At 35.8% G+C, this 288,358-nt stretch overlaps 2 protein-coding genes across 2 annotated transcripts in view; both read right to left on the minus strand.

Annotated features, from left to right (window-relative positions):
* Positions 1–64,502: 64,502 nt before the first annotated feature.
* NRK (Nik related kinase) lies at positions 64,503–201,520 on the minus strand. The gene is given in 29 exon segments (XM_019431795.2): positions 64,503–67,650; positions 69,353–69,492; positions 73,221–73,380; positions 76,288–76,437; positions 78,497–78,597; positions 82,832–82,990; positions 84,899–85,042; positions 88,232–88,387; positions 89,044–89,230; positions 92,172–92,511; positions 94,288–94,652; positions 95,662–95,759; positions 98,351–98,445; positions 100,544–100,611; positions 103,546–103,653; positions 105,825–106,992; positions 107,412–107,475; positions 109,045–109,220; positions 110,256–110,334; positions 115,358–115,412; positions 117,066–117,131; positions 117,133–117,197; positions 119,843–119,933; positions 121,412–121,522; positions 124,626–124,751; positions 132,037–132,108; positions 133,447–133,503; positions 193,101–193,166; positions 201,136–201,520. Coding segments are annotated over 29 exon segments (4,620 nt in total). The 5' UTR covers positions 201,193–201,520; the 3' UTR covers positions 64,503–67,554.
* A 48,716-nt stretch (positions 201,521–250,236) lies between these two features.
* IL1RAPL2 (interleukin 1 receptor accessory protein like 2) overlaps positions 250,237–288,358 on the minus strand; it is a 1,152,078-nt gene continuing 1,113,956 nt past the window's right edge. The window contains exons 8-11 of the mRNA XM_019431771.2: positions 282,010–282,155; positions 271,855–271,998; positions 266,366–266,536; positions 250,237–253,058 (exon numbers count right to left, since the gene is read on the minus strand). Of these exons, the coding sequence (XP_019287316.1) occupies positions 252,361–253,058; positions 266,366–266,536; positions 271,855–271,998; positions 282,010–282,155 (1,159 nt within the window). The 3' untranslated portion in view covers positions 250,237–252,360. The remainder of the gene's footprint in view (positions 253,059–266,365; positions 266,537–271,854; positions 271,999–282,009; positions 282,156–288,358) is intronic.

Below are 288,358 nucleotides of genomic sequence, written 5' to 3' on the forward strand. Positions count from 1 at the left end.
ATGCGGTGAGCCCAGAGTCCTCCCATGCCGTCATCTTCTTCCCCTCTTCTGGGTTCCTTTTTTAACATTACTTTGGCTATTCAGAGTCTTTTCTGGGTCCATACAAATTTTAGAATTGTTTGTTATAGCTCGGTGAAGAATGCTGGTGTTATTTTGTTAGGGATTGCATTGAATATGTAGATTGTATTGTATAGTATCTACATTTTAACAATATTTGTTCTTCCAGTCCATGAGCATGGAATGTTTATTCCATTTATTTGTGTCTTCTTCAATTTATTTCAGAAGCTTTCTATAGTTTTCAGTGTGTAGATCTTTTTTTCCCTTTTTGGTTAAGTTTATTCCTAGTTATTTTATGATTTTTAGTGCAATTGTAAATGGGATAGATTCCTTGATTTCTCTTTCTATTGCTTCATTATCAGTGTATAGAAATGCCACAGATGTCTGTAAGTCAATTTTGTATCCTGAGACTCTGATGAATTCATGTATAAGTTGTAGCAGTTTTTGGGTGGAGCCTTTGGGTTTTCCATGTAGAGTATCATGTCATGTGTGAAGAGTGAAAGTTTGACTTTTTCCTTGCCGATTTGAATGTCTTTTATTACTTTTTGTTGTTTGATGCTGCGGCTAGGACTTCCAACACTATGTTGAAAAACAGTTGTGAGAGTGGACATCCCTCTCGTGTTCCTGACCTTGGGGGGAAAGCTCTCAGTTTTTCCCCATTGAGGATGATATTAGCTGTGTGTCTTTTGTATATGGCCATTAACATCTTGATGTATTTTTCTTCTATCCCTACTTTCTTGAGGGTTTTTTATCAAGAAAGGGTGCTGTATGTATTTTGTCAAATGCTTTTTCTGTATTTATTGAGAGGATCATGTAGTTCTTATCCTTTCTTTGATTAATGTTATGTATCACATTGATTGATTTGTGGGTATTGAACCAGTCCTGCAGCCCAGGAATAAATCCCACTTGATCGTGGTGAATAATTCTTTTAATGTGTTGTTGGGTTGGTTTGCTAGTATCTTGTTGAGGTTTTTGCATCCATGTTCATCAGGGAAATTGATCTGTAGTTCTTCTTTTTAGTGGGGTCTTTGCTTTTGGAATCAAGGTAATGCTGGCCTTTTGAGTTTGGAAGGCCTTGAATGAGTTTGGAAGTTTTCCTTCCATTTCTATTTTTTGTAAGAGCTCCCAAAGAATAGGTAATAACTCTTCTTTAGATGTTTGGTAGAATTCCCTGGAAAGCCATCTGGCTCTGGACTCTTGTTTGTTGGGAGATTTTTGATTACTGATTCAATTTCTTTACTGGTTATGGGTCTGTTCACATTTTCAATTTTTCCTGTTTCAGGTTTGGTAGCTTATATATTACTAGGAATTTGCCCATTTCTTCCAGATTACCCTATTTGTTAGCATATAATTGCTCATAATATTCCCTTTTTTTGTTTGTATTTCTGAGGTCTTGGTTGTGGTCTCTCGTCTTTCATTTGTGATTTTATTTATTTGGATCCTTTCCTTTTTCTTTTTGATCAATATGTTTAGGGGGCTCTCAATTTTATTAATTTTTCAAAGAACCAGATCTTGGTTTTGTTGATTTGTTCTACTGTTTTTTTTTTTAAAAAATTAATGTCTTTGATTACTGCTCTAATCTTTATTATTCCCCTTCTTCTGCTGGTTTTGGACTCTATTTGTTGTTTTTTCCCCATATCCTTTACATGTAAGGCTAGGTTGTGTATTTAAGACATTTCTTCCTTCTTGAGGAGGGCCTGGATTGTTATATACTTCCCTCTTTTGACCACCTTTGCTTTATCCCATTTGTTTTGTCCTGTGGTGTTTTCATTTTCATTGACTTCCATGTACTTTTAAATTTCCTCTTTAATTTCTTGGTTAACCCATTAATTATTTAGTAGCATATTCTTTAATCTCCAAGTATTTGTCGTCTTTCCAAATTTTTTTCTTGTGAGTGATTTCAAGATTCATAGTGTTGTGGTCTGAAAATATGCATGCTATGATCTCCATCTTTTTGTACCTGTTGAGGGTTGATTTGTGATCCAGTATGTGATCTATTCTGGAGAATGTTACATGTGCATGCTAGAAGAATATGTATTCTGCTGCTTTAGGATGAAATGTTCTAAATATATCCGTTAAGTCCATCCAGTCCAGTGTGTCATTCAAAGCCATTGTTTCCTTGTTGATTTTCTGCTCAGATGATCTGTCTATTGTTGTGAGTGGGGTGCTGAAGTCCCTTACTATTATTTATTATTGTATTATTATCAATAAATTTCCTTATATTTGTGATTAATTGATATATATAATTGTGTGTGCCCTGAAGTTTGGGGTATAAATAATAATAACTGGTAGATCTTCTTGGTGAATAGACCTTTCAATTATGATATAATGCCCTTCTTCATCTCTTATTAAGTCTTTGTTTTAAAATCCAGTTTGTTTGATATATGTATGGCTTCTCTGGCTTTCTTTTGATGCCCATTAGCATGATAGATGTTTCTCCATGTCCTTACTTTCAAACTGCAGGCGTCTTTAGTCCTAAAATGAGTCTCTTGTAGGCAACATATAGATGGGTCTTGTTTTCTTATTTATTTGGATACCCTTTATCTTTTTATTGGAGCATTTAGTCTGTTAACATTTCAAGTGATTATTGAAAGATATGAATTTAGTGCCATTGTGCCACCTGTAGAGTTGGTGATTCAGGTGATGTTCTCTGGTCCCTACTAGTCTTTGTTGGCTTTTGGTGTTTTTTTTTTTTGTTTTGATTTGCTTTTTCTCCAATTAAAGAGTCCCCCTTAATATTTCTTGCAGGGGTGGTTTAGTGGTCATGAACTCCTTCACTTTTTGTTTGAGAAACTTTTTATCTCTCCTTCTATTTTGAATGACAGCCTTACTGGATAAAGAATCCTTGGCTGCATACTTTCCCAATTCATCATGTTGAATATATCCTGCCACTCTCTTGTGGCCTGCCAATTTTCTGTGGACAGACCTGATGCAGACCTGATCTGTCTACCCTTGGAGGTTAAGGACATTTTTTCCCTTGCTGTCTCCAGGATTCTTTCTCTGTCTGGAATTTTGTGAATTTGATTATGATATGCTTTGGTGATCAGTTTTTGCTGAATCTAATAAGAGTTCTCTGTGATTTTTGGATTTTGATGTCTGTGTCCTTCCCAAGATTAGGAAAAATTTTCAGTTATAATTTGCTCACATAAACCCCTTTTTTGCTCACATAATTTGCTCACATAAACCCCTTCTGCCCCTTTTTCTCTCTCTTCATCTTCTGGGACCCCTGTGATTCACACGTTATTCCTTTTTTGAATGTTTTACTTATTTATTTTGCGAGAGAAAGAAAGGGGGAGGGAGAGGGAGAGAGAGAGAGAGAGAGAGAGAGAATCCCAAGCAGGCCCTGTGGTTTCAGTGCAGAGCCTGATATGGCTCGATCCCACAAACCCATGAAATCATGACCTGAACTGAAATCAAGAGTCAGACGCTTAACCAACTGAGCCACTCAGGCATCCCAACTGAGCCACTCAGGCATCCCCTAAATGTTTTTCCTTTGTAACAAACCACTGCGTTCTCTAAGTCTTGTATCCTGATCTTTTGTGTTTGTTTCCCTCCTTTTTTCTGCTTCATTATTTTCCATAACTTTATCTTCTGTCTTGCTGATTCACTGATTTGCTTTGTCCATCCTTGTCATCACTGCATTCATTTGAGATTGCATCTTGGTTTTAGCATTTTTAATTTCAGCTTGAGTAGATTTTTTTTTTCTCTGCAGAAAGGGATTTTCTGGTGTCTTTTATGCTTTTTTCAACCCCAGCTAGTATTCTTATAATCGTAGTTTTAAATCCTAGTTCAGAAATCTTATATCTGTGTTGATTAAGTCTTTGGCCATCCTTTCTTCCTATTCTTTCTTTTCAGGTGGATTCTTCCATCTTGTCATTTTGGAGGAAGAAAAAATTAATAAAATAAAAAATTAAAATTAAAAAGTTAAAAACTAAAAAAATCAAATAAAGGAAGCTAGATTCTATGTGTGTTTCAGTCTGTTTGTTGAAATAAACTGGATAGAATAGAGAAAAAAGAGAAAGAAAAAATTTTAAAAATTTTTAAAATTAAAAAACTTTAAAAAGTAAAGTAAAATAAAATGAAGAAATTAAAATAGAATAATAATTTAAAAGAAAAAATTGAAAAAGAATTTGTTATTTCTGTATCCACAAAAGAGAAAAAAAGAAAGAAAAGAAAAAGGAAAAAAATCAATTAAAGCAAAAACAGAAGTAAAGAAAATGGACAAATAAAGGAACCAGCAAACACAATGAAACCTGAAGGAAGTTACATCTAGTTTCTTCTAGAACTGAAACTTTGAAGTATACTATAGTCCATAGACCAAACAGGTGGAAGGATTTTGCTGCTATTTTTAAGGATGTGCTTGGGGGGCACAGTTTGCCGGGCCTTGGTGTAACACCTCTGTTGTCCACTTGGTGGTGTTACTTAGCTTACTGGGGTCGATAGGTGTGTGTTCATAGTAGGGGTGAAAATGGCCTTACCCAGCTCCCTTGTCTCTGGCACAGGAACTTCATGCTCTCACAGACCTGTGATCAAGCACCTCTCCTTTGTCTTAGGCCTCCATCCATTCCCTGCCTCTACACTGTCCTTGTTCAAGCTTTCAGCCTTCCAGGGGGTGCCTACCTCCAGCGTTTTATACCAGATGAAGCTGTGTTTCAAAACCCACTCCTCAGAGCCCCCCACTCCCTTGACCTGTGCTGAATCTCTGGGGAAGGGTGTCTCTGAGCAATGGCTGGGTTTCTGCTTGACCCAGAAAATGTTTGTGTGATAGCACAGTGGCAGAGGTTCAGAGTTTATGGCAAATCACAATACACAGACATTGCCAGGTTTTGCTTCACTGTGGAATCTTTGTCCTAATACCAACATATGTGGCTGCTCTGCAGGGTCTGCAGGGACATTTACCTGCAGGTAGGCATATGGACACCACCAATGCACTCCAAGCAGGGGAATTGCTTCTCCCTGTGTGGCACACAGATCCCTGTTCCTGGGGATTTGCCCTACTTCCTCACCAGAACACCGCTAGGCACTGGGCTCTGAAACTTCAGACTGTGCACTCCACTGTTTATATACTAGTAGTATTGAAACCCTCTCCTTTTCCCATCAATGGTTTTGGGGAACAGATTTCTTGCCCATTCCTCTGCAAGTGTTTTCACTCCTTCTCTTACTCTTTCTCTCCAGCTACTTTTGGGGGGAGTGCTTTTCTTGTGCCATCTCCATGCACCACACTCTCCCCTCTCTCTTTCTCTGTCTCTCTCTGCAAAGTTGGCTGCCTACCCTCTGAAGCTCCATGGCTTTTATCTCACCCAATTCACCTGTGTACCTGCCAAGTTTTGTGGCTCAAGTTATGCAGATTGTTGCATTAATCCTCAAATTTTTGATGGGTTCAAAATGACTTGATGCTGATCTAGCTGCATTTGAGGGACAAGACAAGCTCAGGGTCTCCATACTGTCATCTTAACTCCTAAAAATAATGAATTCTAAATGGAAAGACTTCATGCAGAAAGCATCTTTAAGCAAAAAGACTCATTAAATTTCCTCAGAGAGAAATGTCAACACAGAGAGCTCCAAAAGCCCCTTCCTCCACAAAAAAATAAATAATAAACTGGAAAAACTGGTTAGAATAAGATTTTCCTAATTTTGGAAACTAACCAAAAGCTTTTGGCAATAAGGGGAATGCTTAGTCAAGAAAAACATAGCTAAATCTCAGTAAAAAGAGAGATTATTGTGAAATTTTAAATTATCCTGATCCCATAAACTGCTGTATAGCTCAATCATGGCCTTGAAGACAACTTATTAGATTCTGGGTAGAGATACTAGTACCATGGAGATCAGAAAAGAATTGTGGATGTTTGCTTTGATATTTCTGGTAGCTCCCTGAAGCACAGGTTGAAAAGATTTGCCTTTATTTCACCAAACTATAAATTCTTCCGTGCTAAGAGAAGAGCATTTGTTGAAAACTTTTATAAAGGCCAATGACTCAGTCACTGCTGCCTGAGAAAACTGATATCAGTTGAGGCAAACAGCAGACTAATCAAAAATCTTGGGTAGCAAATCTGGGGAAGGTAATGCTTTGGGGAATAAGGGCCTTCAAAATTTCTGGCATATTCCTGGCAACCTATAAGTCCACCAACATGCCCAGGGACCAGTGCATTCTCAGGAAATGCTTGAGAAGGACCAAGACCTGACCTATCACTGACCTTCAGGCTCTGTAAAGACAGGAATTAAAGGCTAAGGCAGAGTTGTAAATGGTCATGCTGAGTTTTGAAGGCATGTATTAATACACACACAAAGCTCATTTGGAATTAGCTTTTGTTTGTCTGTTTCAGGGATATAAAATAATCTCTGTACATTCACTAACTGACCACTAAGCTAATAAAGCAAATAGTTCACTGGCTACACATGAAGGTGACATAGGCTTTACAAAGTCAGCTCAGAAAAGTCACTAAATAAACAATAACAATTGAAATAAGCAGCAATGACAAATTTTGAGGATGAGGGAAATACCTGTATCCAGAATTGCCACATTATAATATTCAAAATGTCTAGTCTTTACCAAAAATGAATACATGACATGAAAGTAAACAAGGAAATGTAGCCAATATACAGGGGCAAAAAGTAATTAACAGAAACTATCCCTGTGGAAACCAGATAAAAGCTTTAAAATAATTATTTTAAATGTTTTTAGAGAACTAAAGGAAATCACATAATCAAAATAAGAGGAAACCATAAAAATGTTACACCAATAGATAGAAATTATAAAAATGGACCAAATATAAATACACTACAGTCGAAAAGTACAGTGACTCAAATTAAAAATTGACTAGGAGTGCTCCACAGAAGATTTATACAGGAAGAATAAAGAATTTACAAACTTTAATATAAGGAAATTGAGAATCAGAAAGGAAAATAGATAAATAAAATTTAAGACAGCCTGAGAGTCCTATAGTATATGATCAAGTCTACCAATGTACACATAATGGAAGTTCTAGAAGGAAGTTGGGGGGTGGAAAGGGCCAGAAAGAATATTTAAAGAAATAATGACAGAAAATCTCCCTAATTTGATGCAGTATATGAATCTACACATTAAAGATGATCAATGAAACCCAAGTAGGAAAAACTTAATGAGCTACATTATAATAAAAGTGTCAAAAGGGAAATACAAAGAGATAATACTGAAAGTAGCAACTGAAAAGTATCTCATCAATTACAAGTGATCCTCAATAAGTTTAACAATTGATTTATCATCTGAAACTATTGAGACCAGTAGGCAATTGCCCTGTGTGGCCTTTTGATATTTTCAAAAATACTGAAAGACAAAAAACTGTCAACAAAAATTTTATATCCATCAAAACATTCTCAAAATGAAGGAGAAATTAAGATAGTCCCATAGGGGGAAAAAGCTGAAGAGTTTGGCATTAGTAGAATTGTTCTACAAGAATTGATAAAGGTTGTCCTTTAGGCTTAAATGAAATGGCACTAGAAAGGCAGTCAAATACACATACAGAAATTAAAAACACCATCAAAGGTAACTAGTTAGGAAAATAAAAATGCAATATTACTATATGTTTTATTTGTAGCTTTTCTGTTTTCTTATATGATTTAAGACAACTACATAAAACAATAATTATGAAGCCATGCTAATGGGCACATAATGTATAAAAATAAAGGTATAATTTGTGACAATAACACTGTAGGGGGCAGAGCTATATATGAACCAAGTATTTTATGCTATTGTAAATAAGTTGATATTAATCCAAACTAGATAGCTATAAATTAAAATGTTAATTTTAATATCAGGGGAACAGCTAGGAGAATAACTAAAGTACATATAGTTTAAGAATTGACCATAAAATTAAAATGATACACTAGAAGACATCTATTTACCATAAAAGAAGGCAATAATTGAATAATTAAGGAACAAAAAATATATAAAGTATATAAAAAACAATAGGAAAATTGCATATGTAAGTCCTTCTGTATATACATTATACTATATGGATTAAATTTTCTAATTAAAAGGTGTAGATGTACAGAACATGATCTAACCTTATATTCTTTATAATAGACTCATTTTAGATTCAAATCCACAAATTGTTTGAAAGTAAAAGGAACAAAATATGTTCCACAGAAATAGTAGCCAAAAGAGAGCTTATGTGGCTGTACTATTTTCAGAAAAAGTATACTTTAAGATAAAAGTTATTACAAGAGAAAAAAGGACATAGTATAATTATAAATTCACAATTCATGAATAAAATACAATACTTATGAATACATATGCACTTAAAAGCAGAGCCCCAAAAATATGAGACAAAGACAGATTTCAAAGAATAAATAGTTCAACAGTTATAGTTTGAGGGTTCAATACCCCATATTCAAAACAGGTAGGTAGAAGAGTAGCAAGGAGATAGAATATTTAAATAATACTGCAAAGAAAGTGGACATAACAGATATAGAGAAATCATAATACCCAAGGACAGAATACACATTCTTCTTGTATACCCATAGAACCTATTACAGGATAGACTATGTGTTAACCCACAAAACAAATCTCAATAAATTTTAAGAGATAGAAATCATATATTTTCTCTGACCACAAGGGAATAAAATTAGGAATCAATGACATGAGGAATACAGAAATCTCATGAATATGTGAAAATTAAACATTACACCATTAAACGACCAAGGATCAAAGTAAAAATAAGATAAATAAGAAAATACTTTGAGAAAAATAAAAATTAAAAAAAAATATATAGGATGCTGGAAAAGCAGTACTTAGAAGGAAATTTATACTTATAAACACCAAGCTTGAAAAGGAAGAAATCTCTCAATAACCTAACTTTCCATCTTAAAAAACTAGAAAAACATAGGCAAACTGAACATGAAGCAAGCAGAAGAAAAGAACTAAATGATTATATCAGAGATAAATACAATTGAAAACAACAAAACAATAGTGAAGATCAATGAAACCAAATGTTGTTTTTTTTAAAGTTCAAAAATATTGACATGTTTTTGATAGACTGACCAAGGGAAAATAACCCAGTTACTAAAATTGGAAATGTAAGTGAAGACATTACTACTTAAGGAAATTAAAAGGATGATGACAGGGTACTATGAGCTTTTGTATGGTAATGCCTAGCACCAGATGACTTCACCATTAAATTCTATCAAATGTTTATAAAAGAATTAAAATCGATTATTCTCAAGATACTCCAAAAATATAGAAGAAGAAACACATTCCTAACACATTCGATTAGGCCAGTATTATCTTGATACCAAGGTCAGACAAAGACATCACAAAAAAAGAAAACAAACTGCCAATAACTTTTATAAATATAGATGCAAATATCCTCAATAAAATACTGGTAAACTTAATCCAACAGCATATTAAAAATATTATACACCATGTCCATGTGATATTTATTTCAGGTAAGCAACGCTGGTTCAACAAATAAAAATCAATCAATATAATATCAGTTATTAATAGAATGAAGAGAAATAACAATATGATCTAAATAATTGAAGAGAAAGCATTTGAAAAATTGAACACACTTTCATGATAATAATGGTCAACAAGCTAGGAATAAAAGAGATTTTCCTCAACATGATAAAGGCAATTTATTAAAAACTCAAAGCTAACAGTATACCCAATAATGAAAAACTGGCAGCATTTCTCCTAAGATCAGGAAAAAAACAATGATACCCAGTCTTGCTACTTTTATTCAACATTTTGCTGGAACTTAGAGCCAAAGAAATTAGTCCATAAAATAAAATAAAACAAATGTTATACAGATTGGAAAGGAAGAATAAACTATTTTTATTTGGAGATGACATAATCTTTTATAAGGAAAACCCTTAAGAATCCACAAGAAACTATTAGATCTAATTAATTCAGCAATGTTGTAGCATACAAAACCAACACACAAAATTATGTATATATATATATATATATATATATATATATATATATACTTAATGTGTATATATATATGTGTATATATATATATATATACTTAATGAGTATATATATGTGTGTATATATATATATATACTTAATGTGTATATATATGTATATATGTGTGTGTGTATGTATATACGCATCAGCAATGAATAATATGAAAGAAAATTAAGAAAACAATTTGATTTATAATGTAATCATAAAGATTAAAATATTTAGAAATAAATTTAACCACAGAAATGCAAGACTTGTATACTGAAACTATAAAATGTTGAAAGAATGTAAAGAAGACATAAATAAATGGGAAGCCATCTTGAGCTCATGGATTAGAAGACTTTATTATTAATATGGCATTACTCCCCATATTGATCCACAGATTCTATCCAATTCTTATAAAAATTCTAATAAACAGTTTTTGCACAAACAGAAAAGCTGATCCTAAAATTCATAAAGAAGTGCAAGGTGTCCTGAATAGCCCAAATAATCTTTAAAAAGAATTAAGTTGAGAAATTACTCAATTCTTGGGGTGCCTGGGTGGCTCAGTCGGTTAAGTGTCCGACTTTGGCTCAGGTCATGATCTCACAGTTTCTGAGTTTGAGCCCCATGTTGGGCTTGTGCTCATAGCTCACAACCTGGAGCCTGCTTCGGATTCTGTGTCTCCCTCTCTCTCTGCCCCTCCCCTGCTCATGCTTTGTCTCTCTCTCTCTTAAAATTAAATAAGCATTGAAAAAAAAAGAGATTACTCAATTCTAAGCCTATGCCAAGCTACAGTAATCAAAGCTGTGCCCCACTGGCATTTGTTAGTTCAATGGAATAGGATTGTGAGTCTATAAATAAATCCATACATCTATGGTAAATTGATTTTTGACAAAGGTCTCAAGACCATTCGATGAAAAATTATAATGTTTAACACATGGTGCTGTGGCAGCTGAATATCAGCATGCAAAATAATGAAGGTGCATCCTTACCTCACACAATACACAAAAATTAACTCCAAGTAGAAAAATACTAATTAAAGTAGAAAAAGTCTTTGAACAAAACTTGCTTCTTAAGAGTTTTCATTTAAGCAAATGTATTCAGTCATTCAGCAAAGATAAGATTAATATTATTTCCTTCTCACACAATGAAACAGATTCAGATGCCCTCAATTAAGGAAAGAGAGCAGTAGGAGTACCTGGGTGGCTAAGTCAGTTAAGGGTCTGACTTCAGCTCAGGTCATGACTTCACGGTTCATGGGTTTGAGCCCTGTGTTGGGCTCTGTGCTGACAGCTCAGAACCTGCAGCCTGCTTCAGATTCTGTGTCTCCCTCTCTCTCTGCCCCTCCCCTTCTCACTCTCTCTCTCTCTCTCTCAAAAATAAACATTAAAAAAAAGAAAGAGCAGTAAAAGGTGGAAGTAAAGAAATAAGGCAGACTTAATTGTATATAGGAGAAAAGTTGGATGCAGTTGCTGTCACATGGGATTGATTGAAAGCAAATAGACTGAAAGCTTATTGAGTTTTGAGGCAATTGCATTGCCAAAGAAACCACAACCTTGGTCTAAAAAAACCTGTGACTGTTTAGCCTGGTTCCTAAGACTGTGCTATTAGGAAGAGGGCTATAGAAAATTATGTATCTACCAATAAGGGTAATCTCCCCAAAAGCTGCTTGAGATATATCAATGAGAGCAATGGACTAGGGAGTTTCCCACAGAAAGAAGAATCAGTATCTAATTAGGAAATCTTCCCCACTATCAGGTCAGAATGTCTTCACAGTACCTGATTAGTAAGATTTCATCATTGCTATGGGCCAGCAATCACAGTATATCTTTCATCTTTCCTTCCTCCATTTTCTTAATGGAAGTTTTTACTCCACTTATTCTGTCCCTATTCCACCATTGTATATTGGGGATGTGGAAGAGGCAGACAATTTAAATTTTAGTTCAAAAGGATCTACATGTGGACCTGATGCACATCATCTTGAGGTCCTAGATTTTGAGCTGAATGTAGTAACTAGTTAGGGCATTGACTTATTTCCCCTGAAGAGGGAATGAATGTATTCTAGGTGTGAGAGGGAAGATACATACAGATTTTGGGGGCCAAAGGAAGAAGTATACTTAAGTAACTGTTCCCCCAAAACATGTTCAATACCTTCCATTGTATAAATTTGTGTTGAGAAATAGCTTCCTAACCAGAGACTACATTTCCCAGAATGCATTTTAACTAGGTGAGTCCTTGTAATTTGTTTTTACCAATACAATAAGAGTGGAAATTGGGGTGCTTGGGTGGCTCAGTTGGTTAATCATCTGACTTTGACTCAGGTCATGATGTTGTGGTTTGTGAGTTTGAGCCCCGCATCAGGCTCTGTGCTGACAGCCCAGAGCATGGAGCCTGCTTCGGATCCTGTGTCTCCCTCTCTCTCTCTACCCCTCCTCCTCTCATGCTCTGTCTCTCTCTTTCTCAAAAATAAATAAACATTTAAAAAAAAAAAGAGTGGAAATGACCTGTCTTACTACTTCGCCAATAAAATTAAGTGGCATCTATAGACTTTATATCATCTCTTTCCTGACTTGCCAGCTTTAGTGCCCTAGAGTATGGAGGACTCATAAGACAGGAGAAGCCTGGATCACTGAATCACCATGTGGAGTAAACCACCCATCTATCAAGAACAACTACTCTGGATTATTAGGTGAAAGTGAAATAAACTTCTAATTGATGAAACCATGGAAATATTAGGTGTTACTTGATAAACAGCATTGCCCTTATATAGAAATGTACCAGTATTACCCCCACTTGTAATATATATGTAATATATATATAATGGTAGGGAAGCATTGTAAGTGAGGAAATAAAGGCTCAAGGGCTTAAGGAATTTTCCCAAAGTCCAATGGCTTTTTAGTGTTGAAACAAGGATTCTAACCCAAGCCACCTCACTCTGGAGCCTTTGCTCTTGGTAAACACCTTATTTGTCTCCTGGGAAAAGGTAGGAACAAGGGCAGTGACAACAGGATTGGTGTTTTTCCAAAGTTACTTCCTATTACATCAGGAAGCCACCCAAAAGGTAAATAGAAAGCAATAAATAAAAGCAGTCAGAAAGTGTAATCAGATTTTGAGAAGGAGCCATGAGTTTCCAAGAAAACACTTGGAAAGCAGGAATTTAGTATCAGAGCCTCAACATCTCCATCAGAAGGTGAAAATCACAAATCCTCTTGATGATGCATATATTAACTCAGTCATTCAACTGAGTCAGGCCCTCAGACATTAATGGAGGGCCTACCATGTGCCAGGATCTGTTCCAACAAAACAAATAAAAAATCTTCATGGAGCCTACATTCCAAGTGTGGAAATACAGACAGTAAGCTAAATAAGTAAAATACAACAAGTCTTACATGGTGATGAGTACTAGATAAAACAACGAAGCAGAGAAAAAGGAAAGTATAGCAGTTAAGATATAATGGTTTCTTTCTGCAGGCTGGAGAAATAAGGATTACTATTTCTGTTTGATATACCACAATTCCCAGAACCTGAGATGAAATGCCCCCACAAAGTCTAAGTTGATTTTTTTCTCCACCTATCACTTATTTGTTTTATTCCCTTGCAAATTATTAACTTTACAAGGTACAATTTTTCAAGGGTTTGTCTCAGTCTGTACCCCCTTCCTCTCATCCTGTTGGGGCAACTGCCTTATCTACTTTCTATTTCCCTACTGCCTATCCAACAGGTCTGTTTTGCTGATTGTGGGCCTATGATAAGAACAGCGCTTTCTGATGTTGTTCCACTTATTTCCTACCTCTTATCTCAGTTCTTTCTCCCTCCCTACACCCTCTCTCTTTCTCTCTTTTTCTTTTTGTCTTTCTTTCTTTCTTTCTTTCTTTGAACCAGACTAAAACCACAACTGTGAGTTTTGGAGTCAGAGGAAGCTGATTTTAAACCCTGATTTTTCCACTACTGGCTGTGGGAACTTCGGCAAATCACTTATTGTCTGAATATCATGAAATGGGTATAATGTTAGGGAAACAATCCTTGTTGAGAAGCTGGTACCACAATGTAAATGAATGCAACTCTTCTCAGGTAGGGCATCTAAGGACTCAGATCACCCAAGAATTAAAGTTTGAGTATACCACTCAACAATGAAGTCTGTTAAGGTACTGGTAAAAAGAAAAGGGAATATTTGTTGGAGAGTGGAGGAGAGACCTCAAAATCAGCTACAAAACTGAGGGTTTTGATCTTCCCAAATAGTTCTTTCCCCCTGTTCATGGACTTATACCTATATATTTCAATTAATATGCATTATCTTTCTTCTGAAATGCTATATAAACTGTGATTATGGTAGCTAAAATTAGTCTACATGCTGAGGAATATCAAAACATAGTCACAATGAATGTAGAGAAAGTATAAGTCTTACCCATAGATCCTGGAATCAGAGCTCAATGAAGTGACTAAAGGGATGCTGGGAAGTGACAGAATTTGTTTTGGGTTATACGTGAAATAATTGTGTACTTTTAAGTGGCAACATTTTTCGAGGAAAGATTATGGGAAAAAGTGTATATAGATGCTGTGCAATCATAAACATGGGCTCTAATAGGTATCTATTGCTTTTTGGCAACTTGGCATCAAATTTCCCCTTCTTGATTGTCCAATTTCCTTTTAAAGAACGATCTTTGCCCTCTATGTTAAGTCGACTTAAGCCAATGGCTCTGCTTTGCTCTAAACAAAAAGCAGGCACATCCTGACCTAAGTTAGGATAATCTAACACTCTGTGGCTAGATTTTGGATCTTAATCATAGGGACAAAAAGACTGAAGTATGAAATCTAAGGAAACAAGGTGTCGGTGTCCAAATTGAACCAATTGTGCTACACCACCATTTTTGGTTATTCCTAGCCCAGTTGTCTAGATTCCTATTGGTTCTCGGAGGCCTTAATATCATTATAACAAATTCACTTTTACTTAAGTTTGCCTGAGTTGTTTTCTTTTTTTTTAACTGTCATAAAAATTTAATAGAAGTGCCATATATAATAAAGCAATGTTGTACATGGGTACTAACACTAGAGCATGGGTTTAAATTCTGGTCCATCCACTTAAACTCTTTGGGCCTCAGTTTCGCTATTTGTGGATAAGAAATGATGAAAAATGACACATACAGAACTGTTGTGTGGTAAGTGCCCAATAAATGTTAGCTTTTACTATTATAAAACAGACTAAATTTTCTTAAGTATTTCTACCCTTTCCTCTTTCACTACCGTATTATAAGGATAAATCCCCTGTTTCACAGGCAACTCCTAGACATGGGATTTTATTGTGCTAATTGGAATGAGTAGAGCTCCAGAACTGAAGGGTCCTTAAAAGGTTAGCTCAGTTTACATCAGAGAGGGCCAGGAACTACTTCTAGGAAAAGGTGAATATTTCAAATTGATTTTCAATTATTTTTGGGTATTGACCTGGAGTATTTTTGAATATAACCTTGGTATAACTGACTGGAGACAACAAGCTTTACTTTGTATTAATTAAAATAAATTAGGGGCGCCTGGATGGCGCAGTCGGTTAAGCGTCCGACTTCAGCCAGGTCACGATCTCGCGGTCCGTGAGTTCGAGCCCCGCATCAGGCTCTGGGCTGATGGCTCGGAGCCTGGAGCCTGTTTCCGATTCTGTGTCTCCCTCTCTCTCTGCCCCTCCCCCGTTCATGCTCTGTCTCTCTCTGTCCCCAAAAAATAAATAAAAAAAAACGAAAAAAAAAATAAAAAAAAAAATAAATTAGGTGCGTGGTGATGTGGAGGGGTGTTGTTCCCTTGATCTGTTACTGAAAGCTTTAGCTAAAGCATTCTGTTGTCCCCATTGTTCAATAATTTCTAGGCAATGTTGATCAATATTTCCTTTATCTGTGCTCATTTCTCTATTGTTTTCTGTAATCAGGTCTTCATCACCAACACACATATAGTTAAATTCTGACCTGAATATTTCCTATAGTTCATGGCATTCCCATTGGTCTGCCTCAGAGTTCTAAATCAGTTTGTCAGTACTATTTAACTAGTGTTTACTTTGAAAACACTGAGGACCTTTAAACTCTCTCTATTAAGGTTTTTTCTTTTTTCTTTTTTTTTTCATCTGGCAGCAACAAGTTTTGCTCCAGAAAGGATTCAAATGCCTCTGGTGCTAGAGCAGGATTACCTAAGAAAAATCTCTGCTTTTAATAAAATAATTCAACTGTTTAAGGGACATCTTTTTATATTGTTTTTCCAATTTAAGTTCCCAGAATTTTCTAAATCTGTGGGAGTTTGTATTTATGCAGCCATGAATCTTTCTCTTTCTAGGAACGCAGCTCTTTTACTCCTCAAAATTGCTGTATCTACAGGGAGAGGATTTGAAAATCAACTACATTTTGATGTGCAGGCATACGTTTAAATCATTTTGTAATAGTTGGCCCTGAGCAGTGGAGGGTGGAAGTGTGGATGTTGGGTATTTTAGTTTTTATTTTACATATTTCATTTAGAAAAAAAGGAGCATGTGGCATTTTTACAATTATATATTTTTTAAAACTATAGATTCTTCCTCCTAAATCCACTGTCTATTATAATAGAATAGAATAATAGAATATAGACTATATTAGAATATAATAGAATAATATAATAGTCTATTATAATAGACTTCATATCTAGGTATTTTGTCCAGATAAAATTCCACTGTCAATCATGATATTCATTTTCTTGCATTTTCTTGGCTCTTTTACCCTTTTTACATCTTGGCACACTTATTTGGGAAACTACAGCCTTGATTAAATCCAACTTTCTTCCATGCTTGCACCTGAGACTCTGATCATGACTGAAGAAAAAGATGCACAATAATAAATAATGTCCACATTCTCAAAGTACATTTTTTAAAGTTTTCACTTAAATTCCAGTTAGCTAGCATTCAGTATAATATTAGTTTTGAGTGTACAATGTAGTGATTCAACACTTCAATACATCACCCCATGCTCATCACAAGTGCCTTCCTTGATCCCCATCACCTATTTCACCCATTCCCCCACCACCTCCCCTCTGGTAACCATCAGTTTGTTCTCTACACTTAGTATTCTGCCTCTTGGTTTGCCTGTTTTCCCTTTGTTTCTTTGTTTTGTTTCTTAAATTCCACACAGGAGTTAAATCATATGGTATTTGTCTTACTCTGACTGACTTATTTTACTTAGCATAAAAGACATTTTTAATGATGTCAAATATCTTTTATTTGTTTCACATCCATTAAATCTCTCATCCACCCAGTTAATTGTTTCATAGTTTCTTCTCTCTCCTCAAACCTCCAATACCATCTCCTCCATCCTCCTTCTCAGCTGATGATTTCGCTTCCTATTTTGCAAAGAAATTGAAACAACTAAAGGGGGGGATTTCTACATACTCTTATCACTACTTCTCACTTAGCAGCATCTATACCCATATACTCTAAGTCCCTGCTTATTATACACATGATTCCTTACTCTTCTCTAATGCCAATCTTTTTTTTTTTTTTTTTGACTACTTTGGCTTAAGCTCCAGGGATTCTTCCTTCTCTCTCTCTTATAAATTATCTTTTTTTTTGCTCTTTAGTGGATCACTCTAATAAGCATACAAATTTGCTATGATTTCTTCCATCATAAAAAAGTTCCTTAAGCTCACATTTCTGTTCACTGACACCACATTCTTTTACTCACTTGTGCAGCAGAAATTCAAAATTCATTAATATTTGATGTCTCCAGGAGTGTCTGGGTGGCTCACATGGTTGAATATCTAACTCTTGGTTTCAGCTTGATTCATGATCTTGCAGTTTGTAAGTTCAAGCCGCCCCTCACCAGGCTCTACACTGGCAGTGTGGAGCCTGCTTGGGATTCTCTGTCTCTGTCTCTCTCTCTCTGCCCCCACTCTCCCTCTCTCCATCTCCCTTTCAGAAATAAATAAAAATTTAAAAAGTTTAAAAAATACTTGATATCTCAAGTTCCTCTTATTCCATTCTTTATTCTCTGTCTTCTACCCTTTCTCTCTCTCATGAATGTGCACACACACTTACGTTTCTTTATAATTTGCATGCAGTGAAATAATTATGCTTTAAGTGTACATTTCAATGAGGTTTCACAAATATATACACCCTCAAAATCCATCTTCAAATGGAGATATAAAATATTTGCATCAATCAAGAAAGTTTCTTCATATCCCTTTGTAACTGATTTCTACCTCAAATAATCATGATTTCCATTTCTATAACTAGAAGTTAGTTTAATTTGTTCTTAAATTAAATGTAAATGCATTCAGTAGCCTATAGAGAGACTCTTTTATGTCTAGCTTCTTTCGCTTTTTATTTTAAGGCCTGAAACTCCACATACTGCCTTGACATCTTTAAGACTCACATGGCCCCAAATAGCCATGAGTTCTGCTTTCACCATGTATGCTCCCCACCAAGAGGAAAATGTTCCCCACCTGGTTAGTCCCTTTATCAGTGAGCCAGCTGCATCCTGCCTGGTCCTCAACCTAAGGGGTTTCATTTCCCTGGCAGCCCATGAAACCGTTTCAATAAGCCAAAGGTAGTTTAAGGATATTGTTTTTAACACTCATTAATTTTTATATATTTTACTATAACATTTATGTAATTTTATTGTAATGATTTGGGATTTGGGTAGATGTCTGTTTGCCAGTTAGATTATAAATATCTGTAATGGATGAGAATGTCTTGTTTACTTTATACCACCAGGCCTCACATACATAGTAGGTGCTCAATACATGTTAGTTTAGTTTAATAATTTGATTCAAACATTGTGTTTGAATAATAAGTTGTGTGGACTGAGTACAGGTTATGAGAATGAAAAATAAAGTAGTGGTTCACCACTGAAATTTTTGAGGAGCATGCCAAGAACTTTGAAACATATTAAAGTAAGATGTAATTATCTTATTCCAGAAGAGAGAGTATGTAGGCCCAGACTATCATGAAAGCACTAAATTTAATTATTTATTCCCTACATACCAATCAGCAAAAATATGTCACCTACATAAATAATAGATACCACTATTTTCCTAGTAGGAATGAACATTAAGAGTTTGCAATAGTGGAATACAACTGCATAGAAATATCTGTGTTGAAAATAAACTAAGCATGAATGATTTCTAAGTTTAATTACTTATAGAGGCATTTAATAATATAATATAATATTACATATTTTAACCATTACATAGGGCTTTTAAGGTAATCTATCCTGAGTGATATTTTTAATAGCTTTTAGAATTTCTAGTAATGCTGCCTCTCTCATTCCTGCTATTGGTAATTTTTGTCTTCTCTCTTTCATTCCTGATCAGATTAATGATAATTCAAAGAGCCAGCTTTTGTTTACATTGACTTCTTTCTACTGTTTCTTGGTTTTCTACTTCATTGTTTCCTACTCTGACCTTTATTTCTTTATTCTGTTTAATTTGAGTTTAAGTTTCTCCAATTTTTCTAGTTTCTTAAGGTAGAAGTTGAAGTCATTGATATGAGATCATATGGCCCATGAAGGGCCAGACAGTAAATATTTTAGGATTTGTAGTCCATATGTTCTCTGTTGCAACTTCTCGGCTCTGCCACTGTAGTGAAAATATGACTATAGACAATATATAAATGAATGGATGGAGCTATATTTCAATAAAACTTCATTGATGAAAACATAGGGAAAGCTGGATTTGCCTATGGGCTATAGTTTGCTGACTGTTAGTCTATAGGTTGTGTTGAGAAGATGATCATATACATTCCTCTTAAATCAGAGTTGAAGGGAGGCAAGTTAACAGCTTTAATTAGATTGGATTCATCTGTGAAGAACTCAACTCCCAAACTCTTGCACCACTGCCACTATTTGATTTGTGAGGATTTTAGGCTATAGTTTCTAATATTTTTGTTTACATTTGGATTAAAGTTTACACAACCCACAATTCAGGCACTGTAGGGATATTATTGCTTCAACTTTCTTTTTCTTCTAGCAGCTTCTCCACTAACATCATTTGGACAGATATTTGGGATGGGGTTGTGAAATGAATTATTGGACCACACAGTTTCTTTTTGCTTCTGAGACTCATCCAGTTTGCAACATGTCCTGCCAGATCACACTGTTGTCTGAGACTTGGTTCATTTCCCCTTGGCAAATGTCTCTCTCATCTATGGAAGGTCTGCTTCCTCATTATCCTGTCCCTATGTCAGCCACCTGCCCTCATCTGTGGAAATTGTCAAAGCTGTTGGCTCCCCCAAGAAAGGCTCATTGCTCTCTGTAATTCAGTAGATCTAGTCTTCCTGTGTCTTCCTTTGCTAGTTCCAGAAGAAAAAGATCTTTCCCATTTTTCTATTACTGTAATAAGAAACAGAAGTTCCATTCCCTTAGAAACTGACTCCAAACCTTTTTTATAGTTTATCAGAACTGCTCTCATTAAGGTCACTAATTACCTCTATATTGGTAAATCCTATCAAATGCCTAATCTTCATATTAATTGCCCTACCAACAGCATTTTGGTGAATCCTATGAAATGCCTAATCTTCATATTAATTGCCCTACCAACAGCATTTGAGGCAATTGATTACACCTTCTCTTTGATAAACACTTTTTTCTTGATTTCCAGGAAGTGAGATTCTCATGGTTCTTCTCCAACATATTGGCAGCTCCTTCTCACTGCCCTTTCTAGTTTCTTCTGTTTTCCCTAAATTTTTAACACTGGCATTCCCCAGGGTTTGGTTCTTCTTCTCCTTCTCTATCTATACTCATTCTCTTGGTTATATTCAGTCTTGTGGCTTTAAATATCATCCATAGGCTGAAGACAATTAAATTTGCATCTTTTTCCCATGTCTCTTCCAAACTCTAGGTTTGTATATACAACTGCCTCCTTGATATTTCTGCTTGAATGTCTTGTATATATCTCAACTCAACGCTCTTCATCTTCTACCTGATACCAGGTCCACCTAGAGACTTCCCCATATTAATTAATAGAAACTCCATCTTTTTCAATCTTTTTAACAAATGGTGTTGGGAAAACTTGTCAACTATATGCAAAAGAATGAAAATGGATCAGTTTCTTACATAAAACACAAAAATAAACTCAAAATGTATTGAAGACCTGAATGTGAGACCTGAAACCATAAAAACCCTAGAAGAGAGCACAGGCAGCAATGTCTCTGACATAAGCCATAGCAACATTTTTCTAGATATGTTTCCTGAAGCAAGGGAAATAAAAGCAAGAATAAACTATTGGGATTACTTCAAAAAAAAAAAAAAACTTCTGCACAATGTACTAAACAAAACTAAAAGGCGACCTACTAAATGGGGGAGGATATTTGCAAATGACATAGGGGTTAATATACAAAATATATAAAGAACTTATACAATTCAACAACACAAAAGCAAAAAATCTAATTGAAAAATGGGCTGAAGAATGACTCAGTCAGTGGAGTATCTGACTCTTCCTTTTGGCTCAGGTCATGATCTTGCGGTTTGTGGGTTCGAGCCCCACGTCAGGCTCTACGCTGATGGCATGGAGCTTGCTTGTAATTCTCTCTCCACCTCTTCCTTCCCAACCACTGCTTGCTCTCTCTGTCTCTCAAAATAAGTAAATAAATAAACTTAAAATAATAGGTCGAAGAAATGAACAGAAATTTCTTTAAAGAAGATAGGTGATCAACAGAGACATGAAAAGATGTTCAACATCATTCATCATCAGGGAAATGAAAATCAAAACTACAATGAGATATCACCTCACACCTTTCAGAATGGCTAAAATAAAAAAAAAAAAACAAAAGAAACAACAAGTATTGGCAAGGATGTGGAGAAAACCCTCATGCTATATTTACTGATGGGAATGCAAACTGCTGCAGCCACTGTGGGGGTTCCTCAAAACACTAAAAATAGAACTACCCTACAATCCATTAATCACACTGCTGGGTGTTTACTCAAAGAATACAAAAACACTAATTCAAAGGATGCACCCATATGTTAATTGCAGCATTATCTACAATAGCCAAATTATGGAAGCAGCCCAAGCATCCATCAGTAGATGAATGGATAAAGAAAAGGTGGTATATATATATGTGTGTGTATATATATATATATATATATATATATATATGATGTATGGAATATTGATCAGTATATTGTTACACCTGAAAGTAATATAACGTTGTATGTTAACTATACTGGAATTAAAATTTAAGAAAACTCTGTCTTCTCACTTGCTACAGGACAAAACCATGAAGTTTATCATTGATCTCGTTCTTTTTTTCACAGCCCATATCCAATTCACCAGCAAATTCTGTAGTTCTACCCTCAGATATATCCAGAATTTAACCATTTCTCACCATTTACACCAGTCGAAAACAACAATTTTCACTTCTTAAGTTACTGCATTAGCTTCCTAACGAATTCTCTTCTTTCTTCCTTTGACCACCTCCCCTTCACCACACATACAACTTATTTTAAACCAAGTTTGCAGAATGATCTTTTTATAGAACAAATTAATAATGTAACTATTTGCTCAAAAATCCTCCAGCAGATTCACATTTCACTCAGAAAAAAAACCCCAAAGTCTTTATACATCAGAGTCTTCATGTTCTGTCTGTTCTACCTGACATCTTTTAATCTATTTCATCCACACTGGCCTCCTTGTTATTCCTCAAATATGCTAAGTACGCTCTTACTTTAGGATCTTTGTTCTGGCTCTCCCTTCTGCCTGGAATGTTTTCCCCCAGATTCATGTTTGACTAAGTCTTTCATTTCCTTCAGATTTTTGCTCAAAAATCAATTTCTCAACAAGACCTAACATGTCAAAACAATTTAACATTGCAAGCTACTTTTTTCTCTTGGATTTTTTTCACTTAAAAAAACAACTTTGATACACCATAATACGGATACATTTTGAGAACATTATGTTAAGTGAAGTAAGCCAGAAAAAAAGAAAAATACTGCATAATGTCACTAATATTATTTATCTAAAGAACACAAACTCTTAGAAACATAAAGTAAAATGGTGGTATCCTGAGGCTAGAGGGAGATTGTTGAGTGGATATAGAGTTTCAGTTTGCAAGATGAAAAGTTCTGGATATGTTGCATAATTATGTGCATGTAGTTAACACTACTGTATTATACACTTAAGATGAGAAATTTTATGTTAACTATTTTTTATTAAAAGCAAATGTTGGGGAACCTGGGTGGCTCAGTTGGTTAAGTGTCCAACTCTTGACTTGGGCTCAGGTCATGACCTCACAGATTGTGAGTTCGAGCCCTGAGGCTTGGGCTCTGTGCTGATGGTGTGGAGCCTGCTTCAGATTCTCTCTCTCCCTCTCTCTGTCTCTCCTTGCTTGTTCTCTCTCTCACTCTCTCAAAATAAATAAATAAACTTAAAAAAGGCAAATTTCAACTAAATCTGAAAAAAATAAAATATAACAAATTAAAGAGAAAAAATCAACTTGACTTCTTTTTTGTAATGTTTATTTTTATTTTTAGAGAGAGAGAGAAGCAATGAGAATACGAGTGGGAGAGAGGCAGAGAGAGAGAGGGAAGGACAGAATTCCAAGCAAACTCTGTACTGTCAGCACAGAGTCCAATGTGGGGCTCGATCTCATGAATCGTAAGATCATGACCTGATCTGAAATCAAGAGTCAGATGTTCAACCCACTGAGGTACTCAGGTGCCCTCAACTTGGCTTCTGATCTGAGCTGTGACATGTAAAGAGACTGGAAGTCTTCATTCTTATAAAGAGAAAGCTAACCAAATTGAAAATATTTCTTGAACATTTTCTGGACTCATCAGTGAAATCTGTGAAGACAGGAGAATTCAGAGTCACACCAACTCCTTCCTACTTGGAGCAGAAGACACTAGAACCACAAACGGTGATTTTGACTGTGAAAGAGCATGAGAGTGAGAAACTTCTGGGGGCAACAGTCTTAGGAGTGCTTGAACAGCACAGTCAAATTAATTGAACTGACATTAATGGAAAACTTCCAGCAAATGTAGAATACATTTTTCTGAAACTCACATGGAGTATTCACCATGTTAGAACACATTCTGGGCCACAAAATACAACTTAACAGATTTAAAAGAATAGAAATCATACAAAGTGTATTTTCAAAATACAGTGGAATTAAAGTAGTAATCAATAACAGAAAGAAATCTGGGAAATCCCCAAATATTTGGAGATTTAAAAACATACTTCTAAGTAACGTGAAGTATCAAGAAAAAATTTTAAATATCTTGACCTAAATTAAAATAAAAATTCTAAGTATGAAAATTTTGGTATACTGCATACCAGTGCTCATGAAGAATTTATATCATTAAATGCATATATTATAAAATAAGTAAGATCCAATAGCTGTAATGTAAGCTTCCACTTTGGGAAGCTGAATAAGAAGAACTTAAGCCTAAAGCAAGCAGAGGACAGTGAATAATAAACATTTGAGCAAAAACAAGAAAAAAATTGGAAAGAGGAAAACAGTAGAGAAATTGAATGAATCCAAAAGCTGGTTCCTAGAAAAAAAGGAATAAAATTGATAAATGTTTAGCAAGGCTAACCAAAAAGGAGACAGGGTGAAATGAAAAAAAAAAAGCCATTACTAGTGATCTCATGGATATTTAAAGATAATAAAGGAATACTAGGAACAAGTCTATGCCCACTAATTTGATAAATTAAATGTGCCAATTCCATTAAAACACAAACTAAAAAGCTCACAGGGAGAAATAGATCATCTGAATAGGCCTATATATATTGAAGAGAATGAAGTAATAATTAACAGCCTTCTGAAAAAGAAATCACCATGACCAGGTGGTTTCCCTGGTGGAGTCTACCAAACATTTAAAGGAGAAATCATGCCAATTTTTCACAATCTCTTTAAGAAAATAGAGGCAGAAGGACCACTTTCTAACTCATTCCATGAGGTCAGTTTGGCCCTAATATCAAAATGAAATAAAGATGTTACAAGAAAGGAAACTACACATCAATACTTATCACAAATAGTAAATCCAATCCAACAATATAGAGAAAGAATTATATACCCCCACCAAGTGGGATTTATTGCAGGTATGCAAGTCTGGTTCAACAGTCACATATCAATCAACATACTCCACCACATCTATAGGCTAAAGAAGAAAAATCATGACTATACCGTTGATAAAAAAAAAAAAAAAGCTTTTTGAAAAAATCCAATATCTATTCAAGATAAAAAAAAATCTCAGCAAAATAAAAAAATAGGTAATTCCTTAACTTCATAAAGAACATCTACTAAAAATGTACAGCTAACATTATACTTAACTGAGAAACTGGATCTTAATATCAGGAGCAAAACAATGATATTCTGTCTCATCACTCCCATTGAACATCATAGCTGGTGCAGTAAGACAAGAAAAAGAAGTGATAAGTATGTAGACTGGGAAGGAAGAAATAAACCAGTCTCTAAAAAATTGTTTTAATGTTTATTTTTTTACAGAGAGAGACACTAATGTTGTCTCTGTCTCTCTCAAAGTAAATAAATAAAACTTAAAAAAAGGTGCTGAATGTGAAAAACCTTAAGTCAAGAATACTCCATCCAAAGAGTCTATCATTTAAAATAGGAGAGATATAGAATATCCCAGACAAATAAAAACTAAAGGAGTTCATGAACACTATACCAGATCTGCAAGAAATATTAAAGGGGACACTTTAAATGGAAAGAAAAGAACAAAATTGATAGTGAAGGCAGGAAACAAAAAAAAAATCAGTAAAAATAATATTTCTTTTTTTTTTTTTCCTTTTTTTTTTTTATTTTTTAATATATGAAATTTACTGTCAAATTGGTTTCCATACAACACCCAGTGCTCATCCCAAAAGGTGCCCTCCTCAATACCCATCACCCACCCTGCCCTCCCTCCCACCCTGCCCTCCCTCCCACCCCCCATCAACCCTCAGTTTGATCTCAGTTTTTAACAGTCTCTAATGCTTTGGCTCTCTCCCACTCTAACCTCTTTTTTTTTTTTTTTCCTTCCCCTCCCCCATGGGTTTCTGTTATGTTTCTCAGGATCCACAGAAGAGTGAAACCATATGGTATCTGTCTTTCTCTGTATGGCTTATTTCACTTAGCATCACACTCTCCAGTTCCATCCATGTTGCTACAAAAGGCCATATTTCATTTTTTCTCATTGCCACGTAGTATTCCATTGTGTATATAAACCACAATTTCTTTATCCATTCATCAGTTGATGGACATTTAGGCTCTTTCCATAATTTGGCTATTGTTGAGAGTGCCGCTATAAACATTGGGGTACAGGTGCCCCTATGCATCAGTACTCCTGTATCCCTTGGATAAATTCCTAGCAGTGCTATTGCTGGGTCATAGGGTAGGTCTATTTTTAATTTTCTGAGGAACCTCCACACTGCTTTCCAGAGCGGCTGCACCAATTTGCATTCCCACCAACAGTGCAAGAGGGTTCCTGTTTCTCCACATCCTCTCCAGCATCTATAGTCTCCTGATTTCTTCATTTTGGCCACTCTGACTGGCGTGAGGTGGTATCTGAGTGTGGTTTTGATTTGTATTTCCCTGATAAGGAGCGACGTTGAACATCTTTTCATGTGCCTGTTGGCCATCCGGATGTCTTCTTTAGAGAAGTGTCTATTCATGTTTTCTGCCCATTTCTTCACTGGGTTATTTGTTTTTCGGGTGTGGAGTTTGATGAGCTCTTTATAGATTTTGGATACTAGCCCTTTGTCCGATGTGTCATTTGCAAATATCTTTTCCCATTCCGTTGGTTGCCTTTTAGTTTTGTTGGTTGTTTCCTTTGCTGTGCAGAAGCTTTTTATCTTCATAAGGTTCCAGTAATTCACTTTTGCTTTTAATTCCCTTGCCTTTGGGGATGTGCCGAGTAAGAGATTGCTACGGCTGAGGTCAGAGAGGTCTTTTCCTGCTTTCTCCTCTAAGGTTTTGATGGTTTCCTGTCTCACATTCAGGTCCTTTATCCATTTTGAGTTTATGTTTGTGAATGGTGTGAGAAAGTGGTCTAGTTTCAACCTTCTGCATGTTGCTGTCCAGTTCTCCCAGCACCATTTGTTAAAGAGACTGTCTTTTTTCCATTGGATGTTCTTTCCTGCTTTGTCAAAGATGAGTTGGCCATACGTTTGTGGGTCTAGTTCTGGGGTTTCTATTCTATTCCATTGGTCTATGTGTCTGTTTTTATGCCAATACCATGCTGTCTTGATGATGACAGCTTTGTAGTAGAGGCTAAAGTCTGGGATTGTGATGCCTCCTGCTTTGGTCTTCTTCTTCAAAATTACTTTGGCTATTCGGGGCCTTTTGTGGTTCCATAGGAATTTTAGGATTGCTTGTTCTAGTTTCGAGAAGAATGCTGGTGCAATTTTGATTGGGATTGCATTGAATGTGTAGATAGCTTTGGGTAGTATTGACATTTTGACAATATTTATTCTTCCAATCCATGAGCAGGGAATGTCTTTCCATTTCTTTATATCTTCTTCAATTACCTGCATAAGCTTTCTATAGTTTTCAGCATACAGATCTTTTACATCTTTGGTTAGATTTATTCCTAGGTATTTTATGCTTCTTGGTGCAATTGTGAATGGGATCAGTTTCTTCATTTGTCTTTCTGTTGCTTCATTGTTAGTGTATAAGAATGCAACTGATTTCTGCACATTGATTTTGTATCCTGCAACTTTGCTGAATTCATGTATCAGTTCTAGCAGACTTTTGGTGGAGTCTATCGGATTTTCCATGTATAATATCATGTCATCTGCAAAAAGCGAAAGCTTGACTTCATCTTTGCCAATTTTGATGCCTTTGATTTCCTTTTGTTGTCTGATTGCTGATGCTAGAACTTCCAGCACTATATTAAACAGCAGCGGTGACAGTGGGCATCCCTGTCGTGTTCCTGATCTCAGGGAAAAAGCTCTCAGTTTTTCCCCGTTGAGGATGATGTTAGCTGTGGGCTTTTCATAAATGGCCTTTATGATCTTTAAGTATGTTCCTTCTATCCTGACTTTCTCAAGGGTTTTTATTAAGAAGGGGTGCTGGATTTTGTCAAAGGCCTTTTCTGCATCGATTGACAGGATCATATGGTTCTTCTCTTTTTTTTTGTTAATGTGATGTATCACGTTGATCGATTTGCGAATGTTGAACCAGCCCTGCATCCCAGGAATGAATCCCACTTGATCATGGTGAATAATTCTTTTTATATGCTGTTGAATTCGATTTGCTAGTATCTTATTAAGAATTTTTGCATCCATATTCATCAGGGATATTGGCCTGTAGTTCTCTTTTTTTACTGGGTCTCTGTCTGGTTTAGGAATCAAAGTCATACTGGCTTCATAGAATGAGTCTGGAAGTTTTCCTTCCCTTTCTATTTCTTGGAATAGCTTGAGAAGGATAGGTATTATCTCTGCTTTAAATGTCTGGTAGAACTCCCCTGGGAAGCCATCTGGTCCTGGACTCTTATTTGTTGGGAGATTTTTGATAACCGATTCAATTTCTTCGCTGGTTATGGGTCTGTTCAAGCTTTCTATTTCCTCCTGATTGAGTTTTGGAAGAGTGTGGGTGTTTAGAAATTTGTCCATTTCTTCCAGGTTGTCCAATTTGCTGGCATATAATTTTTCATAGTATTCCCTGATAATTGTTTGTATCTCTGAGGGATTGGTTGTAATCATTCCATTTTCATTCCTGATTTTATCTATTTGGGTCATCTCCCTTTTCTTTTTGAGAAGCCTGGCTAGAGGTTTGTCAATTTTGTTTATTTTTTCAAAAAACCAACTCTTGGTTTCGTTGATCTGCTCTACAGTTTTTTTAGATTCTATATTGTTTATTTCTGCTCTGATCTTTATGATTTCTCTTCTTCTGCTGGGTTTAGGCTGCCTTTGCTGTTCTGCTTCTATTTCCTTTAGGTGTGCTGTTAGATTTTGTATTTGGGATTTTTCTTGTTTCTTGAGATAGGCCTGGATTGCAATGTATTTTCCTCTCAGGACTGCCTTCGCTGCATCCCAAAGCGTTTGGATTGTTGTATTTTCATATTCGTTTGTTTCCATATATGTTTTAATTTCTTCTCTAATTGCCTGGTTGACCCACTCATTCGTTAGTAGGGTGTTCTTTAACCTCCATGCTTTTGGAGGTTTTCCAGACTTTTTCCTGTGGTTGATTTCAAGCTTCATAGCATTGTGGTCTGAAAGTATGCATGGTATAATTTCAATTCTTGTAAACTTATGAAGGGCTGTTTTGTGACCCAGTATATGATCTATCTTGGAGAATGTTCCATGTGCACTCGAGAAGAAAGTATATTCTGTTGCTTTGGGATGCAGAGTTCTAAATATATCTGTCAAGTCCATCTGATCCAATGTATCATTCAGGGCCCTTGTTTCTTTATTGACTGTGTGTCTAGATGATCTATCCATTTCTGTAAGTGGGGTGTTAAAGTCCCCTGCAATGACCACATTCTTATCAATAAGGTTGCTTATGTTTATGAGTAATTGTTTTATATATCTGGGGGCTCGGGTATTTGGCGCATAGACATTTATAATAGTTAGCTCTTCCTGGTGGATAGACCCTGTGATTATTATATAATGCCCTTCTTCATCTCTTGTTACAGCCTTTAATTTAAAGTCTAGTTTGTCTGATATAAGTATGGCTACTCCAGCTTTCTTTTGGCTTCCAGGAGCATGATAAATAGTTCTCCATCCCCTCACTCTCAATCTAAAGGTGTCCTCAGATCTAAAATGAGTCTCTTGTAGACAGCAAATAGATGGGTCTTGTTTTTTTATCCATTCTGATACCCTATGTCTTTTAGTTGGCGCATTTAATCCATTTACATTCAGTGTTATTATAGAAAGATATGGGTTTAGAGTCATTGTGATGTCTGTATGTTTTATGCTTGTAGTGATGTCTCTGGTACTTTGTCTCACAGGATCCCCCTTAGGATCTCTTGTAGGGCTGGTTTAGTGGTGACGAATTCCTTCAGTTTTTGTTTGTTTGGGAAGACCTTTATCTCTCCTTCTATTCTAAATGACAGACTTGCTGGATAAAGGATTCTCGGCTGCATATTTTTTCTGTTTAGCACACTGTAGATATCGTGCCAAGCCTTTCTGGCCTGCCAAGTTTCAAAGGAGAGATCAGTCACGAGTCTTATAGGTCTCCCTTTATATGTGAGGGCACGTTTATCCCTTGCTGCTTTCAGAATTTTCTCTTTATCCTTGTATTTTGCCAGTTTCACTATGATATGTCGTGCAGAAGATCGATTCAAGTTACGTCTGAAGGGAGTTCTCTGTGCCTCTTGGATTTCAATGCCTTTTTCCTTCCCCAGTTCAGGGAAGTTCTCAGCTATAATTTGTTCAAGTACCACTTCAGCACCCTTCCCTCTCTCTTCCTCCTCTGGGATACCAATTATGCGTATATTATTTTTTTTTAGTGTATCACTTAGTTCTCTAATTTTCCCCTCATACTCCTGGATTTTTTTATCTCTCTTTCTTTCAGCTTCCTCTTTCTCCATAACTTTATCTTCTAGTTCACCTATTCTCTCCTCTGCCTCTTCAAGCCGAGCCATCGTGGTTTCCATTTTGTTTTGCAATTCGTTTAAAGCGTTTTTCAACTCCTCGTGACTGTTCCTTAGTCCCTCGATCTTTGTGGCAAGAGATTCTCTGCTGTCCTGTATACTGTTTTCAAGCCCAGCGATTAATTTTATGACTATTATTCTAAATTCACTTTCTGTTATATTATTTAAATCTTTTTTGATCAGTTCATTAGCTGTTGTTATTTCCTGGAGATTCTTCTGAGGGGAATTCTTCCGTTTGGTCATTTTGGAGAGTCCCTGGCGTGGTGAGGACCTGCAGTGCACTTCCCCTGTGCTGTGGTGTATAACTGGAGTTAGTGGGCGGGGCCGCAGTCCGACCTGATGTCTGCCCCCAGCCCACTGCTGGGGCCACAGTCAGACTGGTGTGTGCCTTCTCTTCCCCTCTCCTAGGGGCGGGATTCACTGTGGGGTGGCGTGTCCCATCTGGGCTACTTGCACACTGCCAGGCTTGTGTTGCTGGGGATCTGGCGTATTAGCTGGGGTGGGTAGGCAAGTTGCACGGGGGCAGGAGGGGCAGGCTTAGCTCGCTTCTCCTTAGGTGATCCACTTCAGGAGGAGCCCTGTGGCAGCGGGAGGGAGTCAGATCCGCTGCCGGAGGTTTGGCTCCGCAGAAGCACAGAGTTGGGTGTTTGCGCGGAGCGAGCAAGTTCCCTGGCAGGAACTGGTTCCCTTTGGGATTTTGGCTGGGGGATGGGCGGGGGAGATGGCGCTGGCGCCTTTGTTCCCCGCCAAGCTGAGCTCTGCCGTCCAGGGGCTCAGCAGCTCTCCCTCCCTTTGTCCTCCAGCCTTCCCGCTTTCCGAGCAGAGCTGTTAACTTATGACCTCCCAGACGCTAAGTCGCGCTTGCTGTGGGAACACAGTCTGTCCGGCCCCTCCGCTTTTGCCAGCCAGACTCGGGGGCTCTGCTTGGCGGGCGAGCCGCCCCTCCGCCCCGGCTCCCTCCCGCCAGTCCGTGGAGCGCGCACCGCCTCGCCGCCCTTCCTACCCTCTTCCGTGGGCCTCTAGTCTGCGCTTGACTCCGGAGACTCCCTTCTGCTGATCCTCTGGCAGTTTTCTGGGTTCTTTAGGCAGGTGTAGGTGGAATCTAAGTGATCGGCAGGACGCGCTGTGAGCCCCGCGTCCTCCTACGCCGCCATCTTCCGACATATGCCAAAAATAATATTTCTATAAGAAAAACAGCCAAAGAGCCCACAAAATAAAACGATGTTAAGCATGACACCATATACCTAAAATGTGGGGAAGAGAGGAGTAAAAATTGGTTCAAACTTAAGTAACCATCAACTTAATATAGACTTCTATATGCAGATGTTATATGCAAATCTAACAGTAAGCACAACTCAAAAACCACTAATAAATATGCAGAGTAAAGAGAAAGAAATCCAGAAAACCATGAAAGAGAGACAGACAAGAAAAGAGAAAAACTTCAGAAACAAACACAAAACAATAAAATAAATATAAATACATAACTACTGATAATAATTTTGAGTGTAAATAACTAAATGCTCCAATCAAAAGACAAAGGGTGACAGAATGGGTAAAAAATAAAGACCCATCTGTATGCCTACAAGAGACTCATTTTAGACCTAATGACCCCCACAGATTAAAAGTGAAGAATAGAGAAATATGTATCATCCAAATGGGTGACAAAAGTAAGCCAGAGTAGCAATACTTTTATTGGAAAATATAGACATTTAAACAAAGACTGTAACAAGTGACAAAGAAAGACACTATATCATATTGAACGGGACAATACAACAAGAAGATATAACAATTGTAAGTATTTATTCAACCAGCATGGGACCACCCAAATATATAAAACAATTAATAACAAATATAAAGGAACTAAATGATAATAGTACAATAATAGTAGGGGACTTTAACACCCCACTTGCAACAATGTACAGATCATATAAACAGAAAACCAACAAGGAAACAATGGCTTTGAATGACACACAGGATCAGATGGACTTAACAGATATATTAACAACATTTCATCCTAAAACAGCAGAATACACATTCTTTTCAACTGAACATGAAACATTCTCCAGAATAGATCATATATTAGGCCACAAAACAAACCTCAAAAAATTTCATCAAATCAAAGGCATATGACTGTGGTCATCTTTTCTGAGCACAGTGCTATGAAAGTAGAAGTCACCGCAAGAAAAAAATCTGGAAAGACCAAAAATACATGGAGGATAAATACCATGCTACTAAAGAATAAATAACAGGAAATAAATAACAGGAAATAAAACAAGAAATAAAAAGTGCCTGGAAACAAATAAAAATTAAAACACAACAATTCAAAACCTTAGGGATGCAGCAAAAGCAGTTCTAACAGACAAGTTTATAGCAATACAGGCCCACCTCAAGATGCAAGAAAAATCTCAAATAAACTTAACCTTATACCTAAAGGAGCTAGAGAACAAACAACAAATCAGGCCAACATCCAGCAAAAGGAAGGAAATAATAAAAATTAGAGCAGAAATAAATAATCAAAAGAATCAAAAAGGCAATGAAACCAGGAGCTGATTCCTTGAAAAAAAAAATGATAAACCTGTAGCCAGACATATCAAGAAAAGAATGGAATGGATTCAAATAAATAAAATCACAGATGAGAGAAGAGAAATAACAACCAACACTACAGAAATACAAAGGATTATAAGACAAAATTATGAAAAAATATTATGCCAACAAATTGGACAATCTAGAAGAAATGGATAGATTCCTGGAAAAATATATCCTACCAAAACTGAAAAAGGAAGATAGAAAATTTGAACAGACCAATTAACAGCCAAGATATTAACTCAGTAATCAAAAAATTTGCAACAAACAAAAATCTAGGACAAGATGGCTTCACAGTTGAATTCTACCAAACATTTAAAGAGTTAATACCTATTCTTCTCAAACTATTCCAAAAAATAGAAAAGGAAAGAAAATTTCCAAATTCATTCTATGAGGCTAGCATTACCATAATACCAAAAACAGATAAATACACCACGTAAAAGCAAAATACAGGCTAATATATCTGATGAACATAGATGCAAAAATCCTCAACAAAATAGTAGCAAACTGAATCCAACAGTATTTCAAAAAAAAAATCATTCACCACAATTAAGTGTGATTTATTCCTGGGTTGTAAGAGTGGTTCAATATTTGGAAATCAATCAACATGATACATCACATCAGTAAGAGAAACAATAAAAACCATGTGATTATTTCAATATATTCACAAAAAGCATTTGACAAGGTACAACATACATTCATGATAAAAGCCTTCAACAAAGTAGGTTTAGAGGGAATGTATCTCAACATAATAAAGGCCATATATGAATACCCCACAGCTAACATCATATTTAGTAGAAAAATCTGAGAGGTACTTCCCTAAGGCCAGGAATAAGACAAGGATGTCCACTCACCACTTTTATTCAACATCGTACTAGAATTCCTACCCACAGCAATCAGAAAGCAAAAAGAAATAAAAGGCACACAAATCAGTAAGGGAAAAGTAAACATTTCACTATTTTCAGATGACATGATACTGTACATAGAAAACATGAAAAACTCCAACAAAAAAATTGCTAGACTGATAAACAAATTTGGTAACTTTGCAGGATGCAAAATCAATCTACAAAAATCTGTTGCATATCTATACACTAATAATGAATCAGTAGAAAGAGAAATTAAAGACTCAATCCCATTTACATTTGTACCCAAAACTAAAATACCTAGGAATAAATCTAGCTAAAGACCTGAAATTCCTGTACTCTGAAAACTACAAAACACTGATGGACATTGAAGATAACACAAAGAAATGGAATACATTCCACGTTCATGGATTGGAAGAACAAATACTGTTAAAATGTGTATACTGCCCAAAGCAATCTACACACTTAATGCAATCTCTATCAAAATACCAACAGCACTTTTCCCAAAACTAGAACAAACAATCCTAAAGTTTGTATGGAAGCACAAAAAATCCCAAATAAAGCAATCTTAAAAAAGAAAAACAAAAATGGAGGTATCACAATTCTGGACTTTATGTTATATTACAAAACTGTAGTAATCAAAACAGTGTGGCACTAGCAGGAAAATAGATAGATAGATCAATGGAACAAAATAGCCCAGAAAGAAATCCACAACTCTATGATCAGTTAATCTTTGACAAAGCTGGAAAGAATATCCAATGGGAGAAAGACAGTCTCTTCAACAAATGATGTTGGGAAAACTGGTTAGCTACATGAAAAAGAATGAAACTGCATCACTTTCTTACAGCATACACAAAAATGAATTCAAAATGGATTAATAACCTGAATGTGAAACCTGAAACCATACAAATCCTAAAAGAGAGGATTACTGATGGCAGTAATTTCTCTGATATGGGTAATAACTTGTTTTCTGGATAGGTCCCCAGAGGCAAGGGAAATAAAAGCAAAAATAAACTACTGGGATTACATCAAAATAAAAATCTGCACAGTGAAGGAAACAAGAAACAAAACTAAAAGACAAATGGAATGGAAAAAAGTAAAATGGAAAAAAGTAAATGGAAAAAAGTAAAAAGGTATTTGCAAATGACATATCTGATAAAGGGTTAGTATCAAAAAATATATAAAGCACTTATACAACTCAACAACCCAAAAAACAAAAAAAAATCCGATTAAAAATGGACAGTAGAGGGGCGCCTGGGTGGCTCACTTGGGTAAGCGTCTGACTTTTGCTCAGGTCATGATCTCATGGCTCATGAATTTGAGTCCCACGTCAGGCTCTGTGCTGACAGCTCATAGCCTGGAACCTGCTTCAGATTCTGTGTCTCCCTCTCTATCTGCCCTCTTCCCCTCACACTCTGTCTCTCTCTCTCTCTCAAAAATAAATAAACATTAAAAAGATGGACAGTAGACATGAACAGATATTTCTCCAAAGAAGACATCCAGACATTTCATGCTGATCATCACTTACCATCAGGGAAATGAAAAATCAAAACTACAATGAAATATTACTTCACATTGGCTAAAATGAAAAACACAAGAAGCAAACAAGTGCTGGTGAGGATGTGGAGAAAAAAAGATCCCTCTTGTACTTTTGGCAGGAATGCAAATGTGTGCAGCCACTATAGAAAATAGATGGAGGTTCCTCAAAAATTTAAAAATAGAACTATAATTGTGATTCAGTGATTACACTACTGGATATTTACCCAAAGAATACAAAAACACTGATACAAATGTATACCACTCCTATTTTTATAGCAGCATTATTTAAGATAGCCAAGATATGGAAGCAGGCCAAAAGTATATAGACTGATGAATGTATGAAGAAGTGGTATATACATAACAATGGAATACTACTGAGCCATAAAAAAGAACGAAATCTTGCCATTTGCAATGACATGGGTGAAGCTAAGAGCATATGATGCTAAGTGAAATAAGTCAGTTAGAGAAAGACAAATATGATTTCTCTCATATGTGGAATTTAAGGAACAAAACAAAGTAGCAAAGCTCAAAAGAGAGAGAGAGATAAAAACCAAGAAACAGAATCCTAACTATAGAGAACAAACTGGTTGCCAGTTTGGGGAGCTGGGGGAGATAGGTGAAATAGGTGATGGAACTTAAGGAGTGAACTTGTGATGAGTACAGGGTATTGCATGGAAGTGTTGAATCACTATATTGTACACCTGAAACTAATATTATACTGTATGGTTACTAACTGAAATTTAAATAAAAACTTTAAAAATAAACTGTATGAAGAGAGTTTTAAAATAAAATATTATTTTAACTTATCTTAGATCCACATGCAATTGTAATAATACAGAGAAATACTTTGTATCCTTTACCCAGTTTCCCATAGTTGTTTATATCTTGCAACATTATAGCACAACATAACAGACAGAATATTAACATTAATATAGTGAAAATATGAACAATTTCATCACCCCAAGGATTCCTAGGTGAGGGGATGGAAATGATGGAGAACAGCATGACTATAAAAAGGCAATATGAGGGATATTTGTGGTGATGGAGCTGCTCTGTATCTTAACTGTATCCATCTCAGTATTCTCATTGTGATATTCTAAGATATCAGAAAGTGTCACTACTGGAAGAATTTTCCTTAATCCTTCTCTTTGTCTTCTTTTTCCCATAGAACCAATCAGAAACTAACATTCTATATAATTTACATATTTATAACATTTATTGTATAGGTTCTGTCCCTACTAGTATATAATTTTAATGAGAACATGAATACTTTTGTGTTTTGCCCTTGATGTATTCTAATTGCCTATAACAGTGCAAAACCATATTATGAGTTCAAAAATATTAATTGAATAACACAATTTAAAGATTATTTTAAAAGTATCACTTACTTACTGATGACATATCCAGCTCTGAAGGGGTTTTTCCCTTCAAGAGCTCAAATCTTAACTGCATGGTGTCTCTTACAATCCTCTTATCCTGTTGTCAATGAGCTAGCACTTTTAGTGCTAAGATAGTTCAGAGTGGGTCTATCAATATAGGCTGCCGTTCCTAGGGTCCTTCCCTTCTTGAGTATCTCCTTGTGAATTCCTTATTTTTGACATTAAAGAAAACATTATTAAATCCAAAATTATCGAGTTGTATGCATTAAAGATATACAGTTTTTCTGTATTGCTCATACCTCAAGAGTGGTCTTTTAAATAAAACACATTATTTTATAAAATAAAATAAATAAAAAGGACACTTATTGGGAGGAGCACTGGGTGCCATATCTAAGTGATGAATCACTTACTTAATTCTGTTCCTGAAATCAATAATTGCACCTTATGTTAACTGGAATTTATTTATTTATTTATTTACTTATTTACTTATTTACTTATTTAATTTAATTTATTGACAAGCTGGTTTCCATACAACACTCAGTGCTCATCCCAACAAGTGCCCTTCTCAATCCCCTTAACCCACTTTCCCCTCTCCCCCACCCCTCATCCACCCTCAGTTAGTTCTCAGTATCCAAGACTCTCTCATGGTTTGCCTCCCTCCTTCTCTATAACTTTTTTTCCCCTTCCCCTCCCACATGGTCTTCTGTTACATTTCTCAAGATACACCTATGAGTGAAAACTTATGGTATCTATCTTTCTCTGTAAAACTGATTTCACTTTAGCATAACACCTTCCAGTTCCATCTACATTGCTGCAAATGACCAGATTTCATTCTTTCTCTTTGCCAAGTAGTATTCCATTGTATATATAAACCACATCTTCTTTATCCATTTGTCAGTCTATGGACATTTAGGCACTTTCCATAATTTGGCTATTGTTGAAAGTGCTGCTATAAACATTGGGGTACATGTGCCCCTATGCATCAGCACTCCTGTATCCCTTGGATAAATTGCTCGCAGTGCTATTGCTGGGTCATAGGGTAGATCTATTTTTAATTTTTTGAGGAACCTCCACACTGTTTTCCAAGCAGCTGCACCAGTTTACATTCCCACCAACAGTGCAAGAGGGTTCCTGTTTCTCCACATCCTCTCCAGCATCTATAGTCTCCTGATTTGTTCATTTTGGCCACTCTGACTGGCGTGAGGTGATATCTGAGTGTGGTTTTGATTTGTATTTCCCTGATAAGGAGTGACGTTGAGCATCTTTTCATGTGCCTGTTGGCCATCTAGATGTCTTCTTTGGAAAAGTGTCTATTCATGTCTTCTGCCCATTTCTTCACTGGATTATTTGTTTTCTGGGTGTGGAGTTTGGTGAGTTCTTACAGGTTTTGGATACTAGCCCTTTGTCTGATATGTCGTTTGCAAATGTCTTTTCCTATTCTGTCGGTTGCCTTTTAGTTTTGTTGATTGTTTCCTTTGCAGTGCAGAAGCTTTTTATCTTGATGAGGTCCAAATAATTCATTTTTGCTTTTAATTCCCTTGCCTTTGGAGATGTATCAAGTAAGAAATTGCTACGGCTGAGGCCAAAGAGGTTTTTCCCTGCTTTCTCCTCTAGGGTTTTGATGATTTCCTGTTTCACATTCAGGTCTTTCATCCATTTTGAGTTTATTTTTGTGTATGGTGTAAAGAAAGTGGTCCAGGTTCATTCTTCTGCATGTTGCTGTCCAGTTCTCCCAGCACCACTTGCTTAAGAGACTGTCTTTATTCCATTGGGTATTCTTTCCTGCTTTGTCAAAGATTAGTTGGCTATACTTTTGTGGGTCCATTTCTGGGTTCTCTATTCTGTTCCATTGATCTGGGTGTCTGTTTTTGTGCCAGTACCATAATGTCTTGATGATTACAGCTTTGTAGTAGAGGCTAACATCTGGGATTGTGAAGCCTCCCGCTTCAGTTTTCTTCCTCAATATTATTTGGCTATTCAGGGTCTTTTGTGGTTCCATAAAAATTTTAGGATTGTTTGTTCTAACTTTGAGAAGAATGCTGGTGCAATTTTTATTGAGATTGCATTGAATGTGTAGATTGCTTTGGGTAGTATTGACATTTTGACAATATTTATTCTTCCAATCCATGAGCATGGAATGTTTTTCTATTTCTTTTTGTCTTCTTCAATTTCCTTTGTAAGTTTTCTATAGTTTTCAGCATACAGATCTTTTACATCTTTGGATATGTTTATTCCTAGGTATTGTATGGTTCTTGGTGGAATTGTGAATGGGATCAGTTTATTTATTTTTCTGTTGCTTCATTATTGGTGTATAAAAGTGCAACCGATTTCTGTACATTGATTTTGTACCTTGTGACTTTGTTGAATTCATGTATCAGTGGAGTGTGTCGGGTTTTCAATGTAGAATATTATGTCATCTGTGAAAAGTGAAAGTTTGACTTCTTCTTTGCCAAGTTGGATGTCTTTCATTTCATTTTGTTGTCAGGTTGCTGATGCTAGGACTTCCAACACTATGTTCAACAATAGTGGTGAGAGAGGACATCCCTGTCATGTTCCTGATCTCTGGGGAAAGCGCTCATTTTTCCCCCATTGAGGATGATGTTAGCTATGGGCTTTTCATAAATGGCTTTTATGATGTTTAAGTATGTTCCTTCTATCCTGACTTTCTTGAGGGTTTTTATTAAGAAAGGATGCTGTATTTTGTTAAATGCTTTATCTGCATCTATTGACAGGATAAAATGGCATAGGCCTTGAAGGGAGGGAACCCCTTCTGTGGAGAGAAGAGAGAAAGACAGAGAGGCTCTGGAATTGTGGTATTTTGTTAGTAGAAGAGAAAAATCTCTCTGGACCACATACTGGGAATTGAGAAATATGGACAGTGCCAGTTTTTATTTTGCAAACAGCTTCAGGAGCTGAAGATCAGAGTTTTTAAAAGTGGGTGACTTTCTCTGGGCCAAAGGTGGCACTGTATACGTGCATGGAGGGAGGGACCCGGCCTTGAGGTGCAGTAGCGATCTCAGTGGCACACTGGAAGAGAACAGTCCCCTCTCTTGAGTACTGTGGGAAGAGGGTTTATTGCCTCCCCAAAGACAAAAGACCCTGCAGGTACTAGCCAAAGGCCATTGGCAGAGCTGAATGGCGCTACACCAGAACAGGGTCCAGGCAGTGCAGCATCCTTTAAGACATTGGGTTTTGAATGTCAGTGGAACACTTAGGAGGCACGGGAGAACTATGAAGGAGGGCAAGCTGACTGCCCTCGCTATTCTGTGAGGGCTGCTTGAACTGTGTAGTTTGAGACATCTGATCTGGGGAGGAGAGATTGGGGTGTCATCATATTTCTCCCCATCACCAACACAGTGGGGCTGTGGAGAGCAGCACAGTGGCCCTCAGTGGGGGCGGGACATGCTTATAGCAAACCCACCCCTCCGTGCCTGGCAACTGATGATCTAGTGGAGGGGGACTGATACTGAGCTAACCAGAAGGACTCTCTTTCAGTCTAGAACAGACATTATTCCTGGGTACCAACAGACAACTGTCTTCTGTTTTTTGTCTGTTAGTCTGTCTTTTTCTCTTCTCTTTTCTTCCCTTCTCTTCTCTTCTTTTTTTCTTCTCTTCTCTCTTCTCTTCTCTTCTCTTCTCTTCTCTTCTCTTCTTTCTCTCCTCTCCTCTCCTCTCCTCTCCTCTCCTCTTTTCTCTTCTCTTCTTTTTCTTTCTTCTTCTTTTTTTCCTTTGGAGTCAGGCTAATCGATTCTGATTTGATTTTTGGTCATATACATATATATATATATATATATATATATATATACACAGTACCTATATATTATAATATAAAATATATACACCTTTCCTATGTCTCCTTCTTTATTTTTCTTTCTTTCTCTCTGGATTAAGCAATATAGTTATTTTTTTGTTTTTATTCTCTGCTTGGTCTTTTTTTCACTCCTTTCATTTTTATTTTTGTATGTGAACAGGCTCCCTCCCCTTTTCCTTTTTTCCAGGTTACTTCTAAAAACAAATCAAAGCACACCTGGTGGAAGGTCCAAACAGTCCACCAGTATAAGCAAAGAGGAGCTTTGCAGAAGACTGACCACTGACCAGTGGGATAGAGCAATCAAAATGCAACAACAGAGTGCATGCAACACACTCCAAAAACACTTCCTGAAGTTCCAGGCCCTGGAAAGGGTATGACCCCTTTTTAATATAGTAGTACTCATGGGTGCAGGACACATAACAAGCTATTAAAATATGTAAAAGACAGAAACCTAGCCAAAATGATGAAATGGAAGAATTATCCTCAAAAGAAAATCCAGGAAGAAATGACAGCCAGAGAATTTCTCAAAACAGATATAAATAATATATCTGAACAGGAATTTAGAATAACAGTCATAAGACTAATAGCTGAACTTGAAAAAGGTATAGAAGACAGAGAATCTATTGCTGCAGAGATCAAAGACCTAAGAAATAGTCATGATGAATAAATTTATAAATTTATTAATAGGTAATAAATTTATAAATTAGATGCAAAATAGAAAATAAATTTATAAATTAGATGCAAAATAAACTCAACACAGTGACAGTGAGGATGGAAGAAGTAGCGGAGAGAATAGGTGAAATAGAAGGTAAAATTATGGAAAATGATGAAACTGAAAAAAAAAAGGGAAAGGAAATTACTAGACCATGAGGAGAATTACAGAGTTAAGTGATTCCATAAAATGAAATAATATCCATATCATAAGACTTCCAGAAGAAGAGCAAGAGAAAAGGGTGGAAAGTTTACTTGAACAAATTATAGCTGAGAACTTCCCTAACCTGGAGAAGGAAACAGGCATCCAAGTCCAAGAGGCACAGAGAACTCCCTTTGAAATCAACCAAAACAGGTCAACACCACTAAATATAGTGAAACTAGCAAAATACAAGCATAAAGAGAGAATTCTGAAAGCAGCTAGGGATAAATGGGCCTTAACCTACAAGGGTAAACACATAAGTGTAGTAGCAGACCTGTCCACTGAAATTTGGTAGGCCAGAAGGGAGTGGCAGGAAGTATTCAATGTGCTGAATTGGAAAAATATGCAGATGAGAATCCTTTATCTGGCAAAACTGTCATTCAAAATAGAAGAGGAGGTAAAGGCTTTCCCAGACACACAAAAATGAAAGGAGTTCATGACCACTCATCCAGCCCTGCAGGAGATCTTAAGGAGGACTCTGTGAGTGGAAAGCAGCAAAGACTACAAAGGACCAGAAACATCTCCAAAACATGAAACCTACACATAACACAATGACACCAAGTCCATATCTTTCAATAATCACTCTCAATGTAAATGGACTAAATGCCTCAATCAAAAGATATAGGTTATTAGAATGGATAAAAGACTACACAAAAAAACTGCTAGACCTGATAAAGGATTTCAGTAAAGTCGCAGGATGTAAAATCAATGTACAGAAATCGGTTGCATTTCTATAAACCAATAATGAAGCAACAGAAATAGATATCATGGAATTGATACCATTTACAATTGCATCAAAAACCATAAAATACCTAGCAATAAACCTAACCAATGAGGTAAAAGATCTGTATACTGTAAGCTATAAAAAGCTTATGAAAGAAATTGAAGAAGACACAAAGGAATGGAAAAACACTCCATACTCATGGATTGAAAGAATGAATATTGTTAAAATGTCAATACTACATGAAAAAATCTACACATTCAGTGCAGTTATAATCAAAATAACACCGGCATTCTTCACAGGGATGGAACAAACAACACTAAAATTTGTATGGAACCATAAAACACCCTGAACACCGAAAGTAATGTTGAAAAAGAAAACCAAAGCTGGAGGCATCATAATCCTGGACTTTAGACTATATTACAAAGCTGTAATCATCAAGATGTATGGTATTGGCACAAAAACAGACACATAGACAAATGGAATAGTGTAGAAAACCCAGAAATGGACAACTATATATGGACAACTATATGGACAAATATATGGACAACTAATATTTGACAAAGCGGGAAAGAGTATCCAACGTAAAAAAAGACAATCTCTTTAGGAAATGGTGCTGAGAGAACTAAACAGCAACATGCAGAATGAAAATGGGCCATTTTCTTATGTCATACATAGAAATAAATTCAAAATGGATGAAGGACCTAAATGTGAGACAGGAAACCATTCAAAATCCTACAGGAGAAAATAGTCAGCAACCTTTTTTACATTGGCCACAGCAACTCTTATTTGATATGCTTCTGGAGACAAGGGAAATAAAAGCAAAAATGAACTATTGGGACCTCATCAAGATAAAAAAGTTTCTGCACAGCAAAGGAAGCAATAAACAAAACATTAAGCAACCGATGGAATGGGAGATGATATTTGCAAATGACATATAGGAGAAAGGATTAGTATCCAAAATCTATAAAGAATTTAGCAATCTCAACACCCAAAAAACAAGTAATCCAGTGAAGAAATGGGTAGAAGAAATTAAGAGACACTGTTCCAAAGAAAACATCCAGATGGAAAACAGACATTAAAAGATGCTCAATATCGCTCATCATCAGGGAAATACAAATCAAAACCACATTGAGATACTACCACACACTGGTCAGAGTGGCTAAAGTTAACAACTCAGGAAACAACAGATGTTGTCAAGGATGTGGAGAAAGGGGGACCCTCTCACACTGTTGGTGGGAATGCAAACTGGTGCAGCCACTCTGTTAAACAGTGTGGAAGTTCCTCAAAAATTTGAAAATAGAATTACCCTATGACCCAGAAATTGCAGTACTAGGAATTTATCCAAGGGATACAAGAGTGCTGATTTGAAGGAATACATGCACCCTAATGTTTATAACAGCATGTATAACAGTATGTATGGAAAGAACCCAAATGTCCATCAATTGATGAATGGATTAAGAAGATATATATATATATATATATATATATATATATATATATATATACATCCACATAATGAAATACTACTCAGTGATGAAAAATAATAAAATCTTGCCATTTATAACTACGTGGATGGAACTGGAGGGTATTATGATAAACTAAATAAGTCAGTCAGAGAAAGACAAATATATGATCTCACTCATATGTGGAAGTTTAGAAACTTAACAGGTGATTATAGGGGAAGGGTAGGAAAAATAAGATAAAAACATAGAGGGAGGGAAACTAAAAGAGACTCATAAATACAGAGAACAAATAGGGTTGATGGTGGTGTGGAAAATGGGTGATGGGCATTAAAGTAGGCACTTACTGGAATGAGCACTGGTTGTTACATGTAAGTGACGAATCACTGGAATCTACTCCTGACGCCAAGACTACACTGTATGTTAGCTAACTGGAGAGTAAACAAAATAAAGTAAGTAAGTAAGTAAGTAAATAAATAAATAAATACATATATACATAAATTATAAACATTAAAAATAAAATACTTTAAAATTTAATTCATTTGCTTTTTTATTATTTATACTTTAGCTAATATACAGACTAGTAGTGGTTTCAGAAGTGGAATTCAGTGATTCATCATTTACACACAATACCCAGTGCTCATCACAGTATCCTTCTTAATACCCATCACCCATCTAGCCATTTCCCACCCACCTCTCTCCATCTACCTTCAGTTTGTTCTCTATCATTAAGAGTATCTTGTGATTTGTTTCCCTTTCTTCTCTTTTTCCCCCTTCCCATATGCTCATCTGTTTTGTTTCTTAAATTCCACATATGACTGAATCATATATGTCTTTCTCTGATTGACTTATTTCGCTTAGCATAATACATTCTAGCTCCATCCATGTCATTGCAAATGGCAAGATTTATTTTTTGTTTGATTTCTGAGTAATATTCCCCTGTATATACATACCACATCTTTGTCCAACAGTCGATGGATATTTGGTCTCTCTCCATAATTTGACTATTCTTGATAATGCTGCCATAAACATTGGGGTGCATGTACCCCTTCAAATCTGCTTATTTGGTATTTCACTGTGCTAGAAAATAAGCTCCAGGAGAACAAAGGGTTTTGTCTCTTTCATTCACTGCTATATCACCATCATCTAGAAGAGAGCCTCACAAATATTAGTTACTCAAGAAAACTTGGTGAATTTTGAATCATGCTGCACTTGGACTGTTTTCAAGGTTGTTCTTGCCTGAACATGTGTCACACACTGAATTCATCCATTTTTACCAATGTTAGCTTGCTGCCATGGCACAGACTCAGGTGATTGCTATTGTACATTGACACTCTCTACCTATAAGTGCTAGTTGCTGCTGTCACCATTTAAGGCAAACTTGTCCAGTGTCCACCTTCATGGATTTCCTATTTGTTCAAATGCTGCTAGTCATTTATGAGACCTCAATAGACCATGGTAGTCTAGACCATAACTTAGAGTTTGCCTGAGTAATTATCTACACCATCACACTGTACTTAAGATATAATCATTTGTTATAATCATCTCTTGGGCTTAAGCCTCTTGGGATCACAAGGAAATGACTTTTTAATCATATCTTTGTGCTGGTTTAGAAGGGTCAAATAGTAAATAAGCAAGGAACACTTGTACAATAATACATTTAGTTTTATGCTCACAATTATTTCTTCTCCTAGCACACAAAGATACTTCTTGGGAGTAGGGTCAAGGTGGGTTCAGTCTTCAACTGAGTATGCTTTAATGTTTTCAGAATGCCACGTACTGGAGGTGCCTGTGTGGCTCAGTCAGTTAAGTGACCAACCCTTGATTTTGGTTCAGGTCATGATCTAATGGTTTGTGTGTTTGAGTCCCACTTTGGGCTCTGCACTGACAGTGTGGAGCCTGCTTGGTATTCTCTCTCCCTCTCTGCCCCTCCCCCTTCTCTAAATAAATAAATAAACTTTTAAAAATAGTTTTTAAAAAAGAATGCTACATACTGTATTAAAACTTAATGTCCTCTAATTTCAGTCTCTGTTATATATTTGACTCATATTCTGTCATTTTGGATTTTCTTACAGGATCCTTCAAGCTCTTCTGTCATGCATCCCCATACAGTTTATCAGATGTGCCTCCTTGCAGAGCATGTAAACCGTTAGTGTGAAAAATTAAGTTCTTCCTTAGAAGATGAATTGCATCTAATGAGGACTTTCATCAAGGATTGCACAGCTTAGGTCTAGCCAACAAAGACTCAGTATCCTTCACCTGTGTGTCACATGTGTCCAGTAATGTGTTAATATGACAAAGGGAAAGCAGATTTAGTTTCAGAGAGTCAGGATACCTTTATCTCAGGAATATTGTGTCCAAGAAGTATCAAATTAAAAAGAACTCCTGAGTATCTCTTCAACTGTATCTGGGAAAATATTGTTGGGGAAAAGACACCATAGACTTGAAGACTGGGTGACCCCATCTGGAAAAGCAGTGTTATGGTATAAACAGTAAGGTCTGGAGCGTGAGTGCATTTCTGGCTTTTAGCTGTCCATTTGAAAAATACTTTATCCTTATGACAGTTAGGATTGAGATCTGCTGTCAGTTGACTAAAATTATCAGTATTTCAGTGACTTAAATAATTTAAAAATGTATATCTCTTATGTAAAAGTCTATAATTTCACATTTCATGGGTGACATAGAAGCTCTGATCAATAAAATCCTTGAGAATTTAATTCCTCCATTTCACTCTCTACCTTGTGGACTATAGCCTTCATCATTAGGTCTGAAGCATCAGCTCCATTCCAGGAAGTAGTCAGAGGAAAAAAAATGAAGAAAAAGTCACAAAGTGCAAACTTCAGCACTTCTCTAAAGCTGATTGTTGGAAACTATCACATGACATTTCTACTTCCACCTCATTGGCTGGAACTTAATCACATGTCACAATTAGGAAGTCTCAGAAATTTATTCTTTATTCCAGGCAGCTACATTTCCAGCTAAAAATACTATTGCTTGGCTGATTGAATATAAGGGCCTATATCAAGCTAGAGAAGAATGGGTATTATGAGCAGTCTCTGCTACAACCATTCTCAATTAAGCTACCTTTCTGTTCCATATATGTGTAGTATGATGAGCATCCGTAGGTATGTGTGTGCACGTGTGTGTATGTAGTAGTAGCCTTTATGGGAGAGGTGGTTATGAGATGAGATAGTTATCTTGGATATGATTCCACTGAATTTTGCTGTGAACCTAAAACTGCTCTAAAAAATAAAGTATATTCAAAATAGAAAACAAACCCATGAACTTGAGTCAGTAGGCCTCAGATTTAAACCTCAATTCCTCCACTTACAAGCTTTATGAACTTGTACAAATTATTTTACCTCCCTGTACCTCAATTTCCCACTGATAAAGCAGACATAACACAAAATCTTGGGGTTGTTGCAGTTTTAATATCAATAATATATATATATATATTGCTTAAGCAAAGTATCTGACATGTAGTAAGTTTAATAAATAGAAGCTTTTATTATTGTTTTATTTATATATTTATGCAGGATACATAAAAACTTACCCATATGTCCACATGGAGGCTGTTCAAACAATAGTTTCAGTTATTACAACACAGTGTGTTAATATTCAAAGAGATAGTGTGGTTTTCTGAAAGGGCCCCAAAGTCAGAATCACTGAGTTTTAACTCAGATGGCCTTGGGCAATTCACTTACTTATTTTTTTAATTTTCTTTCTTTATTTCTTCTTTCTTTCCTTTTTCCTTCCTCTTTCTTTCTTTCTTTCTTTCTTTCTTTCTTTCTTTCTTTCTTCTTTCTTCATATTGTGGCATCAAGAATCATGAGGGGTAATAGGAATGCATCAGGGAAACTATAAAGTACTTTCTCCTTGACATCCCTTGTCTCTACACACTGCATGGTAGTAGCACCTATTTCATTTATTTATGACAATGAAAATTGTCTGCAGACATTGCCAAATGTCCCCTGAGGGCAAGGGGGTATACAAAATTAACCCTATTTGAAAATCACTATTCTAGGCAATAAAACAGCATTGTTTAATACTAAAATTGTTGAACATTTTATAGTACTGCAATTGTTTTAAATAATCTAGTAAGAAGTGGAATAATGAAACTGAATGTCACCTTGTCACCTATATGTTTCAGTCCTAAGTCTTCTAACTGGCCTCATCCACCTATTCAAAATCTTGGCTTCTGAATGCTCAGTTTGATCAAGGGAGGAAATAAGCTTAATTTTTGTTATTATTTTTGGAGAACTCCAATAACACTGTTATATCTATTTTCATAAAATAATTGAACTCATACATTACATTTCTTATACTTGAGCCTATAGCTCCACTTAGTGGCTAGTTAGTTATGATTCATAGGAAAAGCAAGAGTAGTTTTCTTCCTAACTCTAGTAGGAAAATAGATGCTATTTCTATGTTCCGATTTTGTCAAGACACTTAAAACAATCAAGTTCAGCAGAACTATAATCCAACTACAGTTGTAGTTTCATCTAATATCAAAGAAAAATCATATTCCCCCTTGATAATGCATTAGAGGCCTAAGCTCACATAACCAAGTGAGGAGACTCCTTTTCTCTCATACTGCCTTATTCTGCTCCCAAAACAGCAGTTAGACCATGGTAGAGGAATCAAAGAAAAGGCAGTAGCTAGCAATAGGATAAAAGACCTTTAGAATGAAGAGGATAATGACATCAGAAATGCTATGCAGAGTTCATAAAAATATTTTTGAGGGAGAGGCCTTTATTATTATATTATTAAAGTAATACTTGCACATTACAAGTAATTCAGAAAATTACAAAGAATAAATAAGATAATATATAATCCTATCTTTATGTAGATAATTACTTTTAACACTTTGGTGTGAATGTGTGTTTTATTCTATGCACAAGGTCTACAGAACAATAATTTTTCTCTATGAAACCAACAGTTAAAATTAAACTGAAGCTTAATTTTGACTACAATTGAGGGACACAACATCCATTATTTCATTTAAATTGTTTTTTAATGTTTATTCATTTTTTAAGAAACAGAGAGTGACAGAACGTGAGTGGGGGAGGAGCAGAGAGAGAGGGAGACACAGAATCCGAAGCAGGCTCCAGGCTCTGAACTGACAGCACAGAGCCTGACACAGGGCTCGAACCCACAAACCGTGAGATCATGACCTGAGCTGAAGTTGGATGCTCAACCGACTGAACCACCCAGGAGCCCCAATTATTTGATTTTTATAATTGAAAAAGTAATGTAAGGACATGACTAAAAATTCTTAGAGTAAAATGGGGTAGAAAATGAAAAATAGATATTTCACTCACTCAGACATTATTTTTCCTTTCACAGAGGAAATATCTGTTCAAGTCAAAAGTTTTTATAAAATAAACATAATATAAAATAATGTGTGGTATAAATATACAAATTGTGACACACATAAATACATAAATTATGTATTGTTGTAGTATAAAAGATAATATAAATAATATAATTATTAATTATATGGTGTAAATTTTTTGCACCTTGCATTGTCCCATTAATGAATCAGATATTTTTCCATATTGAACCACATTGATATGTTCTATTTTTGTTAATGGCATCTTATCTGCTTTAAGAAATTTTTTATTCTTTTATTTTTATTCCAGTATATTTAATGAACAGTGTTATATTAGTTTTAGGTGTACAATATAGTGACCCAACAATTCAATACATCACCCAGTGCTCATCATGACAAATGCACACCTAATTGCCATCACCTATTTCACCCAACCTCCACCCAACCTCCCCTCTGGTAACTATCAGTTTGTCTTGTATAGTTGAAAAGCTGTTTCTTGGTTTGCTGTCTCTCTCTTTGCTTTTTCCTTTGCTCCTTTGCTTTGTTTCTTAAATTCCACATATGAGTGAAATCATATGGTATTTGTCTTTCCTGACTGACTTATTTTGCTTAGCATTATACTCTCTAGCTGCATCCATGGCATTGAAAATGACAAGATTTTATTCTTTTTAATGGTTGAATAATATTCTATTATATAAACACACACACACACACACACACACTTTCTTTATACATTCATCAGTCAATGTATACACATACACTTGGGCTGCTTCCATATCTTGGCTATCATAAATAATGCTGCTATAAACATAGGGGTGCATGTATACATTTGAATTATTGTTTTTGTATTCATTGGGTAAATATCCAGTAGTGCAATCACTGAAGTGTAAGGTAGTTCTATTTTTAACTTTCTGAGGAAACTCCATACTGTTTTCCAGAGTGGCTACACCAGTTTGCATTACCTGTTTGAATTACGATCCAATAGTGGATGAAGATTCCCTTTTCTCCACATCCTTGCTAATACCTGCTATTTTTTATATTTTTTATTTTAGCCATTCTGATATGTGTGAGGTGATAGCTCATTAGAGTTTTTATTTGCATTTCCTTGATGATAAGTAATGATTAATATCTTTTCATATGTCTGTTAACCATCTGGATGTCTTCTTTGGAGAAATTACTGTTCATTTCTTCTGCCCATTTTTTAAATTGGATTATTTATTTTTTGGGTGAGTTATATAAGTGCTTTATATATTCTGGATACTAACACTTTATTAGATTTCATTTGCAAATATCTTCTCCCAATCAGTTGGTTGCCTTTTAATTTTGTTTCTTGTTTTCCTCACTATGCAGAATTTTTATTTTTATGAAGTACTGATAGTTTATTTTTGTTTTTATTTCCCTTGCTTCAGGAGACATATCTAGAAAAATGATGCTATGGCTGATGTCAGAGACATTTCTGAGCACTCTACTAGGATTTTTTGGTTTCAGGTCTCACATTTAGGTCTTTAATCCATTTTGAGTTTTCTGCTTTGTCAAAGATTAGTTGATCATATAATTGTGGATTTGCTTCTGTGTTTTCTATTCTGTTCTGTTGGTCTATGTGTCCATTTTTGTGCCAGTACCCTACTGTTTTGATTACTATAGGCTTTTAGTATAAAATGAAGTGCAGAAATGTGATACGTCCAAATTTTTTTCTTTCCTAAATTGTTTTGGCTATTTTTTTTGTGGTTCCATATAAATTTTAGGATTGTTCTAGTTTTGTGAAAAGTGTTGTAGGTATTTTGATAAGGGTTGCATTATGTGTGTAGATAGCTTTGTGTAGTATAGACATTTTAACAATATTTGTTCTTCTAATTCATGAGTATAGAATGTCTTTCCATTTGTTTATTCCATCTTCAATTTCTTACATTAATGTTTTATAGTTTTCAGAGTACAGGTATTTCACCTCTTTGGCTAGGTTTATTCCTAAGTCTTTCACCTCTTTGGCTAGGTTTATTCCTAAGTGTGTTAGGAATGAGATGAGAAGAAACCAGAAGAGATACAAAGAAATGAGACCAGTTAGCAGAATTGTATATTTTTCTACCGTCAAAATTAATTGCAATAGTGATGTGGGAGACAAATCAGAAGATTTCTGTCTGTATCCCAGAAGTCAAGAGAAGAAATTGTTCCAAGGAGGAGAGAGTGATAAAATTTGCCAAACATTACTGATATATTAAATAAAAGAAGAATGGGAAGAATTGGTACTTAACAATGTAGAGGTCAGTGATGACCTTGAGAAGAGCTCTTTAGCTCTTTGCATGAAGTGGTGGGGATGAAAATCTGATTGCAATTAATAAAAAAAAACTGATCTGAGGAAGAGAAATTGAATAAAATCAATTTGATATGTGAGTCGGTAAGATGGTGGGAGCTACTGGTTGTTTGTATTTTCTCAGTGAAGTATAAAAAGGTCATTAGGTGAGAATGAGAATGAGGGAGGAGATTTTGGAGGATTAAAGATAGAAGAAAAAGTATGAATTTTTAATCTTCCTAGATGTGAGTGGACTAAGGGAATGCAGTATGTTAATGGGTGGCATTGCCAGCTTACTGTACACTTGGGTGTTTTCTATAGCCACAATCAGCTGTAATGATGTGGGTGTAGAGGGAATGAAGAGCTAAATTCAAAGATATTTGTGATTTTGCCAAGATAAAGACAGGCTATGGAATCAATCCCATGCAAAGGATTGATTATATTGATACATCATGAAAACTTAGCTGAGTAAGTAAGAGAGTGAGAAGTTCTTTGGGTGAGGGTGAAGGGCAGTAAAAAGATGTTAAGATCAATGGATTTGGGGTCCACATGAAGTCAAAGAATTTTTGGAGTTCAGTGATACAGGGAGTTGACTGGAAAAATTAAAATGGTGGTATGAGAATGAGACAATTGAAACTAAGGTTATAAAAGAAGTAGGTATTTGTAATTATATGGTCTAGAGTATATTATTGTGGAAGTAGGTGGCTGAGATAATGTGGTCAAGTTTATTCGGATAAGTCATGGATTACAGAAGGAAGAACATTGACAGAATCAGTTAAGTAGATATTAACTGTATCAAGAATTAGTAGTGTGGGAGTAAATGGCAGTCAGCCAGTGCTAAAATTTTTAAGTAATGAGGAGGAATGATGTGGGGGTGTATACATGACTGAAACAAGGAAGGGATAATGGATAATATCATCTGATAGCAAGAGATTCAAATGTGGGGACTGTCAAGGAGAAAGGAGAGACAATGATTTAGAAGGGACAAAGGTTTGGAACTGCAATAGGGCACAAAGGAAAGTATCAGGGTATGGGGAAGGGGATCGTAGAAATGGCAATGAAAAATTATTAGAAATTTCTGGGCTTCCTTATCATAGCAATAACAGTGTCTCCTTTATTCAAAGTTTTCATTTCTTTGATTACACTAAATTGAATTTTTTTCATATGTAGGTGACAGGATAACTAATTGTGGTCTTAATTTGCTCTCATTGATTTTTCTCTCCCCAAGTTTATGGAGGGATTTTTCGTGGGCCAGTACAGAGGTTACATAGTTCAAATTAAAGCGAACATTTTCTCAAAATCTTTTGCTGAATTCTTAAGCCCAAACTTTTTGACACAATTATTTTAGGTCATTCTTATGAAGGAAAAGGGAAAGAGGTAATTACATTTTATAAAGGATGAGGTGGAAACAAAAATACAAGAGTTTAGGGGGAGAGAGAGATTCACTGGGAATAGGAAAGGACTATTAGGACTAATAGGAAAGTTCCTTATGGAACTGGGGTTACTAAAATAGCAGGGACTCATGCCCACTCAGCACCCAGGGAAGTAGTGTGACCACAGTGGATATGAACCAAGGTATCTGGATTCTCTGCTTTGCCAAAGATTTCCATAGTCAGACATAACACAGAAATATCAGAGTCACTGTAAGAGACTAAATGAGCAATATCAATGTTGACTAGTGTAGACTATAAACCAGTGGGAGTACCTCTCAATTTTCTGATCCCCCAGACATTTGTACAATCTTAATGGATGAATGAGGAAAGTCCAAATAATGATTAAGATTAAATTTCCTCTCAGATTAGTGGGATGAGCGTCTGAGTTCAAATAATGATTTTTATTTGTTTTCTTGTTTGCTTTGGTTTTTGCATATTCAAGTTTGTAAAGTAATATTCACAAATCCATTTTACATTTTCAGATATTTTTTAAATTAAGTTTTTAATTTTATTTCCAGTATAGTTAACATACAGTGCTATATTGGTATCAGGTGTAGAAAATAGTGATTCAACAATTCTCTACTCAGTGCTCATCATGACAAGTGCATTCCTTAATCCCCATCACCTATTTCATTCATTTCCCCCCACCCCCACCTCCCCTCTGGTAACTATCAGTTTGTTCTATATAGTTAAGAGTATGTTTTCTGGTTTCTCTCTCTTAATTTTTTTCCTCTACTTGTTTGTTTTCTTTCTTAAATCCCACATATGATTGAAAATATATGGCATTTGTATTTCTCTGAGTTATTTCCCTTAGTATTATACTCTCTAGCTCTACCAGTGTTGCAAATGACAAGATTTCATTCTTTTCCGTGGCTGAATAATATTCCAGTGTGTCTGGGGGCACCTAGGTGGCTCAGTCAGTTAAGCATCTGACTTCAACTCACGTCATGATCTTGTGGTTCACGAGTTTGAGACCCACGTCAGGCTCTGTGCTGACAGCTCAGAACCTGGAGCCTGCTTCAGATTCTGTCTCCCTCTCTCTCTGCCCCTCCCCTGCTCATACTCAGTTTCTCTCTCTTTCAAAAATAAATAAAAAGTTAAAAAAAAATATTCCAGTGTGTGTATGTGTGTGTGTGTGTGAGTGATAGAATATTTTTCAGCCACAAAAAGAATGAAATCTTGCCATTTGCAACAACATGGATGTATATATACTACATTTTCTTTAAATAGTCATCTATTGATGGATACTTAGACTGCTTCTGTATCTTGGGTATTGTAAGTAATGCTGCTATAAACATAGAGGTGTATGTGTCCCTTTGAATTAGTGCTTCTGTATCTGGGGGATACATAACCAGTAGTGCAATTACTGGATTGTATGGTAGTTCTATTTTTAATGTTTTGAGGAAACTCTACACCATTTTCAACAGTGGCTGTACCAGCTTTCATTCCCACCAACAGAACAAGAGACTTCCTTTTTCTGTGTAAGCTCACCAACACTTGCTGTTTCTTGTGTTTTTGACTTTAGCCATTTTGACAGGTGTGAAGTGATATATAATTGTACTGTTAATTTGCATTTTCCTGATAATGAGTGAGGTTGAACATCTTTTCATGTGTCTGTTGGCCATCTCAGTGTCTTCTTTGGAGACATTCTGTTCATGTCTTCTGCCCATTTTTTTTTCTTCAAATGAAGCACTTATTTTTCCAGTCTATCATACAGTATTACTTTTACTTGTACAGAAAATGTTTTCATCACTAATATAACTTGAAGTCCAGAATTGTGATATCTCCCCTCCATATTTGATTTTCTTTTTCAAGATTGTTTTGGCTATTTCTGGTTTTTTGTTGTTCCATACAAATTTTAGGATTGTTTATTCTAGCTCTGTGAGTAGTCCAATTTGCTTTGAATTTTATTATATTCATTTATGAATCTCTTGAATTGTGAGACTCAACTTCATGGTGCTGCATGCTTGCTTTTAGATTTTTGGAAAGATGGTCCCATTTGGCATACTTTTTAATGGCTACCTGTCCACCTACAAGTCAGATACACTCCATCTACTCAAAACATACCTTCAGGGAATGCCTGGAATTTGATATATGTCTTTATGGGAACATAATTTGTTTTTTTAAATGCTTATTTATTTCTGAGAGAGAGAGGGAGAGTGCAAGCGAGAGAGGGGCAAAAAGAAAAGAAGACAGAGGATTCAAAGCATGCTCTGTGCCCTCAGCATAGATGAGGGAATTGAATTCATGAACTGTGAGATCATGACCTTAGCTAAAGTCAATGCTTAACTGACTGAGCCCCCCAGGTGTTGTTATGGGAACATAATTACAAATCTTTGATCAAAAATTATATTGACAAGTTTGATGACCCTTAAATATGTCTCAAAATGATATAGTCAATCTTGTCAAAAAGAACTACATTCAAAACAAATCTTTGTACAAAACTGCCAGTTGAAAGGCTTGCTTTTGTGATATTTTTATTTTATTAAACAATATTTGTTGGGGCGCCTGGGTGGCTCAGTCGGTTGAGCGTCTGACTCCGGCTCAGGTCGAGATCTCCCGGTCCGTGAGTTTGAGCCCCACGTTTGTTTCGGATTCTGTGTCTGCCGCTCTCTCTGACCCTCTCCTGTCCATTCTCTCTGTCAAAAAAATAAATAAAGGTTAAAAAAATTTAAAAAAACACAATATTTGTCACAATTCATGACCCTTCGATAATGACTAAAGGGGCATAGTGTGGTCCCTCATGTGTTGCTTTTTTAAATTAATTAATTAATTAATTTTTAAAAAATGTTTATTTTTGAGAGAGAGAGAGAGAGCAAGGGGGGGCAGGAGAGAGGGAAACACAGAATCCATAGCAGGTTCCAGGCTCTGAGCTGTCAGCACACAGCCCGACGTGGGGCTCAAACTCATGAACCATGAGATCATGACCTGAGCTGAAGTCGGAGGCTTAACCGACTCAGCCACCCAGGCGCCCCTAATTAATTTATTTTTAATTTACATCCAAGTTAGTTAGCATATAGTGCAACAATGATTTCAGGAGTAGATTCCTTAATGCCCCTTACCCATTTAGCCCATCCCCTCTCCCACAACCCCTCCAGCAACCCTCTGTTTGTTCTCTATATTTAAGAGTCTTTTATGTTTCCCCCTCCCTGTTTTTATATTGTTTTTGCTTCCCTTCCATTATGTTCATCTGTTTTGTATCTTAAATTCCTCATATGAGTGAAGTCATATGATATTTGTCTTTCTCTAATTTCAATTAGCATAATACCCTCTAGTTCCATCCACATAGTTACAAATGGCAAGATTTCATTCTTTTTGATTGCTGAGCTATATATATATATATATATATATATATATATATATATATATATATATATATATTTATCTCACATCTTCATCCACTCATCTGTTGATGGACATTTGGGCTCTTTCCATACTTTGGCTATTGTCAATAACACTGCTAAAACATTGGGGTGCATGTGCCCCTTTAAAACAGCACACCTGTATCCCTTGGATAAATACCTAGTAGTGCAATTTCTGGGTCTTAGGGTAGTTATATTTTTAATTTTTTGAGGAACCTCCATACTGTTTTGCAGAGTGGCTGCACAAGTTTGCATTCCCACCAGCAATGCAAAAGAGATCCTCTTTCTTTGCATTCTCGCCAACATCTGTTATTGCCTGAGTTGTTAATGTTAGCCATTGTGACAAATGTGAGGTGGTATCTCATCGTGGTTTTGATTTGTATTTCCCTGATGATGAGTGATGTTGAGCATTTTTTCATGTGTTGGTTGGCTATCTGGATGTCTTCTTTGGAGAAGATCTATACATGTCTTTTGCCTATTTCTTCAACTGATTATTTGTTTTTTGGGTGAGTTTGATAAGCACTTTATAGATTTTGAATACTAACCCTTTATCTGATATGTCATTTGCAAATATCTTCTCCCATTTCATCAGCTGCCTTTTAGTTTTGCTGATTGTTTCCTTTGCTGTGCAGAAGCTTTTTATTTTGATGAGGTCCCAATAGTTCATTTTTGCTTTTGTTTCCCTTGCCTCTGGAGGCATATTGAGGAAGAAGTTGCTGAGGTCGAGGTGAAAGAGGTTTTTGCCTGCTTTCACCTCTAGGATTTTGATGGCTTCCTGTCTTATGTTTAGGTCTTTCATTCATTTTGAGTTTATTTTTGTGTATGGTGTAAGAAAGCGGTCCAGGTTCATTCTTCTGCATGTCGCTGTCCAGTTTTCCCAGCACCACTTGCTGAAGAGACTGTCTTTATTCCATTGGATATTCTTTCCTGCTTTGTCAAAGATTATTTGGCCATACGTTTGTGGGTCCATTTCTGGGTTCTCTATTCTGTTCCATTGATCTGAGTGTCTGTTTTTGTGCCAGTACTATACTGTCTTGATGATTAGAGCTTTGTAGTATAGCTTGAAGTGTGGGATTGTGATGCCTCCTGCTGGTTTTCTTTTTCAAGATTGCTTTGGCTATTCAGGGTTTTTTCTGGTTCCATACAAATTTCAGAATTATTTGTTCTATCTCTGTGAAGAATGCTGGTGTTATTTTGATACGGATTGCATTGAATATGTAGATTGCTTTGGGTAGTACTGACATGTTAACAATATTTGTTCTTCCTATCCAGGAGCATGGAATATTTTTCAATTTTTCTGTGTCTTCTTCAATTTTTTCATAAGCTTTCTATAGTTTTCAGTGTATAGATTTTTCATCTCCTTGGTTAGATTTATTCCTATGTATTTTATGGTTTTGGTGCAATTGTAAATGGGATCGATTCCTTGATTTCTCTTTCTGTTGCTTCATTATTGGTGTAGAGGAATGCAACTGATTTCTGTACATTTATTTTATATCCTGCAACTTTGACGAATTCATGGATCCATTATAGCAGTTTTTTGGTGGAATCTTTGGGTTTTCCATATAGAGTATCATTTCATCAGCAAAGAGTGAAAGTTTTACTTTCTCCTGGCTGATTTGGATGCCTTTTATTCCTTTGTGTTTTCTGATTGCTGAGACTAAGACTTCCAATACTATGTTGAATAACAGTAGCGATAGTGGACATCCCTGTGTCCTGACCTTAGGGAGAAAGCTCTGTTTTTAGCTCTCAGATATTAGCTGTGGGTCTTTCATATATGGCTTTTATGATCTCGAGGTATGATTGTTCTATCCCTATTTTCTTGAGAGTTTGTACCAAGAAAGGATGCTGTATTTTGTCAAAAGCTTTCTCTGCATCTATTGAGAGGATCATATGGTTTTTGTCCTTTCTTTTATTGATGTGATGTATCACATTGATTGTTTTGCAGATATTGAACAAGCCCTGCATCCAAGGTATAAATCCTACTTGGTTGTGGTGAATAATTTTTTTAATGTATTGTTGGATCCAGTTGTCTAGTATCTCGTTGAGGATTTTTGCATCCATGTTCATCAGGGGAATTGGTCTGTAGTTTGCCTTTTTAGTGAGGTCTCTGTCTGCTTTTGGAGTCAAGGTAATGCTGGCCTTTTAGAATGAGTTTGGAAGTTTTCCTTCCATTTCTATTTTTTTGTAACAGCTTCAAAATGGTTGGTGGTAACTCTTCTTTAAATGTTTGGTAGAATTGCCTGGAAAGCCATTTGGCCCTGGAGTCCTGGGTTTTGGGGGGGAGATTTTTGATTACTAATTTGATTTCTTTACTGGTTACGGGTCTGTTCAAAATTTCTATTTCTTCCTGTTTCAGTTTTGGTAGTTTATATGTTTTGAGGAATGTGTTCATTCCTTCCAGATTGCCCATTTTGTTGGTGTATAATTGCTCATGATATTCTCTTATTATTGTTTGTATTTCTGCTGTGTTTGTAGTGATCTCTCCTCTTTAATTCTTTATTTTATTTATGTCATTTCCTTTTATTTTTGATCAAACTGGCTAGGGGTTTATCAATTTTGTTAATTCTTTCAAAGAACCAGCTTCTGGTTTCATTGATCTGTTCTACTCTTTTTTTTTTTTTTTTTGGTTTCAATAGCATTGATTTCTGCTCTAATCTTTCTTATTTTCTGCTTTCTTCTGGTTTTGTGTTTTATTTACTGTTCTTTTTCCAGCTCTTTATGGTATAAGGCTAGGTTGTGTATCTGAGATCTTTCTTCCTTCTTTAGGAAGGCCTGGATTGCTATGTACTTCTTTCTTATGACCACCTTTGCTATGTACCAGAGGTTTTGAGGTCTGGCATTATCATTTTAATTGGCTTCCATGTACTTTTAATTTCCTCTTTAACTTCTTGGTTAGCCCATTCATTGTTTAGTAGGATGTTCTTTAGTCTCCAAGTATTTGTTATCTTTCCAAATTTTTTCTTGTGGTTGATTTCAAGTTTCATAGTGTTGTGGTCTGAAAATATGCACAGTATGATCTCTATCTTTTTGTACTTGTTGAGGGCTGATTTTTGTCCCAATACGTGATCTATTTTGGAGAATATTCCATGTGCACTGGAGAAGAATATGTATTCTGCTGCTTTAGGATGAAATGTTCTGTATATATCTGTTAAGTCCATCCAATCCAGTATGTCATTCAAAGCCATTGTTTCTTTGTTGATTTTCTGTTTAGATGGTGTGTCCATTGCTTTAAGTGGGGTGTTGAAGTCCCCTACTGTTATGGTTTTATTATCATTGAGTTTCTTTATGTTTGTGATTAACTGATTTATATATTTGTGTTATTCCATGCTAGGAGCATAAATGTTTAAAATTGTCAGATCTTCCTGGTGGATAGACCCCTTAATTATGATATAATGACCTTCTTCATCCCTTGTTACAGTTTTTATTTTCAAGTCGATTTTCTGATATAAATATGGCCACTCCAGCTTTCTTTTGGTGACCATTAGCATGATAGATGGTTCTCCATACCCTTATTTTCAATCTGAAGGTGTCCTTAGGACTAAAATGGGTCTCTTGTAAACAGCATATTGGTGGATCTTGTTTTCTTATCCATTCTGTTACCCTATGTCGTTTTAAATTTTTTTATTTTTTATTTAAAAAAATTTTTTTAATGTGTATTTATTTTGAGAGACAGACAGAGAGAGAAAGAGAGTGCAAGCAGGGGAAGAGCAGAGAGAGAAAGAGGGAGACACAGAATCCAAAGCAGGCTCCAGGCTCTGAACTGTCAATACAGAGCCTGACACAGGGCTCGAACCCACGAACTGTGAGATCATGACCTGAGCTGAAGTCAGATGCTTAACCGACTGAGCCACCCAGGCGCCCCTACCATATGTCTTTGATTGGAGCATTTAGTCCATTGATGTTTAGAGTGAGTACTGAAAGATATGAACTTATTTCCATTATGTTTCCTATAGAGTTGGAGTTTCTGGTGGTGTTCTCTGGTCCTTTCTAGTCTTTGTTGCTTTTGGTCTTTTTTTTTCCCCATCATTTCTCCCCTCAGAGAGTCCCCCTTAAAATATCTTGCAGTATTGGTTTTGTGTTCATGAACTCCTTTAATTTTTGTTTGGGAAACTTTTTATCTCTCCTTCTATTTTGAATGACAGCCTTGCTGGATAAAGAATTCTCGGTTGCATGTTTTTCTTATTTAGCACATTGAATATATCCTGCCAGTCCTTTCTGGCGTTCCAAGTTTCTGTGGATAGGTCTGCTTTGACCCTGATCTATCTTCCTTTGTGTGTTGAGGACTTTTTTTTCCCTTGCTGCTTTCATGATTCTTTCCTTGCCCGAGTATTCTGTGAATTTGACTATGATATGCCTTGTTGACGGTTGGTTTTTGTTGAATCTAATGGGAGTTCTCTGTGCTTCCTGGATTTTGATGCCTGTGTCTTTCCCCAGTTTAGGAAAGTTTTCTGCTATGATTTGTCACATAAACCTTCTACCCTTATTCGTCTCTCTTCAACTTCTGGGACCCCTATGATTCGGATTTTATTCCTTTTTAATGAGTCACTGAGTTCTCTCATTCTTATATTGCGCTCTTTTGCCTTAGTCTCCCTCTTTTATTCTGCTTCATTATTCTCCATGTTTGTCCTCTATATCGCTGATTCACTGCTCTGTTTCATCCATCCTTGCTGCTGTGGCAACCATTCAAGATTGTAGCTCAGTTATAACATTTCTATTTCATCCTGACTAGTTTTTACTTCTTTTATCTCAGCAGAAAGGGATTGTAATCTATTTTCAACCCCAGCTAGTATTCTTATTATCGTGATTCTAAATTCTGGTTCAGACACCTTGCTTGTATCTGTGTTAAGTCCCTGGATGTCATTTGTTCCTGTTCTTTCTTTTGGGGTGAATTCCTTCATTTTGTCATTTTGAAGGAAGAAAATGAATTAATAAAGTACAAAAAATGAAAATTAAGTAACTAAAACAACACAAAAAATTTTAAAAAACATGCTAGATCCTAGGTGTTTTTTGGTCGGGTTGTTGAAAGAAACTTGATAGATTAGAGAAAAAAGGGAAAGATAAGAAAAGAAAAAAAAGGATAAAAAAGGAAAACATTTAAAAAGTTGAAAAAATGAATACAATAAAATAGAATAAAATGAAATGATGAAAGTAAAATAGAATATAAAGATGTACAAAAAAGTAAAAAATATAGTAGAAAAAATTAAAGAAAATCTTTTTAATACAAATGGAAAATAAAAATAGTTTCTCTTTCTGTTTTCAAGAATAAGAAAAGAAAGAAAAAAATTGAATAGATGGGCCAGCAAACAGAATCAAATATGATTGAAACTACATCCGGTTTCCCCTAGAATTCAAACTATGAAGCACTTTACAGTGTGTAAACTAAGCAGGAGGAGAGATTTGTGGTGCTCCTTAAAAGTGCAGTTGGCCTAGTTGGGCAGGGCTTAGTGTAACGGCTCTGTTCTCCACTAGGTGGCACTGCTTAGCTTACTGAAGTGGATTGTTGTGCTGCATGTAGGCGTGAATGTGCATGTGTGGAAGGGGTAAAAATGGTGTCACCCAGCTACCTAGTCTGTAGTATCAGAACTCTGTGCTCTCTCCCACTAGCATTCAAACACCCCTCTTTTGTCTCTGGTTCCCAAACACTCCCCACTTCTACACCATCTGTGACCAAGCCTTCAGGCTGCCAGGCAGCACCTCCCTCCTGAGATTCATCTCAGATGTGGCTGTGTTTCCCAACCCCTCGCTTCTGAGGGGCTGTGGCTTTGACCCATTCTGACCTTCTGGGGGAGGGTCTCGCTGAGCAATGGCCAAGTTCCATCTAGCCTTAAGGAATGTTTGCAAGACCATGAGGCTGCTGGTATCCAGAGACTGCAGCTGGGCACCAGCCCAACCCAGAAAAATTCATGTGACCATGTAGCAGCAGCATTTCACGGATTAGGGCAAATCACAACACACATCTGGTACCAGGCTTCACCCTTATCATCTTCACTCCAACACCAGTGCATTTTGCCATTCTCCCATGTCCACTGGGACCTTTGCACTCCTCCCCCCACAAAGGAGACACTCCCACAAACTCTGGCACAGGAAAGAAAGTGGGAAAAGCTGACTCAAACCACTGAAACTTATGGGAAATCTAGTCCACAGTCAGAAAAGTAGAGGACTGGCCAATACCAACAGATTCTGTCCAGTGATGAGCCCAGGCTCGATGGACCTCATGTATTGCTTTTAAAGGTAATGCAGGAGGTGGGGTATGGGTGAAATAGATAAAAGGGGATTAAGAGTACACCTACTGTGATGAACACTGAATAATGTATAGAATTGTTGAATCACTATATTGTACACCTGAAACTAATTTAACAGTGTATCTTAATTATACTACAATAAAAAACAAAAAATAAAAAAATCCAAAAAAATAAAGGTAAACAAAACTTGAGGAGACACTGCAAATTTTAATTTTATCTTGACCTATTCTTTGTTTCATTTTAGGTTTATAGGGTAAAATCATTTGAAATTACCCCCAATAGGTCATTACTCTTTGGTCATCTGAATATAGATGGCACTTTGGTGAAACAAATGGATTTGTGAATTTTAATTTTAAACTTTGCAAATAAAATAGCACTAAGAAAATCAAGGCAAAAAAGGTCAATTTCTCCTTTTCAATTCATGTTTTTATGAATCATTGTTGTATGCTAAGCACCAAACAAGTCACTTTGACATAAAGGGTGGCAAAGCTATTAGAAAAAGTTAATCCCCAACCTGATTCTGCATTCATCTACACAGTATGGTATGGACTAGCTTCTAAAAATATAAATCCATATAGAATAAGTTTTATTCCCTCAGGAACTACTTTTTTAAATTAGTTGAAATGGTTGTGAACAACATAAGACATGGCACGTGACACTGTTTTCTTATTTTTAATGTTTATTTTGAGAGAGAGAGAGAGAGAGAGAGAGAGAGAATGAGTGGGGGAGGGGCAGTGAGAGAGGGAGACACAGAATCTGAAACAGACTCCAGGCTCTGGGCTGTCAGCACAGAGCCTGGCATGAGGCTCGAACCCACAAACTGTGAGATCACCTCAGCTGAAGTCAGAAGCTTAACCCACTGAGCCACCCAGGCACCATGACAATCTTTTCTAATACATGTTTGGCCTTTAATTCATTAGCTACCTTCTATTTAATTTTTGCAATTAAACAGTGGCTATACACAATGACTTTATTATCTTCAGAAACTTGAATATCCTTGAGGACCAAAGGCCCCGTAAATAAAAAGGTGCTATTATATTGGAAGTCATAGTGTTGGAAAAGATTCAGTTAATAGAAGTGTGGTATTGGAGTATGTAAACCCACTGCTTTTTTCAAGAGTGATAACGTTACTAATAGCAACTTCTACTCATGACCTACCCTGTTCCTATGCTTTGGTAAAGGGTTCCTAGGATAATGCCCCCTTTCAGCCTTGGGTCATTACTCTGCCCATTCTAATTCCAATCTGTGATAGTATTTTTATTCCATGGCTCTCTGCCCCTTAAAATAGTTGAAGTCTGTGGGCTCTAAATATCAAGCTGAATGAGTCAATTTGATCATAGAAGCACTGAGAATTTAGACTGTAAAAGCCTGGATGAGCTTGTCATGTCTAGGTAACCCAACTAATGAACACCTTGCCACACTTGACAAATTAGAACCACACTCAGCCGGCCCTAATGGGAAAGCTTGATAAACTTTTTCCATAATGTCCCAAGACAATAGGATATTCATGGGGCCAGGTCTCTAATGATTCTGTGACCTGCTTGAGAGAAGTGCTATTCCTCTTCTGTTCCCAACTGAAGGACTCAGCTTCCTTGACAACCTGCTGTAATTACTCCATCTTCCATTTTTGACCATCAGCCTGCACTAAACCCTTTCTTGAATGCTAAGAAATTATAAATATTTTATTCCTTTATTTGGATAAGGTTTCTCCTCTTCCCCACTGGATTTCAGGACACTGGGGTGGGATGGGAATGGGGTTAACATTAAAACTTCCTTGGGTTTTACCCATGTCATGTGATACTGTGTGTCTGTGTAAATTCCCACATATTTTGAGGAAAATTAATTGGTTTCTAATTCCATCCACCAGTATACCCAGAAGAATTTTAGTCATATCATTATAAATTTCCTTGCACAGAATTCCTAATGGAGCAACAAGTAGAACCTCTGACAACTTCCAATCAGTGCCTTATTACATAATTTAAAGAAATGAATAGTCCCTGAATGAATCCTAACTCTGAGGCATTAGACAAGCATATTTCAAATAATGATATCATTCAATAATTTTTAAAATGTTTATTTTTAGAGGTTGAACATGGTTAATTGCAGACTTTCTGATGAAACAATTAGCAGTCTCAAAGATTATTTCAATAATTTTTTAAGTTAAAGCACATATCGAATACAAATTGATTTAAATAGGCACATTTAAAAAAATAATTGAAGAGTATTTAAAAGATCCCATTGAGTGCATGTGGCATTATTCCTGGTTTTATGAATACTGTTTCCATTAAATGAGTGCTGGCAGAAAACAGAGTGATTATTTTATCTAGAAACTGGTAGCACTGAAAATATTAAAATTATGCATTCTAATGGTTTGCATGTGTGTATGTATATGTGTGTGCATGTACATGTGTGATTTCTGCTTTGCCTATTTTACTATCTAAACGATTATCCTTTCCTACTATTTCCTCTGAGCTCTTCCCTTACTTCAACAGACCTAATCACTCAGAGCTTTTCTCGTTAGCCCTCTTCATACATCATTTTTTAGTTTTCAAATATTTCCAACAATGCCTTTTATTTTAGACAAGAGCTTTGGTGAAAAAAACTAAAGTACACTAAAATAAAACTGTATTCTGTCCCAACGCTACTCATAACCTGCTAGAACTTTCATGCTTTCAATCACAGAGCTAGGAGAATTGGCTAGCTAGGATTACCTCGCCATTGCTTCTGTAATGAGCTGGGACTGCCAAGTGCTGATCTACAAGGTAAGGTATAGATATAATTTCTTCCATTACTGTGCACGGACTATGAAATTTAATTGCCCCTTCACTTTCTTGTTTCAGCTGGCAAAGGGTATACAAATTCCATATGGAATAACATCAAAATTTGAGATATTCATTACTTATACGCCACTTTAAATATTTTCAATCCTATTTGGCTATCCAACATTTCAATCTCCCTTTGTGATGTGTGCCAGCCTCCTTTCTTCGTTAACACCTTATCCTTTAAAGTTCAGCTACACGTCTGCAATTTTTCTTGTTTGTTTACTTTGGTACATCTCTGTAGATTCAGTTCACCATGGTCTATGTTTTACTAGAATAACAGCCACAGAGCACAATGGGAGTTGATTTCCTAAACTAGTTTACTGTCTTACTGCCTTAAAAATATGATTTTAAGATGAAACTTATTTCTCTAATCTTAACTTTGAGTAAATATTATGAAGAAAAATGAATTTTTAAAAGACTTGATTCTACACACTACTTAAATGAAAGAATTTTCTGAAATGCAAACATAGCAAGCTCCATTTGCTCAGCAATGAGGTACTTGCACAAAGTTCCCCCATGGCCTTTTTGGTGTACAAATTTATAATAATGAAGACTACTTCTAAGGAAATAATTTGACATAAATGTTTGTTTCCTCTTTAAACTACTGCATTTAAAAAGTCATTCGAGTTGTAAACACTCAAGGATAAGCCAGTTTTAGGATCACATTATTGTGTCACAGTAACAGAGATGTGAATCACATTTATTTCTGTAATTCATGGATTTAGGTTCTCCTAAATTTTCATTTTGAGCTACTACACTCTTGATGTAAGTTGTTAGGAAAATCCAAATCATCATTCTTGTCACCAAGGCACCAAGAAATAATGTGCTATCACGAAATCACACATAGTCAGCTGCTTTTGTATTTTGGTTAACCAGGTAGTTTGAAAACTATCATCCCACTAGCACTGTCTTCATACTCTTGAAGCAGAACTAGAGGGATTATACTGAGGTATACTTTGTGGTAGTTCTGTTGCTTATTCTTGCCCCAGAACTAACCATGGTATTGAGGATGGATATGTAGAAATTATGGTTTTCACCAGGTAGCAGTTACCATAGGTGACCAAATACCACCTATCTATGGCGTCTATAACATATTGGGTGATGGACTAACATGATTTTCACTACTCTAAATTTGATGAAAGTTGTATTTTTTTCAAATTTTTTTTTCTTTTTCTTTTTTTACCTAAACATTAAGTCCCTACATGTGGACTTATCACTTTTAGATTAATTTCTTATTTTACAGAAATAGAAATGGGAAAAAAAAAGTATTAGCAGCCAAAGTTTTTTTGTTGTTGCATTTTGTTCTTTTTGTTTAATAACTTGAGGGGAACTTCTTATGTAGTTCAATCTAGGATTAGGAAAATATTCCATGTTGTCTGATGGTCCCACTTTTGGCCAGATAAGAATTTTTATAAATCAACCAATCTGTCTTTGGGGGTTAGAATTTGACGCCTATTTTAAAGTATTAAAAAAAAACCTCAACTCATTCTACAGTACATGTGTATAGGAGTTTAGTCCTGTATTCACGCTTGCAACTGTATTATTTGGTGGTTTAAACAAACAAACAAACAAACAAACAAACAGCTATTGCACATCTTCAGGGGTTCTGAGGAACATCAAGCATCTAAGACTTTCTTCCTTCTTATCAGGAGAAAACCAGCTGAATATGGTATGAAAAAAACACAACTGGTCTCTGACTGGGGGCTTAACTGTCAAGGAACAGTAAGGAAATGGGTGGCCTTTTCCCCTTTATCACTGTAGTTTTCTCTAGGCATGCAGGTTGTTCAGCCTTAGTCTTGTTTGTAGCATAGTTCTTATTATTTTCATTTAATAATCTAACTTTTGGTTCTTTATATGACTTTGCAAGTTTGCATATAGTTTGTTGCTATTTTTATTTCTTTCTGAAAAACCTCACTCAGGGCCAATTATTTTGAAAGCTACTTGGAATCTAACTCATTACAGGTTTCTTTACTCCATGTAGTAATATCTGAATATAGATACTGTCCAAACTGTACTAAGAGTAATATTTGAGTTCACAGTAACAAAAGTTACAAAGTTTGTGCAAAAGACATTGTACACCATTGGAGTACACAGAGCTTGCTATAGTTAATTTTATATATAAAGCTGCATTTCTCATTAGAACTATTTTGTGCTACATTAAAAGTAAAGTATCTGATTTAATTTTTCCCTAACAATAAAACTGAATGCTCATTTAATCTCAGAAATTTAAAGATACAGATTTCATATTTATGATGTTTGTAAATGTTGTAATAAATCACTGGAACCTTTTAAACATCATAAATGCTTTGGAGCTCCTCAAGTTTTCCAAGGGTCATGAAATAAACCCGGCTGTGGCGATTGCGCAGGGTAGAGGTAAAAAATAGCTTTAGAAAGAGAGAAAGAGACACCATCAGTAAATATTTTATACATTGTTATCTGATATTTTACAGATACAACTATAATTTCATTTGTTCTTCATCAACCAATTAAAATTATTAAGCCATACATTTTTTTTTCAAAACAGGATTTCCTGAAAGAACAAGACTTTAAATTGGCACAGAGTCTAAATTATATATTTAAAAATAATCTTTTACCATATTCTATATAACTGTACTTTATATAGTTAAATAAAATTGGGCTTTTGTTGTGGCATTTATCTGCTGATATTCTTGATTTGTTTTGGTTAAGGATTCCCCTTTGCTTTAAAAAAAATCTTTTACTCAAGTTGGCTTTACTTTTTCTTTTAATACAAGGAAATGTATTAAACGATGTTGTTTGGCATTGCTAACGGTGTTTAAATGGCTACTGAAACTTTCTATTTTGTGGGATTTTCTATTTCAGTGGAATGGACATGACATCAATACATTGATAGTATGAGTTAAATTAATCAGCCTAGAGAGGAACATGTCTTATGAATATGGTCTGTGCCATACAGAAAATTGAAACAGAACATGAATATAAATAGCAAATGGAGGCCTCCTTGTTAGGACTAAGGCTTTATACATCCACAATGAATATACTTAGAAGAGTTTTGATATTGATGATGGTGATGATGATGGTGATGATGATGATGATAACACTAGCTACCCTTGACTTAACACATTTTATATACAGGCAGTATATGATATGCTTACTATATGCACATTAACACTAATTGTAAAAATTATTACCAAAGCAGTTTTTAATATTTCCATTTGGGAGATGAAGGAACTAAGGGTCAGGAAGATAAATCAAACTTCCAGGTTCTTATACCTAGTTAGGTGGCCGAGCCGGTACTGCATGCTAAGACCATCTGACCTCAAACACTGATTCTTCCCCATGTATGTCCCGTCATATTGCAAACCAGTATTTTTCTTTGATGCACAATGCTTTACCCTGGTTGTTCTAATATTAATTTGAATCCTCTGCAATGTCTTCCAAAGGTAGATGTTTCATAATTTTATTAGGATTATTTTTTCATGCTATTATTTCTCATAATATGTAGAGACTGTAATGATTTTATACAATGCATCTTTTCCATTTAAAGTATCTGAATTGGTTGTTAAAAATGATCACACTACACAAAAATTGACAAATCTTAACTTTATTTTTCTTACCTTTAAAATGGAAATAATACCCACTTGTGAAGATTAAAGTAATGTTGTGAGTATTTAGCACAAACTCTACTACATATTAGGTGTTTGGGAAACATAAATACTTTTTTCTTCTATTATTGAATTATGTTGAAAACTATAAAAGACAGATTTACTCAAGCATTCTGTTTCAAATTATCATTAATACAAATATGAACAGAACTGTGCATCAAAGGCAATAATGGATTTTGCATCACACAAAATAATGGTTAAGGTTTTCTTAGGACATAATTAGGATTTTTACTTTTTTAGAAAATTTTTTTTTCAAATCAAATTATCATCATTTACCAAATTGGTATTACTACTGCAAAATGAAAAACTGTTTTCATCAATAGTTTGCCAACTTGGGAATTATGTCATAAATATATTTATGGACAGAAGGCATCGGATTTCCTTGTTTAATTTTCATTGTTTGCTTTTTTTTTTTGCTGTAACTAGGGGATATAAACAATACCTTGTCACCTCGGGTACACAGAAATCTCAGCTTCTTAATTGACCTGCGCTTCAGTTCACTTTCCAGAACCCTTGATTGCAAAGAGCGGACTTCAATGGCCTTTTGGCCCCATCCTGTGGTTCGCTGTGTACACTCAAAAGCTGCAATAAAAATATAAAAAGCAGAAAAGCAGTCAACATTTGATTATTAAGAAGCTCATTATTATAGTTCAGGTAAACATATTCTTTTTTCCCTCCTTCTGCAGTTAGTCATCTGCCTATTATGCTGCTCAGCAGTGGTATTCATGCAAGCTATCTACTGTTACAATTGTGATCAACATTGAGTAACTAGATCTCAATTAACTTTTGTATTCATATACCCTAATACCACAGAAAAAGCTAAGTGTTAATTCTATCCTGTTTGTAAAAAGTCAAATCTACTGACAGCCATTTTTTTTTTTATTTTACAGTCTAGTTGAGGTATAGCATTCCATAAGAGTTTGTATTTATGCTCAAGTGACATACATAAAAACCTGATTAACTTCAAAATTAAAACTGTTAAAAAATGACTTGCTCAGATAATGACTTTAGCAACTCTAATGGAAGTCAATGAATCACCACATTATAAACAGAACTACACCTGATTTGATACTGTTTAGGCTCAATCTTATTCAGGAAATTTTATTAAGATTTTAACTTTTGGACTCTGTGTCACTTACTTGGTGGCAATAAAGATTATGACAATTGCATGTTGACAGATAATGACTACACTTATCGTGGTGAGCATTGAGTAATGTATAGAATTGTAAAATCACTATGTTGTACACCTGAAACTAATATAACATTGTACGTTAACTGAATTTCAATTAAAAAATTATGAAAATTGCTTAAAACAGAAAAACCTAATTATGTAACTAGCTATATAGTCATCTGGTGTTGTAAGGTATTTTCTGACATAGGGAGCAGTATTATTGTTAAATGTTTAATATTTACTTTGATTTTTATGTACTTTATAGGAAAGCAAATTTCCATAAATAAATCCAATCCTGCACTTAAAATAATATCACAATTTTATGTCAAGCTGAAATAGTCTAGAGAACACCAAAATAAGGCACCTCCATTCCTATATTAACATGACTAAAATCAGAATTCAGTTCAGTAGACTTCCCATTTTCTTATTTTTAAAATATATATATATATATATATATATATATATATATATATATATTTAGACAGAGAGAGTACAAGTTCAGAGGAGAGGGGCAGAGGGAGAGAAAGAGAGAAAGAATCTTAAGTAGCTCCATGCTTAGCACTGAGCCTGACATGGGACTCAATTCCACAACTCTGGGATCATGAGCTGAGCTGAAATAAGAGTCAGATGTTCAACAGACTGAGCCTCCTAGGCGTCCCTCCATTTTATTCTATTATAAGCACAATAAACTCTGAGTTGTTATAATATAGTCTTAAAATTTTTATCATTGTAAAAAGTTCTAGAATACCTTTAAGCCAAAATTTACCTGGCCTATATATGTAAAAATTAAATATGCATAAAAGGACACATGAAAAAATTATTAAACTTGATTAAAGTGACTTTTTATAGGCACAGTGTGAGGCATTTAGAATTCCTCAACTAAAACCTACTAAGCATTTATTATCTCTTGCCTCCTTTCCATTGTAATTCAAAGTATTTTTGTGTATGAAGTTGACCACAAAGTTGTAATTAAATTATAATTGCACTTTTTTGTACAATTATATTTTATAGTTGTATTTTTATTCAGACAAATGGCTTTCCTGGAAGAAGACTTAAGTCTAGTTTCAGACTAGAATTAAAATCACTCCAGATACAAAGTAAGTGAGGGGAATCCATGACCTGATTGATGGAAACAAGTAATAGATTTAGTCTATCCAAATTTGAATTTTTTCACCTATATGAATACTTTATTAAAATTGTTATTTTTGTCAACAACCACACAGAACAAACAATTCTAAGTTTAACACACAGGGTACTTGCTGAGTCCAAGCACACAGTTCATATGGAATTATACAATTTTCACCTTAATTCTGAAAAACATTAATTTGCCATTTAACCTAGCTACTGAGCTAGCTTGCTTATGAAATGGGATCCAATGATTTGGAGTGGGTATGTTTAGTGATACCTGCTCTGAATGCTAAGCCTCTATTTATTTGTTTGAAAATACAAATCAATGATCTTATTATTGAAAATATTTATTATATCTCAAGGTAATGTAAATTTTAGATTGGGGAAATCTGGATCTAGGTTAGTTTTAAATAACAAAGCAGTTGTTTTTAGACAGAAGGAGAAATTGATTTCCTTAATATCAGTGTTATACTGTAGTCTTTAGTATATTCTCAAAATACCCCTAATACACAAACCAAAATATCACATTCTTATAGTGCCATACTTTATTTTACATGGAGAGATACATTTTTCAAATTCTTGCAACTTAAAATAGCTTTTTGTTTTACATCAGAAGTTGTCCTGCCTAAGGATAAGAGCTTATGAGATGACATTTTAAGACCCTTTGATTCCTATGATTGTCCAGTGGCATAAATATAGGGGTTTTCCCAGTTTCCCATTTCAGCTGAATTTCCTTATTTCAATTTCGATTAACATATTGATTGCAAATGTACCATTGTAAAGGTTAGAACAAGATTCATTTTTCAGTTTCTTTTGTCCCAGATCTGTCAATTATAAGCATTTACCTCTGTCACTGAAAATGGTTTTAAACCCTTTGGGAGTTCTTACCTGTTTGAAGAAATTGGAAGAGGTTTTCAGGACAATGCTTAACACTATGTGTGCAAAAAGAAAGGATTCTGCAAGTGCAATGCAAAGTGCCATCATCCCATAATGAAAAAAAAGTCCATTAAAAAGCAGTTCTTTCAAACTGGTCCTTAAAGCCACAGGGGAATCACACTTAACCATTTCATAAAGATTTCAGAAGCTTCCAACTCTTTAACAGACAAATTACCCTTCTCTCTCTCTCTCTCTCTCTCTCTTTCTCTCTCTCTCTCTCCCTCCCTCCCTCCTTCCCTCCTTCCCTTTACTTCTCCTTCCCCCTTCCCCTTTATTTGCTTCATTAATCTCCTCTTCCTTTCAGGATCATTTACCTTCCATCAAATCTTCCTATTCTCCCTAATACTTTCCTGTTCATATGCATTCTGTCTCTTATCTACAATCACCTTTGTAGTCACCAAACCTCAGAAACATACACAAGAGTCTCAAGTTATTCATATTTTGTAGATGAGCAGTCCTGCATTGGTCAAGAAGAAAACAATGTTCTGGCCTGATGAAGACTAAGTCAGTTTTGTTTATGTTGCCACCTGGATAGTACCTAATAGGCATTCCAGCCGGTCATATTTATCTCTTACGTAAATGAAGGACGATGAAATCTTAGTGATAACCAACATGTCACATATTTAGTTTGTATTTGATTCTTCACAGGATTATCATTCTCTAAACAGATAACTATTTACTATATGAAATAGAGATATTCTGCTCTTCTTTTATGATTATTTGGCAGTCTCCTAAGATAAAGGTAACCCCCTAACATCAGTGTGAGGGAATGAAGCATTTCTAACATCTGCATAAAATCTGCAACCAAAGGGAATTAAAGTAAAATTATGGATTACTGTGGAAAGGAATTCCTTTCTTATTTTAATTTTATGATTATTGCACATGAACAACTAAAGCAGTTGAAATTAGACTCTTTGTAGTAGCCTTGTGAATTCATTAAGCATATGGCAAACACACACAACTTAGTAAGTATGCAGTATCCTAAATTAACCCTATATGCCTTGAGGAAATGTGATATTTCAGAAAACAGAAGTTTCTATGGGATCATATAAAAAAGAAAAAAGGTTTTACATACCTACTGAAGATGGTATGTTTTTCCACACCTCAAGAATCTTCTTGAAGAGTTGTTCATTTGCTTCCATAGAAAGGGCTTCAGCATTGAAGGTGAGCATCATGCCAATTCCCAAGGAATCAGGTAAAATGATGATATTCTGTGGTATAATGATTTCCAGGGGCTGGAATTATGTTTCATAAAGATTTATACGTCCAACATTTTATCACTACTACTTTAATTGAAGCAGCTTGACTGAGCAATAAAGATCAAAAAGGGGGTTGAAGTGCAGGGAGGAAAAGAAACTTCTATTTTAATATTAAACAGCATGCTATCTAACATTTTAATATTAAACACCATGCTCTCTTTGAAAAGAGACTTTTCCATGTCATAAAGACATCACTGTTTAAATAGTGTACTTTAGAAAACTTTGTTTGAAAAAAAGCAGAGAGATATTTCCAACACAGGAAAATTTGTTGAAATTTAACAAAGTGTGCATAATGATAAAAGAAACGTTACTTGTTACAGAGTTGGACTCCAGATTCATTTCAGCACACTAATGAATACTTTAGCGATGAATATGTGAACCAACTAACAAATACACAATCACTGGTTATCTATACAATTAATTTACATCAGAAATAGAAATTTAGCTTTAAAAAAAGCTTGAGCTTGAAATGTTTACAAGGGGCAACTTTATAATATTCATCACTGCTTGAAATAAAACAGCCATTCTCCCTTCACAAAAATGTAGAATTTCTTACCTAATTTATATAATCATAAAATATCTTCAATACACAATTCAGACATGAGAGATGTATCAGGTGACATAATATGAAATATTAAGCAATATCTAAGAATTCGTTAATTTTATGATGCTAAAACAATGTGATAAATTTCACTTAAACTACATAAATTGCCACATTAGTAGTATTTCTCTGAGAAATGAACAATTACATTCCTTTATTATGTCTCTAAATTAGCAAGTTACAAGAAAATAAGGACAGAAACTATACTTGCCAAACCCAGCGCACTCAGGCCAAGTGCTTGAGGCCATGTCTCAGCAACAACAATTCTTAAAACTAAAATGGGGATCCAGAGGCGAAAAGCAAATTTAATGCGTTCCCTGGGCACTTGCATGAGCAATTGAATCAGAAAAGAGATGAAGGAAGAGAGAAAAAGAAATTTCAAGGAAGAAAGTTGTCTAAAAACATCTGTTTAGAATAGAGGTGGACTGCTGTAAACCCAGAAAGCCTCAGAGGTAATTCCCTTGCTTCTCAGAAGATTCCTGCAGTAACCAGATATTCTTTAGCACACATGGCTCCCTTGTAGCATTACAGGTTTTGTACTTTGGAGCTCTTGAAAAAATAGCATTTTTAGTGCATTCTGTTTCGGAAGACACTCCCCTCCATTTTATTAGAGTCCTTACTCTTTTAATGGGTCAGGACACTAGGGCATTTAGCTAAAAATACTATTTTTTGAAAATACTTAAGGTATCATAATTAGGTCATAAAATAATTTTTTAAAAACTGATCTCTCATTCTTGCTTCTACAATAATGAACTGATTGTTTCAAAAGGAAATAATTCTCCTTGCTTGGTAATCAAGTAGAACACAGAGTGCAATCTTCCTGAATGATGTTTCAAATAAGTATAAACTTGGACCAATATTGCAATGTTTAATATGGCACTGGCTTCAAAATGAAGGCTATCTGCCATGTCATAAAAAAAGATTCAGGAAGCTATGGAAGACATTCCAACTGACAAGTACTATAATACTTACATTAATATTAATCTGAACTCATATCTAAGTGACTTTGGCTGGGCTTGGTTCAATACTTTCTACATTATAAACAGGGTGGTTTCTATATACTCATAGGTGACAACTGAGTGATCAGCTAATTAGATTGTTAATATGACCAACATGTTTTTTTAAATGTCTCCACTAATGATCTGACAATTGCTCTATGTAATTTTTCAGAGATGTATGAGACAATTCTGAAAGCTATGTAAAATATCATATTACTACAGTGACTTAAAAGTGCAAAAAAGTTTTCTCCTGGACTTTTATATAATGCTAAACTGCTAAAATTTTAGTTGTCAACAAACTGGGGAATTAAAAAAGGGTGAAGCAGAGATTTGTTGTTTCAGGTCTTTTTTAAAAAATATAATTTTCAATAAAGCAAACATCACTGCTACCATCAAATTTGAGACACTCAGAATCATATTTTGTATGGTGCATGTGTGGGGGGGTATTATGTTCGAACTCTATAAATTATGTGTATGGTATTTTTACAATTATCCATATTTTAGATATTTTCCCATAGTCTCATTATTTATAATTATTTAAGAGTTAAAAGTTGAAGTACATTATCTTTTAAACTGCTGAATCCTTTGATCAGAAATTCTAACTATAATTGATACTATATAAGAGAACACTATGATAATTTTCTATATGCCACAGTTAAAGCACTAGGATTTGGATAATGAAGGAGGGTACATATAATAATGTTGCAATACTGCTGTATTTTTAAAGAATCTGTTTATGGGGTACAGAAGGACTAAAGCAAAGATTGCAAACTCATACATCTACTAGGGCTAGTTATTATAAATACATAAAGGTGGATGGATAGGCAATGTATGTATATATTCCATCTAAAAGGGGGCAGCCATAAAAAAAATAAAAATAATAATAAAATAAAAGGGGCCAGACAGGAATAATTTCCAGTTGATAATGGCCAGATAGTAATGAGAGCCAGATGTTATCAGACCTTTTGGTTTATCAATGGAAGTCCAGATTTTTAAGTGTAAACTCTATTCATTTAAAAACAAACAAACAAACAAACAAACAAACAAACAAACAAAAACACTGTGCAAGACAAAATATATCTGAAGAATAAACAGACTCAGCTGTGTGGACTAAGAAGCCATTAGTGATTTCTGTTTATCCATTACTACTTTCTGGTACTCTATACTTATCTTTTAGGTTTCAGCTCCAGTATAGGTATTCATAATCATATTTTTAAATCTTTAAGAGTTTTGGCTGTTGGAAAAACTCAAATTGTGGTGTACAATAATTTCTAGGGATCTTACGTTATTTGGCAGAGTCACATCAGACATAACCTCAGATTCTGCATCAATGATGTGATATCCATCTGCTGAGCTGAAGAAAATCTTTAGCCTTTTTTCAGAACCAATAGCCAGGTCAACTGTCACTGGCTTATGACCAACTGTTGGAAACACCTGTAGATATAAAACCAAATATGGCCGAAAGGCCAAAAATGACACTCTGAGTAAGGTAAATGTTCCCATGCTCTCTTGTTTAACATGTTTATAAAATCCTGGTTGATTTCTAAAATTATATAATGCATTTAGAGACCTATGTATTATCAATTTTTCTTAGGTCTGTTACTATAACAAGAACATAATTATATTGAGGTTTTAAATTTTGAGTTTTCCTTCAGAGGCCAAATCTCCAATGATTATAAGAACCTTGTATGGCCCTGCACTCTTTTCACTCTTTTTTTCTGTCTTTAAATTCCTTGCCTTGAGTTTCAGCAGATGAAGGAGCTCATCTGGTCTCTTAAACCGGTTCGCTGGATCAGCTGCCTGTATTTTTGCCAGTATTCGTATATAGGCTTCATAGGACATGTAGTCTCCTTCGGAGTCTGCTGATTGATCAATGCATACTTGGTAGGGAATGAAAAAGGCCAGGCATGTTAACCTACCATAGAATGGATGTACTCTAGGCTCCTATAATTCCTAGTCCAAGGAAACAAAAAGCCAAACAGGATTCATTGCCAAGTTCAGGTCACAGGAGAAGACTGGGCATCACAGGATTCACCATACTATAGTCATGAGGTGAGATTCAAGAACTAGAGGGAGGACTTTGACCAGAAACTGCATATCAGGCTAGACAGACTGTTGGTACTTATCTTCTTTGTTTTCCAGCTCCATATCAGGCAGCTCTGACCAATCAGCAGACAGCCAAGAACAAACCCATATCTAAATACTGACAGCTGACCCAAGGCCCAATTTAGGGAGATCAGATCAGACCTGTAACCTGTGCCAGGGCAGAGACAGACTGTCTAATATAGTAGTCTGTGCTATTTACAAAAGAACATACTTATTCAAATAGACATTAAGAGGCAGTTATAGAAATTAGCCCATCTTATTGCATACATGTGATGTTTTGGCCTCGAAAATATGCCATGTAAACAGATTCTGACCTTAGATACAAAATTATTTAATAAATACCTTGTTGGAGTCTATCATGATGTGTCCTTAATCAGTACTTTGTAAAAACTTGTGCATGGACCAACTAGTTCAAAGTCACCTGAAACATTTGCTAAAAATACAGATTCCCAGGCCCTACTCCAGACCTACTAATTCAGCCCGGGGTTGGGTCTGAGATCTAAACTTTTAACAAATGTTGCAGATGATTCTGATGTTCACTCCAGATTAGGAGTTATTGGGCTGTATATAATGCTCCCAGTTCATTAATCAGTCCTCACTGCTACAGAATAAGCACAAAATAATCCTATTTCACAAAATTCTGGACTATTATTAAAAACTAATAAACATAAAGACTCCCCAGTTTATGAGATGTGATTAAAAAATCATTAGTGACTTAGTTGTTTGGGACACCAACTGGTTACCTTAAGAGACTGATCCATAGAAGTTCAGTTAAATCATAATAAAGGTGGAAATATTACTGGTAATCCAAATAAGCCTAACCACCATTCCTTGCAATAGTTCTGGAGAGAAATGTGTTTAGAGTTCCAGCTTGGATGAAATATAGACCCAGCCTTTCCTCACCACCCCTATCCTTGTAGCCCTGGTAATTAGAGCAAAGGCTTTCTCTTCCCTCATTCCTCTTTCAGTGGGGCTCCCCCCTCTACCATTGCCACACCTTTCCTTACCTTCCCTCTGCTCTCCACCCCCCACTAAGAGAGAACAGGGAATTTCTCAGCTTCAAGTCATTGGGGTGGCACCCAAAGCCTGTGTTTGGGGCTATAGAAGAAAAAGTCTTCATGTTGACTACAGGAATTGGGAGAGAGGAGCTGGTAGGGTAGTCCTCTAAGGGGAGGGGTCAGGGATTTCCCTCATACTCTCCCTTGCTGTGTGGCACCTGTGAATTATCTAAAAGAGGGTTAAATGATAATTATTCACATGGTATAGTCAAATTACATTAACTGTAGAAGAATGGTATATATTTCTGCCACTATATTTCAAAATATTGTTTTGTTTACAGTTTCTCAAAAGAAAAACCATATGATCTAAAGAAAATGGAGACACTTACTTTAATAGCAGTACTTTCATCGAAGGACTTTGGTGCCCATGCATAAAGGTGAATTGATGACTTCAAAGCAATTGCAATATATGTTGTTTCTTCATGTTGGACTACAATGATAAAATACAAAGAAGTAACAATACCACAGAGTTAACAAGAACACTCAGGTATTTGTATTGGTCATCAAGAATGTTATAACCACAATATAAGCACAGATCATATATATTAGAAAAGCTTTTTAGTTACAATTTGATGCCCCCCAAAAGGTGACAAAACTAACTATATAATTTTATGAAGTGTATGCATTAGACTTTAAGAGTACTCTAAATTGTACACTGAAAACTACAGAACATTGTTGAAAGAAATTAAAGGAGACCTAAATAAATGGAAAGACTTTTTGTTCATGAATGGGTAGACTTAACATTCTTAAAGGGCAATACATGGATGGACCTAGAGGATATTCTGCTAAGTGAAATAAGTCAGACTGAGAAAGACAAAGACTGTATGACTTCACTCATATGTGGAATCTAAAAAAAAAAGGAATAAACAAATAAAAATCAGAATCAGACCTATAAATACAGACAACAAACTGATGGTTGCCAGAGGGAAGGCAGTCAGGGGATGGGCAAAGTTGGTGTAGGGGAGTGGGGGATAAAGGCCTCCAGTTAGGGAATGAATAAGTCATGGAAATAAAAGGCACAACATAGGGAACATAGCCAACGATATTGTAATAACATTGTATGGTGACAGATGGTAGCTACATTTGTGGTGAACACAGCATCACATACAGAGAAGTTGAAGCAATATGTTGTACACCTGAAACTAATTTGATATTATATTGTCAACTATATTCAAAAAAATCCAGCTGAGCCTTGCTCAACTCACAGACTTATCAGAAATAATAAATTACTGTTGTTTTAAGTCACTAAGTAAATAAATAATAAAAATGTAAATATTTTAAAAAGAGGACAGTACTATCTAAAGTGATCTATGGACTAAATTTAATTGCTACTAAAATATCAATAGCCTCTTTTGCAGAAATGGAAATGCTGATCCTAAAATTCATGGTATTAGAAGAGTCCTTGAATAGCCAAAACAATCTTGCAAAAGGAAAACAAAGTTGAATGACTCATACTTCACAATTTCAAAACTTACTACAAGCTACAGTAATCAGAATAGTGTAGTACTGAGGTAGGCAAAGGCATATAGATCAACAGAGTAGAATTTGGAGTCTATAACTAAACCCATATATCTATGGTCAATGGTGTCCTACGCATTCAATTGGGAAAGAATATTCTCTTCAACAAATTCTACCAGGACAACTGAATATCCACATACAAAAGAAGAAGTTGGACCCATTACCTCACACTATATGGAAAAATTAATTCAGAAGGGATCAACGACCTAAATGTAAGAGCTAAAACTATAAAACTCTGAGTAGTAAATATAGGAATAAATCTTCATGGCAATGGATTTTTATATTTGACACAAAAAGCATAAGAAACAAAAGAAAAAAAATAGATAAATTGAGTTTTATCCAAATCAAAATTTGGGGGCATCAAAAAAACACTATCAAGAAAGTGAAAAGATAACCTATGACATGGGATAAAATATTTGAAATTCATATATCTGATAAGGGCCTAGGATCCAGAATATATAAAGAATGCTTACAACTCAACAACAATAAATAAATAAATAAATAAATAAATAAATAAATAAATGCATGACAACATTAGTTATCAGGGGAATACAAATCAAAACTACAATGAGATACCACTTCACTTGGATGGCTAGAATCAAAAGACAGACATCTACAAGTGTTGGTAAAGATGAAGAGAAAATGGAGCCTCCATACTTACGGCAATGTAAAATGGTGGAGCCACTTTGAAAAACAGTCTGGCAGTACCATCCAAGAGAATATAAAACATGCATTCCCATGTACAGACACATGTATGACAGGTTAATACATTTCGTGTATTAATACACATTAATTTGTAAAGAGTACAAATGTATAAATAATGGATGTGCAAAAATCATATGAACAAAAGGTATATCTATACAATGCAACACTATTCAGCAATAAAAATAATAAATATTGATACAAGTTATACAGGCTACAGCATGCATGAACCTTGAAAACATTATACTACGTGACAGAAGCCTGTCACAAAAGACCATATAATATATGATTCCATTTATTTATTTTTTTTTTTAATTTTTTTAACGTTTATTTATTTTTGAGACAGAGAGAGACAGAGCATGACCAGGGGAGGGTCAGAGAGAGGGAGACACAGAATCTGAAATAGGCTCCAGGCTCTGAACTGTCAGCACAGAGCCCGACGCGGGGCTCGAACTCACGGACCGCGAGATCATGACCCGAGCCAAAGTCGGCCGCCCAACCGACTGAGCCACCCAGGCGCCCCTATATGATTCCATTTAAATAGATTGTTCAGAAAAGAAAAAGTTATAGCAAAAGAAAGTAGATCAGTGATTATTTAGGACTCTGAGGAGAATAAGGTTAATGTAAGAGAGATGGAATGTGGAGTGATTGCTAATGGCTATGGGGTTATTTTGGGATAATGAAAATGGTCAAAAACTCTACACACGTACTAAAAACCATTGATTGTACACTTCTAAATGGGTAAATTTTATGGTATGTAAATTATTTAAATACAGCTGCTTTAAAAAAAGAGAAATGAATAAAAAGTATATGCTTTCTCTCAGACCTTCTAATTCTTATGGAATATGTTGTCCTACTTCCTAGATTTATATTTTGTGTTAAAACCCTTTTTTTCCCTTGTTTAGAACATTGTTTCTGTCCTTTCTAGTCAGACTTCATCAGAGACAAAATATAAGGCTTCTCCCCCCTTCTCTTATTCATACCTGGGCCCCCCTCTCTCTCTTGGTCTTGCTCTCACTCTCTCGCTCTCTCTCTGACTCTGGTTATTTGTTACTTTTTCTTTTCGACACCCAAGTAGGCTAAAGAAGCATGATTAATATACCCCCAACAAGCAAAGAAATTCTCTATTAAGCAAACACTTCCTATAACTTTAGTATATGGCAGTAATTGGTGTCAGTCCATTATTTTATGGATCTTGAAAGGCTATGAAAATGTCATGCAAATATGAGTACATGGCTGTCCTCCTATATTCACATGTCAATAAGACAAAGGCTTTTAGTTGTTATGGGAGGGTTGTAATGGGTTCAGCCAGGAAAAAACGCCTTAACTAATCCATCTACTCACCAAGAACACAGATTTGCAAGGTGTTCTTGTAATTGATTATTGTAAACTCTCTCTTGTTGAACTAAAAAATTTACAAGTTAATAGGAGGCAGTTCTGCTATACAAACTCTTTGTTTAACATCTTGGGATCTCTTTCACCTTTGGCTACTAAATACATATAATATGATTTGGAGGAGAGTAGTGATACATAAAACTAGAAGAAAGTTATTTAATGCCTAGTTTGTCTGGGTACTCATTTCTCCCTTTAATGGTGTATGTGTACTTATATAAACACATATGGAAAACTATTCTGGAAAAGCCTCTATATGCAGAACAGAAATGGTCAGTCAGGATAGCAACACCCTGTTAAAATATCATGTAATTCCAGCTATCTTTTATCTATGTCACTAGTTCTGTCTGAAGGGGTAATTAATGAAAAGGAAAGGAAGAAAACAAAGGCTGAGAGGAGATTTGCTTCAGAAATAGAACAGAATGGGATATTATAACTGTCTAATTGTTGACAGATGAGAGCAGGATTCTGAGACCCTGGAGTTGTTACCTCATTTTGCAGTGGATAGTTGTAAAGAGATAGGACAAATGAAAACACTCTAACAGAAAAAATATTTAGCAATTATATTCATGAATATTGACAGTGGAAGCAAGAACCAGCAGACCACAGAGGAATTTTCTTTTCTACTCATTGCAAAGTTTCCTAGTCAGTATTAAGATAAATTTTCCAATTAAAAAAGTGGAATTATTATGCGATTCTATTTTATTGCTTTTCCAAAGAAAGATAATATCATATGAATCTCCATACAGGTATCACAGATCCATTAAAAACATTTATTTTTAAAAATTTTTTAATGTTTATTTTGAGAGAGACAGAGCATGAGTGGAGGGGGTGCAGAGAGAGAGGGAGATACAAAATCCAAAGTAGGCTCCAGGCTCTGAGCTTTCAGCAAAGAGCCCAACACAGAGCTCAAACCCACGAACCGTGAGATCATGACCTGAGACAAAGTTGGATGCCCAACCAACTGAGCAACCCAGGCACCCCCAATGTACTTTACTAAATGAAGGAAAGCAAACTTTATATAGCTATAGTAAACATGAAAAGAGACTTACGGACACTGAAGTGTTCACAACCTGTCAGTTTATCAATAGCTTTGCAGGCTTCTTCTGTCTTTAGCATCTCCTCTTGTCTTCTTTTACTATCAGGATCATCATTCAAAATCTTGTTCCTCAGCCAGGTCAAATGATACACCCTAAGTCTGTTCTTATGGCCTGATAGATAAGAAACAGTATTTCAATTCTGTCTATTTTTTCTTATATTAGAAAGAGAAAATAATAACAGTATTTTGTCCTTTTAACAAAATCTTCTCACTAAAGTAAAAAGCACTTTTAGAAAAACTACACTATATTAGATTCTTCCCTTCAGGATTTATAAATATGATAGAAAAGTCTTTCTTAGTCTCTCACTTCCAAGAGATAGTCAAAATGTCTACCAGCTACCTATCTGTCTATCTGAAGAAATGTAAAATACATCTTTGGGACAGATTAAGACTGCCATGGTGCAGGCAATAGAATTACCATCTATGTTTTGGCTTTTATCTAAGTCATGATCTTTCTGGAATTAAGAGACCCAGAAGCTGTTCCTGGTAGTATGTATGTATGAGAGGGATGTCTGATATATTCACTGTTAGGCATTCGGGGCTAGTGGGAAGGGTCTTTTTGTGCTCCTTCTTTCCAGCATACTTACAAAATAATTAAAGTTTTATCATGTTTTTCTCAATCCAATTTATCTTTAATGCTAATTTTCTAATTGTAAATCCCAGCAAATTCTTACAATTCCTTCAGAAAAAACAGACCATTAAATTACACATTTATTTGTATACATAGTGACTTCACATTCATTTTTATAGTTTATTTTTATAAGATTTCTAGGCCCAACAATAGGATTCTTCCTTGTGATTAATCTTACATATGTTTTTGCATGACATTTTTTAATGCAGCATTAGAATTCAGACATCTACGTCTATTTCAATTCTACTCTTAAGAGATAGAATAAATTTGTACTCTAAATAATTAGGTATCTTTCTACACTGATGTTCTCAGTATTATTTGATGCAAAAATAATCCACATTTGAGAGAAACTTAAGCAGTAAAAAGAGCACATTTGGGTTAGAGAAAGTTGGATAAAAAATAAATAAATTGGTTTTCCAGATGTGCAGTCTCTTGGCCACCCAGATGTTTTCAAAATCTAAATGCTGTATCTGTGTACCTCAAGCAGTTATAAATTAATGAAAATGAAACATGATCAAAAAATAATGAAGCTTTAGCATATCCAGAGAGGATTTCCCCCTAACCAAAACCTAAATCAGAGTTAATAATTTTTAGGAAAATAAATAATCATTAATTAATGTGCCACATAGCTACTAGGTACAGACAGGAAGTATGCAAACACATAAATAGCTGTAATTAGCTTCATTTTATTCTACAAACTGTTTTTTTTAACTTTTCCTATCCTTTTGTCAATCATCTTTTGCCTGCAGTTGGCTTTAATACTAGTGCTTTTCTAATACCGAGTACTGTTTAGTAGTGACAATTATTATTAACAACTGTTTACTCGCTCTCTCATATTCAGAGATTCAGGCTCTGACTGACCAAAATTAAGAAGTTCAATTACTATGTGGGAATAAGGTCGAGGTCTTAGGGTATCTGTTCTTGTAATTAATCCTATCTGAAGACTCTCATGATAAGGCTGTGCCAGGGACAACACTTTCATTTTTATCCAATTATTGTCCAGTTTGTTCTTTGTTAACTTCTGGCAAATCACAAGAAAAGTATATGATGAATGTGGTCATGTACACATGGGTGGGTAAAATTGTGAGTCATAAGGTTGTAGGTGGCTACTCAGAAAATACATGAAAGATGTAATTGACATGTTTTTTTCTTATCAATGACCTAGGTTAGGTGCATTACCAGCAAATATCCAGACACAGAAGGAAAGTCAGAAGTTAGTTCAAACTGTAAATAGATAAGAAAACACAAGTAGGAAAGTTTGGTGTCCCAATTTAAGGTTATATTTAAAGTGCTTTCCTGTGAACACTGTCACCTGAGAAAGTCTTTAGCCTAGTTTGGAACCTAATTTATCTGCATAATTACTTAGCTAATTTTAGTTCTTAAACAAACCAGAGATGGTAATCAGCAAATTGAGTGGCTCTACAACTTGAATCTGACGGAATGGTCTTCGCTTTATCAGTTTAGTAATGTCTGCCTTTCCACTTCTGTCCATCAGATACAGATTAGATCGAGTTCCCAACAGCAAATTCACTCCTGTTTGTATATAAAAAGAAAGGTACTATTATTAGCTCAGATCATATTTTTTTTTATAATTGAATTTATATTAGTACTTTTGCTACTCCAGTGTGCTGATCTGTGCAAACATGACTGATAACACTTTAGGCTAATGTTAACCTCATACTGTGTAACAGTGAAGCCTATCAACAGAACAAATTTCACTGAAATACACTAAAATGTAGAAGATAATACCCTCTGGCAATATTCTACTGGCGGGTATCTGGTGTGGCATCTCAAAAGGAGAACTTTATAAATATCTGAGCATCCTTTAGCAGTGTCCCAAACTTTAGAAAAATTAATCAACCGTTTTGAAAATTACCATTAAACATTAAGGATGTCTATTGCATATGAAAACTTCAATTCAGTTTATTTGTCATTCCTAATTATAACTAAAGGTTTTAAAGCTTTTAAAATTATTATATGCAAATTGTTTTTAAATTGAATGAGTCTGTGTTCATGCAAATATTTAAAAACTTACATTTCTATATACCTATGAAAGTAGTTCTTACTTTTATTGATCTAAATTCCTACATTCTATTGTCTACTGGCTCTATTTATTCAAATATAAACACGGTTTAAAGACTGAATGAGAGGACTGAAATGGAAGATTAAGCTAAATTAGAATATACTTCAAACCACTGTGGGAGTTTTCCCCCCATAACTTGATACACAGGAAAAACTCAGCAAAGTAATACAATGGAGAGTATTTCAGTGTCTTCCTTCTACTTGTAGACTATTTGTGTTTCAAGGATATAAGGAGAAAAGGCAAGTGTCTCTGCTTTTACCTTCCTACTCTGTCCTTTACCAGTTCTCTAAGTAATGTCCTGTGGCAGATTTAGGAACTGCATCTCCTCCCACAGGGGAATCAGAGACAGAGGGGAAAATATAGTCAATTTTGACCATAATCTTTTATTTTTCAAAATATAAAATCACAAGTTATAAAAATGAATGAGACACTAACTAGATCTCTGGGTAGTTGCCTGACTGAAATGATAATGAAGTAAACTTTGCTTTCTTGTTATCTGACATAATATATTAGCTTTGAGGATAACATGGTTTTTTCCAAGTTGTTCAGTCCATATAACTATACTGTTTTCTACACTGCTCTATTTTTAATTTAAAATTCTGTCCCTGTTTGCTACACTGCTCTATTTTTAATTTAAAATTCTGTCCCATGTTCAATCATACATTAAGCAAAATCTATGAAATTGCAAGTGAAATTGGAATTTACTTTGAATTTCTTCCCTCCTTCCATTTATTTATTGTTTCATTTATGATTCAGATGAACTTTAGTAAAATATTGTCTGAGCCTTATTAATATGGTTATAATTATTCTGGAGCAAAGGATTGAAAAAATCTATCATTAAGACATTATTGAAGGTCATCCAGATGGCTAACAGACACATGAAGAGGTGCTCAACATCACTCATTATCAAGGAAATACATATCAAAGCTACAATGAGATATCACCTCACACTTATCAGAATGATTAAAATGAACAACATAGGGAACAACAGATGTTGGTGAGGATGTGGTGAAAGGGGAACCCTCTTACACTGTTGGTAGCAAGGTAAACTGGTGCAGCCACTCTGGAAAAGTATGGAGTTTCCTCAGAAAGTTAAAAATAGAACTACCCTATGGCCCAGTAATTGCACTACTAGGTATTTACCCAAAGGATACAAAAATACTGACTTGAAGGGGGACATGCACCTCAATGTTTATAGCAGCATTATCAACAATAGCCAAATTATGGAAAGAGCCCAAATGTCCATCAACTGATGGATAAACTGATGGATAAAGAAGACGTATATATATACAATGGAATATTACTCAACCATAAAAAGAATGAAATCTTGTCATTTGCAATGACGTGGATGGAACTAGAGTATTATGCTAGGTGAAATAAGTCAGTCAGAAGATGACAAATACCATATGATTTCACTTATATGTGTAATTTAAGAAACAAAACAGATGTACACTGGGAAAGAAAAAAATAACAGGAGGCAAACCATAAAAGAGACTCTCAAGTATAGGGAACAAACTGAGGTTGCTGGAAGGGAGGTTGCCCCGGGGTGATGGGCTAAATGAGTGACAGGTAGTAAGGAGGGCATTTATTGTGATGAGAACTAAGTGTTACATGTTAAGTGATGAATCACTAAATTCTACTCCTGAAACTAGTATTACAGTGCATGTTAACTAACTAGAATTTAAATAAAAACTTGAAACATTGAAAAAAGACATTATCAAAGGAACTTTCTCTACAAATCCTCAAAATTATTTTTATTTATTTATTTATTTATTTATTTATTTATTTATTTGTTTTTATTTATTTTTGAGAGAGCACAAGCAGGGGAGGGGCAGAAAGAGGGGGGTAAGAGGAGCCAAAGTGGGTTCTGTGTTGACAGCAGCAAGCCTAATGTAGGGCTGGAACTCACAAACCACGAGATCATGACCTGAGCCAAAGTTAGACGCTTAACTGACTGAGCCACCCATGTGCCCCAGTCCTCAAAATTATTTAAAAACAAGAATGTAAAGAAATCTGTCTTGTAATATCTCATTAGGTATTATATGCTACACACTACCCTAAATTAAAAATACTAAGCTCAGGGGCGCCTGGGTGGTTCAGTCGGTGACCGACTTCGGCTCAGGTCATGATCTTGCCCTTCATGAGTTCAAGCCCCGTGTTGGGCTCTGTGCTGACAGCCCAGAGCCTAGAGCCTGCTTCAGATTCTGTGTCTCCCTCTGTCTTGGCCCCTCCCCCACTCATATTCTGTCTCTCTCTTAAAAGTAAACAATCATTTAAAAATTTAAAAAAATACTAAGCTCAAATTTTTAAATAATCATAGCCTAATCCAATATTACATTAATTACATATAAGTTAAATATATATATATATACACACACACACACACACACAAAGTTAATAAAAAGGGTAGGGATGATTGCCAATTCAAGCTTCAAAAATCAAACTGAATTGAATGAAAATAAATCAGGAAAAAAAAGGGAACAAATGAACTACTATAAATAAATATGTTTTATTTGCTTGATAATGGTTTAGTAATAAGAAACAAGTGTTTAACATCTATGATTTTTCACAAGTTTGCTACATTGATAAAAATATATTCTTTAAAAAGGAACAACTCAGTTTTAAGAAGCTAAACATACCCCACAAAGAACCACAGCAGATCTCAGAAGTGAATTCCTTTTCATACATGTGGATTAGTGGTTTTTTACATGCAGGAGACACATATAGTGGGTTAACGTTGACTTCAGATGGTGGCTTAGGTGATTTCTCAGGTGCTTCCACTAACTCAGCATACACTGTGAAGAAGTAAAGGTAAGATATTCAGAGAAATTACTAGTGTACACACCAAATATGCTTGAATGTTTCCACAAATAAGACACAGCATAGAAAAGTTTGTTTTCCTTTATTGTATTTTGTTTATCCTGGATGTATCATTTCTGTAACTCCTAAACCATCAGATAACACAAATCATGATAGTTAAAGTACTTTTCTGAATATGAATATATTTCAAAATACCACAATTAGATTGCCAAAAAACAATAAACCCAGATGAGGGACTCGATTACTCATTTGTAGTTTATTTTTTCTTCAATGTTTATTTATTTTTGAGAGAGAGGGAGACACAGAATCCGAAGCAGGCTCCAGGCTCTGATCTGTCAGCACAGAGCCTGACACAGGGCTTGAAGCCATGAACTGTGATCATGACCTGAGCCGAAGTCAGATTAACCGACTGAGCCACTCAGGTGCCCCATACATACTTGTAGTTTAAATTTAGGTGCCATAAAGACTCAGTGAAGAATATATTTTTTAAAGCATACATTCATCCGAATTTATGTTAACTGAATATCAGAATGATTTCATTCTTTTCGGATCATGAACCAATGAACCAGTGGTCAAACACTACAATGTGTGAACAGACTGCAACATTTGGAGATTATATTAACATACTTACAGATGGCACTGGCAAAGTCAGCATTTGCAGCCCTCCCAGAACTATTAGAAGGAGATGAGTGGCTGGCAGAAAAACCTGATTGTGTTGACGCTTCCAATATATCCATGCTGTCATTCTTGTCATCAGATGCTGCTGGTGCAGCATCTGAGGCAATGGCATTTGAGGCCTCACTTCTACCACCTGGCTCCTAAAAGAAGATCAAAAATCAATTTTGACTTTATTCAGAGATTAACTGTGAAAGAAATATAATATGCCTAGAGGTCATTTGGAAAGGAGAATGCAAAATTTGTAGCATTTATAATTCCGTGCCCTTTTATTTTTTTAAACATTTTTAATGTTTATTTATTTTTTGAGAGCAAGAGAGACAGAGCGGGAGTGGGGGAGGGGCAGAGAGAGAGGGAGACACAGAATCTGAAAGAGGCTCCAGGCTCTGAGTTGTCAGCACAGAGCCCGATGTGGGGCTCGAACTCACATACAGTGAGATGGTGACCTGAGCCCAGTCGGCAGCTTAACTGACTGAGCCACCCAGGCGCCCCTATCCTTTTAAAATCCACATTTCTCAGAAGAACTCAACAATCTCATCCATTGAGACAATTGATGTCAGAGGAAAAATTCAATGAACTTGAAATCCCTAGCTGTGAAATTTGGGGCCTAATATTTGTGGAATTTTATTATATACTAAGTACACTGTTAGTTATTTTACTTACATATTATTGTGAATCCTTATATCAACCCAAAAAGTAAGTATAATTATCTTCAGTTTACTTACAAGGAAACAAACGCTTATGAAAGTTAAATAATTTATTCAAAGACATAGAGATAAGTAGGAGGGCCAGAGTTTGAAGCCAAAGTTTGATTTTAAAGCTTATGTTCAGCTATGCCATGCTAAACAGCCACTTGAAAAAATAAAAGAGTCACCAGAGTTGGGGGTATCAATTCTATTTTGTCTTATGACAAAGCTAATGATGGAATATCAACCAACACAAATTCTAGGGTGAACATGCCACACTGAAAATCTGGTTGGCTTCCATCAACTTACGTAGAAGAAATTCAAGGATAAAAGCCACAAAATGGACAGACTGTATGTGGGGAGCCATGTCCTGTGCAAAAACATACCAACTGTTTTTGGTAAGCCTTTCTATTGATAAGCATTTCTTTGCATCTAAACAGTGATTCTTGGCATTGAGAGAGCTGTACTGCCCTGTCAAAGACTTGTTTTCATGACCTGTCCAGCAACAAAAGTATTATATGGCAACATGTCTTTTTTAAATTAAAATGAAAAGAATACCCATTCGTTCTGTAAATGTCAAAAACTGTTCCTTGCGATAGAGATACCCAGGGGTGCTAAGAAAACAAAACTGATAGGGTATCCTGTTTTGACGTCTTTAATTTAGATAGACAAGTAGGGAGGGGGGTGGAAAGAGAGAGAGAGAGAGAGAGAGAGAGAGAGAGAGAGAGAGAGAGAGTCTTTTCCACTGTTTTCCCATTGGAAACTATCTAGGGAATTTTCTTCCTTCCTCAATTTCTTCCGTAATTATTGTGTCTATCTATCATAGACCAACTCCTAGTTTGGACCCTGGGATTGGGTGAGTTGACAGAGAAAAGTAATTGAGGATGGATTAAACATAGCTTCTGCCTTTTAAGAGTTCACAATCTAGTATGGCAGAAAAGCAAGTAAACAACCAAATACAATATCACAAGTACTAAAATTAAACTATAGGCAAAACGCTTGGAAGCACACAGGGAGGGGTATATAATTCCATCCTGAAAAGTCAAAGATGATATATGAGTTGGATCATGAGGATGACTAATTAACCAAGCAGAGAAGAGGTGAGGGGGCAGCCTTACAGACAGAGAGAACAGCTTGCACAAGGGCACTAATTCATGAAAGAGCATGGCATCTTGTAAGCCAGTTTGTGGGATAGGACAACAGTCTGGGAAAGTAAATTGGCATGATCTTCCCTCTGTCTGGAATATCACCTGTGTTTTCAGATATCTAAGAACTTCCTGTTTGTCAAGAATTAGTTCAAATACCACATGCTCCAGGAAATCTTCTCTGTGATCATTCCTATTGATCTGGCATTTGTGAAGCTATCTGACTATTTTTAAAACTATTTATAAAGTTAGTAATGTTTTGTGAATGATAAAATCATTGTCTAAACACAATACATTACTTCTATTTAAATAGTATGTGTTAATAGTTCCTCAAAAAGTTAAAATAGAATATAGCAATTCCACTCTAGCAATTCTACATCTAGGAATTCCACTCAAAATAATCGAAATAATTGAAAACAGGCACCCCAATAACATATGGTTGTACACCAGTATTCATAGCAGCACTGTTCATGATAGCCAAAAGGTGAAAACAACCCAAGTGACCATCAACAGATGAATGGATAAACAAAACGTGATATATTCATGCAATGGAATATTATTCATTAAATGAATATTAAATGAATATTATTCATTAAAATATTATTCATTAAAATGAATTCATTAAAAATGAATGAATTCATTCATTAAAAATGAATAAAATTCTGATAAATGCTACAACATGGATAAACCTTAAAAATATGCTAAGTGAAATAAGCCAGATACAAAAGGACAAATATTGTGTGATCTGCTTATATAAGATACCTAGATAGAAAGTAGAATAGAAGTTATTGGGAACTGGTGGGAGGCATAATAGGGAGTTAACTGTTTTAATTGTTTGGGATGATGAAAAAATTGTAGAAATGAATAGTAATAATGGCTGTACAACATTGTGAATGTACTTAATGCCACTGAAATGTATACTTAAAATAGTTAACATAGATAATTGTATGTTATGTATATTTTACCACAATGACAACTTCCCAGAAAAAAAAATGTATGTGTTAAGAGACACTATCCAAAATGTGTGATCTGAGTAATAAAAGCAAACAAAAAATACATTTTTGTCCCTAGAAGTAAATAGAAACCATACAAATGAGAAGAAGTAAAGATCTACCTATAGCTATAATTTAAAATGTTTAAGGCTTTGGGATGGAAGTTAAAAATATATGGAATGACTGGAAATGTGAAATATCACATGAAAAAACACATTTACAAGGAGAGGAATTCATTCTCCTTTTCAAATGGTGTATTACCTCCTGTTGATGTTCAAAGTCCTGGGATGTCAGTCTCTCCAATCCTTGACCATCTGTCTCTGCTGTCTCTGAGTAATTTTCTCCTTCACTGAGTTCAAAGGCTCCACTTTCTTCATTGGTTCCACTGACTCCCTTACCTCCATTTACCTTGACTCTTCTTCCATTGCCTATATTGGCTCCATGTTCTTCATGGTCTCCAATGGCCGCACTGCCCCCACTGGCTACACTTCCTCCATGGCTTCTACTGACTCTCTGACTTCCATAACTGCTGCATGTCCCTTCTCCACCATCATTTCCATCTCTACCATCTTGCTTGTAGCTTCCATCACCATAGCTTGGTCTGATAACAAGATCCAATTAATGATAGAGAGCCACTGAACACAAACACATTTGAAAGTCAGCAAATAAAACAGAATTCGGATGTGTCTGATACATATGTACCACCTCTAGGAACATTTTTGTTCTATGTGAACACTACCGGCATGATATGGACAAGAAAAACACCCCTATATCCTGTCAATCTTAAATACTGAATTAACACCATAACCTCCACCAATTCCTCAATTGCATGTGGATGGCAGATGGAAGAGAACTTGCATCCTTTATTAGGAACATGTGTTAGGTTAGCAGCATGAATATGTTTTTTTTTTTTTTTTTGCTTAAATAATAGACTACATGCATTAACAACTTCACAACCACATAAATGATCAAACCCATATTTTTGGCACAACCACAACATATCGAATAATTCTTTTTGCAATATATTTAATTTCTGTTTATTTTAATATATGCCTCAATTTTCTAACATGTGTATTGACTACTTTGCTACAGAATCCCATTGATTTTTTTCTATTACCACCACCAGGAAGTAAGTAATATAGATTTCATTAAGCTGAGAGAGTCATTTAATTAGTTGCCAAGAACACCAAGCTTAACAAAATGTCTCAATGATTTTTTTTTTGTTTAAGACACAACATAAACATATACCTATGATAATTCTGAAAGCAAATTTATTTTTTTAATGTTTATCTTTTAGAGAGAGAGAGAGGCAGAGTGTGAGTGGGAGAAGGGGCAGAGAGAGAGGGAGACACAGAATCTGAAGCAGGTTCCAGGCTCTGAGCTCTCAGCACAGAGCTCAATGCTAGGCTTGAACTTACGAACCGCGAGATCATGACCTGAGCCGAAGTCAGCACTTAACTGACTGAGCCACCTAGGCACCCCCAAAAGCAAATTTATTTGAGAATGGAATTCCTGGTAGATTTTTTAGTTGGCAAAAAAGAAAAAAAAAACTATTGAATGATCTGTAGTCTGTTCTGCCATGTATATCCACCAATAACATTTGAAAATTAACCAAACAATATATGCATTTCAATATTATAAAGCAAACAATTCTCCCACTGATAATTTTTCTAAAAATGTAAACATTTACTATATTAAGTAATCTTCTTCGAGAGCAGTTTAAACACAAACCATAAGCATATGTAAATAAGAACACACTGGCCTGTTCTGAGCAGGAGAAAGGAACTATATATATAGCAAACAACTGGTGGCGTGCCAAAAACATCACTTCACTAAATATTACCACTTTTGGCAGCTGCTCTATAAGAAGATAAAATTGAATGAGTACTGAATTTAGTTACAGCAGTTTGCAGAATTCCAAGAATAATGCCATGTTAGTAAGTTTCAGCCTAAAATTATCAGGTGAAAGTCAAGTTTGCAATTCATTGTTCTCAGCAAATTTGGAGATTTTGTTTGCAATATCAGGGCTTCATCACACAGTTATTATGTAGCACTATTTGTTACCCCATTTCATATACTCACTGTGGTTTTACAGCATAAGATGACTCAGTAGCACTAATTTTAACAGAAACATCAACAATTCCAGTTATAAGGAACATAATACTTGAATACTAATAAAATATACCATATAAAAATGCAAAATGAAGTGTTTTGCATCAAAATAATTTAAATATATTATGGAAAAATGAACCATTTACTAATATACAAGTGAAATTCATTCACCCTTTTGGTAATAAAATTTGAAAGTAAAACAAAGATGCAAATAGTTGAAACATTCTAAAATACTGGTAGTACAAGTAATCCAGAAAAAACCAACCTTGGCCAACAAGGAGCATCATCATGATTATTGTCTTTGTCATCAATAGCTTCGTCATTGTCATTATCATCATGGTCTTCACCAATATCATTAACCTGACCAACCTGGTTATCCAAGCCATCATTGCCATTGTCATGGTCATAGGTATCTTCATAAGCATCATTAGAATCATCATCATCACCATCAGTATCAGCACCAGTATCATAGAGTTCAACATAATCACCATCCTCTTCAGGTGGCTGAATGACAGGTGCAGGAGTTAACCAATCATTCCGGAAGATTTCAGAGAGTGCATTATAGCCTACCCATTCATTTGTCAAGTAAACAGGGGGTGATATTTTTCCTACTTTAAATCCATCTGGAACCTGTGTGCACAAGAAAGGTTAATGCAATCTCTAGTAGCCTTTTATTTTCTTCTAGATTGGAAAGTTTCCAAGCTGACAATATTTTAAAATATATTTTCAATTGAAATGAAGATATTTATTTACAAGATAAAGCCAGCATTTTTTTTTAAGATTGAATGCCAAAACCCAAACTTCAGGCTATGATCATTAATGGCCTTTCTGGATCACAAAGAGAAAAATTTATTCACTTTGTTTTTTATTGCCCCTACTTTTCTGCTGAGGAGTAGACATTTGGTTTTGGTGATAGAAAGTAAAACAGATTATTTGATGCTCTATAGAGGGTATACTTATTTTTTCCCTTTCATTTTATCCTCTGATATTAGGATTAAAACATAGCTCTTAAAATTGATACTTAATTTCCTAGCTCTAGTTTTGTACATAGGTTGTCTTAAAGTAACTCAAACACTTCTAAGAACCAAATTAATATAAATGCACCTTTAAGTATGGTGTCATATAAGCAATATTTAGGCAATCTGAAAGAGATGTGTATGTGGAGGGTAGAGATAATTACAAAAGTAAAATGGAGTGACCTGAAAGCACACTGCGGAAACAACTGGCAGACTGTTGTTTATGCTGTCAGAGGGCATTTTATTTTTCTCCCAATGTGTTATTTTTATGTATTACCTCATCATCCAAGAAATTATATTAGCTAAAAGTGAACATCTAGCTTTTACTCCTTGATTTGAGATTAGCTTCTACAAAGACCTTTCTATCTCTCCTCTCTGAACATGTTCTGACAAAAGCATGTGAATATAAAATATTTTATGATCAGTTTAAAGTTTCTCCATTTCAAGCTTAATTTCTAGATTTCATATTCTGCATACTCACATAGCAATGGAAATCTATCTTTGAAATACTAATTAAAAAACAACACTTTGGCCTTTCCCTCAAGTGAAGATGAAAATATGTAGGTCTAAAGAAGTTTTTTAAGAAACAGATAAATGTGTTAAGAGTTAAGATGGCAACCTACATGGACATCAACCAGCAACTTCTGATCAATAGTAGAGTAAGGCGGTGATGACTGGGACCTCCTCCAGGTTACAGGACTCTCTTCCTCAGAAGAAGATTCTGTAGAATGCCAAAAAGACATTAGTAAGTGAAGACCGCAACCATTGCCTTCATTTTTATAGTGTACCAGTTCAATACCTTGGTATGTTTCTTGTAGCTTTTTTTCCATTCAGGAAATACCACCTAATAAATTATCATGGGGCCAAGATCCTAGATTTCTGTTTTCAGGAGTAATGGCAGGCTCAAGGTTCGTTCTGTCGTAGATCTACATGGCTTTTCTGTTTTTAATATTAAGTGTACACTTGCTAAATATTTCTGTGTGAGAAGGTATCCAGGAAGACTGGTAGACAAATAGTTTCATTTAAAAAATAATATGTATCTAGGATAGGAAGAGCTAGGTGGTATCACTGGCCTCCCATACTAACCAGTAGAAAAAGAGCTCAACAGTGCATTAGAAGATGACAGATTAGACAACATTTTCAAGAGAAGAGTTGACCCTGCAATCTTAATCCCCCAATTTCCACTCAGTGATATATCTTGAAGTATTTCAATACAGTTGAAAAGTGAACAACTGAAAAGAGACAAAACCTAATGCTTTTTATGGGAATCTTTCTATAGCGATGTTGTGCACTAGAATTTTCTGCAGTGATAGAAATGTTCTGTATCTGCATTGTCTAATACAGTACTAGTAGCTGCACACGGCTATTGAGCATTTGCAATATTGCCAGTGCGCCTGAGGGGTTGGCATTTTAATTTTAGTTTTAATTTTAAAAGCCATATGTGGCTCTTGCTATCACAATGCACAGCTGAATTCTATAGTGTAAATATTGCCATTTAAAATGCAAATTTAGGGGTGCCTGGCTGGCTCAGTCCATAGAGTTTGCAACTCCCGGTCTCCGAGGTGGAAGTTCAAGCCCCTTGTTGGGTGTGGAGCTTACTTAAAAATACAAAAAAAAAATCTTTAAAAATGCAAATTTACCTGGATTTGAAGTCTGGAGTTTTGACATTAAGATTTATGGTATAGTAAATAGCACCTGTGGTTAAAATCCAGTGAGAATATTTAGGCTCAAAAATCAGTAGATCTGCTGAATATCCCCAGAAAAAGTTTCACTAAGGGGGCACTTATGTCCCTGCTTATTGTTTTAGTGTGCTTGGACATTGAAGATAAACAGTACTATCCCTTTTTTATTTGCAACATTGCTATTTATAGCTATGGTACAGACACCACAACTCCAAAAATCATGTATTTGCAAACACTTCTATGTTTTTAATATATTATCCAGAATGCACTCTACAATTTATGTCTGTATCTTGTGGCATAGTACTTTTGCAATTTATTATCTTTCTTCAGGAAACCTTTTTTTTTCTCAAGTCTCTGGGTATGTTGTTAGGCTAAATAAGAAATTTGGGTGAGTGTTTGAGATTTTGAGGCAAATTTGTGGTAAGCTGCTCTGATTTCCTGCATAGTAAAGTATGTAATCTAGGTCTAAGTAGTACACACAATAAAATAATAGAATTTTAGAGTTGAAAAGAACTTCAGCTATTACCTACACAGATGCTATCCACTTCTCCCCCTTACCAATGTTCATATAATTTCTTTATTTAAGAAAAGGCAATATAAATAAACCTTAAAATTTTAGGTGTTTTCCCAGTATTAGCAAAATTAGTCCTAGTCAAACCAGAAAGATTCTGAGAAAAATATTCTTAAAGTTACTTTTCATGCAAGCTTATTTTCTCACAAGATAATATTTCTGTATGAGAGGACACTACTATTTAAAGAATTCTACCATTATCTGAGTCTCCTAAGAAGAATGGGGTTTTTAAGTTCAGGTCTTCAAAATATTTGATTTTTATATAGTACACTTATATACCTTTTTTGCTATTAACATTTTAATAAAATCTGTGTTCTGCGTTTTTAAAGATGACTTGAGGATTCGGTCAGGCATTTTGCCCTTGCTAAATTTACTTAGGTTGGTTAAAAGTACATAGCGCCAGATTTTATAACCTAAGACATAAGGTTTAGCTTTATATCAATATTTCACAAATCTATAATTCATTTAAACTCTCAAAAGCATATCATAAGATAAAATACTTGTTTGAAATTATTATCACAAATTGTGATAATAATTTTCTATGATTTTATTAACTTTTCATGTGTTTTGAGTAAAAACATCAATTTGTAACATTTAGGGATGTTTATGAGATACTATATATATTTTACTTTGGGGTGGTGAAATAACAAATTGATAAATAAAACACATGCCTAAAACTACTCCACTTAATATTTCAATATTTTAAAGATTGCTTATACATTTTAGCCTATTAAAACGGCCTCTCCCAAGTTCCTTTCCCATATTTTTCACACATGGTACAGAAACTAAAGTTGACATCTCCCACCTCCCCAGACACATTCCTAACTACTACCCAACTTAAAGAGAAAAATAAACTTCAGAAAAACTACTTTCCATTTCTCAAAGGTCACCCATGACCACCCAATTGCCAAATCCAATGGCCTTCTGGTCTTAATTCTACTTGGCTTCCTTAACACTTTTGATTCATTTCTTCTTGAAATTCTTTCTTAACTTCTGCAATACAGACTGTTAAATATTAGGCCCATGTTTTGACTGTTTAAACTTTGTGCTTTGAATCACCTGATACTGCTGGGCAATTTTGAGGATTTTGTGAACTCCTTTGTCTGATGTCAATGGGCTTCTGAGCTTGTTCCAAAACAGACCGCTGAGGAACACTAAATGAAAAGACAGAAAAGCAAGTGCCATGTCCTAATACTCATAAAGGGAATGTATAGCTCAACATCAATACCAACAAAAAATTTTAACTATATGAGTATATATCAAACTAAAATAAGTAGAGCTGGATTAAATTTTCAAATTTCCATTTTCCCCCAAATGTGCTATTTTATCTAGAACAGAGAAACAATTTCCAAAATACAAATAAAATGTTTCCATATAGTATATGTTTCCTTTACATATCATATTTAATTTCAAAAAATTCAATAAACTTTCTTTAAGGTAATATTCAGATATTATTATATACCTAGTAACACAGTGATAAACATAACTTAATATGTATGCGTTGATTTTAACAAGATAAAAACTTATTGTCATGTCAAATATTCCACTGTGATCATCCTGATTTTAAAAGCTTGACATTTGCGTTTTTTAATGTCCTGGTTTAGATTTAATGTTCCTGATTTAGCTAAATGAATGGACATACAAATAGGACACTAGTTTTTAACATTCAAATTCAGGGAATATTCAGAAAGCTTTTTCGGACTGGTGCTGCTAAATTTTATAGTTGCTTTGGAATTTCCATATAGGAAGGACTTTGGTTATTGATCTAGGCCTAGAACATACTAGAGTCTTTTCTATAACCCCAAATTTCAGGAAAGACTCAAGTTTTATTTAAATTAAGTTTATAAATTTAAGATGCACCCAGGTGTCTCAGTGGGTTGAGCATCTGACTCTTGGTTTTGGCTCAGGTCATGATCTCACCTTTTGTGGGTTCGAGCCCCACCTCAGGCTCTTCGCTGACAGTGCAGAGCCTGCTTGGGCTCCTCTCTCTCTCTCTCTCTCTCTCTCTGCCTCTCCCACGCTCGTGCTCTATCTTTCTCTCAAAAAATAAATAAATAAACTTAAAAATTAATTAATTACTTTTAGAAATTTAATCATATTTAAAGTTAATATATTTGCTATTCACAAATTCAACAATCCCTTTAAAATGTGAACAGCCAATTATAGTTTAACAGCAGTATTACTTTTTATATGCTGGATTTTATTAAAGATATATCCCATGATACCAAAAAAAGATACACAAAATTAAACAGGTTTCTCCCTTTGCAGTCAGAACGACCATGACAACTCATTTACTGAATGTAGAGAAAGCAAAAATTCCTAATCTTGCTTTCCAATTTTCCAAGATTTCTACATATAAGTTAAATCTAAGTACCTAAATCTTCATATAAGTTAAATCTAAGTACAGAAATATATGGGGTTTTAAATAATAATGAAGTAGGAATATACATACTACATAACATCAACACTATGCAATCTGTCCATACTGTCCAGTGTCTTGAATATAGTAGGTGCTCAATAAATATTTAGTGAAAGACTGAGTGAATGAATATAGGCTAAGATCTCTCCATTATAATCTGGAGTTGAAGGGGGTATAATTTTTAAGGAAAATCTACCTTAAAATTTAGTTTTTAGGTATAACACAAACCACAAACATCTAAAATATGAAACACGATCTTTGAAAATCACTGAAGATCACCAATATTACAGAGATAAAAGATACAGTGACTGTTATAAAATATCATTGATATAATATTGAGATTTAGATTTGATTTTTCCCTTAGGTCATTTCAGGCTTGTCCATTCCATGGCATTAGCTTCTGAGGTTAGGAATTCTGTGAGTGTTTTAATGTGTAGTACATGTACATGAGATTCATGATGTACCACATGATAAAATGTATAATCAAAGTACATGATACACGTGAAACTTCACATCTTTTTATTATAAAGTACTAATTGAAAGCTGTCCAAGAATTCATTGATTTTTTAAATTAAATTGTGGATTTTATCAGCAAATTATAAAACTAAATGACACAGAGACCGCAGTATATCCAAATGTAAAAGATCTAGTTAATGGATTGCTGCAGTTAAGGTTTTAAATGTAGGCCAACAATATCATTTATGATGATGCTGTCATTAATATTTTAGTTTTGACTTTACACAAAACTTAGTGTCAAATAAATAAATACCTTTTAATTTTCCATGTAGTAGTAAGTTATGAGCAATTTGAATATAGAAATTAGAGACACATACCTTGAAGAGAACTTGACATAGTGTGCACAATCTTGATTGTAAGGCACTGAAGTAGATCTCTCTTGGACCTTAAAGACACAGGGCAATACTTTGGTAAAAATTTTTATCATAAATTCTTTTGAATTATTAATCTACGGATGAAGATTCCTTTCTTCATATAGAGATATTTTCCTAAAAATACAACATATAAAATCTTATTTTCATAAAAAGATTGTATTTTCCTAATTTTAGTATAACTTTATAGCTGCTTAACCATAATTTCTGATGGTATCCTTGAATTTTAGTATAATAACAGATTCTGGACATTATATAATCAAACACTTTAATTTTTGTATTGAAGAATCTGTGCCCCAGAGAGGAAAATAACTTTTCTAAGAATTTACATCAAGTTAAAGAATATCTATAATCAGAATATAGGTCTCACAACTGCTAATTTAATGTTCTATATTTTAATATTACTTTTTATATCAAGTCCAAATTTCCCACTCAGAATTTAAGCTCAAACTTCTCACCCACTGACCCTTTTAAACTAACCCTAGATTTTCAAAAGCTGTAACACACACACACTACATAATTAAAATCTCTTGAGTCAAAACTGTCCCACCTTTAAGAAAGTATGTTTTTTTTTCACTCTACAATTTGACTGTATTATGATAATCAGTTTTCCAAATACTTTTTCAATTCTAAATGAATTAGTTTGGTTTCTATTAATTATTCCTTCATCTAATGCAGCAAAATGCTTGAGAAAAGAGCACATATAATGAATCAGCATCCATCAGTGGGGCACATTATTTTCTGCTAACATTAGTAGATAGGACCATGTAGTGTTGCCTTGCCTCATTTAGTTTTATATCATTAGGTTTCTACTTAAAATCGTTTTTAACTAATGAAAACAAATAGGTTATTCTGGCATTCAACAAGGTAGTCACACTAGATTCTTCAGAAAGAAAAATTAAATATGTTACATTTTTTTAAAACTCTAGCATTTTCATGCTTATAGTCATTCTATAGGTTCTAGAAACGTGACTTATCAAAGTTGTGATCGATAAGAAATGAAAAATGTTGTTAATTGTTCACCTGTTTAGTAATGAGTATTTCCAAATGTAACCACATGTTTAGTAGTATGGATAATAAGCATCTTTTTCCACATTTGATTCACATGCCCTGGCATTATATTGACCCAGACTAGGTCTCCCTGGTTCATGAAACTGATCTGAGAAAGTTTATTGACACTAGTAAACCAGAGGCCAGGATTCCTCAGAAAAGATAAAGGCCAAAAATAAGAAAAACTAATGCCTAATAAGAATTGGCTTTTGAATTTTGAGGAATTTGGTCCCAAAAAGGAGAAGATGATTAGTAAGAATAGTATGTATGAGACAAATGATGTATTCCAAACCAGTCAGGCATAACTCATTATATTTCCTGTTTAAAGAGGCATGCTTAAGGTAATAATTATCTGAGAGTAGGAGTAAAGTCATAATTTCATAAGGCAGAGAGGGAGACATAAGGCCTTTTGTAATTAAATAATACAATCCAGTTTATGTTCCTTCTGCCAGTGGTTAGTATTTATAAAGTAATATTCTGTTATTCACTCCAGAGGACTGTTAGTATCAGAAGTAACATATTTAAAAAGAATAATTGTCCATGAAAGATATCACTGTGAAGCATCTAGAAGGAAGAAATATAGTGATCTGGGACCCTTGTGCTGATTAAGAACAATGAGACTTCTGACTCACTATTAATAAGGCAAGAATTTGAGTTCTTTGCTCAGCCACCTGATTCATCCTTAGTGATCAAGAAATTGTTAGATGACTAGCTGTTATGAATGCTAGCTATGATGATAATATCTTGTCCTTATGGGAACTGAAATTGCAACTTGGGCTTCACCAATACCCTATGCTAAATGCTGTTAATACAGTCATGAAAACAGAATCATCCTGGCTATGAGGACTGACTTGATTATTCCTATAAGTGTAAGAAAATAAACCACAGATTAAATGATCCAGATGCTGTCATAAACTACATCCCAGAACAGAGACAATGAATGGAAAAGGTATGTGTGATTGTGTTATAAGCTTAACTACCCAAGTTTTTTATGAGCAATGTTTTTACTTAAAAGAATGACAAGACAACTATGATTATTCAACTTGGGCATTTGGCAGGCATTTTATTTAAAATCAGTGAAGTTAGCCAGTCAATTCAAGGAAAAAACAACTGATGTTATTTGTTAGTAGTGATAAAATTGAGCTTTGAAGTAAAAATTTAAATTTTAAATTTATTATCTGTCACCATGCACTTGGCAGCTTATCAATAATCATTTTTCTGATGAAATTGGTGATATTAATAGATGCTGTTTATTGATGTTGTATAATGAAATGTGTAAATATTTCGAAAGATCTACATACACATTGAAATACTATTTTCCAACTGACCAATGTATTAAGATACAAAATTGTGCATGAGTAAAACATCTATTCATAGCAAATAATAGAACAATAGATTTTAATATTTATGAATATGCAAAATTTCACTGATAGGGTTTTAAGTTCCAGTTCCCTAGCTTTGGTGTATTATCAAAGAATATCCACAATTATCTGAAAAAGCTATGAAGATTCTCTCTTCCCAATTACTTATATGTGAGAAGCCAGCTTTTACTCATATAATTCATTAAGCATATACTAAATATATGGTAACAAATGGGATGCAGAGCACATATGAGAATCCAGTTGTTTTCCATTAAGCAAAATGGAAAATAGTTATTGTTTATTAAAAATTTATTTCTTATGTTGACATATAATACTTTTATTTTCTTTTAAATGAATTAGTACATATTTTATTTTTTGTTTTAATTTCTAATACATTAAATATTGAATGACACAATCCACATAAACAAAAGTTTTTGGGGGGTCTTCAATGTTTAAGAGTATAAAGCATCCCTGAGACCAAAAAGTTTAAGAACCACTGTTTTAGGCACTTAATGTCACTCATACTGAGAAACTTACTTTATTTCCTTTAGGATTTGGAACATATGGCTGCAATGGTTCTATTTGGACTTCAGCCTGAATTGAATGAAATACTTCATCATTGTCTGATGACTCATCTTCTTTGTCCTTTGAAACAAAAAGGAAAATAAATATTTTAATTGTTGTTAAAATACAAATAATATGAGTAATTCTATCATCCCAATGTACAATTTAAAAGAATAATTTTCAAATATTAAAATTGATTTAAACCAGAAGATTCTAATCGTTTGTGGTTCTGGATTCCCTTTAAAATCTGAGGAAATTCTAGGGTTGCCTGGGTGGCTCAGTCGGTTGACCTTCCAACTTCGGCTCTCATGGCTGTGGCTCATGAGTTCAAGCCCCGCATCGGGCTCTGTGCTGACAGCTCAGAATGTGTAGCCTGCTTCGGATTCTGTATCTCCCTCTCTCTCTCTGCCACTCCCCCACTTGCACTCTGTCTGTTTCTCTGTCTCTCTCTCTCTCTCAAAAAAAAAAATTAAAAATTAAAAAAAAAGAATCTGAGGAGATTTTAATTGCATATGGACACAGATATCTGCATATATTTTCAGGGGGATCATTGACCACCTGCAGCTAATCTGTTAGACCCAGGTTAAGAATCTCCGGTCTAAAGCTTACCTCAAAATCTCAAACTGTCACTTTTAGTAAGCAGTTATAATTACAAAGTTTGGTCCTCCTGTGCAATGGAAGATCTGAAATATAGCAGTGCAAATATTTCTCACTAATTGAGCTCTAGGAGTTTAAGAAAGTTTCTGTTTTCACACTTAAGCCAATCAATATTATTTCTTCAACTCAGAGTAATGAAAATTAGTTTTCTTTCCTTTGGCTAAAGAACTCACATACGTCTCTAAATGCTAACAAATTTTTAGGTAATTCAAAAGATCTATGACTTTGATTTAATATTAATTCTTTTATTTTCTTTTATATTTTTGTTAAGAATCACACATAAAGATATGAATGCCTGTACAAGATCCTAGGGTCATGGGATTGGTAACTATTATTTATTGACCTTTTCTTCCATGTTAGAATGGCTTCTCACATATATACTTAAAACACTGAATGACAATAAGTATGTGTCATGCTACCAATGCCATGGGTCTTGCAGGAATGTATACAACTCTTTTTTATAAATGCAAAACCCGTTAATTCAGTTGTTACTAGCGCTCATTGATATTAATCAATTAGGTCCTTTCTTTGCTTGTTGCTTCTACCTTTTCTCAAGTTAAACATGTTAGGGAAATAATATGTGTTTAATTGGCTCAATGAACATAAACCAAAAGACTCACTTATCCAGACATTCAGACAAGATACATTTGTAATTACTACATTAATTATTATCAGATAAATGGATTTTGACACCAGGGTTTAATTTAGGATTCCTTTATATAAATGGTTGTTGTGAAGTATTAGAAAACAACTGCTCTCCCAATCCTGCTGACCTCATTAGTTTGCTTATAAAGACCACAAAATCCTTCACTGTCAGATTAGATCTGCCAAATTGAATTCAGCAACTCCAGCCAAATTATTTTAGAGGATTTGAAAGAATGAAGTTTTGACTATTCCAAAATAAGCTAAAGATAGTAGCATACTGCATTTCAAGAGTGCAGAGATGAATTTGTAACTTATGTCATGTTCAATGCAGATACTTCATTAATTATGTAAAATAGTGGAACATTAGTGAGACAATTCATATATATGGTAACTATATACAAAATATTTTTGAAACTGCTTTACCGTTTCATTTTAACCTTGATTTAAACATGCAAAATAAAAAAAAAAATAGTATACTTCACTTAAATAGCAGAGTTCAGCATTCTATGGGGAAAAAGGCAAATTAACTTAGAGGTTAGAGGAGTAAAACCAAAGTTGTTCTTTTGTCTTTAATTTTAATGAGTTATATTTGAAAGTTTGAGCTATGGCAATAATTTTTAAATATCCAAAATAGTAGTTTTAAAGGTCTACACAGTGTTCCTTTATTGGTTAAGGGAATAATAGGTAGAAAACTAATAATTAAAACTATATCTCTACAAAGATATTAAACAATTACCTGGATCATTCAAGCAACTTTTTCTTTCCCAAATTTAGTCATAATTACCTGGAAATTTTAGGATAATTTATTTGAAGCACAAATTATTAAGTTAATTTTCTTTGGGACACAAGGAATATTTACCTCATTTGGTTTTACAGAGGGAAAACATGAGCATGGACTAGTAATGTTTTCTCTGCATATTTGATTCAGTAAAAATATCAGAAAGTCTTACATTTGCAACTTGTCTCAATTCTTCCTCGTGCTGATTAAAGATATCTTCCCATCTGCGCTGGCACCTTCTCCTGCAGGCTTCTAAATCTGAGAGCTCAAACTCTTCAGGTCTCCGTGATAGCTTTGGCCGGAACCTCTTTGGTGATAGTCTTTTTGCCAATGCCTGCCTTAGACTAGAAACTTTTGATTTTTTCTTCCCTGCCTGTTCTGGTTGAGAGTAAAACATGTTTGAAGACAGACTTTCCATCAAGGTTTGCAGTGGACCAAGGGGCTTTGAGTTATGTGAGTTTGGTGCTCGAAGTAAGTCTCTTGATAGTCCCTCTATCAGTTCTTGAACTGAGCCAACTGCCTGTGGGGGCTCTAGTGCCCAGGTGTGTGCCTGAGGTGACCCTTCAATTTGCCCCTCTACTGGAATGAGCACTTGAGTATCCAAATGTAGTGGCAACAGCACATGGTGGTTCTGTGACAGTAGGGGCAGGAATACCTGGGCATGTACTCGTAATGACTCAGGTTCCTCTGCCTCAATCTCTGCCTGTGTGGGCTCAACAGCCTGCTCCTGTACCTCTGGCTGTTCAGGTACCTGGTTCTGCTCCAGCTGTTGTTCAGGTAACTGGTTCTGCCCCTGGTGTTGTTCAGGGGCCTGACCCTGCCTTTGCTGTTGTTCTGGTACTTGATCTTGACCCTGAAATTCCTCTGGTACCTGGTCCAGATCCTGTGGCTCTTCTGATGCCTGGGGCTGGGCCTGAGCCTGCTGTTCTTTTGGCACCTGGGCTTGTAGCTGTAGAGTCCTAGGTGTCTTAACCTGAGCCTGTAGTGGCATGAGCATCCAGGCTGCTCTCCGTAGTCTTGGAGGTGCCTTAACCTGCATCTGTAGGGGCCTAGATGCCTTCGCCTTAACCTGAGCCTGTAGTGGCTTAAACACACGAGCTGCCCCTTGTAGTCGCTGAGGTGCCTGGGCTTGCCCCTGTAGAAGCCTAGGTGCATTGTCCTGAGCTCGTAGTGGCATGAACACCCTGGCTGCTCCCTGTAGATGCTGAAGTGCCTGAACCTGTGGCTCTTCTCGATCAGGCAACCACCTTGGCTGAGAGGGTTCTCCATGCAGAACTCTAAGTGGTCTGCATCTACTGCTAGTTGGCAGTCTCAGAAGCTCATGAGTACAAGAAGGTCCTCTAGAAGGAAACACACAAATGATTGCTATATAGTAAGAACTGTCAGTGGAGTGAAGCCACTCAGGCTTCACTTTTTTTTTTATTTTTAAAAATGGACATTTTCTGCAATAAAGGTATTTTCAGTAAATCTTTCTTGAATCATTCCTATAATGTCTGAAGTATTCTTTGTATTACTAATATACTCAATATTAATTATCTCATAAACTACTTTATCATTCTACTGCCAGAAATGAAAGAATCTTTGAATAGTAATAAAAATTTTTTCTCAACATTTCCATTCAAATATGTTTTGAAAAAAAAAAGATCTGTTATTTGTTGTATCAGAAAGGATTACTCTTCTGAGTCAAATGCAACAGTACAGGATCAACTGTCTTAAATAAATTGCTAACAACAAATTATATGCAATTTATCTAACACACCTGAATCTTCTCATGGTGTACTGCTCCTTAATAGCTTCTTCTCTTTCAAATATCAGAGGTATTCCTTTGTATAAAAAAATATACATAAAAATCAGCAGAGATTAATGCAATTTACCCTAGTGAATTTTCACCATTTAATGCTCAGGATGTCAAGTAAATTTACAAGGACAAGAAAGTAACCCTTCAAATCACACCTGGTTGGTAATGTAGACAATATCCTAGTTCTTAGAACCACTTTTGCAGCACAGTGAAGCTATTCCATACAGATTAATTTCTCTGGGCACAGGAAAGGGAATTTAGAAATTTGGTTGCTGTAATTCTAAAGAGAAATAATTCAGAAAGGCAAAGGGAGAAAGGGACAAGAGGAACTCTAGATGGTTTCTGAGCATGGCCTATATGTGTGTGATGTAGATGCAAGAAGTTTATGTCTTGGGCCCACATCTATCTTTGGTCCTTTCAATGAGGATCTTTGAAAATGAGGATCAGGATCTTTGGTCTTTTCAATGAGAAGGTGAAAAATCTCAATTCTGGGTTTTACACTTACATTCAACATGTTCAGCTTCTTTCATTTCAGCTGTGCTGTACCGAAATAGAGAAGCTTACAAACAAGAGATTTATTTTGAATTTCCTATATAAAAGTGTTTAGGGTAACTATATTTATATCTAAGCAATTCCCACATAAATGTGGCTTTTTCTGCAGGTAACATTCTGGAAATCTTGCAACTCTGGAAATTAGCAAATTCTCAAGTAGAAATGGGGTCTTCCTACACCAAATTCAGACTGGCTGGCTTTTGTAATGCTGGTGCAGTGAATTTTCCACATGGTTAAATAAAATAATTTCTGCTGTTTCTCACTCCAAAATAAGATACATATAATTATGCAGGAGGAATAAACTCTATTGCAATAAATTCTGTAGCTATTCTGAGAATGCCTGCTATGTTTCAGGTTTCCCCTTTTCCACTACATCACCACTCACAACACTACCTATGGTGCCCCAAATTAAACGTGGAATATACCATACAACCTATAAAGTTAGAACTTCCTAAGTAGTTTACTCTGGATTTGATGAAAATCCATCCTGCCATTTTTGGCATTAATATACAGAAACTGTTATTTGTATAAATTAGTTCTTTTAATTACATCTTATAGTTGGAGATTAGTGTATAAAACAAACTTTATATAGTGCACAGAAATTACTTCAGAATTGACAGCCAATAGATGAGTAATTATAAATCCATTTATCTCAATGGAGTTAATTAAAAAAACAGAAAAAAGAGCATTAAGATATAGATTTTGTTATATTTTTTATTTATTTTTTTCTTTACTTAGGAGTTTTCTTAAAATAAAATTGGCACATCACAAAATTATTCTGGATGCATTCAAGGTTTTTGTAAATATAAACATTTGCCAGTTCTAAACAGTATCTGTTTAATCCTATATATATACAGACGACCAGGTGAGAGATAATTAACTGCACATGGAATATTAGTGGAAAAACTAAATATCAAAGGCCTCAGAATTTTTACTTTCAATGTAATTCTTAAGAAAATATTATTTTTTCCTGAAAAAATGAATAAATTTTGCTTTCATGTAAATATCCATTCCAGTAAAATGAAAGTTCACATATTCTAACCTTTTTTCTGTCTCTTTTTAATTATTCCAGTAAGATGCTTCTTTAATGACTCAACAACATGTCCTTCATTTTTTATATTCTGAACAAAAGGGTGATGAAGCATGTTTGCAGAAGTAGGACGAAATAGGAAATTTTTTATCATGCACTTTTCCATGAAATTGTGGAACTTACGAGACCTAAAAGAAATGAGTCAGAGATAAAAGAGTATCCTCAGGACTACTATATTTTCTCCCACCCTCACACACATGCCACTCTGCAGATCATATTTTTGGAGAGAGTTGCCTCTAGTTATAATTGTCTTTTCAATTGCCATATATCCTGCAGCTTGACAATATACATTATACTACAGATAAGTCAGAGTCAATGGCATTTAAATAGTAGTAGAAACTTCAAGGAGTACACAAGTATGTACATGGTAAAAAGTCAAGTGATGGTATGGCAATGAAGTGGTTAATGCAATATATGCAGGTCATGAGACCAGACTGGTCAGCCAACAGGAGTCATACTTTGAAGCCTGAATGTTTCACTTGACTATATGTATTTTGAGCTATGGAGGTGTAGGTATGATGATCCAAAAAAGGATGTTAATAGCAACAGGACTAACTAATCTTATAAAATGGCCCATGAAAACAGATGTGGCCAGAAAGCCTGAATCTGTGGTAAGGGTTAAATTGAATCACAAGGAAAAATGTCAGCAATTAAATCACAGTCACCACTTTTACCAGGGCAAGCAATAAATGCTAAGAATAAGCAAGAGCTTCAGACATTCAATCAAAATGCTTCAGTGTAAAGGGTTCCCAAGTTTAGTTGGCCGGTAGCACTCTGGAAGAACAAATTCTCTCCTCTAGATCTGTGGATGTTTTTCAATGGGCTGAACAACTGAGTTATATATCACAATCACTGACAGCCTATCTAGGCACAGTAAGAAACATCACAAATGATTTCTATTGGTCCATGCCATTAATGAGGAAACAACTAAACATGCCATTAATTCCAGGGCAGTGACATCATCATAATATATATGGAAGGTATTACTTATTTCTAGTTGACTAGCTAGCTTTTAATGAAAACTAATCATTAAGATATTAGTTTTTAGGAAATACTGTCCAACAAAGATGTTGAAACAGGATTATAAAATTAATTAAAACTCATGTGCTACATAAAAAAATGTCAAGTTAATGTGTTTAGAAGATTAAGTCATTTATCTTTACCATCCACTGGATTTGACTTTGGGGGCAGATTCCCGCAAAATAACAAAGAGGGCTTCCAAGGGCTGAAGGTTACACAGGGCTGCAAAGGAAAATAGATATGTTTAGAATGAATGAGAAGGGTAACAACAGCACATTCCTCATTCCAGAGGGGATTCTCAGTGTTCTTTCACATTTCATATTAAGGAGACACTGAGGAATAAATAGATACATATTAATGTAGTCAATGGAAAAGCTCATTGTAATGCAAACGGTCCATTATATTATTTTAATTTTTAACGTTTATTTATTATTGAGAGACAGAGAGAGACAGAGCATGAGCAGGGGAGGAGCAGAGAGAGAGGGAGACACAGAATCTGAAGCAGGTTCCAGGCTCTGAGCTGTCAGCACGGAGCCCAACACGGGGCTCAAAGTCACAAACCTCAAGATCATGACCTGAGCTGAAGCTGGACGCTTACCCAACCGAGCCACCCAGGCGCCCCCAAACAGTCCATTTTATAAGATCCTCAAGCATCGCCATCATCAGGTGTGGCAAATTAATAATAAATTACACTGGATACAAATTTCAAAATGTGTGATGGATGATTTCTATCTAGAGATGTAAACCCAAAATGAAGACAAATACTCTTCTGTATTTTGTGTTGTAGGTATCTGTAGTTATAAAATTGTAATTATAGGCCGAAAAAGTCAACAAAACAAGTAGCTAAGCACAATAATATATAAAGAATGATTTAGTGGTCTAAAAAGATGAGAATAATCTGTTTTGGAAGCTGACAGTCTTAGGAAAAGAGGTAGATATAGTGTAACAAATTGTTAAATGTAGTGTAGTATATTTATTTAAATTAAATTAAATTAATTGTTAAATATAGTGTAGTATAAATAGTAGATACAGTGTAACAAATTGTTACCCTCTAGAGTAAGATCACTTGGGTTCAAATCCTAGTTCTGCCTTTGTGATCTCAAACAAATTACTTAACCTATCTGTGCCTAAGTTTCTTTATCTGGAAAAAAAAAATCAAGAATTCCTTCAAAGAGATGTCGTGAGCATTAACCTACACATAAAAGTGTCTGGCACAGAGTAGGCACTTAGTAAATATTAGCTATTGGTATTATAATAAAGATTTTAACACTCTGACACTTCAGGTCTGTGCCAAATTATAGGACTTTCATTCTCTTTTTGAAACACACATCTATATTAAAAAAAAGCCTATTCCAATATGTGCTATATTGGAAAATATCCCCAAAGGAGAGCCATAGTGTAAATTTATTTTTTTCTTAATATATATATTTTTTATTTTATCAAGTTTTTAATTTTAATCACAGTATAGTTAACATACAGTATTATACTAGTTTCAGGTACATAATTTAATGACTCACAATTCTATACATTACTCATTGCTCATCATGATGTGTACTCTTTAATCCCCATTACCTATTTCACCCATCCCCCTAACCCACCTCCCTTCTGGAAACCACCAGTCTGTTCTCTATAGTTAAGAGCCTGTTTCTTGGTTTCCCTCTCTTTTATTTCCTCTGCTTGTTTGTTTTGTTTTTAAATTCCACATATAAGTGAAATCATATGGTATTTGTCTTTCTCTGATGGACTTATTTCACTGAGCATAATAGTCTCTAGTTCCATCCATGTTGTTGTAAATGGAAAGATTTCATTCTTTTTTGACTGAGTAATATTCCCTGTAGATAGATAGATGATAGATAGATAGATAGATGATAGATATATGTGTGTATGCCATATCTTTATCCACTCATGTATGATGGACACTTCCATAATTTGGCTATTGTAATAATGCTGCAATTAACATTGGGGTGCATATGTCCTTTCAAATTAGTGTTTTTGTATTTTTGGGGTATATACCCAGTAGTGTGATTACTGGATCATAAGGTGGTTCTATTTTTAACTTTTTGTGGAGCCTCCATACTCTTTTCCACAGTGACTGCACAAGTTTGCATTCCATCAACAGTGCAAGAGGATTCCTTTTTCTCCACACCCTCACCAATAAATTTCATCTAATATTACAGGTGTGTCATTCATGTGAGGACAATTTGATATCAGTGACTCTTTAGAGTCATCATTTCTCTCCCAAAATACATCTCAGAAAAACTACAATGCCAAACTAGCTTCTTATGATAGTAGGAAAAAACTCCCCAGGGTGCTTTCATTAGAGTGATATAAAGGCACTTGTTCAAAGGTCAAGTTTTTGGTTCAATTACATAGGTAAAGATTAACAGAGGTACAGTTTTATAATTGATGGCAGGATTATCCCCAAGCTCAAAAGATCAGGATCACATTTTGTTCTTTTCATTCCCCTACTATAACCATTCAGTCACCAGATTCTGTCCTTTAAACATATTTTAAGTGAGTTTGTACAATACTAAACAGTTGTCATTTATTAACACTTGAGCATCATTTAGTCAACTAACAACACCCCCAGGGGTCAAGAGCTAGAGCATAGACTAAAGAAGTTGTCATTAAGGGAAATGAGAAGTCCACAAAGGAATGGAGTACAGGGTGGGTACAAGAGCTATGTCAAACAGTGGAGGTTTCCTATATAGTCTAATTTTAGGAATTCCAGTAAATGCTCCCTTTACCCCACATATAACATGCCTAAATGTTTTACCATTAGAGGCTTATTACTTTGAAATAGCAAGCCTCCTTTAAAAATACATTTATATAGGGTATAATGCTAAGTGAAATAAGTCAGACAGAGAAAGACAAACACCATATGATTTCACTCATATGTATAATTTAAGAAAAAGAAAGAAAGAAAGAAAGAAAGAAAGAAAGAAAGAAAGAAAGAAAAAAAAAGAAAGAAAGAAAGGAAGAAAGAAAGGAAGGAAGGAAGGAAGGAAGGAAGGAAGGAAGGAAGGAAGGAAGGAAGAAAGGACCCAAGCACTTAAGAAGATCCTGGCAATGGATCCTGCAATGGTACAGGTCTTTTCTCCTCTGAGAACCTCTACATCACCCTTTTAGTGAGAAGATGTTCTCCGTGCCCCCCCTTTTTTTTTTTTTACATCTCTGGGAGAGAGTCACCAAAAAAAGAGAGAAAGAAATAAATTTTCTTATCTGGACCTCAGAGTCAATTAGCATATAATTGTAACTTTGGAGGGCCACCCCGTCTGAGACGGTAATTATCAAAACCTGGAGGATTTCTACAGTTAAGTTAATGACGATCATTTCTATCCAAAGTTAATACTCCAGGCAATATAGGAGGCTGGTGAAAGACCAATGTTTTAGCAGAGTGGCTATTTCAAGTTACTCATCACCAAAGTGTCAGCCTTCTGATTACTTATTTAGGCATGTTGGTCTTATTTTTTCTCATTGTAAATTAATAAACTCCTGGTCCTCACACATCTTTTGTAAGAAGTTTGCCATTTGTGTATTCTGTGCAAAACTCCTTCTCTGTAGTCCTTCTGTGAGTTTGCTCATTACTCCTTTTTTTTCTCCCATGATTTAATATTTTGGAATGAAAAAATTAAACAAAATAAAGGTGAATTAGGAAGTACAAATCTTCAAAATGTAGAAAGACAGTTTTTTTTAAAGACATGGTAAGGAACATTCCAAAACAACAAAAAACATATACTCTTTGATGCAGTCATGCATCCTAAAAAAACACATACATCAACACTCATATGAAATACCATATTGTTAAGAGAAGAAGGAGAAGAAGAAGAAGAAGAAGAAGAAGAAGAAGAAGAAGAAGAAGAAGGAGGAGGAGGAGGAGGAGGAGGAGGGAGGAGGAGGAGGAGGAGGAGGAGGGAGGAGGGAGGAGGAGGAGGAGGAGGGAGGAGGAAGAGGAGGGGGAAGAAGATGAAGAACAAGAAGAAGGGGTAGGAGAAGGGGAAGAAGAAGAGGAAGAGGAGGAGGAGGAGAAAGAGGTGGAAAAAGAAGAGGAGAAGGTGCTGCTGCTGCTGCTCAATCTAATATAATCTAAGCATGTTTCACAAAGAGAAATAATCAAGAGGTGATGAGCAATAATATGCATCTTCCCAGTCTCATTTCAATTATATATATGTGGCCATCACTAAGTTTTTATTCACCCAAAACAGATGCTTTGCAGTTCTGGGGGCATGAAAAGAGGGACAAGTTACCATTATTTCTACCCCTTGAAATTACTCCCATTGGACTTGAAACACAGTATTAAGATATTTCAAACTTATAAAGCTTGTTGTCTGGGCATTGTGCCGACAGACCATGCAGGAACGTGGGAACTTATAGGATCTCCTTAGAAAGGGATAAGCAAAGAAATTCCACTCCACCCACCTGCCCCTCAAAAAAACACTCCAGGTATTTCTCTCACTTCTCTTCCAATGACACAAGGAATGTATGTATCATTTATACCTTTAGATTTAGGTATTGAGGACAGTAGATATGCCCTGCTTATGGGTGTCATACATTAGATGGCTATCAATCATTTATATCTAAGTTCACATTTAATTTTTACTTTCCTACCAGAAAGCAGTGTGCTGAGAGAACAGAATACTAACAGATCATTTAAATGATGGGGGTGAGGAGGAAACAAGAGGAAACTGAGTCTTCTGAGCAATTAAGGACACTGGAGTTGCTAAAAGGAGCAAGGAAGGCACCAAACGTGAGCTGACTGACTCCAAATGAAAAACAAACAAACAAACAAACAAACAAACAAACAAAAAGCTACTCACTTCCCAGAGTTGAGGATTGGTTTATTTTCAGTGAAACACTGGAAGATTCTCTTAACTGTCATAGTCTGCAACAGTAGCAGTGTGTGACTATAAATGTTCTGGAACCTAAATACTCCACCAATAACTATGTACTGGAAAGCCTTCAGATTCTTATTAGTTATGACTGTCAGTACCAAATAATTTTGATGCTAAATTGAAATAATACTCAATAAGCCTAAAATAAAATATAATAAGAGAAAAGCACAAACTCTTTATAGATATATCTGGCCATTCTGACTAGAACATTTGATAATCACTCAGAAGTCCAGCATTTATGGTTTGGCAATAGTGTGGCATCTGTCTGACCAAGACAAGCTGACTGGTGCAAGTTGCAGATTTGTATAGCATGCTTCCCTAGCTTTTAACAAATAAACATCATTTTTACTCACGAGGAGCCCCTTCAGCCATTTCAATAGCAGTGATTCCCACGGACCACACATCACTCTGCAAAAGAAAAAATGAACCCAAAGTCACCTAAGCTGGAAAATTAATAGTATTTAGAATTTCAAAACAATCTTTGGTTGGGGGAGTGTCAATGCCAGAGCCATTTTATGGGTTTTCTACAATGAACCTTCATTACAGAATGGTGTTGTAGGAAGATGTTATCTAAGCTTGTGGTCTGCCAGTACTACACCACACAACAGAACGATATGGGATAGGGTTCAGTGTAGGGAAAATTCATCTTGAGTGTATTGCTATTGCTGCCTTAACTGAAATAACAAAAGGAGCTTGCTGTGAAGAAATCCAATCACATAGATCTATTAACTGTGCCCTCTTAGATAAATGATTTAACTCTCTGTACCTCAAGTTTACCCTATATGAAATGGGGATAATAATGATATCCACCTCATAGCACTGGTCTGAGTATTAAATGAGATAACATATATAAAAAGCATTTTCAGCAGTTACTTGAATATAGTAAATTGATAATATAATTATTGTTATTCTAGGAAATGATATTCCAAGAGGCTCAAGGAAATTATCCTCACTATTAACTGTACTTCGTTTTTTTAGAACGTGGAAAGGGCACAGGGCTGGAGGTACACTGGCTGGCTGGATGACTCCTAAACAAGTCAATTGAATTCTGAGAATCTCAGCTAATAGAGTTCTTAGCTTCAAATGATTGTTGTGATGGTGTAAGTTGAAGCTTTCTTTCAATTAAATGAGGCTAAAAATGAAAAAAAATAAATGATTAATATAGGTGAAAGTCCTTTGAAGACTGCAAAAAAAAATTTGTACAGGCATAAAGCATCATTTTTATAGCAAGCCACCTAAAAGAACATTATACTTCCATAGTCTCCATAGCCTGTAATAGCAATAGACTATAAACTCTCAATGGATCTGCTTGCAGATCAAGCAGAGGGCATTTAAGGAAAAGGGAAAAGAGATGAGACTTGAATTAATCAACTTCAAGTATTGAGCCCTAGGTTCCACACAATGAAGCCACAATGAATTGTTTGGATGACTTATGATGTGAAGACTGAGTGTGGTTTTTCCAGTCTATAACAAATGGAGAGTTTTCTTTCCACATCAGGTTTTTGAAATGTGTACATAGATGTATATTGTCCAAATTGCAATTTCAGTGGAAATTTTAATAAATACCATGAATTGTTACTTAATTTGTCTATTCCACTGATTTTCAGTGGTCTGGAGGTGAACCATGACAAGGATTTTCTCCATTACCCTGAGTAATTGAATTATTTTTTTTTTCTTTTTGAAGCTAAGTTACTGTGGGGATTAATAATTGGCTTCACATTCATTCATTTTTAGGTTTACGAAGTTCTCTGCCCCTGGAAGTTAAATTTCCATATAAAGCCACATAATATAATATTTTTCCCAAGAAGTTGCAAGCAACATGAACTAGACATTCTTCCTCAAATGTATATAATTCCCAGTGGTCTATGTTGTCTATATTCTTAGAAAATATTACATTTATGCATATAATCAAACCACAAATAAGAATAGCAGCTAGTCTTTCTTATTAGAGTTTAATGTGAAAGGAGTTGCCTGCTTTTTATTTTTTATCATTTACAAATAAATATTAGTTAAAAGTCCTTTCCAATCTTTGATTCCCACTATGTGAATCTTCACACTTACTCTGTAATCATAGGAGCGTCTTGGGTCCTCATCACAGTCAATCACCTCAGGTGCCATCCAGTATGGGCGTCCCAATGAAACTATTTCTCCTCCCATTAGTTCTGCTCACCTGGGCACTTACTCCAAAATCCACTGCAAAATTCAGCATATGTCAAAATAATTAATCAGTAACAAAAAGCTCAATAAGTTATTGCTTTAACTTGGAAAGCCAATACAAAATCCACAATGGATAACAGATTTTCATTCCAGCCCAGAAAACTTTACCATGAAGTCCACTACAGAAATACTGAGTGAGAATTAGGCTTTTGCTTCTATTTATGTTGGAAAGAGACTCAGAAGTGCTATTATAAATCTACAGTAGGTTTGGCTGAAAGTTTACCATGAATATTAAAAATAAAGTTCTATCAGTATACCCTGAACCTCTGAAGTGATAACATATGTAGTGTTTGGATCTGCCACCAAGCTGGAGGAAGACCAGCACTATAAGCAACATCTAAGAAATCTAAAACCTATTAGTAGCTTATTAGGAAGCCTCGCTCATGACATTAGAAAGTCCTATTACACCAATAAAGAAAAATGAGTTTTCTGCTAGAATTTAGTTTAAGTTCTTCTACAGATCTTCTGAATCAGATGCATATATTTACTGTGGTATCTATATCTTAGGTTAGACTGTAAAAGTTCAGTCTTCTATTAATCTGTGGGATACATTATATGAAAATATTTAGTATGGTATCCTCAGTAACAGACAGAAAAGAGGCTAAAGTAGACTGGGGTTATTTAGTCCAGAAAAAAAAGATGAAAAATGAAAGTAGATGAAACTTTTCAGGGATGAAAAATGAAGTAGATTTTCTAATTTAGAATGGTTTCCAGGAATCTAGAGGATGGATAGCAACACTGTCTAAATAGTAGTTTGAAGAATTTAGGAGAAGAAATGAAAAATTAAAAAGTTAAGAGCTTAAAGAATTCTTTAAGGAAGGATTTAACAAGAATAAAAAGTGCCTATAATATGTGCAAATCATCACTGGGTATTGAACAATCTCATTATCTACATATTTTTGGAGAACAGGTTAAATCAGAGCCCAGCAGTCTCACTATCCCTGAGGGCCAACTTAAAGGGCCAAGAGATACCTATGAAGGCCATGAGCTAATATATGACATTCAGGGAAGAAAATGAAAAGAGAAAAGACTAGAAGAAACAGTGATGGATGGAAGAAAAGGAAACAAGAAAAGCTTGAAATGAAGACAAACGTAGAGATGAGACCTTAACAGTGGTATAATTTAACCTTTTCTTTAATGACCTAGGGACCAGAATATAAGGATTACTTATCAATTGCAATTATAATATGATCATTTTCCAGTCTCATTCCTATCACTCCCTTTTGATGGCTTTGGGTTTTCCTTCTGCAACCTTCTCATAATATGTTGCTTAAAAATATCCTGGAATCTGAGAAATGTAAAACCAAATGTATATGGGTTATATGTAAAATAAGCCTGATTAAATTCTTATCCATACTAAAAGGTCTCTCCCACAGAGTAAAGTACATGAGCTTTAGTGCATGGACTTTGTGACAGATTTTTCAGTGGCATTTCATTTACTTAACAATTTCTCTTCTGTATTGCAAATGGTAGAGTTGGCCAGTAACCTGGCTCAAATATATAGGAGTGCTGCCACATGTGAACATAGTATGTATGTAGCCTTGCAACAGATTATCTATCCTGCACATTTGAATATGAGATCCAAATTCCCCCAAGGTATTGGCACAGTGTCTTAAAATTGTATTTCTAGCTTTGTAGCTTTTAAACACATGAGACATAACACATTTTCTTGAAATTACTTTTTTCTTATTTCAGGAACGATTATTACTCAAGCTTCTTCTGCAAATATTCAATGAACATATTCTCAATGAATGAACAAAAATCTCTGCCATGGTTATATTTTTTGTAAGGAAAATGGGAACTATCTTAAGGTCATGCTAGAGATATGGTAGAACTGATATCATTTAAAAATAATACAGGATTTAATACCAGTGATTTATATTCTATATCAATGAGGTTATCTGCCATTGCATAGTACTAACATTAATCATATGGTATTATTTAAAACCCAACCAACAATATTTATATTAAACATTAAAGGGTATAATAAATTGTACCCTGTGTGCCTGTGAGACAATATGTGTGGTTATTTTTAAATAAATTATGCCATTTTAAATCTTGGAATAGAAAGCCAGGGACTTTCTGGTCTTTTGATTTCTAATTCTGAACTTGATTTTGATATTATGAGAGCAACTGATATCAGTTCTTCAAATATTTGAGGCGAAAGTCCAAAGAAGCAATTTATGCTTAAGTAATTTAAAAGTTATTTGATGTTCTTTGGAAAATATGGCTTTGTGATATGGAAGAATTGTCTTTGTTTCTTGTCCATGGCACAAAAACTTGCACATAATAAATACTCAATTCAATTGTTGAAATAAATATAATACCTATACTTAATAGAGAGTAAAACAATGACCAAAATGTAAGCCTTCCATTATAATTTAAAAGTTGTTTTGAACTACAGGATTCCAGAGAAGCAGTAAATGGTGCATTTTTCTCCTGCTCCACCTTTCTCACCAAACAAATTTTCAAAATTTCACTGGTTTTGCAAGCAATGAAGACACAGCCTAAATAAGTAGCAGATATTGTTAATGAAATGATAAAAGCATAGTTATCTTAAAGGATTATTCTCCATTAAAATATTTTGGGCACCACTTAAAGTACTACAAGAACAAACTTACCAAGTTTTACTTCAGCATTATGAGTCAGTAACACATTCTGACCTTTGATGTCCCGGTGAATTACACGGTGTGCATGAAGATGAGCTAAGCCCTGCACATAGATAATGTATATTTATTTAAAAAGTCACATCACTATATATATTTTCTCTCTTTCTGGTACTGTTCTCAGTATTTTTGGAAAACCTTTTGGTTAGAAAAATGGCCCAGATTTGCTTTTTTCAGTCAAAATTCTTTCTTTAGGCTGGAATTACTACAACCAGTTCCCAGAAATACTGCTTTTGGCTATAAGGAAAGGAAAATAAATCAGGACACCCATGAAAGGAAAAGAACACCAAAAAGTAATATTTGTATACATTGGGCCGTTTACCTTCCTTTCTAGCCTCCATCTTTCCAACTAACCATAAGAGTGAAGACCTGGACACCTTAAATATCATAGCCACTGTTTTACTCTATTCCTCATTCAACCATTTCATTAATCCAGAATATTTTCTAGTCAACCTTGTAGGCTGAGAATTTGGGGGACTATGGAAATTCCTTTGAAAGCATTTGCAATTTGGATTGGCTTACTATGTTGGCTCCAGCCTGTTCACCACTAAAACTAACCTGTGACCTGGCTTCAGTGAGATTGCTCCAGATAATAACTGGGGATTAATAACAGAAGTAACAGTAAAAACAGCTAATATTAATTGAATCCTTTATTTTGTTTTACTTTATTGCCAGGCACTGTGCTAAGTGCTTTACATGAAGGAAATTATGAAGCTGTCACTGCAATCCTTTGAGGAAGGTACTACTATCACCTCATATTATAGATAAGAAAAGTGAGATTTGGAAAAATTAAGTAACTGATTCAAGGACACACAGCTAATACATCATGAACCAGAATTTAAACTCAGTATAGAGTTTGCACTCAACTAGTTACACTATTAGCACAAGTGAATCCAATTAAGATGGGAGGAAGGACATTCTAACAGTATATCAGTGGTCCGATTCAGTTCTGTTAATATCCTTCTCGGGTGACCCTAAGCACCTAAGCCACACAGAAAAATTTGAGTGTGGTAGATCAAGAAGATTGTTCTCATCCAACTTGGTATTCAAAACAAAGCAAGCTTTAAAAGTAGGGCATTCTTCAAATAGGATATCTGTCTGCAAAATGGTTATGGATGGTTTGGGGCCATTCTGTAAAACACGGATTTTTGTCTCACTTTTAATCTCTAACGATATAGTGCAGCTTTTTTTTTAAGAACTCTAAAAATCTGAATGATGTAATAAATATTCCAAGTGGTTATTTCTATGATCCAATGAACACAATAGTCTAACTCTGACAGGACCATTAAAGAGCAAGGTTTGGAAGGGCCTGGTTACCCATATTGCAACCTATCTAAAGTTAAGGACATAGACATCACCTGAAAATCTGCTTTCTCTAAAGCCTTTAGGTCTTTTTTGGTATCCTGATCCAGAGATTATGTTTAGAATTCTTAAACCAACCTGTATGAGCAAGTATAAAGTACACTGCATATATTACTCCCAGGTATTTTCAAGGCAGGGGAGAATGACTATATGAAGACTCACCTGAAGGATTTCTCGGCAGATATAAGCAATCCAATCTTCTTTCAAACTCTGATTTCTGGTCATTCTTACTACATCAGTGACTGAGCCTGCTGCACATAACTCCATCACCATCTGCAGGGAAGTCAGCAAAGTGTCAAGAATTAGAAAGTAATTCTCTGAAAATATCTGGAGAGTTTTAGTCCATATGGCTTGTATTTATATGTAATGTTAGGGATTAAGACATTGCAAATACTGGCTCAACTGTCTGGTGGGAGACTCTAAAGGCTAGTGGAATTAAAGAGTTGGAACCTATCCAAAGATCAGTGGAGGGAGGGAAGGCAGGTACCACACCAGGGATATTTAACCAAGAGGTAGAATTTGAGCTAAGCCTTGAAGGATAGTGTTTAGATATAAAGAGAAGGAAGAATATTCAGTTTATTGAAAAAAGAATGACTATATTCCTGTAGAAAGCTTGTGCAGGAGACAAGCCTGAGTGATGCCTGGAGTGCAACAGAAAAGATCATTGAAGGAACAATTTGATTGCAAAGTGAAGAAGCAGGATAGAAGGATCTTAAAAGAATTTGCACTTCAACATTAAGACTAAATTTGTTTGCTATTGTTGTTTTGTTTTTGTTTTTAAATTCTAGATTATTGTTTCCTGAGATAGTGGCAAACTACAATTTCAAGGGGTAAACTATCAATTGTATTCCTATAGGGCATTTTTCCCAAATGACTTTACTGCTAAGGAAACTCTATTTTAAGGCTATTATCACTGAAACCATCTTGTTCAAATGTTAGTTTATTAATAAAAATTTCTCAGAAAATTTATCTTTTTGCCATCAATTAATCAGGTACTAAACTAGTAAACTTCCTTTCCTATATTAGCTGGCTAGAGGCCTGGACAATGTAAAAGAGAATATATCTATTATAATCAACCCAACAAACTTTTCTTAAGCACAGGTTTCTGCATTAGTGCCCGTGTCAAAACCTCTTTATAAATACAACAAAACACGTTTTTTTAAACTGTAGGCAAGTTAATTATTGCTGTAGATGAAGGAAACCTAAAGGATATGCCCCAAATCATGAATATGTAAAGTCTACCTCATTTCTTGTTGTAACGCTAACATTTTCTTTTCAGTAAATCATTCCTTTAATTTATATTTGTTCACAATTCATATTATTGCATGTCTTTCACATAAGTACACTCTCACAAAAAAGAAGAGAAGAAATTGCCTAACAAAACTAATTATACAGAGAAACCACGAAAGTTTAATTTTCATGTTAACTGTATGAAATGGTCACAACATGTACAACTGTGGTAATGGAAGCAAAGTGGCCCCTTTTGAACCATGACAAACATAAATTAAAGCCATTCATTCAGATGTACCCTGGAAAAATCTTGCTAATGTTACTTAAGTCAGAAGAGCTCTAGTCTTAAAGGAACATAAAGACATTTTCAATTATTTTCCCAGCTTTGTAAGCATGATGCCTGGCACATACACTTTATAAATGGTAATCATTTAGTCATTTACTTACTTCCTATTTATTTTGATTTATATGGGCAAGACAGTGTAAATGGTCCCATTAAAACTCTTACCTCCACAAATAATTTATTCATCCTTCAGATCTCAGTTCAAAAAAAAGTTTATTAAAGAAGAGTTTCTCATTCCCTACTTAATTTAGATTCCTTTGTTATTTGCCCACATAGAAGCATGCTATTTGCCCACATAGAAGCATGTTATTTCCCTTCTGACTAATTAAATACTCATTTGTGTGATTATTTGACTGATACTGGTTATTGCAAATGGACAGTAAATTCCAACAGGTCCGGGACATGTTTGTTCAGCTTATCAATGTAATCTCAGAATCTAGCAGAAGGCCTGGCAAATAGATGGTTTTGAATAAATATGTTGAATAATTGAATGAATTGAGTACTGATAAATACATCTAATAAGGAGACTGCCATACAGGCAAGAGGAAAAAAATTGTAAGTAAAATTATATTAAAAGACAAATATTGTATGCCAAAAATATACCAATAGTCATTAAAGGTGTACAGCAATATTTAATGAAATGCCAACTGGAGTTGTCAGACAAAAGAAGATTTACTTAACTGGACATTTGGAATAAAATGGGATTAAAGTGAAGATGTCTAATTTGGTGGTTTTGAAAGTGTGGTACCCAGACCAGTAGCATAAACATCATCATCTGTTGTTAAAAAGTGCAAATTCATGGGCCCACACCCCACACCAACGGAATCAGTAACCCTATGGGTAGAGCTCAGCAATCTGTGTTTTATCAGGCTTTCCAGGAGATTCGGATGCACACTAAAGTTTGAGAACCACTATTTCAATTCAGTTCCTTGTTGAAAATATTTCTATCATGTCCACTGCCCTGCTTCCTAAAGTCCATTATGTAAAGTGGAACAATCTTTCCTTGACAACTGAAGGTTCTTAAAATTCTTAGTTATTATTTTGAAAAAAAAACCACAATACTATTCTTGACTTGAAATGGAAATGGAAATGTAGCTAGCAATTGGACACTGACCCCACTTCTGTTCTAAATATTCCTTTTGAAATAAACATATCTCTGACCAGAGCTCATTTTCTTGTTATTTGACTATTTCTGCCATAGTGGGAGGCAGCAACATTCTGGTAACTGTAGCTTATGTTTTAGTTACCCTCTACAATTTATATCTCATTGATCTTTAATTTGTGACAGTATAGGTATAAGTAGACTAAGAAAAAGATAAGTCAACTAACAAATTAGAAAAGAACTTCCGGGATTTATGTTTAAACATAAGTGCATTTCCTTAGAAAAAACTTAAATGTATCCATATGTTCATGCTGAATGCTAATTAGAATTGATACTTATCCAGTCATTATTTGCAAGTCCATCAGGTAGTCTCCTTAGCCATACCGCTAATTTACCAGCAAATATACAGAAAAAGTTAAAAGCAGCAAAACGATATTTAAAAAGAAACATGTTAGATATTCCCAGTGTTCATTTGAGTCCTCCTCTATTTTACCCTGAAGACCCTTGCCAGGAACTTATGTTACTTTTCCATCTTTATTACTCCCATCTCCAGGAATCAGAACACATTTTGTCATACTACTTTGAGCAGTGGAGTGTTTAAGTATTCCTGTAAGTGCACAAAAGTGCATCTCAGCTTGTGAAAATGTATTTCCTCAAGTGAGATTTAGTCTTTGGAAATAAGATCAAGGTTAAATACATACCCAAAGTTGGTGCCTCTGGCCGGGGGGGCTCAGCTTGAAAAAAGCACCATAGAAGGACACAATGTTTTTGTGGAAAGAGTACTTCTTTAAAAGGTTGAGTTCAGTCCTGAGATCCTCTTCCTCATCCTGCAGAATAAACAATGGACAATAAAGTTCCTAAACTATGCCAGTTAATGACTATGGGATCCTAGAGTAGAACAAAGGAAATTCTATGGCCACCCATTATACCCCACAGCAATTTATAATATAATCTCAACTAGAATTATCAGAGAATGGAGATCTCTGGTTAACCGGGAATTTTGGAGAAAATAAAGCTTAAATGAAGATCTTTTAATTTAGTGGTTCTGAAAGTGTGATCCCTACACCAGCAGCAATGGCCATTGTATAAAGTTTTCACTGAAAAGAATCATTACATTTTGTTTATTTTGTAACTGTTTTATTGGAATATAATTTACATGCCATACAACTCGTCAATTTAAAGTGAAAATTCAATGGTGTTTAGTATATTAACAGAATTATGCAACCATCACCACAATCCCTTTTAAAATATTTTTATCACCCCAAAAGGAAACCTTATACCCTTTAGTTATCACACACAAATTCTCCTACAAACACATACCAGCTTTAATGAACCACTAATATATTTTCTATTTCTACAGATGTATCTATCCTGGACATTTTATATAAATGAAAATCATTTCATATGTGGACTTTTGTGACTAACTTTTTTCCCCAAGTTTCGCCCATATTGCAAAATATATCATTATTTTATTCATTTTCATTTCCATTTATTAACTGATAGACATTTGGGTTAGTTCTCTCTTTTGGCTATTATTAATAATGCTGCTGTGAGCATTCATATCAAATTTTTATTTGAATATATACTTTTATTTCTTTTTGGTGAATATATATATTTATTTCTTTTTGGTATATACATAGGAGTGAAATTATTAGGTCAAATAGTAACTCTGTATTTAACATTTTGATGAAATGCCAAATCATTTCCCCACTGCTGCACCTATTTACATTCCCAACAGCAATGATGATTCCAATTTCTCCATACCCTAATCAACACATATTATTTTCTGTTTTATTATTATAACTGTCCTAGTGGGTGTCAAGGGTATCTCACTGTAGTTTTGGCTTAAAATTCCCTGATCACTGATCATATTAATGATCTGTTCAAGTGCTCATTGGCCATTTGTATATGATCTTCAGAGGAATGTCTAGTTGAAAATCTTTGCCCCTGTTTTCTAATTATGTTATTTGTCTTTTCATTATTGAATTGTAAGATTTATTTATACATCTTGGACCCAAGTACTTGATAAGGTACTTGATTTGCAAACATTTTGTCTCATTCTGTGGGATGTCTTTTCACTATCTTGATAGTGTTCTTTGAGAAACAAAATTTTTAATTTTAATAAAGTCTGATTTATTGATTTCTTATTTTATTGTTTATACTTTTGGTGTCATATCTAAAAATCCATTGCCAAAACTAAGGTCATGAATATTTATCCCAATGTTTTCTTCTAATAAGCATTTTATAGTTTTAGTTCTCACATTTAGGTATTTGATCATTTTGAGTTAATTTTCAATTTTTTTAATGTTTATTTATTTTTGAAGGAGAGTGGCAGAACGTAGAGCAAGGGAGGGGCAGAGAGAGAGAGAGGGAGACACAGAATTGGAAGCAGGCTCCAGGCTCTGAGCTGTCAGCACAGAGTCTGATGCAGGGTTCAAACTCAAGATCTGTGAGATCATGATCTGAGTCAAGTAGGTCGCCCAACTGACTGAGCCACCCAGGCGCCCCTTAATTGTTAAATAAAGTAGGGATCTAAGTTCATTCTTTTACATTTGGATATCTACTTATCTCAGCATCATTTGTTGAAAAGACTATTTTTTCCCCATGTATTGTCTTTGCTATCTTGTCAAAAATCACTTGACCATAGGTATATGGAACTAGTGCTATTCCATTGATCTGTATATCTATCCTTATACATGTAACCACACTGACTTGGTTTGTGACTCATTGCATTTTTGAAATGTTTATTTATTTATTTTTGAAGAGAGAGAGAGGCAGAGAGAGAGAGAGAGACAGAGAGAGAGAGAATGAATCCCAAGCAGGCTCCACACTGTCAGCACAGAGCCTGAGGTGAGGCTTGAATTCACAAACTGTGAGATCATGACCTGAGCTGAAATCAAGAGTTGGGTGCTTAACCAACTGAGCCACCCAGGTGCCCCTCTGACTCACTGCATTTCAAAGGTACTGGTTTGATCTGTGCTAATTTTTTTAAAAGATATGCTTAAAGTCATTTATTTTCTTAACCACAACAGTGATACATATGGATAAAATATATTTACATATATGAAATAAAATATGTAAGTACTTCACAATCACTGAACATTTCTTCCTACCAATGGTAACAGTTGAGTGTATATTCCTCCAGACATTTTTATTCCTGCAGAATATATATATTTCACTACTCTGCAACTCGCATGTCTTATTCAATACCCAAAGTACACATTTCTACATCAATAAGAATAAATGCACTTCCTTTCTATGGATGTGTAGAATTACATAGAATAAAGATACAAGGCTGCCACTCAGGGTATAGGTCAGGGCTAAAGGTATGTTTTTGAGAATTATCTCTGTAGTGATAACTGAAGCTATCTTTTTGGATGGGTTCACCAAGGTAGAATACATAATTTTAAGAGCTATTTCTAGAAGAAGACAGTATGATGTCATCAGAAAAGGGCATCTACACTGGGCATAAGGACACATGGGTTTTAGAACAAATAGCTAAAAGTTGGAAATTTACTTAATTTTCCCAAGGTTGAATTTATCCTCCGAAGTCTGATGGAAGTTAGCCATTACCTATCTAAATGGAATATTAGTAGAACCAAATGGGACAATATATTTAAAGTTCTTTGAAGTTCTTGAAAGAAGAATGCTATAAATGTAAGGTATTATCATACAGTATCTATGTTACTTCACCTTCTCACTTGCACTAGTGTTATTAGAACTGTACACCTTTCTCCACTTTTTACCCTAATCTACAACATCAGCTTTTACTTTCATCACATTTGTTATAGTGGAGTGAAATGGGAAGCTATTCTCTCTCCCTAAAGATTTAGCTGTCCCCTTGTACCGTGACAATCAGGTAGTTTCCATAATCCATCTGTAACTATTCTTAGCCAATCTAAAAACAGCTTTTTCCTTCTCAATAATTTAAAAATCATGACACTTTATATGTATACAGATGCAATGCATTGGAGAAAAATATCTTAAAATATTAACTTACAAAAAAGTAACTTAAATTGTTGGGAATTTCCGATGAGCATATCATTGGTTTATGCATTTAGATATAATATTCCTAATTTAAAGGAACTTACATACAAGGAAATAAGATTCACAAACATGAATGACACAATCATTGATGAATACAGGATAATGTATAATGAAGTTGAGGGTGATATAAAATGACTCAGGTAGTGATCTCCCACTTGACAAAAGAATTCACTACCTGGGTCTTTTGAATGCCTACTAGCTCTAAATTTCATTTGATTGTAAATAAAAAAGCTCTCTCACTGCATTATAAAGGTTCCATTTATATAACTTTTCAAGAGTACTGTTATTGTGCAAAATAAATATATGTTGTAGTATGTAAAGACTTTTTTGACCAAAAAGAATTTTTTTTATTAATTTTTTTATTTGAGTATAGTTGACACAATGCTACATTAGTTTCAGGTGTATAACATAGTGAATCAACTTCTCTATATGTTATACTATGTTCAGCACAAGTGTAACTACCAACTGTCACTATACAACACTATTACAATATAATTGACTATATTCCTTAATTCTGTACCTTTTTCATCCCTGTGACTGACTCATCCATAACTGGAAGTCGGTATCTCCCACTACCCTTCATCCATTTTATCCCACCTCCTCCCCTTTGTCAACCATCACTTTGTTCTCTGTATTTATGTCTGACTCTGATTTTGGTCTATTCATTTCCTTTTTTAGATTCCATATGAATGAAATCATATGGTATTTGTCTTTCTCAGTCCTACTTATTTTATTCAGTAGAATGGCTAAAATTAAAAAGACAAGATATAACAAGTGTTGACAATGATATGGATAAAAAGGAAATCTCACACACTGTTGGCAGGAATTCAAGTTGGTATAGCCACTGTGGAAAACAGTATGGAGGTTCCTCAACAATTAAAAATAGAAAAGAACACTTTTAAATTAAAAATACAGTTGAGCTCCTATTCTGAAATCCAGTGAAAAAGGATACCTTTGACTTCTTTCGGGCAATGAATCAGAAAGGGCCAACTGGCATGAAAAGAAATTAAGGAATTAACCTTTATCTTTAGTTCTCCCCAGAATTTCCTTCAATTATATTGGCTTGATGACCTGGGGGTAGGGGGAAATAGATATTTTAGCTGAAATTAATAGGTAGCTGAATATACCTAGTCAGTTATCATTTTCCTTCTTAGTTTATTCTCTCAGACCCAGTAGGAAAGATGAGCAATGTTTTTAATCTTTAGCTATAGTGTAATTAGACTTTAAAAAATAGTTATAAAATAAATATAAGGCAATGTACTAGGTTCTGAAATGTCCCCAAGTTTTCATAATACCTTATAAAAAGTTTGAAATCTCAGAGAAATGGCTAGCAGCTGAAGAACATTCTTTAACATTTCTCTGGGATTTTCCAGTGGATTTACCCATAAATATTCAACAACTAAAAAAAAAATCTAGACACCTATTTGTCTTTGGGAGAAGGGGATGAGGCCTGGTTTCTCCAGGTTCTCTGTACTTATTGTGTCATAAAGGCAGAAATAAATAAAACAATTAACTTGTAGCATGAGAATCATATAGAAGTCCAGGTTCCAGTGTCATCCCAGCCTCCCAAGGAAGCTCAGTTAATAAGTTCTCTTTGAATTCCCTTAACCTGTTTTCTACAAAGCTAAAAATTGATCCTCGTGACTTTCATTCTTGTCATGTAGGACCATTGAACTTTCTGCTTTACTTCAGATATGGCTGTCCTTTGAAATGGTAACAACATCTGCCATTGTATAGAAATAAACCTCAGGAACTAGCAATTCTATGTGTACATGGGCATTGTCAGTACCTAGCAAGCCACCATCATTGGGTTGAAAGGAACATGAATTCATAAAGAGTGCAGTAAATAAGAATGAGATGATGGTGTGAGGGTAAGAACACAAAGAACATGTAAAAGAGAAGCAGGGGCCAGCCTGAGTCCTTTAACTTGTTTGGTAGTTTGATTATCATAGAGCTTTTTTTTTTTTCCTTCTGAGTTAGAAAGGTCATGTCCACAAGCAAGAATAGAAGAATGGCTGGGCTCAAGGCAGCTATGCAGTTGCATTTGACCATATTTTTAACTCTGTTTATAAGTAGGCCAAATATTCTGGTGCATTTTACGTATGAGGAATCTGAGGCCTAGAGAAGTAAGACCTGTTTCCCAAGTATTTCTTAGCTGTTTAGTGGTAGACTTGGGATTTAGATTTGTGTGTCTGGACTTCCACATTATTGCTATTTCCATAAACCCCTGACTCAAAGAGATGTGTGTGTAAGTCACAACCTTCTTATCCCAAAGGATTCAAGATGATTTATAAATACTAATTGACTGATCAGCTAGCAGTTATTTTTCTTCCTAAAATATATAATCAGAGAGTTCAAAGTTCCCAACTAGAAAAACTTTTAAGAGTGAGTTTCCCACATAAATGTAAACTCTCCCAAAACCAATAAACCAAGATCAGATATGTTTGAAAAGCATTAGTGTGTTTGCCATTCTCAATTAACAGGAAGTTGAGCTTGTGAGAAACACATAAGTACATTATATCCATCAGGCCAAGTAGGTAATTTAAAACTCTCACAAATATCTCAGTAATATGATGCTATAGCATTTCCTGGCTCAGGGCCAGTTGTCCCAGTGTGGCCTGAATATCCTAATTTTTGTCAGAAAGAGACAGCTCAAGGATGCGACAACTTCCTTTATAATTTCACCCCATTCTAGAACCAAAATATTTTTCCTTGTGGAAAGAATACCAGAGAGGGTTTGGGAAAGATCTTTAAAGGAACTTATTAACAGAAATGTGTGATGAAACCAAAATTAATCAATTATATTTTTCATACCTTACACTTCGCAGCTTCTTGATCTACCAAAGTGTGTTAGATTAATCAGTACTACCTCTTTTATTTGGATAGGCTTTGATTCCAGAGATACATTGTAAACAAAACAGGAGCCTGGTACTTACTAGATCAATCAAGAAGCTGTTTGCCAATACCTTTCTAATATAAATACAAACTTTCTCTGAATGTGATTGGGTTAATGGAAAAAGTTATCCTAAATCCTGAGAGCATATTTATTAAGACACAAAAGGTTGAAATATTTGAATACCAGACAGCTGAGGAGAAGTGTAAGAAAAAAAGGTCAATTAACAAAATTGATAATGGGGTGCCTGGGTGGCTCAGTCGGTTAAACATCCAACTACAGCTCAGGTCATGATCTCTCGGTTAGAGGGTTCGAGCCCCCCATTGGGCTCTGTGCGGACAGCTCAGAACCTGGAGCTTGCTTCAGATTCTGTGTCTCCCTCTCTCTCTGCCCCTCTCCTGCTCATGTTCTCTCTCCCTCAAAAATAAATAAACAGTTTAAAAAGTTTTAATAAAATTGATAAGAACAGGAATTCTGCTTTTAGGCTCATACAATATTTTGATAGGTCACCAACATCTACTGAAGAAGAATTTTCTTTGTATGATTGTATTCTAGAGCTAGCAAATTATTAGTCATAGAGAGTGCTTTGTAAGGAAGTTAAAAAGCTTCAAGTACAAAGCATTTCCACTCCTTTATGTATTCAAGTACTGTGCCAGATATCTGAAGACTTTTATGTTGGATAGCTGTGGTTTTCTGTCTGCTATTGTTCTTACAATAAAAAAAAGAGTAGTCCTCATTTAACTCATATACAATAGCAATGTTTCTTAGAATCATAATGGGGGAATAACCAATCAGTCTGGAATACCATGTAAAAGGTATAAAAAAGACCTTACCAGGGCCAATTTAAGGCAAAATTTGCTCTTGGTTTCATCATCTCCTTTGTTGCTACTCAGCTAGAGTGCTCTATACTCTGTGGATATAATTAATCCTTCACCTGCTTTCAACACTTACCTGTTCAGGGAACTGTTTCTTCTAGCCCCTGATTTCTGACGATGTTAGTGTTCAAATATAATGATTGATCTATGTGAATGTGTTAAAAGATAATATGTTATCACTTCCAGGCAAGAATATTTTAGTTATGGCCTTCTAAAGATAATGATACAAGGGTTAGTTTAAAGGTGAAAATTAAAGGAAAGACAACTTGGGAGCTAAAGGAGACTTTCTGTACTCACGCTGTATCTCCATCCAACAGACTTTTGATATTTATTCACTCTCACTCGTTTTCCTATTTCAGGTAAAGGGGTCTGCAAAACCAAGAACAAAATGTTATTAGACCTACTAGTACACTTTGAAAATGATTTATTCTTAAATACTTTGTGTTCTTTGGGCATCAAATGTAAGAGTGACATAATATTATTCCTCTTTCAATTTTCACTAATAATTTTACCTAAAAATCAGATTCTTATATATCCAGAAAATTGGCACCAAATTCAAAATAACAGATTTAACTACCATATTAATGGAAAAATTACAATTAGATGTTAGTAAAGTTCTATTTTTCCTTACAAAACACAGTAATTGAAACTATCTATGGTCTGAAAATGAGTTTTAAATATTTCAAAAGTTAGAGTATCTAAAATGTAGATTAAATGTCAGTCAAGGTCTCTCAAGTCAAAACAAGGATAATAAGTATGTTAGATAGTCTCACTAAAAAAGTACTGGGCTGATTGTTTGGAAGCCATGATTTGTAGGGCAAAATAAATCCACAAAACCTCAAAATATCTTAAAATTAACATTGGTTTGCAACATTTGACATTTACTGGCAAAATAAAAAGCATGCAACTCTTTAAATAGTTTCAGCAATTCACTCCTTGCACAAATTGAAAAATAACAGTTTATGGCATTGACAATGGTTCAGTAAATATGTATAGTTTTTCAAACATAACATTTGAGAATTTTTCTTTAAGGTATAGTGAAGTGAAATTTTTTTTTGACTTTTGCTATGTTCATGCTAATATTATCTAGAGAAAGTAAGGCACTCATGCTGAAGAAAGAAGACAGAAATCAGTACTTAGCAAATTCTATGACAATATGTTATGAACCATGACGCAACTTTATAAATGTTAGCAGGAACAATGCCAATTAAACTATCTCTCTTGCTCATCTGTCAGAAAATGTCTGAAAAATGTGCATCTCTGACAATTTCTTTCCTTCTACCTTTCATTGAGACTCTAATGGCCTCAATTCTCAAAAGGAAAGATTGTACAGGGAAAAGTATATGATCGAACACAGAAGGATTAACACAACATTAGAGGAAATCTCCTCTTTGCTATCCTTAGAAAAAGATAATAAATTAGAAATATACAGGAATATAGATATTTTCCTTATTCTTATAGAATACCAAAATATGTAGACTTTTTGTTGTGAGTGAAACATTTGTATGTATAACTACAATAAATCAATAATAAAGATAATATACTATGGATAGAAATAATATTAAATGACACATATAATAAATCTAGATCAACATAATTATAATTATGTATAATAATGATGAAAAACAAATACAATATTTTCTGAGCTGTGTATCTAAGTCCATAGGATACCATTAAATTCAACAATATATGGATAAGATACATTACCTTACGAGCATTCATCACTTTAACAGCTGTAAATGCACCAGTTTTTTCATGGAGTCCCTGAAACACAGGAGAGTAATAAACATTAAATGCCATGTATATAATCAAGAAGCAGGCATCAATGGATGAATGGATACAGTATACTGCTAAGTGAAATAAGTCAGTCAGAGAAAGGCAAATACTGTAAGATTTCATTCATATGTGGAATTTAAGAAATAAAAAAATGAGTGAAGTGAAAAAAAAGAGAGACAGAGGCAAACCAAGAAACAGAGTCTCAACTATAGAAAACAAACTGATGGTTATCAGAAGGGAGGTGGGTGGGAAGGTAGGTAAAACAGGTAAAGGGGATTAGGAGTACACTTATCTTGATGCACTGAGTAACATATAGAATCATTGAATCACTATATTGTACACCTGAAACTAATATAACAATGTGTGTTAACTGGAATTAAAAATTTTTAATTAAATAATTAATTAAGTTAAAACATTGTAGCCTATTATGGAATATAGCATATTACACAGAGATGAAATATCAGGTACTACATAGAGAACAGAAAAATCAAATTGTGAATATTTTAAAGAAACTCCAACCAACTGACTTGAAAAATCAAGCAAGTTTATGGAGTAGTTTTGCTTTTTTGTGTTTGTATTAAACAGTGGACATAGTTGGCTATTTGAAGGTACTGCTTTCTTAGTATATTTAGTCTAGGTTTACATGGCACCAGAGAATTTAAATGGAAAATAAAAATTTCAGATTGAAGATAGGAAAAAAGGAGATGTTAATACTCAACATTTTTTCAACTGATTATGTGGTATTAAACAGATACATCTTTCCACTGGACCCTCGTATACACTAAACAGGTTTTTCCATAATGATCATAGGTAAGAGTGATACATAAGTAATTCAATGACTGTAAACCGTTTGGTATGCCCTCAGTCCTAAGAACCAATGATATTTATGAAAGGAAGAAGTTCTGAAAGATTCTTTCTCATTGAAAATGTTATGAGTTCCAAAATTTAATCTTATCCTAAATGTAAATGCAAGTTATAGATTTATAATTTTCAAAAATGGATATAGATGTTTGGAATATGAATTCTCATTGTGTGGCTGGTGCCTTTTAATATATTTCAACTTGTAGTCATAGAAAAAAAATCCGTTTTTTAAAGTTTAGAGAGAGAGAGAGAGAGAGGGAGAGAGAGAATCCCAAGTAGGCTCTGCACTGTCAGGACAGAGACTAATGTGGGGCTTGAACTCACGAACTGTTAGATCATGACCTGAGCCAAAATCAAGAGTCAGGTGCTCAACTGACTGGGCCACCGAGGAGCCCCCAAAATTCAAGTTTGTGTTGATATGAGTTGAGCTTCAACTTAAAACATAATGCCGTTTCTAGAAGAATATTTGATTTGGGGGCTGTAGTGAATTACAGTCTCCCCCAAATTTAGGCTGATAACTTCAGAATGTGACCTTAATTGAAAATAAGGTCTTTGCACATGTAATCAAGTTAAATGAGGTCATACTGCATTAAAGTGGCCAATGATTGCTGCCTTGGTAAGAGAAAGGGGAGGGAGATTCAGACACAGAGACACAGACACACACACAAAGGGAGGATGGCCATGTGAAGACAGGAGAAATTGGAGTGATGCAACTACAAGCTAAGGGATTCCAAGGATTGCTGGCAACAACTAGAATCTAGTAAGAGAGAAGAAAGGATTCTCTCCTAGGGCCTTCAGAGGAGGAATGGCCTTACAGACTTCTGGCCTTGAGAAACATAAGAGAATAAATTTCTGTTGTTTTAAGCCACTTAATTTGTGGATTTGTTGCCATAGCTGTAGGAAATACAAGGGTATTCAAACCAAAGGACTGTTACTAATCACAGATCTCATGTGAAAGACAGCAACACTTTTTTACTTATAGAATGATCAAATGAGGGGTGGTGTGTCTCAATAGTACTGTTAATATCTTGGGTAACCTGTCAAGTGAGTAAATGCAAAAGATTGATTTCAGAAATGTGATCCTTAAATATATTACTTGTTTGTTGTCAAATCTCTTTTATAAAGTATACACTTTGAAGTATATGAATACTATTTTTAGATGATTCTTACAAGTCCTCTCATCAAAACAAAGCCAACTGATCAAAGAAAATCAAAAGGAAAAGAATTCTCTACCATTACCACTAATGTTACATGCTACATAAGAGTGTCAACACTTCTCTATTTTTCCCCACTGATAAGGCTGATAGCTTTTTAAAAAATATTTATTTATTTTGAGACAGAGAAAGAAAGAAAGAGGGAGAGAGAGAGAGAGAGAGAGAGAGAGAGAGAGAGAGAGAAAATCCCAAGCAGGCTCCGTGCATAGCCCAACATGGGGCTCAATCCCACAAACAATGAGCTGAAATCAAGTGTCAGATGCTCAACTGACTGAGGCACCCAGGTGCCCTAAAGCTGATAGGTTTTAATCTCATGTGTTTAAGGTTACTTCAATTTTATTGAGCATGCCACAATTTGTAAATGGGGTCATGTGTCAGAAATGGATCAGAAGATTTTCCAGTAACTAGAATAACTCTAGAAATGCTGGCACCTTGACTTAACTCCAGTTCTTGCCAAATAACTAAGCATTAAATAATCATACTGGATAGATGGTTGTAGCACTGATTACAAGTGGCATGGGTTGCTGATTTCAGTTTATGAGGTCAGGCCTGAAAGAGTTATATGTCAAAGTGTTATGTGTTGAATTGTGTCCTCCAAAAATATACACTGAATCTCTAACTACTGGTACCTGTGAATGTGCACGTTTTGGAAAATAGGGTCCTTGCAGATGTAATCAAGTTAAGATGAAGTTATACTGGACTGGGGCTGGCTCTAAAACCAATAACTAGTGTCCTTCTAAAATAGGGACATTTGGACACAGATATGGAGAAGGAGAAGATTGGATTGATATGTATGCAAGTCAAGGAAGAATTAGATTTCTGGCAATCACCCAAAGGTAGAACAGGCAAGGAAAACTTTCTCCCTACAGACTTGAGAGGAATAATAGCCCTGTAGACACTTTGATTTCACAGTTCTAGCCTTCAGAATTGTGAAGGAACAGGTTTTTTTTTTCTTTTAAACCATCCAGTTAGTGTTAATTTGTTACAGCAGCCCTAAGAAATTGGTACACATAGAAGGATAGCAACTAAGTTAAGGGATTGAGCTGGACTTGGGATAGGGTTCAGAAGAAACTACTAATTAATGTATAAGGAAATGTCTAGAATCAGGTGAGCAGTTTTGGGTGAAGCATGACAGCTACCAAAATCTAAAGGAAAGGAAAATTTGAAGGTAGCATGACAGCTACCAAAAATTTTAAAGGAAAGGAAAATTTGTAGGTTATTGATTGATCAGAAAAAGGAAGTTAATATTTTAGATATTAACCCTTTATCAGATAGATGGTTTGCAAATATTTTCTTCCATTCTGTAGGCTGCCTTTTCATTTTGTTGATGATTTCTTTTACTGTGCAGAAGGCTTAGTTTGATGTAGTCTTACTTATTTTTGCTTTCGTTGCTTGTGATTTTGGTGTCATACCGAAAAAATCATTGCCAAGACCAATGTCAAGAAGTTTTCTCCCCTATGTTTTCTTCTAGGAGTTTTACAGTTTCAGGTTATTTAAATCTTTAACACATTTTGAGTTAATTTTTGTGAGTGGTATGAGATAGGGGTCCAATTTCATCCTTTTGCATGTGGATATATGAATATGTTGGAGACTCCGACATTTATCTGCATCTCTGGAAGAAAATATACATTAATATTTTTATTTATTTAGCTCTTATCAAGAATTATAAAGTGTTTCCCTAATCATTTATATAAGCGTTTTTAGTGAAAATTTTCTTACATTGGTATGCACAAATACAACGTGATGAAAACTGGTTCTCACACATCCTTTAAAGGAGTTATAAATGTTTCCTTTCTTGATTCTCAAAGGTTATTTATGGGCTAAAGTACTATTCTGTGCAACACAAATATTTGCCATGTTAGTTAGCAAAGATATTTGATCAGTGGTTAGTAAGCCACAGAGTTTTTAAAAAGCTAGAATACACAGTTATCATACTCATGACACACATTTAGTGACATAATTGAATGTCTTTAAGGTGCCACCAATGGCCATAAAGCAGAGATAATCAATTTGGTTCTTATTATCTGTGATTTATTCTCTCATTTGAAAGTTGCATGAACATATTTTGTCAGACAAAGTATCATAATGTTTGGTAAACATGCTCACTGTGTCTGTAGAGGAATTAAAACCTAGATCATGAAACCATATACTGGGTTAATATGCCTAACCATTATGCAAGCTTTTATAGAAGTCTGGTATATCCATATAATAAATAAATGGAAAATTGCTGCCTGTTAACCTAGTATTTTGGAGAGTTCCTTCTGTATCTTGACTTAAAAGTTTTTATTTTCAAATAATTTTAGACTTAGAGAAAAGTTTCAAAGATCATGCAGATCTTTGTTTCTATGTATCTTCTACCCAACTTCTTCTAATGTTAACATCTCATATAACCAGAGTACAATTTTCAAAACTAAGAATTGATATTGGTACAATACTCCTAACTACATCATAATCCTTATTCAGATTTCTCCAGTTTTTTCACTAATTTTCTTTTTGTAAGACCCAAACTGCGATATCTCATTCCATTTAGCTGTCATATCTCCTTAGGTTTTTGCAATCTGTGACAGTTCCTCAGTCTTCTTTCTTGTTTTTCATGACTTTGACACTTTTCAAAAGTACTCATCAAGTATTTTGTAGAATATACCTCACTTTGGGTTTGTTTAAAGTTTTCTGAAAATTAGACTGAGGTTATGGGTTTGGGGAAAGAACACCACAGAAGTGAAGTGCCGTTCTCACCACATCATGTCAGGAGTATACGGTATGAATGATCACCAGTGATGTTAACCTTGATTACTTGGTTAAAGTGATGTCTGCCAAGTTTCTCCACTGTACAGTTACTATTTTTTCCTTTCATACTCTATTCATTAGAAGTGACTGATGTTGGTTTTGAAAAGGGATAACATTATTCTCAAGTGTTTATCTAAAGAATGTAGAAGTCATCTTGAGATAAACTAATTGTTCAGTGGTGCCATCTTGTGGTTCCCTGGCCATATAGAAGCTGTTTTGTGATCTCAACAGAAGGCCATGTTGTCATAAACAGATTGTCTCCCTCAATCAGATATTGAACCAAGACCAGCAAACCAATTTCTAGGATGTGCCTTGTTTTTCAATTGCAACAAATGTTTTATGAGAAATTAATTTAATACACCATTGTTGAAAACACAGAGAAAATGCTAAAAAAAGAATTTTGGTTTTGGATTCTAGACTGAGTGTTAAATAACCTCACAGTTCTCACTGGTCCTTGTGAATTTTATACAGGAAAATCACAAGGAAAGCCTTAAACTATAAATGTGGGGTTTTTATTTTTTTTCTATCATCAATAAAACCACTAATATCATACAGGAGCCACTATCTGCACTGTATTAACAAAGATTCCTGAAACAAAGTTTGCATGCAAAAAACGACTTTTTAATTCTCAAGCATTAGAGAGCAAGGAGAAAAAGATTCTCTTAGCTCTCATTCTTATTATATGAAAAGAAACTACTGCTTAAATCTATTGTGTAAGCTCACAGGCCCTCTCATATTTGAATAACAGAAGATGATATGTAGTAACTGATTTGTAGCCATTCTTGACACTAAGTTCAAACCTATTGACATTTGGAATCAAGTAATCTATATCTTCAACTCAGGCATCTCTTTGACTTGCCATCAAGCTCATTCAACTTATTCAAGTTTGATTATTAATAGATACATACGATATAATATAATTTTAGCGGCAATAAAAGGTCAAGTAGTCAAAGAATTCCCTCTTCCACCCCACCACCTGACACAAAATCATTCATTATGTCCTCAATTTTATTAAAGTAATAAAACTCCCTGATTATTCAAATGTTAGCTGAGAGAAAGACATACTGAGTTATTATTTGTCATTAACACTTTAGCATGAGTTAGATGCTCAGATTAGATAACTATAAGAATGGTAATGAATAGTTAAGTGTTGATGGAGGCAGAAGGTGGAGAAAGGAAAGGATTAGAGTCTGAAGAGTTCCAGGAAATCTTATCCTGTAGCCATAAGGAAGGTAGCAGGTATCTGGAACGGTGAGCAAGGTAAAGGTGAGTGAGAAGGGATACTCAAAGTGTGAAGGGAGGTAAAAAAAATGGGAGGGGGAATGGATGGATAAGTGAAAAGACACAATGTGTCAAGTCATAACTTTATTAGAGGAATTTACAGTTTTTAATATGTATACACCTGGAACAATTAGAGAATAAAACAAAATGCAAAGATTAATTAACAACATGAATTCCAGGTCCCAAATACAGACTAAATACAGTTTAAAGGCAAAAGAATGAACACATGATACCCTGTGAAGGTCTTAAATGAAGTCCTAAAAAAAAATCCCTGAGTAATTTATGTTCTTACAATTATTTTCTAGGATTGTACTCTAAAATATAGTAATTGGGACAAATGTGTATTTTTTTTCCAGGATCATTTGAAACTTTCTAGGAGAGAACATAAATTCCTCAATGTGTTTATTTCAATTTGGCAAGAATTCGTGTTCTTAAGTAATTAACTTAGATAACCAAATAAGTAGCATTATTTAGTAATTAACTTAGATAATCAAATAAGCAGCATTATTTAGTCTGCTTCCCCCAGGCAAAACATTTTACTACTGTGCTGTTGCTCTGCAATGGCTCCAAGCTGAACATTAGCATTCAGAGTTTGCCCTATGAAAGGAAAATGTGGCATGTTCCTGAATTTAGGGTACTAGCCATATATAAAAAAATTGTTAAAAGGTATATGTGCCTGCTTTAAACAAAAGCCAATGCAAGAATATCTTGATACACATAACAGGAAAATTAAGAGATGGTCATAAAAGAATTCTGTAGTTTACAAATGGACTTATACTAGTTTTCATTAAATACTAAACTTATCAAATTTATTTTTGGAAAGTCAAATTACGTACTACATTTCAGATTACTTCCAATTTGGGGGAAAATCTCAAAAGTAATAAAACAGGTCAACTTGTACATTGGGGATCCATAATCAAACTATAAGTTACTCAACTGTTGCAGAAGAAAATTATTCAGTGTCCTAGTCACTTGAGACTTAGCCTTGCTGACTTCTAACTGACCAACCAGTCCCCCATACTTCTTTTTTGGCGCACATCATCTCAAGATTTCCATTTTTGTTTTATAGGCTTGTCCTGTGCCTTTGGCCCTGCTCAGATGGAGATAATTTGATGTTCCAGTTATTCATTATTTCTATTAGCAAATTTAGGAGATAGATTCAGTAATGAAAGGGAGAGTAGGAAGAGGGGTAGTGGTAGAGCAGGGAATAGGTGATGAGCCTTAGGTGGGACTCAGTCATCTCAAATCCTTTATAAGTACAGAACCACATTGACAACACAAGAGTAAGATAATTACATACAGACAATGAGAGTGAAAAAACACATTAAGGCAATGAAGTCTAGTTATGAAGCACATAGTTATATCAATGTTTTAGTCGCTCCATCAATAAAATCAGGTGAAACATAAACGTACTTCAAGTCTTGGAATATATTTCTTTTGCTTTGGAATCTCTAGTGCCTATCACAATGCCCGATACAATAAAACCATTGTAATGAATAATAGTTGAATAATAATAAATGATGAATAGAGTAACTGAAAAGGCTTCCTGGAAGAAGTAGAATGTCAACTGGACTATAAAGATGACATAGCATTTTAGCAAATTCTGAAGGGTAGAGCGGACCCAATGAGTGACACACCATAAACAAAGGCTATGACATAATGTTCAGTATGAAGGCATAGCCAATAAAGAAGAAAAGAAAAGGAAAAAGTGGGAGTGGCCGTAAAAAGAGATGAAAATGAAAGAATTCAAGAGTGCACCTGTTTTATAATGCTAGAAACTTCAGTGTACAATTTCTTAAAATAAAATCTTGTTGAAAATAAGACAGAAACTATCATTAAGTAATTAGCCATTAGTTGTTTTACATTTTATGACTGACTTCTGTTAGTTAATGGTCTGAATGCAAAGCTCAGGGTGGTTAAGGCACTGAAAAACCAGTACTGAATTGCAGTAATGATCAATTTCTTGGGGATTACACATTTTAAACCATAACAAATGATTTAAAATAGCAGTTGTGACAGCTGTGTTGGAAAAATCCATCATTCTGTGGCAGTTAATTACTATGTTTTTCCCCAGAAAGAATACAAGACAGTCCTTGATGGCCTTGTAATTTTGATTAGGCAAAAAACTTTATTTTTAATCATGCAATTAAGGAAACTGTTGTGGAAAGACTGTCAACTATTCAGCACTTCCTACATTGTCCTTCCAGTTATTTGCTTTGCCTTATGTTGGCAAATATAAACCACATAATCCCCAGGGCATTCTTTCTTTCTTTTCAATTGGTTTTGTGGTGGTGAAAGGCCACAAGGCACTCACTACATTCATGTCCATTTGGTAACCTTGTTTTTTATTCACACTGTTTTGTCCTTCTAGTCATTTGTTTGAGTGCCAACTTTGTGCAAACAAACCAAGTGATGCTTCAAGGCCACCAAGAGTGCAGCCGCAAACAGCATCTGGGAGTACTTTGTGCTGTGCTGTGGAGGAATGAGACAATATGGCTAACAGGATAGTTTATGTCAGCCTTGTGTTTGTGGGAAAGTAAAAACATGGGGCTGGAGAGGACTTACAAAGATTAGCAAGTCCATATTCGTGCCTCTTAAAGGAATTCCACAAACTACAACATTAGATTTGCTTTAAAAGTTTTAAGGAAGTCACAAATGTGTAGAGATGTTTGATAAATACTATTTGATAACTGAAAAATTTATTGAGACTCACATTTTTTATAGATCCCACAAAACCTAGTGAAGTGCTAGGTCACAAAAATCATGCCCATTACATTTGATTTAGGGGAAATATTCATTTAGCTGACAAAGGGCACTAAAGAAAAGAGAATTTCTGATTTGATATTTGTAATCACAAAGGTTTTGATACAGCCAAGTGTATCAAAGTTGAAAAATTCATTTTGGGTGTGACTTTCTCCTTTTGGAGAGAATTCAGAGTAAGCAGGAGCAGTTATTTCTGGCTTTGAGCAGGTAAATCCTGGAGTTGAATAAATACTATTTTATTTAGGATTGAAGTCTTCTGTAATCAAGCTGCTACAACTTTCAGGGAAAACACTGCAATTTGGGGGTGGGGGAAAACAGCAACTACTCTTCCTTCAAGAACAGTAACAAAGAGATTGTTGCTGGACTTTATAAATATCATTTATGACACAGTTGTCACTTTTGGGTCCCTATGAAGAAATGCCATAACTTTATAAATACGAGAATAAATCTGCATTCAAGGTGTTTCAGCAACGAAAATGAAACTTACATTACAACTTGGTACATCATAATCCTGAGGCTTCATAAGATCCTCTTACTTAATTAGAGTTGATCCTTAAATAACACAGGGTTGAACTGCACAGGTTTACTTATATGCAGATTTTTTCAATAAATATATAAACTTATGATACCAATAAATATAGTACAGTACTATAAATGTATTTTATCTTCCTTATGATTTTCTTAATATTTTATTTTCTCTAGATTATAATATACAATACAGTATAATACATATAACATATACATATATATATAACATACATATAACTTATAAAATATATGTGTTAATGTGTTAATATATGTGTTAATCAACTGTTTATATTATCAGTAAGGCTTTCAGGAACAGTAGACTATTAGTAGTTAAGTTTTGGGGAAGTCAAAACTTATACATGAATTTTTTGATTGTGTGGGTAGATTGGTGACCCTAACCTCTGCTTTGTTCAAGGGCCAACTGTAGTCTATTCACCTATCCATCTCCATTATTATACTGGCAGCTCTTTATTTTTTTATTTTTTTTTTATTTATTTATTTATTTATTTTTTTTTGGTTTCTTAGATGCCACATACATTTTTGTTTTTTTTTGTTTTTTTTTTGTTTTTTTTTTTCCTTTTTTTTTTTATTTTTTAATATATGAAATTTACTGTCAAATTGGTTTCCATACAACACCCAGTGCTCATCCCAAAAGGTACTGGCAGCTCTTTAAAGGCAATTTTTTTCTATACATCTTTAGAGTCTAGCACAGTGCCTGGCACATAACCACCACTCAGCAAATATGTGTTGACCTAACCAAATAAATCTCCACATGGGGCTCTAAATAGGGAGGAGATGCATGGGCAAAGGTGTGCGTATGTATATGTGTGTGTGTGATAGCAGGAATTACAAAAATAGTTTTTATGCCAGGTTATGTGGGAAAAGAGTTAAAGAGCCCAAAGTTCAATGTGTACCATGATACACTGGAGTTTCCTCACAATGACTGTGGAATGCTAAACTGCAACAGACTACTCCAGGAACTCAAAGGCCATTATTTGTCCATAGGTTAATTTAATTTTCTGACCCTATAATCATCTTAGTAGTTCCACTGTGAAGCCACTCAAAATTCTTCAACTTTCTTCAGTTAGAGAGCCTCAAAGGGGAAGATACGAGCTGGTCAAGGTCAGCACATGAGCCTGCAAAAGTAGTAAAAGTGCCAAGGCTCTTGCCAAATTGGTACAAGTTTGGTTTGTTAGGTGACATTACCTAATTCTTATCCATACTTCCCCTAACTCCTGGATACTACTCCCAAAACTTCTCCACCAACGATCTTCTGTTTATATCTCTTGTGGTCATATCAATTGTGAGTACATGAGATGGTGAGAGCTCCAAAGTGCTCACTTCTTTTTTTTTTTTTTTTTCTTAGCAAACCACCAAGTTACCCAAACCTTGGCTAAGTGGAACCAAATAATATATGCTGAAACAGAAATTTTGTAGTTAAAAACTACTGAACCACTAGCATAATCCAACAGACTAATGTCTTTCTTCATCCAGAAATATGGGACAGTCATGGTCATGCTTATTAGAACTATGAAAGGAGTCGGAAGAGGGCCTTCACGGTTTCAGTGGCTTTGTAGCTTAGAAACTGCCCTGCAATTTGAGGCAGTTATGTGTGCTTATACAGCAGCTTCAACTGAGTTTTATTACCCTTGTTATTACTCTTGTAGGGAAAAATAGGTCAAAATATGTAGTAACATCATTTGCAAATGGAACTGCTCTCTTTTGCATTATAGTATTCAAACAGTGAATTGCACAAAATGAAAAATAAAGTGCAATGTTCTTGGATGCAGTATACATACAACATTTGCTGGAAATAAATGAATAGCTACTAGTAGGCAACCAAGGGAAGACCTCAATTCACTGCCTTGTGAGAAGCATAGTACTGTCTACAGGGGACAAAAATAAAAAGGTACTGAGTATTGGTGCTAGAAATGGGTGACATCATAAAACCTTCACTGCTGGTCACAAATTCAAGTTTAAAGTCACAGTCTGTAAATGTGCTAATGCTAAGGAAACTACACAGGAACTCTCTGAGACCAGGGTCTATACTATGTCAAATACTCTAAAAACATTAGAAATGCTTTGTAAAGTATAGTAAAATCATGATCTAGTGTAAGATGACAATTTAGTTCTCCATGTGGGAAGCTTCCTTCACCCACAAAGTTCTGTTTCTTTTCTCTCTCTGAAGGACCATACACTACAAAAATAAAAGAGAACTCAGCTATCAAAAGCCACGTTTGTATCAAGATTTTTTTTCCTTTCAGTTTTCATTCTCTCCCATTGTCACAGAATGCTTTTTTGTCTTTAAGGTTTTTCTGGGCTTTACCATGGGGGTAGTGTGTGAGGGCATGGGCAAAGGCAAAGAATTAAACCCTCTATAAGCAAACAGGTTTTAGCACACAACAGATTATGCTTCATTACAATGTCACAATGTTTTAACACAGATTGCTTTCTTTATGCAATGCATGAATCAGTTAACACTCATGCAAAATGCATTCCATCTGCTCAGACAGATGTAAGCTGCAGCATTTCCAATTCTATCAAACAGCACAACTAGTTGAAATAAAATCACTGAGACAGATGGGTGATGGGGAAGGAGAGGGACTCAACCAAAAGAACCAGCTTTACCTCAAAATCTACCCAATCAAAAGAATATTCTCTCGTCTCCCAGGTTTATGATAGAGGTACAAACACAACAGCCCTTAGCATGAAGCTAAGGTAGAGAGCATGCTGATGCATTACAGAGAAAAATGTCTTTATAAACAGAACTGTCGCCACAATCTATAACAGTGATTAGCAGTTCTCAAAGGTATCTTAAAAGCATCTACATTTGACTAGGATGGAAGTAGGACTTGGGGAAATGCCAAGGAGGAGGAAAAATGGAAACGAAAGTAGCAGTGGAAAAAGTAAGACAACAGGCATAGAGTATAAAAGATTTAAAAAGCATATGAGGAGAAAAAGTGGCTTTAATTGAAGATAGGCCAAGAAACAGCAATAGCCTTTATGGTCTAATCAATGCTATAAAGCATAGGTGTAAAGAAAGTAAAGGACATCTTCCATCAATATCAGTTTGGTAATTTACCACTAATTCCCAGGCCCTGCCAGCCTCAAAAAATTTGGGACTCCTCATTCTAGCCACTAAGTTGATTTTAAAGCTACTTCTCCTTGAATTGACCTTGAATTGACCTTTGTGGGTAATGCTCTATCGTCCAGCCAGATGTTTATTCCCTTAACACTTCACTCTGCTATCCCATTTCTTCAGGATCCTGCTCTGTCTTTTCAATGTCAAAGCATTAAGTAACCTTCCCTTACTGAAGTATGGGGAAGGCCTTGTCCAGTAACCCCCCTTCTCACTAAGGTAGTATATGTACATTTTAACTGGAGGTGTCTGCTTTTTGGAGGGCCTTTTTAACTCTATGGAATTATCTAAAAGTGGTGGGAATTTCAGCACATTTTGGCTACTATAATGCTGGACTTGCCAATAACAGGCTGTTTATTTCAATACTACAGAAATGAAATCTGAAGAGTGTGAAATCAGCTAAAAAGCTCAAAGTTAAACCTTTCAGTGTATCCCTCAGAGTTGTGTGGCAGACAGAGGTAGGTTCAGGGTAAAGGGTAGTGGGATATAGGCACCCAGAAAATGCTGAGCTGAAATCTGTAACATGATAAGAGGAGGATGATGCTTGTGCACAGGAAAATAAACTCCAAATACAGGAAGATCTTAGTTAAGGCTACCTGAAAGAGGAAAGCCAGTAAGGCAAAGACAAATCTAGCAGTATAATATGGAAGACTAAGAGACTAAGGCAATAATAATGCTGATTAATAAGGCTAAAACTAATAAGGCTGAAACGCACATTTATATAAAATATATGCATAGTGTAACAAAATCTGCATCTCTGTGTGTACACACATGTACATACACACTGGAGAGCTGCTAGTAGGGAGTTATGTGGGTGTGTAGCAATGATTCCAGGATTTGAAGTAAAGGAACAGAAGAAATCTAAGGGATCATGGAAGCATGAAGAAACTAACTCTGCCTTCTTCACAATTTTGACTTTCTTCTTTTTTTACTAAAGTTTTTTTAATGTTTATTTATTTTTGAGACAGAGAGATGGAGGCAGAGTGCGAGTGGGGGAGGGTCAGAGAGGGGGGAGACACAGAATCCTAAGCAGGCTCCAGGCTCCCAGCTGTCAGCACACAGCATGATGCCAGGCTGGAACCCACAAATCCTGAGATCATGACCTAAGCTGAAGTCAGATGCCCAACTGACTGAGCCACCCAGGCACCCCTGACTTTTCTTTCTTCCTTCAAATACTTTGTCATTTCTTCCTGCTACATTTACCACTATTGGTCTCCTAGAGTAGTAGCGTAGCCACAATTAAGCCCAAGATTCCTTTCCAACTCTGGTGCTCTTTTCACTCCTTCATGCAACTTCCATATTTAATAAGTATTTATTAAATCCTATCTATATGCTAGACACCAGACAGGACGTTACGGTTTCCAATTTTGAGGAACTTTTAATATAGTAATAAGCATACACAAACTACCATAATGCAGAGACAAGGTGGCAATTTTCATAATAAGAGTACAAATGAAAAGTTACAAGATCCTTGAAAGTATATTATAAAACAAATTATATTTAAATAAATTAAGCATATTATAAAGTAAATTATATTTAAGATTTTCCTTGAAAATATTTCACAAATCCAGGGGCTCCTGGGTGGCCTAGTCAGTTAAATGTCCGATTTAGGCTCAGGTCCTGATCTCAGGATTTGTGAGTTCCAGCCCCGTATCAGGCTCTGTGCTGACAGGTCAGAGCCTGGATCCTGCTTCAGATTCTGTGTCTCCCTCTGTCTCTGCCTCTACCCCTGCTCGTGTTCTGACTCTCTTTCTCTTTCAAAAATAAACATTAAAAAAAATTAAAAAAGAAAATATTTCACAAATCCAGACCACTATTCCCCTCCTCCAAATCAACGAGATTCTACATATTTGACTATTTTCAAATTGTAATACCTATATATTACTGTTATAATTATAAGCTTCAGGATGGATTTATGATTGAATCCAATGGAGCAAACTGCTAATAGTTGGAGAATATAAAGAAAACAATTGATATAACAGGATGATTGAACTTTTTTATGTCTCAATTTCTATCTATAATGGAAGAAAGAATTTTACTCTAAAAATTTCTGTGAATTCAAATGCTATTACAAATGCATTGTTTAAATACTACTTTAAGCAGCTGAGCGCTTATCTGACAATTTTGAGACATATTAAATAATAAAAATATGTTTGATGAGATTTATTTTCAGGGTGACTTTGTATAAGTCAGGAATTGGAATCCAATTATTAGTCTGGAATTAGGCCACTATGTTTAGATAGCCAGCCCCACTTGGCTATCTCTAATCTTAGTCAGCCCCACTTGGCTAATCATCAGACCTCTCAAAAACCACATATCCACACCTGGCTTAAAATCAGTGTATGGAGTCCAGAGAAGATACTTCCCCTATGCCTGACTTGAACAAGAGGGCATCTGTAAGATGTAGCTTTGAGAGCCACTTTGCCTTTTTGAAAAGACTAAACAATTATATTATGCTTCATTAATTTAGCAGAAATTTCAGGAAGGCTAATCTGAATTACTTCAAAATCTAAATTGAAGTAACTTTAATATATTGATCCAGGTTGCCTAATAGACAACCTTGGTGAATTTACTTTAATGACTATGTAAGAATGATTTTCAATTAATTCATCAACACTATACCAAAGTATAGTTTTTTACTATTTTGTACTGCATACAAGCCAACAAAAACTACCTGAAATGCTTGTTTGCAAGGCATTGTGCTAGGAATTGTGTGACAGAAAATCTAGTGCTGCCAAAAGACTTGAAAAAATTGTTTTTCCAAATGCATCAAATAATCTTTTTAGTATTATTATATTAATTTTTTTGACAACACATTTTTGCCAATCAGCCAAGTATTTATGAATTATTACGCAAAGGGTTTATTACTATTATTTGATATGCATGTAAGGTTCAAAATACTCTTCCTATTCGATCAAAGGTATTGGATTGGATAAATATCTGAATAAATATTTTTAGTATATGTTAAAATATTTACTGCTCTATGAATTAGTTACATATGCAATCATTCAATTTCTAAATATATTGTTGTTGCTTTTTTTGATGTTTATTTATTTTTGAGAGAGAGAGAGAGAGCGAACAGGGGAGGGGCAGCGAGAGAGGGAGACACAGAATCTGAAGCAGGATCCAGGCTCTGACCTGTCAGCACAGAGCCTGATACGGGGCTCGAACCCATGAACCAGGAGATCATGACCTGAGCTGAAGTCAGACGCTTAACCAACTGAGCCACTCAGGCACCCCAGGTTGCTTTCTAAATTGTACTGAATGTTGGTCACAGAATATCTTCTATAGGACACAGATTCTTTAGTATTTAAGATTTTCTTTATAGCCAAGGAAATATCTCTTAACTGCTGGGAAAGAATGTTTATTCTCTAATAGATGCTTGAAGAATCCTACATATTTCTAAGAAATCAAGCTTACTAGTTGCATTTTTATTAATTTTTTGTCAACTAGATCTGTAAAATTCCAAGACTTCAAAGACTTTCATTGTAATTGTGGAGGGATCAATATCTCCTTATAATTCAATCAATTTAGCTTCACTTACTTTTAGGATATATTTTTGATGCATTTACATATACTTTTGTATGCATATATCAAAAATAAATTTTCACCAAAATTTTTATCATTATGCAATAAACTTCTAGTTTTAATTTCATCATTATGCAATAAACTTCTTTTTATCAATAAAAAAATCTGTTTAAGCTAAGAAACATATTCATTTGGGACTTCATAACAGAAATAAAATCTTATGAAAAAAATCTGCTTTTATTGATTACTTTTTACTTTGTTTTAAGTGACTGACTTACATTTTTTGAGAGCTATGCCACCTAGAGTATTCCCCAGGCTAAGCAGTGTTCCTTGGGCCAAATTTTGAAAACAAAATAACTGACTGAACTGGTTTTTCCCGGAATTGACTGACAAATGACTGTGTTAACAGAATGTAAATGAAGAAAAGATCATCTTGCCATAGCAATGACTACAAGGCTGTAAGACCAGTATCTTTTTCCTTAATAAGTCTTTGACAAATACAGAAATAGAGCTAGAGGGCTACAAAGAAAGGTTGCAAAGGGAGATGGTTTATTTGTTTCTTTACACCAGTTTTACTTATTAATACGCAAAATCCAATTCCTTTCACCCTCAAAGTAGAAGCTCAGCAGCTTTTGCCATTTGTGTGAGTTTAAATGTTTGTTGCACCCCTTAAAAGCTGCTGAACTATTACAAAGTTTCCACTTCTACAAGACAATTATAAAAAAAAAAATCCACTATCTGTCTAAGCCAATATCTGAGCTTTCACCAAACCAAAGTACTCTCGTTTCAAGGGTCTTCACTGTTGTTTTGGTCATGAGTCACTGTCAGCGAGATAATTTAGAAGTTTCTCTTATTTATCATACACTACACATTTATTCCACTGTGAACTATGAGAAGTCAGAAAATTCCTACATATTTTTGGGGCAGGATTTGAAGGAGTATTAGCTCAGAGCCCTCCTTAAGAAGGTTGCTGAACCTGCAAAAATTAAGCTTTCTCTCCAAGGAACACTGCTACCCTCCACTACCTCTCCTCTCACTCTCCCCAATTTACTACTCCAAATGTGGACTTTGAGAAATAGTGAGATTGTTTTATAATTGTCTTGCTGAAATGGAACCCCTGCGATATATTTTAGCAGCTGTTACACATTACAACAAGCATTTAAATGCAGGGGAGATTCACAGATTAAAATAGACATTTAAGGCAATCTTGAAGAGGAAAAAATCTCCCAAGAGGAGCATAAGGGGGAGCTGTGTAGAACAGAGGAGTAGACCCATCCACTTTGACTGGGTGAATGTGGGTGGTAGTGTTGATGGGGTTATTAGATGTAGGGGCAGGGCCTGGAAGAAAGGGGGCAAAGAGGAAGGGGAGAAAAAGAAGAAAGAAAAGGAGGATGAGGATGAGGAAGAAGGGGAAGAGGACAAAGGAGGAGGATGACAAAAAGGAAAAGAGGAGAGAAGGGGAGGGGAAAGACTGACTTTCCTTGGAAAATGGGCAAAGTTTGTAGCCAAAGCAATTCATCTTACTAGTTCCTTTTGCCTAGCATCTGTAACATTTACTAGCCGCTCAGCAAAATTCAGACAGCCTAAATGATCTAGTTTCATTCTCCTGAATTAAACTCTGGCCTGACTAAGCTTTGTCTTACAGAAAGGCAAATGGAAAGTAGCTTTTCTACCCCAAAAAGTTTAAGTACCAAACTGCACCAATAAGACTATTCAGGTATTGAGAACCATACATATGTTTTCATGTGCATATGTGTGTTTCACTTAATAGGTATATATTCATTAAACTTTGGATGGCTTGATAAGTCCTTGCAACCAGCTAAAATAAATAGTGATTTTATATAAAGATCTTCTACTTGATATGTTTGAAGGTTTCAGAGTTTTTCAGTAATTATACTGAGTTTATTCCTTTTAATTGTAAAGGATTTAGAAACTTCCAGCTCAAAGAAGATTTTTCTAATAAATAGGATCAGTAAATTTGCAAAATTGGCCAGTTATGACTGGGCAGTAGCCCATAGATGATTTAAGTTCTACTCTGTGTTTACGAGGTAACTTGATGTACTACACAAAATTACAAACTAAATATCTGTGTTTTGTCTCCATCTTATTTAGATTTTTGAAGCTAAACAGCAGCAAAAACTGTGTCATTCTTTCTCTAGGAATGTGTAGCTCTAAACTTTGCCCTTTCAGATGTATAAATTAAATTCGGCATATCACTGAAGTGTGTGTGTGTGTGTGTGTGTGTGTGTGTGTGTGTGTGTGTAAAGTTATAGCAATAGAGAAAGACCTTTTTAATCCAATTTTTAAGTCTCCATCCAAATTACAACTTTATATTTTTATGCATTACATTGACTGACCATGGATAAAGGAAAGCTTACAAGATTGTCCTCTTGCAAAAAGTGATTCAATTTGATTAAACATGTTGTTCTCCTGGGTTAATGACCAAATTGGCTCCAATGGCAAAAGCCTCTGAAAAATGCTTTGGCATAATCTTTGCTAATATAACATTCAGATATGATCATACACTGATGGTGAGAATAAAATGTCTGAGAAACATCAAAGTGACAAATGGAAGTCTCCTAGATTATATTATGAAGTTTTAGGCTCTCTCTTTCATCTGAAAAAGTAGAAACAAAAAACAAAAACAAAAACACAGACTCTCATAAGGAGACTCCACTTAAGTCAATTTGAGCATTATTATCTTTTACAGAGGAAAACACTCTTTTACAAAGAATAACAGAAATAACTGAAGTGATGGCAAATGAATCTAGGAAAGTTTAGAGATCCTAGGGTTGTTAAGCTGAGTGAAGAGAAGGTTCAATGGTAACCTTGAAGAATGTCTTCAAATACACACAAGGTCATGGATGCTGCTGTGACTACAGGCAACTGACAAAAAGAAAATAGGCTTTAATTAAAGCAGGAAAGATTTTTACTAAACATCAGCAAGAACTCTGACAATTAGAATGATAACACATGGGAATGAGTTTCTTTCACAGAGACTTATAGAGCTTGTGTGTGTGTGTGTGTGTGTGTGTGTGTTACTATCTAAAAGTTTGAAGCTTGGTGGGTCTAAATAGAGAGAGTTTTAACAAAGTTCTCTATTTCCTGATAGCAACAATATTTAATAATTCAACTGCTCTTTTACCTTTTGTGACTTCAGCATCCTTAGAATCATCCCTAATGCCTTCATAGTGACTTTCCTTTTTGTCTTTCAAGAAATGCAATCAACATGGTATAAAAGCCTGGGCTCAGGATTCATAGAAATCATGTATTATATCTTCCCATAGCTTAACTATTATTCTTTTTCCACCATTTATACAATATTGGTTGTTTTTCCAGACCTATTCTGCAGGATAAATTGAATATAATCTCTTCTGCTACTTCTCAACCTTTTAATGACTAACCTAATTTTCAAACCAGTCACTCATCATTTGAGAGATTTAAGGACAGTTAAATATGAATTTGCTAATACTATGTGGGGCCCCACTTACACGAATGTATTATCCACTGGAAACAAATTTATTCAACTTGCTGAGATGCACTAAGAGCACAAATAAGCACAAGCCCCTCCACCCTGGTTTTAACATCTGCTGCTAATTGTATTATTCATTTTAAATGTTGACTTAGGAAAGTTGAAGCCACACCCATTTTAAAACCAAGTTTTTCTCTGTATAGTTTGTTTGTACATGAAATGATCAATATCATAGTATCAAAATATTCTGTCATCCATTGTTATTCTTTGAAACAAATCTCAGCCAAAGGAAAATCATAAGAAAACACTTCAGAGACTAGAAAATGTATTTCTTCTTCATTTTGGAAATGAGGGAGAACTTTCCTTTTATTCTTATTTGTTTTTAAAAATGTCTTATGCATCTATTTATTTTGTAAAGGATAATTATCTGGCTGATTTTCTTTGCCCCTTTGTAATTAGTGGCTAACCAATAAGAAATTCTTCTTGCATTTAATAGAAGACAGTCAATGGTGACATTTATATATAACCTTATTCAAAACTAGCTCTTGGGTAATCCATTTCACAGTTAAGGTTATAGTAGAGAATAATTTACTGTAACAAAGACCCAAGTATATTTATTTTTTTTTTTAATTTTTAATGTTTTCATTTATTTTTGAGACAGAGAGAGACAGAGCATGAGTAGGGGAGGGGCAGAGAGAGAGGGAGGCACGGAATCCAAAGCAGGCTCCAAGCTCCGAGCTGTCAGCACAGAGACTGACGTGGGGCTCGAACTCACGGACGGTGAGATCATGACCCGAGCCAAGTTCGGACACTTAACCTACTGAGCCACCCAGATGCCCCAAAGTATATTTATTTTCAAAGCTAGAAACCATTCATTTTGCTTCCTTGATGACAAAATTATTTCAATAACTATTTTACAGCAAGTAAGGATGGTTTGTATCTTATCACCATCTAATTTAGTGTGAAACTCAAATATCTAAATTCATTGCAGGCATCAAAAAAGAATTAGATGAAAATAACTTAAGTAAACTCTGAAATTTGTAATTATGTTCAAATGATTGTTGAAAAGAGTGTCAAAACAATTATGGAGAAAGAATAAGTCTTTTTAACAAATGGTGTGAAACAACCTACAAAAGAATGAAGCTGTACCTCTCCCTCATGCTATAATCAAAAACTAACTTGAAATGGATCACCTACCTAAATGTAAGAGCTAAAACTATAAAACTCTTAGGAAAAAACATATGGGTAAAATCTTTGTAACAGGATTAGCTAATGCTTTCTTAGAGCAACTAAAGAAAATATAGATAAACTGGACTTTATCAAAATTAAATGAAAGCTCACAAAATAAGAGAAAATATTTGCAAATCATATATCTGATCAGGAATTTGTATTATCAAAGGATTTTAAACAGACATCTACCCAAGAGAGATACACAAGTGGTTAATAAGCACATGAGAATATACTCAACATCATTAGTCATTAGGAAAATGCATATTAAAACCATAGTGAGATACCACTCTATATCCACAAGGATGGCTATAATTTTTTAAATGGAAAGGAGTGTTGGAGAGGATGGAAAGAAATCAGAACTTTCATCTTTGTTAATAAGAATGGAAAATGGTTCAGTCACTGTGGAAAAGTCTTACAGTTCCACAAAAAGTCACATATAGTTATCATATAATGAGCAACTCCATCCCAAAATGTACACCCACTAGGATTGAAGATGTATATCTATGCAAGAACTTATACATGAATCATCATAGCAACATTAATCATAATAGTCACAATCACTAAAACAATCCAAATGTCCCTCAAAACTCAAGAATCAATGATTGAAAGGTATGATTATACAATGAGCTATTATTCAGCCATAAAAAATGATGCACTGATTCATACTACCATGTGATGAACCATAAAAAATAGTATACTAAGTGAAAGTAGCTAGTCACAGGACGTCACACATTGTATGATTCCATTTATGCGAAATTTCCAGAATATGCAAATATTCTGAGACAGTACAGTAGTGGTTGCCAGTGGTTGGAGAGAGGAAGAATGGGTAATGATTGTTAATGTGTACAGGATTTATTTTGTGGGTCATAAAATTTTCTGGAATCAAGTAATGACCATGGTTGCACCAATTTGTGAATATACTACCCCCACACAAATTATACACTTTTAAAGGGTAAATGTTATGTAAACTTTATCTCATAAAAGCTGTTACTTAAAAAATTAAAATAAATTAAATAATAACTGTGGGAACATTAAGTATGAATTTCCTCTAGTCTTCAACAGAACAATTTAGGAAAAGAAACAGTTTAATAATTGTTAGTAATGTATTAGAGAAGCTAATATATAGTTAATGTCTTTGGACAGTGAAGCAAGCTCTGCTATGGTAGAAAGAGTATGTTGGTTTTGAATTTTAGCTTTTTACCACTACCTAACTATGTGACCAACCATTAGGCAAGTTACTTGACCTGAGTCTCCATTTACTCATCTGTAAAATAGGAATTCTCACAGGAATGTTTTGGAGTTTACAAGACGTAACATACATGAAAGGAGTAGCACAGTGCCTGACACATAGCAATCACTAAAAGAATATAAAACCACATAACTAAATCATTCAATGCAAGGTACTGGGCTTAAGCTTCAAAAGCAAATCAAGTCTAGGACTTCACCTTCAAGAAGTTCAGGGTCAACTAGGCTATTAGAAATTACCATAAACAAGTTTTATTATTCTCCACAAGCTTTCTGTGGGGCAAGGGATCCCCAACTCCCCCACAATGCTCGCTCAGAAAGTTTCTGAACCTTCCCACCACCTCCCCCCAAATCAAACATAGGATTATAGGAACATCAAACAAGGTAGTGCAAAGAATTCTACTTATGCATGTTGCTGTTAACTGAACACTGTAAAGCAGTTATCACTCATTGGGGATATCTGTAATATATTTTTCAAAAGTATTTTCTTTCTTTTTTATTGTTTATTTATTTTTTTAGAGAGACAGAGACAGAGTGTGAGCAGGGGAGGGGCAGAGAGAAAGGGAGACAGAATCCGGAGCAGCCTCCAGGCTCTGAGCAAGCTGTCAGCACAGAGCCTGACGCGGGACTTGAACTCACAAACCGTGAGTTTGTGGCCTGAACCACCCAGGCACACCTTTCAAAAGTATTTTCAGGGTGCCTGGATGGCTCAGTCAGTTGGGCGTTCGACTTTGGCTCAGGTCATGATCTTGTGGTTGGAGCCCCGTGTCGGGCTCTGTGCTGACAGCTTGGAGCCTGGAGCCTGCTTTGGATTCTCTCTCTCTCTCTCTCTCTCTCTCTCTCTCTCTCTCTCTCTCTCTAAAAAATAAACATTAAAGAAAAACACTTTCAAACAAACAAACAAAAATGTATTTTCTAATAGAAGCCTGGGTCCCTGTACTCTGTTGAGGAACATATGTGTGTTTCTGAGATATATGCAGTCTTCTCAGTTGCTGTTGTTCTCTAAGTTCAAGCCAGATTTTACCTTAATCATACCCTTGTTGGGTGAAAAACTAAAGCCATGCTGATACTGGCTATATACAATTGCTCAGAAGTCATTGACATAAAAGTACTCTATCATTGGAGAATCTTATCTGGTAGGTTTCATTTATAGATGCTATTTATAGTTTGAAGACAACCAAGTTCAACCAGAGAACATGGTTTCTTTGGCTCCTATTATTTCTTGTTCAAAATCTCATCTTATCAAGTTTAGTATTTTTCATAAGTCTACTTGTGCTTGGAAAAGGAAATTCAGGTCTCCCAGACATAATCAGGTTATATTATAGCACATTCAATATTGTTCAATTAATTACTCTTTCACTTTCTATACTGATGCAATCAATGATACAGGTTTTTCTCTTTTCTCTAATTGAAAGAGATATATTTGAGCAAGCAATTACAGGAAAGCAGGTCAATAAAATATTCATAAAATAATAACCACTCATCTTAGAAGCAACCTTTACTCTTCTAAGATGTGTATACTTCTCTTATGCTGAGAATAACTTCATTAATTCACTTTCCCTCTTCCTCCACTAGCTCTGAAAAAACAACTTCAAGAAATTAAAGAAAGTAAAAACAACCCTAAAAACTATAAAACTGATAATAGTTTCTTTTTACACTGGTCAAAATGTCTTGGGTCAATGAAATACTGATTTTGGCAACCTGATACATCACTTCACCCATGTGGCTCCATCTTGACCCAGACACTACTATAGGCGAACAGATGTTTCTCAAATTTCACATGACATTATACATTCCACCTGTTTTTGTGACAGATGATTTACTTTCTGACACTTAAACAAATCTCCTTAACCATTCTTCCCGCCCTCCCTCCAAATCAAGGTCACGTCAACAGAGAATTGCCTGAGCTTAATGAGATTCTAGTCTACCTCTTTAGGTTTGTAGAGGCAGAAACAACCTCCAGAAAGGGAAATTAACCTTACTCATGTCACTTGGAAGAGGAGTGTAGCTCAAGGTGTGGCTGAGCCTGAAATTCTGCTTCTAGGATCTCAGTTTCAGTACTTTTCTATAACTACATAATTTTATGTGTATAGAATTTTGGGTATCCATCCATCCTTCCATCCATCCATCCATCCATCCACATATCTTTCAAATTACTCCCTTTCTAAACACCAAGAAGAAAAAAAAAATGGAGATGGCATGCTCTCTCTCTCTCTCTTTGGTTGAGTTTAGTGAAGCATAATTTTCATTAATAAAGTGTACCTGTTTTAGTGTATATTTCTACTAGTTTCGACAAACATGCAGTCATGTAACTACCACCACAAGTCAAAATATAGAATAGTCTCGTTATACCAGAAAATTTCTTCAGGTGGCATTTTATTCTTACTGTATTGACAGTGTTGGTAAAGGACTTAGCAATAAATAGAAAGTTCTATTTGACTAAATGTTTAGCTTAACTGTGAGGTAACCAAAAAACACTTTGGGTACCACTTTGGCTGGAAAGCTTTCTAAAATGGCTGAGTCCATTTGCTGCCTTATAAGTAGAGAAGAGAAACGCAGAAGATATAGGCCAATTTACTGTTGCATTGGATAGAATTCCTAAGGTGAGAAAACTGAGAAGGACTCTACCAAATCAAAGAAAGGAAGAAAAGAAGAAAGGAAGGGAGAAAGGAAAAAGGGAAGGAAGAGGCAACAAGAGGGGAGATGGCAGAGGAAATTTTGCTTATTCATATATTTTGCAGTCACTCTTGAAGGTTAATATAGACAAAGGATTTATTAAACCCTGCTGAATGTGTGCCCACCTGCTACAAACTGCCTGGAAATAGATTAAGATTGTTTTGTTATTTCCTTTGTTGTCCTACAAGTTATTTATGTAACAAAACCTCCAGTAAATTAAGGCTTTATTTGGTTAGGCTTAAATCAATCAAGATATGACAGCAAAAATAATCAGTTTTCTGTCTTTTAAAAAATGTAGTTCTCTATAAATTGATATAAATGCCATCATACTTTTGGGTGGGGTGGTTTTTTTTTTTTCTTTTTCCTTTTTTTTATTTTGGCCTCAGATTCTAGAAAATCCACCTGAACTTATTTTCTTACCTTAGATTATTGGTATAATTATCTTTATTCTTCTCCTAATTGGTTTCTGATCTCTCACCTTGATGGTAACAATGTGTATGAATACTTTAAATTACCTCAAATCCTCTGACAAAAGGTGAGATTTAATTTATAAATTATTTATATCTGGTTTCTCAGTGGCTGACTAAAGAGTAAAGTGCAGCATGGATCTGTACCAATCTTTTGCTTCTTAACTGATAGCCCATATTTTAAGAGGGGTGTGATTCTAATCAAATATTATAGAGCAATACAATTTTCTTTTTTTAAAGTTTATTTATTTTGAGTGAGAGAGAGAGAGAGAGAGAGAGAACAAGTGGGGGAGGGGCAGAGAGGGAGAGAGAGAGAATCCTAAGCAGGTTCCACACTGTTAGTGCAGAACCTGATGCAGGGCTCAATCCCACAAACTGTGAGATCATGTCCTGAGCCAAAATCAAGACTCAGACACTTAACCAACTGAGCCACCCAGGCACCCCAATACTAATTTCTTAATAGCAGATTAGAGCAATAAAAATAATGATTGCTTTAAAAAGGAAATGAATCAAACTCAATTTTTTAAAATAATGCTGATAAGTATGTCACCATTACTCTACAACAAAGACCCATAGACTCAAATAACTAACAAAAACAACAAAAATAAATAATTTTAGATGGCTGTCTATGTACTACATTCTGTTCTAAGAAGTGTTATATATATAAATTTAGTTAATCCTCACTATTGTCCCATGGGCTGAATATTATTATTATACCCACTGTACAGATGAGAAAATTGAGAGGTCACATGCCCAGGATCACATAGGTACTTAAGTGGCTGATATAAATCTGGATATATATCCAGAAAATCCAGATCCCATGTTTTTAATGATTATATAATACTTCCTTTCACTGTTTTTTGAGTCAGATAATTAAAAACATTATTATATTTATGTATTTTTGAGAGATGGGGGGAGGGGCAGAGAGAGGGAGACAGAAGAGTTGAAGTGGGCTCTGCGCTGACAGCAGAGAGCCATGCAGGGCTCAAAGTCCCAAACTGCTAGAACACGACTTGAGCTGAAGTTGGACGCTTAACTGACTGAGCCGCGCAGGCACCCCTAGTCCAATCATTTTCTTAACTGAACCTCAGCACCCCACTTACTGATCAAACTTATTTGATTTAGTGTCTGTCTAAAACAACCTCATATATGTGGATAGTTAGACTTAGACACTCTTGTATGTAAGAAAATCAGGCCGTTTTATTTCTATAAGTGGTCCTGAGGTCCCTAGTTCTGTCCCTAAATAGTCAGTGGCACTGGTATCCTTAGCCTGGTATACTATTTCTTTTCTACTTTGCTAAAACTGGAATGGTCTACAAACATAACAAATATTGATGTTGTTCTCTACTGCTGTTGTATCCATTAAGGTTATTAAATCATGAACATTCACATTGGCAATATCGATGTGATGCCATAACATTCAAATGTCAAATATCCAGATGTTTAGCATCTTATGTACATTAGTACTAACCCTATGACATAATGGACTAAAATTATATTTTTTCATGGCATTCCAGGAGCATTAGTGTTACTTTATTACAGACTGTTTACATATCATTGAAAATCAAGTGGCAAAAGTAAAGAATAAACATAGTCCCAGAATTTGGAATTCCTTTAAGAACAACAATTCCAATGAGAACTGTTAGGTTCCTAGGCACTTCCTCAGCAGAACTTTCTCATAAATTTCTCTGTTTTCAAACTTTCTGTAAGCAACTATTAATGTATCTAAAAAAATATTTAGATCTATTTTTATAAAGTAGAAGCTGTCCAGAAGATTTTTCTTTAATTAAAGAAGAAATGACTACAGGAAATAGATCAATAGAAGCAACATAAATGTTAATACCTTGAATTTTCCTTTCAAATGTGGTTGATAAGCATAAAACTTGAAACAATAGTAAAAATTAAGTAAAGTTATTTTCATGGATCAAATAGCTCACAGGGAGACCATAACTATTGTTGATTAATAGGTGTAGAGTGACTACTCATCCTAATTTATTTATCAAATTTGTTATTCCCTTAATGTTAGGTACATTAGGGTGGTGGTAAAAATGTGGTGCATGAAAAAAAGGTGTAGCATGAGTTGATACCTTAACTGCATATTTCATCTTCCACAAAAATAATTATCTACAGTGGTTTAGTAGATTTCATGTTATCTTCTTTCTGTCAAAGTCAGAGCACAATTAAAAAATAGTACTGTCTCAAAAAAAGTGAGGCATAAATATCTTTAGGTTCCTATTGCTAATAATTTTCCTTCATTCTTTTGTGGTATAAGTTAGATGAAGATCATCATTCAGAAGATAGTCACCTGAGGAAATAATTATGTATGCTGCAAATGCAGACTTGTCTCCCAGCTAGAGGAGTTGAGATGTTGTAAGGAGAAAGCTTCTAGAAACTCCCCCCAATCTTCTCATTCAGAATAATTTCAATATGTGTCTTCCTCCTCTCCCACAACTCTCATTGTCATTCATAGCTATTTTATAGTCCTATTGTGATATTCACTTATTACGTTTATTTCTGAATTCTACCCTAATTCAATTACAAAGTATCTTTCCCCCTCCTCCCAATTCTAGTTTTTACTTCTTCCCTCAGAATACTGTACTTCCATTTTACCATTTGGTATTGTTTTCTCCATTGAATCCAAACTCTTGTTTTTATCCTTGTTATTAAAGCAGATCACAAAGATGCCAACCTCAGGCTCTTTCCCCTTCTCTTCCTGTCTGTTCAACAGCTTATATATTACCATACATAGAGCTCATGACTGATTCTGTCAGGAATACAAACAGTATACTCCCCCCAGGTCACTAGAACAACTCCATGTTTATGGCTATTAATTTCAATTCTCAAGCATAGATTCCTTTGTCCTGAAAGGGGTAACTAATATTTACCGAGCACTTCTTAGGCACCAGGCACTGTATCCTGTGAGGAATTATCATACTTAATTTTAACGATGCGGAAACCTGAGGTTCAGATAGGTTAAGTAATTTGCCTAGCGTCACCCAGAAAGGGACAGAGTTAGGGTTAAATCGTAGGTCTGAGTGACTTCAAAGTTCATGCTTTCTGCAATATACTATGCAGCTCCCTAAAGTGATCCAGGTTTTATTTATTTAAAATAAAAATAAAAAGAGCTAATACAACTTAAAATTCCCTTCTAAATACTGAAACTCAACCTAGAGAGCAGAACATTTATCATCTGACATGTGCCCTTATAATGTTATGTACCAGACCACAGCAAACTTGGGTTTAGTCAACTTGGGTGCAGGTTAAAAGAAATGTAGGTGAGGTGTACTAGACTATAAAAAGTTTGGTGCTTCCTGTGACTCAAATGATTAAGTTTCACCTGAAGCTCATTAACCAAAAATAAAATTACATTCATGTGGCTTGCAGATGTTAGCGTTTCCTTAGTTTGTTACTAGGAATATATCAAACTTAGGCTGTGCCTTGAGGCTATGTGTCTTGAATGAAATAACCAGCCATATAGTTAATCAAGAGTTAACTTAGTCAAACGACTGGTTTGACAAAGTTTCCTTTTTATTATTAAGTTGACTGACCAAGTTAACTGGAGTAGACCAATCTGGCAGTAAAACAACAAAATTCCTCAAATCGTCTACAAAGTTATCTCACTCTATAAATCCTACCAGGAGAGGGATTCATACAGCATTCTCCATTACCAACTACAACTTATGTCCTTTCTGAGAATTCTTTTCCAGGTTTTCAGATCTGAAAGTTCTGTAGAAACATTTAGTAAAGTGTAAATTTTCTTGGGGAAATTTACTGTAGAATGCTGTTACAGTACTCCAAACCATGGCACTAATCTGCCACCACTAACTTGCCAAGAAAGAATTTTGTGAAGACAGCCTCAAAATGCTACTTGACTGTATATTAAGATGTAAGGAACAAATTGCTTAAGTTACCAATTCACTAACAGTATACATATGCAAAGCAAGGAAAAGTAATTCTATAATCAAAACCAGGACTACATGTATTTCTAAATTTTTTAGGGATTTGTGGTGTGGGAGTAGGGGAGTCGGGAGATTTGCTTTTATCAATGCCCAAGGACATGCTTTCATAGTTTATAGTTTATTTTTATTATGAAAGAGTCTTAAATACCTTCCTCAAGTCTATATCCTCTAAGAATGTAATGTGGTGAATAATGTATATAAATGCATATTCCTGACATGGGAACATGTAGTATGTGCTATGGCGGGGGGGGCGGGGAGGACAAAAGAGCACCTTCAAGGATGGTATATAACTAAAGAATGTACTAAAGCAGTGGCTCTTCAATTTGGTGCATGAATCAGAAATGCCTGCTTCCACAACCAACACTCCTTCCCTAGTTTGAGTTTCTGATTTAGTAGTTCTGGGATGACAACCAAGAATTGGTACTTCTAACAAGTTCCTGAGTGATAGTGGTACAGAGGCCAAACTTTGAGAACCACTGCACTAAGGGTATTAACATGTGAAAGTGGAATCTGTGAATCAACCACTCCAAAAGGTCATAAAATAAAGACTAAAGAGTCATTTTAAGGATAGCTGCAACACAGCACTGAACTTTACAGGAAGAAACAGCTATGCCAGAGAAGGAAAAAAAAATTAGTCTAATTACTTGGTTGATAGATTTAGTTCACAAAGGTATAATACGGTATTCAAAAAAAAATTTTTTTTAAATCACTGTATCTCACCTTCTTTTGCCACCAAGACTGTTAAGATCTTGGGGATTTAGGGAAGTCTGAGCATACTTCCAGTAAATCCATACTGACTAGATTTTAATTCCACTGTATTTTCTTCCAAGACTTCAGTCATGGCTTCTGGGCTTCCCTTAAGAAAGTGGTCCCACTCATGCCACTTCAGCAGACTTTCTTAATTGAAAACATTAGTGCTGCTTTAGGAATAGATGCTAACTGTGGGATGGGAGGGGAATAAGAACTCATGCACTTGGCTTGGTTTAAATCCTGCTTAGACTTGATATGTACTTCAATCCCTCTTTTACATGGCCAAATATAAAAAAGAAAAAAAAACCCAAGATTTAAGAGCAACTGGATGATCCAAGAGCAGATGAAAGGAAACCACATTTTTAAAGGGAATATAGTCTCTTAACCACATGCTGCTCAGGATATCTGGACAAATGGGCTTTATTGATATCTGGAAAGAAAGATAAAATTCATAGTAGAATTCATGGTTACTGATGTCCCAAAACTTCTTTTTACAACCAAAACCAGAACTGTCACCATTTCACCATATTTCAGTTAACTTAACGAAATCTACCTATTTCCCCCAACTCCTCTATCCTACCTTCCGTCTAGATTCCTGAGCTTGCATTTTCAGCATATTGAAAAGTTCTGACAGTATTTTTCTTTCTCCCAAGAGTCTGTTCTCCTATCCGCCAGGGGACTTAGTAGGACCTACAACTCTGGCTGAGATTCAGGTGAGCAAACAAAATGGCATTTGCAAAAAGACTGAGAAAGTTGTTTCTCCATCGGTCTAACATATTTTAACTTTTTTCTTTGAATTGACAAATAAAAAGTTGCTTTGAATCTGTGTGTGTGTGTATGTGTGTGTGTGTGTTTCTCTTCACTGAACAGACCAAATCAATCAGCTGTTTAATACCCTGTAACCTAAATTGTAGGATTAAGTACCTCCAGAATTTCTCCTTTTGTTGCTTTGCATTTAAATGAACGAGGGTCACTGGTGGGTCATTCTGAGCCCAGAGATACTTGAGCCTTTAAGCGTGCAAGAAGCAGGCTCCCTTCATCAAGGGCAATTGGATAACCTCTGACAAAGTCCTCCTTCCACTGGCCCTTCCGATGTTGCCCTAAAGGCTCTCCTCTTACATAAGGACTACATCTGGCTTTGCTTTCCTTGAGAAAAACTCCCCATGTTACAAAACTCTCCCTCTCTCTCTCACAGCCGTGAAAAATAATTTATCTGCCTTGTGCCTCATTTCCCTTGGGATTAAGGTGAGCCCTAATCTCATCTGTGGTAAAGTGTTAATTACTGGTTTAGTGCATTACTTAACTTATAATATGCATGTGAACAGGTGATTTCTGGTTAAGTCCAGAGGAATGACTCTAATAATGGGAATTTCGAGGAATGTGGTAGGTTTGTCTGTAGGACATAGTTTTGGTCTGGGATATTTTTCCTGCAAATTGCTCCATACTGAGACAAACCTCTACTTTCCCAGCACATATACTTAACTTTTTTCCACTTCTGAAAAAAAGTAAACCATCTCTGAGATTTCTGGTATACACCAAGAATCTCGTTTTCAGATAGACAGTGGTTCCCAGTCAGTCTCCTAGAGTGGATCTTGAGCATTTGCTTTTTTCAAATTATTCTGCCAGAGGATTTTGTTATGTGCTCCTGCTTGGGAACCATGGAAATACAGAAATAATGGCATTCTGCTCCATCAGAAGGCAGCAAATCCAGGCCTGATATTGCCTCTGCTCACAATGTTGCTTAAACACAATTTCCTAATTCATGTCAAATTATAGTATTTCTCTGGAAAGAATGCAAAATTAACATCTATGAGTATATATTCTTTCATTTATTCTCTCTCTCACCCCCCTGCATATCTATTACTAGCAGTTATTTGATCTGCAACAGGGCCATGTAAAGAACAATACAGAAAAACATTGTTAAGGTGAGGCAGGCCAGGCCTTCACTTCATTTCAGTGTTTTCAAATGTTCATTGCCATCTTATATACTTGGGACAAGTTACTCAAAATTTTACATAATAATACAAAGCATATAGAAATAAACATGGTAGAAAAGTGATTCTAGAAAATCAACTAATGAGTTTCTTTTACATTTCTCCAGATTCTGTAAAAAAAAAAAAAAAAAAAAAAAGACTCACAGCAGCAAAGGTCATTTACCACACTTAGAATTGGTAGTATCTAGGGGTATCTGGATGGCTCAGTTGGTTGAATGTCCGACTCTTGGTTTTGGCTGAGGTCGTAATCTCATGGTTTGTGGGTTTGAGGCCCTTGTCAGGCTCTGCACTGATAGCTGTCATTTCTCCAGATTCTGTTCAAAAAAATTCTGGGCTGCACTGTCAGCCCAAGGGAGACAGCTTGGGATTCTCTGTCTCCCACCCTCTGAGTAATAGTCCATGGTGTATGCACCACATCCTCTTTATCTATTAACCAGTTGTTGGTAGACATTTGAGCTCTTTCCATAATTTGGCTATTCCAACAAACCTCTTTAATGTAATTTTAAAATATCCTTTTACTCATAGCTGTCACTCATAAGAACCTGGAGGTACATTTGAATTGTCATTTCTGATTTCATAAACATTATCACGTCACTGGTATAACATGACAATATTATTATAAACTTGAATTATCACCATTTTAATTATTTACAATCTGGTATGAGAGGGGAAAATTAGATATTTTATTTTCAGTTCCCCCAGGAAGAAGTAGGATACTTAGGGGATAGCCACCTGGAAGTTAGAGTATTAGTTAATATCTGGGAAGCCTTGAACAATTGAGTGTGAGTTAGCAAGGGATAGGAACATCTACTTCTATACTAAAGTGAGGCTATATACTTCTAGTTATTTGATGTTAAGCAAGTCACTGCCCCTCTCAGAGCTTGAGTTTTGTCATCTGTAAATACTACTATGTCTAGGGAGTCTTTCACCTCTGTCCTGCAGTAGAGTTTAATTCTTCCTCATTTACCTACCTTTCTGGGTAGTGAATATTAAACTTTATATTAAAGAAAGGCATTCCTCCTCCAATTCCCCCAATCTCAATGGTAATAATATTTTTATAATATTTTCAATATTGATGAAGGCTTTTTGCATGTTCTCTCATGGAGGATAATAGCAGCTACACTGTATAATAGGTTTTATTGTCATCATTATTTTTGTGAAATTGAGGCATAGAAATATTAAGTGACCCACTTCCTGGTCATTCACCTCATGGAGTTAAATTCAGATCTGTGTGACACCAAAATCCATGCTCCCAGTGTGGCATAGCAGGGCAACTAGGCAGATTTCATTATACAAGGATGGAAACTGCATACTTTAAACTTGTGTCAAAATAAGTTCCTACATGAATTTTTAGCTGACTACTTAGAATCTATTCCATGAGCCTAAACTGATACCTTCCTGGCAAGGGCTCTCATTAAAGCAGTTAGTCTTTTAAGTAGTATGTTTCTACTCTCTAGTTTTCTGCGGGAACAGCTTTCCTCCTTGAAATTGTATAGCACAATATCAGTAGCATGTCTAATTTATTTCTGTTCTAGTTGGTTCTAAAACCTATATTGTGCATCAGACACTTTGCTGTTAATAGATTTTACATAAAACGTATTATTAACAATAAAAGCTAGCCCTCAGTGAGAAAATTAAATCGAATCCTTCTTAAATATTTACTATTCAGAACAGGCACTTCATGAATGGCTATTTCTTATGTAGCTTCTAATGTTCCCTATAAAATGTACCATGTAATTTGGGTTTTTCAATTGACTGAAATGATAATTCTCTAATTTTCTCTGTCTTCATCAGAAAGGCTCTCTGAGATTGACTGGAGGAAAAGAATAATGCTACTGAAACTGGAAATGTATACACTGGAGCCTGATTATAAACACTCCCTGGGGGCTTGGTGGAACTATCTTCCAGGTTCTCATGAGTCCAAATAGAACATGTAGAAATTGTACTTAAAAATCCTATTGTAGTTTAATATAGCATAGTTAAAAGTGAGGGCTTTGATGTGGTGCCTTGTTGGCTCAGTTGGCACTCACTCTTTTTCTCTCAAAAATAAATAAATAAACATTTTTAAAAAAGTGATAGCTTTGCAGGCCAGAGAGATCTGGTTTCAAACCTGCCTTACCCACTTACTGTATGACATTAAATCAGTTATTTAATTTCTCTATGCCTCAGTTTCATATACAAAATGAGAATAACAGGGATCCTGGGAAGATGGCGGCGTAGGAGGACGCTGGGCTCACTGCACATCCTGCTGATCACTTAGATTCCACCCACACCTGCCTAAATAACCCAGAAAATCACCAGAAGACTAGCAGAATGGATTCTCCGGAGGCAAGCGTAGATGAGAGGTCCAAGGAAGAAGGTAGGAAGGGTGGAGAGGCAGTGCGCGCTCCATGGACTGGCGGGAGGGAGCCAGGGCTGAGGGGCTGCCCGCCAGCCAAGCAGAGCCCCCGAGTCTGGCTTGCAAAAGCTGAAGGGCCGGACGGAGTGTGTTCCGAAAGCAAGCAGGACTTGACATCTGGAAGGTTATAAGCTAAGAGCTCTGCTTGGAGAACGGGAGGGAGAGTTGTTGAGCCCCAGACAACAGAGCTCAGCTTGGCAGGGAACAAAGGCGCTCACCAGGGCCATCTCCCTTGCCCATCACCCAGCCAAAATCCCAAAGGGAACCAGTTCCTGCCAGGGAACTTGCTTGCACTGCACAAACACCCAAAGCAGTGCTTCTGCGGATCCATCCCTCCGGCGGGTCTGACTCCCTCCTGGTGCTGCAGGGCCCCTCCCAAAGCAGATCTCTGAAGGAAAAGCTAGCTGAGCCTGCCCCTCCCGCACCTGTGCACCTTGCCGATCCACCCCAGCTAATAAGCCAGATCCCCAAGCACCACAAGCTGGCAGTGTGCAAGTAGCCCAGACGGGCCACGCCACCCCACAGTGAATCCCCTAGGAGAATCCTGTCTCCCCTAGGAAAGGGGAAGAGAAGGCACACACCAGTCTGACTGTGGCCCCAGCGGTGGGCTGGGGGCAGACATCAGGTCGGACTGCGGCCCCGCCCACCAACGCAAGTTATTCAAGACAGCGCAGGGGAAGTGCCCCGCAGTCCCGCACCACCCCAGGGACTGTCCAAAATGACGAAACGGAAGAATTCCCCTCAGAAAAACGTCCAGGAAATAACAACAGCTAACGAACTGATCAAAAATGATTTAAACAATATAACAGAAAGCGAATTTAGAATAATAGTCATAAAATTAATCGCTGGGCTTGAAAACAGTATAAAGGACAGCAGAGAATCTCTTGCTACAGAGATCAAGGGACTAAGGGACAGCCAGGAGGAACTAAAAAATGCTATCAACGAGTTGCAAAATAAAATGGAGACAACTACGGCTCGGATTGAAGAGGCAGAGGAGAGAATAGGTGAACTAGAAGATAAAATTATGGAAAAAGAAGAAGCTGAGAAAAAGAGAGATAAAAAAAATCCAGGAGTATGCGGGGAAAATTAGAGAACTAAGTGATGCACTAAAGAGAAATAATATACGCATAATTGGTATTCCAGAGGAGGAAGAGAGAGGGAAAGGTGCTGAAGGTGTACTTGAGGAAATAATAGCTGAGAACTTCCCGGATCTGGGGAAGGAAAAAGGCATTGAAATCCAAGAGGCACAGAGAACTCCCTTCAGACGGAACTTGAATCGATCTTCTCCACGACATATCATAGTGAAACTGGCAAAATACAAGGATAAAGAGAAAATTCTGAAAGCAGCGAGAGATAAACGTGCTCTAACATATAAAGGGAGACCTATAAGACTCGTGACCGATCTCTCTACTGAAACTTGGCAGGCCAGAAAGGAATGGCAGGAGATCTTGAATGTGATGGACAGAAAAAAAAGGCAGCCGAGAATCCTTTATCGAGCAAGTCTGTCATTTAGAATAGAAGGAGCGATAAAGGTCTTCCCAAACAAACAAAAACTGAAGGAATTTGTCACCACTAAACCAGCCCTACAAGAGATCCTAAGGGGGATCCTGTGAGACAAAGTACCAGAGACATCGCTACAAGCATGAAACCTACGGACATCACAATGACTCGAAACCCATATCTTTCTATAATAACACTGAATGTAAATGGACTAAATGCGCCAACCAAAAGACATAGGGTATCAGAATGGAAAAAAAAAAAAACAAAAACAAACAAAAAAAACCATCTATTTGCTGTCTACAAGAGACTCATTTTAGACCTGAGGACACCTTCAGATTGAGAGTGAGGGGATGGAGAACTATTTATCATGCCACTGGAAGTCAAAAGAAGGCTGGAGTAGCCATACTTATATCAGACAAACTAGACTTTAAATTAAAGGCTGTAACAAGAGATGAAGAAGGGCATTATATAATATTCACAGGGTCCATCCATCAGGAAGAGCTAACAGTTATAAATGTCTATGCACCGAATACGGGAGCCCCCAAATATATAAAACAATTACTCACAAACATAAGCAACCTTATTGATAAGAATGTGGTAATTGCAGGGGACTTTAACACTCCACTTACAGAAATGGATAGATCATCTAGACACACGGTCAATAAAGAAACAAGGGCCCTGAATGATACATTGGATCAGATGGACTTGACAGATATATTTAGAACTCTGCATCCCAAAGCAACAGAATATACTTTCTTCTCAAGTGCACAAGGAACATTCTCCAAGATAGATCACATACTGGATCACAAAACACCCCTTCATAAGTATACAAGAATTGAAATCATACCATGCATACTTTCAGACCACAATGCCATGAAGCTTGAAATCAACCACAGGAAAAAGTCTGGAAAACCTCCAAAAGCATGGAGGTTAAATAACACCCTACTAACGAATGAGTGGGTCAACCAGGCAATTAGAGAAGAAATTAAAAAATATATGGAAACAAACGAAAATGAAAATACAACAATCCAAACGCTTTGGGATGCAGCGAAGGCAGTCCTGAGAGGAAAATACATTGCAATCCAGGCCTATCTCAAGAAACAAGAAAAATCCCAAATACAAAATCTAACAGCACACCTAAAGGAAATAGAAGCAGAACAGCAAAGGCAGCCTAAATCCAGCAGAAGAAGAGAAACAGTAAAGATCAGAGCAGAAATAAACAATAAACAATATAGAATCTAAAAAAACTGTAGAGCGATCGACGAAACCAAGAGTTGGTATTTTGAAAAAATAAACAAAATTGATAAACCTCTTGCCAGGCTTCTCAAAAAGAAAAGGGAGATGCATAGGGGCACTCGTACCCCAATGTTTACAGCAGCACTCTCAACAATAGCCAAATTATGGAAAGAGCCTAAATGTCCACCAACTGATGAATGCATAAAGAAATTGTGGTTTATATACACAATGGAGTACTACGTGGCAATGAGAAAGAATGAAATATGGCCCTTTGTAGCAACATGGATGGAACTGGAGAGTGTGATGCTAAGTGAAATAAGCCATACAGAGAAAGACAGATACCATATGGTTTCACTCTTATGTGGATCCTGAGAAACTTAACAGAAACCCATGGGGGATGGGAAGGAAAAAAAAAAAGAGGTTAGAGTGGAAGAGAGCCAAAGCATAAGAGACTCTTAAAAACTGAGAACACACTGAGGGTTGATGGGGGTTGGGAGGGTTGATGGGGGGTGGGAGGCAGGGGGGGTGGGTGATGGGTATTGAGGAGGGCACCTTTTGGGATGAGCACTGGGTGTTGAATGGAAACCAATTTGACAATAAACTTCATATATTGAAAAAAAATGGTTAGAATAGTGATATACTGCATGTAATTTTCTATTTTATATTTCCAATGTTCATAATGTTATATCATTTAGGTAAAGAACATACATATTTGTGTATATATGTTAAATATATGCATGTGGATATATGTGTTAGTACCAAATGCTATATAAATACCCTGTGCAACAAAATAGAATCATGATACCATTCAAAATTAATGTCAGAGTGACTCATAGAGTCCTTTGCTTTTTCAGTGCTGCCAACCACATCCCCTACTGGTGTTTGTTTTGGTTAAGGTCTCTCCAGTGTCTTCCAGCTTGTTTCCAAGGCCTTGTTCTCTGGCAGGTTTCCAGCTGTCTGCTGAGGTCTGTGCACATTGAAATGAAGGCCGAGTTACACACTCCACATTGTAACCCATTTCCTTCCCTGATTTTTCTTTTAATTAGATACCCATCTTTCTACCCTCTGCCACCTCCAGCCAGTACAAACCTCACTTAAAATAGTCGGTTTTCTTTTTCTTTTTTCTTTTAGGAGAAAGTACTATTCTTTCTTCTTTTTTTACCCTTGTTAGAGTCATAAAATAGAGTTTTCTCTTCACCTTTATCTAGTCTCATAACTTAAGGGTTGTCACTTGAAGTAGAGGCATACTTGGAATTTTCCCATGTGAGACCATATTAGTAAAAATAAAGTAGGTTGGAACTTGTTTTTTAATGGTACTATTAGAAAAATAAACAATTTCCCAAAGAGCAATGTACACAGAGAGACCACAGTTATTTTATGAAATATTAAGAAGGAGACCGAGACCTTTAGGGTAGCATAGTGGGTAGCAAACTGTCTCTCCCACTAACTGATACTATACGTGTAACTTGACTTTTCTGGGTCAGTTTCCTCAACTATAAAAGTGTTAGAATAGATAATATCCAGGTTTCCATCCAGCTCTTTGATAGTACACCTAACACAGTGCCTAGAACTCAATTAAAATGTAAACTACTCTTATTCTTATTTTCATCAGCATCCTAGTAACTCTCTTATATTCCTTTCACCACCTTGCGATACAGAAGGTTCTTATTGGCTTTTATTTAAAGTAGTTCCTCATTTTACCAAATAAAATGATTGTTATCATGTTTTTTCTATTCTTTCCTCTACCACTTGATAGACCCATTATTTTAGCTCATTAACTACTATTATAACCAATGCAAAGATAAAACTGGGTAGCATGTATATTGGGAAGGTAGGATGTTTCATTATGTTACTGTTAACTAACACCATTTTGTGAAGCAGAATACTAGTAGGGAAAGAAAAATAACTGAATGCCCAAAATGAGCCATTTTGCCCTGACCTTCATGAAATTTTGAGTGCACCCTTAATCTCAATCATCTATTCCCACATTGCCATTTGTAGGCAGTGAGGGCAGAAAAGGGAATAGGAAAAGGTTCAAGGCAACCATTTAAAGGAAAGGAAAAATTCACCTGAAATAGGGTAAACCTCTATACTTAGGTCTAGAGCTTGATTGTCACATGTTCCTGATACCTAATTGGAACTAAATTAATGCTAGTAGAAGAAAGGGACTACCCCAAATATCTTATTGCTCTAAAACTTAAAAATATATCCTGGGAATAACTAAGCATTTGTCTTTGAAAGAGAACAGAGGAGTCATCTGCCCCTTAGTAGTTAGCAGATTAAGTCAGATATATGAAGGTGTGGCATTACAATCACAATCAAATTCCTGAATTGTTTGCACTATGGAAGTACACCGCTGAATATGGAAATTTCTTTTTAAAACACTGTCAAATGTGTCACTCTTAAAATTTGGTTTCCTAAATCACTGTCTGACACATTGCTTTTACTTGGAAATCTCACCAGACAGGTGAGATTTAGGTTTATTAATTACATTTTCTGGATTTGAAGTTGGAGCAGGGAATGGGAACAGAAAGGCAGGAAAGAAATGTCCTCAAAGTTGATGACATAAAATTTATGATATTTTAAATTAAGTTTCAGAAACATGGTGCTGGCATTTGGGTTGCCTAGCCACTAGGCCTATTGGACAGGGGTTTGAGTATTTTTCCTTTTAGGCTGAAATTATACTGTTTATTTGCCTACCAAATGTCTAGCACTGTGAATGCTTTCTTTTTAGGTAGGAAAGTTTCCTCACATCCTTGCCATTTTGCAAATATAGCTCAATTAAGTCAGCCAACAAATGTTGCTTGAGCACCCATAAAGTGCATAACACTGTGCATTTTATTATAGATTTCAAGCATCAGAAACAGGAGCTGAAGCTGCAGCTGACTTGAGGCTACTGTTTTCCTACGTTATGGATTCTTTCTAGTGTAGTACCATAAGTCCAGAGCCCTCTCTTCGTTCTGCCTTTTACTTGTGTCATTGCCTCCTTCTGATAATGTCTCAAAAATGGGGATTGCCCTTTTAAGTAACCCTCATGCTGCTCTACATAAGAAATATTAAATGTATCCACTAAATAAAAATATTATTTTGAATGTTTACATTTTCTATAATAAAACAATACTCATCAAATGCCTACTATGTTCCAAGGACTGTGTTAGTCACTAGGTGCCAGTTACAATGATCAGAAAACTTTGGAGGGGATGTTTTATTGATTTAGTTTTAGTAGACATAAGAAAGGAGGCCATTTTTCCTATGATTTATGGCATCTACATTTGAGGAAGGAGTGATATGTAACAAGAAGGAAAGGGAGAGGTAGGGTGAGATTGAGCAAAAGGAGGGAAGAAATAGGGGTATCAGGGTTTTTTGTTTTGTGTTGTGTTGTTTTTCCCTGGATGTAGAAAGTCTAATGAAGCTTCTGAGACTCCAGGAACAGGTTTTTTTTTTTTTTTTTCAATAAGGTAACTGAGGTTGAATATTTGCAATGGGGGTGAAAAGAACTAATATAGGCTAAGTAAATTGAGACTCATGGGACCAAATTAATGGAAGGTTGTGAGGCTTAAAGACCTTAGGAATAAAAATGAAATATTTCTGTCTTGACCATGACATCTTTCCAGCTGTGGAATATAACCTAGGCTCTGAGTTTTAGGCTTGTTTTTTTCTTTTTTGTGTTATACCAAAATTTACTTCTGCCTCCTGGTAAATCTTGAGGGAGGAAGAAGCAAAAGCATGATAGGACTGAAAGGTGAAAGTAAAAGTCATATGTAGGATTTGTGTCTTAGGAGGCCACAATTAAATTTTGTCACAATTACTATAATATGTTTAATAAGTTCACAGATACACATGGAGAGAAATTCAAATTCTGTATTTCGTGTGTTGCAGTAATGCAACAATTTTGATCTCACATCTTTAGATTTGTTTTTTTAATGTTTATTTTTTTTAATTTTATTTTTTATTTTTTAAAATTTACATCCAAATTAGTTAGCATATAGTGCAACAATGATTTCAGGAGTAGATTCCTTGTTTGTTTTTGAGAGAGTGAGAGAGAGGAGGCAGAGAGAGAGGGGCACAGAGGATCTGAAGTGGGCTCTGTGCTGGCAGCGGAGAGCCGATGTAGGGCTCCAATTCAGGATCATGAGCTGAGCTGAAGTCAGAAGCTAAACAGACTGAGCCACCCAGGTGCCCCTTTATATTTCTAATTAAGTTGATTTTATCAAGTTGTTCTAGGGACAGAAAAGACTAATTCAAATGTGTGGAGACAAATATGCATTTCTAAACAAAAGCCAAGGCAAGTAAACTATAGCATGGGGTCAATCAGATAAAAGCATCCTAATTATAAAAAGTTTTATAAAATAAAAGTATAAATCTCCGTGGGTGGGGGAATAATAGTTACTTAAAAACAGATATACAAAATTGTACAAATGATGCTTAGCTTATACACTTAAAGCTCTTTCTAATATATCAGTCCTAGGAAAATTTATGTGGACAAGCTTTTTATAAACCATTTTAAAGAGAGATGGGAGTGAGTGAGAGCATTGCTAGAAACACTAATGTATTCTCCAATATATCAAAAATTTAGTTTTCTTTTGCATATACATATATATTTATATGTAATATACATGTATAGGTATGTACATATATGCATATATGCATGTATACATATATATACAAAACACTTTGTGTACTTGTAAATACTATATTTTTGTATGTATATATGTTATACACATATAGAATATAAATTATATATAGATATACAGATAAATAGGATTGTGGTCAGATTCTCAGTAAATTCATTAAAAGTGGTTGAAGAATCAAGAGTTCTTGCTTTCCTTGATCCTCTAGTAGCTGACTACTAAAAACTAGTTAGCTAGGTCTTCACTAAATTTTATGAAATAGACACTTTAGAAAATAGAATTTAGGCAATTCTAACTCTTGAAGTAAAAGAGTCCTAACTTGGTTTTAGGAATTTCCAACATTCCACCATATTGGCGTATCTGTGTCTAAGGTAGTTTTGTGAGTGATGCTACAATTGCATTTAGTAATGAATGTGACACTGTAGCTCTCTGGAGGTGTCAAAGAAAAAAAATGGAAAGTCTTACATTTTTTATGTTGCTGGGGCTACAGTGAAGGCAGGTTCTTACAAAGAGGACTATGAGTAAAATTGTGCTAAAATATCAAAGACTATCAGAATATGTAAGCAGTTTTTTAACCTGTAGTCTTATTTTTCTTTGCTCAGCTACACCCAAGTTATAACAAATTCCTTCTCCACCAAAGCATGGAGAAAGAGAGGGAAAGTGAGGTATAAATTGTGTGTCATTTCAGTTGGAGAAATAGCAATATAGAGGTGGTTTATATGTAATTTGTGTTGGAAAAATAAGAAAGCTCCTTGTAGGTATGTCATTTATAGGCAGTCTCTTTATGACTAGGGAAAAGAGGTTGGATTATTCAGGGTCCCCTGAGGGAAAAGAAGATTGATTATATTCTAAGCACTACCAGTAACATTTTGTATAAATCATTAACTGAAGAGAAACAAAACAAAACAAAAACAAAAACACCACCAAAATCAAAAAGGACAAGTTTAAGAGTTCTCATAGAAGGATGGCTTTTCTTGACTCTGAGAAAAAATTAAAATGAAATAAACTTAGTTGGTATACACATTGAGGAAGATGAAAGATAGAGAATTAAATGTTAGTCACTTTAGACATAGTGAGCTTAGTGTCCTAAAAATGGGTAACATTTATTGAATGTTTACAATGTGCCTAGCGCTTAATTTGCATATACCATTTATATTTTGTAAGAGTGTTATGAGGTGAATGCCATTGTTGTCATCATCCTCCCATCTCATAACTGAGGAAACTGAGGACTCAAGAACTTCAGTTACTAAACAAGTTCACAAAGCCAGTAAGTTGCAAAATCAGGAGCCAACCCACTATTTTCCTAACTCTTAACTAATTAAGGTCTGTGCTCTTAACTCTACTATATTACATTCAGTTCAACATCTACAAGCCAGATTCAAAAAGCATTCAGCTAGTTGAAAAAAAATATCTGCCCAAGTATAGAAGTATATAGGAAATTGGTGAGCTGAGGTCAGTTATGAAGATTGTTCATGATGTGTGCCTCAGTGTATTTGTTTCCTTTATGACAAGCACTAAGACACACTCAAGTCCGAGGAACTTTTTCTGGGATTTAGATTTCAGAAGTGGACAGGAACAAATCAGATTGGCTTTATAGGACACTTTGTAGGACATTAAGCTCATGACTAAATTCCTACTCAGACTCTTGAAAGGCCTAGGAAGGCAGAGATTCCTTCCTGTCACTTCTGTACTCTTTTCTAGTGAGAAACTGGCCTGTCTCCAGGGCTAGAGGCATTAGGCCTAAATTACTGCTCCTGCTGGGAGCCCCAGAGAAGAGGGAAACAACAAAGGATAATTGAAAGGTAGTGCCTCTCTTGGGCCCCTAGGTGGCTCAGTCTGTTAAGCATCTGACTCTTGATTTCAGCTCAGAACATGATCTCATGGTTCATGAAGTAGAGCCCCACAGTCAACACAGAGCCTGCTTGGGATTCTTTCTCTCCATCTCTCTCTGCCCTTCCCCCATTCGTGTTCATTTTCTCTCTCTCAAAATAAATAAACATTTTTTTTTAAAAAGTTAGTGCCTATCAAATATGAAACAGAACCTCAGCATCTTCTTTGTGGATGATTGGTTTCTGATTGGCAGAGATATTAAAAATTAACAAATTTTAAAAATTTTGTATGTTTTCTAATAGATGAATTTCTAAGAACCTGAGTGAAAATTATATATATATGTGTGTGTATACATATATGTATATATATATATATATATATATATATATATACATATGCGTATACATGTGTATATATATATATATATATATATATATATATATACACACAAACAATTTAGGATACCATTTTGTGTTTTCTGCCTAAGAATAGAATTTCTCCCAGAGTCTAAACTGGAATAAATTACATGTAGCAGCTAAATGGCTATAGCTTAAAAATGAGAGGCTGGCAGAAGAAGAGAATTGAGCAGGTGGATGGAGGCACATTTGGCATTGAGATGAAGAGGTGTATGTACCAGGTGTGCTACTTAAGTAAAATTCTCTGTATATTGTCCCATCAGATGGGCATTCGGGTTTCAAAAGAACTTACATCTTAAGGCTTTCCTGTTGTTAACCTGTACAAGAATTTTGCAACCTGCCAAGTTCCTCCCACCTTGTCACAAAATCAAGTGTTGGAATCATAGTACAAAACCAACTACAAGTCTTGGAGTGAATGCTTAAGAATTTATTAGTCTTTACAACTAGTTTGAAAATTTCATCAGAGGCAGAATGGGACTTTTTAATTTTGGCTATACCTCCAGAGCACCTAGTAAAGTGCCTTGAACATAGTAGGAACAAGGGCATCAGGGATATATGACAAGCAAAACTTTCAATGTAGATGTAGTATGTTTTCTATTGCCTACACTCATTTTCTTCATTTATAATCAGTGTTGTCATCGTATAAGAAGGTATTATGAAAAAATTGGATGTCTCCAGAAAATCTATCTTAATCACCTATGTAATATCTTTGGAACTAACAGAATACATATGGATGCTTTGCACAATTTTTTGTGGGACTAAAAAGATGTGTGCAAAAGTGACCATTTCCCAAATGGCATATTTTAACAGGGGCTCTCTGCAGATGTGCCTTGATGGAAAGAATTGACTAATGACACCCTGGTATGCCAGTGCTGGAGACAGGTTGGCCTTTCAAAATTATACCACCTAAGTAACTTTCTACTCTGACTATAAAAAAGGTGGCACTGTGTAGAGATAAATATTTCCAAAGGATGGAAATATTAGCCTTACTTTTTTTTTTTTATTACTTTTTGCTGAATGAGTCATTTAGGAAGTTTGAAAGAGTATATTTTTTCTCAGGGTACTGTAGTTTGCTGTAGTGTTATTGGCATGGCCAAGTATAAGGATGGTTTCAAGAGAGCCTCATACCTTCAGGAAGATGTCTAGAACATGTGCAAATATTTCCTGACTTGGAAGACTGGCAGCCGTTAGAAAGAAAAACACATAAATAAGAGCTTACAAATGTCCTTGCTTCTCTTAGCCTTCTACCCATGCTTGCCAGTTGCTGTAATGTTTTTTTTTAAACTACCTTAAAGTTTAGTAAGTTTCAAAAAAAAATAAATGCCCCCAAATGTTAAACTCTAAAAGATTTAGTAATGTGGATTTTTTTCAGACTATACACACACACACACACACACACACACACACACACACACACACACACACATACGTACCCACACATACACACATTAACCAACTCACCTTGGTTTTTTGGGTACTTGTCAGGTCCCATGTCCTAGGAAACTTCCATCAGTCCAGGATATCATACATATGTGCTTGATGTATGTATATAACACCTGAGCAACATGCTGTAATGAGTAAGAGATAGTTGTGTCCTTCCCTCAACTGCACAAGGGCAGAACTAACAGATATGACCAGAAAGGTGCAAACTGGTTTAAGAGAAGCAGAAAACAGAGTGGTGATACTTGTAGAAAGCATAGTCTGTGTTCACTCCACCCAGCACAATGTGAAAATTGGTTTGACTAATTTTTTCACCACTACTACCATTACCCCTCCAAAAATATACAGACAGAATTGACTGGTTATTTGACGGAAGTCACTAAAATGTTTGTTGGCATCTAGTACACATAGATTTACTAAAATGAAAAATGGATGTTTTACACTGCATCAAAAATGCTTTCTAGAAGGGACTTGACTTCTCAAGCAGATCTTAATGCTTGGACTTCAAGGGAGGGATATTTGAGAAGCACAATTTACTGTCAACCTATTTCCCTAAGGGCCTTCAGATAGGATGCTCTGGTATGAGACCATAACTTTTCCAGATTAACCTCCTCCCATTCCCTGCACTTTTTTGAATTTGGCAGTGGTATAAATGATAGTTGAGTTGAGTTGGAAGAGGGTTTACAGAAACCAATTAGAATATGGCCAGTTAATTTACTCAAGATAATTTGTTTAAGGAAATAAATATCAAAGTAATTATTTTTTTATGATTGTATTGAGACTGAGTAGTAAAACTTAATTATACTCTATAGATCAGGAAAATTTGTATATTTTTTAAATAGGCAAAAGATCTGCTTCTCTAAAGCAACTGGCATATATAATTATGTGCTCTCAACTCCTTTATAAATACTTCTTTGTGAGTTCTGTTGGTGCTGTGAATTACCTTGCCATTTACCCAAATTTTATATATCATTATGCACTTGGTAGGGAATTGCAGTTTGAATGAGTTAACAGAGATTCGGTGCCCAGGTTTATATAGAAGCAAAGCCACTTGAGTCTTTAAGGATGTAGTGTACCCTACATTTGCATTAAAACCTGCAGAATGAGATGTGGACCCAAGCAACATCATTTGGCCCCAGTCAAACCTTTCATTTTAGAAAGGCTTTGAGAGCAGGGACTAGATAATATACACTGCTTTTTAAATTTTCCCTGTGGTAGCACTGTGCTGAATCACATTTTTTGCTTAATTCTATATTTTATGGTTTTCTTTATTTGAATCTTATATTCCAGCACCCTTTTTAATCATGTAAGGGGAGTGGGGGAAATGGAAAGAAAAATGGGAGAGGAATAGAAAAGGTAAGAGAGACCTTAGAACTAGGGTTGCCAGATTTGACAAATAAAAACACAGGATACCCAGTTAAATTTGAATGTTGATAAAGAACACATGTTTCTCTGTGTTAGTGTGTCCCAAAAGTATATGCTTCTACTAAAAAATTATTTGTTTATTTGAAATTCAAATTTCACTGGACTTCTGTACTTTATCTGCCAGCCTTATCTAGAACCAACTTTACCTGGGTCACAGATTTGCCACCTGCCAACTCTGTGTTAAGAAATAAGAGGAAGATTGTCTCTCTCACCTGCTGTGGTAGGGCAGAGAATGCCAGTTCAGCCTCTCTAAGAAGTTGCCAAAGGGTGGGGAGGAGGTGATCTTCTGGTCCTAAAACAGCTACCACTCCTCCCTGCTTCCTCTGGAAAATGTTTGGTGCTGCTTTCAGAACTCTATAGAAAAATTGCTTTTCTGGTACTTGTAGAGGCCACTGAGTTCAAGTGAGTAATTCTCTCCTTACCGAGAGGCTGAGTAGGGGAAGGAAGGAGAGTTTTCTCTTTGACATGCCAAGGAGAGCATTTTGCCTGCTCAGTCTCCTGGGCTATGGAAGAGAATCAAAATAACTTCTTTTTTCTTACTCCCAAAGCGGAAGAACATTGGGCTGCTGACCTGATTAGTCACTCTCCAGTTTTATCATCCCTAATATGGGTCCAAGAACCTAGTGTGATTGCAATCAGTAGCAGTGGATGTGTATTTTTTTGTTGTTGTTTTTGTTTTGTTTTTGTTTGGTTTTGGTGAAAGACCTTATGTTCTTCTGTTTCAAAGGCCAGGCTATCACTGGCTGCAGTCTAAAGATTGTTTACAAAAAGACTATTTGTGTTATTTAGAGCCCTGTTGCATGTGGCCCATTTCCTTTGTGAGTTGTCAGTTAAATCATCCATTTTGCCTATGGTACAGGGAGGTATACTTTAAGGAAGGTTACATGGGGCATGAGTGATCTACAGTGCAAAATAGAAGCAGACTGCCACTAGAACTGTTTAAATCGAGCCATCACATCAGGCTTCTCCTAATTCCCTCAGGACGACTCAGAGAATGTACTATTTATTCTCTCCCTTCTGTAAATAATGTTTTCTGAAAAACAACTGATAATCTACAAAGGAATAATACTTCTGTAGATTTTATGAAGATCCCCCAAGAGGCAGCAATATACTGGATGCTTCCAGTTGATGTGGCATTGTTAGTTATGCCCTCTATGGATTTGCCAAGAATCTCGCTAGAGAGGGAAATAGAGACTGAAATAATGTCATTGTCTTCCAGATTTCTCAGGGACTTTATTTGCTGGATCTTCTACCATCATCAACTTTTTCTACTTCTTCATGAAAAAGTAGTTCATAAATAAGAAGTGGGGAAGACCATACATTATACTATAGAGATACAAAGTAAGTTAGTCTTGAATTCTACTCAATAACAATTCAAGTTACCATTAAGAGTTTACTACATACTACACCATACCTGTACACTTTATAGGCATTAACTCTCTTGATACTCATAGAATTTCATAAGGTACAAATGCTATTCTTATTTTGTTTTTCCCCCCTTTTTTTAAAATTTTCAATATATGAAGTTTATTGTCAAATTGGTTTCCATTCAACACCCAGTGCTCATCCCAAAAGGTGCCCTCCTCAATACCCATCACCCACCCCCCCTGCCTCCCACCCCCCATCAACCCTCCCAACCCCCATCAACCCTCAGTGTGTTCTCAGTTTTTAAGAGTCTCTTATGCTTTGGCTCTCTTCCACTCTAACCTCTTTTTTTTTTTCCTTCCCATCCCCCATGGGTTTCTGTTAAGTTTCTCAGGATCCACATAAGAGTGAAACCATATGGTATCTGTCTTTCTCTGTATGGCTTATTTCACTTAGCATCACACTCTCCAGTTCCATCCATGTTGCTACAAAGGGCCATATTTCATTCTTTCTCATTGCCACGTAGTACTCCATTGTGTATATAAACCACAATTTCTTTATGCATTCATCAGTTGGTGGACATTTAGGCTCTTTCCATAATTTGGCTATTGTTGAGAGTGCTGCTGTAAACATTGGGGTACGAGTGCCCCTATGCATCAGTACTCCTGTATCCCTTGGGTAAATTCCTAGCAGTGCTATTGCTGGGTCATAGGGTAGGTCTATTTTTAATTTTTTGAGGAACCTCCACACTGTTTTCCAGAGTGGCTGCACCAATTTGCATTCCCACCAACAGTGCAAGAGGATTCCCGTTTCTCCACATCCTCTCCAGCATCTATAGTCTCCTGATTTGTTCATTTTGGCCACTCTGACTGGCGTGAGGTGATATCTGAGTGTGGTTTTGATTTGTATTTCCCTGATGAGGAGCGACGTTGAGCATCTTTTCATGTGCCTGTTGCCCATCCGGATGTCTTCTTTAGAGGAGTGTCTATTCATGTTTTCTGCCCATTTCTTCACTGGGTTATTTGTTTTTCGGGTGTGGAGTTTGGTGAGCTCTTTATAGATTTTGGATACTAGCCCTTTGCCCGATATGTCATTTGCAAATATCTTTTCCCATTCCGTTGGTTGCCTTTTAGTTTTGTTGGTTGTTTCCTTTGCTGTGCAGAAGCCTTTTATCTTCATAAGGTCCCAGTAGTTCATTTTTGCTTTTAATTCCCTTGCCTTTGGGGATGTGTCGAGTAAGAAATTGCTACGGCTGAGGTCAGAGAGGTCTTTTCCTGCTTTCTCCTCTAGGGTTTTGATGGTTTCCTGTCTCACATTCAGGTCCTTTATCCATTTTGAGTTTATTTTTGTGAATGGTGTGAGAAAGTGGTCTAGTTTCAATCTTCTGCATGTTGCTGTCCAGTTCTCCCAGCACCATTTGTTAAAGAGACTGTCTTTTTTCCATTGGATGTTCTTTCCTGCTTTGTCAAAGATGAGTTGGCCATACGTCTGTGGGTCTAGTGCTGGGGTTTCTATTCTATTCCATTGGTCTCTGTGTCTGTTTTTGTGCCAATCCCATGCTGTCTTGATGATTACAGCTTTGTAGTAGAGGCTAAAGTCTGGGATTGTGATGCCTCCTGCTTTGGTCTTCTTCTTCAAAATTACTTTGGCTATTCGGGGCCTTTTGTGGTTCCATATGAATTTTAGGATTGCTTGTTCTAGTTTCGAGAGGAATGCTGGTGCAATTTTGATTGGGATTGCATTGAATGTGTAGGTAGCTTTGGGTAGTATTGACATTTTGACAATATTTATTCTTCCAATCCATGAGCAGGGAATGTCTTTCCATTTCTTTATATCTTCTTCAATTACCTTCATAAGCTTTCTATAGTTTTCAGCATACAGATCTTGTACATCTTTGGTTAGATTTATCCCTAGGTATTTTATGCTTCTTGGTGCAATTGTGAATGGGATCAGTTTCTTTATTTGTCTTTCTGTTGCTTCATTATTAGTGTATAAGAATGCAACCGATTTCTGTACAGTGATTTTAAATCCTGCAACTTTGCTGAATGCATGTATCAGTTCTAGCAGACTTTTCGTGGAGTCTATCGGATTTTCCATGTATAATATCATGTCATCTGCAAAAAGTGAAAGCTTAACTTCATCTCTGCCAATTTTGATGTCTTTGATTTCCTTTTGTTGTCTGATTGCTGATGCTAGAACTTCCAACACTATGTTAAACAACAGCGGTGAGAGTGGACATCCCTGTCGTGTTGCTGATCTCAGGGAGAAAGCTCTCAGTTTTTCCCCATTGAGGATGATGTTAGCTGTTGGCTTTTCATACATGGCTTTTATGATCTTTAAGTATGTTCCTTCTACCCCAACTTTCTCGAGGGTTTTTATTAAGAAACGTTGCTGAATTTTGTCAAAGGCCTTTTCTGCATCGATTGACAGGATCATATGGTTCTTATCTTTTCTTTTATTAATGTGATGTATCACATTGATTGATTTGCGAATGTTGAACCAGCCCTGCATCCCGGGAATGAATCCCACTTGATCATGGTGAATAATTCTTTTTATATGCTGTTGAATTCGATTTGCTAGTATCTTATTGAGAATTTTTTCATCCATATTCATCAGGGATACTGGCCTGTAGTTCTCTTTTTTTACTGGGTCTCTGTCTGGTTTAGGAATCAAAGTAATACTGGCTTCATAGAATGAGTCTGGAAGTTTTCCTTCCCTTTCTATTTTTTTGGAATAGCTTGAGAAGGATAGGTATTATCTCTGCTTTAAACGTCTGGTAGAACTCCCCTGGGAAGCCATCTGGTCCTGGACTCTTATTTGTTGGGAGATTTTTGATGACTGATTCAATTTCTTCGCTGGTTATGGGTCTGTTCAAGCTTTCTATTTCCTCCTGATTGAGTTTTGGAAGCGTGTGGGTGTTTAGGAATTTGTCCATTTCTTCCAGGTTGTCCCGTTTGTTGGCATATAATTTTTCATAGTATTCCCTGATAATTGCTTGTATCTCTGAGGGATCGGTTGTAATAATTCCATTTTCATTCATGATTTTATCGATTTGGGTCATCTCCCTTTTCTTTTTGAGAAGCCTGGCAAGAGGTTTATCAATTTTGTTTATTTTTTCAAAATACCAACTCTTGGTTTCGTCGATCGCTCTACAGTTTTTTTAGATTCTATATTGTTTATTTCTGCTCTGATCTTTACTGTTTCTCTTCTTCTGCTGGATTTAGGCTGCCTTTGCTGTTCTGCTTCTATTTCCTTTAAGTGTGCTGTTAGATTTTGTATTTGGGATTTTTCTTGTTTCTTGAGATAGGCCTGGATTGCAATGTATTTTCCTCTCAGGACTGCCTTCGCTGCATCCCAAAGCGTTTGGATTGTTGTATTTTCATTTTCGTTTGTTTCCATATATTTTTTAATTTCTTCTCTAATTGCCTGGTTGACCCACTCATTCGTTAGTAGGGTGTTATTTAACCTCCATGCTTTTGGAGGTTTTCCAGACTTTTTCCTGTGGTTGATTTCAAGCTTCATGGCATTGTGGTCTGAAAGTATGCATGGTATGATTTCAATTCTTGTATACTTATGAAGGGGTGTTTTGTGATCCAGTATGTGATCTATCTTGGAGAATGTTCCTTGTGCACTTGAGAAGAAAGTATATTCTGTTGCTTTGGGATGCAGAGTTCTAAATATATCTGTCAAGTCCATCTGATCCAATGTATCATTCAGGGCCCTTGTTTCTTTATTGACCGTGTGTCTAGATGATCTATCCATTTCTGTAAGTGGAGTGTTAAAGTCCCCTGCAATTACCACATTCTTATCAATAAGGTTGCTTATGTTTGTGAGTAATTGTTTTATATATTTGGGGGCTCCCGTATTCGGTGCATAGACATTTATAACTGTTAGCTCTTCCTGATGGATGGACCCTGTGAATATTATATAATGCCCTTCTTCATCTCTTGTTACAGCCTTTAATTTAAAGTCTAGTTTGTCTGATATAAGTATGGCTACTCCAGCCTTCTTTTGACTTCCAGTGGCATGATAAATAGTTCTCCATCCCCTCACTCTCAATCTGAAGGTGTCCTCAGGTCTAAAATGAGTCTCTTGTAGACAGCAAATAGATGGGTTTTTTTTTTGTTTTTGTTTTTTTTTTCCATTCTGATACCCTATGTCTTTTGGTTGGCGCATTTAGTCCATTTACATTCAGTGTTATTATAGAAAGATATGGGTTTCGAGTCATTGTGATGTCCGTAGGTTTCATGCTTGTAGCGATGTCTCTGGTACTTTGTCTCACAGGATCCCCCTTAGGATCTCTTGTAGGGCTGGTTTAGTGGTGACGAATTCCTTCAGTTTTTGTTTGTTTGGGAAGACCTTTATCGCTCCTTCTATTCTAAATGACAGACTTGCTCGATAAAGGATTCTCGGCTGCCTTTTTTTTCTGTCCATCACATTCAAGATCTCCTGCCATTCCTTTCTGGCCTGCCAAGTTTCAGTAGAGAGATCGGTCACGAGTCTTATAGGTCTCCCTTTATATGTTAGAGCACGTTTATCTCTCGCTGCTTTCAGAATTTTCTCTTTATCCTTGTATTTTGCCAGTTTCACTATGATATGTTGTGGAGAAGATCGATTCAAGTTCCGTCTGAAGGGAGTTCTCTGTGCCTCTTGGATTTCAATGCCTTTTTCCTTCCCCAGATCCGGGAAGTTCTCAGCTATTATTTCCTCAAGTACACCTTCAGCACCTTTCCCTCTCTCTTCCTCCTCTGGAATACCAATTATGCGTATATTATTTCTCTTTAGTGCATCACTTAGTTCTCTAATTTTCCCCGCATACTCCTGGATTTTTTTTATCTCTCTTTTTCTCAGCTTCTTCTTTTTCCATAATTTTATCTTCTAGTTCACCTATTCTCTCCTCTGCCTCTTCAATCCGAGCCGTAGTTGTCTCCATTTTATTTTGCAACTCGTTGATAGCATTTTTTAGCTCCTCCTGGCTGTCCCTTAGTCCCTTGATCTCTGTAGCAAGAGATTCTCTGCTGTCCTTTATACTGTTTTCAAGCCCAGCGATTAATTTTATGACTATTATTCTAAATTCGCTTTCTGTTATATTGTTTAAATCATTTTTGATCAGTTCGTTAGCTGTTGTTATTTCCTGGACGTTTTTCTGAGGGGAATTCTTCCGTTTCGTCATTTTGGACAGTCCCTGGGGTGGTGCGGGACTGCGGGGCACTTCCCCTGCGCTGTCTTGAATAACTTGCGTTGGTGGGCGGGGCCGCAGTCCGACCTGATGTCTGCCCCCAGCCCACCGCTGGGGCCACAGTCAGACTGGTGTGTGCCTTCTCTTCCCCTCTCCTAGGGGAGACAGGATTCTCCTAGGGGATTCACTGTGGGGTGGCGTGGCCCTTCTGGGCTACTTGCACACTGCCAGGCTTGTGGTGCTGGGGATCTGGCTTATTAGCTGGGGTGGATCGGCAAGGTGCACAGGTGCGGGAGGGGCAGGCTCAGCTAGCTTTTCCTTCAGAGATCTGCTTTGGGAGGGGCCCTGCAGCACCAGGAGGGAGTCAGACCCGCCGGAGGGATGGATCCGCAGAAGCACTGCTTTGGGTGTTTGCGCAGTGCAAGCAAGTTCCCTGGCAGGAACTGGTTCCCTTTGGGATTTTGGCTGGGTGATGGGCGAGGGAGATGGCCCTGGTGAGCGCCTTTGTTCCCCGCCAAGCTGAGCTCTGTTGTCTGGGGCTCAACAACTCTCCCTCCCGTTGTCCTCCAGCCCTCCCGTTCTCCAAGCAGAGCTCTTAGCTTATAACCTTCCAGATGTCAAGTCCCGCTTGCTTTCGGAACACACTCTGTCAGACCCTTCCGCTTTTGCAAGCCAGACTCGGGGGCTCAGCTTGGCTGGCGGGCAGCCCCTCAGCCCTGGCTCCCTCCCGCCAGTCCGTGGAGCGTGCACTGCCTCTCCGCCCTTCCTACCCTTTTCCATGGGCCTCTCGTCTGAGTTTGTCTCCGGAGACTCCGTTCTGCTAGTCTTCTGGCGGTTTTCTGGTTATTTAGGCAGGTGTAGGTGGAATCTAAGTGATCAGCAGGATGCGCAGTGAGCCCAGCTTCCTCCTATGCTGCCATCTTCCCGGGATCCTATTCTAACCATTTACTTTACCATTTTTCACGTGCATGGTTTTTTAACATAGCTGTAATCATGGTGTATATATAATATGGAATACTTTACTTCACATATTAAAGATAATTCTATGCTGGTATATATCTTCATAAACATTACTTTTAGGAGCCATGATATATTGACTGAGTAGATATTTACTTCATCTTATTTTTTACTATTTAGGATTTTGCTGAATTTTTCTTTTCACAAATAATAGAAACGGTAACAATAATATCAATAGCTACCTTTAAAAGATATGTACTATGTGCCACGCACTTTATATGTGTTGTTTCTAAGTTATATCTTGGAAGGTAGGTATTAGCGGCTCCATTTTATAAATAAGGAAATGCATACTCAGAGGTTAAGTGACTTGCTCAAGGTCATTGCTAATTAATGGCCAAACAGGCACTGAATCAGGTCTGCCTGGTTCCAAAGCAGGCCCCATTTTCACTACATATGCTATCTTTCTGCTAAAATAAATATTTATGCTTTTTATACATTTTTGGTGTTTATCATAGATTTCCAAAAGTGAGATTATTGGCATAAATTGTATGAACCTTTTAAAAGAGTTTCCTACATACTCAAGATTATATTCCATGAAGGAGGTATTAGTTTACAGTAACACCATCCCAAGACTTTTTCAGAAGGAAATTAATTTGAGATAGAAAAAAAGAGGTCACATCAATGAGTGACAAAGGAAAACCCGTCTAATGTAAGTAAACCATCTGTAGTCATCTACTTTCTGTAACATCGAGGTTTCTGCTTTGAAGATCTGATGGTGAAAAGTTTTTTTTTTTTATCTCTGGATCTGAATAGGTACATATAAAATATGTATAGGATTTAGCATATGGTAGATGTTTCATGCAGATTCAGTTAAAGGAATTGACATGGACTTCTGGCTCCTGATAAGAATGTGGAAAGCAGGAAAGAGTGCCACCCCCACCCTAGCAAGAAGAAAAAGCTGAATAACCTAGAAAATCATAACTTTTATTGAACCCAGAGACAAGACTTAAGGAAACCAACTAGCCTGAAGTCTGATGAAAGATGATTCAAGGAGAGATGGAACGTGAGCACTGGCTCACCTGTGGCTGCAGGGGAAATGCAACGTCACCACAGAAGGTGGTATAAATAATTCAGCTAAATTTTTAATTAACTGCTAAAGGCCAAGTATGGGCTAGCATGAGAGTACAATACCCTCGGGAGCCATAGATATAAGAGGAATTTATACACACTCACAGGCTTTTCTCCATGGATTTATGTATGGTACTGACCTGGGAGAGAGCAGAAGCCACTGCAGTAGGAAAAACATGAAACCATGTCCAACTCCTTTCTCCTTTAGGAATAAGAGCCTTAAACTTCAGGGGAAGGGCAGCAAACTCGGTTCCCCCCAGGGTATATAAATGAAAACCCACTGAAGCTTGGGGAAATGTAAAATAATAATAATAATAATTTCTCTACTTCTGGTCAGGATTTAGTCCTGAGCTCGGACCATTAAGAAGTATGCTACGACTAGCACAGGGAAAGAATAGCTAAAAAAAAAAAAAAAAAAAAAAAAACAAAAAACCCTACTCCCATAATCCGGAGGCATAGGATCTGTCTAAGGCTGAGGCTGAATTAAAAAAAGCAGAGAACTCCTCCCTGCCCCACACCGTCAGGCTAACAAGCACTTAATAAGAAGCAATGCCAGCATACATTAGGGGAAGCACAGGAGCATGAAGAGAGAATCTCTTTGAGACACAGATTCACAAGGAAGGTCTAAAGTTGAGGGTATCACAGGAATACTGAGAACCCTACCACCATGTAAGCACAAAGTAACATTAGAACTTGAAGCTGGCGGTGAACTGAGGGTAACCATAGCAACAACATAACCCAAATATAGCTCATCTTAAAAGACTGACTCAGCCTCTCATATTAATGACCTAGAAGAACAAGCGTGCCCATTTCAAGGCATAATTACTATTTATTTCAATCTCTACTATTCTACATATGATGTCTGGCATTCAAACAAACATTTTGAGAAACAAACAAACAAACAAACAAACAGAGTTCACTCTCAAGAGACAAAGTAATCAATATACCATCATTAGAGATGACTTGGATATTCAAAGTGTGGACAGAAAATTTAACATAACTATAATTAATATGTAAAATGTTTTAATTAAATATATGGAAAACATGCATGAACAAATGGAGATTTCAGCAAAAATGTCAACCATAAAAAAGTCAAGTGAAAATGCTAGAAATGAAAAACAGTAAAAGAAATAAAAAATGCCTTTGATAGTCTTATCAGTTGATTCAAAAAAGTTGAGAAAGTAAGAAGTGAAACTGAAGATAGGAAAAAAATGGATCCAAAGTGCAACACAAAGAGAAAAGAGAATAAGAGCAAATAAACATGAACATATACAAACACACATAAGAAACAAAATAGAGCATCCAAGAGCTGTATGTTAATATCAAATGGCCTAACAAATATAAAATTGGCTTTCCACAAGGAGAAGAAACAGAAGAAAGCAAAATAAAAATATTTGAAGAGATAAAGGTCAGGAATTTCCCCCAAATTACAATTGGGGTAATTACAATACATCAAATTACATGTCCAAGAAGTTCAGAGAACCCCAAGGATGATAGTCCACCAAAGACACACATGCTTACACACACACAAAACAAAAAAACCCTACATTTCATATTTAAACCACTGAAAAAGTTAAAGAGAAAAGTCTTAAAATTAGCAAGAAGAAAAATACAAAGAAGCAAAGATAGAATGACACACTTCAGAAATTATGAAAGCCAGAAGACAATAGACTGATTATCGTTAAACTGCTGAAAGAAAAATTGTCAACATAACATTCTATATCCAATGAAAATATATTTCAAAAATGAAGAAATGAGGGATTTTCACATAAATAAAGGCAGAGAATTCATTACCAGAAGCCTTACACTATAAGAAATATTATAGAAAATTCTTCATGCTTAAGAATAGAAACTTGGATTTTTCCAAAGAAATTAACATTCCAGAAATGGCTCAAATGAATAAAAATATTTTCTTCATTTTAATTGCTCTAAAAGGTAACTAAATAAAAAGTAATAGTATTGAGTATGGGAAACAGAGAAGTAGTATTGTGGGTTTATATCATACGTAAAAGAAAAATATGGGGCGCCTGGGTGCCTCAGTTGGCTGAGCGTCCAACTTTGACCTAGGTCATGATCTTGCAGTTCCTGAGTTCGAGCTCTGAGTCAGGCTCTGTGATGACAGCTCAGAGCCTGGAGCCTGTTTCAGATTCTGTGTCTCCCTCTATCTCTCTGTCCTTCCCCCACTCATGCTCTGTCTTTCTCAAAAATAAAAATAAACATTAAAAATTTAAAAAAAGAAAAATATGTAACAACTATAACCATACTATACAAGCTGGGACACCACATAGTGAAGTGTTACTTAAATAATATTACTTAAAGGTATACTGTGTATTTTAAGATGTATTTGGAAAAATCTTGATTCTGGTGGTAGTTACATGATGAAATGTATTAGTCCAAACTCTTAGAATTGTATACTTAAAAGGGCTAATTTTACCAAATTCAAACTACATCTCAATAAACCCTAGTTTGAAAAAAAAAGAAAGAGGGAACTACCATGTACAACTCACCTTTTACCCTTGACTTTTCTTCTTTATATGGCATCACAGTTCTGATGACTGATGATGAGAAACCATCTTTGTGTGTTATCTAACCTTACCTTTGCCTTTTACCTTATATGACTGATGTTTTTATTCCCAAAATCTGGTGGTGGAGAGAGCTTTATTCTTTCAAATCAAAACAAATATACACACATATTTAAACACATGCATACACTTACACACACTTATACACACACACACACACACATACATACATACCCTTCAAGAATTAAAATGAGTATGGCGTCATGAAGATTATAAATATGCCGTAAAGAGGTGAAGAACTTCCACATATGTAGGTGTATGTGTCTATGCATATGGTGGCAAAATTCACCTAGATCACACAATTGTTAACTAATCAATCAGTCTGAGATGCAAGTGAAGTGACATAAACAACATACTTGTGTTTGTATCACATCACTGTCTATACCTTATTGATTCTGTTAATAGGTAAAGTCAAAATGGCTTGAAAAAACTTTTGTCACAATTATTGGCATTCTCTCTTTACCCTTTATTCACCAAGGTACCTTCTGCTTTTAGGAACCTTCCACAATGCTACTTCTACTACTCAATTTCAATGCTGTAGGTACTTTTGTGCAAATTTTAAAGATCTTCCCTACACCAACTTGGGTACATGAATTTTTTAAAAAAATCTCCTTCTAGGCAGATGCAGCCTAAAGGTACCAGGCTTGGTAAGCAGAGAGCAACTCTGTCTGAACTACAATGAAGCCTCTTCCACTGGACCTATACCAGGACACCTCTATATAATCCATATGTAGAGGATCTGTGGTCAGTCTACAATAAGGATCAGCGTAGGGATAGTGATTTGGTTTTTGAGGGAAAGGCCTAGGGAAAAGGAACACTACTACATTTGTACAGACCTTCACAAAAGACTGAGAAAATGCCTATTTCCCATGTTAGAGAGTGAGGGAAGGGCACCTGATCAAGGTGATGGGACCATTAAAGTAAGCCCCCCTCCAAGTCAGCCCTTAACAGTGTCCCTGCCTTTACCTAAAATGCATCAACATCATCCTCAACAACCACACAAGGAATATAATTGCAAATAAACAGTTATTTGTGTGCTTAAATATGTAAAAATGTGCCTCTCCCAACTCTTAAATCACTTTATCTACAGGGACTATTACAGTGCCTGGCACATACTTTGTGCTTGAGAAATAATCATTAAATAAATGCAGAGTTTTTCTTGTTAGATTATTTGGCTAACTCTGTTCCATACATGTGCACACACAGACACACAGTATGATGTAGAATGTTGTGGAAATGTTTGTTTTCGTAACATTCAGTTTAAAAGTTGAATGTGAGTAATTAGAATGGTATGGATGTATAACATAAAACAAATGATATTTTTATTTGGGTACTTCTTATTTGAATTAATTATTTTTTCTGTTGATTTTATTAATGGTATGCTAATAATTTTTAGACCTTTGGCTGGTAGGTTCATTCACTGTAGATTTTCAATCCATTTCTTTTGTAATAATTCTCACAGATATCACTGAGCTATCTTAATTTGATTCATCTCCCAAAGTGAAATGCTTTTGTCATTATTTGCTTTGCAGTGTAGGGCTTTGACTTGCAATCATTGTTGTTATAGAAAATGAATAACTAATACATAATCTAACTCCACTTACCAGATAGATCCTGCCATAAGTACCAAGGCCAATGGTTTTATCCAGTGAGAATATCCCAGTTGGATCCTGCAAAAATGTAGAACAAAATATATCAATCTTCTTGGAAAAATAGACAAGTATTCAACTATCTAGAATTGTATTTCTAATCTTCCTTGCTCCCGTAGAATTTCCATGGGAAGAACATGGTGTCATTTACCAAAAGAATAAACATGTCACAATTTTCCTGGACAGAGTATAATCATTTATAGAAAAGAAACAATGACATGAACCTTAAGCAGTTGTATAATGAATTATCACAAACCTGTAAAATGAATACAATTATGTCTAGTTGAAGTATATTCCTAATGCAATTAGAGAAATTATTAAAATAGAAATAAATTTATCTACCTTCAGTTGACAAACTCTTTTAATATTCATTTTTTGAGTGTTAGGCAGAAAGTTTAGCACACAGCAATGATGAGTAGAAATTGGATACAAATTCTGGGTAGTTTATTTACATAATAGTAATTCTTGGGAAAGAATATCACCTCTAAATATGAATAACACAAAGTGTGGTATATATACAATGGTATATTACTCGGTCATGAAAAAGAATGAGATCTTGCTATTTGCAACAACATGAATGAATCCAGAGTGTATCATCCTAAGTGAAATAAGTCAGAGAAAGAAAAATACCATATGATATTACTCACATGTGGAACTTAAGAAACAAAACAAATGAACAAAGGAAAAAAAGAGGCAAACAAAAAACCAGACTTAAATACAGAGAACAAACTGATGGTTGTCACAGGGGAGGTATGGGGGGGGGGGGCAGGCCAATGGGCGAAATAGATAAAATTGATTGTAATGAGCACTGAGTAATGTATAGAATTGTTGAATCATTGTATTGCACGTCTGAAACTAATATAATACTATATGTTAATTATACTTCAATAAAGTAAATAAGTAAATAAATAATCTTTAGTGCTACACCCAGAAAGAATATGTATGGCTCCTTGAATAAGCCTAAGTCAATAGAATCAGACTAAAAAATATAGATGAATAGCAAAATAAGAGCATGGTATTAAGAGCAGTTTTTTTTTTTAACTAGACAGTTGAGGGGCTGTTCTTTATTTTTAAGCTAATTTTTGCATCAGCTGAATATTTTTTTATGGCACACGTTCCCTGCTGACATTTTCTGTGTCTTAATCCTGAATGTGGCATCATAGAAGACAAAATAAACATGTTTATGGACAGATTCCTAAGATTTCCATATTCATTCTTAAACATTGCTTCCTTAACTTTACTATGGATATCCCTTTCTTGTTCACTACAAAACATGGTTTCTTAAATTTTATCACTACTTAAACTTTTATTCTAGCAGCTTAATTTGCTATATTAGCAAAATCTAAATGAGGTATGAGTAGACACCAGTTTATACACAAAGTGGTAGGATCGCTGGCAAATCCTTAGACATTCACATGCTTTATATAGAAAGCACATTTTATAAACACAAACTTTGCTTAACCCTGTTTGAAAACATTTTTATCATTGTGACAGATGTGAACTAAACGGAAAAATTATTGAGGATATGCAATGTATTAGGACTGCAACAACGGACTTCTTAAAACTGTCATGATATTTGTGTAATCTATCAATAGTGTCATAGGAAATTGACACAGTTCTAGGATTACTTCAGTCAATAAGTATTTAACTGGACAGAGTCAGGAGACTGGAGTTTTAGCCCCAGCTCTGCCATTAATTAACTATAGGACTCTGAGTAAGATATTTACTCTTTCCGGGACTCAGTTTTCACATATATAAAATGAAGGTTTTATGTTAGGTGATTTCCTAGCTTTAAAATTATATAGTAAAAAAACAGGTTCTAATGTTCTAAAATCCTGATTGGATTTGATATGACCATTGTTAGAGAAAACAGCAGCCTACTTTCTTAAAGTCATCATCAAAATCAATGTCACAATATGCACTCTATTATTATAACCAAATAGTACAGGTAACATACTCTCAATGAAAATATAAGTTATTTAAAATGATAATTTTGTGAATTTAAGAGAAGTAAAAATAGATTGTTATAGTGGCCTTGATATTCAGCATGTCATTGTTGTTATAACTCATTGAAAGTTTAATGGGAAAATAAGATAGCCAACAAAGGAGTTGTGAAGGTTTGGCTTAAAGACTTCATCACATTAGCATATTTCTCTGAAGGATATTACTGAGGGATTTATATTAGACATTATTAGTTCTGGAGGAACAACCTCTGGCCATCTGTCAAAAGAATCAAATGTGTTAGTTGTTTCCTGTTGGTAATCCATTCTTTTTATAGTTAAAGCTACATTTTAGCTGGAAAAATACCACATATTAGAGAATTACTGTATTACCTGAAAAACTTTACTTCTGAATCTTTGAGCACAAAAGTCCCAAATATCTTTAAGCTTTTTTCTAGCCTTCAAAAGCATAATAAATGTATTATTTATACTCATATTTGAACCCAGGTATATAATTATTCAAAAAAAGCAAAGAAATGGATTGGGATAATAAAATACCTGTGGAATTCTTGGGGGTCCTATTTTATCTGTATTCATGTTGTTTGGAAATGTTTTCTGCTCATAAATGACCAAAAGATCTTAATTCTCCTCATGCTCATATTTAAAAAAAAATATTTTAATGTTTATTTTTGAGAGAGAGAGAGCACACAAGCGGGGGAGAGGCAGAGGGAGAGGGAGACACAGAATCTGAAGCTCTCCAGGATCTGAGCTGTCAGCACAGAGCCCAATGTGGGGCTCCAATTCACAAACTGCGAAACCACGAGATCATGACCTGAGCAGAACTCTGAAGATTAACCAGCTGAGCCACCCAGGCTCCCCCTCATGCTCATATTTTTAAAAAGAATGTTATAAAACTCTTTCTTCTGTTCTTAAAAGCAGCTCAACTTAGTATTCATCTATACTAAGAGTACTTTTTTACTTAATTTCATGTAATATTTCTGTTTCCCATCTCCACTATAGTATCTTTCAAGACTAAATAATTATCAAACTGGGGGAAAAAAAGAGGTGAGAAACTATGCTAATTAGTAGGGTACCATTACTCAATTTCTTATATTAGATTTTCCACTGAATGATACAGAAAGTCTATTCCAGGCTCCCGAGGAAGTAAACATTGAAAGAGAACCTTTTTATTGGTATCTATGACATTAAAAAGTCAACATCAGAGGGATCTCCATAATTACTTGGTCCTCTTCTCTGCCCTGCCACTCTGAGAAAAGGGAACCAGCAGAGGAAGGTCTTTGTATCTATGATTGCTACAATAATTTGGGAATTATTTGATGGTTTAATATGCATTGGTGTTCTATTTGGTTAAAAAATTGTCAGTCAAAAAGAAACTCTAGAGTTTGTAAAAGCTTTTCTCAAAAGAAATTATGAAAATTCTAGTCTTAAAATATTTTTGAACCATAAAATACTAGGCAAATCCTTTACACTTTGTTATATTTTCTATGTATCTAAAATATCTCCAGCAATTTAAAAGTCTTAGTCTGGTTGCTCCCTGAAACCCCAAATTTTCAGGAATTGTTTCTGTCGTCTGAATTCCAGGAGAGGGGGCAGAATTAGCACCTTGATGGATAATTTTATTAAGGATAGGGGGGTGGGGGTAACAGGAAGAAAAAGAGCCACTAGAAGGCAGTGTTCACTGGTCATGGAGGAGGCTCAAAAGCAGAGGCTGATCAACAGAAACAAATATAGCAGAAATTAAGAACAAAAGGGAACTGGTAAGTGGTCAGTATGAATAGTAAAGAGCTTTAGATTTAGGGTAGTAAAAAAAAAAAAAAAACTAGGGAACACAAGCCATTAGACAGCTAAAGAAAGGGAAAAGATTGCACAGCACCTAGAAGGACTAGCAGAGACTTTTCTTCTTTTGTTTTAAATATTAGAAGTAGAGATTTTATGAAAAGTTTATGAAGAGAAAACCTGAAAGTGAAATATGTAGCACAGCAAGTGCCAGAGAGAGTTATAGAGATAGAGGAATGGGCTTCACAATTCAAATGGAACATTTAGAAAGGAAAACCTCTTCCTCAAGACCAATATTTCTCAAACTATGGACTGTATAGACTTGGGGAATCGTGTTTAAAATATAGATTCCTTATCCCTACCATCGAATTATGAAATCAGAATTTCTGGGGATGGGCCCCAAGATCCCCCAAAATGATTCTTGTGCATTATTCTTGTGCAGTAATATAAACTGCTCTAGAAAGTGGCGGGGGCCTGTGGGGAGACTGAGAAAATAGGTTGAAATACAGTGTCATACTGAGGTGATGCTCTGAAATACATAATGGAAGACATGCTGAATGTTTCAATATTTGTGGACTAGAAGGTAAAACTGCTTCAAAACAGGGGGCTAAGGTTCTTGTAAAGTAGGAAAGTTCTCAGGACTGAGTGTGGAAGACAGGCTTGGTCTGGGTGGTGGAAGACTGGGAAAGCTGACAGTTATATTTAAATATAAACCTAATGTAATTCAAATATAGTTTTTGGATCATGTGCTATTTCAGGTCACCTCTGCCACTACTGTCCTCCAGGCCTGTCTACTCCTGACCCCAATATAGATTAGGACTACACATGGCAGTGTCAAATACCAAGGCCACAGCCATGAGGAATGTCATTACCATACTGGGCACAGAAGGCAAAGGGGACTATCATAGTGAAAGACGTGCCAGATTTGGAGATGAAGAAATAGTTTCCAGTCCCAAGGATTGAGTGGCATGGGCATACAAGGAGAAATAATTAAGATGTATATATGTATATATGTGTGTGTATATATATATATATATATGTATACATATATATATACATATGTATATATACACGCATATATACATGTATACATGTATATGTATATATGCATGTATATATACATCTTAATTTTTTCTCCTTGTATGCCTATATATATATATATATATATATATATATATATAGCGAGAGAGAGAGAGAAAGAGAGAGAGAGAGAGGAGATCCAGGTATTGCTTGCAGGCAAGGTGAAAATAATACATACATATGCGTGCACACACACACACACACACACACACACCACACACACAAGGCTTTGCAATTGTGTTTTCAAAAGTAAGCACAAACCACAAATCTCTGTACTTTCTTTTTTGTTTTGTCATCTATAGGAAATATTTATTCAGTGGTAGATCAGAAAGAAAAATTACAGCGACCTATTAAATATAGCTGACCTGTCATTCTCTGATTACTATGTTGGGTCTCTTTATGTCTCTAACTTTAGTGTATTATGCAAAAAAGGTTATACAATTCCTTCCCCTCCTCTCCTGCTTCCCTAGCTTTCACTCTTGCTTACTATTTTAGGTTTAAAAATAATATCTAATTAAAAAAATACCAAATAAGCTTCTACCGCTTTCTTTAAATCCAAGTTTGCACAGCAAGCCTGACCTCTCTCAAGGGTCCTTGCCTTATGGTCATTTAGCTGGCCAGCTCTACAAAGGACATAATATATCAATCTTAAACTAGACCCATATTTAATAATTTTAAAATCTGCAAGATTATCTCTTGCTCAGTGTGATATACCAAGGTCCGAATCTCCCCTTATTATGTGGCTATTGTCAAATTGGTATATTTGGTGTTGATTGATGCCAACCTTCTGACCTTAATATACTATGAGGATAATTACATTGAGGCTAAATATCAGAAGAGATCCCACCATATGCAGGTTTCTTTGCTTTATCATCTACTTTTTATCAAGGTGCAAACTTCCAAAAAGCCAATCTAGATGTCTTTTGACTTCTTCATTTACTTTTACTTCTACTTCCTCAGGAAATAAGTCAAATGCAAAGAAATATCAAATCATTAAAAATATACCTCTGTGACCTAAGCAATAGTGAATGTTTTGCATCTCTAGAAATTTGACGGTAAGGAAATTCTGAAGGGAGTGCTACTCTTCTGCTAGATTTCTTAGGGTTTAGACCTGGCTGTTTGGGAGAGGGGAGAATTGGGCATAATTTGCTTAAATATGCATAATTTGCTATGGTGATGACCTCCACATTGAGATAAAATGGATCTTGTATAATAAAAATTTAAAAATTGTTAGAAGCTGATGACTTTACAACACTTTCACGAAGTCTATAAAATGAAATTAAGCATCAATGCCCTGAGGTTTTGTTTCCCCTATTCCTACATTAAAAACCAGCCTCATCTTTCTCCCCTCCACACCCCGACCAAATCCCAGAAAACTAATATTGCACTGAACTGCAATGTAAAGATTATAGCCTTTCTCCTTATCTCCTCAGCTCTCACCAAGTTCTTATGTCCCAGGGCCATGACGGGGTCAGTTAGTCTGGGCCATTTGCCCCCATTTTTTTGTACCAATAAAACCTTTTCCGCCCCTGGGTTTGGAATTCCCTACTATATCATTTCTATGACGTCTTACCAATTCCACTCTTCAGTCAATTTTAGAAAAAAAAAAAAGGTTTATTTCAGTTTACTTATTTGTGGTTTCACATATTTGCCCTAGTTTGCTTTTTTTCCCTCTTTCTCCCACCATATATAGGGAATGTTGGAGGATGGTAACATTTTATTCGTTGATTTTACACTTTTACTTCAGAGTAAATCTAGTCAAAATATGAAAATTCTGTTCAGAAAGGAAACCACCAATCTCCACATGCCAGAAATTTCATGTATGCAGGGTAAAAAAAGATTTAACTTCTAAACATTTTGTGAATTTATTTTATAAAGCTGTATCAATAACCATAATGTTAATATTTGCAACTCAACATGTCAATATTGAAGTTCCTTTCTTTAAGACTGAAGACAATTTGCTAAAATGTTACCCATGTGCATCACCACCTCCTCTACACCATTCTAGTATAAAATTATATAGGTGAGGCTTGGGGGATGCCCCATTTTTTTTTTTATGGGGACAGGTGTCTGCCCTCATTAAGAAGACAATCTTTAAATGGCAAATATGTATAAAATTAAAGCACTGCGAATCTGAATAGTCCTATAACCTCAAGGTTAATATTTAGCTTTTCCCAAAGCACACAGGCCACAGCCCTGAACTACAGTTGCCTGGTGATTATTCCAGCATGGTGCATGCTTATTCCCTTTCAGAGAGTCCAGGGGCCCTTTGCATTCAAGAGAGGGTGCGAGTGAAATGCCAATCTAAAAAGGGAACTTAAAAAACGGAGTTGGGTGGAATCCAATATCTGTCAGAGACCAGATGCCAATGAAATAAACGGCACTGCTAAAATAATAACTCTACTAATAACGACAGCGATAATAGCTCGCCAATCAATTACAACTCTGGAGGGAAGCCGGGCATTTGGAAAAAAGAGAATCCACAAACGAAAACCCTGAGAAAAATCTATATCTGGATAGCTAGTGAGAACAATATTTTCTTTTTTAAACTGGGGTGTGCAGAATTCACTTCTTCCCCAAGCGGCGTCGAGTGCTTTCGCTCCTGCAATACTAAATCGAGAACAGTGCCCTGGCAGAATAAGGTTTTAGAAAGCGCCATTATAAAGTGAGAGAAATGAGCCTCCAAAGCTTTAATTTTCTAGCCCCCTGTCACCTAGAAGTAAAGGTCATTCCGCGAGTGGGCATCTGCTTTGGCAAAAGAAGCAAACGATAGGGCGGCGGGGTGACAGGGAAGAGTGCTCTCAGGAAGCCAAGCATCGTCTTGCTCTTTGGCCTCTCCTCGAGCTCTGGAAGTACAGGTACCCGAGCACCGCTAGACAAAAAGACATTCGAACACCGCTAGAAAATGTCCCGTATTTCAGCGCCCGCACCACCCCACTGCCACCTCTTCTCTCTTCCCCACCCCCGTCGCTTTGCCTTTTCGTGAACTTGGCGCGGCCGGGAGTCTGGCGGGGGAGCGCCTTTTCCACAAGCCAACTCCTGGGGTCTCTTTCCGCACCCATGGTCCCGTCGAACTTCTGTCCTAGCCCGGCTTGCCCAAGTCCGTCTCCTACCCCAGTGCTCAGAGCCCGAAGAAGAGAGCACTTCGGAGGCGATGGGCGTCCTCTACTCACCGGCAAGTGGCCCAGATCCGTGACTTCCTTGTCCCTCCAACCCCCAGGTCCCGCCATGGCTTCGAGCCGAAGGAAAGCGGGGGACTGAGTTAGGAACGCTTGGAGCCTGAGGTGGAATCGGACAAGAAGTTGAAAAGGGAGAGAAGAAGGGAGAGGGCGTGGGGTGGGGGGAGAGAATTGGGGACCGGGGTTTGTGGCTTGGGAGACAGAGGAGGGGAAACTGGAGGGAAAAGAGTTTGGAGTGCAAGGAAGTCGAATTTGAGAGGCGGGAAAGCAAGTTTGGCCAAGGCGAGAGAAGCGCCTGAGCGTCCGTCCTGGAGACCAAGAAGTTTAGAGGGGTGCTCTGCGGGCGAGAGCGCAGTGTCTGCCCCGGCAGGGTGCGCCTCTTTCAGGGTGGGGAGGGGGGCGGTACAAGGAGGGCCCCCCCCCCACCCCCGGGAGCAGCTCGAAGAGGATTGGTGCAGCGTCACGTCGCCAGGTGGGCAGCCGCGCGGCGGGGAGGCGGGCTAGGGGGGCCACTGGCCAAGGGAGGTGCTGAAGGACTATAACGGTTTGCTAGCCGCCCCTGGCGGCCTCCCCCGCCTGCACGCCCCCTCCCACATACACCGCTGCGCCTGCCGCCCCCGCCCCCGCCCCCGCTGGCGAGTGTTCCAGAGGAAACTTTTTCGAGGCAGCTGCCAGCCCCGGAAAACCGGTCCCGCTCCGCGCCGCTCCCAGTCTGGGCCTCACAGCTCTGCCACAGTCCAAACAGCCCGCGCCCTCCTCTCCGTTAAACACTTGTGACTTTTTTAGTTGTCTATTTTCTCTTTATGCTACTCTGATTTTATTGCTTCATTTACTCAAAGACCCATCAAGTTAGATAAGGGAATGACTGGGCACTGGGTTAGGGATCAGACCTAGGCGAGCCCCTGTAAGGGCAGGGAAAAAGCACCAAGTGCATAGCAGGGCTACCACAGCTTGGCCTTCGAAGCCACTAGATGAGGGCAGTGAGGCGTGGACAGGCTGCGAAGTCCCCTTCAGGAGGGCCGCATCTTTTCTGCCCCAGAGTTAGTTGGTACCAGGCCCGGGATGCTCAGTCGGAACCGCACCTGTTCACAGATGCTAGGAGTTGAGTGACACTGATTGACTCTCTGAAGCCCCAGCTCTCCCAGTTCCTAAGTTTGCAGTTTGCTGCGTTCCAAGAGCACAGAGAAAGTTCCTGCTAATTCCCCAGTCTCCAGCTCTCTGGGGCCAGGTTTCATTCATTCGCTCATTCGTTGCAAAACATTTCAGGGCGCCCAGGCTCTTCGCCTCCATTTCCCCCACAAAGCTCCTGGTATCTGACACACATTTTAAAAGAATCTGACAAATGGTATTTAGTCTAAAGAAGTAAGGCGCCTCTTGAAGAGTTTTTTGGAAAGGGATTCCGTGCCTAAAACTAACCGCATTCTAAGCTCTTGCACTGCAAAGAGCACTTTAGAAAATGTCCCGAAGCTGCTTGCTTACTTACTGGAGCTTACTTACAGACTGCTTTCACGCACACCGGCACCCTGGAGTTGGAGCGCAATGTGTGTGTGTGGGGAGGGGTTCCTGTTTCTTTTTTAATTAAGAAATTTCTACCATTTGTAGGAAGATTTACACGAATAATTTTTCCTACCTACCTGAAGTTCACCATTTCTGACATACGCTTCTAACTTTTGTAATTATTCTCTATATATTGGTGGATTTTGATTATTTCATGTCTGTTTCAAGTTCTCAGTTTGACCTCTTTGCATTCCTTAACCTCCGAGCCTCAGTGAGCTCTGTAATGGCCACAGCCGGTCTGAATAACCGGGTCTCCCTAAATAAATTCTCCGTTAACGGGTGCGGAGAAAACTAACAACCACCCCCACCAGAAAGAAGCTCGGGTGTTCTGGATCGAATTTTCATGTTAATTCAAATATGATGTAAACCATACAGAAATTTCATTTTCCAAAAATCCAAATCTTGACAACTCCACCGCACAAAATCTTGCCTTTTAAAACACAGTTTAAGAATTCCTGAGTGATTAGGAAAACTCTTCTGGATGTTACTAAATATGTGCCTGAAAACAGCAATTCATGACTAGAGATGGGCAGGTGAACTAGTTAATAGAAAGCTACACTTTTGTATACATATCTAGTTTTCAGAAATCAAAACACGGAGTCAAGAAATACAATATTTAAAGGAATTCTGAAGAGTTGTTGCTAAAGGGAAGAAGTGTTCATAATTTAAGGCTTTTTTTTTTTTTTTTTTTTTTTTTGGCAGTGCGGTTTGCTGCAGGTAATGTGTGGGGAAATGCCCCATGGCCCCCAATGGCAGACTGTTTTAGCCTGTCTAAGGAGAGGAGTCCAAACCAGGCAAAAGAATCCAGGCTAGATCTTTGGGCTCTCTAGTTGCAAGGCTCTCTAGTTGACTCCACAGGGATTAGCCACTTAGCAGGGTGGGACCCCCCCTGGGGGGTGGGTGTGGGTGGGAATCTAGGTGTTTGACCAGAACATGGTAGAGAACCTACACATTTTTAAGTTATTATTTTCAAGGAAAAATGAGGCATGGAAGAGCATGGAAACTTTGCCTTGTAAACTGGCATTATGGGAATTTCTGTGGCAGGTTTAGGGAAGGTCAGCCTAGCTAACAGACCAGAAGGCAAATAGGTGGCCCCCAAGCATGAGGCTTAACCCTGAGAGAAACCTTGAAATAGGGCACTTGTTTTCTGACTTCAGGACTTCTTTTCTCCTCATCCCCAAACCATCACTTCCCCTTCCCTTTTAAAATGTTATTTTTTTCTCTCTTTCTTTTCTGACCTCAAAATGCATAAAAACAACCCTAGTCCATTCAGAATCTAGGAACTTGTCAGATTGTGTTTTACCCGGAAATAATTTATCTGTCAGCACTATATGTCCCGTATTCATTACATCTCTTTCTCTTCCAATCCATTCTGTTATCTTAAGGTCCTGAGAGCTTTCTAACTTTTGGTTGTTGGTATTTTTTTTTTATATCGAAAATGTTTTGAGTGCTTGATATATCTTCTGGTCTAAGTGTTTCGTATATACTATCTCATTTAATTTTGTCAAAAATTCATCCAGATTTTTAATTATCTCCATTTCATTGGCAAGGGAATTGAGGCACAGAGAGATAAAGTAACTTTCCTAAAGCCTCACAGCTAGAAATTGGAACTCAGGCAGTCTGGCTCCAGAGACCACTTGTCAATGACTGAAGGACCTGTGCATATTTTGAGACTGTGTGAAGAGGAGCCAAATTCAAAAAAGCCTCAGGGTAAGTCAGATCAGATGACATTAGCTAGGCCCATGAGCTATCCAGTTCCCCTTTCCCCCTTGCAGCCTTCAAGCCCTCCTAACAGAAATAACAAGGGCTTTATAAAAATAAATGGAACCCAGTTATAGTCCAAGAGTAGCTAGCGACCTGCCTAACCAGAGATTACCAAATGGATCATCTCACAGGGAAAAATCATGGATTTCAAGCTTAAGAAAATTCCAGAGGAAAATAATCCCAGCAATTTTCAATGCTTGTAAAATATTAAAATCCATACCTATTCCTTCCAGAGAGGTGTGTTTGTTTGTTTGTTTGTTTGTTTGTTTTTGGCTGAGAACAAACCCTATTCAGTGAAGTCTTGAAGGAGGCTGTGTTTGTGAGCAATCGTGCTTAGCAGAACTGAGGTGCTAAATGGCAAGGTTATAGCCAGTTAGTTCAGTTGGTAGGAATACTATGACATGGTGCCAAGGGTATGGACTTGATCCTCCAGAGGGTCAGTGTGCATCTCTCCATTCTTTAGTCCTTTAGCCCTTGATAATACTTCCTCTCTGGCCAGTGATGTCTTTTGAGAAAAAACAACTCCAAAGCCAACACTTCATCTTTGTATATAAATAACTGCATATTCTTTTTTTCACGTACATTGCTAGTCACCATGATCTGGAGAAAGTATATTGTAAGAGCATGTGTGTGTAATAACATACATAGATTCAAAAGGTTCTAGGCTGCTTTTTCTCCTTTTTTATTCACTCATTTATGATTGGCAATATATATGTAAATAAACACTTTAAAAATGAACCTCATAATATGCTTTATTAGCCATTTGTTAAATATTTAAGCACACAAAAGTTCTGTCATTTATTGTTTTTCCTCTACTCTGACACCTCATGTATGAAAATGAGTATCTTGCCAACTTCTGTTAGGACAAATTTGCTGTCTACAATTACTGCTCCTGGGTGGCACTAGTGAAATAAGGTTATATAGCGATCTTCTTAAAAAAATACTTTCTAACTCTTGTGATGGCAAACACTAAAGATCTAATACCGCCCAACATACTTGTAAGAGGCTGGGGCAGCATATCTGAAAGAGTGTCAGGAACTGCTTGTTGAGGGAGGAAACTTCTTTGGGAACCACTGCTTTAATGGGCCTTCTTAAAGTTTTCTTTTTTCTTTATGGAGACACATTTGCAACTGTAGGATTTCTGCCACAATCCCCAACACTCTTGCAACCATTCCTTTTGATATTTCTTATGTGCCACTCCTCTGGGGACAAAGCAACAAGCCACCTGATGTTTCTCAGGCTAAAGGTCATGAAATGTGCCTTCTGACCATAGTTTGCAAAGCTTCCGTCACTTGTTATGGAATGCTCTTAAGCTCGGCATGATTTGAGCTATGCTTGTTTCTAAAATGAGGCCCTGGAAATCTGATCCTAACTGAACACGGGTCTCATTGCTATTGAAAACTGGAATGCAATGCTAAAAAAAGACAATTGTTTTATAAAGAGAACTAAAACAAGGAAATTAAACCCAAAACTCAGATAAATTTCTGAAGTTGGTCATGGGGCTTCCTTTTATTTTTATCTTTTCCATCTTGGAGGCCATATCATTCTCATTCTGGAATTCCCCACCCAGAAACTTCAGGATAGCCATTCTTCCTCACTCAGAACTCACCAGAAACACATTAATTGATGCTAATGAAACTTATGCTTCAAGAAACCTCATTTGCATTTCCAAGGGCCGGGGAGTGGTCCCAGTAATTCTGTATTGATAACTCTATATTCCTTTTTTGAAGTGGGCTCCCCAGATTATAAAAGCTTCAGATACAACAAAACTTGGATTTCTCCCTGAATACAAATGTATAATAAACATAGTTGAAGTGTGTGTTGTGTGTGTGTGTGTGTAATCTCCCTATCACTGAGGCTTGACAAAGTAAGAGTTGCAGCTAGCATCCTACAACCAGAAAGTGTGTATTTTAAAAGAGAGAAAACCCAATGAAGAAAAGAGGAATAACACCAAACATTAAGAAATTATACATATATGTAGAAAACAATACATCACATAAGCAGGATGGATATCCCTTTGATGGAGAATAAAAAGGAAAGAGGAAACAGAAGTGATATCATTATGGGCATATGTTATAGACCGATGATAGGAACTATATAATGGGCAATATTTTCCTAAATTTCGGTTACAACACTGCTACTCAGGGAGGAAGTAATAATGATAGAGAGCATATTTTTAATGTTTTATATTATTATACAAAAACTTATCAAATTAATACATATGGTAATAAATCAAAACTTTCAAAGATAAATGAAAGAAAAGGTAACAGTCTCTACCTTCTCCATCCAATCACACACCACCACCACCACTCGCTCCTTCAACATGTTAATGATTTGGTGTATATATCCTTCCATACCATTCTCCAGGACCATAAACTTTATGGAAACACATATGCACATGCTCACACACACACACACACACATATACATGCACACATGCATACATCTCTTCCTTCATTCTTTTGTTTTCTCTTGTTTGTTTTAAAAAACTGGGATTATACCATATATACAACCTTACAACTTAACAGCATGTATCAATGATATCTTTCCAGGTAAATATACAGATATAACTAATTCTAAAATTATCTCCTTAATTTTTTTTTCCAAAAGAAAAAGCAGAATCTAATAAGTTTTTGAATTGCCAAGCTGACAATTTCATTTATTAGAAGATAAACAATGGAAAAAGCTGCTACTCTTTTTTTTTTTAAAGATATTCTCTTTTTTTAACGTTTTATTTTATTTTTGAGACAGAGAGACAAAGCATGAACGGGGGAGGGGCAGAGAGAGAGGGAGACACAGAATCTGAAGCAGGCTCCAGGCTCTGAGCCATCAGCCCAGAGCCCGACGCGGGGCTCAAACTCACGGACCGCGAGATCGTGACCTGAGCTGAAGTCGGCCGCTTAACCGACTGAGCCACCCAGGCACCCCAAAAAGCTGCTACTCTTGATTTAATTCTGAGGATTGAAAAAAAGCTAGTTGGTGATCTGGAAATTGCAGGATTGTATTATATATATAGATATATATCTATATATATCTATCTATATAATATATAGATATATAGATATATAGATATAGATATAGATATAGTTTTATATAATTATTATATATCATATATAGTTATATAAATATATTTAATATAATATATAAATATATAATATAATAAATATATATTATATAATTATATATATAACTATATATAGTTATATATAGTTATTGTTCATTTTTATGGTTTTTAGAAAGCAACGCATGTGCATACACACATACACCTACATGCACACAAAATTCAGAATGTTCTGAGAGAACATTAGTTCAACAAAAAATTTTTGTGATGCAGTAACAAAGTTTAAGCAGATTGACAGAAAGCACACAGCTGCTGCCCTTTAGAGCAAACCTCCAGGCTGAAAAAGAAAAGACAGACTGAAGAAAACAAAACAAAACAAAACAAAACCTTTCAGATGTGATTGTCGTGGTCTTTATTATTTTTTTTTTGTATTTTATTTTATTTTATTTTATATTTTTTAATATATGAAATTTACTGTCAAATTGGTTTCCATACAACACCCAGTGCTCATCCCAAAAGGTGCCCTCCTCAATACCCATCACCCACCCTGCCCTCCCTCCCACCCTGCCCTCCCTCGCACCCCCCATCAACCCTCAGTTTGTTCTCAGTTTTTAACAGTCTCTTATGCTTTGGCTCTCTCCAACTCTAACCTCTTTTTTTTTTTTTTTCCTTCCCCTCCCCCATGGGTTTCTGTTATGTTTCTCATGATCCACATAAGAGTGAAACCATATGGTATCTGTCTTTCTCTGTATGGCTTATTTCACTTAGCATCACACTCTCCAGTTCCATCCACGTTGCTACAAAAGGCCATATTTCATTTTTTCTCATTGCCACGTAGTATTCCATTGTGTATATAAACCACAATTTCTTTATCCATTCATCAGTTGATGGACATTTAGGCTCTTTCCATAATTTGGCTATTGTTGAGAGTGCCGCTATAAACTTTGGGGTACAGGTGCCCCTATGCATCAGTACTCCTGTATCCCTTGGATAAATTCCTAGCAGTGCTATTGCTGGGTCATAGGGTAGGTCTATTTTTAATTTTCTGAGGAACCTCCACACTGCTTTCCAGAGCGGCTGCACCAATTTGCATTCCCACCAACAGTGCAAGAGGGTTCCTGTTTCTCCACATCCTCTCCAGCATCTATAGTCTCCTGATTTCTTCATTTTGGCCACTCTGACTGGCGTGAGGTGGTATCTGAGTGTGGTTTTGATTTGTATTTCCCTGATAAGGAGCGACGTTGAACATCTTTTCATGTGCCTGTTGGCCATCCGGATGTCTTCTTTAGAGAAGTGTCTATTCATGTTTTCTGCCCATTTCTTCACTGGGTTATTTGTTTTTCGGGTGTGGAGTTTGATGAGCTCTTTATAGATTTTGGATACTAGCCCTTTGTCCGATGTGTCATTTGCAAATATCTTTTCCCATTCCGTTGGTTGCCTTTTAGTTTTGTTGGTTGTTTCCTTTGCTGTGCAGAAGCTTTTTATCTTCATAAGGTCCCAGTAATTCACTTTTGCTTTTAATTCCCTTGCCTTTGGGGATGTGCCGAGTAAGAGATTGCTACGGCTGAGGTCAGAGAGGTCTTTTCCTGCTTTCTCCTCTAAGGTTTTGATGGTTTCCTGTCTCACATTCAGGTCCTTTATCCATTTTGAGTTTATGTTTGTGAATGGTGTGAGAAAGTGGTCTAGTTTCAACCTTCTGCATGTTGCTGTCCAGTTCTCCCAGCACCATTTGTTAAAGAGACTGTCTTTTTTCCATTGGATGTTCTTTCCTGCTTTGTCAAAGATGAGTTGGCCATATGTTTGTGGGTCTAGTTCTGGGGTTTCTATTCTATTCCATTGGTCTATGTGTCTGTTTTTATGCCAATACCATGCTGTCTTGATGATGACAGCTTTGTAGTAGAGGCTAAAGTCTGGGATTGTGATGCCTCCTGCTTTGGTCTTCTTCTTCAAAATTACTTTGGCTATTCGGGGCCTTTTGTGGTTCCATATGAATTTTAGGATTGCTTGTTCTAGTTTCGAGAAGAATGCTGGTGCAATTTTGATTGGGATTGCATTGAATGTGTAGATAGCTTTGGGTAGTATTGACATTTTGACAATATTTATTCTTCCAATCCATGAGCAGGGAATGTCTTTCCATTTCTTTATATCTTCTTCAATTACCTGCATAAGCTTTCTATAGTTTTCAGCATACAGATCTTTTACATCTTTGGTTAGATTTATTCCTAGGTATTTTATGCTTCTTGGTGCAATTGTGAATGGGATCAGTTTCTTCATTTGTCTTTCTGTTGCTTCATTGTTAGTGTATAAGAATGCAACTGATTTCTGCACATTGATTTTGTATCCTGCAACTTTGCTGAATTCGTGTATCAGTTCTAGCAGACTTTTGGTGGAGTCTATCGGATTTTCCATGTATAATATCATGTCATCTGCAAAAAGCGAAAGCTTGACTTCATCTTTGCCAATTTTGATGCCTTTGATTTCCTTTTGTTGTCTGATTGCTGATGCTAGAACTTCCAGCACTATATTAAACAACAGCGGTGACAGTGGGCATCCCTGTCGTGTTCCTGATCTCAGGGAAAAAGCTCTCAGTTTTTCCCCGTTGAGGATGATGTTAGCTGTGGGCTTTTCATAAATGGCCTTTATGATCTTTAAGTATGTTCCTTCTATCCCGACTTTCTCAAGGGTTTTTATTAAGAAAGGGTGCTGGATTTTGTCAAAGGCCTTTTCTGCATCGATTGACAGGATCATATGGTTCTTCTCTTTTTTTTTGTTAATGTGATGTATCACGTTGATCGATTTGCGAATGTTGAACCAGCCCTGCATCCCAGGAATGAATCCCACTTGATCATGGTGAATAATTCTTTTTATATGCTGTTGAATTCGATTGGCTAGTATCTTATTAAGAATTTTTGCATCCATATTCATCAGGGATATTGGCCTGTAGTTCTCTTTTTTTACTGGGTCTCTGTCTGGTTTAGGAATCAAAGGAATACTGGCTTCATAGAATGAGTCTGGAAGTTTTCCTTCCCTTTCTATTTCTTGGAATAGCTTGAGAAGGATAGGTATTATCTCTGCTTTAAATGTCTGGTAGAACTCCCCTGGGAAGCCATCTGGTCCTGGACTCTTATTTGTTGGGAGATTTTTGATAACCGATTCAATTTCTTCGCTGGTTATGGGTCTGTTCAAGCTTTCTATTTCCTCCTCATTGAGTTTTGGAAGAGTGTGGGTGTTTAGAAATTTGTCCATTTCTTCCAGGTTGTCCAATTTGCTGGCATATAATTTTTCATAGTATTCCCTGATAATTGTTTGTATCTCTGAGGGATTGGTTGTAATCATTCCATTTTCATTCATGATTTTATCTATTTGGGTCATCTCCCTTTTCTTTTTGAGAAGCCTGGCTAGAGGTTTGTCAATTTTGTTTATTTTTTCAAAAAACCAACTCTTGGTTTCGTTGATCTGCTCTACAGTTGTTTTAGATTCTATATTGTTTATTTCTGCTCTGATCTTTATTATTTGTCTTCTTCTGCTGGGTTTAGGCTGCCTTTGCTGTTCTGCTTCTATTTCCTTTAGGTGTGCTGTTAGATTTTGTATTTGGGATTTTTCTTGTTTCTTGAGATAGGCCTGGATTGCAATGTATTTTCCTCTCAGGACTGCCTTCGCTGCATCCCAAAGCATTTGGATTGTTGTATTTTCATTTTCGTTTGTTTCCATATATTTTTTAATTTCTTCTCTAATTGCCTGGTTGACCCACTCATTCGTTAGTAGGGTGTTCTTTAACCTCCATGCTTTTGGAGGTTTTCCAGACTTTTTCCTGTGGTTGATTTCAAGCTTCATAGCATTGTGGTCTGAAAGTATGCATGGTATAATTTCAATTCTTGTAAACTTATGAAGGGCTGTTTTGTGACCCAGTATATGATCTATCTTGGAGAATGTTCCATGTGCACTCGAGAAGAAAGTATATTCTGTTGCTTTGGGATGCAGAGTTCTAAATATATCTGTCAAGTCCATCTGATCCAATGTATCATTCAGGGCCCTTGTTTCTTTATTGACTGTGTGTCTAGACGATCTATCCATTTCTGTAAGTGGGGTGTTAAAGTCCCCTGCAATGACCACATTCTTATCAATAAGGTTGCTTATGTTTATGAGTAATTGTTTTATATATCTGGGGGCTCGGGTATTTGGCGCATAGACATTTATAATAGTTAGCTCTTCCTGGTGGATAGACCCTGTGATTATTATATAATGCCCTTCTTCATCTCTTGTTACAGCCTTTAATTTAAAGTCTAGTTTGTCTGATATAAGTATGGCCTCTCCAGCTTTCTTTTGGCTTCCAGGAGCATGATAAATAGTTCTCCATCCCCTCACTCTCAATCTAAAGGTGTCCTCAGATCTAAAATGAGTCTCTTGTAGACAGCAAATAGATGGGTCTTGTTTTTTTATCCATTCTGATACCCTATGTCTTTTAGTTGGCGCATTTAATCCATTTACATTCAGTGTTATTATAGAAAGATATGGGTTTCGAGTCATTGTGATGTCTGTATGTTTTATGCTTGTAGTGATGTCTCTGGTACTTTGTCTCACAGGATCCCCCTTAGGATCTCTTGTAGGGCTGGTTTCGTGGTGACAAATTCCTTCAGTTTTTGTTTGTTTGGGAAGACCTTTATCTCTCCTTCTATTCTAAATGACAGACTTGCTGGATAAAGGATTCTCGGCTGCATATTTTTTCTGTTTAGCACACTGTAGATATCGTGCCAAGCCTTTCTGGCCTGCCAAGTTTCAAAGGAGAGATCAGTCACGAGTCTTATAGGTCTCCCTTTATATGTGAGGGCACGTTTATCCCTTGCTGCTTTCAGAATTTTCTCTTTATCCTTGTATTTTGCCAGTTTCACTATGATATGTCGTGCAGAAGATCGATTCAAGTGACGTCTGAAGGGAGTTCTCTGTGCCTCTTGGATTTCAATGCCTTTTTCCTTCCCCAGTTCAGGGAAGTTCTCAGCTATAATTTGTTCAAGTACCCCTTCAGCACCTTTCCCTCTCTCTTCCTCCTCTGGGATACCAATTATGCGTATATTATTTTTTTTTAGTGTATCACTTAGTTCTCTAATTTTCCCCTCATACTCCTGGATTTTTTTATCTCTCTTTCTTTCAGCTTCCTCTTTCTCCATAACTTTATCTTCTAGTTCACCTATTCTCTCCTCTGCCTCTTCAAGCCGAGCCATCGTGGTTTCCATTTTGTTTTGCATTTCGTTTAAAGCGTTTTTCAGCTCCTCGTGACTGTTCCTTAGTCCCTCGATCTTTGTGGCAAGAGATTCTCTGCTGTCCTGTATACTGTTTTCAAGCCCAGCGATTAATTTTATGACTATTATTCTAAATTCACTTTCTGTTATATTATTTAAATCCTTTTTGATCAGTTCATTAGCTGTTGTTATTTCCTGGAGATTCTTCTGAGGGGAATTCTTCCGTTTGGTCATTTTGGAGAGTCCCTGGCATGGTGAGGACCTGCAGGGCACTTCCCCTGTGCTGTGGTGTATAACTGGAGTTAGTGGGCGGGGCCGCAGTCCGACCCGATGTCTGCCCCCAGCCCACTGCTGGGGCCACAGTCAGACTGGTGTGTGCCTTCTCTTCCCCTCTCCTAGGGGCGGGATTCACTGTGGGGTGGCGTGTCCCGTCTGGGCTACTTGCACACTGCCAGGCTTGTGTTGCTGGGGATCTGGCGTATTAGCTGGGGTGGGTAGGCAAGGTGCACGGGGTCTGGAGGGGCAGGCTTAGCTCGCTTCTCCTTAGGTGATCCACTTCAGGAGGAGCCCCTCTTCCGTGGGCCTCTAGTCTGCGCTTGACTCCGGAGACTCCCTTCTGCTAATCCTCTGGCGGTTTTCTGGGTTCTTTAGGCAGGTGTAGGTGGAATCTAAGTGATCGGCAGGACGTGCTGTGAGCCCCGCGTCCTCCTATGCCGCCATCTTCCGGAACCTGTCGTGGTCTTTAGAACATCACAGGAGCACCAGGAGTTTGAAAAATGGATATATTCCTATTTTCAAGACAGAACAAAAAACTAGATCCCAGAAACTATAAACCAATAAACTTGATGTTGGTGCTCGGGAAATTCTCACAGAATATTATACAGTTGAGTCCAAGGAGATGCTTCCCAGGAGCAAGCAGGGATACATTAATAATAACCCCTGACAAACCAACTTATGTTCTATGTTGAATGGTGTAATAATATCAAGGCTTCGAGGTATCCCCCAATGAACCAGGCATCTTGTTATTCATAACATGACCTTGTGTGATCTCTTTTCACCACGAATCATGGCTGAACCTATGTGGCTAATAGAATACAGAGGAATTGATAATGTATGACTTATAAATCTAGTTTACAAAATACATTGGAGCTTCTAGCTAGGACTTTCAGATTCCTTGATATGTGATGAGCCATTTGCCAAGCTTTGAGAACACTGAAGCAGCCCTGTGATGAGATCTATATGGAGGAGAATTGAGGTTTGTGGTCAACAGCCAATACCATCTTGCCTATCATGTGATAAACCATATTGAAAGCAGATTTCCCAGCTTCATTCAAGCCTTCAGATGATAGCAGTCTCAGGCAGCATTTAACTGCAACTTCATGACAGACCCTGAACTAAGCCACTCCCAAACTCCTAACCCATAGAAAACATGAGAGATAAGAAAAGCTTATTGTTTTAAGCCCTACATTTTGGGATGATTTGTTACAAATCAATAAATAACTAATGAACTGACTTTCTCACCAAGTAGACCAGGATACTACTATAGTCACTATATTTTTATTTCAACAGAGGATCTTATAATATCTCCTTAGACAAGATAGACAAACATGGGCTGGATAAAGTGCAGATAGGCATATTCATGACCAATTGAACCAAAAAGTTAACTAATGAATCAATAGCAAATTGAAAAGAACTTGTAATATTGATATAAACTTATACTGAGCATAATAAAATATGCATTCTAGAGTAGTGCTGTCCAATAGAACTTTCCATGGTGGTGAAACTGTTCTGTATCTGCACTATCCAATATGGTAACTATAAGCAACATGTATCTGAGTACTTGAAACATAGCTAGTATGACTTAGGAACTGGATTTTTAATTGTATTTAATTTTAATTGAGGTACATTTAAATTTGTATAGACACATGTGGTAAGTGGTCACTGAACTAACAGTGTAATTCTCTATGATTTGAGAAATCAAGTTTGTTAAAATTTAGAGAAAAAAATAAACAGAATCTTAAAGACAGAAACTCTAAAAAGAATGTGGTACAGAATTTTTGTCCTTGGCCTGGTGTTTAACGTATTAATCAATGTTTTAAGTGACAACATGAAAGACATACATATAACTTTTGTTGATGAACTCAAACTTGGAAGAATTACTAAAAATACATTGACAGCAGTTTTCCTAGTTTTGGCACTCCAAGGTCAGAGCAAAAAGGGAGTAGAACTAGGGAAGTGACTGGGCACAGACTTAAGGTAGTCTTTAGAATTAGTTCAAAGGAAAGAGTCCCAAGTCCAGAACAGGATAGAGGAGACAAGCAATGAATTGAGCATAGATTTGGGAGGCAGTGAAGCAGACAAGCTGAGAAGATAAAACTAGAGATGAGACTTGAGTTGACAGGAATGATGAATAAGCAGGGGTTAGAAAAGGGGGAGGCAGGGGGCAGACTGAAATGTAGCAAAGAATAAGCATAAATGAGGGCCAGTTCTTGCTGACTTTAGGCTGCCTTGCTCCTCCTTTTGTTTTTACTTTTGGTATTTTGCATTCCCTTTGAGTATAGACTAGACCATTAAAGTAGAAGGTCCATTCTGTAGAGAATCATACTGTGCAAGAATAATTGGCCTCAACCAACCAGATGATATTTTATAGATGTAAGTATAAAACTTTGCCCATAAGTTTAATAAAATCAAACAATCAATTCCATAAGCATAAGAAGTGAGAAATTTAACTTTTAAAGGTAATGTTAATTTAGTATTGCAGTGGTACCAGGAAGACCAATAAAATATCCAAATCAAAAACAATTTTTAAATTGTACCTTATACCTGATAAAGACATCTGAATAGGTGTGATTATTTTGGGGTATTATATTTCAACCATATAATCTCCAAACTAGGGAAAGTAGAATAGTGAATAATTTAGAAATCATGACATTCAGAAAGGTTGAGGGACTGGTGATACATAGTTTTTGAGAGGAAGTTTTAGGGAAATGGAGTAGCAATCTTCAGATATTTTTAACAGGATGTCATTAGGAAGAAAGATCAATGTATAGAAGTTGTAAAAAGGTACGACTCATAGAAATCTAAAGGTGAACATTCTAACAATAATTAGCAGCTTTATAAAGAAGAGAGCTGCCTCTAATGGGAAATATATTTCAAGCAGACACTAGATGATTATCTTCCCTGGATTCGTGCAAAGAACTCATGGATTATAAAATAGATTGAACTAAAGCATCTCTAAGTCCTTACCAATTGTGAGAAATTGTATAACTACCATTCCTTTCCTTTATATATTGTGGTCTCTGGCTATTTACACAGAAGACATTGCTATTCTGTTTCCAACTTAGAGACATGTACTAACCTTAAGTCACGCCCATGAAACTACATTTTACATAAAGTCACAGAACAAATGCTACACTTGGGTAGAACACAAAAGCATAATTAGCTATTTTTACATGTGGAGCAAGTGCCAAGCAATGCAAACACTGCCACCACTCCTTCCTTCTTTTAACCCCATCCTGACCCTGGGCATTACCAAGCAAAGTGCATTCTCATCACAGTCTGTAAATGTCTCTACATTTACTGTTTTTATCTTTGTGGAGTTGGAACATTAAAGAGGGTCTTTCAGGTCAGGTAGTATGTGTGTGTTGCAGGGGTAGTGTGTCACCCCTGGGAATGTGAAATCCAATCAATTATTTCTCTTATAGTGCTTCCAATTGAAATCTGTGAGAGTTGTGTTTGCTCTACATGATATACATTCTCTCCCAAGGAGGAGCGGAAAGCACAGTGATGGTATTCTTTATGACTTTTTTCCATTTATTGGATGTTTCAAAAAATACACAAAAGTAATATATCTTCCTCTATTAAAAATAAGATAGATTATACTATACAACTTGCTTTATTTCACTTAATATGTTATAGATATCAAAATATAAATGTAACTTTCTATTTTAAGAACTGCAGGAAAAGACTGAAGGTTTGATTACATAAAAACTAAAAACATTCAGGTGCTTGGGTAGCTGAGTTGGTTAAACATTGGACTCTTGATTTGGTCTCTGGTCATGATCTCATGTGAGTTCTGCATCAGGCCCTGTGCTGACAGCATGGAGCCTGCTTGGGATTCTCTCTCTCTCTCTCTCTCTCTCTCTCTCTCCCTCTTTTCTCTGGTTCTCTCCCTCTTTCTCTGTCCTTCCCCTGCTCGTGCTCTCTCCCTGTCAATAAATAAATAAATAAGTAAATAAATACACAAGCAAACATTTTAAAAAGCCTAAAAACATCCAATGGACCTATAAAAATATTTGCAACACGTATGACCAACAAATGTTTAATAACACTAATAAACAAGGAGCTCCTACAAACAGAGAAAAAGAAGCTCTCCAATGGAAAAATGAGCAAAACCTATGAGTAGGCAATTCACAGAGAAAGATATACAAGTAACCAATAAGTATATGAAAATGTACTAAACTTCATAGTAGTCAGGAAAATGTAAAAGAAAGAAAAAGCATATTTCATTAAAATTATGAAAGTAATAAAACTTCATTGTAAAAGCAGAAAAAAATAAGACTATATAAAGAAAAGTGCTGTGATGAACATCAAGTGTTATATGGAAGTGTTAAATCAGTATATTGTACAGCTGAAACTAATATTACACTGTATGTTAACTGACTAGAATTTATATAAAATCTTTAAAAATTAAAAAAATTCACTTATAACCTCCCCAAAAGAAAAACATAATAATAGTCCTACATTAACTCTTGCATTCTCACTTCCCATAAGTTAACCATATTTACCACACAATTCTCCATATTCTTACAAATATAAACAAACCCATAACAGAGTCTGTTTTAAATATACGTAGGAACTCCTAAATATACTAATGTGCAACCTGCTTTTCACATTCAACAATTTTCATGGACATCTTCCTGGTCAATGTGGAAAGATCCAGCCCATTATTTTAAATAGCTACATAGCGTTTCATAGAATAGATCTAACAAAATTTATTCAACCTGTTGGTAGACTTTCAAGTAGTTTCCAGATTTTATTTCTTTATAAATAATCCTTCAAAAATATCACAGATATATCCTATGTGCTGATGCTTAAATTATCTAATATAGATCTCCAAAATTGAAACTTGTCTCAAAGGGTATGTTAATTTTAAGTGTTTAATAGTTGTTGCAACATTAATTTCCTAATGTTTACTAGCAAACACATTTCCAACAGCAGTTTACAATGGTTCTCATATTTCTACACTTTTGCTCCAATAGATGATGCCAATATTTTTTCTTTTCTTTCTTTTTTATTTTTAAAATAGTAATAGATATTACTACTGCTTGGTTCATAAAGAACTATAATACTACCAGTGTTTATGCAGAAAAATAATTCTTCAGATTAAAAAAATACAATACATGCATATATATACCTCATATGCAATAAGAAGTGTCTGTTATTCAATTTTATGTGCCTAAATTATGGTACCGGATCTTGGACTTTTGTAATTAAGATTTTACGTTTTTAGAGAAGTTTTAGGTTCACAGCAAAGTTGAGGAAAAATGAAACAGATTTCCCTCCCAGACATACCCAGCCACCACACAGGCATAGTCTCCCTCATTATCAACATCCCCCGCCACAGTGGCACATTTGTTACAACTGATGAACCCACATTGACACATCATAATTACCCAAAGTCCATAGTTTACATTAGAATTAATTGTTGGTGTTGTATGGTTTATGGGTTTGGACAAATATATGACATGTATCCATCATTATGGTATTATATGGAGTATTTTCACTGCCCTAAATATCTTCTATAGTTCACCCCCTCTCTCCAAACCCCTGGAAACCACTGATCTTTTTACTGCCTACAAAATTTTAACTTTTTCAGCATGTCATATAATTGGAACTATCTGATAAGTAGCCTTTACAGATTGGCTTTTTCACATAGTAATATGTATTTAAGGTTCCTCTATGTCTTTTCATGACTTGATATATCATTTATTTTTAGTTCTGAATAATATTCCATTGTCTGGATATACCACAGTTTATCCATTTACCTACTTAAAGAAATATTCCATGCTTCCAAGTTTTAGAAATTATGAATAAAGTTGCTACAAACATCTATGTGTAGATTTTTGTGTAGACATAAATTTTAATTCCTTTGAATGAATAACAAAGTGCATGATTGCTTGATAGTATAATTAGAGTATGTTTAGTTTTGTAATAAACCACCAAACTGTCTTGCAAAGTGGCTGTACCATTTTGCATTCCCATCTTCAATGAATGAGCATTTCTGTTGCTCTATAGCCTCACCAGCATTTGGTGTTGTCAATGTTCTGAATTTTGGCCATTCTAATAGGTATAGAGTGATAGCTCATTGTTTTAACTTGCATCTTCCTGATGACATAGATGACGTGGATTATCATAGAAGATGATGTGGATCATCTTTTTGTAAGCTTATTTAGCATCAGTGTATTTCTTTGGTGAGATGTCCATTGAAGTATTTGGTTCGTTTTTTTTTATTAGGTTGCTAATTATTGAGTTTTAAGAGTTCTTTGCATATTTTGGATAATTCTTTTTTTCAATTTTTTGTTCAAATTCCATTTAGTTAACATACAGTGAAATATTAGTTTCAGGTGCAGAATTTAGTGATTCAACACTTACATACAACAGCCAGTGCTCATCACAAATGCCCTTCTTAACTCCCATCAACTATTTAACCTGTCTCCCCGCCCACGTCCCCTCTCTTAACCAACAGTTTGTTCTCTATAGTTAAGAGTCTGTTTCTTGGTTTTCCTCTCTTTCCACCCCTATATTTGTTTTATTTTTTTCTTAAATCCCTATAAGAGTGAAATCATATGGCATTTCTTATTGTCTTACTGATTTTTTTTTCGTCTGACTGATTTATTTTGCTAAACATTGTCTTTCACAGAGTAGATGTTAATTTTAGCGAAGTCCAGCTCATCAATTATTTCTTTCATAGATTTTGCCTTTGGTGTTGTATCTAAAAATTCAACAACACCCGAGGTCTTCTGGATATTCTTTTATGTTGTCTTCTAGAAGTTTTATAATTTTTCATTTTACATATAGGTCTTACCTATTTTGAGTTAATTTTTGTAACAGATGTAAATTTTGTATCTAGATTTGTTTTTTTTTTTTTTGCATGTTGTTATTCCAGCACTATATGTTGAGATGGACTACATTTACTCTATTTTTAAGCTTTATCTCCAAGGAGATGCTTGGAATCAAATCTCAGAAGAATATATTAAATTCTGAATTGTACAGTAGAGCCATTAATTTTGGGATCTTAAATGATGTTGGTCTTATATCAGTAAGAGGAAAAGGCTGGCTTTTTCTCCTCCTGTATCTAATGACAGGAAGAATGTTGCTAGTATATTTGGCATTTAATATCCTTGTTTGGAAGACAGCAATCTTAACAACTCTTTTATTTCTCTCAAATTCCTGAGTTTATTTCAATGTATTCCTCCAAAAAGAAATTTCACAAGATCAGTTTTTCTCCCTTTCCCCAAGTATTCCCCATTGGATGAAGAAAGTTGGAAGAGAAGATCTAAATACTTTAATCATTGTGCTCTTTTTACCTTAATTCCGTTAGCCAAATGTGAGTTCCAAGTCCCACTTACACCATTAATTAGTCACTTGGAAAGAGATTTCTTCATGTTTTAGTAAAAAATATCACACATTTGAAGTATGGGAGTGTTTAATATTGTGCACCTGAAACTGAAATAACACTGTATGTTAACTAACTGGAATTAAAATAAAACATTAAAAAGTAAAATTAAAAATTAAGAAAAATCACCCATTTAATTTGTGCAAAGTAGCATTTCTCAGCAATGTTTCCAAGTTCCCCTGGATGGCCATATATATCTTTTCCTCACATGATTTAACATCATGACATTATTTTCAAGTAACACAAGTCATTGAAGGTTTTTTGTTTACTTTTACATACATTCACACAGTAAAATTTCCTTTGGGGAAATTTTTACAATATTGGCACAGGCCTGTCTGGGTACCAAATTACTTTAAAATTAATATTAGTATTATTATTATTATTATTTTGCTTACTAAGCTAAGATTTGGCTTCCTTTGGTGTATGCCTTCAGTTTGGAACACACTCATCTATGAAGACTCCAAGTAATGACAGCTTCTTTTTGGGGGGGGGGTGGATGAATATTATTCAAAAATTAAGTACTCTATTTTAAATTTATAAAGTAAAATTTAAGAAATATTATTTCAATATTTTCAAAAAAGTGTCTTCAAAACAAACGTCTTTTCCATAAGAAGAAACCTTCAAGCTTATATTTTATTTCTAAAGGACAAAAAGGTAATTTCCGGTTTATTTAATATAGTTTTACTCTGATGTATAGCTATTTTTGTTTGCTATTTTGATTGCTATTATTCATGTTATAAGCTTTCATTGTCATTGAAGAGCAAAGTGGAATATTATGTGATGTATGTATTGTCATAGGATTAAGATAAACTAAGTTGCAATGAAAGGAAATGCTTACTAATTATATGTCTTTTTTTTTCCTCTAAGCATATATTCAGAATATATTACCCTGGTGTCTAAAAGTTTTCTGCAGAAATTCTGATTGGAAAAAAAATGTAATTCTACTTTATTTGTATTTTCAGCTTGAATTAAGAGTCTTTTAGGAGCGCCTGGGTGGCTCAGTCTATTGCGTCCGACTTCAGCTCAGGTCATGATCTCCAGGTCTGTGAGTTCGAGCCCCACGTCGGGCTCTGTGCTGACAGCTCAGAACCTGGATCCGGCTTTGGATTCTGTGTCTCCCTCTGTTTCTGCTCCTCCCCCGCTCATGCTCTCTCTGTCAAAAATAAATAAACATTTTAAAAAATTTAAAAAAGAGTCTTTTAACATTTTTTCCCCTCCATTTTATTTGGCTGCTTTGTTTTGCTGCCAGTGTCACATTCTGCATGAAGTATTTGGTCATTTGGCTGTTAGCAGTATGATGGTAGCAAATTTATGAGGAAATAAAGGGTTCTGCTAACCACTATTATATCTGGGTATCTACACATGTTTACCTGGTTGGCCGTGGAAGGTGAAATGAGAGGCTTGGATTTATATTGGATGTCACTGGGAACACCCCTTCAAGGGTGAGTCACTTTGTGCAAATGGTTATTATGTGTTTGCTACTTTCTGGTTAACACCTTGCTCCTCTTGGGCAAAGAGGTTGTCTTAATTCTCATGGCTTTCTGATTGATTCAGCCTTGATTCTATGTTGCCCCCTTATGAAGAAATATTATTATTACTATTCATGTATTTTTTAACTAGAAACTCACACCATAATTTTTCAGTTAGCTATGTCCAGTGATAGGAATGTCAATACTTGAAAGGGTTGAGATGGGTATATAGATGGGCAAAAGTAGAAAGGGAAGAACATTGCTCCCGTGTTTGGCCTGGTCTCTGACCTAGATACTGCCCTCTCATACTTCCCTCCTTCTATACACTCCTTTTACTGTTCTTTCTCTGCAAGTGCCAAAAAAATGTGTTTCTTATGTGTGATGTTGGGGATAGAAGGTTTAAAATGTGTATTATTGGAAAAATATATTCTCTCTCCCTCACCACTCCCTAATTAGTATTGGATTTGTAAGTTCTTGCCTAATACAACGTTGCTAACTCCACTATATTACTGTATTTGTTTTATAGTGTAGTTTATCAACTTTAAAATGACTCTGCTTCTCTGTACTTAGTATATAAATACACAATACGTAGGTTTCTATGATGTGAGTTGAAAGATGCTGAAATCACACTACAACCACCATCCCCACAATGGCTCTCTAGTCAGCATGTACCTGTGCCTGAAAGAATAATATTCTTTCTTCCTTTGGAATAAGTCTTTGTTGAAGTCTCTTTCTAAAATGTGTATACCAGCGGGTTAAAAAATCATTCTGAGCTAATCTAATATAAAATTTATCATATTTTATCTAGTAGAAAACAGGCTACTAAAGGAATAAGGCAAATGATAAGAAAGTTTAAATAAGAAGAACTTGGAGAGGAAATATCTTGAATATATCAGGAGATTGGGGAGCCAGGTTGGAGAAACCCAACAATTTTGTCTATGGATTCCAATTAAAAGCATACACAAGTGACCTAACCCTACCTGCATGGCAGCATATTGCATTAAACATTGCCTATCTTGGTGGTTTCCACATTGTTGGTGTTGCTGTTATTTGTTCTTTTTTACCCACCCCACCCCCATTTTTCACCTTGCAAACCACGTTAGAGGTCTTTCTTTCTTAGTCTCTCTCATTTTTGAAAAGACTCATTTGGATTCTTTTTTGAAAGTCAATTTGAATCTATTAAATTCTTCATTCCCCAAATGGTTTCTAACTTTGAATAGAGAGATAAGGTTGGGACTTGTTTACTGATAGGATAAGGTACTCAGATATAACTGAGAAAAGTACTTTACTCTGTTTTTAAAAGCTACCATTTTCAATTTTTAAAACATTCAAGGACTAACAATGAATTTTCTTAATTTTCTCTTTTCCTCTCAAACAAGGGAAATTCTATCTGTCTGCTATCCTTTTAACTCACTGAAGTGAAAAGCTACAGGAGACTTTAACTATCTCTGCTCAAAGGTTAACATCTTTCCTCCAATCAATAGAACTTATAATAATCAGGCTTACATTGTAGTTTCCAGTTTCTCACCTTTCAGGTCATGGTGGTCTCCTTCCCAAGCTTCTTGGGTGGCACTTTTAATGGTAGTTAAAAATGAGAGTAAGTGGTCAAACAGAGAAAGGAAGAAGCGAGTTGAAACAAGGACTGTTAACTGGGAGGAATAATTTTCACAGGGAATAAAATGTAGTATAAAAAAGAGGCAAGAATATGGTCATTCAAGAAATATCTAAAGGATTTTATATTCAGATTTGAGTTTATTGTTGGGTATATTAACACCTGCCTCATGGGGTCATTGTGAGAATTAGATATCTTGTATGTAAAAGTATTTGATAATCACACAAAAGTCATTTTGAAAGTCAATCTGCCAGTCTTCCCACCCCTTTCCTCCAAGCCAATCCTTTTCTCTTAAAAAAAAAAAAAAAGCCCTAAAAAACTGTATAGTTCTTTCTTCTTTGGCTAAGAATTTCTCAAAGTGAGCATTTGTCCTAGAGTCAGGCTATCTTGGGTTTGATTCTGAATTTTGCCACTTTCTAAAAATGCCTCATAATTGGACCTGTCTCTTAACTTCCAAGGGGCATGATTTCTTCTCCTATAAAACAAAGATAATAATATTTACCTATACAACTATTGAGAGGACTAATAATATGTGAAAAGCATATGCACAGTGCTTGGAATACAGTAGGTACTTGGTAAATTATAGATTCCCCACTGGTGACCATTAAAAGCATGAAGAAAATTTTGTTCAAGTAAAACTTCTATTCTGTCTTATTGAATCCCATCTTTTCAAAATGGCAAGATCTCCTAGCTACATTCTTCTGGATTTTGTAGTTTGGTTAAGGTGATAATTACAAAGGCAGGTAAATTTACATTGGAATTTGGACTAATCAGGCTGCAGCATTGCTCAGTCCTCCAGAGAGTTCCCTGTGGGTCTCTCATGGAACTATATACTTGTTGGAAGAAGCTGACCTTCATCAGAGAGAGACTCAGTTTCTTTGGTTAAAGTTATGGGAACAGCTGTGCACACCTATGAAAATCCTCCAAATTAACGCATTGGCATATCTGATAACATTTTCTCAGCATGTTAGCATATCTTTGGCTTTGAATAGCCCTTGATATTTTAGTATGATTAAGCAAAGTTGATAGGACATTTTCTAGTGAAGTTCTTAGCTACAACAGAGTTGGTGGTTTCCAACTGTGGACCTTAATGTATTAATTATCTTCCAAGGTTATCTTTTATAATGCTTCACAAGCACATAAATTTACTGATATCAACCTCATCTGTCATTATAATTCACAAATGAGGTTTTCATGTCTCAGTGATGTTCTTGCCTTTCAAACTAGACATTATCTTCCCAGTATTCCTCATGCTCTATATTTCTTTTGTATTTTAAAACACTTATGGAAGTTCTGCCTGAATTAAGAGACTATCAAAATTCTATTAGAAATATGGTTTTATTACTGGTATAGACCAAAGGGTAAAGAATATATCATAGAAGTTATAACCATAGCTGTGGCTTTCTACACTGCAGCCCAAGTTATAAACATTTTTTGTGATGTTTATAAACATTACTGACTTACATGTCCACCCAACTTTTAAACATAAATTTGAGAGCTTCTGAAAAGCAATTAAGTGGAGGTGGTGAACTTAACATGGAGGAGTATATAGACAGATTGACCATGGGAGCTTTTGAATGTTTCCCCTTCAAAAATCCCAAGGAATTCACGGAGACCTTTATTCCCTAAAAAGGATCTTCTCAAGTTTAACCAGATCCAATGAATCATTTGGACCCCAGGTTATACTCAGTGAGCACAACAATAGACATATTTCAGGTTGTGACTGGAATTGATATGGAGATAAAACGAACATGAGTAAATTTGGTCCATTTTCTTTCTTTCTATCACATAGACATGATCTGTTCTCCACTCTTATAGGCATGTCATGCAGAGTGGGAGGAAGATAATGCGAGGGAAAGGTAGAAAAAATAAGAAGGCAGAGAATAGACAAAATATCAAGATAAAAACATGCAGGGTGTCACAGTGGGAATTGGGCAATAAAAAGAAATCAGAGGTGGAACCAGGAACTCCCAGAGACCAGAGTTCTTAGGGGCCAATGTGGGAAGGAGTTGCTTGGTTTAGGGAAGGTCTGGGAATATGAGCTCATTAGAGAACTAGAATTCTACTTTCTTTGTGAAACACAATTTAAACTCTTAGTTTTGGGTCTTTGGTTATGAAAGTGTCTCCAACTTTGTATAGGACAGGACTCACTTATTGAAACCATGTTCTTTTATTATCCCAGATATCTACTCAGCTGGGGTTATTGAAGCAGCCATTTGGATAATTAAGGTCATAGTTATTTCATGATGGACACTTATTTCCTTCAGTATTGCATTTACCTATACAAATTATCAATGTGTCAATTAAATATCTTAATCAACTTAAGAAGAATAAATTCCATCACACTCCAAGAGAATTGTGGTGATTACCATCACTAAACCTTTGGAGATGAAAAAAAGAGTCATGTATGTTACCCTTAAGCTGGTTTGCTCCCAGTACTTCAGCAGCTTGTAGAATCCTCTTGGTTTCTCAGTTAATAACATGTCAAAATCACAATGCTTAAAAATGGCTGACATTTGAGCAAGATCATACACTCATCTGCATGGAAGTTTGATTCCTATTAAATAAGAATGTGTGCAATACATGGAAAACAGAAAGTACTTGTCCTCATAAAGATTGGAAGATCAGGATAATTGAAACTTTTGGAACAGCATTGTCACATCCAATGTCTCCTATCTTTTCTCCATGCAACCTAATTGGTTTTGTAAATCTGGAAAAGTTATTTAATAGGGACTGAGCCTTGAATTGTTTACCTGTATAACGGGATAATATTGTTTGCCTTACAGGGTAATTATGAGAATTAATGGGATAAAATTTGGAAACTGTATGTAGTAAAAACATAAATTGTTTCCAACTATTCTGTACCACCTTTTTTGCTTAATAGCAAAATGATAAATTTTACTTTGCCGCATGGTCGCCTAGAATAAAGATGTCATTTCCTGAACTCTTTTGAATCTGGGTGTGCCCAAGTGACTAAGTTTTGTCCAAATAGATCAGGTTGGAGAAGGAACTGGCAGGAACAAGGGGCAAGGGACAACCTTCAGTTAACTGCCAGCAAAGAACCACATCTTGCCAACTAACATGTAAGCTTGGAAGTGGATTTGTTTCCAGTCAAGTCTTCACATAAAACACAACCTTAACCAACATTTTGACTGTAGCCTTGCAAGAGACTGTGAGACAGATGATGCAACTAAGCCATGCCCAGCTTTCTGACCCATAGAACTGTGAGTTGTTTTATACTTGCTAAATGTTGGGATGTTATTATGCAACAACAGGTAATTGATATAGGGATAAATGCAAGAGTGGAATGTGTGAATTCCAGAAAGTGTCCTTAAATAGAAAGAATGTGCTCTTCTTCTCCTTCCTTTTGATAGTTAGAATAAGGTTATAATGACTGAAACTCTAGCAGTTATTTTCAACAATGAAGTGATAATAGAGCAAAGCAACAAGTCAAAGGGAACCTGGATTCCTGAGAGTATTATGTATGGTACTACTCTGGATTACTTGCACAACAGAGAGATTAATGTCAACTTTTTGTTTAATTTATTTTTTGTTCATTTTGGTTTATTTTGATTTTTCTGTCACATAAAGACAAAAACAGTCCTAACTAATAATTGTGGCTGACACTATTCTTAACACCTGATAAATATTTAAGAAACAATACGATTTTTTCTGTACTAGGATTTTTTTTCTTTCTTTAATGAGGAACCGAAAGACCTGTACACTGAAAACTATAGGACATTAATGAAGGAAACTGAAGACATAAATAAATGGAAAGATATCCCATACTCATGGATTGGGAAAATCAGTATTGTTAAAATGTCCATACTACCCAAAGAAATCTACAGGTTCAGTACAATCCTTACCAAAATTCAATTTTTCATGGGGCACCTGGGTGGCTCAGTTGGTTGAGCGTCGGACTTCGGCTCAGGTCATGATCTCGCAGTCTGTGAGTTTGAGCCCCGCGTCAGGCTCTGTGCTGACAGCTCAGAGCCTGGAGCCTGCTTCAGATTCTGTGTCTCCCCCTCTCTCTGCTTCTCCCCCACTCATGCTCTGTCTGTCTCTCTCTCTCTCTGTCAAAAAAATAAATAAAAACATTAAAAAATTTTTTTAAATTCAATTTTTCACAGAAATAGAAAAAAAAAATCATAATATTTGTATAGAACCACCCTGCATAGCCAAAGCAATCTTGAGAAAGAACAAACTTGGAGGCATCACACTACCAAATTTCAAACTATACTGCAAAGCTATAGCTATCAAAACAGTATGCTATTGTCATAAAAACAGACACAGTGGATCAATGAAAAAGAATAGAGAGGTCAGAAATAAACCCCTGAATGTATGATCAATTAATTTATGACAAAGTAGTCACAAAAATGCCATGGGAAAAGGATAGTCTTTTCAAAAATGGTGATGGGAAAACTGAACAACCGTATGCAAAAGAATGAAACTGGACTAGTCTCTTACTCAAAAATTAACTCAAAATAGTTTGAAGATTTGAATGTAAGATATTATGCCATAAAACTCCTAGAGGAAAACATAGGTGGTAAGCTTCTTGACATTAATCTTAGCAATAATTTTTTGGATCTAACGCCAAAAGCAAAGACAAGAAAAGGAAAAATAAAGTGGGACTAAGTTAAACTAAAAAGATTCTGCACAGCAAAATAAGTCAGCAAAAAGATTAAAAGTTAACCTGCTAAATTGGATAAAATATTTGCAAATTATATATCTGATAAGGTATTAATATCCAAAAAATATGAAAAACTCATGCAACTCAATAGAAAAAACAACACACACAGGCAGTTCAATTCAGTAATGGGTAAAATAGAATATGAATGTGTCTGATTGCAACATCTGTCCCCTTTTGATCACCATGGTTGATTCAGCTGATCTTGCTGGCTAAGCTGGTATCTCCTCCCTCACTCACCACTCCATGTGTGTCCCTCCAAAAACTGCACACTTGGCTGAAGAGGATAACCTTCCCTTATAGAGGAGGACCATTCTTCCAAGAGCATATGAGTAGCTGTGCTCTCCTGTTAGAACCTCCAAACAAGCTCTCAAAAATGGGCAAAATACTTGAACAGACCTTTTTTTCAAAAAATACTTTCAGTTGAACAACAAGTATATGGAAAGATGATCAAAATTACTAATCATCAGGGAAATTCAAATCAGAACCACAATGAGATATCACCTCACACTCCTTACAGCGGTTATTATCAGAAAGACAATAGCTAACAAGTGTTGGCAAGAATGTGGGGGGAAAAACCCTGTGCACTAGGTGGGAATGTAAATTGCTATAGGCGCTATGGAAAACAGTATTGATGTTCCTCAAAATATTAAAAATAGAACTACCATATGATCCAGCAATTCCACTTCTGGGTATTTGTCTGAAGAAAATTAAAACACTAACTCAAAAAGATAGATGCACCTATATGTTTATTGCAGCATTATATAGAGTTGCCAAGATATAGAAAAAACCTACATGTCCATTGATAGATGAATAGATAAAGAAAATGTGGCATAACAAAAAAATAATAGGATACCTAGGAATAGACCTAACCAAGGATGGAAAAGATCTGTACTCTGAAAACTATAAAACATTGACATAAGTAATTGAAGATGACACAAAGAAATGAAAAGACATTCCATGTTCATGGGTTGGAATAAAAATATTATTAAAAATCTATAATACCCCAAATGACCTACACACTTGATGCAATCCCTATCAAAATAACGATGGCATTTTTCACAAAGTAGAAAAATCCTAAAATTTATGTGGAACTGCAAAGACCCTGAGTCACCATAGCAATTTTGAAAAAGAAAATCAAAGCTGGAGGTATCACAATTCTGGACTTCATGTTGTATTACAAGACTTTAATAATCAAAACAGTATGGTACTGGCACAAAAATAGACACATAGATAAATGGAACAGAATAGAAATTCCAGAAATAAACCCACAGGTATAAGATCAATTAATCTTCGACAAAGCAGGAAAAATATTCAATGGGAAAAAGAAAGTCTCTTCAACAAGTGGTGTTTGGAAAACTGGCGAGCTACATTCAAAAGAATTAATATGGACCACTTTCTTACACTATACACAAAAATAAACTCAAATGGATTGAATACCTAAATGTGAGACCTCAAACCAACAGGGCTCTTAGTACCAGCTATTGGCACCAAGGCAGAGATAACCCAGGGTTATTTTAGACCCTATAGCTCTGGTGTCCAGATAAGCAGTATTTTTGTTGTTGTTGTTGGATAAAACAACATTTTTTGTTGTTGGCTGAACCTTGGTTAAAGCAATTCAGAAAGCTCAGGCAAAAACGAAAACAAAAAACAACCAGTTGGGAGGGAGGAAGAATAGGAGGAAGGAAGGAACAAAAAAAGGAAAAAGATGAAATCAATGAAAGTCTGGTAGGACAGGGGAAGAGAACACAGTCAGTAATGTCTCTGACATCAACCATAGCAACATTTTTTCTAGATATGTCTCCTGAGGCAGGGGACATATAAGCAAAAACAAACTATTGCATGTATAATATTCCATTATATATATCACATTTTCTTTACCTATTCATCAATTGATGGACACTTGGGCTGCTTTCATATCTTGGCTATTGTAAGCAATGCTGCCATAACCATAGGGGTGAATATATCCCTTTGAATTAGTGTTTTTTTATTCTTTGGGTAAATACCCAGGAGTAAAACTGCTGCATGATAAGGTAGTTCTATTTTTAACTTGGTGAGGAACTCCATGCTGTTTTTTTTTTTAATTTTTTTTTTTTCAACGTTTTGTATTTATTTTTGGGACAGAGAGAGACAGAGCATGAACGGGGGAGGGGCAGAGAGAGAGGGAGACACAGAATCGGAAACAGGCTCCAGGCTCCGAGCCAACAGCCAAGAGCCTGACGCGGGGCTCGAACTCACGGACCGCAAGATCGTGACCTGGCTGAAGTCGGACGCTTAACCGACTGCGCCACCCAGGCGCCCCTCCATGCTGTTTTAACAGTAGCTTAAGTGTGATGGAGATTAAGGAGTGCACTTGTCATGATGAGCACAAGGTGATGTATGGAAGAGCTGAAATCACGATAGTATACATTACACATATGCATATATTGCATATATATTATATATAATATATACATACGTATTATATAATATATATATACACAGAACAATGGAATATTATTAGGCCATAAAAAGAATGAAATCTTGCCATTTGCAACAACGTGGATGGAGCTATACACTACAATGCTAGGTGAAATAAGTCAGTCAGAGAAAGACCAATACCATGTGATTTCACTCCTATGTGGAGTTTAAGAAACAAAAAAAAACAAGCAAAGGAAAAAAAATGGAGAGAGAAAGAGAGAGAGAGACCAAGAAACAGATTCCTAACTATAGAGAACAAACTGATGGTTATTAGAGGGTGGGTGAGGTGAAATATGTGGAGATTAAGGAGTGCACTTGTGATGAGCACTGAGTGATGTATGGAAGTGCTGAATCACTGTATTATACACCTGAAACTAATATAACACAGTATGTTAACTATATTGGAATTAAAATTTTAAAAATGTGTCATATATACACAATGGAATATTAGTCATTAAAAATGAAATATTGCCATTTGCAGCACCATAGATAGAACTTGAGAGCATTATGATAGGGGAAATAAGTCAGACAAAGACAAATACTATATGGTCTCATTTATATGTGGAATCAAAGTAAAAATAGGAAAAAGCTCATATATACAGAGAACAGATTGATAGTTGACAGAGGCAGGGGGCTGGTGAAATGGGTGAAGGGGGCCAAAAGGTACAAACTTCTGCTAATAAAATAAATAAGTCATGGGGATTTAATGTATGGCATAGTAAGTATAGTTAATACTAATCGCCTATTTGACAGTTGGTAGGGGAGTAGATTCTAAAAGTTTCATCACAAGAATAAAAATTTGTAACTATGTGTGGTGACTGATGTTAACTAGATTTATTGTGATATTTGTAATATATACAAATATCATATCATTATGGTGTATACCTGAACATAAAATGTTATATGTCAATTATACTTCAATAAAAAAGAAATAATAATTTTCTTTCTACTCCAAGTATCATGGAAGAATGAATAGAAACTATCTTGTGGCAAAGTTCTTGTCTATCAGGAATATAGAGTCTAATTTCATCATGGTTTTAATGATTTAGCTAAATTGTTCTCACTAAACTCCATCTCTAGCAGTCTCTCTGTGTTAACATTTAAATATACCAGGTTCTCTAAAGAATGCTGAATCCTATTTTTGTAATGAGAAAATTTTGTTTTGTGATGGTAATTTCACTTCTAATTATATCCATTGGTTAAAAAATGGAACTGTATGCATTTTTCTTCTTATTTAAGTAAGAATGTTTATATTGAATCTTTGCACCTTTACATAAGTTCTGGTTTTGTCACTGGCAAATTGTATGAACTTGCATATGTCCCTTACAACCTCGGATACTTAGTCTCCCTGTTGGCAATAGAGGAATAGTAATATTGCCTTCTTTATAGTGTAGATTCAATGAGATAATGCACTTAAAATATATTTAGCATAGTGTTCCACACAAGTAAACAGTATATAAATTCAAGTATCCTGCTATTTGGAATGTTATTATCAATACATTTATCTAGGGTAAATATTTAAAAAAAAATTAAGTTTATTTTTGAGAGAGAGAGTGACAGTGAGTGCACAAGCAGAGGAGGGGCAGTGAGAGAGGGAGACACAGAATCCAAAGCAGACTCCAGGCTCTGAGCTGTCAGCACACAGCCGGACGCGGGGTTCAAACTAACCAGCGTTGAGATCATGACCCGAGCTGAAATTGGATGCTTAACTGACTGAGCCACCCAGGCACCCCTCTCTAGAGTATTTTGTGTTGATCCTGGCCTTCTTTGTTAATATGTTGGCTCTGAATGTCCCAGGAGATAGTGTTTAAACCTGAAAGAATGATTCTAATGTTGAAAATTTCAGGTACTAAGGCAGACTAATAAGGTAGATTTTAAATTTTATTTATTTATTTATTTTGGTCAGGGTGTGGACCTTCTCAAGCATCCATCAGGTTCCTCTCCGTGCAGGAAGGCACCATGTATTTTTATGTCTATGGCAGGCCCACTAACAACAGATTATTACCTTTCTTTTTTCTTGAAGAACTTCTAGGGTGAAAACTCTCCACTCTACCTTACCTTTCTTCATTGAGTCTTCCCTTATGGATTCTTGTCTCTTAGATGTTCAAGAACCTCTTCCTTAGGTCTTGATTTGTATATCTGGATTCATGGAAAAACCTAGATATCTAGAAGTTTCTTCACTAGCTGACCATTGATATCATTTGCAAATTATACAATGTGTACATTTAAGGACAAAATGGTGCTCAAATTTTGGTCCCTTTTATGTATTTTATGCTGCTTTTGGCTGTGGGGCCCATTTGTGGGATAATTGATATTGGCAAATGTTTCCTGGCCTGGTTTTCTGGAAGTAATAAATTGTCATATAATTTGGTCTCAGGTTCATATGAATTTCTCTATGTTGCTTACCCAACTGCTTTGGCTTGCCAGAGACTTCTCAATGCTAGAATTTTCATACAAAGCTCTTTGCTGTCCATCCTACCCAAGCAGCTTAGTTCCCTCAGGGGTGTGATCAGAATTGAAATCACTGGAAAGTTATTGTAGTTCTAATTGATGATAAAGAAATCCTGAGCTGGCCCCAGGGTTTAGCAGACTCAGATATTTTATAAAAATGAAATTTTGACAGAACAAATAGCATCTATAGGCCTTAATGTTAATGAAGAAATATATTATTCATAGAAGATAAAGATGTTCTAACTTGTCATCATGAAGTTTGAGTGTGGTTTTCTTTATTTTTCTAGTTGTGTTGCTACATCTGGTTATATACTTGATCTACTATCTTTTCCAATATTTGGGTTAAGGATATATCTATATCTATATCTATATCATCTATATCTAGATAAATAAGATAGATCTATATAGATATATATACCCACACACATGCGCACGCACACACACATATACACACATATATATGTATGTATATATATGGAATACATCTATATATCTCTAACTATATCTATATAGGGAATATATCTATATCTATGTCTATCTACATTTATATCTATCTCTATATATCCATATCTATCAAACTATACATCTAGAAGTAAACAGATTTTTTTTCTAAAAAGCATGATGTTTATGACTTATTGATGATCATGGTTTTAACCAAAGGTGATAACTGCCACAGATTTTAATGATCTGGGCAGAAGTTAACCAAAGTTTCCACTACTTAAGATAGTCGGCCAAAGTGGACTTGAAGTAGATTTTCTCTCCTTGTCTTGTTCCAAATTCTGTCTTATTCATACCCCCTAGGATATCCATCATCAAAAAAAAAAAAAAAAAAGAAAAAGAAAAAGAAAAAGAAAAAGAAAAAGAAAAGAAAGTAAAAAACACAGAAAGTAACTAATGTTGGTGAGGATGTGAAGAATTTGGAACCCCCACCCATTGCTGAGAGGTATGTAAAACAATGCAGTTGTTGTAGAAAACAGTTTAACCATTCCTCAAAAAGTTAATCACAGAATTACCATATGACCTAGCAATTTCACTCCTAGGTATACACCCAAAAGAATTGAAAAAAAAAAGGTGTTCAAAAAAATTCTGTGCATAAAGGTGCATAGAAACACTGTTCAAAATAACCAAAATGTGGAAAGAACACAAATGTCAATCAACTGATAAGTGGATAAGCAAAATGTAGTATGTCCATATGATGGAATATTATTCAGCCATAAAAAAACGAAGCACTGATACATGTTACAACATTGATGAGCCTCAAAAGTGTGATGCTAAGTGAAATATGCCAGACACAAAAGATCACATATTGAATCACAGTTTATATGAAATATTCAGAATGGGCAAATGCATGCATATAGGAATCATATTGCTTCTGATTTGGTGGTTGCCAAAGGCTGGTGGAAGGAGAAAGGAGTGACTGCTTAATGGGTGCAGTGTTTTTTTTTTCGTATGATGAAAATATTTTGCAATTAGATAGAGATGTTGGTCATGTAACATTCTAAAAGTAAAAGTAATAAATGCCACCAAATTGTACAAATTTTAAGTTACATGAATTTCACATTAAAAATTTAAAAAGAAATTTCTATCTTACTGGTTTTGCAAAGAACTCTATTAGACATTTTTTAAAGGCAGTAGGCAGTTACCACTCACGTTGCTTTTGTGGAAACGTGCATTTCAGTAGTGAGGTTCACAGTTTGCACTCTAACATGAATTGCGTTTAAAGACAGAACATATAGAAAAAAACTCATTGAAGTCTAGATATGCACTTTTAAAAAGCAGTGTTAGACATTTGGCAGCCCTAATATCAAGTTAAAAGGCTTCTTAAGGTCATCTGGGTCAACCTAATCCCCAATTATAAGTCTCATGGAAAATCAATGGATCTAACTGAAATGCTAAGTTTATTTTGTTTAACTTGTCACATGTTATGGTCCAGTAACAATACCCTGTTTGTACTTCTCCAGGCATGCATGTTATTTCATTTCCTGATCACTTTGGATTTGCTAAACTTTTTGATTAGAATGTCCTTCTTCCATTTGGTCACCTAGCAAACTTCTCTTCTTTCAATACCTAATTCAAAGTATTACTTCCTCAAAAAGCCTTAGTTTCTCCTTCCTCTGTTCTACCTAATATCTTGTACATACTTCTATTAATGCACTTAGGACACTAAATTATAATTATATGCTTGCATTTCTATTTTCTCCACTAGGCTGTGAGTTCCTTAAGAATAAAAACTTCACCCATTATGCTTTCTGCCATGTCCTTTTTGCTCAGAAAAGTGCAAGGCCTATAAAAACACATTAAAATATGCTGAGACCTTTAAGTATACAAAATACAGTATAATGTTGGTTTTCTCGGAGGTATGAGAATAGTGAAAAGACACTTGGAAATCTGGTGATATCTGAGCATGATTTCAGCTCCACAGAACCCTTTTTGAAAATTTTATCCCCCAAGGAATCCTGTCACAGAGCCTCAATCATCCGTCTCCTCCCAAGATATAAAATCTCTGCTGTTATGTTCCCAGTTTCTCCAATTAAGAAAGGTTCCAGATTATTTGTGCTGGCAAGATTACTTCCTGTAGATGCTCTTAATGTAAAATACAGCATTCTGAGACCATGGGATCTACACTGAACTTTTTTCTACTTGTATCTGCTGCCATGGCTCAATTGTTCTGAAGACTTGGACACTTTTTTTGTGACCTGATTTTCTCTAAAAAAAGACAACTCCCTCATCCCTAGAGCACTTGAAGATCTCTAGAAGTTTTAGCAAGGCAGATGAGTCCGCCAACCTCAGCATTCTGCCAGTTTCCATCCTGTACATGTTTTTAACCCTCAGGGTAGAGTGAGTGCCTGGAGATATTCTTTCATAACATTTGTTTGGCAAGAAAAATAGAAAAAAAAATGATAGCAGCCAAGGGTCACAGTTTCCACATTCTGCAAGAATATCTTAAAGCATATTCTACTTTTATTTTTGCAAAGTAAAGAGCTCATAGTTTTGTGACAACTCCTCACATTATCTTTTTGTTTTGTTTTATTTTGTTCCTGGGATAGGACTATCACAGCTATAATTCTAATTTGCTTGCATTGTTTGCATTTTTGTCTTACTTGAAAATGTTATATTCCCTACGTTTTATTTTCCTATGCATCTTTCTTTCTATGTTCATTTTTCAACTTCTAGAGGAGGCACTCTTAACTTGGGGACCACTGACCCTTAATGGCATCCAAACATGGGTTTGTGGAAATATATGAACCATCTCACATTTTGAGCTGTGCAAAATTATATATATTTGTATATGTGTATATTTTTCTTGGGGAATAAGATGCATAAATCTCACCAGATTATCAACATAGTCCGTGAGCCAAAAATTGAACATATAGTTCTGAAAATGAACCATCACTGTATATAAACCTAGACAAATCTGCTTTAAGACACCTCTTCAGAGAATGAAATAAGGGTCTCTGGCCCCAAGCAAAGTTTCTTCTCAAGGGGAGCTTTATTTCTTTGGGGAGTTCTCATGAATTTGACTAACATTTTCTGGATTGTAAAACTGATTTTGTGATTGCACTCTCATACCTTGAGATTGAGTGTCCTTATTCAAGCTGCTGGAACTTACAGACTACTAGCTGAGCTGTTAGAAGTCACATAAAAATCACCAGTTGTAACTCCTAAAGGAGAAACAGCAAAGGAACTGTTGCTGGACTTATAAATCTTTTTCAAATATTTGAGGTCCAGTTGTTATTTGTAGGTTGCTGAAGAAAATGTTCCAGCATATTAATATCAGTGAATTTATATGTGTAAACCTGTGTACATTTCTTTATCAATCTGCATTTATTCAGCACTCTAAGATGATTTACACCCTCCCAGTCCCTGAAAACCCTGAGGACAGAGCGTTACACATACTCCAAATTATTTATGCATAAAAATATGAGGTTTGGCCATTGGACTCACTGACATAGCTAAACATTTTTGGCCTCCTCACAAGGTAAAGAGTGGAGATGTGGCGGTTTGTGGACTTACATTCCATAGTCTGCATTGGTCTGTGGGGGGAGTGAAGAGAGGGGAGAAAAAGAGCTCCTTCAATTTCTTAGGTTACTCTCTCAAAATTAGGGTTTCATCCATTGAGGCACAACATCAAAATTGGGATATTTTCAGGTTTTGTCAACTTGGAACTCTCATATCTGTTCTTAAGTTATTCCCTTCCTCAATACTATTTCCTATGCATATGCTTGGTTTAATGATGGGACCAGGAGGGGAAGTTTTTGCATATGTAGTGCTTGTATTTCACACTAGGTACATTTTGTTTTTTATCTAGAATCATTAAGGCAGGGGCCATGATTTATAGTTTACATGCACAATGCTCACCATATAATAGACACTCAATATCTACTGATTGATATCAATTTTCAAGTTGACTAGCATTTCTGACCTTTAGTGACTTAAAATAATATCCCTAACTCCTATAGATGGGGTGGTTGAATTTTCATTTAAAGGTATAAATCTTTGGAGCAGTTCATATTAAGTAAATGTGGTTGTGGACACCCAAACTCAGTCATTCTGTTCTTAGTTTTGGTCAACTTGGTTTGGAACCAGAAAGACTGGACATAACTAGGTAGACTGGACAAGACTAGAAGTTTCTAGGACTTACTTTTATTCACAGAAGCATGGAAGTTCTTTCTAATAAGTACATTAAACACACACACACACACACACACACACACACACACACATAAATCCAGTTTCCAAAATAGTTCCATATGTTAAGGTCAGTGTTTAGTTCAAGTCAGTTTGTTGGTATGCAAGGAAGTTTTTTAGAAGGGCAAGTCAGATGTACTTTCTTTCAACCAGGCCTATTTTGTTAGTTTATTGGTCATCTGTGAAAATGTAAGTTTATTTACATTTTTTTATTTATTTATTTTTATATGTTTATTTATTTTTTGAGAGAGACAGAGACAGAGTGTGAGCAGGGGAGGGGTAGAGGGAGAGGGAGAGAGACTCTAGAGCAGACTCCAGGCTCTGAGCAAGCTCTCAGCACAGAGCTTAACGTGGGGCTTGAACTCACAAACTGCGAGATCACGACCTGAGCTGAAGTCGGACGCATAACCAACTGAGCCATACAGGAGCCCTGAAAATGTTAAGTTTTATAGGAATATGATACTTGTTTTGTTCATTTCGGTGAGAGCTTAGTGAGCAGTACCTATATGCCTAACAAAGTGGTAAATTCTCTGAAAATACAAAGGAAAATTTTAAAATGAAACAATCCTTCTCTTCCATGAGTTCATAATCCACCTAAGAAGATGAAATGAACAGACACAAAAAAATTGCACGCTATAGCAACCAGACCAAGAACAGTAAAGTTTGAATTATCTTTCTGGTTCTGCTACTAATTTGATGGATTAGTTTGGACAAGTCACTTTATTTGGGGGAAATTATCATTTCCTCATTTAGAAAACTGTGGATTACATAAAATTAGAGATTGAAACTATGATTGTGCTATATTTATAAATTCAGAGGAAACAAGAGACACAGGATAGGCTATAATAGCCAAGGAAGGAAAGAGTCAGGTAAAAGATGGGTTATAACTCAGCGTTGGGACAAAACAAACAAACAAACAAACAAACAAACACCCTCAGCCTTGAAGGGTGAATACAACTTTGTGAAGGGGATGATTGGAAAATTTTCCATAAGAAGTACAGTACATATAAAGACATGGAGTAAAATATAAGTTTGATAGAGCTAAGATGTTTTCAATAGTGGAGAATATATTTTGGCAAAGAGGAAGAAATAAGATTGCCAGAATGAGGAGTAGTTCAGGTAGGAGGGAGGTACAAAGTGTTAGAAAAGAGATTTGGACCCAATTCAGAAGAAGCAGTCATATATAAAGTGTGTGTGTGTGTTTGTGTGTGAATACATATAGTGTATCTATAGTGCTGGCACACAGTGAACTTCATACATGGTTCAGCAATTGTGTGTGTGTGTGTGTGTGTGCGCGTGTGTGTGTGTGTGTGCCTGTGTGTGTGTGTGTGTGTGTGTGTTAAAAGAAAAAATGGAGGAGAGGGAGAGGGAGTGGAAGAGAAGGGTGAGAAGTAAATAAAAATTGATCTGATTGGTCTGGCAGTCGTATAGTAGGTAGAAGTGTTAAGAGTGGATTCGAAGACAAATCAGCTAGATGGGTATTTCAGCTATCTGAGCATAGAGTCACAGGGCTACAATCATAGATTTGAGTTGGAAATACTTTTAGATAACAACCATTTTAACTTCACACTTAAGTAACAATCCTTTCTGAATTCTCCCAGTCTTTGACACTCTGCAGTGACAGAATTTACTGTTTTGCAAGGCAGCCCACTTTTTTTTATGGGTATTTTGTATCTTTAGATGGATCTTTCTGATCCTGAGCCTTAATTTGCCTCCTCATGATTTCTACTCATTACCCTAGTTCTCCCCTTGGGGCTACGCTGAATATATCTAATTTTGTCTCCATGTCACATTTTGGCTAAATTTTCTTTTTTTCAAGAAATACACTTCCAGTCTTTTCAATCCTCCCTCCACAGCATGATTTCAGAAACTTCACTATCTGGGCTATCTTCTCCTGAAATCTTTCTAGACTGGTAAAGATGCTATTTGAATGTGGGTGCCCAGAAATGAACATAGCCTACCAGATGTGGTCTGACTAGTGCCAAATTCTTCCTTTGAACTGGGCATTCTATTTGTATAGTGTTCTATTCTAATACTGCATTTGCTTTCTAAGTAGCTGCATCACATTATTGAGTCATTTCAATTTGTGATAGCCTAAAAGCCACAACTATACAATGGTTTGTTGACCTAGTGAACTTCCTCTTTACTATTTTGGCCTTTCAATCCTGTTAAGATCTTTCTGTGTGGAAAGTCCAAGGGAATTGGCAGGTTGAGAAAACTACTTCTTTCTAAAATATGTCTAGGGTTGTTATTGTTTTGGGGAAGGAGTGTTGAGATACAGTCACAACTCATTAATTCAAGAGTAGTTGGAAGATCTATTTACTGAATTAGTGAAAAGTATGAACTACTTTTTAATTTGAAAAATAATGGCATTTGAAAGAAAACAGTAATTGAAATAAAAAGTATGATGATATTTTCCAGGAAAGTATGTGTACAGTTAGCTCTAATGGACATAACTTGACAGTAATTAACAGCCCCCTTCCTTACATACATTTCTTAGTTAAAATCTTTTATTTATTTATTTATGTTTGTTTGTTTATTCTTTTTTTCTTTTTTTTTCTTTTTTAATATATGAAATTTACTGTCAAATTGGTTTCCATACAACACCCAGTGCTCATCCCAAAAGGTGCCCTCCTCAATACCCATCACCCACCCTGCCCTCCCTCCCACCCCCCATCAACCCTCAGTTTGTTCTCAGTTTTTAACAGTCTCTTATGCTTTGGCTCTCTCCCACTCTAACCTCTTTTTTTTTTTTTTCCTTCCCCTCCCCCATGGGTTTCTGTTAAGTTTATCAGGATCCATATAAGAGTGAAACCATATGGTATCTGTCTTTCTCTGTATGGCTTATTTCACTTAGCATCACACTCTCCAGTTCCATCCACGTTGCTACAAAAGGCCATATTTCATTTTTTCTCATTGCCATGTAGTATTCCATTGTGTATATAAACCACAATTTCTTTATCCATTCATCAGTTGATGGACATTTAGGCTCTTCCCATAATCTGGCTATTGTTGAGAGTGCTGCTATAAACATTGGGGTACAAGTGCCCCTATGCATCAGTACTCCTGTATCCCTTGGATAAATTCCTAGCAGTGCTATTGCTGGGTCATAGGGTAGGTCTATTTTTAATTTTCTGAGGAACCTCCACACTGCTTTCCAGAGCAGCTGCACCAATTTGCATTCCCACCAACAGTGCAAGAGGGTTCCCGTTTCTCCACATCCTCTCCAGCATCTATAGTCTCCTGATTTCTTCATTTTGGCCACTCTGACTGGCGTGAGGTGATATCTGAGTGTGGTTTTGATTTGTATTTCCCTGATAAGGAGCGACGTTGAACATCTTTTCATGTGCCTGTTGGCCATCTGGATGTCTTCTTTAGAGAAGTGTCTATTCATGTTTTCTGCCCATTTCTTCACTGGGTTATTTGTTTTTCGGGTGTGGAGTTTGGTGAGCTCTTTATAGATTTTGGATACTAGCCCTTTGTCCGATATGTCATTTGCAAATATCTTTTCCCATTCCGTTGGTTGCCTTTTAGTTTTGTTGGTTGTTTCCTTTGCTGTGCAGAAGCTTTTTATCTTCATAAGGTCCCAGTAATTCACTTTTGCTTTTAATTCCCTTGCCTTTGGGGATGTGTTTATTCTCTTTTTAAGGGAAAGCATAACGTATTTATTTATTTATGTTTGTTTGTTTGTTTGTTTATTCTTTTTTTAAAATATGAAATTTATTGTCAAATTGGTTTCCATACAACACCCAGTGCTCATCCCAACAGGTGCCCTCTTCAATGCCCATTACCCACTTTCCCCTCCCTCCCGCCCCCCATCAACCCTCAGTTTATTCTCAGTTTTTAAGAGTCTCTTATGGGTTGCTTCGCTCCCTCTCTAACTTTTTTTTCCCCTTCCCCTTTCCCATGGTCTTCTGTTAAGCTTCTCAGGATCCACATAAGAGTGAAAACATATGGTATCTGTCTTTCTCTGTATGACTTATTTCACTTCGCATAACACTCTCCAATTCTATCCACGTTGCTACAAAAGGCCATATTTTATTCTTTCTCATTGCCAAGTAGTATTCCATTGTATATATAAACCACAACTTCTTTATCCAGAAGTTGGTTAAAATCTTTTAAAACAGTCCCAGTAATTCTCAGTGTTGAGTATTAATTTTCTGAGTCAATTTTTTTCCTATACAGCAGAGAAGAAAATACAAGTAACAGTTAAAATTTTTATGGTACCTACTATATGCAGAGTTCTCTTCTAAGCACTTTATATGCTCATTTAAACTTCTCAACAATGCTTTAAAGTGGACACCATTGTCATCATCACCACCTCATCTCTATTTTATAGCTGAGGAAACTGAGATAATGAAAATTTAAATAACTTCTCCCAAGTGAAATAGCCAGTAAATTCAAATATGGAATTTGAATATGGGTAGTCTGGCTGAAGAGTTGACACTCATAGTGCTTCTCATATCCAAACACTCATTTCAATCGTAATAATAAAATCAAAATAATATCTTACCATACCTAAAAAATATCCTCAACTTGCTTGGGCTAAGAAAACCAATTTAAGAGTAAGTTAGGCTTCCATGGTTCAAACTAATATGTCTTCTGTCCTGCAAGTGGTGGGTGGTTATGGTAGAGGAAAGTTCACAATTGATTCTGGTCCTTCTGTGTATGTAGTATATTTGATTAAACATTTTAGGATTTCAAGAAATGTGACATAAAGCTGTTTGAAAATATTTAAAGTTATATGAATTAAAAAGGCATTGGCTTCCCTCCATCTGAAAAGGTAGATGGATGTATAAATATATTAAGAATCCAGTCTATGAATTCCTGAGAGCATGATTGGGATAGTGGAAAGAGAGATCAATCAGGAATCTTGGATTCTAGTTTTGGCTGTCACTAGTTCTCTGACTTTCAATAAGGCACTTAACCTTTCTGAGTGTCAGTTTCCCGATCTTTAAAATAAGAGGATTATATGATCTCTTATATCCAACTCTAATGTTCCATGTTTTAAGAGATTATGGGAAACCAATGGTACAGAAGTAGAGAAAGAGTTTAAAATGCTGCTATGAAGAGAGAAATAAAGTCTAGCGTTGGCTTTGCCATTTTTAAAAATTAATTCAATTTTTAATGTTTATTTATTTTTGAGAGAGAGATGGAGAGATGGCGGGGTAGGGTCAGAGAGAGAGGGAGAGACAGAATCCAAAGCAGGCTCCAGGCGGTGAGCTGTCCGCACAGAGCCCGACATGGGGCTTGAACTCACAAACTGTGAGATCATGACCTGAGCTAAAATCAGCTGCTTAACCGACTGAGTCGCCCAGCACCATATTTTTAATTATTTTTTTTTAAATTTCATTCATTTATTTTGAGGTGGGGGGGGTAAGGGAGAGAGGGGGAGTCCCAAGCAGACTCTGAGAGTGCAGAGCCTGATGCGGGGCTCGATTTAATGAACAATGAGATCATGACCTGAGCCCAAATCAAGAATTGGATACTTAACTGAGTGAGCCACCCCGGTGCCCCTTGGCTTTGCCATTTTTAATCATTCTGGGCTGTACATGAAATTAAAAAGAAAAGAGGGAGATTGATGACCTCATCCTCCACAATATGGCACAAAACATTAAAGGAAAGGAAAGGGAAGGATAAAGAAGAGAAGGAAATGAAAGGAAAAGAAAAAAAGGAAAGGAAAAGAAAGGGAAGGGAAGGGAAGGGAAGGGAAGGGAAGGGAAGGGAAAAAATAAATCTTTCATCCTTATAAAGCTAATTTCATGTGAATTGGCATCACTGTAGAATAAATTAGATTAGTAGTTTACAGTATATCCCCCATAATAATCTGGCTTGTCTTGAAACGTTGAGCTTTTTAAACAAATTTTACTGCCTACTCTACGGCTTCGTGGTTTCATCATGCTTTAGGAAAAATGCTGACAACTTGTTTTCTGTTTCCACTGGCAACATTACTGTTTTTAAATTGAAATGATAAATGGTCGGGTATGGTGCAATGGCTGAACTCTGAATTCTATACTTATACTGTATATTTCTCTTTATATGCACATATTTTTATTTCCAGGTAGATTTCAACTGTGTTAGACAAAATGGTCATCATGTGATAATTGTAATCAGTGAAAAATTATATGGAGTTTGAGCTTAAGACTTGAAAATAATATGTCCTGATTTAAGCTTTTCTTCATTATATGGGCATACTTTTGAGAAGACAAGGGAACTCTGAGGAGAAAATTACTCTTAGATTTTTGTACTTGGGGAAACTCAGGTGTGCAAAATACTTTCCTAATTTTTTATCCTTGCCTTATAAAACATTTGAGAACAGTTGTTTGGATTTTCTCCATACACATTGCCAAAGATAGTGCTAGAGACCTGGAAAGACTCACTTTGATCTGAAGATAGTTTTGCTTCCATGTGCTTATGCAACTGAACTTTACCTGATAATCAAAAACCAACTCTCCAAACCTGAGCTGAGTCCTTTGACACCTTATTTGAGTCTTAGGGAGCAAAGTTTAAACCTTTATATCTTTATCTGTCAAGTGAACTGATACAAGTTCCAAACAACATTATACTCAATGATTTTTAACCGCTGTGGAAGATGGAGCATTCACAAAAGGCTGTCATTTGTGTTAAGTAATATGTATGTTAACAAAATTATTCATAGGTGAAACTTACTGATGTTTCGTTATTTGCTTGGTGTTCACCTAACTCCCTCTCCTATCTTCAGCATATTCCCAACACTCCTTCTGTACCCAGTGCCTTCATGAATTCCAGAATCCTTCTTTCTTTCTGTCTTTACTTCCACCTTTATCAAAACCTACCCATAAATTGCCTAATTGTATGCTTCTGTATTCCATGTCACTTGACCAAGTCACTTAGTTTCTGGGCCTTAGTTTTCCCGTAAGTGAAATAAAGGGATTGAAAGAGATGATCTTGAAGGCCCCATCCAGTTCTAAAATTACAATACCTGCATTAATGTGGTGTCTAATAAATGTGCTTTACTTCCTGTTAGAGGAGTTTGGTGGAATCATAAGGGCCAGATAGTAGCCACTCCCTGGGAACATCATGACTTCACTTAGTTAAAATTATTTTAGAACACTAATTAAAGGTATTTCAGAGACTTCCTCATTAATTTTGTTTTCCTTCCAATCACACTCCATAAACGGCTACCTATTTTCTTTATGCCTATAGTCAACTCTCTCTGTTGTTTTCCTGGTAGCAAATATGATTTCATAAACAAAAAAAGAGATTTAAATGTATTCTTTTGGATTTAACTCCTTACTCACTTGGTTGACCTTAGATCTTAGGAAATAAACAATATGTCTGTAGAGTTTATTCAGCACATTCTCCTTTACTGTTGGTATCATTCTAGCCATACTTTCCTGGATCATTCATTATGGTCAAGTATTCCAAAATATTGTCTCACTTTAAAAGCAATCACTTCTCACAAATGCTACTCATGGCTAAGATGTCTTATTAAAGTAAATTTTAAAAATCTACTCTTGAAACACAATTTATCTAGTAATATTATCAACAAACTTTCTAATCAGCTTTTGGGCATTTTAAATTTCTATGTCAAAAAACCAGCTTGATTTTACTCAGGTTAAAGAAAAAGACATGGTAGAGTTTTTGTTTTGGCTTCTCTTTCTTTTAAAACAAAGAACAAAATGACAAATCCAAATTTGAGACATCTGGCTGTTTCCCATGATGTGTCTTAAACATCTGCATTTTTTCACTTCTGATCCAGATGTTTTGGTCTTATGTAAACCTAGCTAAAGTTAAGGAGAATATCAAGCAATTATCTGGGGACTTTGATTAACATGGACAGCAAATCTGAATAATCCATGTTCTGAGAGTCCTGTTTTTTGTCTAGCTCAACACATTACTAATGGGGTCAAAGCGACAGTAGGTTTGTTCCTTATATGGGCCAGTTAGCTCTGATCTGTTCCATGGCCACAGAATGTATCTATAGCCTCAGCCAACTGTCTGGAAAATGAGTGTCCTTGGTCCTACAGGCACGCAAAGCACTGAAGAGCCAATCTCTATCACTTGGAAAGTAAAATAAAAATGCATTTCTCATGGATGGTGGGTCAGAAGTGTCATTTTTGTATTAAAATAATAATATAATTATTAATACAATAATTCTTATATAATGCTTATTTTGTGTCAGACATTCTTCTAAGTACTTTACATACATTAAATTACAATGTTTATAACAACCCTATGTATATTATTGTTATACCCATTTTACAGGTGAGAAAATAGAGACATAGAAGGTTAAGTAATTTGCCCAAGATGAAAATGAATGGCATTCTCATTCTTTCTACTTATTTCCACATGTCTCCTTTGTCAAGAAGGCTGGGAGTACTCACAATGTATTGACTGTCTAGAAAATATGTCAAGGAGGACAGAAACTTGGATATTTCTGTATCCTGAATTAATTGGTGGGACTGCTACTGTGGCACATCCTGTGCTCAGTAAAAGAGGTTAATCTAATCCCTATTATTCTACCCAATATGAAAATTATAGGCATAAAAGTGCCCTTTTGCAAAAAAAGAGAGGCAATGTTTTTTTGTTGGCAGTAAGTCCGTATATAAAGTAAATCTTTACAAAAAAAAAAAAAAAAAAAGGACTATGTGGTTAGGAGAAATGATCTCCAATGGGTGGTTTCACAGAACTAAATTGTCTGGATGCTCTGAGGTAGAATGATTTGTTTGACTGACAAAATGCTTAAGAAACTTTGATCTCCAACCACAAATTGATTTAGAATCCTAAAATCCTAGACCTAGACAGGACATAAAAAGATAATCTAATCCATTTTTCTTTTTAAAAAATTGAAAGTAATAAACAAAACTTGCTGAAAGAAGCAAATGAAAAAAAAACATCCCTCATATTTTTAAGGAATCCAGGAGCTGAAACTTCACAGATGCTCCCAAATTCATTTGTCCACTTAATTGAGACATGTGAAGTGAGCAACTTACTCTGTGACCAGTACTGTCTTGAGTAATTGGACTATAGCAAAAAATAATATGTGACCACTGATCTTCAGAAACTGTCTATGCTGGTGTTTTCCACTTCTGAAGATAAACACTCTCCTTCCTATAAATTTACTGCTTATTTTTTTGTTTGTTTCATCTTCTTGGCATTGTGGAAAAGAATTGCTCAGCATGTTACTAATTGAAACTATGTTCATTTGTTCATTAAATTCCACTTTCTTTTCCTCCTGGGAAAAGAACTAGACTACCCTCCCTCACCCTTTAATGTGAGTGGTTTTTATAGGCCATTTTGTGCCAACCTCTATGCCTTCTCTTTTTACCAATCTACTGGCTGAATGGAGAGAACTTCTTTGACCTAGAGGAGATCAGAGAAACAAAAAAGAAAGAGCCTATCTCTGAATGACTATGGAACACAGCCTCTCCCCATGAACTCATGCAATTCTCATTAGACTGGGATGTGAGCAAGCAGTGAATTTTATTGTGATAAGCTATAGATTTGGGTTGTCATCCTTTAAGGACAGTTATGTACTCTTATTAGTACAAGGTCCTTTCTAAAATTTCCTTACCTGATGGTAATCATTCCACCTTCAATTTTGGTAAAAAAAATGGTTCCTTGGGCTCAAGCCTTACATGGTTGTTAATTCTTTATTATTCTTCACAGGACCACTCTGTGCACCTCCTCTGACCACTGCAACACACTTCAACATATCCCTTTTTGCTATTTGTAAATCTTTTCCAGTTTCTCTGCTTTAAAACTAGTGACAAACACCCTCAACCTTTGTCTTTTGGAGTTCCCTTTGATTGAATAATTTTAATTCCTTTATTTTCAGATCATAATTCTTTACACCAAAGTGAAGTGAGGGATTTAAATAGAATCAGTAAGTAGATGAGACCTACAAGACCAAATTCATAAATTCCTTCTTTGAAAATTTGAGATTATGCTTAGTGGAGTGAATGTAATTGTTCATTTCTAAAGCAGATCTGCAGAAGTACTTTGTCTTTCCTGACCACTATTCTCACTCAAACACTTCATAAGTTGCTCCAGTAGCAAATACACCTATCATTGTGTTGTCTCTATTCTTGTCCTTACAGTGTCAAGATGCTCAATTAAGAAAGTAAATTAAATACTCTAAGAGAATTCCCTTGGTGCAACTAACTTTCTTGATCTTTGAAATTTTTAATGACTTTTTAAAAAAAAATTTCCACTTTTCACTTCACCACATCCTGCCACATCTTTTTCTTCCTTAGATTTGCCTTTTCTGTATACAGGTCACCATTCTCCATCTCTTATCACCTCTCACATGTGGACTATGACAATAACATCTCAATTAGTCTCCCTGTCACCATTCTTTCCCCCTCTTTAATTCTTCCTGCATCTACTACTGCATGAATGTTCCAACACCCCTCCTAGCCTTATTTATTATTATGCCCTCACACATATTTCTGCTCTTGCTAGTCAAATATGCTTGTTATCAGCTAAATGGGACTTGTTTATTTTCTCCTCAATCTTCACACGTGTTATTCTCTGCACTTGGGAAATTTCGTTTCTTCACCACTGTTCTTTGTATCCCAAACTCATCTCTTGCTCAATTTGGAACTGAATCATGCCACCTCACTTATCTACTGTGGATGTAAAATATTAATTCTCTTACACTGGAATATGTTTTGCAAATACTCCTTTCTTTGTGCATATGACGTATAAACTATTTGAAAACGGGGATTTAAATTAAGAAATATTTCTATTATATTTTATATAATGGGCAGCAAACAGTGGGCACTCAATATTCGTGATTGACTTTAGTATTATCTGTAGAAAATGTGCTTGATCAAACAGCAGTGAACATTTGAGAAAATAAGTTTAGATGGGTGCAGGTGATTTTACAAGTTCTGATTTCATGGTAAGAAAACAGAACAACAAATAACCTTCTTAAATTGCTTATGGCTGATTTCTAAAAGGTTAAGTTTTATATGAAAAAGTTTGAAGCTAATGATTATTGTTTATTAGACATCCCCATACATTCATCAAAAAGCTGTAATATTTAACAGTGTGACCTCCTATCAGATATCTTAGAACAAAAATGTGTGAGTAATAGAGAAATTTGAGCCAGATAATTTTCAACACGAAATTCTCTCCCAGAAAAGAGAAACAACTATTGCAAGTGTTCAAACTTAACTGGTCACTATGGAGCTATGTTCTGTGTTAACTTCATTCTGGTTTTATCAGTTCACTATCTCACCTTGGGAAATGAATACAAGGAGCATTAAAGATTTATATGTACAATTTTCAGGTTATTTCCCATGGTCATCATTTAATTTTCTAGAAAACACTTGCTGAAAACCAACCAATTTATTTAAAAATAAAATGCCAAAGGGCAGTAAAATGCTTGAAACTAGTGGTTCTATACTCTTATAAACCCTTCAATCACCAAGTGGGTCAGATAGTCTCCTCTTTTTTGCCAGCATTTGCTTCTTTCACACACCTGCCATTTTTCAACTTGTTACAGACATAATCCATAGGATATTAATCATTTCCATGTCCTCTTGAAACTACTCTATAAACTTCTCTTTCATAACTGAACCATTTCTCCACCCATTGCAATTTGTTTCCTACTTGTAAGACCCACAATGTTAGCTACAGATACTAACACAAAATATCAACTTTTCACATGATACTATCTTGGGCTCAAGCCTTACCCAAAGCCCACAAGTGTCTGTATGCATTTTTTTTAACTGAGAGTGATTGAAGGCAGATTTGGATTTAATTTAATTAAGGCTTAGAGGGAGGTGAGGAGAGATACCTTTATACCTCCTTTCAGGAACAATCCAGCTACCTTTCAGAATCTCCAGAGTTAGATTGGAGCCAATAGATTACCAAACCTGCCAGATTTTGTATTTTGCCAAATTAAAACATGTAGATGTTGACAATCTCCTGAGCATTGTTTATTCTTAATGTAGCTTTCACTTCCTGTATATCTATTGCTTTTATGCATTTCTTATTTGCCTCATAATTTCTGACATTTTCAAAATTTTTTTTACTTCAAAATTACCTCAATTTTTAAAAGTGTATATACTGCTGATAGATGAGCTAAATAAATTTGCTATGAACATATGGGAACTAATTACACCAATATTTTTCTAAATTTTCAAATCCACTTCAGTGAATAAGTGAGAAGACATTTTTCCTACTGTGTAAGCACCTGGAGGAATATATTATGTTCTAGACTAAATGTTTATTATACCCTATGGGTTATATCTTTTAAAAATCTCAGATGAAAATCAAATTTTGAATTGCCATCTAGAAATAAATTTTTATAGATAGTGTACACATTGGTTCCTGAAAATGGTAGAAAAGGTTTCTTGTCAAGTTCCCCAGCACAAGTGTGAATGCTCTGTTTTTGAGTACTTACTAGTAGTGAAAGGACACATTGTGGCCAGCCAACTCAAATTGCTACCCACGTTTAATCATTGTAAATAAGGGAAGCAGAGAGACCCATGTTATATTTTCAGAACTGGCATGCTCAATACAGAACTATTAGTTTAAAAATACCACTGAACATTCTATTTGAATTAATCTAGGCTTCTGTGAAAAACAAAATAATAAAAAGTACAATTGGTCACTTAAACATATGCTACTCATTCCATGCAGGTTATTAACTTAGTGATTACACATATCATTAAAGAACAATGAGAGTAAATACAACTCTATAACACTTGGAAAACAGTTCAGAATTGATAAATTTCCATTTTGAAATATCTATTTTTTTTTTTACAGAAGCAAAATCACCTTTCTCAGTGGAAACAATACATCTATGAAACATGTATATATGTTGAACAGGATTTTTCAAAGGAGCAACTAATTGTCCCAATATGAAATGAATATGTATCACTGCTAAGCTTTTACATATTGTTGGTGCATAATGCATTTTCTGAGAAGCTGGGTACAGAAAAGCAATGGAGAAACAAGTACTTTAAACAAAACCCACGGATCACAGAAAATCAATAATGTAAAGAAGTTGAAAGAAAAAAATCAAAACATATTATCTAATATTCTCTTAAACATTTGAGTTTCACATTTACAAAAGCTGGGGAAATTCTTAATTTTTACACACTGTGTACATCTGTTCTTATTATATTTGTCCAAAAACATGATTTATGAACCATTTTCAAAATTCCAGAATCAGCCTTGATTAAAAATTGATCCCCAAAGGCATCTTAGTTGAAAACACACCAAAATTGATTAATTGGAAAGAACACAAAGTAGTAATCCACAATAAATACTAGATACTAGATAGGGGCACATTCCTTACAGCAAATTTATAATATTTTAGATCATTCATAGGTATTTTTTGGTGTGGTATAGTCACAGTCATAATGGGAGGGTGGAGAAGTTTAGTCTATAAAATATGCTCTTTGAAGCACCAGGAATAGAGATACTTCTGCAGGAACCTTGCACACATGGCCAAGCAGACATTGTGTATGTACAGCATAGTCTCTTTCACAACTACATTTCAGATGAGAATAACTGCAATTGCTGCTCTACCACTAGTAAACTTGAATCATTTAGCACTTCATCTGTGAATATTGTTGTTTTACTTCTTTTCTACTGCTGACACTTGCAGTCAATATTTGTTTAAATTCAAACTCCAATGATGCTGTAAAAAAGTAGGAAAATGCTCACATCTTCATATAAAGCAGGTCAAGAGATCATTTGGAAAAATATCCAAATGCGAATTGTTAGGAAACAATAAAATTTGCATATTAAAATGTGTTTTCAAGTTTGTAAAACTTTTGAAATAGGCTAGAAAGCCATAAGAGTTGTTCAAAATCATCTTCAAAGAACTAGCAGCCTGTCTACTCATTTGCTTAAGAATGCATATTGTTTGCCTTCCTACCACATCTTGCCTACAGAAGATGTGCTTGCCTATACAACAATAAGCTGCCATATTAGCTGCTGATTTAGTCTACAGAAGTTGTCCATTATGTTGAAGAACTTCCAAAATTTCGGTGACATTTTTTTCTTAACCGATCCTTCTCTACATACAATCTTCTAACTGGGGTGCTTCAACATGTCTTTCTTGATAATTCCTGATTTTTCAGTTATTCTGTAGAAGTTCTCTTTTCCCCCTTATACTTAGTCCAGAATTTTCAAATTCAATTAAAGTTCTTAAGTTTTCCTTATTTGAAATGCCATGTTAATCTGAAATATACATAAATAGGGGGAGGTTTCTCATCTACTAAGTTTAAAGTCCAAATAGTATCATAAAACCTACTCTAAAACAACAGGATTTTTACATTTTTATTTTCAGGAAGAAATAAAAACTACACATTGAAACAAGGTACTATACTACAAAAGCAGGTCTTTCTTTACACCCACTATTCTGCAAATGTAAACGAAAATTTTAAGTACAAAAGGGATTCTGTGCCTTTTACTCTGAACACTTTTTCAGCACCTCAGTGTTATTAGGTGTACTTTATGCTTGGCTTAGCAGAAATTCTGTTCTATGTATGTTCTGTTCTGTTCTATGTATGTTCACATAGATGTTTAGAGGACTTCAGAGTTTTCACTACCAAATATCACTGGTGAAGCTAAGCTCTTTGGATGATAAAGGTAGCAGGGAATTGTTCCTATGAAATTCCTGGGTATCTTTCAGGGCATTATTAAGGGGTAGCTGTCCATTGAGAAGCATCAGAGGCAGGTTGCAATAAGTGTGGTGGTTGCCTAAGGAAGGTACTGGCAAGGTGGTGGTTGGCATCTCATGTTTATAACCTCTGCAACAGTGTCTCATTTGCATTGAATCTGAATGGTGGAAATCAGGGAGAGCAGCTTGAGATGACACCAGAGAGGTCGAGGTACTGGTCATAGCAATAGAGGGTATAGGCTGGAGTTCTCCAAAAAGTCCTTGTTCTGCAGAGTCCAGAACATGACACCGAGAAAGCATTTCTTTTTTCTTGATGGGCATTTCATATACTAATTGCTTCCAAAACTTAGAATTTAATTTGCTGCTTTTTGGTCCCTTCCACTTGATTAGGGACAGAAGTTTGATGCTGCGCTTTAGTGATTCTACTTCCTGGCAATTCACCTTTCCTCTTAATTCTGTACACTCAATCAAAATCACTTTGATTTCTCCACTGACTAGTATGTTATGGAGTCTGCTTTCCAATTCGAAAATACTCCATCCTCGTCTGAGAATATAGTCTGGAGTTAGCACGATAATAAGTCTTCTGCTTTGCTCAACACATCTTGTGAGATCTTCAATGTATGCTACAAATCACAGAAAGAGAGAAAGAGTAAAATAAGGACATTTCCAGTCTTTAATGCATTAGGTTTGCACTCTAATATAGCAAAAAGCCAGTCTTTCGCTAAGGTATATCACATTTTCTTGCATTGCACATTCAGAAAGTCCATTTCCTTAAAAATAACAATAAAAAGACTCTGCTTATACTACTTATTTTATTTCCCCTCATTATTACTTACAGTGTTCTGTCGATGAATACAAATGCTGACTTCCTCAGAGCTCAGCTGTATTTAAGTTATTTTTATTTATTTAATCATTTAATTCAAGGCAGGCTTCCAGGTTAGTGCTTGAGGTGAACATCAGATTGACAAAAAGAGAAATGGAGCTGTTTAATGAATGAAGGGCCACTTTTTTGTGGGTTGGCTTTGGTTTTTCCCCTAGTTTTAAACTACTAAACAATTGGGGGGTTTATGTGTATGAGCTACTTCAAAGATAATTGTGATAGAAATAGTTGAAAATATCTTCTAGAATCATAGCTTGTTTCTCAGAATAACTTTTGTTATCTGCAACCTTAGGTTCCCAATTTTGCCCTTCAAACTAAGAGACAGGGAAGTGGTGTGTGTGTGTGTGTGTGTGTGCCCATGAGTTTAATTTGAACCAGCTGCTCTTTGTTCTGGGGAAGAGTAAGGGGTGAAGTCAGAGATGGGGGACTGTACTGAATGAACAGTAAAGGAGGAATCTATCAGTTGAGAGGTCTTTGCCCTACTTTGTGGAACAATTCTGAGAGTGAGCTGAATATGTTATATAGTCTTTTCATGGTAGAAAAACACCCAACTAATGCTAGATTGATTTATCCTGTGGAATAATCCTTTTGTAATCATGCTTCCCAAAGTCTTATCCACCAAAAATGGAAACACACACATGTTAACAAACGGAGACTTGGACACAGGTGCAGCAACAGAGAGCTGTCTTTACTAAGCAGAGCACAAGGCTTTGTCTAATGTACAGTGCCCTCTAGCAGAAGCAGTGCTTACAGAAGCATAGCAACATTTATCACTGCAAATCTGCCGAAGGTTACAGACTGCATTCAAAGAGTCACGTCCAGTACATAGTGTGGGGCCACCAAACAGCCCAGTACAAGTCATTTGAAAAGAGAAACTTATTTTACAAATGCATATTTTACAGATATCTCTCTTTTCCAGTGTTTTATTTCCACCACTAGGTAGCAAGAACACTTTTGCAAGTGAAAATGAGTAAACTTTCTACACAGCCTATAGAGAAACAAAAAACTTTTTAAGACATACACATTGAAATTGCCCATTTAACAATTTGTTGTTACTATTGTTTTGGTTTTTACTTAATACATTTCATGACTTTCTCATGCAGTAGTACAATGACTGTTTATAAGGCAACTTCTAGGTGTAGTGGGAATCTCTTAAGAATTTTAAGAGATTATGTATTCAGGGAAAAATCAGCATTGAAATCTGTAAAAAAATAAAGGCAAATAAAATAAATAAAAGCAAAAAACAAAGCAAAATAAAAACACCACACAAGCAGCAATGGGGAAGTTATCACTTTGTAATTATCACTTAGAGAACTGGTGAAACAGAATGAAAGGAAAGGTAGAAAGTTTCAATAGAGTGGAAAAATATTATCCCAATGTATCAACAGCCCTGACTCTTCATTTTCTTCCTTTCTTCCTGCGCCCAAAAAGAAAGAAGTTATGTGGGAACTTTCATCATTAGAAGTTGGATCTGTAAGATACAGTAAAATAAACTATCATGCATCTTTCCCATTATTCTTTTCACCTTTCCTCCACACAAAGCAAAGCAAAACAAAACAAAACAAACCCAAACTCAAAATTATGGCATGAGTGTAGGAGTCCATGAAAATACAATTTTTCCACTTAAATTATGAGTTAATTGTTAATTTTACGTTGGAATTCATTACAAAATAATTTACCAAAGGGTTATTCTGAGTAGTATTATTCCCTCATTATTCAGCTTTTCCTTTAATTAAAAAAACAATCTATACAAGAGCACATCTGTCAACATAAACTATGCTTCCATGAGTAACCCTTTTTCTATGTGTTGGGATGTAGTCTAATTTACTTTTTTTTTCAATATATGAAATGTATTGTCAAACTGGTTTCCATACAACACCCAGTGCTCATCCCAAAAGGTGCCCTCCTCAATACCCATCACCCAACCTCCCCTCCCTCCCACCCCCCATCAACCCTCAGTTTGTTCTCAGTTTTTAACAGTCTCTTATGCTTTGGCTCTCTCCTACTCTAATCTCTTTTTTTTTTTCTTCCCCTCCCCCATGGGTTTCTGTTAAGTTTCTCAGGATCCACCTAAGACTGAAAACATATGGTATCTGTCTTTCTCTGTATGGCTTATTTCACTTAGCATCACACTCTCCAGTTCCATCCACGTTGCTACAAAGGGCCATATTTCGTTCTTTCTCATTGCCATGTAGTACTCCATTGTGTATATAAACCACAATTTCTTTATCCATTCATCAGTTGATGGACATTTAGGCTCTTTCCATAATTTGGCTATTGTTGAGAGTGCTGCTACAAACATTGGGGTACAAGTGCCCGTATGCATCAGTACTCCTATATCCCTTGGGTAAATTCCCAGTAGTGCTATTGCTGGGTCATAGGGTAGGTCTATTTTTAATTTTCTGAGGAACCTCCACACTGTTTTCCAGAGTGGCTGCACATGAAAAGATCTAATTTACTTTTTAACTATACTATTAAAATCAAAAAGTATATCTATCTATACATATCTCTACTTAAAAAATTACAACTCAGGTGTCTACAGAATTAAGAGAAACTATACACATATATACTAAATGATTTTATTGGGATTCATGGGCTTTGGCTTTTTCTATCTCCTTTCTTGAATGGGGAAGGGAACAGAGTACATTTTTTCCCTCAATTGGTATGGTTCTCCTTCTTCATCTGTGTATTATATTTCACTATTTGAGAGCTAAGCCAAATGCAACATTTAACATTTTAGGGGCTTCTTAGAGATTCATTAGACAGAATTTGCATTTTCCCCCAGAAGGAATGACTGCCAGGACAGATCCCACTATGCTCAGCTGTGCAGTGTGTGGGTGTTGAAGGGAAACTTGGATAGAGGGAGTGGTCCCTGTCTCCTGCATACTACACTGGCTATGCTTATCCTGGCAAAGCCTAGTGGAGAGTTGAGGCAACCATCCAGATAATTCCGGCTGAAAACCTGCTGTGGAAGAAAAAAGGTCTGAATTATCCTGGTTTGCCCTATATATACATTAATCATATGCACTGGAGTCAGAACATCAAAAATTTCCCTGGGCAGACACAACCCAAGTGTCCCAAAGAAAACATGAGCCATTTGCTTGGGCCCTGAATTTCGTGTTCCATTTCACTTGGTGAAAAACCAAGTGGAAGTTTTCAGATGTGGAGCCCATATTTCGCTTCTTGGGATGGTGATCAGTGGCTGGGCAGCAACCTCAATGTTTGAAAGCAGCTGGGGAGGTGCCTCTTAATGCTGCCTGTCTCTAAGGAAAAGAAGGAGAGACTGTGCAGTAACTTCCATATTCTGGCTCTCTCCCTGTTTTTCTCTCTGTTTTTTTTCCACCCCCACCCCTTGCTCCTTTATACCTCTCTCTTTCTCTTTTTCTGTCCTTTCTCCTTCTTGTCCTTTATCTCCCTCTTTGCTTTCTTGTTCACTCTTTCTTTCTGCCTTTCCCTCTCTTGCTTTCCCTTCCTTTCTCATCTATCTCCCTTTGCCCCTTCCTCCCTTCTTAAGTCTTTTCTTTCTTTCTCTTTATCTTTGAGAAAAAAACCAGGACCTAGCCATCATGGAAAATATAAGTAAATTAACAAGAGACCAAACAGGTAGAGTTAACATTTTTTACTTGCTAATCCTTAGTCAGGGAGTTGTTGCTGGCTTTTAAGCAGCAAGTGCCCCAAATAATTTCCCTCTTACTCCCAGGTTGCATTTCTGCATCCAATGACTATGAACTGGAGCCTGATCCATTAGGAACATGTCCTGTTTTTGTATGGTCTGTGAGCAAGGAATATTTTTTTAAAGGTTATAAAAAAAAGAATATGATGTAACAGAGACCATATATGACCCACAAAGCCAAAAATATTTACTATCTGGACCTTCACAGAGAAAGTTTTCTGTCCCTGAATTAGAGACTAATCAGGGTGTTTAGGTTTGGAAAAGTTCAAAATAAACTAAGCAGAAACAGGTATCATGTTAAGACATTGCTGGTCCATAGCTAGTGTAGTCTCTGACAGGCAGTGGTGTTTGCCATGGTATGGTTGTGGTTTTGCAGGGGACATTTTAGAAACCTTCAGAAACCATTTAAAAAGCTTGTTACCACGAAGAGATAATAAGGAAACTTAAAAAAAATCCCTAAATCCACAACACACATGAATATTCATTAAATCTTGCCTTGATTTATTCAGGCAAATTTAGCAACTGAGTACCAAGAATCCCTTAAAAGGCTCTTTTTCCACATAAAAAATATAAAATATCCCTTAAATAAAAGGTCATTAAGGTATTTCTTTGCAGAGTTTTGTTTTAAGTAACTTATGATGACAGAAAAGACTAAACAGGCCTGGTGCTGATAGCCTTCTGCTTCTCTAGACAAGGCTATGAAACTACACCAAATTATCAGACATGAAATAAAGCTGATTATGATTCATTTATTTGTGATCTTTACATGGTAAAGAAAAAAATCCCCTTGAATGTAGTTTTGATAGGGGTGCTTAAGTTGGTATAAATTCATTTTTCACATAAGTGCAACTGCAAAGAACCTTTTTTCTTTTGTTTATTTGGGAGTTGACAGAGATTGGAAAACATTCTAGAAAGGAAATGCATTGTCACTAGGCCCTCTTTGGGATGTGTACATATTAGAGAAGTGAAGAAAGGTCAAACCAACAGGAAACAAGGAAAGTGACTTCCTAAACTATTAAAAGGAAAGCAAATTCAATTAAAAAATTCCTTTCAGGGGCAGTTGTATAAACCAAAACTACAGTGCATTTAGAAAAGTAGAATTAGATCTACAAAAGTGACTTGAAAATAGGACACTTATTTAAAAAGCAAAAAAAGTAAACTGAGGAAAGAAATAAAACAATAAAATAGAAGCAGGAAGAATGGCACTCACAAGAAATTGCTTCTAATGGGATGTATTTACTTTTCCAAAAGAACTCAGTACTCCCCTAAATCTCAGGCTCTCAATTGTGCAAGGGAGAAAATTACCTGTATATTTAGGAATTTCTATGAGGTGTTGCTATTACCAACTAACCATCTGATTTATCAAACTAATCAATTAGCTATTTGTAAATGATCTTTGTGTTGACACTCCTACTTAAGTCAGGGTCATTTTAAAAAAGTTGAAAGACAAATAGTTTGTAGACAAAGACATGATTTACTATTTTTCCAGGTTCAAATAATAGTTTGATATACTTAAACCCACAGCTATGTACACCCCCTATCAGTTAAACAGACAAATCATTTGGGTAAGATAGGATGCATTAATACAGAGACTACTTCATTAATCTTTGGCAAACACTAGCTAACTCACAGCTATCAACAGTGGTATTTATAAAGCCTATGGGTTAATATATAAAGACTTAAAACCAAGATTTAATTTCTAAATTGCAATTAGAAATGAGGTTTTTTTCAGAGAGACAGAGAGTGAGAGAGAAAGAGCATGTGTGCAAGCAGAGAGGGTTAGAGGGAGAGGAGAGAGAAAGAATCTCAAGCAGGCTCCACACCCAGCACAGCCTAATGTGGGGCTCCATCTCAAGACCTTGAGATCATGACCTTAGCCAAAATCAAGAATCAGATGCTTAACCGACTGAACCACCCAGGCACCCGAAAAATGAGTTCTAATTGATTGAGATGGGTCCTTTCCATGACTGGTATGGAGAAGCCAGAAAAATAATATAGGTTTCCTGTGTATCAAAGACAAAAATGTATTATTCAACACTCTATATTTAGGAAAATTATTAGCCCTCTGGTATAACTAGAAGCTTGCTTACAGTGAGGTACTTTACCATGTAGTCTCACTGAAAATACTATCTGCTTTATAAATAATGATGTTTAATACTAACTTATTGAAAGAGTTATACAGGTTGATAACATGACTCTTTATCTTGGCTGATATTACCAAAGATTTGGGTCTTAATTCTGCCTCTGGCAGATGTAAGATTCTGTGTTGTCTGCCACAAAGATTGGGGCTATGAAAATTTTATGTAACTGTGTGTGTGTGTGTGTGTGTGTGTGTGTGTGTGTGTGTAGAAAGGAGAGGCTTTCTTTTTTTTATTTTTTTTAATGTTTATTTATTTTTGAGAGACAGATCACAAGTGGGAGAGGGGCAGAGATAGAGAAAGACACAGAACCTGAAGCAGGCTCCAGTTTCTGAGCTGTCAGCTCAAGCCTGACGTCGGGCTTGAACCCACAACTGTGAGATCATGACTTGGGCTGAAGTTGGACGCTTAACCGACTGAGCCACCCAGGTGCCCCAAAAGGAGGGGCTTTCTAAACAATGTGTGATATTACTTACCCTACAAAAACTTTCTCTGTCCCCACCTTCCAAGTCCTTGGCTTGATAATTCATAGATAGCTCATTGGGCTAAATGTTTTGGTAAGAGTTTTGTTCTCTACTGACTAATGTGTAAAGTTCCTAATTAATGCTGGTTGATAAGTCTATCAATGGTTAACATGGATTTGCTGAGACCTTGTAAGTATAGCAAACTATATTCACAGTTTTGACTTTGAAGTCTATATTTCTGGTAGTGAATCCTTTACTTTTGCTATTATATTTTATGTGTGCGTGGGTGGGAAAGCATGACAGTAGGCAGAATCTACTCTGGAATATTGTCCACATCTTTAAATTCTTTCTCATCTCTCTTCACCTCTTTACCAAGAGTAAAGGTAGGTAAGGGAACACATTCAGAGAATATTGAAGGAAAGATAATGTGGAGAGTTAGCAAAAAGTCTGCAAAATATCCTTCCCCTTCTCTTTTCTCCCTTAACCTCATACCCTGGAAACTTGTGGATACAACTAATTTCAATAAGTTCAATCTTAGTAAATATGGAACAAGACTAGTTGATCCTTATATTGTCTTTTCTGTGGCTCCTTTGTACTTAAAGACAATTTTATTATGGTCTTCTACTCTTTTTTAAGGTGCCTGTTCTTTGTGCCCCTCAAGCAGTAAATTTCTTGATTGAAATTCTACACAATTCTTCCTTAACCTCAAACTTTCATGAGAAACCTCAGTCCATTGACCTCAGTACATTTTGGGCATATTGGGGTACAGTTCCCTTTCTCTTGACTCTAACATGAAGGGGATAGTGGACATATCTAATTTTATTCCATGTGATTAAACTGCACACAATGTGTTAAATTTCCATGGTTGTGCATGTCACCCCTGCCTCACACTTTTTAGGTCACAGACATCAGATTGCCTAGAAAAGGATTTTATTACTCCCCAAGGACAATTTACTTGAATGGTGTCCAATATGTCTAGCTATTAGAGGAACTATTGGCAATGAGTACTTACAGACCCATGTACAAAAATGTTTTTTTTTTTGCATGCCTCACTTAGAAGTGACTAGGCATCATCTGACACCAGATGTATTCTCCACTCATTTGTCATTTCATTGTCAGCACAATCACATGGCTAGCACTAAGCATTGAAAAACTGAAGATTAGAATAGTGAGGAAATGCAAGAATGTAATCATACATTATCATTTTCCCCTTAAATTACTGAAGGAGTCATAAGATTGTTGAGTTTCACTCACTCAATTACTTCTTCAGTAACACTGATACTTGAGGCCAAATTCATAAATATAACTTCAACAGACATAGCTGGTCAAACATATGTATGACCAGTGCAATAATACATTGCAATGAATAACTCACATAGAGATCCCCATAATCTTTCTATGAATAGAAGGAAAAATTGAAGTAAATGCCTTTGAAGGATTTTTTTCTCTTCAAAGTCCACTGCGATATTTATAGATTTTTTGAAAGCCTCAGTCAAACTGGCTCAATTTAGAATTGTTAATAAATATTGCATATGCATTTTTTAAGTACCTTGATTGCTTTCTCTTAAAAGCAAACAAAAGCTACAGGATTGGATTGTTTCTACTTTTAGTTTTAGAATGCTATTTTCTCCAACTGATCAGTAGCCCTCCACCTAACTCAATAACATTTTATAGTTTTTTGTTTTTTAATCCCTGCAGAAACACTGAGATATGATAGGCTAGAGAACCTACATGGTACTCATCCAAAAATGTCCTCAATCTCAGGATCTCAATTGCACAGCTGGGTTCTATTGGTCACATGTCAGCTTCAGAGCACATCTGTTCATTCCTCAAGGATCCACTAGGCCCCATGAACACAATGTGCTCTGTGTACAGTACTTTCCACCACAAAACTCAGCAGCTGCAGGGGTGAGAAAAATCTCTACTTCTCAAATTTGTGTCTCTAGTCAGTGTGAGTACGGTATTTTCTATCTGGTTTTCTTTTGGTTGCCTGTCAGTTCTGACATTCAGACGCCTGTTGGCAACAAAGTTGCTTTTGCTATTCTCAGGACTGATGTTTCTAGCCTGGGAAGAGACAAACCAAATTTTTACTGGAAAGTAGGATTTTTTGCCACATTCAGGCACTAAACCTGAGAAAACATAAGGAAGATTCTGGCCACAGGCTCAAGAATAGAAAGGTAGGTCACCGCCAGGAAAATAATGTCCAGATCTGAAGCCTTTCACTTTTAGCCTTCAGGAAAAATATTTGTGTCAAATCTCCCCATCTCTGCTGGTTCATGATGGCCAAAGCATACTTCCCTAGAAGGGCATGTCGTAACAGTACAGACACCACCTCATCTTGGAAAGTGACATGTTTCTATTGAAACTTTTTGAGAACTCTTGGTCATATGAGGAAGAGACAGAGAGAGAGAGACAGAGACAGAGACAGAAGGAAGGTGGCGGGGGAGTCTCATTCATGTACTTTTGAAGTTGTATGCATTGAAAAGTTTTGTATGTTAATGAGATTGAGTTGGAATACCATAAGAGTGGTACAAAAGAAATTGAAGAGACATCAAAAGTGAAGACATTAAATATTAATGGGTTAATGTTGACCTCATTAATTTCATTCATAGAAAATTATTGTTGTAGATCAAGGATGATATTATGAAGTCTGCTTTTATAATCCTCAAAGGCCTCATTGCTAGTTTTTGGAGGAAGGTGTAGTCTTGGGTCAACATGTTTTAAATGAGATGTGAGGGACAAACATAGCTTATAATATTGTAACTAGTTCCCCGCCCCCCAGGAATGTGTCTATATTTATATAGCATAACCTGTTAAATCTGTACCAATGGCTGCAAATACAGACCACAGAAGCTTCTTTAATAACACACATACACCAAGTCCAAAATGTTCTACTCTGTCATTCATGTGTAAATCAAGTATATTATTCATATACTTCATCGACTTCCTGAAGGCGTGCTAAAAATGTCAAGGAAAAACTCGTTAATCGTGACATGGTGACTGCTCAGCCAGCTCTGAAATGTTGATGGAAAAAGAAAAATTGTCAAAGGGCCTTTTTAAGAACTTCTGCAGGTTACACTCGCGAATCAGAATTCAGAGAACATGAATTTCCTCATTCAGGAAGGAAGGATTAAAATCAAACACCCTCCAGTGGTTGCATCTAAAAACTGCATAGTTGTCCAAAATGGCTTACTTGTAAAAGGAGTCTTCCTGTGTACCACTGAGTACCCAGGATCCAACTCCCTGCTCAGTCTGATGGTTGTATAATCTCAAAAAAAATTAAAATTATCTTCTATGGACTATAAAATGTCTGCCATCCTAGTGACTTTTTGGGTGTTTTTCTGTTAAGTTCTTTAAATGTCAGGGTATACTAGGTTACAACTTCCTACTATCTTTTATTCAGTGTGCTATAGTTCCCAACTCAAATCTCGTAGTTTTGAGCTAGGAAATACAGCTTATATACACCTCACACTCTATGGTCAAGGAGAATGATCAGGCCTGTCTTTGATACACCAAAACAACTAATTAATTTTAATCAATTTATCCAAACAAATAGCTAAGTCAGTGAGGTGTAAAATATTCTACCACCTGTTTGGCTAAATTGACACAGCATGCTGATTCATTTGACCTGAGACATCACCAAAACAGACTATATGGGAGCATTAAGAAGACATAATTTGGGGATGCATCTCTTTCACCCTCATGGTGTTTGGGTCTGACTCTCACCTATACACAATAGCTTCTTCTTTACATAATAAGCCAAGTATCATCTACTGAATCTTAGGTAAAGTGGTTTTCCTGTGTTCCATGTTGTCCCATTTCCCTCTTTTTTTTAAAATTTTTTTTAACGTTTATTTATTTTTGAGACAGAGAGAGACAGAGCATGAATGGGGGAGGGTCAGAGAGAGAGGGAGACACAGAATCTGAAACAGGCTCCAGGCTCTGAGCTGTCAGCACAGAGTCAGACGCGGGGCTCGAACTCACGGACCGCGAGATCATGACCTGAGCCGAAGTCAGACACCCAACCGACTGAGCCACCCAGGCGCCCCCCATTTCCCTTTCTAATGTGCACAATGGTGAAGCAATGTTTTCCAGTTCAGATGAAAGATAATCAATGTTGAAATATTCAGACATGAAGACTAACATTTTTCAGTCACTTGGTGGAGTTGATAAAGACTTCTTATTGTGGTGCTAACAATTTTGGAATGCAAGAAAACAGGCCAGCACCACACTAAATCCTATTGAAGATGACCTAACTTAGAATATAAATTTCACTTTGGTAATGATATTACTTTAATACAATTAGGATATTATTACTCTAAAATTGATTTTGCAGAATTTCTACATTTAACAATACATTTTTGACAAAATATAAAAAATAAATAATAATTTAATAAATTAAGCAAAAAATAGTAAAGAAATTTTTTTAATTTTTCATCCATGTTCAACTCCTTATAGGTATTCTTTCTAATATCAAAAAATAAGAGCAATATTCTCAGTAGCTTATTTAAGGACTGGGACTATTCCTATGAATTACTCATATTGTTTTTCTTTCGGTAGAAAGCTCCTGTTTAGATTTCACACTTGCCTTGTTAAAGAAAAACGCCTTTTAGATACTGTCATATAAAAATTTAAACCCTTGCTTATTTTAGTCTCATTGTTTCCTCCTGTCTTAAACACTGTCCAAACAAAATCAAAAAGCATCTATGAAGCATCCAATGAGCTCAAATTTTCTGATAGATGATGACAGGAATATGAGGATAAATGAAATACACTCCCTGCCTTCATGGAACTTACAATCTTGCTGACTAGATAAGATATAAATAGATGGACAAATATATAAAATAATAAAAGAACGTAAAGTATCACAGGAGTAAAAAATGTATAGGTCAACAAGGGACTATGCATGGTGAACCCTAAGGCTGGAGACATTATTATGGACATTTCACAGAGGCAGTGATATGGAGAAGAGTAAATAGAATTTGTAAAGGTATAAAAGACTAACATGAACAAAAGCATTAAACGGACACACAATGTATATCAAAAGCACAGTTTGGGTATAGTGAAACGTATAAGTAGGGGTAATGGTAAGAGACAAGTTTAGGAGCCCAATCTGGGCTAGCACCAGACTATGGAAGTGTTTAGCTAAGGGTTATGGATTTTATCCTATAGGAAATGGTGAACAATTTAACGTTGAATGTGGGAGTGACATGATCAAGGATTTATACCTATTAGTGGAAATGGATGAGAGGAAAAATAGGGAAGGCAGAGAGTAAACAACTTTGTAGTAATGAGGTGATTAGGGCCTATACTAGAATAGCAGAGCTGAGAATGGAAAAGATCAGTGGACACTGGATTTGGGAGAGAGATACAGAAGAATAAAAATGACTCAGAGGTATCAGCAGGTTCCTTGGGGTTCAGTCAATACGGAAGTGGTATCTCAAGTCATGAAGATGAAGAGAATTACAGAAAGAAAAGAGTGGAAGATCATGGGAAAGAGTTTGGAGAATTATTACATTTGTGGTTCAGGGAAGTAATGGAACAATAAATGTTGTCTTTCTTCCTTTCTATGCCCATGTAAGTGTGCATATTCATGTACACACAGAAACAGACATATATGCATTCTGAGAAAAGAGATAAACAACCAAAACTCAATTGTCTCCTGTCAGTTTAGTGTCCTTGGTGGACTGCTGATAATCTGAATAAATGTTATTGAGGAATAGCATGATCTAGCAGAGTGAGAACCAAAGTCAAACAGATTTAGGTTCGAATCCCAGCTCTATCATTTGCCAGCTATCTGATCTTGGATTTCTTTAACTTATTTTCTCATCTGCGAGATGAGGATAATAGTACCTGCTCTCTCTCCACATAGTGTTATTGTAAAGGTGAAATGAAATTATGTCAAGATATTTTACATACTGTGAAGGAAAATGCAAGCTTTTTAATTTTGTTATTACATGTGTAAAAGTTATCATATTTTGATTTGTAGTCACATTTTAATCTCCCCCTCTCAAGGATATTAATATAGACTCATACGAAAATGAATTCTAGCACTTTTATTTTCCCTCAATGGCATTTTAAGCTCTTCGAGGGCAAGGAACATATTTTTGGCTTTTCTGTATTCCCCTTACAGTTTAGCCTGTACAATACTCTGAACATTAACAGGAACTAAATATATATTTTTACTTGAACCTGAATTTATTCTAAAAGCTCAAATATAGCTTTCAATATGTAACATGATATAAAAGTAGCATTCAAGCCCACATAGTCCAGAACTTCTTTAAAATAATTTGAATACATGGTGAAAGTGCTATACCCAATGGACTCACATATCTTTTTTATGTGGATTTTTTTTTCTATAAATCTGGAAATGAGTAACAACACATAAATTCAGTTATTAGTAGCAATGAATGTAGGTATAAGTAGAAGCACAATGACAGGAGATCAGCTTTGGAACTGTAATGCTTTGAAAGGACTTTAAATTTTGGAGATTTTTTTAAGGATCATCATTTTCTCACAACACTAAGGCAATATAATAAAAAAAAATACCATTAAAGCACAATTTAAAAACCATGCCTAAAATGTAAGTGAGAGTGCCTTTTAAAAATTTTGGGTGGTAGAATATCAGAACACTTTTGAATTTAATAAAATCTCCTGTGAGAACAACTATCTAAATATTTGGCTCTGACATTTGAAGCTTCCATATAACTTCATAAAAGACACAAAGCTTTTTAAATACAAAACTTGAAAGTTTCAAGTACTTGAAAGTACTTACTTCCACTTGGAATCAGGTCCCTTTCTGGGATGAAGAGTTTATATCCATAGTGTTTTTCCAGGACATCTGGCAGTATTTCAAGAGCAAACTGTTCTTCTTCAGGATTGTCACAGTCTAAAGTATCTTGGTCCACTTTTGTGTAAGACAGATAGGCATCATATTCCTTGTTGTCTTAAATATGAAGAACAACAAGTGGGTTTTATGTATTAGCAGGTTCTCTTTAAGTACGAAAATTCTATAACCACTAACAGTCTAGAATAAGCCCTATAATTAGTGACTGTCATTAATAATTAGAAAAAATAAGCCACATGCCATATTGTAAGAAATCTAGCACATTTCAACATAACATAGTCATGTGATATGAACTGAAACTGATATGTAATGGGAAACCTATAGTCAGGAAGAATAAGAGAGAATTATTTGTGACTTTTGGTGACTATACATATTGTGATATTCAGTGATGTGTGAGTGATTAGCTCAGTGTGTCTGAATGCAGGACTAAATAGACCAAAGTCATGAATTTGAACTTTGTCTGTGCCAGCTGGCTTGGCTCTGTTACTTGGTCACAGACTATACCTCATTTGCACAAATATGTGCAAGATATCCAAGAGGGGCTGGGCCCTAGAGTGTGGAAGATCAAAATAATCCAGCCTCACTGCTGGAGACACTACTCACAACACATGCCATACTTCCAGTTGGTTAGTATTGTCATCTTCATATACAAAAAGCAGTTTATCACCAAATATTAGAGACAGCAGCTGGGTTTTATACAAGTGTATTGTCTGTTACTCTTGTTCAATCCATGGCCAAATAATTTGACACAAGCTTCCAAAAGAAGCCTTTGTTTCGAAATATACATCCTTCCAGTATTGCCAAATTAGGTTTTCCCTTCACACATTTAGTCAGGGAGTTAATTTTGCTTTGAGAAAGTATTTTTTCCTCCTTTCCTGTATTGGCTCAGAGCCAGCCTTTTCAAAGAGAATATGTAAAATGTTTAAATATTTTTCCTAAAAATTATTAATGAATATAGCTACTCAAGCTATTAGTCCCCATTGATTTTAGAAAGGCCACATTGGAAAAGTTACAGTGGCTTTCAAAATTCCCTCATTTATAGAAAATTATTTTTAAAAGTTAATGTAGTGAGCATAGACTTAAATGAAACTGTTAGTATTTATTAAACCTAGTTACTTGCAAATAATAATTTTAAATGATGGGAAAACATTTTAGGATTTGTTTCTAAACACATCGATATTTTCCATTAAAGCAGACCTGATTAGAATATAGGTAAAACGGACTAAAAGGTAATTTACAGAATGAAGCAGCCACTCATCTATACCATTAATGATTTAGTTCTACCTACTAAATGATAGGCATATAAAGAGATATAAATACCCTAGGGTAGAAGTAGGTGGAACCCCCTATCTAGAGATATTTGAGGCAGGATTATATTGTTCTAATTCTAGTAAGGTTCCAATCTTCACCACCCCCACATGAAAGGAACTCTGGTTATTTATGTTATGATGGTGCCTGAAGCCAAAAGACTTTTCTTTAGCATGTCCTCTGGCTGGAAAAGGCTTCCATAAACCTTGGTTGGGTTACTTGATTGCCGAGAAGCAGATGCACATGAAGGACTGCACTGGATAGTTGAGATCATTTGGCTTACAAATGGGACACATTCCACTCTTATGCATAAAACACCACTTGGAAGTGAGAATGTTCATAAGCAATGCTAATGTAAGAACCTCCTGGTAATCTCAGCACCTCTGCCCCTGTTCCAATCAAGCTCAGGATGCACCTGCAAGCCCTTGACTTTCTCCAGCTATAATTACTCACCTGGGACTTAGAGCTGCTGATGATACACAGCTGGAAGAATAAAATAGGCCAAAGGACAAACAGATCCATTCCTATGAACAGAATGTATTTCATTGTTCTTAATGGATGGTGCTGCTTCCTCAAACTCCATAATGTCAGACTACATCCTGGTTTCCTCTGACTTCGATAACTTTTCTACTTCACAAACCTCCCTAAATTCAACTACTTATCGATTCATTCAACAATGATTTGTTGAGCATATACTATGAGCTAGACATCTGCAATGACTACCTGAGTCTTTGATCCATCTGACCAGGCCATTAGACTCATGCCTTCATTGCTTATCCTGATTAAGACTATTTGCCCTCCAGCCATGCCTAAACTCACATATTTCTCATCCTTACTCGCTTCACCTATACCCTAACATTGGTGATGCTACAGACTTTCTTCTAGAAAAATATTACTATATTTGCATATCCCAAATCAAGTTATGACAAAAAACATGGATGTCTTTGATGTGTGTTAACACCTACAATGTCTGGATAATAAATTTTACCTAACATTCTAGAAGCATATCATTCTTTGGAAAGTTGTTGTTTCTGATTCTAGTCATGTCCCTTTAAGATGAGCTAAAGATAAAGAGCTTATGGTGGCTGGACAGAACAGGAAGAGTGCTGTCAAAGCCACCATGTCAGATGTCCCAGAAGCTCTAGAATGCCAGCTAGTGAGCAAGCAGTGATGCAGATGCCACAGTTTACAAAAAATGCACTTCAGTATTATGTAGACAGCCAAGAAAACCTCATGAATAGCCACAGCTGCTGATCACAGAGAGAGCAAGATGGAAGAGCAAAATCAACAACATGATGCAAATAAGGTTAACAGGAAGGCCTGAAAATTGTTTTAAAACTGAATGGCAATTCCACAACACCACTTTGCTAGGCAAGGCTAATGAACCTTCCTTATGTTAAATCATGTTGACTAAGCTCATCTAAGGAACCAGGAAATAGAGAACAATGCAGATGGCAGAGCATTATAAGAAAGAGGGCTTGCACAGTGATCACCATAGGTATGTTGTTTCTAATGAAGAGAGAAGTTATGAGAAAGGGAACCAAACTGCTGAAGAATTTTCCTGTTGTCATACCTGTCCTTCCCTGTTTTTAAATTTTAATCCTGTTCACCACCAGGAGGCCATTCCTGTTTACAATCCAGTTCTTCTGGGGCTATGCTAAACACAGTGCTAAATCTTTAGCTTCTAAAGTGCAAAGACTGTGTAACTTTGTTGATTATTATATCCCTAGTGCCTACTATACTATGTGTATTGATCCAGATGAAGAATATAAGTAAATATATCATAAATAATGCCTGCCACGTAGTAGATACTTACTAAATTATTTAATGACTGAACAACTCAAAGGTCAAATAAGTGAAGCAGTCATTGTTTGGTGGATTAAAATGAAATGAATTTTATAAAAAATGGCTAAGAAGTAAAAGTTTGTTGGATTTATTTTATTTTATAAAAATAAGGCAGTTTTAAAGAACTTTCAGAAAATGCTACTATAGATATGAATCAAAGAGAAAACATGAAAAAAAGTATATGGGTAAAACTAAGTTGTGTCCATAAGATGTCAGAATATTAAATAAAGAAATGAAAAATTCAGAGGTTATCTAGCTGATATTTGGCATCATGAAACCGAGTATTTCTAAAAGAGCTTTAATATTCATTTATTCATCCTTACCACATACCTGTTGACTTTTTAGTATTCCATTCAGCTAGTACAGGTTGTGTATTTCAGGTCTAAGTTTCCATGTAGGACTATAAAATATTTGTGTTGCCCTTCCTAATGAAAACTCTTGAAATCCTTTCCCCCCACATTCCATTTTTCCCCCAAAAACAATTGATTTGGAATGAATACACAATTCTCTAACAGAAATGCTCTAGATTATTTGTTATCTTTGACCACATGGGCCACATTGGAGATATAGACACAAAATGGAATATTTTATCCCTGAAAATGTCCTATGATGCTAGTATCAATTTAATCTTACAAATACGTACTACAGCTGATCAGTTAATCTGGATTATTGAGTATGGGTGATGAAAATAATTAATTACTGCAGATTAACTTAATAAATTGTATCATCACTTACAGAGTATTGACAAATTGCTTATAATCATGACTCAAAACAAATTAATCACAGGAGCCTCCCTTTCATGTTCTTTCATATAGACAATGCATCTTTTACATTCCCAGTTGGATACTATAGCTCCTTGTTGGCACCTGGGAACCAGTGACTTTTTCCTTAGTAGCACAATTCATCTAGTTATTTTATGTGGTCAGGTAAGAAGTAATATTTTTCTATACTAATTGTTGTATATAGAAACTTAGTATAATTGACCACATTTTCATTTATATTGTTGGAGCATATAATTATGGTTGCAACAGGCCCTAATCTCTCACTTTGAAACTATGTCTGAATAAGGGTCTGTAATACTTCTAAATGGGCTGCTATGATAGGTAAACACACTCCTTTGATAAAAAGCATGCATATGTACGCATCAAACAGCACTTCTCTAATTTACTATGAAAACATAGTCAATTAAAAGCCACTCATATTATTTACATAATAGAAACCATAGGACCAAAATCAAAGATTCCTCAAAAAAATTCCTTTTTACAGTTACCACTCTGCCCTTCTTTTATCACTATAAAGATAAACAAAATTATGAGCCCTTCTCCTCTGAGGTAAGAGCATGATCTTAGCAAAATAAAACTTCTAACCTTCATTATTTCAACATAATGAAAACTAAAATTTAACCTTCCTTTTTAATGACTTACAAATGGACTTCTTTTTAATCTTGGCTTACCTAAGGATTCCACACACATATTTCCAAGACTTACAGTATTTCATGGGTGAGGGCTTTATGCATAAGGAGTGACATGTCATCATTTCTTATTGGTATTGACTTGAAATATGGTAATTTATTCTCTTGAAAAATTAAATCATTTTCAAAGCTCAATACAATGCTTTATTGCTATTTAATTCATAAGATTTCCAAAGGACATAGATAGCAAACATAAAATTATAAGCTACATTCTGAACTTCTATCCATTGAGGTCCTCTGTGAGAATGGTTCTATAATCATCAAAAATATGTAGGTCCAGATGCACTGTGAGTTTTAAAAAGATAACATCCATAGCTTTTAATCTGTTTCCTAAATGATTTGTTTTTTCAATGCCAGGAATGGCTAAAAATGATCTGTACCTGCATTTGAATTTTATGGAGGAAAATAATGGAATTTATTCTTAATTTATTTCTTAGTAAGTGGAAGGGTTTTGACAGCAATTGTTTTAGCTCCTGATCAACTAATGTCTCCTTGTTAAACTGTTAATTTGTAAATAATGTCAAATATATAGAAAAATTACAAAAATAAAATAGTTTCAAAGAACATCAATATATTCTTTACCCAGATTCACCATTTGTTAATATTTTCTCCCCTTTGCTCTCTTTCTTGATAAATACATATTTTTTTTCTAACCTATTTGAGGGGTAACTTGCCTTAGTCATAGCCCTGTAACTCTAAATATTTCATCACATATCTCCTAAGAATAGTGATATTCTCTTACATAATCACAAATCCATGCCTTTTAGAGTTTGAACAATAGGAGAGAGCTTACCATTGGTAGTTTCATCACCTCCAAAATGCTGTCGGTAGAAGAGCATTAATTCAATATTGTAACATTTGTAGATGATCACAAGCAGTACAAGGAGAAGGAAGATTGCTCCCAGGCCTCCTGCAAGTTCAATTTTGTAGATTAAATCTGGAACCAACAGAGTAAACAGGAAATGGTAATTAAACCAGCAACATTTGGGGTCTTTCCATATTTCTAGTCTGTAAGATGTACAGCCCATTCTGTTTTTTTTTTTCCAAAAGATTCTTGCTTAATACAGTATGTAGCTTTGTTCTTGACAGATATGTGTAAGTCAAATTTCATAAAATTAACTCTTTTCTAAAGATTTGAGTAATTTTAGTGTTGAAAGTGACGAGTCTATCTGAAAAGGAATAGTCGCTCCCAATTTTTTTTGAACACATCTAGATTTCACATATATATTTCTGTTTTAAGTGTATTTCACGGAACTGTTAGAACTGCCTTTTTCTAGGTCTAGGGCCAGTTTTTTGTTGTTTCTGTTAAATTACCTTATTGATTTAGAAAGATTACCATCTAGTACTTCCCAAGCCACAGGCCCTATATTCTTCTACATGAGAACATCGTCATAAAATTATTCTCAAAATCAAATAAAATTGAATGATCTGTCAAGATTTAATTGTTTCATTTAACCCTAAGAACATAATCCAATAGAAGATAACCTGGGGAAATCAGTTTATCCATTTCCACTACTTCTTTGAATTAATGACCATAATATGTATATGATATAATATGCCCAGTGGGGCTAAAAGAGAATGAGAAATCCAGGCTAATAACTTGGACTACTCAGCCAACAGTAGGCTACCTGATAGTAGCCCTCGGCTGCTTGAGTGGGGGACTTTTAGAACTCTAATAGTTAGAACAATTAAATCAACACATAATGGGAGGAGACATCATATATCCCAGACTCAGGAAATAGTGACTTACCTGTAGCTTAGTGATATTAACAAATGTAAGGTGTATCATAAAAAGAGGGGATAGTACCATGAAATTTAGAGATATGGGAAGTCAGAGGAGAATTTAGAATGTTAATTCATCAATGCCTACAGGAGAAATGCTGAATCTGAAAGACACCAGACCAGAGACATATTTTCCCCTATGGAAAAGGGACATTCATTGGTCTTAACATAATATAGATAAATTTGCCTAAAAGATTAGCTAACCTCCCCCTGATCTAAATCTGTAATTACCAAGTGACTTTTTTTTTTATTACCAATTCTGCTTACTATGTTACTAGATACTGGAAAAGACAGTGACATTCTAGTTTGCACACAAATTGTTTATGAGTTTGGTTGACAGCAATCAGCATCCCTGGATGGGTTAATTCTGGAACACTGTCAAAATCAAACTTCTGACCATGACAGACAGCCACTCCTGGAGATCCCTTGACAACCAGGTTGTCAGCCTTTCCCTGGGGATGTCTTTTGTTTCTATATAGGCTTATTGCTTAAAATAAATTAGTCAGGGGGTGCCTGGGTGGCTTAGTCGGTTAAGCGTCCAACCTCGGCTCAGGTCATGATCTCATGGTTCATGAGTTCGAGACCTGCATCGGGCTCTGTGCTGACAGCTCAGAGCCCGGAGCCTGCTTTGGATTCTGTGTCTCCCTCTCTCTCTACCCCTGCCCCACTTGCGTTCTGTCTCTCTCTCAAAAATAAATAAACATTAAAAAAGAGAAAAAAAAAGAAATTAATCAGGCTCAATATGAAGATTAAGATTAAGGAAAAAATAAACATATATATATATAATAGCTACTACACATACATATATATGTATATATATATGTATATATGTATGTATACATATGTATATATGTGTATATATGTATATAATAAATACTACATATACATATATATGTGTGTGTGTGTATATATATATATATATATATATATATATATATAACAGAGACTACAAGTAATATATATTATAAATAAAATTTTTAACCAGTCAATTAATCTATTCTCTAAGTTAACTTTTTGGGGCAAGAATCCTTTAGGAAAAATTTATAGATGAAGAATATGAGACTTGGTACTTTAATTCACTTACTCAAGGTCATACACCTAAGAATTGGCCAAGATCAGACTTGAGCCCAGATATCCTAATTTCAAATTCAAGACTTTTTATTCCATCACAGTTTTATAAGCTTCAGCCTGGAAATTGACAAAGGAGAGCCTTTTCCCTTTTGCTCTATAGAGTTGTTAGTAGTGTTTCATGAGAACATGTGACTTGCAGTGAATTTTGGTTTCTTATGCCCTTTTAATTCCAAGGAAATAACCTGAAATACAATTCACCAGGCAGCATGAAAGGACTGAGTGTATCTCTGGCACTTCACTGAAGGGTACTGAAGAATCCTATAGCTGTATCAGAGAGGAAAGAGGGGCTCCCTAGAGTCCAGAATATGAAGAAAAGTTTTAGGTTTCATGGGGGGAGAGGGAATTTGGTCTTGGAAAGGAAGTGGAGGGAAAGAAGAGATAGTGGAAGACAGAGACAGTATGGCCCACCAGGAAAGTCACTGAGTGAAAATATAAGAAGCATAAATAAATGTCACTCTTTCAGTAAGGAGATGAAGTAATGATGGAAAAGGGAAGGGAGTGGGGCTGCTGTGAGAGACAAAGTATGTTAATAAGGATTATTATGAGGGGAACCATAATGAGTACGGATAGGGAATTGGAATCTATCTCTGTCCTGCCTGCTGCAAGACGTAGTCATTTTGAAAATTAAGCCCCAAAATTTCAGGTAAAAAAATCCTACCACACATTAGCTCTGCCTCCTCCCCTCTATATGTAGCTCCCCAGGAGCCATTGCCTGCCTCTATAAGGTTGGTAAGGCAGGCTTGCTTATGAGACCTGTGTGGGGCTACAAATATCAAAATCTTTGCTGATTTTCCCACCATCTTACATAAGTTGTGCATTCTTAACAACCAGTGTTAAATGGACAGATCAATATGATTTTTTTGTTACTCAGGAAACTGACTTTTCTTTCATCTTAGGACATTGATTGGCTTGATGCAACATTTTTTTCCTGCTGTAAAATGTTCATTTTATGTTGTAAATATTTTGGACTCTTTCTCTTTCCATATCTCTCTGTCTCTTCTCTGCTTCTGTGTGTGTGTGTGTGTGTGTGTGTGTGTGTGTGTGTGTCTGGTCGGAATAGATTTCAACTGTTTTAAAAGTCACCAAATGGGAATTTTTTCAGCAATTTCTATGTTATATACAAAGTGGACTTGTTATTAGGTAGATGGAAACTTCAGCAGTAGGAACAATTTGTGCTCTCAAGTAGTAGGCACATTTTTCAGCAGTACATTTATGGAAGAAAACCATGGTGTGAAAAGTACTTTTGTGGTTTGGGGGTCCATTTTATAAAAATGTCTTTGAAAGATATTACCTAATGATGGCTGTTTATGTTTAAAACTGTGCACCTCTCTGAGACTCAACCAGTATTCTTTCATTCAACCCAGGCAGAGCCATTAAAAAGGAAACATGAATCCTATAATCAGAGGGCAGAATGGCCATCACCAAGATGATGCTTGGTTTTTCTTTTGTCTTCTGTTTTCAACTGCCATTTTCCATCTCAGCAGGATCTGTGCTTCTAGAGACATTTCCTGAGAAGGTGAAAGCCATTTTATTTGGACTGTGACTTATATACACATCACAAATACAGTGATAGCCGTAACAGCAAATATTTATGGGATTATAGCTTTTTGTAGGCACTCAAAGTACAAGTTCTTTTTAACCTTCTTAGTTTGAACCGAACAGTTTCTTCACTTTGAACCTGAAGATCAGCATCATAGAGTGAGACAAATAGCAGCTGAAGTCAAGGGAGTAGAGAGGGAAGACTGGAAATGTTTTGAGCTAGCTCATAAGTTGGGAAGCAGGTTAGGAGATCCCACCTGAGGGTTTCTTTACAGGTTGGGGGTTCAGGGTGGGGCAGTAGCACCGGGAATGAGAAGAGAGGGATTCAGTGATATGTCCCGGTTTGTAGGAAAGGCAGTATGTGCAGAGAAGAAACAATTACCAGAATTTCCTTAGCATAAATTCAGTCATGGTACACACACACACACACAAACACACACACACACACACTAGACTACTTACTGATATCTTACTTATAATTGTTGATAGTAGTTCATCAGAGAGTGAGAAAGTGGTAGGTGCAGGTAAAAGACGCATAGGTAAGAATGTCTTGCTCTGAGAAAGCCTGACCCTGTTAATTGGATATATTAGACACGAGTTTTCACTTTACGAAAGGCCTTTTCACAGTAAGGATTCATCAAATGCTTCATTATTATCACTTAGGGCTTTTTCAATATTTGACTCATAGCTCATCAGTAAGTTGTTGTTCCATTAACAAACATCATATTCATATTCTGGGTGAAAACACTGCAGCCACTGAGGCCAGGCTATGCTGTGATAAAACCTGAAATGTTTAACTCCAAAGGAAACATCTTGAGTTTTGCAAGACAAGCCAGAGCTCAGTCTGATAAAAAAGGTTGGAGCAGGGCCATAGGGCTTCTCCCTCTTTTCTGGAGCTCTACCATATTGTTGAGAGCTCCTAAGGAAAATAGAATAAAAGAAGATGAACTGCATCTTTTTGCAAAGCACAGTGAAAAAATTTAGCCGCTACCTAAAACAGGGAGTGCACACTGGTATAACATGACTCCTCAAAAGGTTTTGTTGTTCCACGTTTCCAAACAACGGACACCAATATTTAAAACTCAAAAGATTTCATACCTAGTCACTCAGCTTCACTTGAAAACTCAGAAATTCTCTTATCCTTGAGTTTACATTTCAGCAAACATGGCATAATCTACTAGAAAAGAATAGTGACTGCCCCTTTAAAGTGAGGCATGTTTTCTCTATCCTGTGTTTTTTTTTTTTTTCTCTAAGATCCAACCTCTTAAAAAAAAAAGTTTACTATCTGCCTGGCCCCTGAGGTCTTAAAGTTTTTAACCTCCAATGTGGAAAGTAAATGTCTTTTATTTTTATTTTTTTTTTTAATTACATTACCCATCTTCCACTGTAAAACCACCATTTATTGTATATCTTTTAGAGTTTCATGATTCACATACAAATAAATAGTTGTAGTATATAGGTAGTGTTTCTATGTCCCTCTTTTTTTTTACAGAAAAAAATTAGCATTCGTATATACTGTTCTGTTTTCATTTAATAATAAATCTTAAAATCTTTTTATGCTGGTACATAGAGAATTGCTTCATTGTTTCTTTTTTTTTTATTTTTTTATTTTTTTTTATTTTATTTTTTTTTTAAAAAGAATTGTATATTTATTTATTTATTTATTTATTTTTTTTAATATATGAGATTTACTGTCAAATTGGTTTCCATACAACACCCAGTGCTCATCCCAAAAGGTGCCCTCCTCAATACCCATAGTAAATGTCTTTTAAAAGAGACATGCGGGGGCGCCTGGGTGGCGCAGTCGGTTAAGCGTCCGACTTCAGCCAGGTCACGATCTCGCGGTCCGTGAGTTCGAGCCCCGCGTCAGGCTCTGGGCTGATGGCTCGGAGCCTGGAGCCTGTTTCCGATTCTGTTTCTCCCTCTCTCTCTGCCCCTCCCCCGTTCATGCTCTGTCTCTCTCTGTCCCAAAAATAAAAATAAAAAAACGTTGAAAAAAAAAATTAAAAAAAAAAAAAAAAAAAAAAGAGACATGCGGGGTGCCTGGGTGGCTCAGTCGGTTAAGCGTCCGACTTCAGCTCAGGTCACGATCTCACGGTCCGTGAGTTCGAGCCCCGCATCGGGCTCTGGGCTGATGGCTCAGAGCCTGGAGCCTGCTTCCGATTCTGTGTCTCCCTCTCTCTCTGCCCCTCCCCCGTTCATGCTCTGTGTCTCTCTGTCTCAAAAATAAATAAAACGTTAAATTTTTTTTTTTTTTTTAAAGAGACATGCATTTAGATAGCCCAGGGCAGACACTAGTCAAGAGAAAATCACAGATAAATCCTCTCTTTACCAATCCCTGTTATCTATCCCCACCCTATTGCTCTGGCCCTCTAGGAGGAGCATTTTCACTCAGCAAATATTTTTGAGCACTTACTATGTTCTATGCACTAGGGATACAGCAGTACATAAGGCAGAAAAAGTTCCTGTTGTTGTGGAGTTTACATTTCAGTGGTGAGGGGGGAAGATAAGAAGAAAACAAATATGTAATAAGATATCAAATAGCAATAAGTACAATAAACATAAATAGAGCCAAGAAAGAGAAAAAAAAGTGATGGATAGTTCAATGAATGATTAGATCAAGAAAATATGGCATAAATATATATGATGGAATATTCTTTCACCTTAAAAAAGGAGGAAAATCCTACCATTTAGTACAACATGGATGAACCTGGAGGTTCATTATACTAAGTGAAGTAAGCCAGAGAGAGAAAGGTAAATACTATACTGCATGGTATCACTTACATATTGAATCTAAAACAAAACAAAACAGAACAAAACAAAACAAAACCTGAAGTCATAGTAGAAGAGAGTACAAAAATGGTTGTCAGGGGCCGGGGCTAGAGGAGGAAATAGGGAAAAGTTGATAAAAGGGTACAAACTTTCAGTTGTAAAATGAATAAGGTCTGAGTATCTAATGTAGTTGATAACATTGTATTGTATAATTGAAACTTTCTAAGAGGAACTTACAGGTTCTCACCAAAAGAAAAAAAAGGAAGGTAAATATGTAAGGTGATACATATGTTAATTAATTAACTCAACAGAGGTAATCCTTTCACAATGTATATGTATATCAAATCATCCTGTTGTATACTTTAAATCTCTTATAATTTTGTTTCTCAACTTTACTTCAGTAAGGCTTAAAATGTTTAAACAAAAAACTTCAGATACCTTTATACCTTGGTCATCACAGACAAAGGGAAGGCAGAGAAACTGAAACAGTGCCTGCCCTCAGATTTGGCAGTGAAGGAGATGAAATGGACCTGGCACACTGATTTAAACCGTATTAAAATGTTTAATATTCTAAACCCCCCCCCCCCCCCAAAAAAAGAAAGAAAGTGATGGGTAGTACTCTTTTATAGAGTGTGTCCAGGGAAGGCTATTGAGCAGGTAATATTTAAGCAGAGCCCTGTATGAAAAAAGTGAGTGAATCATAGGAACAGCTCGGGGAAGAGTGTTCCAGACCCAGGAATTAGTAAATGCAAAGACTATCAGATAGGACTATGCTTGGTGAGCACAAGAAATAGAAAAGAAGCTAGTGTGTGTGATGTTTGAGGCAAATAGGCAGATTGTGGTAGAAAACTGGATCAGAAATCACAATAGATTGTCATGCATTGTAGGCCATAGTGTAGATTTGGGATTTCATTTTAAGTGTAATGGAAAGGGTTCTATAATTGGAGGGTTCTGATTAGAGGAATAATATGCTCTAAGTTATATATGAAAAGGATCATTCTGTCTGGCTGCTGTGATGAGCACAGACTGCAAGGGACAAGAAAGAAGCAGGGAGGCCAGTTAGGAGGCCATTGCAGTGAGCCAGGCAATTGATGCTGGTGGTTCAGACCAGGGTCATTAACAGTGAATGTGGGGAAAGACATCAGAGTCTGGACATGTTTTGAAAGTAGAGCCATGGGATTTGGTGGTGGACTAGATATAGCATGTGAGTAGAGAAAAGAAAAAGTCAAGGTTGACTCCTAGGATTTTGGCCTGAGCAACTGGAAGAATGGTGATGGAGATGGAGAAGGCAACTGGAGGATCAGGTTTATAGGATGGAGAAAGCAAAATTCTTGTTAGGGACAAATGAAGCTTGATATGCCTACTAGATACATCCACTAGTGGAGTTTTTGAGTAGCTGTTGAATAGGCAGTTAGGTATACAATTCTGGAGTTTAGGAAAGATGACCAGGCTAGATATATAAATTTAGGAGTTGTCAGCATATATGCAATAAGCAAAACCATGAGATAGAGATGGAATGAAATCATCTAGGAAGTGAATGAGAAGAGGTGACCTGAACTCTGGGGAACTCTAATATATGGAGATGAGAAAGATGAGAATTAATATTCTTAGTTATTCATGCTTTAGACATGTTTCCTTGAGGAAGCCATGGGAGGTAGCAATTTTACAGTGTGCCTTGGTTTCTACTGTCAGATTATTAGAAATTTTAAGGGGTGCTAGTGGTTGTTTTACTTATTAAATAGAAATAAATTTATTTTTAAACTCAGATAAGGCTATTTCTATCCCTGCTGACTGATAGGAACCCTGCTACCACCATTGTTTTTCCTCATAGCAGTAACACTTGTGCAATTTTTTGTTTGTTTGTTTTTTAATTTTTAAAATGTTTATTCATTTTTGAGAGAGAGACACAGAACATGAGGGGGGGAGGAGCCGAGAAAGAGACACAGAACTCAAAGCAGTTTCCAGGCTCCAAACTGTCAGCACACAGCCCAATGTGGGGCTCAAACTCATGAACCCAGAGATCATGACCTGAGCTGAAGTCGGACTCTCAACCAACTGAGCCACCCAGGTGCCCCAAATTTTTTGTTTAATGTTTAATATTTACCTTTCTTTGTACCCTTCCAGGCTTGGGGATGTCTATTTTATTCATCATTCTATTTCCCAGTACTTAGCACAATACTTGCTATACATGATCTTCAATAATAATAGATAACCTTATTCATTCATTAATGAGACAGGTTCTAAGTATTAATTAGTGGCCAGACATTGCCCAATTTTCTGAAGATACAGAGGTGCTGAAAACCCTGGGTTGGATGATCTCTGAGCCTAAAATAAGACTGGAATGACCAGGAACAAAGTGATCTTTGCCATAAGGTATCTGGACATGATCAATGTCTGCCCTTTATGTAGGTGGACTTATGTGGTTGCCTAGTGCACAGGAGAAATAATTCAAGTTCTGTATAATAACAAACACTGAGTGTGGTATATTTTACACTACATAATTATCATTTGAGTCTCAAAGTGCCTCTACAATGTAGATATTATTATCCCTGTTTTACAGATGAGAAAACTGAGGTTCAGGATATTTAATCAGACAAGTTAGTCCTACTGAATCAATGGCTGAACAAGGATCTACTCAACCAGGGTTTCCTGATTTTACTTTCCATATTACACTCCTTTATACTAAACAAGCAAACAAACAAACAAACAAACAAAAAACAACGCCCTTATTTTAAGATGGAATCAAGTCCAACTGAATAAGAAATGGTACTAGAGAGATAAGAGCATTATTCTCAGAATAATGACATTTTCTTGCTTCTCCTAGAACTGCTGGTCAAGGTCAAGTACTAGGGTTGGCAGGAAAATAGAAATTCCATCTTGGTTAAGAGGTACAACTAGTGACCTTGTTGATTGAATGTGTTCTATTGCTCTATAGCCTAGACAACAAAAACATTGATTGGGAACATTTGTTCTGTTACATTTACAAAAACCTTTGCCAGATGCATACATACAGAAATATTTAGCCTTTTGCAGTAATCAAGAGTTGTGACAGGGTAAGAGCCAATCTCAGAAGCTGCTCCAGCTGCTGGGATTGTTGTTCCTATATTTGCGTTTATCTCCTTTATTTATAAATTTACTTTCTTTGCCCATTATATACAATTTCCACCCCATCCGAAAACAAAGTTAGAGAGGGGTTTCCATAAATGCCAGATTATTTTTAAAATATATGTACCTATCAAAGGCCTCTTAATACCAGGTCACATCATGAGATATTATGTATAATGTTTATTATGACAATTATAAGAATATTATGATACTCTTTATTATTTCTATTTTAGTCAGGGAATAAAAAAGTGGCTTTGTTTCTCATTCAATAATAAAATCCCTAGTTTTTCACTTAAACAATATAAGATGGTGAAATATAGAGAAAAATTTGAATGCCAATACGTATTAAATTTTATGTAATACTTATAACTAAGGTACATTTTATTTCACTGAACTTAACACATAACAATATTTCATTTTTAATCTATTTCCTAATGGTATAGAAGATTATAGGTATTTTATGCTACTATCCATAGCAATAGAGATATTTTTCCTTAAAAAGACAAAATGCTTAATAGACATTTGTGCTAAATGATGAAACAAGGCCAGTAAGCATATTTAACTTCAATAGTTACTTGGTAGCTAAACAAACCATAGTAATAGTTAAAAAAATAAATACCCTTTTTACGCAGCAGAACACTGGCATGTTTCCGTCCATTTCGGTTTTCCACATGGCAGGTATAATTTGCCAGGTCAGCCTCCACCACTGAATCAAAGATGAGTGCCAACTCAACTTCTTTTTCTCCAAGATGCTCTTTGAGGAGCCTGAAATAAAGACAGTATTCTTGGTTGAATTCGTCTGATATGGGGAGAGACCAGTCATGCAAAAATTGCAGATGATTATGTAGCTCACAAAGTCTCCATTGGGTATGGCAAATGTTGACTGGGTATTATGTATGGAACCTTCAAAAAGAAAACACAATGGAGCGCCTGGGTGGCTCAGTCGGTTAAGCGTCTGACTTCACCTTTGGTCATGATCTCACAGTTCATGAGTCTGAGCCCCGTCAGGCTACATGCTGTCTGTCCAGAGCCTGGAGCCTACTCAGATTCTGTGCCTCCTTCTCCCTCCACCCCTCCCCCGCTCACACTCTCTCTCTCTCTCTCTCTCAAAATATGAATAAACATTAACAAAAATTAAAAAAAAAAGAAAACACAAAAAGTGACTCTTGATGTGAAGATCAGATGGAAAAGGAAATAAGTGAGGAATTCACTTAGCAAAAAGAAATATTACCATGCCAGTAGGCTTTGATAAATAAGCCAACATGATTTGTGTAGCAAAAAGGAGGAAACACTGGGCTCCACGTTCTAAGCTGAATTTATGAAAACAAATTAGATGTTTGTACCATGGCATGAAGGGAAAAAATTGATAGGTGTAGTGTTTGTGTTTGAGGTTAGTTTTGACAACAGGGGGTAAGAAAGTAAAGAAGTGAGCTTTAAAAATGGTTGCCTTATAGGAAGTAAACTGAAAGTGGTTAGTGGCCTTCTATACCCGAATAAGCACGAGAAGTTTGTTTTCCACTTTTCTCCTGCATTTGTGTAATACAGGCATGTGCCCTGTGCTTTAATCTGCCAATGATCCTAGCCCACTGCCATGGTCCTGCCTTTTGCAGACACTGTTTCCCTTTGTCTTTCTCCCTTCGCCCCTCACAGGAAGAACCCTGCCCTGTATGACATTTTCTCATAGTCCTGCTTTTTGCTTTCTCAAGTGAAGTTGCAAAGGGCCTTGAATGGCCACGAATAAGTGTTCTTTACAGAGGAACTGAGTTGCCAGGAACCTTTCCTAAGGAGTGTGCCTCTTGTTTCTTTGGAAAGTTATATTCTCACCAATGGTCAGCTGCCTCCTGAATGAAGTGATAGTGGGCACCTTGCTATCTTTTCTGTCTCCTGCCTTTGACCAAAGAAAACAAGTCTACGTGGTGGCAATCCTGCCCTTAAGTTCTGGGGTGAGTTTCTTAAATACATGTTTTTGCAAGATAGAGAATTGGAGCACTGGAGTTAATTCTCCTTTTTGGACACTTGGTTATGAATGCAAAGACAAATGCTCTGATTTGCCGGCATTTAGCATAAAGCTGGAAAAGACAACTATGTTCAGGGAAAACCGGGTTCTACAGGCAGGCCTCAAGTTTACAAGCTCAAGCTGGGTCCTTACAAAGTCATTAAGTCAATGTGCCTTAAATTAACTCAGCTTTAAGTTGGGAAAAATACCTACCATACTTAACTTTGTCGTGAGGGTAAAATAGGTTAAAGTAATTGAAAGAGTGAATAGCACTATACACATGCAAAGGAATGTTATTAAACATCAACGTTTCATTATCAAAGGCAGATAATTTACATTTTGGCTCCTACAAAAATATTTATATTTATACTATATTAATATATTTAAATATTTAATAATTTAATATATTTAAATATTTATATATTAATATATTAAGATATTTAAAATTCAGTTGGCTTAATCTCTTCTGGTTCCCCTTTGAGAGAAAGAAGGGCTTAAAGTTGGGTTGGTGGAAGAGAGTTCCTGGAAACTAAGAGTCTCCCATACTGAAATATGAAGCTCAGATTATATTCCAAATAGACATGCTTTTAAAATTTACCCTGTGTCTGTACCCTCCCAATGATACACATATCTGAGAGTTCATAATACTGACATTTGTAACTTGAGTAAGTCTCCTGCCCTTTAAATTTATGTACCATTGCTGAACTAGACACATGTAAGAATTGTCTTAACCACATTTTACTGATAGTCTTTCTATTAACCTTTTTCTTCCTGGTTAATGTTGTAGTTTTCCTTTCTCAACATAGACCTAACCAAGGGAAAAATGGGAATTTACTGTCTTCACGGTTTGTATTGAATTTTACTTTCTCCATTTTCTCTGTGCTATGGGTTAATCTTACTACACGCAATTCTTTTAGTTCTATGTAACCTGCTATGGAAGAACCCCCTTTAGTGCCAGAAACTGCTGAAGCACCACAAATTAAGTTTGATTTAAAGCTTCATGTGTAGGGAAGCCACAGCCTCTGTCAGGCATGAGGAAGAAAGCTGATCCTATCCTTTCAGACCCAGTCTTTCCCTCTTCATTTCTAATGCAGTTTCCAAAAACAGATCTTCACAGGCTGCAGAAAGAATCTGAAAAATGATCCTTCGTCCATCTATTAATATATATGAGGTATCTTAATTATCAGCTCTTGAGAATCTAGAAGTGACTTGCTTTGGGGGAATTAAAGAGTCAGTTGATGTTTATATTTACAAATCACTCAGTAAAGCAATCAATTTCCTAACAAATATTGATATATAACAGTCAACCAATGATTCTTTGTCAGTCCCCTAATATGTGCATAGCTCTGGGCTAGACATTTAGTGTAAGATATATATAAGCATTAAAAAACAGGTCCCTGTTCTCAGAAATCATTAAAATTTAAACAAGAGAAAAGATCTACATAGTTGAAAAAAAATATGTAGACATAATGAAGTAAAGACGAGTGGTACAGTTTATGCTTAAAATCGACTTTCAAAGAGAGAGACTATTATTAAATAAATTAGCTGGAAAAGGTTTGAGAAGAGTCTGCCTAGACAAAAGGAATAAGGGAGTGTTTTCTGGGATGGAAGATAAATTTTGCAGAATGTGTGAAAGAGAGACACTGAAGGGATTGGTTTTGGAATAGAGGATAAAAATGAAGAGATTCTGTAATATATTTCAAATAACTTCTGAAGCATTTTATTTGAAGGATTAACGGTAAAAGCAAGTTACATGTAACAGCAAACACTGGAAAAATTAGAAAATAATAATTTAGTTTACAGGAATCACCACCTTCAAAAGTTTCAGTTAGGACCTTGTCTTAAAAACTAGTAAAAGTTTGAAATTTGTCACTCTCATCCTTATAATAAGAAAAAGAGCTGAAGAAAATTAAAATGAACAATTATTAGATCCAACAATGAGCTGAGGACACAGGGCAAACCGTTGCCCCCAAAACTTGAGAAAGAAGCAAATACTGAGAATCACAGTATATTGGGAGCAGAAACCAAGGAGCAAGAGCCAGTACAGGTAGAAACAAACTATAACTGATAAGTCACTGTAGGCCCACTATGGACTAGCCTGAGAGTTAAAAACTCCATGAAATGTAATCTTTGGAATACCCCACATTTTCATGAGTTTGCTTCTGGGAACCCTACCAGGATCTCAGGGTGAAGATCACAGAAAGATCTCCCTATAATTCTGTCAGAGGATTTAATAAAAGCAATCATCCCAGAGCACTCCGTGCTTCTTAACAAAGGCCTGTCCCTAAGGGAAATTCTTTTATCAGAGCCTAAATTACTTGAATTTTACCGAACCTAGCCTACCTGAGGGAAGGGAACTGCAATACTAAACTCCAGCTACCTCCTCAAGCTTTCCTGTCTCACTTAAAAAGAGGAGAAAAGCTGAGAAGCAGTTGTGAAGGTCATATTCAAAGGCACAGGCTCCATGAAAGACTGAGACTTTATCATAAGATTATAGAATGCTTACCACCAATCAGGCTCCTGTATGATAACAAGGGCTTTCAGCTGAAATAACTGCAAAGCTCAGACCCTATTTAAAAAGCAGTCTCTAGGAAAACACAAAGAAAACAGTGGAGACATAAACATGTACATTCTACGAAATTTTAGCCTCTTATACCTACAACTATAGCAAAGAGTAAACACAGCCTAACAAGATAAACATAAAATCTCACACTAAAAGCCTATTTACCTCAGTTCCTTTTACCTGGTGCATAATGTGTGGCTTTCAACAACAACAAAATATTACCAAAAAATAGTAAAAAGCAAAACAGAAACAAAAACAAAAAGCAAAAACACAACAAACAACAAACAAACAAAAAACAAAAACCCAAACCCCAAAGAATGTAGTCTGAAGAGACAAAGTACACATCAGAACCATAATCAGATATGGCAGATATTTGGGAATGATCAGACTGGGAATGCAAGAAAACTATGTTTAATATGTTATGTGCTTCCATGGAACAAGCGAACAATATATACCAACAGTATTAGACAATGTAACCAGAGAGATAGAAATTCTAAGAAAGAATCAAAAGAAAATGCTAGAAATAAAAAACTCAGTAACAGTAATAGAAATAAAGAATGCCTTTCATGGGCTTATCAATAGACTGGGCACAGCTGAAGAAAGAATTAGTGATCTTGAAGATATATCAGTAGAAATTCCTAAACTAAAATGTAAAGGGGAAAAAGTCTGAAAAAATGGAACAAAATATAACTCCCAAGGGATAATTACAAAAAGAGGAAGATACATGTAATGGAAATACCAAAATTAGAAGAAAGAGAGAAGAGAACAATAGAAATATTTAAGGCATTAGAGCTGAGAATTTTCCAAAGTTAATGAAACGGTCCAAACCAAAGATTGCAGGCAGCTCAGAGAATACCAAACAGAATGAATACTAAAAAATGTACACCTTGATATATCATATTCTAACTGCAGTAAATCAAAACAAAGGGAACATCTTGAAATAATCCAAAGGAAATAAAAGTACCTCTCCAAGAACAAGAATAGGAAATACATCAGACTTTTTCTTTAGAAACCATGCAAGCAAGAAAAGTGGAGTGAAATATTCAAAGTGGTGAAAAATATCCCAACAACCTAAAATACTGAATCCATATAAGTTATTTATCTAAAGTGAAGGATAAATAGACTTTCTCAGACAAATGAAAACTGAGGGAACTTGTTTCCATTAGACCTATCTTTCAAGAAGTGTTAAAAGAAGTTCCTCAGAAAAAAACGAAAATGATATAGTTCAGAAATTTGGATCTACATAATGAAAGAAATAGTGTTAGAGAAAGAATAAATTAAGATAAAACATTTTATTTTTCCTATTCATAATTTATCAAACATGTAACAGTTTGTTTTAAATAATAATAGCAATAATAGTAGTTATAAGAAGAAAAGTTATGAGGACCTAATGTATAGCACTGAGACTATAGTTAATAATATGGTATTATATATGTGAAAGTTGCTGAGAGTAGATCTTAGGCATTCTCACCACATTTAAAAAAAGATTTATTTATGTTAACTGTGCTAACCGATGGATGTGTTAATTATCTTGATCTTGGTAATCATTCTAAAATGTATATGTATATAAAATAATCACATTATATACTTTAAATATATACAAGTATATTTGTGAATCACTTTTCAATAAAGTTAAGTTATAAATGTGCAAAATAATAGCATCAATCTATTTGGTGATTATAGTTTATGGATAATTGAAATTTATGACTGTTATAAGTTACCTGCACTACATGTGAAGCAGTATAGTATTATTTGAAAGTGAACTTAGATTAGTTGTAAATGTTATTGCAAACTGTAGGCCTAACACTAAATTTTCTAAAAGTACAATTGATATGCTAAGAGAGAAGACAAAATAAAAGCACATAAAATGCTCAATTAAAACTAGAGAATCCACGAAAAGGAAATTAAGAAAACAATCCCATTTACAATGGCAAGAAAAGTAATAAAATGCTAAGGAATAAATTTAGCCAAAGAGGTGAATGATGTGTAAAGTGAAAATTATAAAATGTTGATGAAGGAAATTAAAGAAAACACAGATAAATTGAAAGACATCCTGTATTCAGATTGGAAGAATTAATATTGTTAAAATGTCTACACCATCCAAAGTGATCTATAGATTCAGTGTAACCCATATCAAAATCCCAATGCCATTTTTTTACAGAAATAGAAAAAAATATTAAAATATATGGAATCACAAAAGACCCCAAATAGCCAAAACAATCTTGAACAAGAAGAGCAAAGCTGGAGGGATCATACTTCCTGATTTCAAATTACATCAAAAAGCTACAATAATCAAAACAGTATGGCTCTAGTATAAAAACAGACATATAGACAAATAGAACAGTATGAAGAATCCACAAATCCACAATCTACAGTCAACAGATTTTCAAAAAGCATGTCAGAAATACA

The sequence above is a fragment of the Panthera pardus genome, unplaced genomic scaffold (assembly GCF_024362965.1).
Source record: "Panthera pardus isolate Hobbes unplaced genomic scaffold, ASM2436296v1 HiC_scaffold_27, whole genome shotgun sequence".
NCBI classification, from domain to species: domain Eukaryota; kingdom Metazoa; phylum Chordata; class Mammalia; order Carnivora; family Felidae; genus Panthera; species Panthera pardus.